The sequence below is a fragment of the Melanerpes formicivorus genome, unplaced genomic scaffold, assembly GCF_026170545.1.
Source record: "Melanerpes formicivorus ecotype bairdi unplaced genomic scaffold, bMelFor1.0.p_v2 SCAF_121, whole genome shotgun sequence".
NCBI classification, from domain to species: domain Eukaryota; kingdom Metazoa; phylum Chordata; class Aves; order Piciformes; family Picidae; genus Melanerpes; species Melanerpes formicivorus.
Genome location: NW_027142473.1, coordinates 273,912 through 543,355, shown reverse-complemented (window position 1 = coordinate 543,355; position 269,444 = coordinate 273,912). Strand labels below are relative to the sequence as shown.

Below are 269,444 nucleotides of genomic sequence, written 5' to 3'. Positions count from 1 at the left end.
GAAGGAGTCCGGCAGCCCGGCCACATCCACGAAGAACCCAAAGATGGGATCAAAATCCAACATGCTTGAGGCCGCAGCGCACCTGCACGCTTAGGGTTCTGCCGCAGGCCAGCTCAAGCTTAAGCCCTAAGGAGCGCCTTTAGAGATAGCGGAAGGATCTGAAGGAGGCAAAAGGCGTGAACCGACCCTTATACGTGCGGTTCGCGGCGTACTCAGATATAGCACAGGGGGAGGGGGCACCTGCGGGCGCCTCTGCGCAGGCGCCTGTCGGCAGCGGGCACCTGCGGGGGCGCTGCGGGCTGCGCGCCGCCTTCTGCGCAGGCAGGGCAGCGCCCGGCACCTGCCCGCCGCCGCCTCTGCGCCTGCGCGCTGGGGCGCTGGCGCCCGGGGACGGGCGGAGCCAGCCCGAGGCGTGCTGCCGGGCACCCTCTTGCTGGCTGGGCTTGAGGGCCGGCGGAGCCGCAGGGCTCTGCGTGACTCGAGGCCCTGCAGGACAAAGCATCCACTGGAGGAGCCTTGCGGGGCTGGCAGTCTTCAGCGAAGCTCTGGTTGCGGCTGGCCTGGGTGATGGAGCTCTGTCCACAAGCAAATGGCTTCCACCACCTCGCCTCCCTCAGTCACACAATCAGCCAGGCTGGAAAAGATCTTCAAGATCACCAGGTCCAACCCAGCACCCAGCACCATCTGATCAACGCAACCATGGCACCGAGGGCCTCAGCCAGGCTCTTCCTACCCACCTCCAGGGATGGGGACTCCACCACCTCCCAGGGCAGCACATCCCCATGGCCAATCTCCATGAAGAACTTCTTCCTAACATCCAGCCTGAACCTCCCCTGGCACAGCTGGAGGCTGTGTCCTCTTGTTCTGGTGCTGGCTGCCTGGCAGAAGAGACCAACCCCCACCTGGCTACAACCTCCCTTCAGGGAGTTGCAGAGAGCAAGAAGGTCTCCCCTGAGCCTCCTCTTCTCCAGGCTAAGCAACCCCAGCTCCCTCAGCCTCTCCTCACAGGTGTTGTAGGAAGAAAATTAGGGAGACAAAAGCACACTTGGAGCTTAAACTGGCCTCTGCTGTGAAGGACAACAAAAAGTCCTTCTGTAAATACATTAATAGCAAGAGGAAGGGCAAGGACAACCTCCACTCCTTGATTGACATGGAGGGAAATGTTGTATCAAGGGATGAGGAAAAGGCAGAGATACTTAACACCTTCTTTGCCTCAATTTTTACTAGAAGGGCAGAATGTCTTCCTGACAGCTGGCCTGCAGAGCTGGCAGAAGGAGCCAGGGAGCTGCACAGTTTCCCTATGTTCCATGAGGAGGTGGTTGGAACTCTCCTTAGCAGCTTGGATCCCCACAAGTCCATGGGACCAGATGGGATCCATCCTAGGGTGCTGAGAGAGCTGGCAGATGAGCTGGCCAAGCCACTATCCATCATTTTCCAGCAGTCCTGGCTCACTGGAGAGGTCCCAGAGGACTGGAAGCTGCCAAGGTGGTGCCCATCCACAAACAGGGCTGGTTGGATGAGCCAGAGAATTCCAGGCCTGTCAGCCCGACCTCAGTGCCAGGCAAGATCATGGAACAGGTCATCCTGAGTGCAATAACACAGCACTTACAGGATGGCCAAGGGATCAGGCTCAGCCAGCATGGATTTAGGAAGGGCAGGTCCTGCCTGACCAACCTGATCTCCTTCCATGCCCAGGTGACTGCCTGGTGGATGTGGGGCAGGCTGTGGATGTAGTCTACCTGGACCTCAGCAAGGCCTTTGACACTGTCCCCCACAGCAAACTGCTGGCCAAGCTGTCAGCCCCTGGCTTGGACAGCAGCTCTCTGAGCTGGGTTAGGAACTGGCTGGAGGCTGAGCCCAGAGTGGTGGTGAATGGTGCCACAGCCAGCTGGCAGCCAGGCACCAGTGGTGTGCCCCAGGGATCAGTGCTGGGCCCCATCCTCTTTAACATCTTTATTGATGATCTGGAAGAGGGCATTGAGTCCATCATCAGTAAATTTGCTGATGACACCAAGCTAGGGGCAGGAGTTGATCTGCTGGAGGGCAGAGAGGCTCTGCAGAGGGACCTCGACAGGCTGGGCAGATGGGCAGAGGCCAAGGGCAGGAGATTGAACACATCCAAGTGCCAGGTGCTGCACATTGGCCACAACAACCCCATGCAGTGCTACAGGCTGGGGTCAGAGTGGCTGAGAGCAGCCAGGCAGAGAGGGACCTGGGGGTACTGGTCGATGGCAGGCTGAACATGAGCCTGCAGTGTGCCCAGGCAGCCAAGAAGGCCATTGGCATCCTGGCCTGCATCAGGAACAGTGTGGCCAGCAGGAGCAGGGAGGTCATTCTGCCCCTGTACACTGCACTGGTTAGGCCACAGCTTGAGTCCTGTGTCCAGTTCTGGGCCCCTCAGTTTAGGAAGGAGGTTGAGCTGCTGGAACGAGTCCAGAGAAGAGCAACGAAGTTGGTGAGGGGTTTGGAACACAGCCCTGTGAGGAGAGGCTGAGGGAGCTGGGGTTGCTCAGCCTGGAGAAGAGGAGGCTCAGGGGTGACCTTATCACTCTCTACAACTACCTGAAGAGAGGTTGTAGCCAGGTGGGGGTTGGTCTCTTCTCCCAGGCACCCAGTACCAGAACAAGAGGACACAGTCTCAGGCTGCGCCAGGGGAGGTTCAGGTTGGATATTAGGAGGAAGTTCTACACAGAGAGAGTGATTGCCCATTGGAATGGGCTGCCCAAGGAGGTGGTGGAGTCGCCGTCATTGGAGGTGTTCAGGAGGAGACTTGATGGGGTGCTTGGTGCCATGGGTTAGCTGTTTGGGTGGGTTGGATTGGTTGATGGGTTGGACACGATGATCTTGAAGGTCTCTTCCAACCTGGTTTGGTTTGTTCTAAAATAAAGGTTTATTCTTTCATGCAGGACCTGCACACTCTTAGAATCATAGTGACTTAGAGAATGACACCCAAGAGACTCAGTAAGTTTCTTGTATCATGCTTCTGTTCTGGCGCCTGACACAGGTAGAATCATTTCACAAGCCCTGTGTGCCTTCAGAGAGCTTTGGGCAAACTTTTATACAGGAAGTCATCTGTCTATAATGACAGAGGTCCAGATGCTTCCTATCCATACAAAGGTTATCTATCTAAAAATAGCAGAAGTATACATAGCACCCAGGTGTCCTTTCTCTTATACAGAAGATCATCTTGTCCAAGACTAACAGAAGTGAATCACTGACAAATCCTGTTCTTCCTTATCTGTGCAGAGGCTGTCTGCCAACCCCTCTCCCCCTCCCTGCATTCCAGCATTTCAGCTAACAAGAGGAAAATTCTTATCAACTCTGTGATTCTGTTAATGAGAGTTTTCTGTTCATCAATCCCCCCCTTTCTTTCAGCCAAGAGTATATTCCTATACTCTATTTTCTTAAAAGCATGCCCTGTTTCCAGCTCATGCCTGAGTTTCTCATTTTTATACTTCTGGTAGGATTCTACACCACTCTTTCCAGTACACATCATTATCTTAATCAAAACTAACAGTAGTATTATCCAACAGTTAGGGAGATTAGTTTACAAAGCCAATTCTTGACTAACATTTCAGTACCTATTTCCTTCCCATCCCTCAATAGTATCAACCAACAAACAGATCACAATTATCGATACAGCTTGAGCTTCAGGGGTCCCTGGGATTCCGGTTTCCATTCTCTCGCTGAGGTCTTCTTATTTCATAGTTTCATAGTTTCATAGTTTCATTCAGGGTTGGAAGGGACCACAAGGATCATCTAGTTCCAACCCCCCTGCCATGGGCAGGGACACCCCACACTAGATCAGGCTGGCCAGAGCCTCAGCCAGCCTGCTCTTAAACACCTCCAGGGATGGGGCCTCGACCACCTCCCTGGACAACCATTCCAGGGCTTCACCACTCTCATGGGGAAGAACTTCCTCCTCACCTCCAGCCTGAATCTCCCCACCTCCAGCTTCATTCCATTCCCCCTAGTCCTATCACTACCTGAGATCTTGACTCTGGTGTGGTGAATCCAAGCAGCTTGTTCCTTGATTTTGATGGCTGTGAAGGATGCCAGTAACACCTGGTATGGTCTGGTCCACTTGGGCTCCAGAGGGTTCTCTGAAAGAGATCTGACATGGACATAATCTCCAGGTTCCACATCACGGACTGATCTGTCTAACCCTCTCACACTGGTTCCAGTCACCTGTTTGTTAACAATGCTCAGGTTCTTATCATTCTGTTAAGCATATAGATAGGAGTGTGGTAACCCCAGGATCACCTTGACTAGTACCTCCACAAACAAAACAGTTAGTTACTCTTAAGGCTTTAGCAGTATTTTCAGCAAGGTTTACAAATCAATTCTTAGCAACAGTTGGACTCTGATACTTAGTCCTTGTTTTGATTCCATGATAAAAAACCAATTGAACAATAATCTTTTTGTGACAGGTCAAATTCAACACATACTGGTTCACTGAGAGTTGTGGTAATGCCACTTTGCCCTATCAACCTTCCTTTCTCATTATTAGTTCTTGCTTCCATCCACCACTGATAGGGCACTTCTTTAGGATCATAACAGGTTATTTTTCCACCTTCATTGCACTGGGCACACTCAGTCTGATTTATAGAGCAAGGATTTCATTTTCCCTTGCAGCCATAGGGGGTATGATCCACCTGCACTTTCCTGCATGTCCCAGCACCAACAAGGCTCCATGTACCATCAGAAGAGGTCCGGTCAGGTCCATGGTACCCGGCGGTCTCAGCCCTAAGGGGTTGCAGCCCTCGGCAGACCTTGAGCCGCGGTACTGGTTCCTTCCTCGGCCTTGCCCTCTTCCGCCTCTTAGGAGCTGGTCTGAACTGACTCTCTTTGCCCAGTTTTCCTTACCTCTTTATCTTACAAATTAGTGTTTACTAACTCAAATAGAACATTTTCTACACTATAACAATACCCCTACAATAATAACATCTACACTTTACCCCTGCTAAATGATTTATTATACTAAACCCACCAGTGTAGGAGACTCCAACTGCTACATTAGGGTGCTGTTCAGTCTGCAGAAGAGAAGGCTCTGAGGTGACCTAATTGTGGCCTTCCAGTATCTGAAGGGGGCCTACAGGAAGGCTGGGGAAGGACTTCTCAGGATCTCACATAGTGATAGGACTAGGGGGAATGGAATGAAGCTGGAGGTGGGGAGATTCAGGCTAGATGTGAGGAGGAAGTTCTTCACCATGAGAGTGGTGAAGCCCTGGCCCTGGAATGGGTTGTCCAGGGAGGTGGTCGAGGCCCCGTCCCTGGGGGTGTTTAAGAGCAGGCTGGCTGAGGCTCTGTCCAGCCTGATCTAGTGTGGGGTGTCCCTGCCCATGGCAGGGGGGTTGGAACTAGATGATCCTTGTGGTCCCTTCCAACCCTGAATGAAACTATGAAACACTCTGGATTCTTTTAACCACCGGTATATTTCTTCTCATTGCAGTTCCTCAACCTTAAAGCAGCTACACATTCATTTCAGGGATTTGCCAGCTATTCTCAGGTACATGGCAATATTTTCTCACCGATACACAGCAATACTTTTGAGGCCAATCTCTTCTTGGCCCATCAAAGGGTCCACAACTTCATCACAATTTCCCAGCAACAGACTAATCAGGCAAGACAACATCAGTAACGTTGCAATCACAATTAACAATATTAATAACCCAGTTTTAGCAATCAAAAGAAACCAGAGAATTCCCATCCTTTAAACAATGCTTTAAACCAACATTCATTATCCATCTGCAAATGTGTTACACTCTATTCCAGTTCTTGAATATGCTTGTGCATTGAGACTGAATGATCTAACAGATTCATACAACACAATTAAAACAATCCTATAGAACATAAACCCTTTTGCTAGGTGTGGCTTGATTTCAACGTGCAGCACAGCATCGTGGCTGAGCCATAGAGGGTTATAGTGCACATGCAGGGTTTGAGCTGAGCATTCTCACACCCGAATCACAAGGTGTTACCACTCGAGCTGGAAGAGCTGGCCACCACCAGAGAGGATGACACCACCCTGGATCCATCTTAGATGAGGAGATGAGGAGAGGCTGAGGGAGCTGGGATTGTTTAGCCTGGAGAAGAGGAGGCTCAGGGGTGACCTCATTGCCCTCTACAACTACCTGAAAGGTGGTTGTAGCCAGGAAGGGGTTGGCCTCTTCTCCCAGGCAACCAGCACCAGAACAGGAGGACACAGTCTCAAGCTGCGCCAGGGGAGGTTTAGACTCGAGGTGAGGAGGAAGTTCTTCACCGAGCGAGTCATTGGAACGGGTTGCCCAGGGAGGTGGTTGAGTCATCGACCCTGGAGGCGTTCAAGGGGAGATTGGATGTGGCACTTGGTGCCATGGTCTAGGCATGGGGTCTGTGTTGATAGGTTGGACTCAATGATCCTCGAGGTCCTTTCCAACCTAAGTGATACTGTGATACTGTGATACTGAGATGCCAGCCAGTCCACCAATGGTAATGTTTCTCTATAGTATTTTAGTAAAAAACCAGACAACATTTCCTAGCTTGGCTGTGACGCTGCAATGTTTTCTCACCATTAGGCTGGGAGGCCACTGTCACCCACCAGGGAGGAGAGGCCTAGACGAGCTGTTGTTCGCCTTCTGCAACAACCAGAGAGGTTAGTTCTGTTAAGGCTCTAAATTTCTCTCACCCTACATGGTTGATTCAAAAGAAATCAAGGATATTCTTCTGCTTTTCTCAGGAGGAGAGCTGGCACCACCCATCGCACCACGCTGCACCCAGATGTGGAGGTGGTTGGTCGAAGGGGCTTAGAGTGTTAGTTTCTTCACTGTTCAGTGTCTCAATCTGTGCTGTTATCCTTGTTTTTGTTACTGCCATTCTTTGTTATCTCAACAGTTGTTGTAAATAAGTTGTTTCCACAGTTCCTGTTAACTGTTAGTTATTGCTAACTGTTGACACAGGCTATAATAAAATTTCTCCAAAGTTTAGCTAACAACTCTATCTGCAAAGCTACACAAAGACAAAAACCAAAACAACTGCTAGCAAGGGCAAGATAACAGAGAGAAAGTGTGGGCTGGCAAGGTCTCCAAAGTGCTGCAGCCACAAGGCAGGAGCGGGGAGGGAAACTGTTTTCTGCTGCAGCGGTTCTTTCTTACTAACTTCTTCTTTCCCTGACTATATTAACGCCCCATTATTTTACCTCCTTTTCCACAAATTGTAATTTATATCTTGATACTTTTAGGCTTTTTCTTGTTCTGTTTTTCTCTTGTTGAGGGCTCATTAATGCAAGACTTAAACCCTGGAATGGGTTGTCCAGGGAGGTGGTCGAGGCCCCGTCCCTGGAGGTGTTTAAGCCCAGGCTGGCTGAGGCTGTGGCCAGGCTGATCTAGTGTGGGGTGTCCCTGCCCATGGCAGGGGGGTTGGAACTAGATGATCCTTGTGGTCCCTTCCAACCCTGCATGATACTATGATACTATGATACTATGATACTGTGATACTATGATACTATGATACTATGAACTGTTCCTCCCTTACTCTAAATTCTACCTTCCCCTTACTGAATTTAATTTCAGCTCCCAATGCTTCCGACAAATCCCTCCCCAGCAATGACTTTGGGGCAGTTGGTGTATATAAAAACTTATGTAAGCCCCAAGTTTTACCATATTTATATTTAAGAGGTTTAAAAAAATATGCCTTCTCAGTTTGACCTGTAGCCCCTACCACAGAAACATAGCTCTCATCCAGAGGCAGCAGTGCTTGATTGAAGACTGAAAAGGTTGCTCCCGTGTCCACTAGGAATTCCAGTTTATTTTCTTGTTCCCCTAGCTTCATTATAACCAGAGGATCTGCTAGGGTATTTATAGTCTCCTCTGCTCCTCCCTAATCATCCTCTTCTAGTTGTGCCTGTATTCTGTTTTTCTTGTTCCTCTCTGGACATTCTCTTTTCCAGTGTCCCTTCTTTCTGCAAACCGCACACTGATCCTTTTCCAACCGCACTCTATTAGTCCCTTTAGTCTCCTTACTTTCCTGCAACGCTGCTACCAACATTCTCTTCTCTTTTCTCCTACTTTCTTCTTCCCTGTTAGAGAATACTCTCCATGCTACATCCAAAAGTGCCTCTAAATCCCTTCCCTGCAGGGGTGACAACTTTTGCAGCTTCTTTCTGATATCACTAGCAGATTGGCCAATAAATAGGGATACCAGTTGTTGTATCCCTCCTTCTGATCCGGGGTCAAGAGAGGTGTTTTTCCTCATGACTTCCCTCAGCTTATCTAAGAATTCTGAGGGTGATTCACCAGGTCCTTGTCTGACTGAGTATAACACAGACCAGTTCATTGCTTTCGGAATGGCTTTTTCTACTCCCCTGGCTACAAACTCCCGGTATTCCTCCAGTCTAGTCCTTTGCAGGGCAGTGTTTGTATTCCATTCTGGATCTTGGAGTGGAAATACATCTCCAATGTTTGCCCCCCCTCCCTGGGTTTGAATTCTTTCTGTTGCAAGCTCCAATCCATGTTTTTCAGTTAATTATTTCTCTGTTTCAGTCATTTGTTCTAATAATAACTGGATATCCTCTGTCCCAGTCTGGATTGTGCTGCCCAACCATGAATCGAAAATGTGTAGCCGTCCCTGTGGGATCGTTATGATAAGTTTTAGCCTGTTCTCTCCAACTATCCAAATCATGACTTGTAAAAGGCACCTCAGTCCAGACTGGGTCCCCCTCAGGCCCTACTGCTTGTCGCAGGGGGGCTTGAATGCGTACCTGGGAAGCTGGGGCATTTACTTGCTGTCCCCGGGTCCTTCTTGCCACTGGGCTTCCCTGAGCATAGCTCTGGGAACTGACTCCAGTATCACTCTCTGAATTGCTGCCACTCCCAAAACTTCCTACACTATTTTCCGAACTCTCTGTCACTACCTCTTGCAATTTTCCTGGAGATTGATAAAATTCAGGCAGGTCTTTTATTTCCTCAAGTTTCAGACACCTCTGCCCTACGCTGCACGCAGAGCAACACCTTTTCAACTGTGTCTGCCTCTTATTCTTGGCCTTGTTTTCTTTTCCAAGGGCCAAACCCATTGGCTCTGAGGGAGCTCTAACACCACAGTCCCTTTGAAACTCCGGATGCTCTCGGAGATAGATAAACATATCAGCATATATTGTCTCATCCCATTTCTTTTCTCTTCTTAAAAACAACACCAATTGCAGTACAGTATCATACTCCAGACTCCCATGTACAGGCCATTTCTCTCCACCATCTAATTTATATAATGGCCACCCACTGGGTACAAAATTTAATTAGAGTCTTTTGATTTGTTGACCCTCCTGAGGGGCCTCCAATTTCCCCCCAGTGGGCAAGTATACAACCAAGTGGGCTATGTCTTGGGATCTCACTACTTTGTCTCCCTCCCATTTTACACAATATAACACAGTACTGTCTGTTTACAGCACACAACACAAAACAAATACAAATACAACTACAACAACTGATGTCATTTACCTGGACCTGAGCAAAGCCTTCGACACTGTCCCACACCACATCCTGGTCTCCAAGCTGGTGACACATGGGTTTGATGGGTGGACCACTAGATGGATACAGAACTGGCTTGATGGCTGCACCCAAAGAGTGGCTGCGATGGGTCCATGTCCCAGTGGAGGCCAGGGACAAGCAGAGTCCCTCAGGGATCAGTCCTGGGACCTGTCTTATTCAACATCTTTGTGGGTGCCATGGACAGTGGCATTGAGTGCACCCTCAGCAGGTTTGCTGATGACACCAAGCTGTGTGGTGCAGCAGACAGCTGGAGGGAAGGGAGGCCATCCAGAGGGAGCTGGACAGGCTGGAGAGGTGGGCACAAGCCAACCTCATGAAGTTCAATAAGAGCAAGTGCAGGGTCCTGCATCTGGGTCGAGGCAATCCCAGGCACAAATCCAGGCTGGGCAGTGACTGGCTGGAAAGCAGCCCTGAGGAGAGAGACTTGGGGGTGCTGGTGGACAAAAAGCTCACCAGGAGCTCTCAATGTGCACTTGCAGCCCGTAAAGCCAATCAGATCCTGGGCTGCATCAGGAGAAGTGTGGCCAGCAGGTCGAGGGAGGTGATCCTCCCCCTCTACTCAGCCCTGGTGAGACCCCACCTGGAGTACTGTGTCCAGTTCTGGAGCCCCTATTACAAGAGGGATGTGGAGGTGCTGGAACGTGTCCAGAGAAGGGCCAGGAGGATGAGCAGAGGGCTGGAGCACCTCTCCTGTGAGGACAGACTGAAGGAGTTGGGGCTGTTCAGTCTGCAGAAGAGAAAGCTCCCAGGTGACCTCATTGTGGCCTTCCAGGATCTGAAGGGGGCTACAGGAAAGCTGGGGAAGGACTTCTCAGGATCTCAGGTAGTGATAGGACTAGGGGGAATGGAATGAAGCTGGAGGTGGGGAGATTCAGGCTAGATGTGAGGAGGAGGTTCTTCACTATGAGAGTGGTGAAGCCCTGGAATGGGTTGTGCAGGGAGGTGGTTGAGGCCCTGTCCCTGGGGGTGTTTAAGAGCAGGCTGGATGAGGCTCTGGCCAGGCTGATCTAGTGTGGGGTGTCCCTGCCCATGGCAGGGGGGTTGGAACTAGATGATCCTTGTGGTCCCTTCCAACCCTGAATGAAACTATGAAACTATGAAATAATGACCGGTCCTTAGCACACAATTATTGGCCACACACACTCAGCCACACATTCAAAACCTCCAGTACTTTATGTTCTTTAGGGACCCTCTTGGCCCCTTGCACACTTAAACGATACTTATAATTCCCTTTGGGACCCCCCTGGTCCCACACTACAAACAATGTTCATGATACATAAACAATGCTTATAGTTCCCTTTGGGACCCCCCTGGTCCCAACCCAAGAGCTCTTTCACCTAGGGGTGCAATAAATGCCTCTCTCCCGCGCAGGGCGTCCCCTCTGGACTTACGGAGCTACCCCTTTCATAGAAGCATACCTTCTCTGTGCTGGCAGTCTTGTCTGTTCCTGCAGCGATCTGATGAGCAGCGGAGCTCTCCTCGAGAGTTTCTCAGCGGGCCCTGAGAGGTCCGGCTCCTCAGCAGGTCCTGCAGCCAAACAGAGTCACAGTATCACAGTATCCCTTAGGTTGGAAAGGACCTCGAGGATCATCGAGTCCAACCTATCAACACAGACCCCATGACTAGACCATGGCACCAAGTGCCACGTCCAATCTCCCCTTGAACACCTCCAGGGTCGATGACTCAACCACCTCCCTGGGCAACCCGTTCCAATGCCGAATGACTCACTCGGTGAAGAACTTCCTCCTCACCTCGAGTCTAAACCTCCCCTGGCGCAGCTTGAGACTGTGTCCCCTTGTTCTGGTGCTGCTTGCCTGGGAGAAGTGGCCAACCCCTTCCTGGCTACAACCACCCTTCAGGGAGTTGGAGAGGGCAATGAGGTCACCCCTGAGCCTCCTCTTCTCCAGGCTAAACAATCCCAGCTCCCTCAGCCTCTCCTCATAGGGCTTGTGTTCAAGGCCTCTCCCCAGCCTTGTTGCCCTTCTCTGGACACCTTCAAGTGTTTCGATGTCCTTCTTAAACAGAGGGGCCCAGAACTGGACACAGTACTCAAGGTGTGGCCTAACCAAAGCAGAGTACAGGGGCACTATGACCTCCCTGCTCCTGCTGGCCACACTATTCCTAATGCAGGCCAGGATGCCATTGGCCCTCTTGGCCCCCTGGGCACACTGCTGGCTCATGTTCAGGCAGCTGTCAATCAGCACACCCAGGTCCCTCTCTGTTTGGCAGCTCTCAGCCACTCTGACCCCAGCCTGTAGCTCTGCCTGGGGTTGCTGTAGCCAAAGTGCAGCACTGGCACTTGGACTTGTTGAATGCCATCCTGTTGGCCTCTGCCCATCTGTCCAGTCGGTCGAGGTCCCTCTGCAGAGCCTTTCTCAGGGTGCAAACAAGGTTTTGGTCCTGAGAGAGCAGAGCTGTTCAAAGCCCAGGGGCTAAACCTTGAAGCCCAACTCAGGGTGTTGGAGGTATGTAAATGTCAAGCTCCTAAAGTAATTAGCTACTTGTTGTACTTCCCTGGGGCTCTGCATTCCCTGAAGAAGCTGGATCAGGAGGAGAGAGAGAGATAAAATTATTTAGCTGCCTGGAAGGTTCCAGTTCCTGGGTCAGAGGGGAGGTCCTGCAGCAAAAGCAATAATCAGGTATCTACAGTTTTAGGTTGTGACTGCAAACAGCTCTGAATTTGTTGTGTGCTGTTAGAGTTTGTTCCCCAGAGTTTCAACCATACAATGCAGAGATAACAAATGCCACTCCCTCTCTTCCCTGCTTGTTTGACCACCACTCACCACAGTCTGCCCCCAAACTGCTGTCTGCTGGACAGCTTGGGGCTGTCTGTGCCCACCCTCCCTCACAGGGCATGCCAGCAGAGCATCCAGATGTTCAGCATCCACTTTCAACCCAGCCCTGGGGTAATGGCAGAGGTGCAGCTGCCCCACTCTGCATCTGACAGACAAAATGCCTTTGGAAGTACCTGCAAAACTGCATCCAAAGAGCTGTGCCCAGCAGGTCAAGAGAGGTTATTCTCCCCCTTCTTCTCCCACAAGACCCCATCTGGACTGTGTTCAGCTGTGGGGGCCCCCAGCATAAGGACAGGGACTTGCTCAAGCAGGTCCAGAGGAGGCCACAAACATGATCAAGGGCCTGGAGCACATCTGTGAAGACAAGCTGAGAGAGTTGGGGGTGTTGAGCTTGGAGAGGGCTCCAGGGAGACCTTAGAGCAGCCTTCCAGTACCAGATGTAGATTGGCTGTCAGGACAAAAATCCTCAGGATGAGGGTGGGGAGACTCTGGCACAGGCTGCCCAGGGAGGTTGTGGCTGTCCCCTCCCTGGAGGTGTTCAGGGCCAGGCTGGATGAGGCCTGGAGCAGCCTGTGCTGGTGGGAGGTGTCCCTGCCCATGGCAGGGGGTGGGAGCTGCATGATCTTGAAGGTCCCTTCCAACCCAAACCATTCCATGATTCTGTGCATAAACCCAGTGCCATAAACATGCAGAGCTGCTTAACCTCCAGAGCAGCAGGCTTCAGCCTCTGCTGCCCACAAGGACTCTTGAACCTGCATGTTGCAGCCAGCTCTACCTGCTGGGCTGAACTGATAGGTAACCTTTAGCTGCTGCTTGAGCAAGGGGCACTCTGCACACAGAGCTCTTTAACCAGTAGCTCAGCACACCTGAATCAATTCCCCCTGTCAGCCACCCTGCCACAGCAGCACTTTGCACCCTGCAGCACAGGGGAAGGAGTGTCAGAGGCTTTGTGTGGAGAGCAGCTGGGGCTGGATAAAGTATGTGCCAAAGCTGCACAGCCATGCTGGACCCAGCAGTGCCTCAAACGTTTGAGCCTGCTTCTCTGCAAGCAAAGCCTGGCTGTGCTGCCCAGGGGCTGTGCTGCCCTGGGGCTGTGCTGCCCTGGGGCTGTGCCTGGGAGCTGCTGTCCCACTGGAACTGTGGGGCACAAGGCCTAACAGCACAGCAGTGAGGGGAAGAGTAACCCAACTCAGGGCTGAGATAAAGAGGTGAGAGTTGAATGTAACATAAGATACCCTAAGCACAATGCATAACTACCTGAGCTGCTAATCTAATCCATCCATCCATCCATCCATCATTACCTTAGCTTAGCCTCTCTGTGGAAGTGCAGTGAAATACAGGGGGGGAACCCAGCAGCTCCCCAGCTCCCACTCATTCTGCTGCCATGTCTGCAGAAAACAAGATCCCACCCAAGGGGCTGGAACACAGAAGCAGCAACTCCTGGGGAACAACTTCTTCCTAACATCCAAGCTGAATCTCCCCACTTCTACTTTTGCTCCACCCCCCCAGTCCTGTCCCTCCCTGACACCCTCACAAGTCCCTCCCCAGCTTTCTTGCAGCCCCCTGCAGATCCTGGAAGGCCACAATTAGGTCTCCTGGGAGCCTTCTCCTCTCCAGCCTGCACAACCCCAACTCCCTCAGTCTGTCCTCACAGCAGAGCAGCTCCAGCCCTCTGCTCCTCCTCGTGGCCCTGCTCTGGACACCTTCCAGCATGTGCTGGAAAAGCACAGGAGAAGAACATAAGCTGCTGTGTCTTCTGGTGGTGAATGATGGAGGTGTGAGGATGTGTGACTGCAGCTGACTGCTGCTGGTCAGACTACAGAAGGAGCACACTGGCAGAACCAGGCCGTTGGGAGACACCTACCAGCAGCATTTCTGCAGTGAGCCTGGAGATGGGGAGCTAAAGGATGAGGAAGAGACTGGCAGCAGCTTTCCTATCTGCAGGCACCAAGCTGGTGCAGTTTAGTTCCTCCTTGAGTGGCTAGGGCAGATTGGTTACTGCTGCCATGCAGTCTGGCTCCAGCCCCACAAGAAGAGGTGGCAGTCTGGCTGAGCTCTCTCTCAGGTACAGCACACCTCATGGAGCCCTGGAATGGCAGGGCTTGGAAGGGACCTCTGCAGATCTTGCAGGCCAGAGCAGGGACACCCAGGGCAGGCTCCAGGGAAGGAGACTCCACAGCCTCTGTGGGCAGCCTGCTCTGGAGCTCCAGCACAGTAAGGAAGCTTTCCCTCATGTTGAGGTGGAGCCTCCTGTGTCCAGTTGGCATCCATTGTCCCTTGTCCTGTCCCAGGACACCACTGCCAGGAGACTGGCACCTTCAGCTATTGATAGACATTGATCAGATGCCTCTCAGCCTTCCCCAGCCTAAACAGCCCCAGGGCTCTCAGCCTTTCCTCACCAGACAGATGTTCCAGTCCCTTCAGCATCCTCACAGCCTCCACTGGAGTCTCTCTAGCATGCCCCTGTTGAGCTGGGGATCACAGAAGTGGAAATAGCACTCCAGTTCCCCTGTGGTACAAGATCTCCACTCACCTGGCATGGGTCAGCAGCTCTGCCCTTTCCCCCATGGCTCTCTCTCCCTTAAGCTCCATCAAAACCACCTCTCTCTGTCTCCCTGCCTGCAGCTGAGGGCAGCACACATTTGGACACAAAGTACATCCTGATGCTGAAGGAAAAATTCCCCAAGGAAAGCTGAGGTTCCTCCTTTCCACCCCCCAGCCCCTCAGCAGGGGGTTGACTTGGCTGTGCTAGCTGGCAGCACTCAGGCTGGTGTCATGAGTGTGGACACAGCAGCATGGGAGAGGAATTGCAGGATGCTAAAGCACAGCCAGCTCTGAAGTTTTAGCTGGCTGTTCATTTAAGGTATTTCATTCTTCTGCTGGGTGTTAAGTGCTGTCTGGGGGTTGGGGTTGGATGGGGAAGGCTTCAGCCCAGTTCAGCAGGTGTTTATAGACAGGGTGATGCAAGAGCCTTTAAAGAGCCACAACCAGCATTAGAGCTGCAGTGTGGTCAGGAGCTTGTCCTTGGCATTGCAGAGGGAGGAGGTCTGTCCTGGGAGGAGAAAGCCCTTTCCCTTCAGGTGGGCATACAGCACCAGATGCTAACTCCAAGGGTTTGTGCTATCACTCTTTTAATCAAGAATGCAAATCACTCTTCCCTCACTGAGACAAGGCTCAGACACCACCAGCACAGCAGGAGTGCCTTGGTGGTGGTGTTGCTACCCATGCACAGAAGGATCCACTGGAATGTAGGTCAAGCTGCACAGTGAACTTCAAGCAACCTTGGAATCACAGTCACAGAGTGGTAGGGAAGGGAGCTCCAGAGCTCACCCAGCCCAACCCCTGCCAGAGCAGGGCACCCAGGGCAGGGCACACAGAACACATCCAGGTGGGGCTGGAAAGGCTCCAGAGCAGGAGACTCCACAACCTCTCTGGGCAGCCTGCTCCAGGCTCCAGCAGCCTCACACCAGAGAAGTTTCTCCTCCTGTTGAGGTGGAACCTCCTGGCTTCCAGCTTGTCCCTGTTGGTCCTTGTCCTGTCCCTGGGCACCACCAGCCAGAGCCTGGCCCCTTCCTCCTGACCCCAGCCCTCAGATATTTAATGAAGTGAGGAAAGTTGTTATTTGTCAATCAGCTTTACCTGCAGACAGCTCCTGTGAGCCATGGTCTGCTCTTCCTTCTCCAGGTGATAGAGGAACTAATGAGGAGAGGTCCCATGCTGGCCTTTGTTCTCACCAACAAGGAGGGGCACCCAGGGTGCATTAGAAAGGCTGTGGTCAGTAGGTCCAGAGAGGTTCTCCTGCCCCTCTGCTCTGCCCTGCTGAGGCCACAGCTGGAATCTTCTGTCCAGTTCTGGGCCCCTCAGGTCAGGAAGGACCTCAGGGAACTGCTTGAGAGAGTCCAGCCCAGAGGCACAGAGCTGCTGCAGGCAGTGGAACAGCTCCCTGTGAGCACAGGCTGAGGTAGCTGGGGCTTGGAGCTGGGAGCAGAGCAGCCTGAGGGCTGCCCTCAGTGCTGGGATAAAGCTGTGCAGGGCTGGAGCCAGGCTCTGCTCAGGGATGGCCAAGGACAGCACAAGGGGCACTGGGGGCAAGCTGGAGCAGAGGAGGTGCCAGGGGAACAGGAGGGAAACCTTTGTCCCTGGGAGGGTGCTGGAGCCTGGAGCAGGCTGCCCAGAGAGGTTGTGGAGTCTCCTGCTCTGGAGCCTTTCCAGCCCCCCCTGGATGTGTTCTGTGTGCCCTGCCCTGGGTGCCCTGCTCTGGCAGGGGTTGGGCTGGGTGAGCTCTGGAGGTCCCTTCCAGCCCCTCAGGTTCTGTGGTTCTGTGATCTTGACATTCACTGCAGATTCTTCCTGCTGCTGCTTTTGAACAGATGTCTTGTGACAGCCTCTCCCTGCTGGGAAGGTGACACTTGCTCTTGCGGGTGTGAGGAGAGCTCTCAGCAGCCCAGGCTGCTGTGGAGGTGGCAGCCAGGCACTCCTAGGCTGGGTGATTGTTCTCATTGATACTGAACCACTGTGTGCTTTCTGCCAGCAGCTCAGCACCACTGGCAGTGCTGCTTTTGAGTTTCCAAACCACATGTGTGTTGTCTGGAGAGCACAGCTGGGAGCAGAGGAAACAGCCTCACCTTGCACCAGGACAGCTTTAGGTTGGGTGTGAGGAACAATTCCTTCCTCAAAAGGGTTGTCATGGCCTGGAACAGGCTGCCCAGGGTGCAGGTCCCATCCCCAGAGGGGTTTACAAGCTGTGTGGATGTGGTGCTGAGGGAGCTGGTTTAGTGCTGGGTCGACAGCTGGCCTCAAATGACCTCAAAGGTCTTTTCCAGCCTGAACAGTTCTGTGATTTGGCTTGGGCCACTCGGCCCCAGTGGTGAGTGCAGTTTCTGGCACAGTGCTGAAGCTGGGGAGCAGCAGGGGTGGTGGTGAGTTAGGAGGCTGTGCAGTCTGGAGAAGGACTTTGGCTCTTCTTGGCTGTGGATCCACTTGGAAGGAGCCTGAGCCTTTTGCTGTGGGTGTGGAGGAGGCAAGGAGAGCTCGTGGTGGGTGGGCTTGAGTCTTGCCCAGGGCCCTGCAGGCCTGTCCCCTCCCCACAGAGAGCAGTGCCTCCCCTGGGGCTCACTCCTGCACTGCCCAGTTCTCTTGAGCTTACCAGCTGCATGAACTGGGCAGTGCCAGCTGCCTGCTCAGCTGTGTTCTGCCTTCTAGAGCAGGAACTGCCAGCAGCAGGAAAGCAGAGGCCCTTGGCATGTCACAGAGCCCAGAGTGCCAGGCTGGAGGGACCCCAGGCTCCTCTGCTCCAAGCTTGGCAGGTGCTGGAGCAGCTGAGATGAGCTGGCCCAGCCCCCTGGCAAGCTGAGCCTGCAACCTGTCCCATGCAGGGGACTCCACTGCTGCCCCTGGGAGCTGATCCCAGGGCTGGCTGTGCTCCTGGGCTGCAATGGGAATGTCCCCAGCAGTACCTTGTCCCCATCACCCCTGGGCTTTGCCATGGCACTCCTTGTGCCAAGGGAGTCTCCATGCCCCTGGTAGCCACCCCTGATGTGCTGGGCCATGGTGATAAGGCCTGCCCTGAGCCTTCTCCTGTCCAGGCTGGCCAAGTGCAGCTCTCAGCCTCTCCCCACCTGGCAGGGCTGCCAGGTCCCTGATCTGGCTCATGGCCCTGCCAAGGGTCAGGTGAGGACTGCAGCCTTGCTTGAAGTGCCATTCTCCCTGCTGTGCTGGGACAGTGCCTGCAAAGCTGAGAGTGAACCCAGCTGAGGCTGAGTGCAGCTGTGTGGATTGCTAAACCTGACCCAGTTGGTGGAGCCAGGGCTGGAGCCTGACCCTAAGTGTGTCGTTGAGCTCAGCTCAGCTCAGCTCAGCTCAGCTCAGCTCAGCTCAGCTCAGCTCAGCTCTCAGGGGGAGAGCAATAACTGCTCTTGGGGACTGCTCTGTGTTGTGCACCCAAAAGGAGCTGAGTGCTACAGCTCCTGATGAAAAACTGTTTGAATACTCACATTTCCTTTCCCCTTTCAAGCTCAGGAAGTGTTTGTGCTCCCTCAAGTCAGGGACAAGAGCAAAGGCCTGCCTGCAATGCAGCTGCCCAGGGGCTTCCCCAGCAGCTATCAACATCACACTGGGGTTGAGGCATCTGCTTCAGGTGAAGGAGCATGCAGGAGCTGCTCTGGGGGAGCAGAGATTCGAGTCCAGTCTGGTCAGGCTGCACCAGGGGAGGTTTAGGCTGGAGGTGAGGAGAAAGTTCTTCCCAGAGAGAGTTGTTAGCCATTGGGATGTGCTGCCCAGGGAGGTGGTGGAGTCCCCATCCCTGGAGGTGTTCCAGAGGGGATTGGATGTGGCACTTGGAGCCATGGTTTAGCCATGAGGTCTGTGGTGACAGCTTGGACTTGGGGAGCTTTGAGGTCTCTTCCAGGCTTGGGGTTCTGTGATCCTGTGAAAAGCAAAGCAGCTGACACACCTCTGCTTCAAACTGCCTTCCACCTTCCCTGTGCTCCCAGTCTGGAGCCTGCCAGTGGGCACTGAGGTTCCACAGCAGCAGCACTGGAGAGCACTGCTTACCAGCTGGGACACCTGGGGGGCAGAGATCCCTGCTGCTGCCATCTCAGGCAGACCTCTCTTGCTGTCTGCTCTCACCTTCTCCTTTACATCACCAGCCAGTGGAAGGGAGTGCTGGACAGCTGTAAAGCCACTGGGATGGCAACAGGAGGGACCTCACAGATCATCCACTGCAACCTCCCCACCATGCCCAGGGACAGCTCTCAGCTAGACTCAGCTGCTCAAGGCCTCATCCAGCCTGGCCTCCAACACCCCCAGGCAGGAGGCAGCCACAGCCTCCCTGGGCAGCCACTGCCAGAGTCTCAGCTCCCTCCTGCTGAAGAACTTCTCCCTCAGCTCCACTCTAACCCTGCTCTGCCTCAGCTACAAACCATTCCCCCTGGGCCTGGCTCCAGACCCCCTCACAAACAGGCCCTCTGCAGCCTTCCTGCAGGATCCCTTCAGGTACTAGAAGGCAGCTCTAAGGCTCCCTAGAGTCTTCTCCAGGCTGAGCAACCCAAGCTGCTGGCCCTGCAGACTGTGACCTGTTCCACAGCACAGCACTCAGTGATGCCCTGCTCTGTCTCAGAGCTGCCCCTGCCCTGCTCCTCTCTTAGGGCTCCCCTGCCCTGCTGCTCTCTTAGGCTCCCCCTGCCCTGCTCCTCTCTTAGGGCTCCCCTGCCCTGCTCCTCTCTTAGGGCTCCCCCTGCCCTGCTCCTCTCTTAGGGCTCCCCTGCCCTGCTCCTCTCTTAGGGCTCCCCTGCCCTGCTCCTCTCTTAGGGCTCCCCCTGCCCTGCTCCTCTCTTAGGGCTCCCCTGCCCTGCTCCTCTCTTAGGGCTCCCCTGCCCTGCTCCTCTCTTAGGGCTCCCCCTGCCCTGCTCCTCTCTTAGGGCTCCCCCTGCCCTGCTGCTCTCTTAGGGCTCCCCTGCCCTGCTCCTCTCTTAGGGCTCCCCCTGCCCTGCTCCTCTCTTAGGGCTCCCCTGCCCTGCTGCTCTCTTAGGGCTCCCCTGCCCTGCTCCTCTCTTAGGGCTCCCCCTGCCCTGCTGCTCTCTTAGGGCTCCCCTGCCCTGCTCCTCCCTTCCCCAGCTCTGTTGCCCTTCTCTGGCCCTGCTCCAGCTCCTCAAGGTCCTTCTGGGAGTGAGGAGCCCAAACCTGACCCCAGCACTCAAGCTGTGGCCTCCCTGGGCTGAGCCCAGGGGCACAATCCCTGCCCTGCTCCTGCTGCCCACAGCACTGCTGCTCCAGCCCAGGCTGCTGGTGGCCTTCTTGCCCACTTGGGCACCCCCCTGGCTCATCTCCAGCTGCTGTCACCCAGCACCCCCAGGGCTTTCTCTGCTGGGCAGTTTCCAGCCACTCTGCCTGAAGGATTCTCAGGGTTGTTGTGACCCAGGTGCAGGACCTGGCTCTTGACCTTGTTGAACCTCCTACAGCTGACCTCAGCCCAACCATCCAGCCCAGCCAGATCCCTGTGTAGATTCTTTCTTCCTTTGGGAAGATCAACACTCCCATGCAATTTGGTGTTGTCTGCTTCCTGAGGACGCCCTTGATGCCCCCATCCAAACCCTTGATGAAGAGGTTAAAGAGAACTGGCCCCAGTGCTGAGCCCTGGGGAACACCACCGGTGATCAGCCACCAGCTGGAGCTAACTCCATTCCCCAGCACTCCCTGGGCCTGCCCAGCAGCCAGGTTTTCACCCAGGGAAGTGTCCACCCATCCAAGCCAAGGCAGTTTCTCTATGAGGGTGCTGTGGGAAATGGTGCCAAAGGCTTCACTAAGGCACAGCCTGTCCCTCACCTTGTCACAGGAGATCAGGTTGGTCAAGCAGGAGCTGCCCTTCATCAACCTGTGCTGACCGGACCTGATCCCTGGCTGCCCTGCACATGCTGGCATCAAGCTGACCTGCACCATGACCTCCCCTGGCACCCAGGGCAGACTGACAGCTCTGTAGAGCCCCAGGTCCTCCTTCTGCCCCTTCTGAATATTTCAGGTGGTTGAAGTAATTGGGGAAGCTGATGGAGAGTACTGGAAGTCAAGGCTGCAGAGCACTGCAGGGCTGTGACCTCTAGAGGCCAGGACTGTTTGTCAGGTGTTGGCCTCCCTGGTTCACACCACTGTGGTGCCCACACTGTGCCCCTGGTGCCAGCAGAGGTGGTGCCCAGGGGACCCTCCAGAATAGAATAGAATTGAATAGACCAGACCAGGTTGGAAGAGACCTTCAAGATCATCACATCCAACCTATCATCCAACACCACCCAACCAAATCACCCATGGCACCAAGCACCCTATCAAGTCTCCTCCTGAACACCTCCAGGGATGGGGACTCCACCACCTCCCTGGGCAGCACATTCCAATGGGCAATCACTCTCTCTGTATAGAACTTCCTCCTAACCTCCAGCCTGAACCTCCCCTGGCACAGCTTGAGACTGTGTCCTCTTGTTCTGGTGCTGGCTGCCTGGGAGAAGAGACCAACCCCCACCTGGCTACAACCTCCCTTCAGGGAGTTGGAGAGAGCAAGAAGGTCTCCCTGAGCCTCCTCTTCTCCAGGCTAAGCAACCCCAGCTCCCTCAGCCTCTCCTCACAGGGCTGTGCTCCAGACCCCTCCCCAGCTTTGTTGCCCTTCTCTGGACACCTTCCAGCAGCTCAACATCTTTCCTAACCTGAGGAGCCCAGAACTGGACACAGGACTCAAGGTGTGGCCTAAGCAGTGCTGAGCACAGGGCAGAATGACCTCCCTGCTCCTGCTGGCCACACTGTTCCTGATGCAGGCCAGGCTGCCCTTGGCCTTCTTGGCTGCCTGGGCACACTGCTGTCACCCACTACCCCCAGGTCCCTCTCTGCCTGGCTGCTCTCAGCCACTCTGACCCCAGCCTGTAGCACTGCCTGGGGTTGCTGTGGCCAATGTGCAGCCCCTGGCACTTGGATGTGTTCAGTCTCCTGCCCTTGGCCTCTGCCCATCTGTCCAGCCTGTCCAGGTCCCTCTGCAGAGCCTCTCTACCCTCCAGCAGATCAACTCCTGCCCCCAGCTTGGTGTCACCTGCAAATTTACTGATGATGGACTCCATCCCCTCATCCAGATCATCAATGAAGATGTTAAAGAGCACAGGGCCCAGCACTGATCCCTGGGGCACACCACTGGTGCCTGGCTGCCAGCTGGCTGTGGCACCATTCACCACCACTGAGGTTCAACAAGAGCAAGGGCAGGTCCTGCACCTGGGCTGGAACAATCCTCACTGCCAGGACAGGCTGGGGGAGGAGGGGAGAGAAAGCAGCCCTGAGGAGAAGGACTTGGGGGTGCTGGGGGGGGAGAAGCTGGAGATGAGCAGTGGGAGCTTGCAGCACAGAAGGCCAAGGGCAGCCTGGGCTGCATCCAAAGCAGTGTGGCCAGAGCTGGAGAGAGAGGATCCTGCCCCTCTGCTCTGCTCTGGGGAGACCTCACCTGCAGGGCTGGGGCCAGCCCTGGAGCCCTCAACACAGGAAGGACCTGGAGCTGATGGAGAGGGTCCAGAAGAGGCCATGGAAATGCTCAGGGGATTGGAGCAGCTCTGCTATGGGGACAGGCTGAGGGAGCTGGGGGTGTTCAGCCTGGAGAAGAGAAGGCTCCAGGGAGACCTCAGAGCAGCCTGCCAGGACCTGAAGGGGCTGCAAGAAGGCTGCAGAGAGACTGTTTGCAGAGGCCTGCAGGGACAGGACCAGGGGCAATGGCTTCAAACCAGAGCAGATTGAGATTGGATGTGAGGAACAAGTTCTGCCCCAGGAGGCTGCTGGAACACTGCAGCAGGTTGCCCAGGGAGGTGGTTGAGGCTCTATCCCTGGAGCTGTTCCAGGTGAGGCTGGAGAGGGCTCTGGGCAGCCTGCTCCAGGGGAGGATGTCCCTGCTGAGTGCAGAGGGCTTTCTCAGCTGCTCCCCAGCACAGTGTGGGATGTGCTGCAGGCCCCTGCCCAGCTGTGCCAGTGGCACCTCTGTCCTCTGAGCAACATTGCTGAGTGCTGGCATGGGTTGGGCCTAGATCTGCTGCTGTCATTGACACCCATCCTGCCCCATGCCAGCACCACCTGAGGGTGCTGGCTGCAGCAGGGTGCTGTGGGGTGGAGCTGAGGGTGGCACCGAGAGGCTGCCTGCTCCTTTCTGGTCTGGGCTTGGCTGTTGTCTCTCTCCCGGGGGGGGCTGGGGGGCCTGGGGGGCTCCCTGGCTTTCTGCCTGGTGCTGTGCTGTTTCTGCAGGCAGGCTAAGCTGAGGCAGTTGTCAGGCTGTTAGGGGCTGGGGATTGTGCTTTGGGTTATTATTGCCTGGTTGGCTCAGTGAAACTTTTACTCTCAGCTCTTTGTGTCTCAGCCCAGAGGGGGGTTTGGGTTACTTTCCTCTTGCTTCTGTGTCTTCATAGAATTCACAGGACTGAGGTTGGAAGGGACCCCAAGGACCATCCAGTCCAGCCTTTCAGGGGTGAAGTGAGCTGGCCCAGCACCCTGGCAAGCTGGGCCCTGCACCTGTCTAACCCAGGGGACTCCACCACCCCCTGGGGAGTTCATTCCAATGGAATGGTGAAAAAAATACTGCTCTGGCCTCCAGCTGGAATGTCCCCAGCAGTGCCTTGTCCCCACTGCCCTGGCTGCCCTGGGGCTCTGTACAAAGGCAGCCTCCCTCCTCATGACAGCCACCTTTCATGTGCTTGTTCATGGCCATGAGGTCTGCCCTAAGCTTTCTCTCCTCCAGGCTGAACAAGCCCAGGTCTCAGCCTTCCCTCAGCTGAGAGCTGTGCCGGTCCTCTGATCACTCCCCTGGCCCTTCCCTGGCCCCTTTCCAGCCTGTCCCCAGCCTTCTTGAGCAGCAGGGAGCAAACCTGTGCACAGTGCTCACGGGGCAGCGCTGAGCAGCCTGGGACAATGACATCCTTGCCCCTGCTGGTGACACCCTTGGCAATGCAACTCGGCATCCTGCTGGCTTTCTGTGCCCCTGCAGCTCCCTGCTCGCTCACCTTGAGCCTTTTCTCCACCAAGACCCCTGGGTCCCTCTCCACAGTGCTGCTCCCCAGCCAGCAGGCTCCCAGCCTGAGCTGCCCTCTGGGTTGTGCTCCCAGGTGCCAGACCTGCACTTGGCCTTTCTTCTGGAGCTGGGGGGAAACAGGCAGGTCAGCCCTCCACAGCGTGTTAACCTGTCACAAGTGCAGATGGAGGCTTGACTGGCAGTGGAAATGGTGCCTGGGAAGCAGACTGTTAGCATGAAGCCAGGCTGTGCTGTGCTGTGCTGGGTCAGACTCCATCAGCAGGCCAAAGAGCAGCCTGGGAAATGCTGTGCTGCAGCAGGCTTGGGGGTGCTGCTGGGTCCTTGTCTGCACCTGGTGCTAGTGCTTAATCTCTTTGCACTTCCCTTGTCCTCTCTGGGATTAACAAACATTTACTCACCTTTAGAGAGCAGCTTCTGCTCTTCAGAGGAGTGCTGAACTGAGGCAGAGCAGCACTGCCAGCAGCAGCAGGTGATCTTGGCAGTCTCACATCCCCCCCGGGCACACTGGGCCTGTTCCATGCCTCTGCAGCGCTGCAGTTAGGTTAGCAAAGGCTATTACAGGGATTAGCTCTTAAGTAATGGCTGCAGCTGCTCACCAGTGTGCTCCCCACAGCCCCAAAGCGGGGGCTGAAACCCCCTTGCCTGGGGTGGATAGCAGCCATGGGGCAGAGCAGGGCTCTGCTCAGCAGGAGGATGCCTTGGCCTGGCTGTAACCTGTCATCCTTGGAGGGGAGGGCAGCCCAGAGCACAGTGCTCTGATGTCTGGCACCAGGGCACACAAGGTCAGTGCTAAGACAGCATCAGGTCCCTGCCTACCACACTGCTTCTGCAGAGCTGTCAGGAGGTGAGCAGTATCTCCTGGCTCACTGTGGTGTGAGCCACAGCTCACAAAGTCATGCCAGGACTGCTTTACAAAACATTAGCTGGGACAAGGCCCTCCCCAGTGTGGCACAGCTTCAGAGCTGCTCCTCCTTGGAGCCAGGTGTGCTCCACAGCCTACTTGTAACCTGAATTATTCAGGTGAGGCATGGAGCTCAGCACAGCCTGCACCTCAGCCCTGGCTGCTGAGGACACCTTGTGTGGCTGTCTCAGCAAGCTCTGGGTTGCTACAGCAACTCCTTGCTCGGTGCCCTGACTGCTTTCAGGGCAGCTCTGCCAGGCTGCAGGGCTGGCTGGCACACTGCCCACGGGCTGCAGGTACCTTCCCAGCCCTGCTGTTGGCTCTGCTGGGCACTGCCTCCATTGTGTCCCCTTCATTTCAGTGGCTCTTGGAGAAGCTCTGAGCTGTAATGGACACTGGCAGTATTTGCAGCAGAGGATGGCTGAAGTGGGGTCTGAGGGAGAAGAGAGCACAGAAACCCCTTCCTCACCCGCATGCATCGCAGGTAAGAGGCTCTTGCTGGAGCATGGGGGAGGGCATGGTTGCAAATGCTTCTCTTAGCAGCTTGAGAGGTTGGAGTTTGGGTTTTCTGGCTGGAGACTGATAGGGGAAATGGAGATCCAGCACAAAGGCTGCTGGGGTTTGGGGCTGGTTGTGTTTTTTCTCTCCCTTACCTTAAAGAGAGGCTTGTGGTATTGAAGTGCAGACTTCTAGGAGTCTGATCTCCATTTTCCTCTGTAGCCTTCTCAGCTCTTGTGCTCAGCAGTCAGGCTGGATCACCCCCTGTGGGGAAGAGCCACTGCTGCTCCCATGGAGCCGTGTGGGAACAGCAGCACTTGCCAGTACCACAGGCTGGAAGTGCTCTGGGTGCTCTTCCTGCACCACTCACTTCGACCTTTCTCACTTGGAAGCAGAAACCATTAGCTGGCCTCATTAACAGTGACATTCAAGTGAGATACTGTAAGCCCTCAGAAGTGAGGCATGAGGCCAGGGCTGGGGGTCCCTATGAGCAGTCCAGGGAGGGTAACTCAGAATCTCTCCACTGTGGCTTGCTCTTTCTTCTGTGACTTTTCTCTCCCCTGAAGCCTCTGAGTTGTTTGTTTGGCTCCTGCTTTGTTTCTTTTCCATTTCAGTTCTGGAGCTTAGCCTTTTCAGTCCCTTAGAAGACAATTAGCTGTTCTTACTTCCCCATAAGGAGGGAGAGAAGCAGGATGATACTGCAGGTGTTTCATATGCCCTGGCTGCAGGGAAAAGCTTTACAGAATCACAGAATAGATCTGGTTGGAAGAGGCCTCCAATCCCATCCAGGCCAGCCCTCCCCCCAGCACTGCAGGCTCAGCACCAAGCCATGGCTCCACAGCTGCTGGCACACCCCCAGGGATGGGCACTGCAGCACTGCCCTGGGCAGCCTCTGCCAATCCCTGAGATCCCTCTTTAGTTCTCTAACTTGTCTGTATGAAAGACATCCTTTTCACTCTGCCCAGTGTTAAATGGAACTGGAGCTAGAGTAGCCTGGGGGAGTCTCAGGTTTATAACTACAGGTACTGTGAGTGTCTTTGCTGTGCCCTGTGCCTTGCCCCAGCACTTCTCTTTGCCCTTCTAAGTGAGGGGAAGGCAGTCAGGAAGCACACAGCTGGAGAGGAGCAGAGCAGGACACTCATGGCAGAGGCAGGGAGGAAAGGCCTCATGGAGGTGTGGAAAACCCCCAGAGAGAGGCTCATGCTTGGAGGGAGGTTGCTGCTCACCTGCAGGTGCTTTGGGGCAGCTGCCATGGGAAGGATCTTTGCCAGCTCTGCCAGTGCAGCCAGTTCCCTTCTGCATCCCTTGGGGCTCTGCACAGAGCTGAGATCTGTGCTTGCCACATCCTGGCTTGTGCTGGGATTTCAGCTGATCACAGAGTCACCAAGGTTGGAAGGGACCTCAAAGCTCATCAAGTCCAAGCTGTCACCACAGACCTCATGACTAAACCATGGCACCAAGTGCCACATCCAATCCCCTCTGGAACACCTCCAGGGATGGGGACTCCACCACCTCCCTGGGCAGCACATCCCAATGGCTAACAACTCTCTCAGTGAAGAACTTTCTCCTCACCTCCAGCCTAAACCTCCCCTGGCACAGCTTGAGACTGTGTCCTCTTGTTCTGGTGCTGGCTGCCTGGGAGAAGAGACCAACCCCCACCTGGCTACAACCTCCCTTCAGGGAGTTGGAGAGAGCAATGAGGTCTCCCCTGAGCCTCCTCTTCTCCAGGCTAAGCAACCCCAGCTCCCTCAGCCTCTCCTCACAGGGCTGTGCTTCAGACCCCTCCCCAGCTTTGTTGCCCTTCTCTGGACACCTTCCAGCAGCTCAACATCTTTCCTAACATGAGGAGCCCAGAACTGGACACAGGACTCCAAGTGTGGCCTAAGCAGTGCTGAGCACAGGGCACAATGACTTCCCTGCTCCTGCTGGCCACACCATTATTGATCCTGAAGGTCAGCAGCAGCTTGTTGTTAAAACTTGCAGTGAGGTAGCACTTACCCAGTTATTAGAGCATGATTTACAAAGCCACAGCAGGTGAGGACTTGCTGAGGAGCTTCACCTCTGTGCAGGCTGCTGCTGACCAGAGCAGTGCCTGTGGTACCCAGCTGGGGCAAAGGCGACTCAGCGAGGGGCGGCCACGGGGTTCCCTTTGCTGCCCTCCCCCAGGGCCTTCAGTTCTTTCATCACCTCAGCCTGGGAAGGCAGCCTGCCTCTAGAAACTGCTAACTCCAGTTGCAGGTGGCCTTTAGCTTCCCCCTAGCATAATTAGGGCTACCAACAGCCTCCCCCATGTTACTTCTCTGTTTCCTTAGAGGAACCCTTCTCTCTTCTGCTCCCAGAGCAGCAGCTCCTCTCACTCAGTGTCTGCAGCTTCTGGCTAGCTGCAGCATTCCCATCTGCATGCTGCCTTGCTGAAACCCCCAGGCCATGCACTGACCATATTTCTCTCCACATCCATCTCTGGCAGCACTCTAGCACTTAATTACCTTCTCCCTCTCTCTCTGTGTCTGCTTTATGGGCAAGAACATGGTCGAGCCACCCTGCACAGTGTGCTGCCCTCTGGAGCACTGTGGAACACAGTAGAACTCAGAACAGCCTCTGCTTCCAGTGCATGAAAAGAAGGACAGAAACACTGGTCAGACCAAAGCTCTGTGCATCTTGGTGTCTCCTCTCTGCTGTCTCCTCTCTGCTGTGAGCTCAGAATCACAGAATCACAGGATGGGCAGGGCTGGAAGGGAGCTCCAAAGCTCATCCAGTCCAACCCCCTGCACTCAGCAGGGACATCCTCCACTGGAGCAGGTTGCCCAGAGCCCTGTCCAGCCTCACCTGGAACAGCTCCAGGGATGGAGCCTCCCTGGGCAACCTGCTGCAGTGTTCCACTACTCTCATAGTAAAGAACTTGAGGGCTCAGAGAGGCTGACAGCAGCAGACTGAAGAGTGGCACTCCCCTGCCTTGCCTCAGCATGCATCACCCACAGCAGGTTGCCCAGGCAGTGGCCTCTTCCTGTTCCAGAATGATGAAATCCTCTGCTTTAGGACAAGGATGGGCTTGCTCTAGCTGGGGTTGTCCACTCCTGAGAGCATGCATTATTGTGAGAGCTCACTCAGGCAGCTCTTTGAGAAGTCCTCTTCCCCCCGCAGAGGGGAACATGTCTGTGGTTTACCTTCTGGCCCCAGCAGACATCCAGAGAGCTGCTGTTCCTCAGGAGGGAGGTGGGGAGCATCTGAACCCCCAGGCTGCCATTCCCCCAGCATCCCTGAGCAGCATTTCCTCCTCTTGGTTTGCACTCTTTATCAAGTACCTGAGTAGGTTCTTGTCTGGCAGGGAGAGGTGCTCCATGAAAGCAAGGGAGTGGTCTCCAGGAGCAGGCAGTGTCCCTCCTCACATGCTGTACCAGGATGCTGTGCACTTGGGTCCTGATCTCCCTTCCAGCCACCTGGGGGTTTATCTCCAAAGTTCTGCTCATCCATAATGGTTTTATTGAACTGTTTTCCTTTCTTTTTCCATTTCTGTTGTAAGCTGTCCACAGCATCACAGTACATTAGGGGTTGGAAGCTCCAGAGCTCACCCAGCCCAACCCCCTGCCAGAGCAGGGCACCCAGGGCAGGGCACACAGAACACATCCAGGGGGGGCTGGAAAGGCTCCAGAGCAGGAGACTCCACAACCTCTCTGGGCAGCCTGCTCCAGGCTCCAGCAGCCTCACACCAGAGAAGTTTCTCCTCATGTTGAGGTGGAACCTTCTATGTTCAAGTTTGTACCTGTTGTTCCTTGGCTTGTTGCACACCACCCAAAAGAGCCTGGCCCCCTCCACTTGACCCCCACCCCTCAGCTATTGACAGACATTGATCAGATCCCTCTCAGCCTTCTCCTCTCCACACCAATCAGCCCCAGGGCTCTCAGTCTCTCTTCCCAGCAGAGCTCTTCCACTCCCTTCAGCATCCTCACAGCCTCCCCTGCACTCTCTCCAGCAGCTCTCTGTCTCTCTTGAGCTGGGGAGCCCCAAACTGGACACAGCATTGCAGCTGTGGTCTCAGCAGGGCAGAGCAGAGGGGCAGCAGAACCTCCCCAGCCCTGCTGGCCACATTTTTCTTGCTGCCCCCCAGGGTCCCCTTGGCTCTCTTGGCCACCAGGACACATTGCTGTTCTGTGCAGAACTTGCTGCCCACCAGCACCCCAAGGTCTTTCTCCATGGAGCTGCAGGGTGGTTAGGACATAGACAGTGACAGGAAGATGATTTGGAGCCATAGAATAGACCTGCTGGCTGTGTGTGACCAGTGTGGAGTGGAAGGATGGTAGCAGGTAACAAAAGACAAAAAACCCTACTCTGAGTGTCAGAAGCAGTGCAGTGGTGGTCAGCTATGAACATCTGTATTGGCTGTTGAGGCTGAGAAGAAGGGAAGGTGCAGTCCAAGATCCAGTCCTGTTCTCCTCAAGTTACAAAATGCTGCAATTCAAACAGGTTCTGCATCCTGCAATAGCAGAGTGTGAGGCTGGCTGAGCTGGGGCAGTGCCCCACGGAGCTGGAGAGCCTGCAGGGCCCTCCCAGCCACCTAAGAGATGTGGATTGATGCAAGGCACAGGCACCCTGTACTGAGACAGTGCCAGGGTATGGGAGGCAAAGGACAGGCTCTTGGAAGACACTTTTGGTGCATGCCTTGAAGTGCTGAGAGCTTCCTACTGGGAGCCACTGAGTGCCAGTGCCTGCTGCCCGTGCTGCAGAGCTTGATTTGCAGTGCCTGAGGCTAAGCTGTGCCACTCTGGCTACCTAAAGCCAAATGATCCCCTGGAGCCTGCTGCCCTGGCTGCCTTCCCCAGGCTCTTGCAGTCAGTCAGTGAGGATGCAGAGAGCTTCCCAGCAGCCACAGGTCCCACGTGCCACACCACAGCACTTCTGAGCCAAACCCAGCACCTCTTGATTCCCTTTGCTGATGGCCAGGTCAGTCCCAGGGGTGGAAGTGGCAGCCAGGAAGTGCTGGCTGTCTCCATGGGCTCTACCAAGGGTCCACAGAGCAGCAGTGCTCCATCTCTGCTGCTTTGGTGCATGTTCCTTGCTCTGCTCAGCAGAGGCATTCTGCTGGCAGCTTTGCTCTCAATGGCCATGCTCTCTCTTCTTGTTTCCCCGCCTGTTCCCCTGGCACCTCCTCTGCTCCAGCTTGCCCCCAGTGCCCCTTGTGCTGTCCTTGGCTATCCCTGAGCAGAGCCTGGCTCCAGCCCTGCACATCTTTATCCCAGCACTGAGGGCAGCCCTCAGGCTGCTCTGCTCCCAGCTCCAAGCCCCAGCTGCCTCAGCCTGTGCTCACAGGGAGCTGTTCCACTGCCTGCAGCAGCTCTGTGCCTCTGGGCTGGACTCTCTCAAGCAGTTCCCTGAGGTCCTTCCTGACCTGAGGGGCCCAGAACTGGACACAAGATTCCAGCTGTGGCCTCAGCAGGGCAGAGCAGAGGGGCAGGAGAACCTCTCTGGACCTACTGACCACAGCCCTTCTAATCCACCCTGGGTGCCTTTGGCCTTCTTGGTCACCAGGGCTCATTGCTGGCTCATGGGCATCCTTCTGTCCACCAGGATCCCCAGGTCCTTTCCCCCACAGCTGCTCTCCAACAGCTCAGCCCCAAAACTCTGCTGTTGGGTTTTGTTTGATTTTCTTTTCTTCTCTCTGCATGAACTGTAGCACCTAAACATCACCACAGGTGTCCTGACTGAGGTTTCTCCCTGTACCTTGGGACATTGGCTGTCCAGAATTGTTCTGTCCTGAAATGCCTCCATGCTGTGTAGGGGACATGCCTTACTGGTCAGAGCAGACTCTTACTCCCTGGCATGGCTGGATTTGGACACAAGAGCACCCTGTGTATGTCTATCAGTTACTCTTCTTGTTCTAAGAAGTCTGGGCTGCACAGTTGTTGTTCAGCTGTGAGCTGAGATCCTCCCTCCCTGGGGCCAAAGAGGACCAAGTTCTTAAAGGGCTTTTCCAACCTTAATGATTCTGTGTCTCTAAGCCTGGTTCTGATGGAGCCAGCACAGGGTCTGACTCTTCCATGGCTGTGAACTACCTGGGAAAAGAATTTGCTAGGAGAAGGCTGCAGAGTGCTTAGGGCAGGGCTGGTGGCTCAGCCTTCATTACCAGAGCATGCTCCTTTTGTTACTTGGGGGGCAGAGACCAAGCCATTGAATGGTGCAATCTGCCTGACCTCCTTCCCCTGCTAAAGCTCTTCCAAAATGCTCCAGTAGCACCAGGTGGCCTCTTTGCTGAGCTGGCTTTGTGAATCTGTCCCTCCAGCTTCAACTCTGCTCATGTCTCTCTGAGCCTGGCTCAGGAGGTTTGGTGTCCAAGGAAAGGCTTTCTTCAGGGAAAGCCTCTTGCCAGGATGCTTGTGGTGTGACAGGCTGAGCTTACAGCTGCAGGCTGTGTGACTGCTGTCCCAGGACACAGCCCATGAGGAGTAGGTAGGGGGCATTGTCACCCTGCCACTGATGACATGGCAGAGCTGGATTTCTCCCTTCACTCTCTCTTTACCACGTGGCTATCAAGCTCAGCTCCCTGCATTCCCACTGGTTTTCACTTAGAATAAAAAGAAACAGGTTGGAAGAGACCTTCAAAATCCTGGTGTCCAACCCATCAACCAATCCAACACCACCTAATCAACTCACCCATGGCACCAAGCACCCCATCAAGTCTCCTCCTGAACACCTCCAGGGATGGTGACTCCACCACCTCCCTGGGCAGCACATCCCAATGGGCAATCACTCTCTCTGTGTAGAATTTCTTCCTGACACCCAGCCTAAACCTCCCCTGGCACAGCTGGAGACTGTGTCCTCTTGTTCTGGTGCTGGCTGCCTGGGAGAAGAGACCAACCCCCACCTGGCTACAACCTCCCTTCAGGTAGTTGGAGAGAGCAATAAGGTCACCTCTGAGCCTCCTCTTCTCCAGGCTAAGCAACCCCAGCTCCCTCAGCCTCTCCTCACAGGGCTGTGCTCCAGACCCCTCCCCAGCTTTGTTGCCCTTCTCTGGACACCTTCCAGCAACTCAACATCTTTCCTAACCTGAAGGGCCCAGAACTGGACACAGGACTCAAGGTGTGGCCTAACCAGTGCTGAGCACAGGGCAGAATGACCTCCCTGCTCCTGCTGGCCACACTGTTCCTGATGCAGGCCAGGATGCCATTGGCCCTCTTGGCCCCCTGGGCACACTGCAGGCTCATGTTCAGCTGCTGTCACCCACTACCCCCAGGTCCCTCTCTGCCTGGCTGCTCTCAGCCACTCTGACCCCAGCCTGTAGCACTGCCTGGGGTTGTTGTGACCAATGTGCAGAACCTGGCACTTGGATGTGTTCAGTCTCCTGCCCTTGGCCTCTGCCCCTCTGCCCAGCCTGTCCAGGTCCCTCTGCAGAGCCTCTCTGCCCTCCAGCAGATCAACTCCTGCCCCCAGCTTGGTGTTACCTGCACATTTACTGATTGTGGACTCAATGCCCTCATCCAGATCATCAGTGAAGATGTTAAAGAGCACAGGGCCCAGCATTGATCCCTGGGGGACACCACTGGTGCCTGGCTGCCAGCTGGCTGTGGCACCATTCACCACCACTCTCTGGGCTCAGCCTCCAGCCAGTTCCTAACCCAGCTCAGAGTGCTGCTGTCCAAGCCAGGGGCTGACAGCTTGGCCAGGAGTTTGCTGTGGGGGATGGTGTCAAAGGCCTTGCTGAGGTCCATGCAGACCACATCCACAGCCTGCCCCACATCCACCAGTCAGTCACCTGGGCATGGAAGGAGATCAGGTTGGTCAGGCAGGACCTGCCCTGCCTGAATCCATGCTGGCTGGGCCTGAGCCCTTGGCCATCCTGTAAGTGCTGTGTGATTGCACTCAGGATGACCTGTTCCATAACCCTGCCTGGCACTGAGGTCAGGCTGGCAGGCCAGGTTTTCCATCTCCAGAGCTGCCTTTTAACGATCTGTGGACACCTGAGGCTTAAAATCAGTCAGGAGTGGTGGTTGTGTCAGCTGTGTACCAAGCAGCAGCACGAGAGGGGTTCCTGCTCACCCCTGACAGAGATTGCTGCCAAGCAGAAGAAAACATCTTCCAGCCCCTCTGGCAGTTGCTGCCCAGGAAAGAGAGCTGCAGGCCAGCAGTGATGGTTTAGAGTTACAGGGAACAGGGTGAGCTGGAAGGGGCTGGAAGGAGGAAAGCAGCCATGGGGCTGTTGTGCTTTGGGCACTGAAACATTTAGCTGCAGCTTTGAGTGCTGTCCTCTGTGGTATCCCTCTTTGTGATCTGGCATCTTCACAGAATCACCAAGGTTGGAAGAGACCTCAAAGATCATCAAGTCCAACCTGTCACCACAGACCCCATCCCAGTGAGCCATTTTGCTGTGCTTCAGACATGCAGCAAGTTCTCAGTGGAGAGTCCTGTGTACTGTGGTGATTACAGAGATCCATGCTGGGAGGTCTGTGCCTTACCCTTGATAACCTCACATGATGCACTGTGTGGAGTGTCTGCCAGACTGAACTCCCACATGGACACGTGGAAAGGCTTGGGGGACAGATCCCCCAGTCCCTACCTGCCTAGGATGCACAAGCAAGACAGCCACAGGCCGATCTGCTGCCTTGGGGAGTGGGCTGGAAGGCCTAATGACTTCTCTTGGGGAGAAGGTGGTGCCCGCGGAGAGCAGCCTTGGCTGGGGAAGACACTTCATTGACTCCTGCCTGTTGCAGCCGAGCACCCAGTGCTGCCTCCGTGGTGTGCGTGGGGCAGCCGTAGCCGTGCTGCCTCCGTGCAGCCCCCGAGGCTGGAACGTCTGGTGCGGCCCCGCGCCTCCGGCCGCGGTTCACAGCCTGGCTGCGACCGGAACGCGCCGGTGTTGGTGGAGCAGGGATGCTGTAGGGAAGGGAGGTCAGAGGCTGAGGTGGAAGTTCCCTCTGCTGGAGGAGCAGACCCACTGCAGAGAGAAGGGCCATGGGTACCTGAGATGCTCAGGTCATCGTTAGAGGTGCTGAGCTTGAACTGCGGCTTTAGCTGAAGGCTGTGGGTGCTGGATGCTTCCTGGAGACCAGATTCAGAGCCCTTGCCTAGTCAGAGATGATCTTGTTATGCAGGACTCCGGGGTGAGCAGAAGGAAGGTGTTAGGCAAGGGCTGGGTGTTGTGTGCTGGCTGTTCCCCCGTGGAAAGGGACAGGAGGGTGAGTGTGGCTGTGGCCAGCTGTAAGCAGAGAGCTCCGTGATCAGGCTCTAGCTCTGCTGCTTCTCCTTGGAAGGGTTTGGTCTGTCTCTAGAAGAGCTCCTCGCAGGTTACTTACACTGCATTAGGGAATTTCAGCCTCTTTCAGCTCTGCTGCCTCAGGATGATGAGGAAGATTTGCTGCAGATGCAGAGTCCTAGAAAAGAGCAATGTGCTGGGAGGGAGGCAGGGACCCCGCAGCACAGCCAGGGACCCCGCAGCGCGGCCAGAGACCCCGCAGCGCGGCCAAGGACCCCGCAGCGCGGCCAGGGACCCCGCAGCACGGCCAAGGACCCCGCAGCACAGCCAAGGACCCCGCAGCACGGCCAGGGACCCCGCAGCACAGCCAAGGACCCCGCAGCACAGCCAGGGACCCCGCAGCACGGCCAGGGACCCCTCAGCGCGGCCAGGGACCCTGCAGCACAGCCAGCGCGGCTGGATGGGGCCCCGGCCCTAGTGCCTGATAGAGGCCAGCAGCAACCTCCAAGTGAAGCTGGAGGCTGCTCTCCTGGTAGCAAGCTTAAGATCTGAGGAATGCCACAAAACTAAACCCTCCTGAGTTGCCATGGGTGTGTCTGCTTCTGCATGAAGGAAGCTGATTTCTGACGATGCAATGACATTTGGCACATGCCAGCATAGCAAAGGGGAACCTGGAGGAAACTCAGGGAAGAACAACCTGCAGCCAACATCTGTTGATTTGTGTGTGAGCAACGGTTCTGCATGGAAACTGGACTCAATAGGTGTGAGAACCCCCCACGAAAGGGATGTGGAGGAGAGACTGACGGTGGCAGGGACTTGCCTGGCTCATGTGGTTCACAGAATCACAGACTGTTTGGGGCTGGAAGGGACCTTGAGAGATCATCCAGTCCAACCCCACTACCAGAGCAGGATCACCCAGAGCAGATCACACAGGAACACATCCAGGCAGGTCTTGAATATGTCCAGAGAGGGAGACTCCACAACCCCCCTGGGCAGCCTGCTCCAGTGTTCTGTCACCCTCACGGAGAAATAATTACTCCTGCTGCGTGGTTGATGCCCTTGTCGGTGCCTGCAGGCTTTGGGGGGTGTGTAGGATCCGTCTCTTCCTCTCTCCCCAAGAAGCCTCTCTCTTGGCTGTGCCTTTTCCTATTGAACAGGCGATCTGGTTTGCCGAGCCCTGCCCGGAGCCCTGCGTGCCCGGTGTGACAGCGTGGGCAGGGCACCCCTGCCCGCTCCCACACCTCCTCCGCACCCGCGCTCCCCCGGGGCTCCCACACCTCCTCCTCCTCCTCCCCCCGCAGCGCCGAGGGCCCGGGGGCGTCCGCGGGCCCTGCCCAATCTGGGCGGCCGGGGCCGGCTGCGCGTTGGCTGCCGGCGGCGCCGCCAGTGAGGCTGCGCTGAGGCTGCGGGGCCGGATGGCCGAGCCGCCCGCCCCGCTCACTCGGGCGGCGGCCGGCGGCGGGCGAGCAGCCGGGGCGAGCCCTCCCTGCAGGGAGAGCCAGCCCTGCGCCGGGCAGCGCCATGGTCTCATGGATCATCTCCAGGCTGGTGGTGTGAGTACCTGCCGCCGGCACCTGCGCCCCTGGGGCCGTGTCCCTGTCCCTGCGCGTCCCTATCCGTGCCGTGACCCTGCGTGTGTGCCGTGTCCCTGTCCCCGTGTGTCCCTGTCCCTGCCTGTCCGTGTGCCGTGCCCGTGTGTCCGCGCCCTGCCCGGCCGCCTGGTCCCGCTCCAGCGCTGCGGAGCTCGGTGCCGCGGCTCGGTGCCCGCAGCCGCCGGGAGGGAGGGCGGGGAGCTCGGTGCCCGCAGCCGCCGGGAGGGAGGGCGGGCGGGGAGCTCGGTGCCCGCAGCCGCCGGGAGGGAGGGCGGGCGGGGAGCTCGGTGCCCGCAGCCGCCGGGAGGGAGGGCGGGCGGGGAGCTCGGTGCCCGCTGCCCTTGGCTCGCAGGGGGGTTTTCAGGGCTGGGAGGCGAGAGCTGCCGTGGTGCACGGGGACGGAGGGCGATGGCATCGCCCCGCTGCTCGACGGGGGGGCCGGGGCTGAAGCATCCCCGGGGGCGCTTTGTGGCGGGGCCGGCGGGACTGGCGAGGGGCCATGGGCGCTGCCCCCGCTGCTGCCTGCTCCTCGCTCCCGCTGAAGGAGATGGCAAATGCTGCTGTCCCCGCAGCTCACCGCCCGCCCTCGCCAAACGCCTTCTCCATTTGCCGTGAAGCGGCAGCCTGGCAGGGGAGGCGTGAGGCGCCCTGCACTTGTCCTGCCGCTCTTCCATGGCTGGAGGTGTCGGAGGTGGGAATGCGTGTGGAAATTCCCTGGAAATGCTTCCCAGGCAACAGGGGGAAATGGACGGAGCTCGGGGAACGTGCTGATCTGCCCCACCTGAGAAGAGAGCCAGTGAGAGAAGGGCGGTTTGGATGCTGCTGGGAGAATGCCGAGGGGGGGAGGGGACAGCTCGACTCAAGGTGGGGCCCGGGATGACTTCTCTGTCTCCCTGCTGGAAATGTGACCGACCAAGGTTAGGACACGGAATCAGATGACCCTCTTGCCAGTTTCCTCTGCCTGGTCCATGTAGCTGCAGACCGGAGGGGACATCTGTTGTGCTCTTAAGTTATGGGAGCGGGTCTGCAGGGGCCTGCCACTTTCTTTGTCTGAAGGAAACGTGCCGTGATGTTGCACTGTCAGCACAGCTCCAGACAGGCGTTTTCAAGGTCTCCTGCGCTGCTGCATGAGATGAAACATCAAAAGGCAGACTTGCCTTGATCTTGCTTGTCTCTCGCTAAGGTGTCGAGTGGCTGTCAGATGGGAAGGCCTGGGGGGGTTCAAGAGCTGGATGTAGCCACTGGAGGTAGGAGGTCTGGGTCGGGCTCCAGCTGCTGCCGGTCGGTGTTTGGTTTGCACTTCACTCCGGGAAAGCACGGGAAATATTTGAATGATTTCACTTGAGCGGTGGAGCTGTGCAGATAGCTCTGACAGCCAGCTGAGATGTGCCATGCATTGTCCAAGGCTGCTTCTCTTCCTTCCCTGCTGCACTGATTTCCGCTTGGGGAAGGCATGCCGTGGTGCAGCCCAGCTGCTGCTGCAGAACAAAGAGTGTCTGCAGAGGGACGGTGGCCGGCGTGCTTGCCCTGGCACACACAGATGTGCACAGGTGATGGCAGCTGAGGCACGGGGCTGGCTGGGGAGCTGGCTGGGAATCTGCCAGGGGCAGCAGGCAGAGCAGCTGACATCTGCAGGCAGGTGATTAGCTGAAGACACAAACCTGCCCCCTCAGCTTTAGCTATCTCGGCAGCGTGTCACAGCCTGCCCCCAGCTGTGCAGGGGTTGCTGCCAATGGCTCGTTGGGCGAGGATTGCAGCAGCAAACAGCTAGTGGAGTATTAAAACGTGAACAAGTTGGTAATCCTAGCAATGAGAATGAATTTTGCAGGGCAGCCCAGGGGCAGGCAAGCTGCATCTGCACTCCTTTGCTCCGCTCCTTGGTGCACACCCAGCCTTTGTGAGTGCTCTGCACCACAACCTGCTGCTTTGCTACAGACCCAGCAAGGACCTGGGACTTCAGCCATTTACCAGAGCTAACAGCATTCAGAGGAGGGTGTAAATCATCTCACATCCCTTCAGAGGCTGGAGAGCCTGAGCTGCCTGAAACGGAGCAGGCCTGCAGCCTGGGCACACCGTGCTGTGCAGATCTGTCTGGGGAGGGTTACCTGCTTCCCTTGCACCTTGGTCTTTGGAGCCTTCTGAGCTGTGTTTTTTATGGGGGGGTGGGAAGATCTGTCCATCCTTTCTCTTCCAAGTGCCAAAGGTACCTGCTGCTGCACTGCTGGGTAAGGCAAATGAGGATAGGCAGGTGGAATAATTGCTGCTGACCGCTGTTGGCTTCCTGCTGAGATGATCCACTCAGGTTAGCTGTTGGGTGAATCACTGACTCCTTGGGGTGCAGTAGTCTTCAGATGAGGCTTCTGACAGAGCTGTAATCTCTCCAATCCAGTTTTCCCATCCCTGGCTAATCCACCAGTACATCAGCTGTGCTCTGGGACAGTGACCTCCTGCTTGGGCTAGCCCCCACCCTGCTTATGCTCACTTAGTTGTTTTTTCCTCACAGCTCACTAACTGAGGAGGATTATGGAGCAAGTGGTGTGGTGTGGTTCAGCCACACTGTGAACACTGCTCTGTGCTCTTAGGACTCTGCTGATCTCCACAGGGCTCCTGTCTGACATGACTCAGCTTTAAAAAGAGAGGAAACCTGTGGCTCTTGGGTGCTTTGTTGCTTCCCTTGTCCCTGGTTTGGTTGTTGCTGCCTCTGTCCTGGCAATTTCCATTTCCAAGGCATCGTGGAAGGAAAGTGTGAGCACTTCTCACCTACTGCCAGTGGGGAGTCAGGCAGCTTCCTGCAAACCATCCTCTGCATAATTTCAGCTTTAGTCTTTGGGTTTAGCACTGGTCTGGAGTGTGGCTGCTTGTCTTCTGCCTGCACAGCTGTGTGCTAGGGCCCCCCAGAAGAGACATGAGAGAAACTTCAGAGCAGCATCTTCTGCTGCTGTAGATGTGTGTGAAAGTCAAAGCCTTGATTGTTGTCAGGAGCTGCACTCAGTACTGTGCAAATGCAAACAAAAGGATAATCCTGTCCCTGGACATCTTTGTCCTTTAAGAGCTCAATTCTTATCCACCTGAAGTCCAGGGAGTTCCTTGCACTCACCTCAAGGAGAACAAACCCAGGATGTTGCTGTCTCATGGTAGTAGCTTACAGCTGACTCTTGCACCCAGAGGTGCCTGGGGTCATTGTGATTGCTGTCACTGCACCTTGGGGCTCTTTGTTGCTTTCTCTCTCAGTATCTGGCCTGGGATATTTATGTGTCATCATCTGTGGGCTGATTGCAGCTCCTCTGTGAGTACATCTGACAGGACACCCCAGCACACCTGCATCAGTCTCCTGCTCTGTCAGATGCAGTGAGCTGTGCTGCATTTGCCCTGAGGCAGACCAGAAGGGGTCAGTGGCAGGTCCAACCATCTACAGTTTCTTGCTCTTCATCCCCAAGGAGACTTGTGGGGTTTTTTGCTTCAAGTGGCTCAGGCCACTCTAGACAAAGGACTTGGGGTCTGCCTTCATTCTTGCAGCCCAGCCCAGCTGCAGTGCCCAGCACTGGCACTCTGAGGCAGTTACTCCTCTGCTCTGTGGTTTGGCTCCTGTCTAAGAGCATTTTGAAGTGAACAGTGGAATATATAAATGCTGCCCATTGTGTTTGCAGGGAAATATCACTCCTTTCCCAGAAGCATGGCACTTGCTTTTTGTGCTTGGTGTCTTACAGAGCAGAAATAGAGGGTTTGGCTCCAGCTCTGGAGGCCAGGCAGAGCTCACTGCCTGTTGAAAGCCTTTCAGTCTGGAAGGTGTGGCAGCAGCAGGAGACATCAACAGGAATGAGGCTGAGCAGAGAGATCATCCCTGCTGAATTCCTGCTCTGAGAGTCTCAGCAGAGCAGCACCAATTATTATGGAATAGGTAAATTTGTTCTCTGTGGTGGCAGCCACAGCCTTAGTGATGCTTTTCCTCCCAAGTTTGTTTCCTTTTAAATCCAAGTACCAGCACTGGCCCTGTTTGATCACTTATGGTTTGATGTGAAAGAGAGTTGCAGCCTCAGAAATCTTCCCTGGGAATTCCCAGCCCTGTGTGGAGGCAGCAGGGCTCTGGGGGTTAGCAGAGGCATTCTGCTGGCTGTTGCTGGCAGCAGGTAGGGCAGAGCAAACCCAGTGAGAATTCTTTGAGCTGGTGAGTGAAATTCCTTGCTTTGTCACAACGACCCTGCTTTCTTGCTCACAGTGATGCCATTTCAGCAGGGCTGGGTGAGCTTGCCCACCCCCACCCGGTACCAATCCGTGGTGCCCCCGAATCAGACAGACACAGCCTGCATCAGCAGTGGGTTCCCAGCCCAGAGGAGCACAGCAGGTCCCTCCTCTTCCTCTCAGCCGTGCCTGTGGGAAGCCTGAAGAGATTCATAGTTTCATTCAGGGTTGGAAGAGACCACAAGGATCATCTAGTTCCAACCCCCCTGCCATGGGCAGGGACACCCCACACTAGATCAGCCTGGCCACAGCCTCAGCCAGCCTGGGCTTAAACACCTCCAGGGACAGGGCCTCGACCACCTCCCTGCACAACCCATTCCAGGGCTTCACCACTCTCATGGGGAAGAACTTCCTCCTCACCTCCAGCCTGAATCTCCCCACCTCCAGCTTCATTCCATTCCCCCTAGTCCTGTCACTGCCTGAGATCCTGAGCAGTCCTTCCCCAGCCTTCCTGTAGCCCCCTTCAGATACTGGAAGGCCACAATGAGGTCACCTGGGAGCCTTCTCTTCTCCAGACTGAACAGCCCCAACTCCTTCAGTCTGTCCTCACAGGAGAGGTGCTCCAGCCCTCTGCTCATCCTTGTGGCCCTTCTCTGGACACCTTCCAGCACCTCCAGATCCCTCTTGTAATAGGGGCTCCAGAACTGGAGGCAGTACTCCAGGTGGGGTCTCACCAGGGCTGAGTAGAGGGGGAGGATCACCTCCCTCGACCTGCTGGCCACACTTCTCCTGCTGCAGCCCAGGATCTGATTGGCTTTGTGGGCTGCAAGTGCACACTGAGAGCTCCTGGTGAGCTTTTTGTCCACCAGCACCCCCAAGTCTCTCTCCTCAGGGCTGCTTTCATGAATGGAAAGAAAAAGCAGTTGTGTCACAGAGAGAAAATGACAGCAGAGCAGGACAGCTCGTGCCCTCTGCACAGGGCTGTGCTCAGCAGGGCCAGAGCTGCCCTGCTGGATGCCCTTGGTGAGCGATGTGCCAGTGCTGGCCCCTGGGCTGACCCACACCACGTGTGTCAGGGCCTCCCTCACAGCCTGCACTGCCTGCTCGGGGCTGGCAGCTGCTGGAAGGACCCTGAGCTTTGTTGCACAGCACTGTGCAAAGGGCAGCAGCGTGGCTCCAGCTGGGGCTGAGCTTGCAGCAGCCTCTCTGTGTGTTGTGAGCGGGAGGGCAGATGACCTCCCACAGGTGCAGCTTGCCCTGGCTGCCAGCTCAGCCCAGTGCCCACCCCCTGCATCTCTGCTGCAGTCTCTGCTGAGGAGGCAGAGCCTGTGGGTGCCAGGGACTGCAGAGGAGCAGGCAGTGCAGGTGTCACTTGCTCTGCCCTTGCTGGGACGTGTCACCGTGCTGGCCCTGCCTGCTGCTCTGCCAGCCCTGACCCAGCTCTTGCTGCACAGCTGCAGATGTGCTGGGAACACTCCCCAGGGGGAGGCTTTTCCTGCACACACAGCACCCCTGCTCTGCTGAGGGATGCTTTCCAAACTAGGAGCTGTGTGATGCAGCTGAGGGCCCTCTGCAGCTGCCTTCAGGCAGTGGTTTGCCTTTGAGGGACCCTTTCCATCTCCCTGTATCTACAGGCACTGCTTTACTGTTGTGTCATCAGAGTGCTGGACCTGCTGTGGTGCTGCTCTGGGCTGAGGCACAGGGAGGCCAAGGCATGTGCTCAGTATTCCACAGGAAGAGGGTGGGAGCCTGTGGTGTGTTTGCTCCAGGCCTCTTGATCAATGAATTGATGAAAGGGGATCTGAGCAGGGGAATTGCAGCTCATGTGGGGGATCAGTGTTGAGTGGGAGGAAATACAGACTTCAGTGGATGGCACTGAAGCAGTCAAATAAACAAAGGCTTAAATACTCTGAATAATTCATTCATTCATTCATGGAATGGGTTGGAAGTGACCTCAAAGCTCATCCAGTTCCAACCCCCTGCCATGGGCAGGGACACCTCCCATCAGCACAGGCTGCTCAAGGCCTCATCCAGCCTGGCCTTCAACACCTCCAGGGAGGAGGCAGCCACAGCCTCCCTGGGCAGCCTGTGCCAGAGGCTCACCACCCTCACTGCCAACAATTTCTTCCAGTCTCAGTCTCCCCTCAAGCTCCAATCCATTGTTCCTCATACTGTCACTCCCAGCCCTTGTCACAAGTCCCTCCCCAGCACTCCTGGAGCCCTGGCAGGCTGCTCTGAGGTCTCCCTGGAGCTTTCTCCAGGCTGAACAGCCCCAACTCTCCCAGCCTGGCCCCACAGGGGAGGTTCTCAGCCCTCTGATCACCTCTCCAGCACCTCCAGGTCCTTCCTATGCTGGAGCCCCAGAGCTGGAGGCAGTGCTGCAGGTGGGGGCTGAGCAGAGCAGAGGGGCAGAATCCCCTCCCTGTGCTGCTGCTCTCCCTGCTCTGGCTGCAGCTCAGCACTCAGCTGGCTCTGGGCTGCCAGGGACCAGTGCTGGCTCCTGGGGAGTTTGTCACCACCTGACTCCCCCAAGGCCTTCTCCTGCAGCCTGCTCTGGAGCCACTCCTCACCCAGCCTGGATTTGTGCTGGGGATTGCCCTGGCCCAGCTGCAGGACCTTGCCCTTGGCCTTGTTGTACTTCAAGAGGTTGGCTTGGGCTCAGCTCTGCAGCCTGCCCAGGTCCCTCTGGAAGGATCCCTTCCCTCCAGCTGTCAGCCACACCACACAGCTTGGTGCACTGCTCCTGGGTGTCTAGGTACCAAAAAGTGTGTTTGTCTTTCTGCTTCCATGCTTGCAGCAGACAGAAGTGGGATCTTGGGAGCTGTCAGGCTGATCATAGAGGCAGGTGCAGGGCTGAGTGCTGCAGGGCTGAGTGCTGCAGGGCTGAGTGCTGCAGGGCTGAGTGCTGCAGGGCTGAGTGCTGCAGGGCTGGGGCAAATTTGCCCTGCTGCAGAACCTTTGTGTGTCAACATTTCTTCAGTGTCCTCACTGGACAGCAAGGGTCTGGGTCTAGATTGGTTGACTTGTCCACTTGATCAGGGCCACAGCAATTTCAGGTAGGCCTTGTGAGATGAAGTGGTCCCTTGGAGGGATGCATCCTATCTTCACAAGAGAAGAACTGCTCAGGTGGCAAAATGTCTCTGAACTCACCTGTGTGGTTGGGGTTCCCCCTGAGGAAGGTGTCACATACTGCTGGTGTCCCTTGGGTGTCATTCAGATTGGGACTCCCTGGCAGGAAGTCTTCTGTAGTGTTTTTGCTTTTACAGCACCCCAGGCAGTGGGGGTTAGGCTCTGGCTGAATAAATGAGGCTCTGCTGCCAGGTGAATTGGCTCTGAGCCTGATCCTGTGCTGTGACTCCTGCAATGCTGTGTCCAGTTCTGGGCTCCACAGTTCAAGAGAGACAGAGATCTGCTGGAGAGAGTGCAGGGGAGGCTGTGAGGATGATGAAAGGACTTCAACATCACTCCTGTGAAGATAGGCTGAGAGCCCTGGGGCTGTTTAGTGTGGAGAGGAGGCTGAGAGGGCTGATCAATGTCTATCAATAGCTGAGGGGTGGGGGAAAGGAGGAAGGGGCCAGGCTCTGCTTGGTGGTGCCCAGGGACAGGACAAGGAACAACAGGGACAAGCTGGACGCCAGGAGGTTCCACCTCAACATGAGGAGAAACTTCTCTGGTGTGAGGCTGCTGGAGCCTGGAGCAGGCTGCCCAGAGAGGTTGTGGAGTCTCCTGCTCTGGAGCCTTTCCAGCCCCACCTGGATGTGCTCCTGCTCTGGCCAGGGGTTGGACTGGATGATCTCTGGAGCTCCCTTCCAAGCCCTGCCATTCTGTGATTGTGTGCCAGTGCTCCTGCTCTGGCATCCACATCACAGAACAGGACCAGAGCCCTGCTCAGAGAGGGATGGAGCTTGGCAGAGCAGGGGATGAGCAGCGTGGTGAGAATGAGCTGGGAGAGGCACCATGGCAGCTGCGTGTGCGAGGTCTGCCCTGGCTGCTGCCGAAGGGCTGAGGCGGCAGGAGAGGCCTGCCCGGTCTGCAGGCAGGACACAGGGAGGCACCGGAGCCGGCACTGGCTGTGTGCTGCCTGCTGCCTCCCCAAGCTCTGCCAGGGGAACCACTACAGCGGTCAACAGGTACCCCGGAGCCGGCTGCTCCCCGGGCAGTGCTCCCCGGAGCCGGCAGCCCCCGGGCAGTGCTCCCCGGAGCCGGCAGCCCCCGGGCAGTGCTCCCCGGAGCCGGCAGCCCCCGGGCAGTGCTCCCCGGAGCCGGCAGCCCCCGGGCAGTGCTCCCCGGAGCCGGCAGCCCCCCGGGCAGTGCTCACAGAAGCCGGCAGCCCCCCGGGCAGGGCTCCCCGGAGCCGGCAGCCCCCCGGGCAGTGCTCCCCGGAGCCGGCAGCCCCCCGGGCAGTGCTCCCCGGAGCCGGCAGCCCCCCGGGCAGGGCTCCCCGGAGCCGGCAGCCCCCCGGGCAGGGCTCCCCGGAGCCGGCAGCCCCCCGGGCAGTGTTCCCCGGAGCCGGCTGCACCCCCGGGCAGTGCTCCCCGGAGCCGGCAGCCCCCCGGGCAGTGCTCCCCGGAGCCGGCAGCCCCCCGGGCAGTGCTCCCCGGAGCCGGCAGCCCCCCGGGCAGTGCTCCCCGGAGCCGGCTGCACCCCCGGGCAGGGCTCTCCGGAGCCGGCAGCCCCCCGGGCAGAGCTCCCCAGAGGCGGCTGCCCCAGCAGCCCCTAGCAGGGCTCAGTGCTGCCCAGGATGCAGCTGGTTTTCTCCCTAGGAGCAGGCAGTGCTGTGCTGTAGATTTGATGTCAGAACAACGCTGGTGACGCTTGGTTGGTACTGTGCTGTATCAAGGACCTCCCAGCTTCCCACCCCTGCCCTGCCAGCGAGGAGGTTGGAGTGGCACAAGGTGCTGGGAGGGGAGACAGCCAGGACAGCTGACCCACACTGACCAGAGGGATATTCCATACCAATCCAGGCTTTTAAACACTAGAAGACAAAGCCTGATGCAGCATCCCGAGGGAGTTACACTGTCTGAGGTGCAGCAGTGGGGCACTAACTGCAGACAGCTTCTGCAGAACTTCTCACACTCTCCTGGGCACCAGGGACAATGGCTTGAAATTAGATTGAGATTGGATGTGAGGAACAAGTTCTGCCCCAGGAGGCTGCTGGAACACTGCAGCAGGTTGCCCAGGGAGGTGGTTGAGGCCCTGACCCTGGAGCTGTTCCAGGTGAGGCTGGAGAGGGCTCTGGGCAGCCTGCTCCAGTGGAGGATGTCCCTGCTGGGTGCAGAGGGCTTGGACTGGGTGAGCTGTGGAGCTCCCTTCCAGCCCAGCCCGTTCTGTGACATCATGTTCAGGGTACAGAGTAGGGGCAAGGCTGGCTGGGAGCCACTGGCTGACAAGTGGAGAGCAGCTGCATTCTGCATCCCTTGTTTTGTACATTCTGGCTGTTTTCCTGTTACTATCACTATTAACATTTTGTTCCTTTTCTGCCCTTCAGATGTCTTTATCTCCACTTGTGAGCTTGACTTTCCCCTGATTCTCTGCTGCCGTGTGGGGGCTGTGTGATGCTGACTGGAGTCAACCCCCTGCAGCTCTTTTCTTTCCTGGGGACATTTTGCAGCATCCAGGAGAGGAGGGGATGTTAATTTGCTGGGGGTTAAAGCAGGCAGCCTGGGAGCAGCTGCCCCACAGGCAGAAGAGCAGGGGTGGTGGTGGAGAGGGAGAGGAGCTGGCTGTGGAGCGGGGAGGGAAGAAGAGCAGGGATTGTGTTTCAGAGGGCCACACTGAGGTGGAGGCAGAGCCTTGGGGATCAGCTGTTGGGAGTGCCAGGGGGACAGCTGGGAATGCTGGGCTGGTGTCACACTCCACTTTGTTTCTTCAGATGCTGCCTGCTTCTTGCTGTGCCCTCGCTGGCAGTGCCCTGACTGCTGGTGCTGAAGGAAGCAATCAGCTGGGCAGCAGAGCTGCACTCTCCTTTGCCCTGCTCTCTCCTTCAGCCACCAGCAGTCGTTTGCTCTCCAGATCTCACAGGACTCCAAACCCAGTGCTGGGAGCCTTGTCTGTCAGGAGCCAGGCTGCCCTCACCTCTGGGATTTGCTGTCCTCTTGGGCAGTGCCAGGGCAGTGTGTGCAGGCTGCCCCTGAGCCTGGCACGCAGCTCAGTGCCGCCAGCGTTCCCCAGCGGCTGGGGCTCTGCCCCAGAAGCAATTCTGTTGTGTGGGGCTGCTGCCTCCTCTCCTGCAGCTCTCCTGAGCTCTTTGATTCCATTTATTGTCTCCAGCCAGTAATTAAAGGGGTTTAGAGGAGAGCTGAAAAGTGGCAGTCAGGTGCTTGGCACTCTGGAGGGGGCCAGCCTCGTGTGAGAGGGGAGGGAAGGACTTGGGCTGCAGAGGGGTGAGGCTAGGTGAGGCTGGAGGTTAGTGATGCTCTCTGCACGTGGTGCCTGTCAGCTAGGCTTGGTGCTGCCTTCTGTCCCTCTGAGCTGCCCATCCTGCTTCACAGCTGGCAGGCCCTGCTGGAGCAGAATTGAAAGGGGCAATGCGAACAGGGATTGTCAGCTGAGATTTCCAAGGCAGGAGCCAGAAGAGCAGGGATGCTCTGGGGTGCTGTGGCCTCTGTGGCAGAACTCTCCTGACTCTCAGTCCTTGGGAGCACTCCTGGGGGAGTGAAAACAGAATTCTTGGATGGCACTTTGTGAGGAATGCCCTCCTAGCCAGGAGAGATGGGAAGCACCTGGCCAGGATTAAGAGCAGAGCAGTCACAAGGTGACCTTCTCCTGCCATCAGAACATTTCATGCCTGCTTGGAGTGGAGGTCACAACTGGCCTCATGCTTGCTGTGAGCACTGGGGGGGTGGCACCCCTGGGCAGGCTGCAGGGCACCCCAAGCAGCCACACTGAGGAGGTTGCTGTGCTGCCTTGGGCCCTTTTGTGGCACTTTGGGACCCTTGGGCCTCATCCTGCTTGTGGAAGGGTGCTGCTTGCCCTGATGCCTGCTTTGCTGGGAGGCTGTGTCTGGGAATGTTGAAACTGAAGAGCCATCACCAAGAAACTGTCCCTGGTGTCAGACCAGCCTGAGCAGCACCACCTGCAAAATCCATGATCCCCCTGAAGGAGAGATCAGGCCCAGCCAGCATGGATTTAGGAAGGGCAGGTCCTGCCTGACCAACCTGATCTCCTTCCATGCCCAGGTGACTGCCTGGGGGATGTGGGGCAGGCTGTGGATGTGGTCTGCCTGGACCTCAGCAAGGCCTTTGACTGGCTGGGGGCTGAGCCCAGAGAGTGGTGGTGAATGGTGCCACAGCCAGCTGGCAGCCAGGCACCAGTGGTGTGCCCCAGGGAGCAGTGCTGGGCCCCAGCCTGTTCAATATCTTTATTGATGATCTGGAGGATGGGATTGAGTCCACAATCAGTAAATTTGCAGGTGACACCAAGCTGGGGGCAGGAGTTGATCTGCTGGAGGGCAGAGAGGCTCTGCAGAGGGACCTGGACAGGCTGGCAGAGGGGCAGAGGCCAAGGGCAGGAGATTGAACACATCCAAGTGCCAGGTGCTGCACATTGGCCACAACAACCCCAGGCAGTGCTACAGGCTGGGGTCAGAGTGGCTGAGAGCAGCCAGGCAGAGAGGGACCTGGGGGTGCTGGTAGGCTGAACATGAGCCTGCAGTGTGCCCAGGCAGCCAAGAAGGCCAATGGCATCCTGGCCTGCATCAGGAACAGTGTGGCCAGCAGGAGCAGGGAGGTCATTCTGCCCCTGTACACTGCACTGGTTAGGCCACACCTCGAGTCCTGTGTCCAGTTCTGGGCTTCTCAGTTTAGGAAGGAGGTTGAGCTGCTGGAAGGTGTCCAGAGAAGGGCAACAAAGCTGGGGAGGGGTCTGGAGCACAGCCCTGTGAGGAGAGGCTGAGGGAGCTGGGGTTGCTTAGCCTGGAGAAGAGGAGGCTCAGGGGAGACCTCATTGCTCTCTCCAACTCCCTGAAGGGAGGTTGGAGCCAGGTGGGGGTTGGGCTCTTCTCCCAGGCAGCCAGCACCAGAACAAGAGGACACAGTCTCAAGCTGTGCCAGGGGAGGTTTAGGCTGGAGGTTAGGCAGAAGTTCTATACAGAGAGAGTGATTGCCCATTGGGATGTGCTGCCTGGGGAGGTGGTGGAGTCACCATCCCTGGAGGTGTTCAGGAGGAGACTTGACAGGGTGCTTGGTGCCATGGGTTAGCTGTTTGGGTGGTGTTGGATTGGTTGCTGGGTTGGACAGGATGATCTTGAAGGTCTCTTCCAACCTGGTTTGGTTTATTCTGTGGGGGGGTGGCTGTGGGGCTGGGTGAGGCGTTGAGTTCAGTGCTGTGTTTAGGGGCAGGAGGTTGGGTGGCTCCCCTGGCCTCGCAGGGCTGGGAGCAGAGGGGGAGACTGCTGGCTGATGACAGTGAGCTGGTGGTTGGTGTGTAGGTTCCACTGCAGTGTCCCTCTGCAGGGCCCTGTTCTCCTGGCTGGTGTTTCTGCTGGCAGTCCCAGCAGAGGCCAGGGATGTAAAGGACACATGCCCAGAGTGAGACTCCCTCCCCCCAGGTGAGCCTTCAGTACCTGTGCAGGAAGCTGTTTGCATCTCCCCTGCCCTGACTGCACCTCTTTGTCTTCCTTCTCTGCTGCTGCTTTCCAGGTGCAGTGCTTTCACTCTGCCTGGCAGGGGGTTTGGCCCAAACAGGAAGATGTTGCTGTTCAGACAGAAGATTAATGATGAAACTGAGGCACTCTGGGGAGTGGAGCCCACAGGAAGGGTTTGTTGAATGAAAGCAGAGCTCAGCATTGCCATGGCAACACTCTGCTGTCCTATATACAGCAGGGGCTTGCTTCTAGGAGCAGGAGCAGGCAGGAGGCTGCTGTTCAGAGCAGACCCCTTGAAAACACAGGCAGGGAACTGAATCATTTTCCTGCATGAGGGGTGCTGGGCTTTGCTGGTGGCTCTGTGCTAACCTCTGCTCCCAGCTGTCCGTGCAGTCACACCAGGCCCCTGTGACTCAGGGGCACAGAGGGATGTGATGCTCCTTTCCCAGGACACCCTCTCTTCCTCAGGGCTATCCATACCCACACAGGTGGGAGCTGTAACCCTGCTGCATCTCTGACATAGGCTGCCAGGGGAGCTGGGAGCAGTGCTGCTGGGGGCTGTGTTTGTGCTGGTGTTCTCCATCTCTTGGGTAAAGGCTTCATCAATACTGGGATAGCATCTTGAGATCCTTGCATGTCATGGAATGGCCTAGAGAAGGGACCTCAGAGAACATCTCCTCCAACCTCCCCACCATGCCCAGGGACAGCTCTCAGCCAGACTCAGCTGCTCAAGGCCTCATCCAGCCTGGCCTTCAACACCCCCAGGCAGGAGGCAGCCACAGCCTCCCTGGGCAGCCTGTGCCAGAGTCTCAGCTCCCTCCTGCTGAAGAACTTCTTCCTCAGCTCCAGCCTGACCCTGCTCTGCCTCAGCTCCAAACCATTCCCCCTGGGCCTGGCTCCAGACCCCCTCAGGAGAAGTCTCTCTGCAGCCTTCCTGCAGGATCCCTTCAGCTCCTGGCAGCAGCTCTGAGGTGCCCCTGGAGCCTTCTCCTCTGCAGGCTGCACAGCCCCAGCTCCCTCAGCCTGTGCTCCCAGCAGAGCTGCTCCAGCCCTGGCAGCATCTTTGTGGCCTCCTCTGGACTCCCTCCAGCAGCTCTGAGTCCTTCTGCTGCTGGGGACAGCAGAGCTGGAGGCAGGATTGGAGGTGAGGTCTGAGCAGAGCAGAGCCCAGGGGCAGGATCCCCTCTGCTGCCCTGCTGCCCACCCTGCTCTGGCTGCAGCCAGCACACAGCTGCCTGAGGGCTGCAGGAGGCACTGCTGGCTCCTGGGCAGCTGCTCAGCACCCAGCACCCCCAAGGCTCTTGCTTCAGGGCTGCTCTCACCCCACTCTGCACCCAGGCTGGATTGGTGCTGCAGGAGCTTGCCCTGTGACTTGCTGACCCTCATGCAGCTGGCCCTGGCCACTTCTCGAGCCTGGCAAGATCCTTCTGGAGGGCAGCCCTGCCCTCCAGTGAGTCCAGCAGCACACAGCTTGGTGTCACTTCAGCTGGCTGTTGGCTGGGAAGCTGCAGTGAGCTTCCAGCACCTGAACAGCCAGCAGTGAGTGGGCAGCCAGCCACACATTTGTCTGGAGGATTCGTGGAGCTGGCAGGAATTTCACCAACTCCTTATCTCCAGCAGGCAGATGACTGCATCACTGCTCCATGTGCTCAAAGAGCTTGGCAGGTTCTTGGTCACTGCTGCAGAGGCCTCATGCAATGAAAAGCAGAGGAGAGGAACATAATGGAGACATTCCCTAGCAGAACCCCACTGTGCTGGAGGGGCAGAGCTCTCTTCCTCCCTCTCTGCAGTCATTGCAGCTGCTCTGTTTTGTCACAGCAAGGAGGCTGAGTGCTGCACTGCCACACTGTGAGAGGAGCTGCCACAAAACTTCCCAGTCCTGGCTTGTGGGGAGCCTGAAGGCTCAAGGGTGGCTGTTCAGCAGAGGGAGTCAGGAGCTGGAAAAGGCTGACTCAGTGCAAACCAACCACCTCAGTCCCATGGCTGCAGGTTATGTTACTGGTGCAGCCCTGCTGAAGGCAGTGGCTGGAAAGCTACCCTGGTCAGAGTCCCAGGGCTTGTGTGTGTGTAGCCCAGGACAGAATGGCCCAGCTGGATCCCAGGCCGTGGAACCTTGCAGGGTGGGAATTGGCCAGTGGAGGACAACAGAGAACCTCAGTTCTGTGTGAGGCTCAACTGCCCTTGGAGTGGTGACAGCTGCAGAGGAGAGGGCTCCCAGGGGGGTGCTGCTGGGACAGTTCTTTCATCCTTCCTTGCATTCAAGTGATGGGAATCTCATCCCTGGGTGGAAATAGGACCAAATGGGCCATCCAAAGCCCACAGTCAAGATGTCTCTGGAGCTCTCTGTGGAGCTGCTCTCTAAGCATCAGTACCCACTGGAAGGTGAGGGTGAGGAGCACAATCTCCTCCTCTTGAGGCTTGCTGCAGGCCACCCAAGCATGTGCCTAAGAGCCCCTTGCTGCTGTCAGGCAGGCAGAGGCTCTGCCATCTCTCAGGCTTCATCCCTGTGCCCTTATCTGCAGAGCAGTGCCAGAGGCTGCTGCACATTGCCCCTGGCTGAGCACAGCCTGCTGCCATCAGCTCAGCTTACCTCTGATCCTGGCATCCCTTTCAGTGCTGCTTTGCATCCTGAGGGCTCCCCAGGGCCCGAGGGGCTGTGACACACAGCTGATGGTGCAGCCCCTGTGCATCTCTCTACAGCCTGGGTCCTTAGATCACTGCAGAGTGAGCAGAGCTGCTTCAGGAACTGTGTACAGCCAGAGGGGAGGAGGCTGCCTGCTGCCTGGGAGGCAGGGTGTGCATCTTCAGTACAGCAGCAGCGTGCCAGGTCTGGCTGGCACTGCAGCTGAGCCTTCCTCTGCTCTCTGAGTCACAGCCAGTCACACCTCACCCCCTCTGGAAAGCCTCTCCTCTCCCCCTCCTCTCCAGCATGTCTCTGTAGGTGAGATGTTTTGCTCTCCTTGCTGTGGTGTGTCCTGAGGTTTTGAGCCTGGGATGTGCCAGGCAGCCCCTGGGCCAGCTCAGCATTCTCTCAGTTACCACTCTGCTGAGCTTTGCAGACCCTTGGCTGTGACAAAGCAGGTCCCACTGTGCTCTAGGTGTCCTCTTGAAGTCCAGAGGCCTCAGCCTGGGCAGTGGGTCCCTGAATGGCTGCAGGTTGGGAGGGTGCAGTTCTGAAGGCACATTTCACAGCCAGATGTTGTCTGCAACAATTAACCCTTGCACTCCAGAGCAGCACAGCTGCCAGTGCAGGGTGGCCCTTGCATCATGCCAGCCTGCTGGGGGGGAGCCAGCACAGCACCGTGGGGTGGGAGCCAGCAGCGTGACAGGGAGCAGGGGGGCATGGAGGAGCACACCTGGGGCAGCAGGAGGTGTGGGGCAGCAGCAGGAGGTGTGGGGGGCAGCAGGAGGTGTGGGGCAGCAGGAGGTGTGGGGCAGCAGCAGGAGGTGTGGGGCAGCAGCAGGAGGTGTGGGGCAGCAGCAGGAGGTGTGGGGCAGCAGCAGGCAGTGTGGGTGTCCCCACATGCACAAGCTGCCTTCTGCAGCAGCTGCCTGCTCAGGGCTGCCTGTTCAGAGCTGCCTGCTCAGTGCTGCCTGCTCAGAGCTGCCTGCTCAGGGCTGCCTGCTCAGTGCTGCCTGCTCAGGGCTGCTGCTCAGAGCTGCCTGCTCAGGGCTGCTGCTCAGAGCTGCCTGCTCAGTGCTGCCTGCTCAGGGCTGCTGCTCAGAGCTGCCTGCTCAGTGCTGCCTGCTCAGGGCTGCTGCTCAGAGCTGCCTGCTCAGTGCTGCCTGCTCAGGGCTGCTGCTCAGAGCTGCCTGCTCAGAGCTGCCTGCTCAGGGCTGCCTGCTCAGTGCTGCCTGCTCAGAGCTGCCTGCTCAGGGCTGCCTGCTCAGTGCTGCCTGCTCAGAGCTGCCTGCTCAGTGCTGCCTGCTCAGGGCTGCTGCTCAGAGCTGCCTGCTCAGGGCTGCTGCTCAGAGCTGCCTGCTCAGTGCTGCCTGCTCAGGGCTGCTGCTCAGAGCTGCCTGCTCAGTGCCTCCTGCTCAGGGCTGCTGCTCAGTGCTGCCTGCTCAGTGCTGCCTGCTCAGAGCTGCCTGCTCAGGGCTGCTGCTCAGAGCTGCCTGCTCAGGGCTGCTGCTCAGTGCTGCCTGCTCAGATCTGCCTGCTCAGATCTGCCTGCTCAGAGCTGCCTGCTCAGTGCTGCCTGCTCAGAGCTGCCTGCTCAGGGCTGCTGCTCAGAGCTGCCTGCTCAGAGCTGCCTGCTCAGAGCTGCCTGCTCAGAGCTGCCTGCTCAGTGCTGCCTGCTCAGAGCTGCCTGCTCAGGGCTGCTGCTCAGAGCTGCCTGCTCAGTGCTGCCTGCTCAGAGCTGCTGCTCAGAGCTGCCTGCTCAGGGCTGCCTGCTCAGGGCTGCTGCTCAGAGCTGCCTGCTCAGTGCTGCCTGCTCAGGGCTGCCTGCTCAGAGCTGCCTGCTCAGGGCTGCTGCTCAGAGCTGCCTGCTCAGTGCTGCCTGCTCAGGGCTGCTGCTCAGAGCTGCCTGCTCAGTGCTGCCTGCTCAGAGCTGCCTGCTCAGGGCTGCTGCTCAGTGCTGCCTGCTCAGGGCTGCCTGCTCAGAGCTGCCTGCTCAGTGCTGCCTGCTCAGAGCTGCCTGCTCAGAGCTGCCTGCTCAGGGCTGCTGCTCAGTGCTGCCTGCTCAGAGCTGCCTGCTCAGTGCTGCCTGCTCAGGGCTGCCTGCTCAGGGCTGCCTGCTCAGAGCTGCCTGCTCAGAGCTGCCTGCTCAGTGCTGCCTGCTCAGATCTGCCTGCTCAGTGCTGCCTGCTCAGGGCTGCCTGCTCAGAGCTGCCTGCTCAGAGCTGCTGCTCAGAGCTGCCTGCTCAGGGCTGCCTGCTCAGGGCTGCTGCTCAGTGCTGCCTGCTCAGTGCTGCCTGCTCAGGGCTGCCTGCTCAGAGCTGCCTGCTCAGAGCTGCCTGTTCAGAGCTGCTGCTCAGTGCTGCCTGCTCAGGGCTGCCTGCTCAGGGCTGCTGCTCAGAGCTGCCTGCTCAGTGCTGCCTGCTCAGGGCTGCCTGCTCAGTGCTGCCTGCTCAGGGCTGCCTGCTCAGTGCTGCCTGCTCAGAGCTGCCTGCTCAGGGCTGCCTGCTCAGTGCTGCCTGCTCAGAGCTGCCTGCTCAGTGCTGCCTGCTCAGGGCTGCTGCTCAGATCTGCCTGCTCAGATCTGCCTGCTCAGATCTGCCTGCTCAGAGCTGCCTGCTCAGTGCTGCCTGCTCAGGGCTCCTGCTCAGTGCTGCCTGCTCAGGGCTGCCTGCTCAGAGCTGCCTGCTCAGTGCTGCCTGCTCAGGGCTGCTGCTCAGTGCTGCCTGCTCAGGGCTGCCTGCTCAGGGCTGCCTGCTCAGGGCTGCCTGCTCAGGGCTCCTGCTCAGGGCTGCCTGCTCAGAGCTGCCTGCTCAGTGCTGCCTGCTCAGGGCTGCCTACAAGGCTCTTGGAAGTGTTGGGAGTTTGGCCTTTTGCTGCCTCTGAAGTTTTTCCTGTGGAGTCTCCGTCTGGCTCCTCAGCCACAGCTTCTGTTTAACTCCATGCTCTGAGTAGAGGCCAGTGGCAGGGGGGTGTAAGAGGAGGTGAGGAGAGAGGAGAGGTGAAGTCACTGAGCCCAAGGGAAGAGAAGCAGCAAAGCCTTGGCTGCTCTGAGTTAGACAATGCAATGGTCTCTAGCCAAGGCCAAAGCAAAGAGCTGCTCCTGGCAGGGTGAGGATGGAGCTGTCTGTGCCACAGGGCTGGATCTGAGCACGTTTGGGCTTGGGGAACTGCAGCACAGGAGAGGGTGGCAGGGCTTAGCCCTTGTGCTCTCTAATGCTCCCAGACAAAGCCTGAAATTCAGGAAGGTGCAAAGCCTGGAGGAGACCACAACTGAATGCAAATGGGGGTGTGACATCTTGGGTCAGAGGGAGGATGCAGTCTCTGGGTGGCAATGCTGCTGCCTGGGGGCCTTCAAACCAGGTCAGACCCCCTCAGCTCTGTGCCAAGCTGTAAGGCACAGCCCTGTTCTGCAGTGTGCCTGTGTGACAGATCTCTGTGCAGCAGAGGTGTGCTCCGTGCTCTGAAGCTGCAGGGTTGCTCTCCTGCTCTTTTCTGAGCATCCATGAAGCCTCAGAATCCATCTTGGATGGAGATGTTGCTGTGGTAGGTCCCAAGGAACCACCTGGTGAGACTCAGGGGGCACATGTGAGCCCTGGCAGTGGGTGATGCTAGGCTGTGCTCCCAGAGGGAAGCTCACTGCCGTGGGCAGAGGGGGGCATAGCCTGGAGGTGGTGACTTCTGTTTCCAGCCCTCACCTTGGCTCTGCCTGGGCTATGACCAAGCTGCTGAGTTCCAGTGGTGACCATTTAACTTCCAGCACAGGCAATGGAACCTGTAGGTATTTGCCTCTTGTCCCAGGCTGCTTGAAAGGTTTCTGTCCCTGGAGCCTCTCTGATTCTCAGTAGCTGTCATGAAGCTCTCAGTATGCAGAGCTGTACTGTGAGGTGCTTCAGCTGCTGCCTGGCCTGGCTGTTACCTTTCTCCTGCACTTCACTGCTGAGAGCTGTGATGCAGATGGATAGCAGCAGTGCTCTGACAGCCAGTGGAAGCTAAGAGAAACCTCTTCCTCTGTCCTACCTTAGTTCACGTACTGAAAACTGCAGGGACTGAAATCTGGCATCCAGGATGGAGCAGGGAAGTGTTTGCCTTGCTGAGCATCAGGGGAGAGCTGTGGTGAGGTAGGAAAATGCCAGAAATCAAACCAAAGAACCAGATGGTGGTCAAGAAATGCAAAACCTGGAGAGAGGTCATGAAACAACTTCACTGGGGAGGGGGAGGGAGAGCATTGTCCTTTTGCAGCAGGAGATTGTGGGGTGAATCCTGATGTGGGAAAGCTGCAGAGACAAAGAGATTCCAGAGTCTGGAAGAGAAGCCTTGCAGTTCTCAGGAGCAGCTCAGAGTGACAGCAGTGTTTGTGTCCTGCTGGGACAGAAACAGCAGAGAAAGTTTAGACCCTGTGCAACCTGCATGAACTGTGTCAGGCACCTGCCAAGCCAGCAGCAAGCCAGACACCTCCACCTGGGGCTGTGGTTCTGGGCAAGTGCTCCTGAGGCAGCACCCTCAGCTTTGGAGGCTCTGCAGCTGCCTTCCCAGGAGTGCACCACACACAGGAGTGCTGCTCTGCTCTGAGCCAGAGCCTGTCCGTGCTGCCCAGCCCCAGCATGCCAAAGGCACACAGGTGCAGCTTGTCCATGGCAGCACTGCCTGGGCAATGTCCTACCAGGGCCCAAAAGAAACAGATGGAAAGTGGGGGCTGAGCTCTGGCAGTTTGGCACCCAGGGATCCCTCCCCAGCAGAGGTTTAGCCATCCCTAGGGCTGAACTCTGGCAGTTTGGCACCCAGGGATCCCTCCCCAGCAGAGGTTTAGCCATCCCTAGGGCTGAACTCTGGCAGTTTGGCACCCAGGGATCCCTCCCCAGCAGAGGTTTAGCCATCCCTAGGGCTGAACTCTGGCAGTTTGGCACCCAGGGATCCCTCCCCAGCAGAGAAGGGGACTGGGAAAAGGAGAGGAGACTGAGAGGCTGAAATGCAGATGGGTTTGGTGGCACAGCAGAGCTGATCCCAGTGTCAAGTGTGAAGGCCATGCAGTTATCCTCAGGCCAGCAAAGGTGCAGCAGTCACCCCAAACAGGAAGGCAGGCCTGGAGAGCAGGGGAATGAAGAGGACCAGGGTCAGGAGCCCAAGCAAGAGCCTCCCTCTCCTCAGCTAACTTCCCCCTCTGTCTGGAGTGTGATGCTGGAGGTCTGGGATGCGCCTGGAGCCAGCTCCAGTCAGCTCTCCTGGCTGACTCAGAACTGCTTGATCCCATGGCTGCCCTGGGATTCTGGCCCAGCACAGCCAGGACAGAAGCCTCTTGGAATCAGTAGGTTGGAAAACTAAAGGCTTCCTGAATCCTGGGCTGTGTGTTTGTCCTGCTCTAACCTAGGTGAAGCCTTTGAATGCAGGTCTCTGAATCGGTTTCATTTACCCTTTTGGCACCTGGAAATACAGTTCTCCACCTTGTGAGTGTGGGCACTGGGGAGGACTGGGAGGGTGAGTGTGGGCACTGGGGAGGACTGGGAGGGTGAGTGTGGGCACTGGGGAGGACTGGGAGGGTGAGTGTGGGCACTGGGGAGGACTGGGAGGGTGAATGTGGGGACTGGGGAGGACTGGGAGGGTGAGTGTGGGCACTGGGGAGGACTGGGAGGGTGAGTGTGGGCACTGGGGAGGACTGGGAGGGTGAGTGTGGGCACTGGGGAGGACTGGGAGGGTGAATGTGGGCACTGGGGAGGACTGGGAGGATGAGTGTGAGGACTGGGGAGGACTGGGAGGGTGAGTGTGGGCACTGGGGAGGACTGGGAGGGTGAGTGTGAGGACTGGGGAGGACTTAGAGGGGAATGTGGGCACTGGGGAGGACTGGGAGGGTGAGTGTGGGGCTGGGGAGGACTGGGAGGGTGAGTGTGGGCACTGGGGAGGACTGGGAGGGTGAGTGTGAGGACTGGGGAGGACTTAGAGGGTGAATGTGGGCACTGGGGAGGACTGGGAGGGTGAGTGTGGGGCTGGGGAGGACTGGGAGGGTGAATGTGGGCACTGGGGAGGACTGGGAGGGTGAGTGTGGGCACTGGGGAGGACTGGGAGGGTGAGTGTGGGCACTGGGGAGGACTGGGAGGGTGAGTGTGGGCACTGGGGAGGACTGGGAGGGTGAATGTGGGCACTGGGGAGGACTGGGAGGGTGAGTGTGGGCACTGGGGAGGACTGGGAGGGTGAGTGTGGGCACTGGGGAGGACTGGGAGGGTGAGTGTGAGGACTGGGGAGGACTTAGAGGGTGAGTGTGGGCACTGGGGAGGACTGGGAGGGTCAATGTGGGCACTGGGGAGGACTGAGAGGGTGAATGTGGGCACTGGTGGAGACTGTGTGGGGACTGGTGGAGACTGTAGCTTAAGGAAGCTCTTTCAAGAAGGTTTGGCTCGGTCAGGGCTCGACTGGGTGCTGCAGCTTCTGATGCTGATCATAGCCTCGGGTCTGGGTAATTTACCGTCTCCGGGAGGCTGCTGGCTCCAGCCAAAGGAAGGATGTTTTGTTTTCTCCAAGCCCAGGCGGTGGGCTGTGGTGTTTGGCACAGAAGTCAGTCAGATGCTGATGAGCTCCCTGCTGGGGGCTGGCTGCGAGGCGGCTCAGGCAGCAGCCTTACCAGGAGCCACTGTGCTGCACCGCAGGGGATGGCACCCACCCTCCCACCCTCCGTGTGTGCTGGGCAGATAAGGGGCTCCAGCTGGGCTGCCTCTGGCCCACCAGGAAGGACTCAGCAAGAGAGCCGAAGGTGTTTGTCACTATCCAGTTCATCTCCCTAACCCCTTCTTTAAAAGCTTCTTGCAAACTGCTCTCTGGTCCCTGTGAGCTCCCAGGGTTCAGACACTGTGGTGCAACCTGCCTGACCAACCTGATCTCCTTCCATGCCCAGGTGACTGCCTGGTGGATGTGGGGCAGGCTGTGGATGTGGTCTGCATGGACCTCAGCAAGGCCTTTGACACCATCCCCCACAGCAAACTCCTGGCCAAGCTGTCAGCCCCTGGCTTGGACAGCAGCACTCTGAGCTGGGTTAGGAACTGGCTGGAGGCTGAGCCCAGAGTGGTGGTGAATGGTGCCACAGCCAGCTGGCAGCCAGGCACCAGTGGTGTGCCCTAGGGATCAGTGCTGGGCCCTGTGCTCTTTAACATCTTCATTGATGATCTGGATGAGGGCATTGAGTCCATCATCAGTTAATTTGCTGACGACACCAAGCTGGGGGCAGGAGTTGATCTGCTGGAGGGCAGAGAGGCTCTGCAGAGGGACCTGGACAGGCTGGACAGATGGGCAGAGGCCAAGGGCAGGAGATTGAACACATCCAAGTGCCAGGTTCTGCACATTGGCCACAACAACCCCATGCAGTGCTACAGGCTGGGGTCAGAGTGGCTGAGAGCAGCCAGGCAGAGAGGGACCTGGGGGTACTGGTCGATGGTAGGCTGAACATGAGCCAGCAGTGTGCCCAGGGGGCCAAGAAGGCCAATGGGATCCTGGCCTGCAGCAGGAACAGTGTGGCCAGCAGGAGCAGGGAGGTCATTCTGCCCCTGGACACTGCACTGGTTAGGCCACACCTCGAGTCCTGTGTCCAGTTCTGGGCCCCTCAGTTTAGGAAGGAGGTTGAGCTGCTGGAAGGTGTCCAGAGAAGGGCAACAAAGTTGGTGAGGGGCTTGGAGCACAGCCCTGTGAGGAAAGGCTGAGGGAGCTGGGGCTGCTTAGCCTGGAGAAGAGGAGACTCAGGGGTGACCTTATCACTCTCTACAACTACCTGAAAGGAGGTTGTAGACAGGCTGATGATGGTCTCTTCTCCCAGGCACCCAGTACCAGAACAAGAGGACACAGTCTCAGGCTGTGCCAGGGGAGGTTCAGGTTGGATATTAGGAGGAAGTTCTATACAGAGAGAGTGATTGCCCATTGGAATGTGCTGCCCGGGGAGGTGGTGGAGTTGGTGTCATTGAAGGTGTTCAGAAGGAGACTTGATGGGGTGCTTGGTGCCATGGGTTAGCTGTTTGGGTGGGTTGGATTGGTTGATGGGTTGGACACGATGATCTTGAAGGTCTCTTCCAACCTGGTTTGGTTTATTCTAATAAAGGTTTATTCTAACCCTTCACAGGCTGCCCTTCACAGAGTCATAGAGCTGCAGCAGCCTGGGGCACCAGGAGGAGCAGCCTGAAGGGAGCTGCAGCACCCTGGGGCACCAGGAGGTGAGCAGCCTGCAGGGAGCTGCAGCAGCCTGGGGCACCAGGAGGTGAGCAGCCTGCAGGGAGCTGCAGCAGCCTGGGGCACCAGGAGGAGCAGCCTGCAGGGAGCTGCAGCAGCCTGGGGCACCAGGAGGTGAGCAGCCTGCAGGGAGCTGCAGCAGCCTGGGGCACCAGGAGGTGAGCAGCCTGCAGGGAGCTGTAGCACCCTGGGGCACCAGGAGGGGAGCAGCCTGCAGGGAGCTGCAGCAGCCTGGGGCACCAGGAGGTGAGCAGCCTGCAGGGAGCTGCAGCAGCCTGGGGCACCAGGAGGTGAGCAGCCTGCAGGGAGCTGCAGCAGCCTGCAGGGAGCTCAATAAGAGATGGCAGAGGAGAGGTCTGCTTCCTGTCATCCATCCCATAATGAGGTGTCTCAGAGAAGACAGAGGCAGGTGTTGTGTGGGGGCACACAGTGAGGCAGAGGGCACAAGCTGCAGCAAAGGAAGTTCTGTTTAGATAGAAAGAAAACTCTTCCAAGGGAGTGAGCAGATACTGGAGCAGAGGTCCAAAGATGGAGATGACCACAGTGAGACCAGGCAGGGCCTGGAGCAGCCTGATGTGAAGGTGAAGGTGGTCCTGGTTTGGATGGAGGGCTTGCAGAGATCTCTCCCTGCCTCCATTCCTCTGTGGTTCCAGTCCCAAGGCCCCGTTCTGTCTCTTACCTTGCCCCTGCCATTCCTTCCCTCCAGCAGCACACACAGTGATGCCTGCCCCATGGCTCCTGCTCTTTCTCTCCCCAGATGGGAGGGTGTGGAGAGGAAAGGTGTTTCCAGTGGTTTGGTTTAGTTGCTGTGCTTTGCTCGTGCCCAAGCTGCAGTTTGCTGCTCTGGGGCAGATGAGCTGCTGCTTCTGTGCTGGCTGAGTCTGGTTCCCCCACAGCCAGCCCTGGGAGCTCCCTTCCTCTCCAGGAGCTTCCCTGCTGAAGCCCTGTGGCAGGGCTGTTCGTGAGGGGGCTCCAGGGGATGCAGGAGGTGTCCCTGGGCGCTGGCATGGGAAGGAGCAAGATGTGAGCCCAGGCAGAGCAGGGTGCCCCTGTGCTGCCATGCTGATGTGCTTCTCATTCCTGTGTGGGCCCTGGTGCCCATGCATGGATCCCACACCCCTGCAGGGGCTAACCACTCTCTGGGGGCTTCTGCAGAGCCTGGCCATCAGCTCCTGGTGGGGAGTGTCACCCTCGTGGGACCCATGCTGTCTGGGGGCAGCCCTCAGCGGTGCTCCCCTGCCTGCTGCCTTTTGTCACTTATCCTCTCCCATTGTTTCCTTCTCATTTGCTTTACTTAGAGGTGAATAATTGTACTGATAGCTGAAGCTGAGCTCAGAGGTGTAGCCAGCAGCTGAGTGGTGATCACTTAGTGAGCCATGGCCTGGGGACAGAAGCTGGTGTCCTCCTGATTTCCTCTGTTCTGTTTGGGTTACACTGCAGGCTGCTCTATCAGTGCAGCTCCAGCTGGGGATCTCTTCCTCCTTGTTTATCTCACTTGCACCATGCAGTTCCTTCTGATGGTGTGCCTAACCATCTGAAATGGGGGGATTCAAAAGGACAAACCAAGAAGAGACCCTGGAGGAAAGAATTCTATTGAATTCACCCTGGGAATCCTGTCAAATGCTTATGGGTGTGGAGCCCAGAGGCCTGGCTTCCCCAGGCTCCATCAGTGTCTCATTTGCCTTTCTGGATGGGAAGAAAAAAGCAGGTCCTGGTAAAGGAGGTGCCCAGCCCCTCCCTGAGCTGTGCTGTGTGTGCCCCTGGCCCTGCAGAGCCCATGACACCCTCTGGTGTCTCAACTGTTGCCTGTGGCAGGTGGGGTTCTGCTAGCACCCTGCTGAGGAAGCACTGGGATGGTCTGGGTGCTCAGGAGTGCCCTGGGGAGGCATCCTGCCTTGGCTTTCCTGCACTCTTGCTTTAGAACTGAGTGCTCTGCCTGTCCCTGGGATGGGCTTCTGCATGGCTTCCCCTGGCTCCCCCTGTGCTTGCCCCTGGAGATGGAACAGGAGTGACCAGCAGCCCCTGGGGTGCAGTCACCTTGGGTACTCAGCTCACTAACGTTGGTCATGCACTTGGAAGTCCTTCTCTGCCATGCCTTAGCAAAATGAGCTGTTGCAAAGGGGGCTGGGGGGGTGGGGTGTTTTTCACCCTAACCAGGAGGTGGACAGTAGCTGTGGAACACAGAGCTTGTGGCTGAGTTGTCCTCCCTGTGGCTGGTGCCTCCAGTGTCTTTTGGGGTTGGTGTTCTGGAGCCCTCAGATGTGAGAGCTGGAGGGCAGTCACTGGTGCAGGTCACTGGTCATTTACTGGCATCTTGCTAGAGCTGTGCAGGGAGTGCTGAGGTCTCCCCAGGCTGTCCTGCACCAAGCTGGCCCTGCCTGTGCCTGGTACCTGTTGCTGTGTCAAGCTGCTCTCCACAGCTAGTGAGAGCCAACTGAGATTCCCATCCACCTCCAAGAGCTTGTGGAGGTTGGGGTTGGAAGGGCCCTTCAAAGATCATCGAGTCCAAGCCCCCTGCCAGAGCAGGACCATGGAATCCCTCAGTGAGCTAAAAGCTGCTTGCCCTTAGCTGAGTGCTCCTAGCAGTGTGCTGTCCCTGGCAGCTGCAGCAGTGCCACTCCAAGGGGCTCCTATTGCAGTTGCCTTGGATGCATTTCATGTAGTTTTCTGCTCCCATTTCCCCTGCCATGAGTGCAGCCCTAGAAGCCCAGAGCTGCCTTGCAGTAAGCAGTGGAGCTGCTGTGTTCCTCAGCACCTCCTCGCTCGGTGGCAGCACCCAAGGTTTGCTGTGAGATTGCTCCCTGCCCTGAACTGACTTCGGGGCTGCACAGAGGTTCAGAGGCTGCCTGAAACCAGGGGTTCTGGAAGTTGATTCACACAGCACCAGTTCAAATAACTCCAACACAGCACTTGCAGCATAGAATCACAGGATGGGTTTGGCTGGAAAGCCCTTGCAGAGCATCCAGCCCAAACCTTTTCTAACCTGTGGCCCTCAGCACCACAGCTCTGCCTCTTTTCAGCCCCCCATGAGCTGTGTGCTTTTACATGCAAGCAATGCAGCCCTCCTTTGCTGCCATGCAGTCCCCACTTTCACCTCCTTCAGCCTAGACATGTGCTTGCTTAGGTTCTGTGCCTCTGTGCCTTCCAGCATCCCAAGCCCACCATAAATGTGTAGGCTAACTCCAGCCAGATTTTGGACCATCTGCCATCTCTGGAGTATCATGTCAGGGCTTCTCAAATAACCATTTCCACCCAAACCTCCCTCTGCCAAGGCTGGAGAGCAGCCCTGCTCCTCTCGCCCGTGCAGGGAGCTCTCAAGTGCTGATGCCCTGCCGTGGAGCAAAAGGGGCTCCCAGAGCAGGCCCCCGGCCAGGGAAGCCGCCAGGGGCACACGTGCCAGGCCCTGCCTTGCTGGAGCTGCGAGGCTGAGGGCAGCTCTGACCAGGGCATGGAGCAGAGACTCTTTTCTTCTCTAAAAGGCACAGGTTTTATTCCCCTCAGCATCACAGCTGGAATGATTTCTTCTCCCCCAAAGGGTCTGAGTGAAGGGGTGGGCAGTGCTGGGCTGGTGCTGGCAGCAGGCTCCCTGCAGTGGGTTGCTGCTGAGCCAAGCAGGGGAGGCAGGAGCAGCAACAGGGCAGGTGCCTGCCAGGAGGCCCATGAAACACTATCTCCTGCAGGCAGCTGCTCAGAGCCAGGCACAGCCTTCCCAGCACCCACAGCTTCTGCCCCTGCTCCCCACCCACAGCAGCCCCTCACAGTCCCCATGCAGGCTGGGCCCTAAGAAGGTTGCCTCAGGGGCAGCCCAGTGGCCCTTGGTCAGCAGCAGCTCATCTCTGCTGTCCAGTAGCTCATCTCTTAAGGGTGTCAGGGAGGGATAGGACTGGGGGGAATGGAGCAAAACTAGAGGTGGGGAGATTCAGACTGGGTGTTAGGAAGAAGTTGTTGCCCAGGAGGGTGGTGAGAGCCTGGCACAGGTTGCCCAGGGAGGTGGTGGCAGCCTCCTGCCTGGAGGTGTTTGCAGCCAGGCTGGAGGTGGCTGTGAGCAACCTGCTGTGGTGTGAGGTGTCCCTGCCCATGGCAGGGGGTTGGGACTGGCTGAGCCTTGAGCTCCCTTCCAGCCCTGGCAGTTCTCTGATTCTGTGATCTCTGCTGCCCAGCAGCTCGCTGGAGGCAGGGTGAAGTAGGCCAGAGCAGCTTTGTAAGGCAGCTACCTGCAATACATTTGCTTCCTAAAATAGCTGCAGGGCTGTGGGGTGTTTGTGCAGTAGCTCCACAGGCTGCTTGGGCTCCAAGGGACAGTGGGGAATCCAGAGCCTGAGCTTCTGCACCAACTGATGGGAAAGAGCCTGAGAGAGGAGCCCTGGGGGCTGAAGTGCCTTAGCCTTGGCTGGCTTTGTGTGCTGCTCAGGGGTGTTCACTGCTGCAGGAGCAATGTTTTAGCAGTCCTCAGGTGCATTACCTTAACCTCCTCAGTGTATCCCAAGGTCTCTCCAGCAGTGGTGTTGTTACTTCAGCATTTCTGCCTTCTGCCTACAAGCAGTGGGGAAAAGCCAGTCAGTCACCTTCATTAGCCAAGTCTGGACATCAGATCTCAAGTGAGCAACATTCTCTGATAGCTCCAGGCTGGCCCAGGCCACCTCCTCCTCCCATCCTCCTGGCTGTGTCTCAACCTGTCTGTGCCTGGCTGCCTTCCAGCTCCCCTGAGAGGAGTGACCTGGCTGAGCCGAGAAAACAAGCTGCTGTCAGGAGGAGTTTGTGCAGACAGCTTACATGAGAAGCTGGGAGGCTGGCCCTTGCTCCTGCTGTTTCTGCTGCAAGGACCAGGGGCTCTCTACCCTGCAGTTCCCCCTAGGGCAGTGATTCAATTGCACCTCTGTTACAGGATGTTAACTGGGAGGAGGTGAATGGTTTGCCCCTCTGGTAGCCTTGCTGAGAAGTCAGGGGGGGATCTGGAAGGAAAGCAGAACATCCTTGTGTTGGACACTGAGTTCTCTTGGGCCTACCCTCTGTTTTGTTGGTGCTGGGGGGGCATGGTGCTTCCGAAGTGCTGGTGAGGACAAGGTCTGTGCAGGAGAGGAGCTAAGGTCACCCAGCAGGGTGGGGAGGAGAGCTCGCTAAAGCAGGGGCCCCAGCTGGGTGAAGCTCAGGTGCAGCTTTACACCTTGCTGCTGCCTGGGGCTGGCAGAGTGAGATGGGCACAGAGCACACTGAGCCAACCCTGCAAGGAGCTTTGTTCTGAGCTGCAAGAGGAGCCAGCAGGACCCTGCTCTGCCTCAGGCCAGGGCCCAGCACTGCCCCTGGGGGATGCTTTTGCACTGGGGCACCTTGGGTGTTCTCAGAGCCTGCTGGTGTGTCAGGGGGGAGTACCCACACCTCCTGGGGCCCAGGCTGGGCCTGGCATCAGCTGTCACCCTGAGGATGGACAGCAAAGCTCCAGTCTGCCCTGGAGCCCCTGTGCAGGGCTCATTCTGCTGGCAAATGACCACAGGGAACCTGCAGGAGCCATCTCCCAGGGAAGTACCAGCCTGGAGTCTGCTCTGCAGCTGATGCTGCCTTCAGCCCAGGCCCTTCTTGGCTGTCAGGCATTTGCCCTGTCCAGGGGCTGGCAGTGACCTGTTCCCTGCCCCTCTGCACTGCTGTTCTCACTTCCACAGCTATCAGATTGAAACTGGGAACCTTTGGTCCAGGAACTGTGCTGCTTTTCCAGTCTCTGGCACTAAGTGAACATTAATTACCACTGGTAATAAGGAATAGAAACCTAGTGGCACCCCTCTGGTGGGTTGCAGTGAGGAATGCTGACAGCTGAGGTGCTGCTCCATGCAGAGAGGCCCACATTAGCCAGGCAGTGTGTTGAGAAGTGGGAGAGTTTCAGTGGCTCCTGCAGGTGTCCATCCCTGGGGTGGAGCAGGAGTTTGCCATGCTGGAAGCATGAGTTAGTTATGGGCAGTGCAAGGGCTGCTCTGTTTGTGTGGCAGCAGGGGAGGGCTCTGAGTGTTTGGGCAGCACAAACAGCTGGCAGCCTGGGCACTGGCAGAGCAAAGCTTGGGAGGCTTGGATGCAGATGGCACCCTGCTGGGGTGTTTGTGGCAGCAGGTCACCATCCAGCAGTGCCTGTGTGGTCAGAGGCACAGGCAGTGGATGTGCAGGGCTGCTGCAGCTACCCTCAGTCCTGGCCAGCAGTCCTCAGAGGCACTGAGAGTCCTCCCAGTTTCTTTTCTTTCCCAGGGGCTGCTGGGTGAGAGTCAGGGGCAGAGGGGCAAGGCTGTAAGGCCAGGCTCCTCATGAGGAAAATGGCATCACCAGGTCATCAGAGCTCAAGGTCTCATGGTCCCACAGCAGCTCTGATACTCATGCCCAGTTTATAACCCAGTGCTGTCACAGCTGGGTGAGCTTCTGCTCTGTGATGCTCAGACCCACTGCACCAGCAGATCCAGAGGAAGAATAGAAGCAGCTGTGGCTGCCCCCTCCCTGGAAGTGGTCAAGGCCAGCTTTGATGAGGCCTTGAGCAACCTGATGAGTGGGAGGTGATGAGCAGGGGCCTGGAACTGGATGATCTTTAAGATCCCTTCCAGCCCAGCCCATTCTGTGATATACCAGGCAGGGCTGGCTGTGGCCCTTGCTGGTAAGCAGAGGCAGGAGGAGGTTTGGTGATGCTTCAGCTGCAGTGTGACAGGGATTGCTGAAGAGGAGCCAACAGCTCAGCTGGTTTAGTGTTGCCAAGATAAGCAGGAAGCCCCCCAGCATGGGAAGCTTTATCCTTTCCTGTCTCATTTAGTGGTAAGCTTGAATGATGCAGACTGCAAGCAAACCTCAGGCCCTGTGTGCTGCAGAGTTCCTCAGCTCCCCAGGTAGCTGCTGGTGACAGTGGGGCATCCTCTCCTCCTGTCTTTGTTCTCTTGCCTGAGCTGCACATCCCCTTACCTGCAGCAGGCTGTGGTGCAGACAGCCTTGGTTATTTGTCCCTGCTGCCAGGGAATCACCACAGCATTCACAGCTGCCCAGCTGGATGTTCCCCACTGCCCTTCAGCACACTTCTGCCTCCCTTCTCCTGTCCCCTCCTGCCTCCCCTGTGTCCCTTCTGACAGAGTGACCAGAAGCACACAGACTGGTCCAGACTGGGCATTGCTGCTGTGCCTGACAGGACTGAAAGGTCTTCAGCATAAATCCTTGTGCTATTCCTTAGGCAGAGTCATCTTTCACTGAGCTTTTTGCCTCCTGTTGCACAGTTAGTTGACTCTTCAGTGGCTGCTTTGCAGCTGCTGCTTTGTTCTTCTCCAGCCCCCTGTCAGTGATGCAGCCCTGCAGCCCTGAGCAGTGCAGGAGCTGTCAGCTGTGCTTAGTGCTGCAAGTGAGCCTTTCCTCTTCGCCGATGGACGTCCCTGCCTCTCCCCACAGCCTGAGGCTGTGTGCTTGCTTCAGCTCAGGCTGCAGGAACACCTCTCTAGCTTGGAATGTCACCACCACTGCATCAACCTCTGGGAGTCCCTGCTTTGCTGATCAGGATCTCTGCTCCAGCACAGAGGGCAGAAGAGCCAGGGTTTTCCAGGGCACACAGCACACCCAGAGCAGCTCTGAGAGGTGGAAGTGGGTGGGGAGTGGGTTGGCTGTAGCCTGGTTTCCTAAGGAAATGAGGCTTGAGCAGTCTGGTTTTCCCCTGCTGCTAACTGTTGGGTCTGCAAAGTGACTGTGGCCAAAAGAGATGTGTCAGAGAGGTCTCAAATATGGAGTGCCTTTGTTATCCATAAGAGTTAGCTGCTGGACAGGAGATGGTCTGGCAGCAGTGCCTGCTGGAGGGGGAAGCTGAGTGTTAACCCCCTTTGGCCAGCAGGCAGGGCTCAGGGCATGCAGCACGTGTGGCTCCCAGGGCAGCTGGCAGTGCTGGGAGGGAGCTGAGGGCCTGTGTGTGAGTGGGGGATTTGTCAGGGATGCTGAAGGCTCTGTGGTGTGGTTCAGAGAGCAAGAGGGAGAACTGGAGCGTTGCAGAGGAAGATTAGGGAGATCACAGGGTAAAAGGGCTGGCAGGCAGGGACCTCCAGGGGCCATCAGCCCAACCCCACTGTGAGAGCAGGGCACTCAGCAACACATCCAGCAGAGGGGTGGGAAGAGCCCTGGCAGAGGGGTGGGAAGTGGCTGAGCAGAGGGGTGGGAAGTAGCTGAGCAGAGGGGTGGGAAGAGGCTGAACAGAGGGGTGGGAAGAGGCTGAGCAGAGGGGTGGGAAGTGGCTGAGCAGAGGGGTGGGAAGAGGCTGAGCAGAGGGGTGGGAAGAGCTGAGCAGAGGGGTGGGAAGAGGCTGAGCAGAGGGGTGGGAAGAGGCTGAGCAGAGGGGTGGGAAGTGGCTGAGCAGAGGGGTGGGAAGAGGCTGAGCAGAGGGGTGGGAAGAGCTGAGCAGAGGGGTGGGAAGTGGCTGAGCAGAGGGGTGGGAAAAGGCTGAGCAGAGGGGTGGGAAGAGCTGAGCAGAGGGGTGGGAAAAGGCTGAGCAGAGGGGTGGGAAGGGCTGAGCAGAGGGGTGGGAAGAGGCTGAGCAGAGGCAGGCAGGAATCAAGGATAACTTTAACCACACAGAAGCCTGGGTGAGGAGGAGGAGGAGGAGGGAAGCAGTGTCTTCACCAGGGGATGGGAGCTGATGGAGGAGCCAGAGGCCAGCCAGGGCTGTTGGAATTACCTCAGCTGTGTTCAGGCCCCATCCAAAGGCCAGTGGAGGCTGGGGTCAGCCCCTGTGCTTACTGTCTCCAGTGGCCTGCACATGCCTCAGAGCAGTGCCTGAATGGCTTTTGTCTTTCATCTGTAGGCTGTAGTGCAGGCAGAGGGTGAGCTGCAGCAGTGCCGAGGCTGCAATCCAGCATTCCTCAGCAGAGTTTGGGGTTGGGCAAGCCACAGCACTCCCAGAGCTCCATATATGCACAGAGACAACGTGAGGCAGACCCAGGGAGCTCTGCATCTCCAATTTAGGAGAGCACTGTGCCCTGCTGACTGTCTGCTGCTCTGCATATGCAGAGCCCTTGCAGTTTCCTTCCCTCAGCAGATTTGGTCATGTGCTCATTGTCTGCAAGCAGGTCTTTTGGTGTGCTCCTGGAAAGTGCTGCTTCAGGGTTCAGGCTCTTTCTGTGGGCAGCACAACCTGAGGAAGTGGCTCTCAGTCACTGCCTGCTGAGCTGCAGGAAATAAAGGTGTGGGGCAGCGAGCAGCAGGGGCTGGGGAGGGAGGACAGGAGGACAGAAAGGCAGCACCTAGAACCACGGCCAAAACTGTCACCTGTGTGCTTGGCTGCTGGGCTCTCACTGTTGTGGAGCTCTCTTCCTTCTGTGAGCTCAAGCTTCTTTGTACTAGGTCCTGCTAAACTCAAAGAGAGTATTTGTCATCATCTTAGGTGAGCCCAGGACCAAGCTGTTGTCTGCATGCTCTTCCCTGCCTGCACTGATGTGCCTGCTCCACAGGGCCACAGCGTGGGAGGGCTTGGAAGGGACCTGCAGAGCTCACCCAGCCCAACCCCTGCCAGAGCAGGGCACCCAGGGCAGGGCACACAGAGCACATCCAGGTGGGGCTGGAAAGGCTCCAGAGCAGGAGACTCCACAACCTCTCTGGGCAGCCTGCTCCAGGCTCCAGCACCCTCCCAGGGACAAAGGTTTCCCTCCTGTTCCCCTGGCACCTCCTCTGCTCCAGCTTGCCCCCAGTGCCCCTTGTGCTGTCCTTGGCCATCCCTGAGCAGAGCCTGGCTCCAGCCCTGCACATCTTTATCCCAGCACTGAGGGCAGCCCTCAGGCTGCTCTGCTCCCAGCTCCAAGCCCCAGCTGCCTCAGCCTGTGCTCAGAGGGAGCTGTTCCACTGCCTGCAGCAGCTCTGTGCCTCTGGGATGGACTCTCTCAAGCAGTTCCCTGAGGTCCTTCCTGACCTGAGGGGCCCAGAACTGGACACAAGATTCCAGCTGTGGCCTCAGCAGGGCAGAGCAGAGGGGCAGGAGAACCTCTCTGGACCTACTGACCACAGCCCTTCTAATGCACCCCAGGATGGCCTTGGCCTTCCTGGCCACAAGGGCTCATTGCTATTGTTAAGATACTTCAAGGGATAAAAATGTGTTTCCCAGGCTCCTTCTGATGATTTGTACCCAGTCCTTGCATCCTCACAGCCCCTGCAGGAGGAACAGGTTCAGGGCTGAGAGTTCCCAGCAAAGCTTGTTGAAGGCAGTGTGAAGCCACTGTAAACTATTGATTCTCCTGGCTCAGTAGCTGCTCTCCTGAGGTCTGCCTGGTGCTGCAGGTTTTGCTCAGCTCTGCTACAGTGAGCATGATGAACAGCAGGCAAACTGTCTTGGGTCACTGCTTTGGAACCCAAGCTGTGTGCTGGCTTGCCCCATTCTTTCTCAAATGCCTTGTTCAGCCCCAGCAGCAGCTCGGGGCAGCACCTCCCAGAGAGTTAATTGTGGATGTCTTATGCAGGTAATGCACACAATCACTGCTGACAGGATGGAAAACACCACTGCAGGTCCTTGTGGCTTCACAATGAGGGACTGAAACACTGAGCACTCCCCTGGCCAAGAGCAGCAGAAAGAGCTGTGTGAATTGCAGGCAGAAGCTGCAGTGGCAGGGGGGTGCTTGCAAGCCACTCCAAGGTCTTCTGCAAGCTCTTGCATTCAGCTTTGCAGCACTATCCTGCTGCACTGACAGCTGGGCAGGGCAGAGTGGGGCTGGCAAGCCTGAGCTTATGCCCAAGCTAACCAAAGTGACCAGATGTTGGTCAGTTAGAGGGCAGAAGGGCTCTGCAGAGGGACCTCGACCGACTGGACAGATGGGCAGAGGCCAACAGGATGGCATTCAACAAGTCCAAGTGCCAGGGGCTGCACTTTGGCCACAGCAACCCCAGGCAGAGCTACAGGCTGGGGTCAGAGTGGCTGAGAGCTGCCAAACAGAGAGGGACCTGGGGGTGCTGATCGACAGCCACCTGAACATGAGCCAGCAGTGTGCCCAGGGGGCCAAGAAGGCCACTGGCATCCTGGCCTGCATCAGGAACCACTGTTGTGTGTGGCCAGCTGGAGCAGGGAGGTCATTGTGCCCTGTACTCTGCATTGGTTAGGCCACACCTTGAGTCCTGTGTCCAGTTCTGGGCCCCTCAGTTTAAGAAGGACATTGAGAGACTTGAAGGTGTCCAGAGAAGGGCAAGGAGGCTGGGGAGGGGTCTGGAGCACAGCCCTGTGAGGAGAGGCTGAGGGAGCTGGGGTTGCTTAGCCTGGAGAAGAGGAGGCTCAGGGGAGACCTCATTGCCCTCTCCAACTCCCTGAAGGGAGGTTGTAGCCAGGTGGGGGTTGGTCTCTTCTCCCAGGCAGCCAGCAGCAGAACAAGAGGACACAGTCTCAAGCTGTGCCAGGGGAGGTTTAGGCTGGAGGTGAGGAGAAAGTTCTTCACCAAGCGAGTCATTGGTCATTGGGATGTGCTGCCCAGGGAGGTGGTGGAGTCCCCATGCCTGGAGGTGTTCAAGAGGGGATTGGATGTGGCACTTGGTGCCATGGTCTAGTCATGAGGTCTGTGGTGACAGCTTGGACTTGATGATCTTTGAGGTCTCTTCCAACCTTGGTGATACTGTGAGACTGTGACCAAGCAGCTAGGCAGTGATGCAGAGAGGAGCCAGTGGCAGACACTCTCAGTGGTTTCTTCTCACTGCTGCTATTTTTAACTGATGGATTTCTTCCTTACATGAAATCTTGAAGCTGGCAGTGTCCCTTCCAGGCTTGAAGAGGACAGGAACCTGCCAGGAAGAGTGGCAGGCCTGCATTTTTAGGCCTGATCCTGTTGCTGTGTCTTGGTGGGGAATTCCCTTCTCTGCTGAGCCCAAATGGACTTTCCTGGCATGCAGGACCCTTCCCTTGGGCCGATGGAATGCAGGATGAGGCCCCAGCATTCAAACCCTTGAGCCTGTAGGGCCTGGATGCTGCTTGTCTGCCAGCTTTCCAGGGTCCTGAATAGAGGGGAAGGGATTGCAGACCAATGATGCTGCTTTTGTCCTGCCTCTGAAGGCAGTGCTGCCATGTGCTGCTGTCACACCAGGCTCTTTTGAAGCCAGGGCTTCAAGTGCCTTTTAAAACCGTGCTGGCCTTTGGAGGTTTGGTTTGGTTTGGTTTGTTCCTTTTGCTTGTAAGCCCCAAGGCTCAGCTGTGGAACCCTTTGCAAGAGGCAAGCCAGCCCCACCCCTGCTTTTTGTTCCTGTCTCTGGCAATAGTCTCTCTGAATTCAGTGATGCAGGATCTCTCCTGGCTCCTGGGCTGTACTTTGCACTCAAGCTGAAATCAAATCCTAGCACCTTTAGCTAGTGCAAGAAACTCATTGAACAGACAGGGGGAAAATACCTTTCCCTCTGACAGGAAATCAATTAATCCCTTTGTTGTTTCTCTTTTGCAGGCTTATATTTGGCACTCTTTACCCTGCCTATTACTCTTACAAAGCCGTGAAATCAAAGGACATCAAAGAATATGTGAGTACTGAGCTCTGCAGCCCTGCTGCTGGGCTGGCTTTCAGAGCCTCTGCCCCACCACATTGGGAAGGAGTTGCCTGGGCTCTGGGAAAGCTCCTAGACCCCCTCAGTTCAAGGGGAAGGCTGGCCTGAAGGGGGGCTGCATTGCATCCAGCTCTGGGCTCCCCAGCTCAGGAGGGACAGGGATCTGCTAGAGAGGGTCCAAGGGAGGGCTGCAAGGATGCTGAAGGGACTGCAGCACTGCCTGGGGAGGAGAGGCTGAGAGCCCTGGGGCTGTTCAGTGTGGAGAGGAGAAGGCTGAGAGGGATCTGATCAGTGTCTATCAATAGCTGAGGGCTGGGGGTCAGGAGGGAGGGGACAGGGACAGGCTCTGCTCAGCTGCACCCTGGGATAGGCCAAGAGGCAATGGATGGAAAGTGCAGCACAGGAGGTTGCCACCTGGGAACCCCAGCTGGATGTGTTCCTGGATGTGCCCCTGCTCGGGCAGGGGGTTGGACTGGGAGAGCTGTGGAGGTCCCTTCCAACCCCTGCCATCCTGTGACTGCCTGATTGCTAGGCACCAGCCTCAAATAAGGAGACCTGAGTTTGTGCTTCTGGCTGCTGTGCAGAGCTGCTGTGCTGTCTGACAGGGGCCTGCTGTGTCTCTGGTGCTGTGAGCTGTGTGGCTGCCTGGGAAGGTGTTTGGCACCCAGGGCTTTGCCTCTTTCCCTTTGTTTCCAAAGAGCAGCACAAACCAAAGCCTTTTCAGAAAGCCTTGAAGCTTGGGCTGCTCATTCAAAACAAGGATCAGAGGAGGCAACTGGAAGCACAGAGGACTGAATCCTCAGATAGGAACATCCTTCCTTGCAGAGTGACCTACTTACAGGCAGGGCTGGCAGCTGGGTGTGCTGAGGGCTCTGCCCTGGGCTCAGGTTTCTAGAAGCATATGGGGCCACAGGGCAAGTGACATGTGGGAGAATCAACATCACTTGGATGCTGTTGGGGTCCTGTAGGATTTATACTGCCCTCACAACCTTCAGTGAACCTGATACAGCCTCCAGATCTTGACTCCTCAATGCTCCTGAGGTCCCAGGGATAACAAACCCAAGTTCTCCTCTGTGGCTGCCTGTCCCATCAAGGCTTCAGTGAAAGCTCAAACTGTGGCAGCTGAGATATTTCCTCCCTCAGGTGCTGATTCCTGATGCTTTGAGAATCCTAAGTGTCACAGAGCACAGCAGATAGTGCAGCAGAGTGTCCCTGCAGCCCTGGCACAGCTTTGTGCAGCCTTTGCTGGGAAGGCAGCAGAAAGTGGGGGGGTCCCCAGGCAGTGTCTGCCCCTGAGGCTTAACACACCCACAGTCCTTGTCTGGAGGATATTCAGCTCCTGTTGGAAATCCAGCCCCAGAAGAGGAACTGGCATCAGCCTCCAGGGTGGGAGCAGCTGATCTGAGCCATGGCTTTCAGCTGAGCACAGCAGCTGTGGCAGTCCTGCTGCTGGGGTCTGGCTGTTCAGATACAAACTGACACAGGACAAACCCTTCCTGCACTGATAACACCACAGGATCCTAGAATGGCTTGGCTTGGAAGGGGCCTTAGAGATCATCCAGTTCCAACCCCTGCCATGGGCAGGGACACCTCCCACCAGCACAGGCTGCTCAGGGCCTCATCCAGCCTGGCCTTCAACACCTCCAGGGAGGAGGCAGCCACAGCCTCCCTGGGCAACCTGGTTCTATTTTGCTGGGTGTTTGAGGCTGTTCCAAGCCCATCTGCACCAGGCCTTGGTGCTGACAGAACTGTGGTGGCAGAGAGGGTTTGAGGGAGCTGAGTCACATAAAAACCTGGCAGCAGTCACCCAGGCTCCTGCTGCTGCAGTGTGATCAGTGTAAGTAATTCTCTTTGTGTTTGTGTTGACAAAGATGCATCCCAGGGGAGCAGTTCCCTGGCTGGGTGCCAGGTGCTTAGTGAGTAATTTCAGTACCTGCAGGGAGTCAAAGAGCCTCTGCAGGTACTGTCCCCACTGCCCTCAGCAGCAGATGGAGCCAGCCAGGGAGAGCCCAGTTTCTTGCCCCCCCCATCCTCCCTTCTGCAGAGCAGCACCTGATGCCAGTGTCCCTCTTGTGTCCTCCTTCTCTCCAGCCTTCCCTTGCTCTGTTGCAGTCATCCCAGCCTCACACACCAGGGGCCAGGTCTTTAGCTCATAGATTTTCATGGAGTTGACCTCCCTAAGTTTTCCAGCAAAGCTGCTCAGGGACCTGCATTTTCAGACAGAGCTAATTAGACCAAAGTGCTGAGGCCAGTGAACAACTTCTGCCTCACCACCACTTTTCCCTTGGAGAGAGAATTTCTTGCATCTGTTTGAGCTGAGTTTTGCAATGGGAAAAAAATCTTGAGGGGGAGTGAAAAGTTTTTGTCTCCTCTCCAGGACTTTGAAGTTCCTTCTTACATCATCTCTGTGGTGACAGTGCCACAGAGGAGGAGCACTACCTCACCTGGGCCAAATCACTGCCAGTGCTGGGAGCAGGGGACAGAGGTTGCTGTTTTCCAGCCCAGGAGGAACCAGCACTGGTTGACATCAGAGCAGTGTAGCTGTGCCCCTGAATGCCATTGAGTACTCAGTGGCCATGAGCCCCAGGCTCCTAAATTACTACAACTTCCCTGACCAAGCCAAGGGCTCTCTTCCTGTGTCTGCTACTATCCCTGCCGTGGGGACTGTCCATAACCCCCCCAAGCAGTCTGCCCCAGGGAGGAGGGCACTGTAGCTGGCCACAGTGACACAGAATCACAGAACACATCCAGCTGGAAGAGACCTCCAAGCTCATCCAGCCCAAGGCTCCCCCCAGCACTGCAGGCTCAGCACCAAGCCATGGCCCTAAGCACCACAGGCTGCTGGCACACCCCCAGGGATGGGCACTGCAGCACTGCCCTGGGCAGCCTCTGCCAATCTCTGAGATCCCTTCCAGGGCAGAAAGATTTCCTGAGCTCCAGCCTCAGCCTCCCCTGGGGCAGCTTGGAGCCATTGCCTCTGCTCCTGTCCCTTGCACCAAGGCACAGAGGCTGTGCCCCCTCCTCACTCCAGGCCCTTCTCCAGCCTCACTGCCCTGCTCTGGACAGGCTCCAGCCCCTCAGTGTCCTTCCTGCAGGGAGGGCCCAGAGCTGAGCACAGCACTCCAGGTGTGGCCTGCCCAGTGCTGAGCACAGGGGGGTGGTCACCTCCTGTCCCTGCTGCCCACCCTGCTTCTGCCCCAAGCCAGGAGGCCATTGGCTCTCTTGGCCCCCTGGGCACTGCTGGCTCCTGCTCAGTGACTGCCAACCAACACCCCCAGGTCCCTCTCTGAGTTGCAGCTTTCCAACCTTTCTGTGCACTTGTGCCTGTGTGAGGCAGTTGGAGGCCCTTGAGCAGGGCAGGTTTAGACTGGACAGTAGGTTTTCCCAGCAAGAGTGGTCAGGCACTGGCACAGCCTGCCCAGGGAGGTGGTGGAGTCACCACCCTGGAGGTGTTTAAAGGTCACTTAGATGTGGTGCTTAGGGATGTGGCATGGGGGTGAACCTTGCAGAGCAGAGCTCTGGGCTGGACTTGGTGATCCTGAGGGTCTGTTCCAACCTGAGTGTTTGTGTGGTTCTGTGAAAGATGACCCAGGCCCTGTTTGTGTCTCCAGGTCAAGTGGATGATGTACTGGATCATCTTCGCTCTTTTCACCACAGCAGAGACCTTCACCGATATATTTCTTTGCTGGTGAGCACCGGGGGAGGGAGGGGAAAGGAACTGCAAATGTTGGCAAGGAGAAGAAGGAGACACAGAGGTGCACTGCCTCCTGAATGTGGGGCTAGGGGCTTCAGCTGTGTGAAGTTCTGCCTGGAGCAGCCTTGCTTGCTTCCCCAGGGCTGTCACAGGAAAGCAAGGAAGGGGCTGCTGAATGCTCTCCTTAGAGAGAAGTCATCGCAGGAGTCTGTGCCCTGCCTGGTTGCCAAGCTGGATGCTGGCAGAGGTTGTGCAGATAGCAGCAGCTCTGGCTGCTGAGCTTGGCTGGCTGTTCTGCCAGGCCCTTGCCTGGTTGCTCTGGGTTTGTGGTGTGATGGAGCACACTGGCAGTCCACACTGATGTGATCTCTGTGCTGCCAGTGGAAGGATTCCTGCACTGCTTAGGCCACACCTGGAGTCCTGTGCCCAGTTCTGGGCTCCTCAGTTTAGGAAAGATATTGAGATGCTGGAAGGTGTCCAGAGAAGGGCAACAAGGCTGGGGAGGGGTCTGGAGCACAGCCCTGTGAGGAGAGGCTGAGGGAGCTGGGGTTGCTTAGCCTGCAGAAGAGGAGGCTCAGGGGAGACCTTGCTCTCTGCAACTACCTGAAGGGAGGTTGTAGCCAGGTGGGGGTTGGGCTCTTCTCCCACGCAAGCAGCACCAGAACAAGAGGACACAGTCTCAAGCTGTGCCAGGGGAGGTTTAGGCTGGAGGTAAGAAGAAAGTTCTTCCCAGAGAGATTGGCCATTGGGATGTGCTGCCCAGGGAGGTGGTGGAGTCATCATCCCTGGAGGTGTTCAAGAAGGGCCTGGATGAGGCACTTGGTGCCATGGTTGAGTTGAACAGATGGTGTTGGGTGATAGAGTAGAACAGAATAAACCAGGTTGGAAGAGACCTTCAAGATCATCAAATCCAACCCATCAACCAATCCAACACCACCTAATCAACTCACCCATGGCACCAAGCACCCTGTCAAGTCTCCTCCTGAACACCTCCAGTGATGGTGACTCCAACACCTCCCTGGGCAGCACATTCCCATGGGCAATCACTCTCTCTGGGTAGAATTTCTTCCTAACATCCAACTTAAACCTCCCCTGGCACAGCTTGAGACTGTGTCCTCTTGTTCTGGTGCTGGCTGCCTGGGAGAAGAGACCAACCCCCACCTGGCTACAACCTCCCTTCAGGGAGTTGTAGAGAGCAATGAGGTCTCCCCTGAGCCTCCTCTTCTCCAGGCTAAGCAACCCCAGCTCCCTCAGCCTCTCCTCCCAGGGCTGTGCTCCAGACCCCTCCCCAGCTTTGTTGCCCTTCTCTGGACACCTTCCAGCAACTCAACCTCCTTCCTAACCTGGGGAGCCCAGAACTGGACACAGGACTCGAGGTGTGGCCTAACCAGTGCAGTGTGCAGGGGCAGAATGACCTCCCTGCTCCTGCTGGCCACACTGCTCCTGATGCAGGCCAGGATGCCATTGGCCCTCTTGGCTGCCTGGGCACACTGCTGGCTCATGTTCAGCCTGCCATCGACCAGTAAGGTTGGACTTGGTGATCTCAGAGGTCCTTTCCAAGCTGGTTAATGCTGTGCTGCTGTGTTTCTGTCAGGACCAGGCATGTAACTGCCCAGCCATCAGATTGTTCCTTGAGCTTGGCTGCTTGGGGGTGTGGGGGCTGTGTGTTACTTGGTTGTCCTTTGTTAGCAAGGCTTTTCCAGTGGCAGCCAGTGAAACCAGCTGACTCCAGGTGAAAATGTGAGGGTGGCTTGTCCCTCTCTGGTGCTGCATGGCTCTGATGAGTCCTCCCTGCTAAGGGAATGGGGGTGCTTGGCAGCTTGTCAGGGCTGCTGGAAGGGAGATAAAGGATGCCCTTGTGTCTGTCTAATTCACATGCAGATCTACCTCCACTCTGTTCATCTGGAGCTCTCTTTCCTAGAAGGATGCATTGTGTGGGTGTCTGTAGAGAGCTTGTGCAGCCTGAGCACTCAAGTGTGCTGTAGGGATCCTCAGTGAGCAGGAGACCAGCCTGGCAGAGAAGCATGGCAGAGGTCAACAGGGCCAGGCCTGGCAGCCCTGTGGCCCAGCTGGCTCAGTGCCAGCGCTGTGGGAGCATGGCAGGAGCTTGTCTGGCTGCAGCAGGGCTGGTGCCCAGCCATCACAGGGGCTCTGTGCTGCTCTCCCTTGTCCCTGCCTGCAAAGGGCAGTGCTGGTTCCTGGTGCTGCTGCTGTGTTCCCCAGGCCTGCTGCCTGAGCTCTGGGCTTTGTTCTCCAGCAGAGACTGGATGCTCTGTACGTGGCAGTGCCACCTGAAAGCCAGAGCATGGATCTGCACCTTTGTGTTGGCTGTTATGGTGTCACCTCAGAGGCAGAGAGGTGAGATGCTGATGTGCTGGTTTCCTCCTTGCTCCCTCACAATGACTCGGGTTGCTGTGGAGGCAGCATCTCTGCTTTTTGCACACAGAAAACTCTCCCAGACCATTAAGCAATGGCCTCAGCACCTGAGTAAAGACTTAGCCACCTGTCTGGTTGAGGTGTGTGCAAGGGTGAGTTCATGTGTTCAGCTCTCTGCAGTCTTTGGCCAGCAAGGGCAGTCCAAAGCTAGGCTGGCCAGGCCCTTCCTGTGCTGAGCATCTCTGGTTCCTGGAGGGCAGTGGTCACCTTTGGGAGTGGACACTAACAGCTCTTTCTCTTCCAGGTTTCCATTCTACTATGAACTCAAAATAGCTTTTGTAGCATGGTTGCTGTCTCCATACACAAAAGGCTCCAGCCTCCTGTACAGAAAATTTGTTCATCCAACACTGTCTTCAAAAGAGAAGGTAATCAGAGGTGCCTGGCTCCCCCTAGGTGAGGCAGGTCTGCAGTGTGCTTGCTCCAGCCTGCCTGGCTCTCATTTCCCTGGGAGGCCTGGGAGCTGCTGGCTCTTTGATTCTCCCTTTCTCCTGGTGTTTTTGTTCTTTGGTGGTTGTGTTTGTACACACTGGCATCTGTTCAGAGCACTCACACATCTTAACTGATCTTTGTGCACTTGAAGTTGGGAGGGAGTGGGATAAAAATACCTTCTGAGCTTCTTTGCTGAGTGTGGCTGGAGCTGATGTTGGGGCTGGGTAGGATGATCAGAGAAACAGGGTCTGGCAGCCAGGGTAGGACTCTGCCTGAAACAGGGCTCAGCACTGAGGCACAGGGCCAAGGCTGTCTGGGAAGGGCTTGGCAGCAGCTGCCTGGCTGGGGCATGCTCTGGTGGGACATGGGGGTGTTGAGGTCCTGGGCTGAGAAATGTCTTGCTCCAGGTGAAAGTGCTAATTCTGGGGGGGAGAGGTGCAGCACAGGCTGCCTGGGAGATGCCTGTGGCTGAACAGGACACTGCCAGGCAGCTCCATTTGACTGATGTGGACACCCAGGCCAGGAATAGCTCAGCAGCCACATACCAGTGTGCAGGCTGCTGAGGAGTGACTGCTGCTGCAGCTGGCAGCTATCAAAGATCTCTGCTTAGCCACAGGCAGGGCCTGAGGCTGTATCTCAGCCCTCTCCAAGAAAAACTGTGGGGATCAGGGCCTGCTCTCTGCTTCCTGGCACCTTCTGCCCATGCCCCTCACAAGTCCTGCTTGTACATTTTGTCTGCTGGGAAGAGAGGGGAGAGCAGTGCAGAGCAAGCAGCTTCCAGCAGCCTACAGTCCCTCCTAACCCAGCACTTCAGAAGCTGAGGACCAGAAGTCATTGTCAGGCATTATCACCAGGCCTCTGTGTCCTGAGGGAGGCTGAGGGCAGGAATTTGACTGCATATTGACCAGTGTTGGAGTCCAGGAGCTCTGAACCTATGGATTCTGTGGGCATCTTGAAGCTGAACACTGCAGTAATGTGCAGAGAGATCTCAGATGCTTCTGGGACTCCAGTCCTGCACCCAGGGCAGCTGCAGCAGCCCAGTGTCAAGATTCTTAACTAGACCATGAGCCAGCAGTGAGCCCTTGTGGCCAAGGCAGCCAAGGCCATCCCGGGGTGCATTAGAAGGGCTGTGTTGATAGCTCCAGAGAGGTTCTCCTGCCCCTCTGCTCTGCCCTGCTGAGGCCCACAATTCTGGGCCCCTCAGTTCAGGAAGGACCTCAGGGAACTGCTTGAGAGAGTCCAGCCCAGAGGCACAGAGCTGCTGCAGGCAGTGGAACAGCTCCCTGTGAGCACAGGCTGAGGCAGCTGGGGCTTGGAGCTGGGAGCAGAGCAGCCTGAGGGCTGCCCTCAGTGCTGGGATAAAGCTGTGCAGGGCTGGAGCCAGGCTCTGCTCAGGGATGGCCAAGGACAGCACAAGGGGCACTGGGGGTAAGCTGGAGCAGAGGAGGTGCCAGGGGAACAGGAGGGAAACCTTTGTCCCTGGGAGGGTGCTGGAGCAGGCTGCCCAGAGAGGCTGTGGGCCCCAGGCTGTGGGTCCCAGGCTTCCACCTGCAGAGTGCAGAGCTCCCCCCCTGCTGCAGCGGGGTGGCTGCCCCTGCAGAGCTCTCCTCTGAGCGGCTCTGGCTGGAGGAACAAACACCCATCTGGCCCTGCCCGGGGCTGGGCAGGGGGAGCTCTGACCCTGTCCTCCTCTCTCGTTTGTGGTGCTGCCTGCCGTGCCAGGAGATCGACGACTGCCTGGTGCAGGCCAAGGACCGCAGCTACGACGCCCTGGTGCACTTCGGCAAGCGGGGGCTGAACGTCGCCGCCACGGCCGCCGTCATGGCAGCCTCCAAGGTAAGCTGTGGCCGGGGGGCTCCCTGTGGTGGCAGGGCAGGGCAGGCGCTGGCACTTGGGGCTGGATCGCAGCTCCCAGCTCACCAGCAGCGCTGCTGCCTGGCAGCCCGCACCTGGCTGCAGAGGAGCGCCCCAGGGGCTGCCGCTGCCTGGCATTACAGCTTGCTGCCCCTGGCGGGCACTCGCTGCCCCTGGCGGGCACGCGCTGCCCCTGGCACTCGCTGCCCCTGGCGGGCGCTCGCTGCCCCTGGTGCTCACTGCCCCTGGCGCTCGCTGCCCCTGGTGCTCACTGCCCCTGGCGGGCGCTCGCTGCCCCTGGTGCTCACTGCCCCTGGCGCTCGCTGCCCCTGGCGCTCGCTGCCCCTGGCGGGCGCTCGCTGCCCCTGGTGCTCACTGCCCCTGGCGGGCGCTCGCTGCCCCTGGTGCTCACTGCCCCTGGCGCTCGCTGCCCCTGGCGGGCGCTCGCTGCCCCTGGTGCTCACTGCCCCTGGCGCTTGCTGCCCCTGGCGGGCGCTCGCTGCCCCTGGTGCTCACTGCCCCTGGCGCTTGCTGCCCCTGGCAGGCGCTCGCTGCCCCTGGCGCTCGCTGCCCCTGGCGGGCGCTCGCTGCCCCTGGTGCTCACTGCCCCTGGCGCTCGCTGCCCCTGGTGCTCACTGCCCCTGGCGGGCGCTCGCTGCCCCTGGTGCTCACTGCCCCTGGCGCTCACTGCCCCTGGCGCTCGCTGCCCCTGGCGGGCGCTCGCTGCCCCTGGTGCTCACTGCCCCTGGCGGGCGCTTGCTGCCCCTGGCGGGCACTCGCTGCCCCTGGCGCTCGCTCGCTGCCCCTGGCGGGCACTCGCTGCCCCTGGCGCTCGCTGCCCCTGGCAGGCGCTTGCTGCCCCTGGCGGGCACTCGCTGCCCCTGGCGCTCGCTGCCCCTGGCGGGCGCTTGCTGCCCCTGGCGGGCACTCGCTGCCCCTGGCAGGCACTCGCTGCCCCTGGCGCTCGCTGCCCCTGGCGGGCGCTTGCTGCCCCTGGCGCTCGCTGCCCCTGGCGGGCACTCGCTGCCCCTGGCAGGCACTCGCTGCCCCTGGCGCTTGCTGCCCCTGGCGGGCACTCGCTGCCCCTGGCAGGCACTCGCTGCCCCTGGCGCTCGCTGCCCCTGGCGGGCGCTTGCTGCCCCTGGCGGGCACTCGCTGCCCCTGGCGCTCGCTGCCCCTGGCGGGCGCTTGCTGCCCCTGGCGGGCACTCGCTGCCCCTGGCGCTTGCTGCCCCTGGCGGGCGCTTGCTGCCCCTGGCGGGCACTCGCTGCCCCTGGCACTCGCTTGCTGCCCCTGGCGCTCGCTGCCCCTGGCAGGCGCTTGCTGCCCCTGGCGCTCGCTGCCCCTGGCAGGCGCTCGCTGCCCCTGGCGGGCACTCGCTGCCCCTGGCGCTCGCTGCCCCTGGCGGGCACTCGCTGCCCCTGGCGCTTGCTGCCCCTGGCAGGCACTCGCTGCCCCTGGCGGGCACTCGCTGCCCCCGGCGCTCGCTGCCCCCGGCGCTCGCTGCCCCCGGCTCTGGCGCTGGTGGCTGAGCGCTGCTAGCACGCTGCCAGGGAGCTGATGTGCAGGGCAGCACTTCTTGCAGCGAAGGGAAAGGCCTCCTGCAGCCCTGTGGGTCAGCTCCTGAGAAGCCTGCGGGCTCCAGGGACCTGTAACCAGCAGGAAGCAGATGTGATCTGGAGCTCCTGAAGGCCAGGAGCTTGTCTGCAAGGCTCACACATGGCACGCTGCTGTCTGATCCTCTGCTCACATGGTGCTGAGAGAGCTGGCACTGGCTGCTCTTGGAGGCTGAGTGGGGAGCTGTAGCCTGTGTGCTCCTTCTGGCTTAGCACCAGGCAGGAGATTCTGGCTCTGTTTCTTTGCTTGCATAAAAGCTGCAAGGACTTGGTAGTTGTGTTCTGTGGTCCTGCCCTCTGGCCATGGATCATGCCAGGGTGAATGTGCACAGACCTCTGTGTTTGGGGCCAGCCCTGTGTGTGAGGTGTGGCTTTCATGCACCCACAGGCAAGGCCTCTTGCAAAGGGGTAGTAGGAACCTGTGAATGGGAGCTGAAGGAAATTGTTTTCCCCAGTCAGATGCTTCCCCTGTGACCTCAGGCATCACTTCAGCAGGCCTTGGGCTAGCCCTCTGTGCAAATGCATCATACACCCCTAGGAGGCCAAACAAGATCAACCTACAGAGCATGTTGAATGAAGGGTGGGACAGTGCCAGGCACATGCAGGACTGCAGGATATGCAGAAGCTCTGGCCTGCTCCCAAGAAAAGCCACAAACTGCTTCCCTTTTCCCTGCCAAGCCTTCTGCAGCCTTGGCTCCCAGGCTTGCCTCAGTTCTCCTAAGCTGTTGCTCTTCAGGGGGAGGCTCTGCTAAGCCAGGGGCTGCTGGCTAATCCAGACCTGGGCTGAGACATGGGATGAATGTGGAGCTAGGCACAGCTGTGTGTTGCATACCTGGACAAAAGGACATGTGTGGTGCCTCTGTGACACTTGTGCTGCTGCTGGGTGAGCCTGAGGAAATCACCCCACAGGCAGAAACAGGCTCTGAGAACTGCCCTTGCCCTGAGCCCCATCCTGCAAGATTCTGTGCTAGAGCTGGCTTTGGGACAGGGTGAGAAACCAAATCCTGAAGGAATTCTGTCTCCTCTTTGGCAGATCCTGAATTTTGAGGCTCAACAGTAGCCCAGCCCCCAGTGCCAGCCTGTTCATTGCAGAACTGCAGCAGCTCCTCATCCTGGATGAGCAGTCAGCATCACTCTGCTTTTCTGGTGTTTTCTTGGGAGTCTCAGCCTTGAAAAGTGGCTGCAGGGGCAGGGGGGAGCTGGGCAGGAGGGAGAAGAGTCTCCAGGGTACAAGGAAGCTGTTGTTGTGCATGAGTTAATGAAGCTCCCCATTCAGTGCTGGAAGAAAGCCTCTCTGTTACTGGTGTGGTATTGTTGTGTGGCACATCTGCCAGCCCAAGGTGAGAGCAAGCAGCCAAGAGACTGCTGCCTGGAGGTGGACCTGCAGAGTCTTTCCTGCATGCTGCTTTGGCAGGGGAAAATGATCTCTTGATGAGATTGAGAGGTTGTTATGGGACTGATTGGTTTGGTTTTTTTACAGCAGAGCAAGGATGTTGATGTCTTTGCTTCAGTCTTGACATGAAAGTGACTTCAAGTGTGTAAGGAAAAACAGAACCCTGGCTTCAGCAGTGGCCTCCAGCAAGCTGCTGGCATCTCTGTGCCCCAGGGTGCAAATCCAAGACAGCTCTCCTCCTCCAAAATGGAGTGGGGCTCCTGCTCCCAGTGGGTTACTGTGCACCAGCCCCTTGAGTACCCCTGCTTTGCCTCAAGTACATCAGAAAGCCAATCCAGAAAGAGGGGAAAATTGAAATGCTGTTTCTTCAAGCCCACAAAGGTCAGGACAAGGGAAAAGGACACAGCTGCACTGTGAGGAGTGAAACTGTGAGGAGTGGGAATCGACTGAGAGGAGTTGTGAGGAAGGGAAAGCAAGATCCCCGCTTCCTGGCAGGGGGAAGCAGCCAGGTTAGCTCTGCTTTCCCCTTGCTGGCAGGGGTAGGCAGCCAGGTTAGCTCTGCTCTCCCCTTGCTGGCAGGGGTAGGCAGCCAGGTTAGCTCTGCTCTCCCCTTGCTGGCAGTGGGAAGCAGCCAGGTTAGCTCTGCTCTCCCCTTGCTGGCAGGGGGAAGCAGCCAGGTTAGCTCTGCTCTGCCCTTGCTGGCAGGGGGAAGCAGCCAGGTTAGCTCTGCTCTCCCCTTCCTGGCTGTGGGAAGCAGCCAGGTTAGCTCTGCTCTCCCCTTGCTGGCAGGGGGAAGCAGCCAGGTTAGCTCTGCTCTCCCCTTCCTGGCAGGGGGAAGCAGCCAGGTTAGCTCTGCTCTCCCTTTGCTGGCAGGGGGAAGCAGCCAGGTTAGCTCTGCTCTCCCCTTGCTGGCAGGGGGAAGCAGCCAGGTTAGCTCTGTTCTCCCCTTGCTGGCAGGGGGAAGCAGCCAGGTTAGCTCTGCTCTCCCCTTGCTGGCAGGGGGAAGCAGCCAGGTTAGCTCTGCTCTCCCCTTGCTGGCAGGGGGAAGCAGCCAGGTTAGCTCTGCTCTCCCCGTGCTGGCAGGGGGAAGCAGCCAGGTTAGCTCTGCTCTCCCCTTGCTGGCAGAGGGAAGCAGCCAGGTTAGCTCTGCTCTCCCCTTGCTGGCAGGGGGAAGCAGCCAGGTTAGCTCTGCTCTCCCCTTGCTGGCAGGGGGAAGCAGCCAGGTTAGCTCTGCTCTCCCCTTCCTGGCAGGGGGAAGCAGCCAGGTTAGCTCTGCTCTCCCCTTGCTGGCAGGGGGAAGCAGCCAGGTTAGCTCTGCTCTCCCCTTGCTGGCAGGGGGAAGCAGCCAGGTTAGCTCTGCTCTGCCCTTGCTGGCAGGGGGAAGCAGCCAGGTTAGCTCTGCTCTGCCCTTGCTGGCAGGGGGAAGCAGCCAGGTTAGCTCTGCTCATGCAGTCACACCCTCAATACATTTACACCCTTCATGGTGTAAAGGTCAGGAATGGCTAAAGCAGCCTCTGTCCCTTGCCCTTCTCAAAGTGAGTTTGTTGCCTACCAGGCAGGGAGGGCTGCATGGCTGTGACTGCAGGAGTGCAGGAGTCTGAGCTGGGTGATGGGATGAGTGTGGCTGGCTCTGCATTCAGTTGCTGTGGAGGGAGCTGCTCCCGAGAGAGGAGCAGGTAAGGGTGGTAGCTGCTGCTGCTGCCCTGTTTTTCAGGTGTTGTTAGATGTGTGTCAGAGCCCTCACTCGAGGAGGAGGTGCAGCAGAGCTGGGTTGTCCTTCCTGAGAGAAGTTCAAGTGACTAACTGCCTGGGGAGCCCCTGGAGCTGGCAGGTGCCAGACAGGGCTGCAGTGCTGCCCTATGGGGAAGCTTCCAGGCAGGGAGGAAAGAGAATGCTGCTTCTGAGGCTCCTTCTGGCTTTCCTGATGCCAAGGTTTAAGGGCACCCAGCTGGTCTGTGTTAAGTGTTGGGTGCAGATGGGAAGCTGAGCTCTGCACAGGCTCTCTGAGTTTCGGTCTTCAATGGGTCGTGGTCAGGTGGGATCCTCTGGAGGTGAGCGCTGAGCTCCTGCAGCTCCCAGCAGCAAGAGGACAGGAGGATGTCTGATGTCCTGCGTCTCTTGCATTAGTGGGCAAAGAAAAGATGCTTTTGTGTTAAGAAATGGCCCATCAGACTTTGCTGGGCAGTGACTGGCTGGAAAGCAGCCCTGAGGAGAGAGACTTGGGGGTGCTGGTGGACAAAAAGCTCACCAGGAGCTCTCAGTGTGCTCTTGCAGCCCGCAAAGCCAATCAGATCCTGGGCTGCATCAGGAGAAGTGTGGCCAGCAGGTCGAGGGAGGTGATCCTCCCCCTCTACTCAGCCCTGGTGAGACCCCACCTGGAGTACTGTGTCCAGTTCTGGAGCCCCTATTACAAGAGGGATGTGGAGGTGCTGGAAGGTGTCCAGAGAAGGGCCACAAGGATGATCAGAGGGCTGGAGCACCTCTCCTGTGAGGACAGACTGAAGGAGTTGGGACTGTTCAGTCTGCAGAAGAGAAGGCTCCGAGGTGACCTAATTGTGGCCTTCCAGGATCTGAATGGGGCCTACAGGAAGGCTGGGGAGGGACTGCTCAGGATCTCAGGTAGTGATAGGACTAGGGGGAATGGAATGAAGCTGGAGGTGGGGAGATTCAGGCTGGATGTGAGGAGGAAGTTCTTCCCCATGAGAGTGGTGAAGCCCTGGAATGGGTTGTCCAGGGAGGTGGTCGAGGCCCCGTCCCTGGGGGTGTTTAAGCCCAGGCTGGATGAGGCTCTGTCCAGCCTGATCTAGTGTGGGGTGTCCCTGCCCATGGCAGGGGTGTTGGAACTAGATGATCCTTGTGGTCCCTTCCAACCCTGAATGAAACTATGAAACTATGTTCTGGTGGCAACTGCACTGGGCTGGAAGTGTGCTCAGCACAGACCTGTCTCCAAGCAATGAGCTCCCGTCCCAGGGAGCCTGTGCTGGGAGCCCTCTCCCGCTCTGCATAGCCCTGAGCCCTCTTAACTGATTCTGTGCTCCTCCACCACCCCTCAGGATCTTTGGTGATCAGATCTTTGGGCCAGGTCCATCTCTCCATTCTCTCTATCCAGGGTGCAGCATGAAGCAGCTGGCACTCATTGTTCTCTTTGTGTCTGACAGGTTGCTGCTTGGGTCTTTACCCCGGGCTATGAGCTGTGCACACCCACCCCCTTATCTCTGAGCCCCTGGCCCTTTCCTCTTCCTATCTTAGCCTGCAGCTTGCAGGCTGAGGGCAGGCTTGTCTCCCTGCCTCCTGCTGCCCTCCCCTGCTCTGTTTGTTTTGAAGCCACAGTTGGCACAGCCCTGTGCCAGTTCATTTCACGGGCAGAGGAGCTGTCAGTGTCCCAATACCCTGGCTCTGCCCTGCTGGTTTGCCTGGGTGTTTTCTCTCTCTCTGGAGAGTCTATTTTTGATGCTGGCTGAGCAGACACAGCATTGGATAGCTGCTCTCATTACCCCTGTTAGTGCTCAGCAGATCTTCTCCCTGCCCTTGGCAGTTTGTATCCCCACCAAAGAGCATAATCTCATTTGGGGCTCTCTAATCCTGTCCTCGTTGCTCGGTCATTCTGTCACAGGCTGCGACTTCAAGTGGCTCAGTCCCCAGGGCAGGAGTAGGAGACTGGGCAGTAAATCCTGCTGCTCTTCCCATGCTTGCAGTCAGTTCCCTGCTTCAACCCTTCCTGCCCCCCGGGGGCTCTGAGCACTGACCACCACCTCCCTTCCAGCTCACCACAGGGGAGGAAGAGAGAAGCCACAGAGGAGCCTTCTTTTGAGCCACAGCAGGAGAGCAGCAGTGAGGCTGCCACAGCTGCAGCGCTGGGGCAGGGGCAGGGCCACAGCTGCAGGGCAGGGGCAGGGGCAGGGCCACAGCTGCAGCGCAGGGGCAGGGGCAGGGCCACAGCTGCAGCGCAGGGGCAGGGGCAGGGCCACGGCTGCAGCGCAGGGGCAGGGGCAGGGCCACGGCTGCAGCGCAGGGGCAGGGGCAGGGCCACGGCTGCAGGTGCAGGACCACGGCTGCAGCTGCAGCGCTGGGGCAGGGGCAGGGCCACAGCTGCAGGGCAGGGGCAGGGCCACAGCTGCAGCGCTGGGGCAGGGGCAGGGCCACAGCTGCAGGGCAGGGGCAGGGCCACAGCTGCAACGCTGGGGCAGGGGCAGGGCCACAGCTGCAGGGCAGGGGCAGGGCCACAGCTGCAGCGCTGGGGCAGGGGCAGGGCCACAGCTGCAGGGCAGGGGCAGGGCTGCAGCTGCAGCGCTGGGGCAGGGGCAGGTATGCAGCACAGGGGCAGGGGCAGGGCCACAGCTGCAGCGCTGGGGCAGGGGCAGGGCCACAGCTGCAGGGCAGGGGCAGGGCCACAGCTGCAGCACTGGGGCAGGGGCAGGGCCACAGCTGCAGGTGCAGGGGCAGGGCCACAGCTGCAGCACTGGGGCAGGGGCAGGGCCACAGCTGCAGGGCAGGGGCAGGGCCACAGCTGCAACGCTGGGGCAGGGGCAGGTATGCAGCACAGGGGCAGGGGCAGGGCCACAGCTGCAGCGCTGGGGCAGGGGCAGGGCCACAGCTGCAGGGCAGGGGCAGGGGCAGGGCCGCAGCTGCAGGGCAGGGGCAGGGCCACAGCTGCAGGGCAGGGGCAGGGGCAGGGCCACAGCTGCAGGGCAGGGGCAGGGCCACAGCTGCAGGGCAGGGGCAGGGCTGCAGCTGCAGGTGCAGGGGCAGGGGCAGGGCCGCAGCTGCAGGGCAGGGGCAGGGGCAGGGCCATCATTTGGAGGCCTGGGCACAAGTGGGCCTTTCACTGGCACCAGCCAGGTTTGTGATGTAAGTGGCTGGCACTCAAGTGTCTGCAGGGAGCAGAGTGCTGGTGGCTAGGGAGCAGCAGCTCCAGCAGGCTCCTGTGTGCTGCCTTACTGTCACCACGCTCCCAGCACTTGCCATCTGGCACCCTGAGCTTGCCCTGTGCTCAGTCCCCGAATCCTCTACCCCCTGCTTGCCTTCTCAGGACCCTGCCCAGCCCTGCCATGGCCTCTGTCTCTCCATCACATCTGTTGCCAGTTCCACACTCTCTCCCTCAAGCTCCTGGCTTCCCCACATCCTTTCTCGTGCTCCTGCCTCTGCCAAGCCGGCTCTGCCCAACAGGCCAATGTCCTGCCCCATCCCCAAGACCAGTCCTGCTCCTGACCATCAGCACTCCTCAAGCTGCAGCTGTAGCTCTGTTCTTCAAAGGAGAGCTGCAGAAAACATCCCAGAGCCAGCAGCTCACTGTGACCCAGAGATGCCTGCCGTGTGCCTTCTTCTGCCCTCCTGTGTGCAGGGCAGGGCCTCCTCGCCCCTTGCTGCTGCTGGGTAGGTCCCTGCTAGGGCAGGGCAGCAGGGCAGGGTGGTGCTTGGCAGGAGGTGGGAGATGGGCTGGGGGGAGCAGGCCCGCAGGGCTGCTGCCAGGGAAAGCCTCTGGCCTGAGGAGCAGCCTGGGAGCCCTTGCAGGGGCACACGGCAGCCCCGAGCATGCAGAGGCAGCAGGAGGCTCCCAGAGCGCCTGCTCTGCCTCCTGAGGGCTCAGCAGGGCAGTGTCAGCAGCTCCCTGGCTGCCTGAGCTCACAGCCCCCTCACTGCTCTGGCACTGTCATCTCCATTCCCAGCTTTGGGTTGTGCCCCCCTCGGGGCCGGGGGCTCAGCCTTCCAGGGCCCCTCAGCCCCTCAGGGTCCCTCAGCCCTTCAGGGTCCCTCAGCCCTTTGGGGTCCCTCAGGGTCCCTCAGCTGTCCAGGGCCCCTCAGCCCATCACCGGGGGGGAGGCTTCCCAGGGCATTTGCTGTGTGTTGATGCAGGGCAGGGCAGGGAAGTGCTGGCACTGGTTAAGATTTTATCCCCTCTGGTCCAGCAGCACTTTTCATTCTTCCCAGGGCCTGGTGGGGACAGCCACTGCAGCTGCTTGCAAGGCAGTGCTCAGGTCCCTGGCTTGCCATGGGAGTTGAGACCTGCTGATTGTAGGAGTTTGGAGCAAGCTCTTGTGCAGGAGAGAGAAGCTGCTTGTTGTGGCCTGGCAGTGGAGAGCTGCACTTCCACTTGACACAGGAAAGAGGAGGCAGGGGTGGGGAGCATCCTGTTCTGAGGGACACTGCCTGAGGCCTCTGCAGTGAGAGGATCCTGCTGCTCAGGGTCCTGCAGGGCCAGGGGACACTGCTGGCTGCTCTGCTTGGTGCCAGATCTGTAATGGCCACACTGGGCCGTGGCCAAGAGCCTCAGAAGCCAGCAGTGACTCAGGGTACACAGCCTGAGAAGCCCTTGGGGCCCTGTTGGTGTCCTCGGGAGGGCTGAGTGTGCTGCTTCTGGAAGGATCCCTTAAAGGATCTCCATGTGAGATCTAGAATCAGAGCTCTTGTGGCTGAGCTGTGTCACACCACAAAGAGAAGCAGCAGAAGGCTTTCCTGAGCCTCCCCCTGGCCATGGGGTGTTGTGAGCTGCTCCTGTCGTGTTGTCACATGTCTTTCATTCCCAAGTCTTGGAGAATCCCTTCCCCAAATCCAAGCCCAGTGCTGTTTGAGCTGCAGCCCTCGTGGCTGGCTGCAGCTTCTTTTCCTTGCTGGCTCCTTGGTTGGTGTCTCCAAGAGGCAGGCAGCAGCCAGGGAGTGCACAGGACAGCAGGAGCAAACAAACTCTTACAGAGGGACCAGACTGGGAGTTGACAGTAACAAACAGTTCCCAGGAGAGGAAATGAGCTGCACAAACAAGAAGGGTGGATGGAATTGAGTATCCACCATCAGCATTAATGGCAGCTGGCTTCCCTGCCAGTCTTTGCTGCTGCCTGACACCACCCAGGCTGAGAGCTGTTTGGGGCTAGGCATGGCACAAGGGCCCCAGCTGCCCATGAGGATGTGGCTGGCAGGGTGTTGATGTTCATAGAATCACAGAATGGGCTGGGCTGGAAGGGAGCTCCAGAGCTCATCCAGTCCTCTGCACCCAGCAGGGACATCCTCCACTGGATCAGGCTGCCCAGAGCCCTCTCCAGCCTCACCTTGAGTATCTGCAGGGATGGGGTCTCAGCCACCTCCCTGGGCAACCAGGTGGCAGAAGCAGCTTCCTCCTTCCCTCAGGCCTGTGCCCAGGGCATGCAGCTGGTGGCTTGGCTGTCAGCAGGACCTGCCTGCAGCCAGGCAAACTGCTGCTCCAGGCCTGAGGGGTTGCCCAGCCTTACCCTACAGCTCACAAGTCCTGCCAGTCACTGTGGCTGAGATGAGTGCCCTCTATCCCTCACCTCATCCTCTGCCTCTATCAATGCCCTCTCAGACCTGCAGCCAGGGGTGGGCAGGCACTGGGGGTGCCTGCAGTGGAAGGCATGCCCAAGTGCAAGGAGCAGAGGAGCAGGTAAGGGGCTGGCTGTGTTTTAAGCACGGGTGCAGGGTAGCACCCTGTCAGCTGGGCTTATGCAGGGCTCTCCTCACCTCTCTGGGAGAGCTGAGGGAGGGGGAACCTATGCTCAAGTCCACAGGTGGGGGCCCTGCTCTTCCTGTGAGTCCCTGCACATGGTGCCCAGTCTCATCTCGAGGGCTTCTGCTTCAAGCAGACCTTATTCTCAGAGCTCTCCTGTGTGCTGCCACAATGGCTCTCTTCTTTCCTTGCTAGGTCTCTCAGCTGCTTCATTTACACTTGTATTTGGACCAGAGAAAAGGGCAGGTAATCTGCTGAGTGCTCCTACTAACCCCTAACTCATTTCTGCCTCCCCATTGAGGTGTTTTCAGCTGAGACTGGTCTGAGGCTAGAGGCTGTCTGCTGAGCTGAGTGCATGCTGAGCTTTAGAAGCCTTTGACCTCATCAGCACAATGCCTTCCAGGTCCTCTGCTGGCAGCCAGAGAGGCTCCAGCAGCCAGGCAGGGAGCTTTGGACTTGGCAAACCCTTCTAACTCGGGTCCTTGCTGCTACATTGGGCAAGCTGCTCTTCTCTTGCTAAAGGAGCAAGGCAGCCTCTGTCCCACTGCTGTGAACCCATTATGGGGTGGTTGGGGTTGCAGTAAAGCTGCTGAGGCTGGGACACAGCAAGCATTTCCTGACAGGTGTGGTTGGGGAAGTCCTGCTGACACCACAGCAGTAAGTGGCACCCTGGGAACATGCACTGCAGCTTGCAGGGCACGTCTGCAGGACTCAGGCTGTGAGGTGCATGCAGCCATGTCTGCTAGCATGGAGCAAAGGGACAGCAAGAGGGACAGTAACAGGTTCAGTCTTGTGCTGGAAGTGTGGGAGCATGACTTAGTGCTCCCTTGCCTGTCCATTAACTGCTGCCCCTAAGCTGCGGGAGGCCAGCAGGTGCCCCCTGCACTAACCCTGACCTTACCTGCAGCTGCTTTCTCATGACTTGATGTGTTGGAGTTCCTGGTTTGTGTCTCTGTGCTGTGCTGCAGGTTGCACAGCTGCAGCATCCTCTCAGGTTGTCAGACTGAAGGTAGGATGCAGTCAGTTTGTTTCTAGTAGCTCCCATGGAACTGCTCCACACCGTGCCGAGTGTCAGGCTGGGCCTAGCTGTGCCCAGCTGCAGCTGTGCACTGGGAGGGCTGGCTTGGCTTAAGGAGCCAGACAGAGCTCTCTGACCCTTCTCCCAGGATCACAGGAGCACTCCCCACAGGGGCTGGATGCAGGCTGGGAGGTGTAAAAGGAAATGCTGTTCCTATCTGCATGCTGCACTGCAAAGCACATCAAATACAAACAGATCTATGCTCTGGGCTTAACACAGAAGACCCTTGAGCCAGAGCCCCCCAGCCTGCCCCCAGCAAGGCCAAAATTCCAGACCTCAAATGCCCCCCCCATGCCTCTGTGCCCCCCATGCCTCTCTGCCCCCCCATGCCTCCCTAGCCCCCCCCATGCCTCCCCCCCCCCCGAGTTAAGCCCAATGTGGCACAGATAGACATCAGCCTTGCCCAGGCTGCTGCAGGCTGAAGCCCTGCCCCCTACCAAACAAGAGCTAAGGGAGCAGGGAGAGGGGGAGAGGCAGCTTGTGCTGTGCCTTCTAAAGGCTAGATGCAGGCATGCTGGGAATGAAACAGCAAACCATCACACTTCCCATCCACCCCCAGACCCCTCTCCAGCCCTCCTGTAAGACTCCTCTCTGGTTTCTTAAAGGCACCCAGCCCCAAGCCATGACAAGTGTCCTTCATGAATGGCTTTCCAGGCTTGTAACTCTGGCTCCCTTTACAAAGCTGCACTTCAAATGTGAATGCAGAGCTGGCTTAGAGAGAGGAGAAGTCATGAAGGGAGCTGCAGCTGTTGCTGATGGAGTGCCTTTTGCAGTGCCTGTCACTGTCCTGACCTCAGGCTTTGGCAGGCACCAAGGCTGCAGTTCCTTCCAAGCCAGCACTGGTTGCAGAAGTGTGTGTGCTCGGGGCCCCCAGAGGTCAGTGTCTGCTCCTGGAGATGGTGATGCCTGCAGCACTTGGAGGAAGGCAGCCTGCAGGTTAGCTGGCTCTGGAAGCCCAGTGCTCTGAGTTTGTCCTGGTTTTGACAGCCAAAGCAAGGAGAGAATGTGCTGGGTGTGGGTGGGTGAGATCTGCCTGCACCACAGCTGAGTTTTGACCCAAGCAGGTAGGTTCCCAAATTAGTTCTGGATTAATGATGCTGCATGGATGGGAGCTGGAAGTACCCTCAGGATCAGCTGCTGCAGCCTAAATGCCCATGGCTTGAAGGGCTCTGCCCTAGTGCTGTTGGCAGTGCCATGGATCTGAGCAGGAGTACCACCAAGTGGTGGCAGTTGCTGGGGGCCAGCCACAGGTCCTTTGTGGTGTTTGAGTGGCACTGAGCCCTGCCCCAGCCTGGTCCTTCTCTGCCCCCAAACAGAGAGACCTGTCCCAGGAAGGAACAGCTCACTAGCTGGGCAGATCCTGGGAGAAGAGGCCAAGAAGCCTGCAGGGTTCACTTTCAGCTTGGGCTGCACCTTCAGCCAGAGGGTGAACTTCCTTAGGGGCCAGCAGGTGAGGTGCACTGGGAGCAGGTACACTACAGTGAGCAGGGAGCAGAGAGACACCTGCCCACATGGGGCCACCAAAACCTCCCCTCCTGCAGAATCCTCTCTGCTGGTCACACCTGGTGGATGAGGTTCAAGTTGAGTCTAGGCAGGCAGGCTTCTGCCCAGGGAGGGTAAGGCTCAGCCTGGAGAAGAGAAGGCTCCGGGGAGACCTAACAGGGACCTTCCAGTACCTGAAGGGGGCTGCAGAAGGACTCTTTGCAAAGGTCTGCAGTAATAGGACAAGAGCAGATTTAGAGTGGATGTGAGGAACAAGGTCTGCATCAGGAGGCTGCTGGAACACTGCAGCAGGTTGCCCAGGGAGGTGGTTGAGGCCCTGACCCTGGAGCTGTTCCAGGTGAGGCTGGAGAGGGCTCTGGGCAACCTGCTCCAGTGGAGGATGTCCCTGCTGGGTGCAGAGGGCCTGGACTGCATGCCCTGTGGAGGTCCCTTCTTGACCCAGACCATTCTGGGGCTCCTGCAGACTGCATTCTCTTCCTTATTGGTGTGGTTTACTTTGTGAGGCATTTCCAATGGATGGAGCTTGGTGGCTTCTACCCCAGGCCATGCTGTTGTGCTGATTGTGTGTGCTTGGCAGAGCAGTCCTGAGAGCTGCTGCTCAAAGCTCGCCTCTGCCACAGCTCCAGCATTCCACAAGGGCTGAGCAGCCACTGCTGGGCTGAGTTCTCACTCCAAGAGGCAGCTCAGGTTCCTCACAGAGTGGTGGGGAAGGAACCCCTGGAGATCACCTGGTCCAATCCCCCTGCTAAGGCAGGGTCACCCAGAGCTGGCTGCCCATGATGGCCTCCAGGCAGGTTTTGAGTATCTGCAGACTGCCCAGGCTCTGTGGGCAGCTTGTTCCAGCAGTCTGTCACCTCCAGAGTACAGCAGTCATTCCCCCAGGCCGGTGAGGGTACAGTCACTGTGCAGGGCCCCTGGACTGCTGGGCTGCAGGTCCCCTGCCTGGCTGCTCAGCTGGGTTGAGCTCAGCTGCCCACAGCTCATGCAGGGTGCCCTGGGTGGGTTCTGCAGTCTGCACAGCCACCCTATTCTTAGCAGCTCATTTAGAGCTACTAAAGTCATCCCACCCCCAGCAGACAGCCCCTGGCTGAGCAAGCCCAGGGCAGTCAGGCTGTCTTGCTGCTGCAGTGACTGGAGCAGCAAAGCTGGAGGGGAGCAGCTGATGTAACCTGAGTGCAGGATGCCTCCTGCACAGCAAGCTCGAGTGTCAGCAGGGCTCCAGGACTTACCCTGCAGTCACCCAGCCCAGCTCAGCTAACCCAAAGGCCATTTCATTCCGGGGAGTGATTGATGTGTGTGGACAGGAGGCAGAGCAGAGCCCAGCCTGGCAGGGAAGGTGATACTTCAGGCACCTTTTGCACTGCAAGGCAGAAGAAATGTTCATATCCTCGGCTTGGCAACTTGGGGTAGAGCAGCAGGTAAAGATCAAGGGCACCAAAGAGAGCTCTGAAACAAGGGCCTGCCCTGTGGGGCTGCTGCACTGGCAGGTCACACACAGCCACAGCCTTCACCACAGAGTCAAGGCAGCTCTGCTCAACAGTGCTGACCTTAGCCAGGAAAAAAACCCAAACCCAAACTAAAACTGTCTGTCTTTGGTCTTTTCCACCTCCCCTGAGCTTCTCCTAGCCAAGCTCAGGGTTTCACAGCACAGATAACAGCAAAACCTTGCTGCTCCCAGCAGCCCATCACACAGTCTGTCCAAATTTAAACTGCAGGGACAGCAAAGGCTGAGGCTGGGGAGGCCACTGCAGGCACCAGCCCCTGCTGGCTCCCCTCCCACTGCCCTTCCTTCCTCATCTTGGCACCTTTGGTCTTGGCAGGGACAGACTGGGTCGAGGTGCTCAAAGGGCACAAGGTAACACAACTCTGTCACATCTCTACCTGCCCACAAGCAGAAACACCACGGCAGGGATGACTGCCACAGAACCAGCTGCCCCCAGCAGAGCAGCAGCTGCTGAGGTGAGGTCACAGCCATTTGAAATCTCAGCACTGTCAGGGCTTGCATGGCTGCAGCTGCAAGCTGTAGCAGCACAGACTTCACCCAGCTCTACCACTTCTTACTCCACAACCAGACTTACTGTTTCCTACCCAAAGAAAAACCAAGTCCATAGCTTCCTTCCACAACAGATTCAGCACTGCACACAGCTGGCACCAGGTCTGGGACCTCCACAGGGCATGCAGTCCAGGCCCTCTGCACTCAGCAGGGACATCCTCCACTGGAGCAGGTTGCCCAGAGCCCTCTCCAGCCTCACCTGGAACAGCTCCAGGGTCAGGGCCTCAACCACCTCCCTGGGCAACCTGCTGCAGTGTTCCAGCAGCCTCCTGATGCAGACCTTGTTCCTCACATCCACTCTAAATCTGCTCTGCTCTTGTCCTATTACTGCAGACCTTTGCAAAGAGTCCTTCTGCAGCCCCCTTCAGGTACTGGAAGGTCCCTGTTAGGTCTCCCCGGAGCCTTCTCTTCTCCAGGCTGAGCCTTACCCTCCCTGGGCAGAAGCCTGCCTGCCTAGACTCAACTTGAACCTCATCCACCAGGTGTGACCAGCAGAGAGGATTCTGCAGGAGGGGAGGTTTTGGTGGCCCCATGTGGGCAGGTGTCTCTCTGCTCCCTGCTCACTGTAGTGTACCTGCTCCCAGTGCACCTCACCTGCTGGCCCCTAAGGAAGTTCACCCTCTGGCTGAAGGTGCAGCCCAAGCTGAAAGTGAACCCTGCAGGCTTCTTGGCCTCTTCTCCCAGGATCTGCCCAGCTAGTGAGCTGTTCCTTCCTGGGACAGGTCTCTCTGTTTGGGGGCAGAGAAGGACCAGGCTGGGTACAGAACTTGTTCCTAACTTCCAATCTGAGTCTGCTCTGCTCTAGTTTGAAGCCATTGCCCCGGTCCTGTCCCTGCAGGCCTTTGCACACAGTCCCTCTCCATCCTTCTTCCTTCAGGGACTGGAAGGTTGCTTTTAGATTTGCCTGGAGCCTGCTCTTCCCTAGGCTGAAACAGCACAGTGGTTGTGTGGAGACTTCTCTGTTAGAGCCTGCAGAAACTGCAGAGTGCTGCCAAACCCAGCATGCAGAGAGCTCTCTGGCAGTGCCAGGCAGTGCTGCCACCTCTGCACTGCTTGGACAAGCAGGAGTCTAAGGGAGAGCCCTGTGTGACGTGCTGCAGCGTGCTGTGCTGGCCAGGCTGGCTGAGCAGGGGTAATCAATACTGTCTGGAGTTGGCCCTCCTGGTTTCACCTTGGTCACAGCATCCACTGAGTGTTGCCTGATTGCCAGCAGCCAGGCTCTGTGTGTGTCTCAGTACTTTGTCAAGGCTGGATGCTGTGAAGTATCTTTCAGACCCTCCTCCCCTCAGCAAAATGTTGAGACCCAAATGTTCCTTCCCTCAGTTGTGCTTCCCACATTCTGAGTGTCCCTTGGTGCAGCAAGCAGAGGGTGCAGGGGGCCTGCAGAGTCTCTTTGCTGGCACTTCCACTGTGTGGCACTGGTGTAGGGGTGAGGGTTAGAGAATTCAGGAGCTGGCTGCAGGCAGGTTTTTGGTGGGTGTGCAGCTCTCTGAGGAGCTGTGGTTGGAGTTGAAGGTGTCTGTTAGCCAGCCCAGCCTGCACAGGCAGCGGCTACACTCCCCAGGGAATGTTGCATTGAGAGCTAGTCTGGAAAGAAAGAACAATCTTGTGTGAGTTTCTTTCTTTCTTAAGCTGCAATAAAGCCAAACCAAACAAACAGCCCATCACCTACCCAACAGCAGCAAACCCCCCAGCAGCAGCACAATCTTTCTCTGCATTTCTTTAATGTCTTTATTAATGACCTGGATGAGGACATTGAGGCAGCCTCAGGAAGTCTACAGATAATACCAAGCTGGGTGGCTGTGTCCATCTGCAAGAGGCTAGGGAGGCTTTGCAGCAGGACCAGGACAGGTCAGACCAATGGGTCATGGCTCATTGGGTGAAGTTCAACAAGGCCAAGGGCCAGGTCCTGCACCTGGGCCACAACAACCCCATGGGGAGCTACAGACCTGGGGATGTGTGGTTGGAAAGCTGCAACTCAGAGAGGGACCTGGGGGTGTTGGTTGGCAGTCACTGAGCAGGAGCCAGCAGTGCCCAGGGGGCCAAGAGAGCCAATGGCCTCCTGGCTTGGGGCAGAAGCAGGGTGGGCAGCAGGGACAGGAGGTGACCACCCCCCTGTGCTCAGCACTGGGCAGGCCACACCTGGAGTGCTGTGCTCAGCTCTGGGCCCTCCCTGCAGGAAGGACACTGAGGGGCTGGAGCCTGTCCAGAGCAGGGCAGTGAGGCTGGAGAAGGGCCTGGAGTGAGGAGGGGGCACAGCCTCTGTGCCTTGGTGCAAGGGACAGGAGCAGAGGCAATGGCTCCAAGCTGCCCCAGGGGAGGCTCAGGCTGGAGCTCAGGAAATCTTTCTGCCCTGGAAGGGATCTGAGAGATTGGCAGAGGCTGCCCAGGGCAGTGCTGCAGTGCCCGTCCCTGGGGGTGTGCCAGCAGCTGTGGTGCTTAGGGCCATGGCTTGGTGCTGAGCCTGCAGTGCTGGGGGGAGCCTTGGCCTGGATGAGCTCTTCAGCTGGATGTGTTCTGGGATTTTGTACCAATAAGTTTTCTTATTTTGAAGTTTCAGTCTTTCTGTGGTGTGTGTGGGGTTGGTGACTGTCAGGTGATTCACTTCAAAAGGGAGTTCTTCTGCAGACCATTTCGTTGTGTTTCTGAAGCCAAGCACCTCTTGGACTCAGATCCTAATGAAAGGAAAGAACCTACTGGAGAGATGCAACAACTTCCTGCTCCTCTGGATGTGGCCAGGGCTGCTCTGAGAGCAAACCACTGAACAGAGATGGTCACCACCAGCAGTCTGAACGACTTTGTGCATAGAACCACTCCAAAAGGCAGAGCAGAGAGGCAAATGATGCTTTTAACAGCTCCTTTTTCTCCTCTCTTGTCCTGCTCTCGCTGAGCAAGGGAGCAGAAAGCTGCAGAGGCGCTGTGGAACCTAACTCCCTTCTCTGTTGTTTGCTCGCTTCTTTGGCTAGGGGCAGGGGGCCCTGTCGGAGCGGCTCAGGAGCTTTAGCATGCAGGATCTGTCGAGCATCCGCGGGGACAGCAGCAGCAGCAGCAGCAGCAGCGTTCCTGCCCCGGTGACCGTGCGAGCCAGCGGCAGGCAGAGCCAGCCCAAGGCGTCCCGCAGCGCCGCGGCCGGCAGCGGCTCAGGTGAGTGCGGGGGGAGGCAGGGCCGGGCGAGTCCCGCAGCCGGCAGGGGCGCAGCAGAAGGTGCAGCACACAGCCTGAGCGCTCTGCTGAGCCTCTGGGCGCTTCAGAGAGCAAAGGGCATCACCCTGGGGTCCTTGCTGCCCCTGGCACCGAGGGTGGCGCTGGAGCGCGCAGGGGCGTCGGCTGAGAGGCCAGGCTCTGAAGTGAGCACTGCAGCTCACCGTGGGGATTCCCTGAGCAGGGAAATGGAACAGGAGGGGAGGAGGGGGCAGAGCAGTGGGCAAGGGCCCCCGGGTGGTTGTACAGCCTCTCTCTCCCATCACCTAAACACAGCTGTGAGCTCCCAGGCTGTCTCTCTCAGCTGGGCATGCCTGCGGGTCTGCAGTAGCTGTTACAGCATTGACAGCTGGAGTTGCAGAGCTTGTCACTGGTGATGCCTGTTGAGAAAGAACCCCCCTGAAGCACTGCCAGGAGCAGAACCCCAGATCTGACAGCTGTGTGTGGTCTGAAGGATGTCAGCACAAGCATAAGCCTCTGGCTTGGAATTCCTGAAGCACAGAGGGAAGAACCATCCTGGTGGGAATGAGATCCATTTCTGGGGCTTGAGTTACCGAAGTTTACCTCAAACTTGGCCAAAGAAGTCTTTGTAAGCCCAAATCCAAACCATTTCATTGAAGGTAGCTTTGGAGATCTCAAACCCTGAGACACAGAAGGTTATCCCAGGCAGGGGGTTCTGGGTGGCTTCTGGGGGTCTTCAGCACCACCAGAGATCATGGAGCTGGACTGCTGGGATGGGAAGCTGCAGGTGTGGTGCACTTGGTAGCTTGTGGGGCACAGGCTGGCAGCTAGGGCTTGTGCTGAGGTCTGTGCAGACAGGCAGTGGGTTCAGCCTACAGAACCACCTCCCCTCTGGGTCTGCTCCAGCTTCAGAGCTCCCTGCAGAGCATCCTGCCAGCTCTGTGCAGATGCTGAGAGTTCTCAGAGCTCACTGTGTCTGTTTGGCTTAACATCTTCTCTTGAGGAAATGCTCTTTCCAGACCAGCTGCAGGAGCACAAATACCAGAGCAGCCCACTGGGCACCTCCTGTTGGCATGCACCACCTCTGGCTGTCCCAGCTCACTTTGTGATCTAGGAGCCTGCTTGCAGGCTGCTTCCCCACCCACAGCCAGGCTGCAGAGGCAACCCCAGAGGGTGACTTCACTCAGAGGGGATGTCATTGTGCCACTTGGAGGAGCACAGCCACTGTTTTGCTCTTGCTTTTAGTCAGACTAAGTGGGCCTGGTCTCTCCAGTCTTTGTGCTGCTGTGGGTGGACATGGCACTGGCCAGGCCTCACCTTCAATCCTGGGTTCAGTTTTGGGCTCTTCGCTCTGGGAAGGACACTGAGGAGCTGCAGTGCTGTCTTGGTCTGCAACAGGAAAGAGACTCAGGTCTGTGAGTGCTGCCCTGTAGGAGATTAGAGGCCAAACTGTCAACTGCCCTTGAGGCTATTTATTAACAGAACTAAGTGTACAGAACAGAAGGAGGGAGAGAGAGGGAGAGGGAAGAGGAAAGGAATTCTATTACCACACCCCAGACCCCCCAGGCCAGTTTGGGTCTGTGGAGGAAGGCTGCTGCTGCTTTGGCATGGAGAAGAGGTCATCCTTGCTGGCTGTGCTGTCCTCCACTGGAGGAGGGGAGAGAGGGAGCCCAAAGTCCAAGCCCAAGTCCTTCTCTGAGCAGCCTCTTCAGCTCCATGAGCTGCAGCAGGTGGAACTTAGGACACAGAGAGAGGCTTCCTCCTGGTCTGCTGCCTCCAGGCTCCATGGTGAGGTCTTCTCTCCTGTCTCTGTCCTTCTCTCTCCTTGGATTTGCTTCTCTGCTTTATTTCTCATGAGCAGGCATTGCTCAGGTGTTTTCCTTCTCCTGAGCAGGTCTTGCTCAGGTTTTTAGGTATGTCCAGGTGGTGAATCCATTGTCCTTTGCACCAGCCTCCCTTCCCCAGATAGCTGCTGGCTAGAGAGGATCTTGTCTGTGCACATGCCACAGAGTCCTTATCCAGTGGCCTCTGCCCAATGCACAGCAGCTCTTGTCTGGGCAAGCAGCAAAGGTGATTTGATCTTTGTTGAGTCACATCGAGGGAGATAAGATTGAGCCTCTTACAAGTGTGGCCAGAGAAGGGCACCAGAGCTGGGGAAGGGTCTGGAGAAGAGGGCTGGGGAGGAGCAGCTGAGGGAGCTGAGGGGGTTGGTATGGAGCAGAGGAGGCTGAGGAAGACCTCCTTGCTCTCTACAGCTCCCTGAGAGGAGGCTGCAGTGAGCTGGGGGTTGGGCTCTGCTCCCCAGTCTCAGGGGACAGAAGGAGAGGCAATGGCCTGGAGTTGTGCCAGGGGAGGCTTAGGTCGGAGATGAGGAGAAATGTCTTTGCTGCAGGAGTGGTCAGGGCCTGGCAGAGGCTGCCCAGGGAGGTGGTGGAGTCCTGGAGGTGTCCCAGAACCCCGTGGCCATGGCACTTGTGGCCATGGTGGGGTTGGGTTGGAGGCTGGACTGGGTGAGCTCAGAGGCCCTCTCCAACCCCAGCCATTCTCTGACTCTCTGACACAGCTCTGTCTGCAGCCAGAATGTCCAAGGGTCCCAGTGCCCAGAGGCAGAGCTATGATGTGTGTGAGTGTGACCTATCAGCCAGCCTGCACCACACCCTGGGGCTGTGCCCAGAGTGAGCCAACACCAGCCCCAGGCATGGTCCCTTTGCTCCACCTGCCCATTTCTTTAGGGTGCTGCATTCAGGGTCTGGTGCTGCCTGTCAGTGTGCTCTCTGTATGTGTAGCACAGACACACAGAGCAGGTTGTAAGCAGGAGCTGCAGAACAGCTGGCACCCAGCTGCTGTTCCTGCCCCAAGCCCTCAGCAGCCTCAGCTGTCACACAGAAACATGAGATTGCTCTTTGTGTTCCTGCTGGAGAGGGAAAGTGACTGAGGCTGATGGCAGAAGGAGCCAGCAAAGGTACCTTGGACTGACATGAGGGTGACCTGGCTCCTACCTGGCTCCTTCCTTGGCAAAGGCCTTGGGAGCCATCAGGTGTTAGACTGACAGCAGTAGCTGGGGGACACAAAACAGCCTCCAGAAGATCAAACATTGTGCCCTTGGTCAGAAATCCTGCTTGATGGAGACTTCTAGGGAAGGCTTGAAGGAGTGGGCCCTGGTCTGCAGCAGAAGCAGGGTGGTAGTTAGGAGGCAAGTCAGGAATTCACAGCTTGCTGTATTGGCCTGGAGCAGGCCTTGGTGTCTGCCAGGCAGAGCAAGTTGTGCTCCCCATGCCTGAGGTGCCTGTGTGTGAAGGGCAGTACCCCACAAGACTTCTGGGGTGGCTTTCCTGCTCAGTGAGTGTAACATGTCCAAGTCCAGTCTCTGGACTGCCCCAGCTCTGCCAGAGGCTCTCTCTGGCTGCAGTAGCAGAGCTCTGTCTTGCCACTGCCCCTGAGACGTTTCCTCTTCATTTCTGTTTTCCCTTCTTTTGTTCTGTCCTTTGTTTCCCAGTGCAGGCATCTGGGGAGCTGCTCATGTGTGAGATTCTTGCTGACCTCACAGCAAGGATGCATTTGTTCCTTCAGGTGCTTCCCCCTCCCCCCATTTCCCTGCACCCTCTGTCCCTACCAACCTGCTGCAGCCCCCTGCAGGGGCAGGAGCCAGAAGCCTCTTTGGTTGAGGTGCTGCTGCAGTGGGGTCTGCCTGAGCAGGGGCATTGCTGGGCCTCGGCCAGCCTCACCAGTGGGCAAGGCAAGCACTACTGGAGCAGCTGTAACCCTTTGTGCTTCAGGACTGGTGCCCCTGAGCCTGGCAGCTTGGCAGCATCGCTTGATCCTGGGGGTCAGACCTTGGATGGTAGAGCAGAAGCACACAGCAGTGCCTGCAGAGTGCTTTGCAGCTCCTGGTGCTGCTCTCAGGTGGCTGCAGGGATCTGCAGAGGCTGAAGGGTTGGTCTTGCATCTAGCACAGCACAAGGGAAGAAGAGCAGCCTTACGGTAAGGAGATGTCAAGTGCTGGCCTCAGGTGGTGGCACAGCCCAGCTGTGGGCAGTCAGGCTGTCAGCAGTGCAGAGCTGGGGACTTGGGAAGAAGCCCTGGCTTTGATCTAGGGAAAAACATGTGGCTGTGACTGCTGTTGAGGGAGTAGTTTAACTCAGCCTGATTTGCTGCTCTGCCTGACTGGAAGCCTCCAAGAGACCTGTTCTGGGAGAGCTCTGGGGAGACATGGTGAGACCAGGAAGCCAGGAGCTGGGAGCTCCCTAGCCAGCTTTGCTGCTGGATGAGTGCTGCCTGGCAGCACACTCTCACAGCAGCCAGGCCAAGCCAAGAGATGGCTCTTCAGGCTGAGGTGAGAGGACTCTAGGTGGCTCCCACCCCTGAGCAGTGGAAAGGCAGCCAGGCTTGGTGTGCAGCTTCCTGCTGCTGGTTCCAGCAGCCCTGCTGGCTAGCTGTTTAAGGGCAGATGTGTTACCTGGAGGTGGCTGGAAAGCTGGGTGGGGATGGAGAGGGGTCTGTTCTGCTCCCTGCATAGACCAGGCTGCTGAGGCTCAGCTTTGGCAGGATGAAACCCCTCCACTTCCCCTGTGAGCACCAGGGGTGGCTCAGGGTCTGGTTTCACGTCTCTCAGGTTTCTTTCCAAGCCCACTGAAACCTGGGAAGAGTCTGCTGGCACTGGTGGAGCTTGGCTGTGGCCAGGAGCTGGCTGCATTAAGCAACTGCTCAGCTTGTTTCAGCTCCCTGTTGCGTTTGGGGCATGCCTGGGGCTGAAGAGGTGGGGTTCTGACCCCGAGTGCCCTCTTCACACAAAGCAGCCTGTGAAGAGCTCAGCATTTGGGCAGGGGTAACCACATGCAGACACAGCACAGGTTTCTTTCTGCCTGCTGAAGGTATCCCAGGGGGCCAGGGAATGCCCCCTGCTCTTCTCTGCCCTCTGCTGCTGTTTTGTTTTCCCTTTGGCTGCCTTTCAGCGGTGCCTGCTGTACACTGAGCAGCCCTGCTCCTGTCTGCAGCCTTCTGCACTGCTCACTCTGTTCTGGGCTCCAGGTGTTCCTGATGGATCCACACAGAAACAGCCTCCTCCTCCTCACAGCCTCCAGAGCCACACAGGTGACTTGAAGGGGCAGAGGCTGCTTTTGCCCTCATTTGTGTGTGGCTGCTGCCCTCACACAGCACACTGTGAGGCATTGCCACATCTGTGCCTCCTTCCTCTGACACACACAGGGGAGCACTTGGCAGGCCACCCCCTGCTCTCTCCAGCTGCCCTTGCTTTGCTTGGTGCAGTGTCCTGTCACCCTGGTGAGCAGCCTGTGCTATCACAGAAACATTCAGGTTGGCCAAGACCCTCAGGATCACCAAGTCCAGCCTAGAACCCTGCTCTTCAAATTCCCCCCTAAACCACAGCCCCATGTTTTAGCTCCATCCTGTGCTGCTTCCATGGGCAGAGCCACCACTGCCTTCAGGACCTGTGGACGTAGTGTGGCTGCTCCTGGGGAGCTGGCAGCTCCAGGAGCACATGACCAGGTATTTGTGGAGGTGATCCTGGCAGAGGTTGCTGTGGCACAAGTCCCCACTCCACACAGGGCCGTGTCTGTATTACCAGACGGGCTTCTGCCCTCCTTAACCTCATGGCATTGCCTCAGAAGCACCCTGGAGAGCGCCGATAAAGCTTAGTGCCTTGTGCTGAGCTGGAGGGGGCTGGCTCCTGTGCTGAGACTGGAGGGGGCTGGCCCCTGTGCTGAGACTGGAGGGGGCTGGCCCCTGTGCTGAGACTGGAGGGGGCTGGCTCCTGTGCTGAGGGCTGGAGGGGGCTGGCTCCTGTGCTGAGACTGGAGGGGGCTGGCCCCTGTGCTGAGACTGGAGGGGGCTGGCCCCTGTGCTGAGACTGGAGGGGGCTGGCCCCTGTGCTGAGGGCTGGAGGGGGCTGGCCCCTGTGCTGAGACTGGAGGGGGCTGGCTCCTGTGCTGAGACTGGAGGGGGCTGGCTCCTGTGCTGAGACTGGAGGGGGCTGGCTCCTGTGCTGAGACTGGAGGGGGCTGGCCCCTGTGCTGAGACTGGAGGGGGCTGGCCCCTGTGCTGAGGGCTGGAGGGGGCTGGCCCCTGTGCTGAGACTGGAGGGGGCTGGCTCCTGTGCTGAGACTGGAGGGGGCTGGCTCCTGTGCTGAGACTGGAGGGGGCTGGCTCCTGTGCTGAGGGCTGGAGGGGGCTGGCCCCTGTGCTGAGACTGGAGGGGGCTGGCTCCTGTGCTGAGGGCTGGAGGGGGCTGGCCCCTGTGCCACACAGCTCCTGCAGACACTCTCCTGCTACTGGGGCCAGGCTCTGGCGTGGGCTGTGCCTTTGGGTGGCAGTGACACAGAGCTCTGCACCCCGGGGCAGAGGCCAGAGCTGGCAGACAGGCTCTCTGCTGCCAGGCTCAGTGCCCTTTCTGCTGAAGCTTCCCCCAGGCCCAGCTCATTCTCTGCTGGCATGAGCTCAGGGCAGAAGGGTGCAGTGTGCTCCCTGGCGCTCACCGCTCCGCTCTGCCTGCTGGGTTTGCACCTAGGCGCTGCAGGGCGAAGGTGAGGGGTGTCAGCATGCAGGATGTGTCCTCACCCACCAGCAGAGCTTCTGAGAGCTGGGGCAGAACAGCCTGCCTGTGGCTGTGACAGGAGCTCTCAGGAACGAAGCTGTCCTGCACTTTTGACAGCTACCTCCTGTGTAAAAGCAGAGCCCAAGCCCCAGCAGATCCTCTGAGGCTGGCTGAGCCTCAGCCCTGCGGTGCAGGCCATAGCTCCGTGGCAGCACCCAGCTGCTGTGAGCAGCACCCATGGGAAAGCTGTGAGCCAGCTGCTTGCCCCTGCCCTGCACCACCCTCTGCCTTGGAGATGTGCCAGTGCTGCCCCCAGTCAGGGAGCTGCCTCAGGTTAAACGCTGGCTCTTGCTTCCAGGCTGTGCTCGACCTGGGTCACGGCCTCAAGCCAGCAGAGAGCATCAGCCAGGGGAGAGGGAAGGTGAGGGCTGGAATGTGAGGGGCAAGGGATGTCTGCTTTCAGCAGCAGCACTGGGGTGTGCTGGTGAGTGTGGCACTGTTGTAGTGCAGGATGATCAGGACCAAAGGAGTTGATCAGATCTCTATTTTCCCTCCAAGCCTTTTTCTGGTTAAAATCTGGAGTCCCTGCTGCCCCTGGGAGGGAAACTGGAAGGCTGCTGCCTGGAGCACAAGCTGAAGCTGTGACAGACTTCTGTGAGGATCTGTGCTGAAGGGTGCAGTGCAGTCCCCTGGCTGCCTTCCTGCTTGTGGCAGCTCTGCCAGAGGCAGTTCCTGCAGAGCTCCTCAGCCTGTTCCTGAGCTGGGAGGATCAGGGATCCAGGGATCGCTTCCCTGCAGAGGCTGCATGAGTGGCTGCAGCACTGCTGGAAGTCTGAAGCTCCCAAAGCCCTCCAGAGCGTGCAGCAGGACCACTGCCAGTCTTGCCCCTGTGCTTCTTGGCACAGCCCTTGGCACTGCCTCTCGCTGCCCCTCCTGGTCAGGAGTTACTTCTGTTCTGTGACCTGAGGACAGAGCCAGGCAGCTGGGCACGGCGCCCGCCCGGGCTGGGCTGTGGCGCTGTGCTCTGTGCTCCCTGTGCTCTGTGCTCTCTGTGCTCCCCATGGTCCCTGTGCTCTCTGTGCTCCCTGTGCTCTCTGTGCTCTGTGCTCTCTGTGCTCCCTGTGCTGTGTGCTCTGTGCTCCCTGTGCTCTGTGCTCCCCGTGCTCTCTGTGCTCCCTGTGCTCTGTGCTCCCTGTGCTCTGTGTGCTCCCCGTGCTCTCTGTGCTCTCTGTGCTCCCTGTGCTCTGTGCTCCCTGTGCTCTGTGTGCTCCCCGTGCTCTCTGTGCTCCCTGTGCTCTGTGCTCTGTGCTCCCTGTGCTCTGTGCTCCCTGTGCTCTGTGCTCCCCGTGCTCTCTGTGCTCCCTGTGCTCTGTGCTCTGTGCTCTCTGTGTTCTGTGCTCCCTGTGCTCTGTGCTCTCTGTGCTCTGTGTGCTCTGTGCTCCCTGTGCTCTGTGCTCCCTGTGCTCCCCGTGCTCTGTGCTCCCTGTGCTCCCCGTGCTCTCTGTGCTCCCTGTGCTCCCCGTGCTCTGTGCTCCCTGTGCTCTGTGTGCTCCCCGTGCTCTCTGTGCTCCCTGTGCTCTGTGCTCCCTGTGCTCTCTGTGCTCCCTGTGCTCTGTGCTCCCTGTGCTCTGTGCTCCCCGTGCTCTCTGTGCTCCCTGTGCTCTGTGCTCTGTGCTCTCTGTGCTCTGTGCTCCCTGTGCTCTGTGCTCCCCGTGCTCTCTGTGCTCCCTGTGCTCTGTGCTCTCTGTGCTCTGTGCTCCCTGTGCTCTGTGCTCCCCGTGCTCTCTGTGCTCCCTGTGCTCTGTGCTCCCTGTGCTCTGTGCTCCCTGTGCTCTGTGCTCCCTGTGCTCTGTGCTCCCCGTGCTCTCTGTGCTCCCTGTGCTCTGTGCTCTGTGCTCTCTGTGCTCTGTGCTCCCTGTGCTCTGTGCTCCCCGTGCTCTCTGTGCTCCCTGTGCTCTGTGCTCTCTGTGCTCTGTGCTCCCTGTGCTCTGTGCTCCCCGTGCTCTCTGTGCTCCCTGTGCTCTGTGCTCCCTGTGCTCTGTGCTCTGTGCTCCCTGTGCTCTGTGCTCCCTGTGCTCTGTGCTCCCTGTGCTCTGTGCTCCCCGTGCTCTCTGTGCTCCCTGTGCTCTGTGCTCTGTGCTCTCTGTGCTCTGTGCTCCCTGTGCTCTGTGCTCCCCGTGCTCTCTGTGCTCCCTGTGCTCTGTGCTCTCTGTGCTCTGTGCTCCCTGTGCTCTGTGCTCCCTGTGCTCTGTGCTCCCTGTGCTCTGTGCTCCCTGTGCTCTGTGCTCCCCGTGCTCTCTGTGCTCCCTGTGCTCTGTGCTCTGTGCTCTCTGTGCTCTGTGCTCCCTGTGCTCTGTGCTCCCCGTGCTCTCTGTGCTCCCTGTGCTCTGTGCTCTCTGTGCTCTGTGCTCCCTGTGCTCTGTGCTCCCCGTGCTCTCTGTGCTCCCTGTGCTCTGTGCTCTGTGCTCTCTGTGCTCTGTGCTCCCTGTGCTCTGTGCTCCCCGTGCTCTCTGTGCTCCCTGTGCTCTGTGCTCCCTGTGCTCTGTGCTCCCTGTGCTCTGTGCTCCCCGTGCTCTCTGTGCTCCCTGTGCTCTGTGCTCTGTGCTCTCTGTGCTCTGTGCTCCCTGTGCTCTGTGCTCCCCGTGCTCTCTGTGCTCCCTGTGCTCTGTGCTCTCTGTGCTCTGTGCTCCCTGTGCTCTGTGCTCCCCGTGCTCTCTGTGCTCCCTGTGCTCTGTGCTCCCTGTGCTCTGTGCTCCCTGTGCTCTGTGCTCCCCGTGCTCTCTGTGCTCCCTGTGCTCTGTGCTCTGTGCTCTCTGTGCTCTGTGCTCCCTGTGCTCTGTGCTCCCCGTGCTCTCTGTGCTCCCTGTGCTCTGTGCTCTCTGTGCTCTGTGCTCCCTGTGCTCTGTGCTCTCTGTGCTCTGTGCTCCCTGTGCTCTGTGCTCCCCGTGCTCTCTGTGCTCCCTGTGCTCTGTGCTCCCTGTGCTCCCCGTGCTCTGTGCTCCCTGTGCTGCGTGCTCTGTGCTCCCTGTGCTCTGTGCTCCCCGTGCTCTCTGTGCTCCCTGTGCTCTGTGCTCCCTGTGCTGTGTGCTCTGTGCTCCCTGTGCTCTGTGCTCCCTGTGCTCTGTGTGCTCCCCGTGCTCTCTGTGCTCTGTGCTCCCTGTGCTCTGTGTGCTCCCCATGCTCTCTGTGCTCCCTGTGCTCTGTGCTCCCTGTGCTCTGTGCTCCCTGTGCTCTGTGCTCCCTGTGCTCTGTGTGCTCCCTGTGCTCTGTGCTCCCTGTGCTCTGTGCTCCCCGTGCTCTCTGTGCTCCCTGTGCTCTGTGCTCCCTGTGCTGTGTGCTCTGTGCTCCCTGTGCTCTGTGCTCCCTGTGCTCTGTGTGCTCCCCGTGCTCTCTGTGCTCTGTGCTCCCTGTGCTCTGTGCTCCCTGTGCTCTGTGTGCTCCCCGTGCTCTCTGTGCTCCCTGTGCTCTGTGCTCCCTGTGCTCTGTGTGCTCCCCGTGCTCTCTGTGCTCCCTGTGCTCTGTGCTCCCTGTGCTCTGTGCTCTGTGCTCCCTGTGCTCTGTGTGCTCCCCGTGCTCTCTGTGCTCCCTGTGCTCTGTGCTCCCTGTGCTCTGTGCTCCCCGTGCTCTCTGTGCTCCCTGTGCTCTGTGCTCCCTGTGCTCTGTGCTCCCTGTGCTCTGTGTGCTCCCCGTGCTCTCTGTGCTCCCTGTGCTCTGTGCTCTGTGCTCCCTGTGCTCCCTGTGCTCTGTGCTCCCTGTGCTCTGTGCTCCCTGTGCTCCCTGTGCTCCCTGTGCACTGTGCTCCCTGTGCTCTCTGTGCTCCCTGTGCTCTCTGTGCTCCCCGTGCTCTCTGTGCTCCCTGTGCTCTGTGCTCTGTGCTCCCTGTGCTCTGTGCTCCCCGTGCTCTCTGTGCTCCCTGTGCTCTGTGCTCTGTGCTCCCTGTGCTCTGTGCTCCCTGTGCTCTGTGCTCTCTGTGCTCCCTGTGCTCTGTGCTCTGTGCTCCCTGTGCTCTGTGCTCCCTGTGCTCTGTGCTCCCTGTGCTCTGTGCTCTCCGTGCCCGGGGGCCGCGGAGCCGCCTCAGCGGTGCCAGGCGTGCCGGGAGAGCTGCGGCTGAGCCCGGCGAGTCTCTAAGGCCTGCTCCTCTTGCAGCGTGCTCCTGCTGCTCCGTGTGCCGGCTGCTGGCAGGGGAGTGCTGCGCCCGCGCCCCGCCGCACGGCTCCTGCCGCCCCGCCCCGCCCCGCCGCACGGCTCCTGCCGCCCCGCTCCGCCCCGCCCCGCCCCGCCCCGCCGCACGGCTCCTGCCGCCCCGCTCCGCCCCGCCCCGCCCCGCCCCGCCCCGCCGCACGGCTCCTGCCGCCCCGCTCCGCCCCGCCCCGCTCCGCCCCGCCCCGCCGCACGGCTCCTGCCGCCCCGCTCCGCCCCGCCCCGCCCCGCCCCGCCCCGCCGCACGGCTCCTGCCGCCCCGCTCCGCCCCGCCCCGCTCCGCCCCGCCCCGCCGCACGGCTCCTGCCGCCCCGCTCCGCCCCGCCCCGCCCCGCCCCGCCGCACGGCTCCTGCCGCCCCGCTCCGCCCCGTGCCGGGGCCGCGCTGCGGCGAGCTGGGTGTGTGCCCTGCTGCCCCCTGCCAGCCTCAGTCCTTCCTGCTCTAGAGAGTGAGCACCGCTGGGGGTGTCCCTGGTGCCCCAGCACGGCTGAGGGTGCCCCTGGTGCCCCGGCGCCGCCGTGCATCCGCTGGGAGTGCAGCATGGCAGCCCTGCCCCAGCGCCAGCTGTCTTTGGCTCTGTTCCCCGGGGTCTGACACCTGGCTCTCTTGGTGGGGAGGACTCCTCTGCTGCATTTGGGTGTCTAGCAAAGGCCAGCAGCAGCTCCTGGTGTGCCAGAAGGGGCTGGGCAGACTGCCTGCTCCAGTCTGTGCCTGAGATGCTCTGAGGAAGTGCCCCTCCTGTCCCCAGCCTGGGTGGCCTACAGTCGTAGGAGGTAGTGATGAGTTTAGCTGCTGGTGGTCTTCTCAGTGGTGCACCAACTACTTTGGTTGCTGAGAACTGAGCTGCATCACTTCTGCCTTTTGTCCCAGTGCCAGGTGAAAGGGGGAGGAGGCCTCTGATGTGGGCACACCAGAGGTAGGGGCTGCCAAGCAACCTGTCTGGGAAGGAAGAAGAAATCCAGCTGGCAGTGCCTAATACTGGTGGAAGCAGAAGACCTTCATAATCCCTTTACTGCTCACCTCATGTGCACAGGGGGACTGAAGGACCAGGTGCTGCCACCGTGCCACAGCCACCACTGCTGGCTCCTGGCCCTGCAGTGTGCCCTCCTGCTGTCTGGCATCAGGTGCCATGCAGCCCTGAGCAGCACTGCTGCTTGGAGGCTGCTGGTGCCAGCCTGACTCAGGCTCCTTGCAGACTGTGCAGGTGGCAAATTCCCCCCACCCCTTACCTGGTTTGTCACCTCCCTGTTGTCTGGCTCCTTGCCCTAGCACACCTAGGGATGTGCCCCTGTGCAGAATGAAGGCTGTGGAAGGTGCAGTGAGGTTAAGGCATCGGGAAGCCTTGCAGTCACACTGCCTTTTGTTAGCATCCTCCTCGTTCTTAGGCATTGGACTTCAAAGTGTTGCTTACAGGAGAGTCACTGAATCCATAAGTGCTTAATGCTCCCCAGGTAAGCTGAGGCCACTCAGCTGGTGGTGCCAAAGCAGCAGTCAGCCCAATGTGCTCACAGATGGGGCCCAAAGTCATGTTGCCCTGGTGCAGATGCTGTGCCCTGGCCTTCAGACTGGCTTGCATTGCTGTCTTCTTGCACCAGGGACACAGTCCAGCCCCCAGGCCACACCAGCAGGGCTGTGCTGAAGCTGTGGCTCCTGCTGTGGCCACAGGCTGCCCTCTCTCTGTCTCCGAGGCAGTAGATGCATTGATGCACTTGCAGGCAGCAGCCTGCCATTCCAAATGCTCCTTTGGAAGTGCAGCTTTGGGAGCTTAGAGACCTGGCTGTGTGGTGTGACCACAGCTTTTTCCCCCCCAGAGAGCAGGGGGGGAAGGAAGAAGCTGAGTTTGTTTAGCTGGGGATGAAGCTGTCCTGAGCTGCTGGCTCTCAGCTTTCCTTGGTGCAAGCTTTGGTGCAGCTATTCAGAGCACAACTGCTGGCAGTACTCTTTCCAAAGCCTTCCTGATGCAAACAGGCAGCTAGTCCAGCCACAGCTCCAGCAGGAGGGTGAAGGGCTGGTGTCAGGATGCAGCCTGTGCTCTTGTGGGTGAGGCTCAACTGCCACATCCTGGGCTGCAGCAAGAGAAGTGTGGCCAACAGGGCCAGGGAGGGGATTCTGCCCCTCTGCTCCACTCTGCTGAGACCACAGCTGGAGCTCTGGGGCCAGCTCTGGAGCCTCTGTGCCAGGAAGGATCTGGAGGGGCTGGAAGGTGTCCAGAGAAGGGCCACGAGGAGGAGCAGAGGGCTGGAGCTGCTCTGCTGTGAGGACAGACTGAGGGAGTTGGGGTTGTGCAGGCTGGAGAGGAGAAGGCTCCCAGGAGACCTTCTTGTGGCCTGCAGGGGATCTGCAGGGGGCTCCAAGAAAGCTGGGGAGAGACTTCTGAGGGTGTCAGGGAGGGATAGGACTGGGGGGGATGGAGCAAAACTAGAAGTGGGGAGATTCAGACTGGGTGTTAGGAAGAAGTTGTTCCCCATGAGGGTGGTGAGAGCCTGGCACAGGTTGCCCAGGGAGGTGGTGGAAGCCTCATTCCTGGAGGTGTTTGCAGCCAGGCTGGAGGTGGCTGTGAGCAACCTGCTGTGGTGTGAGGTGTCCCTGCCCATGGCAGGGGGTTGGGACTGGCTGAGCCTTGAGCTCCCTTCCAGCCCTGGCAGTTCTGTGAGTCTGTGATTCTCTTGCTGCCTGACTCACAGAAGCCCCCAAGGCTCCTGGGTAGAGCACAGGCTGGTAGGAGCAAGTCTGCCCACCCTGCTGCCTTGGTGGTGTCCTGAAAGAAGCAGAGGACAAAATGAGGATGGTTTGGGCCCAAGGGTGGTGGCTTCAGGAGGTGCCATGGAATGGCCATTTGTGCAGCCTGGCTGCGGCCTGGGGTAGCTCCAGCACTGGCAGGGGGAGGCTTCTCCTGCCACTGAAGCTGTTTGCTCCACAGAAGAGCTCTTCCCAGCCTGGTGGGCTCAGCCCAACTGGCCTGGTGGTCTGCATGTGACAAAACCTCTGCTCTGGGCTGCATCTGGAAGTGCAGAGCTGCTCTGCATCGGCCCCAGCTGTGCTGCCTCGCTGCCGGCAGCTCCTGCTCCTGGGCTGTGGCAGGGCTCTGCTGGCCAGGCTCCCTCCTGCTGCTGATTCTCCTTGTCTGTGCTGACAGCCTGTGCAGGGTCAGGCTGCAGCACTGAGGGGCAGCAGGACACTCCCATGAGAGGTGTTTTGCCCTGGGACAGACTGGGTGATGATCTCCAGCAGTAACTCCTTGTCCTTTAGCAGTGCCTTAGAGCTGGTCGGTGCTGGGCAAGCTTGGCCCTGGGGCTGGGGAAGTAACAAATGCAATCTTTGGTGCAGCTCTCCTCACTAATGTCTCTTAGGTGCTGTTGCAAAGACCCGTGGCATGGCTGGGAAGGAGGATCAGTTTTAACCCTTCCAGAGCACAGATGTGTCTGGCAGCTGTGCATCAGGGGAGCTGTGGTGGCTGCGTGTGTCTGAGGGCACAGCTAACACTGAAATGCTGCTGGGAGCCTTAGGCAGTGTAAGAAATGTGCAGGGACATCAGTGGTGCCTGGGGCTGTTTGGGGATGCACTACAGGGTGGTGCTCAGCACCCATACAGCACCTGAAGCACTGCAGCTCGCAGTGCCACACCTCCAGACAGCCCTGCAGGAGGTGCTGCAGCCCCTGGAGCTGTTCCAGCAGCATAACCCAATCACTGTGTTGGCACTCTCCCTGCATGGGATTGTCACCCTGGAGACAGATCCCACACAGCCAGCAGTGCAGGATCCTGAGGGGACCTTCCCTTGGCTGGGGATTAAACAAATCACCTCCCTGGGGCTCAGGAGCAGCCGTTCCCTGCTCTGTGCTCTGTGCAGCTAGAGCATTGCCTTGGGAAGCACTCTCAAAAGCATCACAACTGTCCTTGCACAGCTGCTCAGCTGTCTCTGCATGGATTCCATTGCACAGTGTGGGTGTTGCCATCTTTATTTTTAACCAGTTTTGCTTCCAGCTCTCCTGTTGGGGATCCTTGTAGCCTTTCTCTCAGCTGTTTAGTGCAGTCAACAGCCTCCCACTGCTGCAGGGCATTTTGCTCCTCAGAACTCCTCTTTGCTGAGCATTGAATCAAGTTTGTACAGGGATGATCTGCATCACTCTGCACTGGCCCCTCTGGATGGCACTGCAGGAGCTCCTCTGGGTGTTGCAAAATACCTGGGTGCTGGTTTTGGTTACTCCAGGGAAGGCAAAGCGTTGACAGAAGCCCAGCAGGCTGTCTGCTGCAGCAGCAGGTGCCAGCATTCACTGTTGTTCAGGGACCTGCAGGTGAATGCAGACAGCAGGGAGGAAGATCTCTGTGCTCTGACAAAATGTTCCTTCCCCTCCACACTCCTCTGCCCTAACAGTTTGTTCTTTCCTTTCCTCCATGTGAATTCTGTGGGCCTCTGATGTAAGTGGTACAGATTGCATGAGAGTGCTGTGAGGTGCTGGGAATGCACAGCTCTGGCAGCCCCATCCGGGGTGGGCTGTGCTCATTAACACAGGGCTGTGCTGTGGGCACACTGACTTGCTTGGGTTGCACTGGGCTCCAGCTTTGGAAGGGGTGGCTGCCTCTCTTCTGTGGCTCTTGGGCAGTGTGCTGGTGGAGCTGGCTGCTCCTAACTTGGTTTGGCAGTGAAAGCTGCTGGGGGAGCACGTGGCTGGGTCAGTGCCTGCTGGGATGATGGCAAGTGTGTCTTTGGTGCAGGGAGCAGCTCCTGGCCATTGTGTGATCAGTGCCTCTGCCCTTGCTCATACTGAGTGCTGTGCAAACCTCTTGCTGGGACCACTTCCCCTGGGAGGGATTTCTGGGCTGCATCCAAAGCAGTGTGGCAAGAGATGGAGAGAGAGGACCCTGCCCCTCTGCTCTGCACTGGGGAGACCTCACCTGCAGTGCTGGGTCCAGCCATGGGACCCCCAACACAAGAGAGAAATGAAACTGCTGGAGAGGGTCCAGGGGAGGCCACCAAGATGATCAGAGGCTGGAGAACCTCTGCTGGGAGAGCTGGGGCTGTGCAGCCTGGAGAAGAGAAGGCCCCAGGGAGACCTCAGAGCTGCAGGTCAATATCTGCAGGGGAGCTGCAGGCAGGCTGGGGAGGGACTGATCAGAAGGGGCTGTGGGGATAGGCCCAGGGGCAGTGGTTTGAAACTGGAGCAGGGCCTGAGGTTGGACCTGAGGAGGAAGCTCTGCACAGGGAGGCTGGGGAGACACTGGCACAGGCTGCCCAGGGCTGGGGTTGAGGCTCTGTCCCTGGAGACATTCAGGATCAGCCTGGCTGTGTCCCTGGGCAGCCTGCTCTAGCTGGAGCTGTCCCTGCTGCCTGCAGGGGGTGGACAGGATGCCCTTGGAGGCTCCCTCCCAGCCCACTGCAGTCTGGGTCTATGATTCTGTGCACTGCTCATCCTCCTAGGAAGGAACTGGCACAGGGGGACAGGAGCTGGATTTAGACTGTTTCTGAGGGATTTCCTTAGAGTGTTTGCAGCCAGCTTCTGCTGCTCCTCAGTGAAGGGAGCAGTGTGATCTGCTCTGCATATTCCAGAGACACACACAGGAGGTGGCAGCAGCTCCCACCCTGGGGCAGCAGGGACCTCCCCATTTCTGCCCCTCCACAGGACAGAAGGGAGGAGGCACAGGAGGTCATTCAAGGCAAAGTGCTGTCTTGAAGAAGCATCTCTCAGCCCTGAAAAATATTTTGCTTCTCAGTCTGTACCTCCTCCAGAAGCAAACCTTGGTGTCCCAGGCCCCAGCCTCCATCTCCTTGCTCACAGGTGTTTGTTGTTCTGGTTCATCTCTCCTCTCCTCTCCTCTCCTCTCCGAACCTCTCCGAACCTCTCCTCTCCTCTCCGAACCTCTCCTCTCCTCTCCTCTCTGAACCTCTCCTCTCCTCTCCTCTCTGAACCTCTCCTCTCCTCTCTGAACCTCTCCTCTCCTCTCCTCTCTGAACCTCTCCTCTCCTCTCCTCTCTGAACCTCTCCTCTCCTCTCCTCTCCTCTCCTCTCCTCTCTGAACCTCTCCTCTCCTCTCCTCTCTGAACCTCTCCTCTCCTCTCCTCTCCTCTCCTCTCCTCTCCTCTCCTCTCCTCTCCTCTCCTCTCCTCTCCTCTCCTCTCCTCTCCTCTCCTCTCCTCTCCTCTCCTCTCCTCTCCTCTCCTCTCCTCTCCTCTCCTCTCTGAACCTCTCCTCTCCTCTCCTCTCTGAACCTCTCCTCTCTGAACCTCTCCTCTCTGAACCTCTCCTCTCCTCTCTGAACCTCTCCTCTCTGAACCTCTCCTCTCCTCTCTGAACCTCTCCTCTCCTCTCCTCTCTGAACCTCTCCTCTCTGAACCTCTCCTCTCTGAACCTCTCCTCTCCTCTCCTCTCTGAACCTCTCCTCTCCTCTCCTCTCCTCTCCTCTCCTCTCCTCTCCTCTCCTCTCCTCTCCTCTCCTCTCCTCTCCTCTCCTCTCCTCTCCTCTCCTCTCCTCTCCTCTCCTCTCTGAACCTCTCCTCTCCTCTCCTCTCCTCTCCTCTCCTCTCCTCTCCGAACCTCTCCTCTCCGAACCTCTCCTCTCCGAACCTCTCCTCTCCTCTCCTCTCCGAACCTCTCCTCTCCTCTCCTCTCCTCTCTGAACCTCTCCTCTCCTCTCCTCTCCGAACCTCTCCTCTCCCCTCCCTCTCCTCTCCCCCCCTCCTTGAAGGCTGCAGGTGGATCATGCTCTGCCCCCAGCCCTGTGCCCCCTGCGCCCTGGCACCAGTCAGCTCTTTGACTTCTCCCTGAGTCAACCTCCCCCTGCCCATTGCCGAGGCAGCCTGCAGAGCATCAGAGGCTGTGGCTTCAGTCTCAGTTCTGTGTCAAATGAGCAGTTGGAGCTCCTGGTGGCTTCCCAGCCAAGAGCCTTTGGTCCCTAACCCCCAGCTGCCGCCCTGCAGTGCTGTGTGAGCCCTACTGACTGCTGGGAGCTGCATGGCTGTGCCCCGCGGTGCTGCTGTGCCTGCCAGCACTGATGGCCTCCTCTCTGCCTTCCCATTCAGGCTGCTCTGCCTAGGTGTGGACAGTAAGTCTCAGCAGCCAGCTGTGGCCAGCTGTGAGGGGGAAGGCTCTGTGTTCTCAGATGATGAGGAGAACAATGCCTTGGATCCTGCCCCGCTGAACAAAAGGCCGACAAGGAAGGCTCCAGCCCTTGAGGTACATCCAGCTGGCCCCAGGGACCCCCCCGAGCCGCCAGCTGTCTCTTGGCTCTGTAGCACCGAGTCCAGGCCCTCCCTGGCTGCTGGTTGAGGGGTGGCTGTGGCTCTCTCAGCGGCCTGCAGGTGGGGATTGCCTGAGAGGAGTCTGCACTGGAGCCTCTGGAGGGAGTGGTGCCCTGAGGAGCCGGTCAGGGCTGGGCTGCAGAGCTGGGCTGGAGCTCGGAACCCTGTGCTGGAGCTCGGAACCCTGTGCTGGGGTGGAGATGTTCCACTGAGCAAAGCCTGGAGAGGCAAACGGCACCACCCCCCGGGCAGGACCCCAGCCAGAGCACTCCCAGCTGAGAGCTGTCCCTGCTTGAGCTCACTCCTAGCCAGAGCTCACTGAAACCAGCCCAGGTTCCTCCTCCATGGCTTAGGCTGCAGAGTCTGATGGAGAGGACCAGGGTAAGTGCAGAGTGCTGCCCTGGGGAGCCTGAGCAGTGCAGGTGAGTGGCTGAGCTGCAGGGAAGCAGCTCTGAGGAGGAGTCTGGCAGTGCTGGTGCACAGCACTTCACCAGGAGCCAGCAACTGTGGCCAGGGAGGCTGAGGACGCCCTGGGCTGTGTTAAGAATCTTGAGTGTGGCCAGCAGCAGGTCTGGGAAGGCCACATCTGGAGTACTGGGTCCAGTTCTGGGCTCCCCAGTTCAGGAGGGTCAGGGAACTGCTGAGGGGAGTCCAGCAGGGGCTATAAAGCTACCGATGGGCCTGGAGCAGCTCTGAAAGGCTGAGAGCCCTGGGGCTGGGAGCCTGGGGCAGAGCAGCCCCAGAGGGCAGCTGAGCAATGCTCAGCAAGAGCTAAAGGAGCTGTGGGGGGCAAGAGGCTGGGGCCAGAGTCTTGTCAGTGATGCCCAGGGACAGGACAAGGGGCAAGAGCCACAAACTGGAAGCCAGGAGGTTCCACCTCAACATGAAGAGAAACTTCCTGGTGTGAGGCTGCTGGAGGCCTGGAGCAGGCTGCCCAGAGAGGCTGTGGAGTCTCCTGCTCTGGAGGGATTCCAAACCCACCTAGACATTGGGATCCAGGGCAAACTGATCCAGGTGATGCCCAGAGGTCCCTTCCAACCCCAGCATCCAGGTTCTGTGGCTTCAGCAGGGGTTTGGCTCAGGTCTGCTTCCAGTTGCTTCATGGAAACAAAAGAAGTGAAGGAGCTGCAGATCTCAGCCTGGATTGTCAGAAGCAGTCTCAGCAGCCTTTTGTTGTGGAGCAAATAGAACCTCTGTAAGAGATGCTGCAGGCAGAGTCCTTCCAGATCTGGGCAGAGGGGATGGAGCCACAGCCAGCAGCTCTCAGCTCTGAGCTGGGTGAGCTCTGCTGTGAGGAGCTGGGCTCTGTCCATCCTCCCCTTGGCTGAGTGGGAGCAGTGTGGCTTGGTTAGCAGCTGCATCTCCTACCTCTGGGGCTCCCACCAAAGGCCAGGCTGCTGTGTTACTGCCATGGAAAGGTGCAGGCTCTGCAGCTCCTCTGGGGGCTGCTCAGTGGCCTGCCAAAGGAGGCAGAGTTCTGAACTCCTGACCCGGGGGTCTCCACCAGGCAGTTAGTGGCTGCTCTGCTTCCAGAGCCATCTGGTTTCCCAGAGAGCAGCCTGCTCCCAAGCTGCAGGAGGTACTGCTCCACTCAGCTGTGTCCCAGGGCTCTTAGGGCCAGCAGCTATGGAGTCTGGTGTGGGAGCCCAGACTGCCATGCACAGCAGCTTTCTCCCTCAGCTCTTCTCCTCCGGTTGTGCCTTCCTGGCTGCGGCTGTCCCAGCCAGGGCTGTTGTGCTTTTGAGGAGCCAGCGGTGGGGAAGATTTCAGGGGGGTGGTGTTACAGTATCACACAGTATCACAGTATCACCCAGGTTGGAAAGGACCTCGAGGATCATCGAGTCCAACCTGACACCGCAGACCCCATGACTAGACCATGGCACCAAGTGCCACGTCCAATCTCCCCTTGAACGCCTCCAGGGTCGATGACTCAACCACCTCCCTGGGCAACCCGTTCCAATGATGAATGACTCGCTCGGTGAAGAACTTCCTCCTCACCTCGAGTCTGAACCTCCCCTGGCGCAGCTTGAGACTGTGTCCCCTTGTTCTGGTGCTGGTTGCCTGGGAGAAGAGGCCAACTCCCTCCTGGCTACAACCACCCTTCAGGTAGTTGTAGAGGGCAATAAGGTCACCCCTGAGCCTCCTCTTCTCCAGGCTAAACAATCCCAGCTCCCTCAGCCTCTCCTCATAGGGCTTGTGTTCAAGGCCTCTCACCAGCCTTGTTGCCCTTCTCTGGACACGCTCAAGTGTCTCAATGTCCTTCTTAAACTGAGGGGCCCAGAACTGGACACAGTACTCAAGGTGCGGCCTAACCAGAGCAGAGTACAGGGGCACTATGACCTCCCTGCTCCTGCTGGCCACACTATTCCTAATGCAGGCCAGAATGCTATTGGCCCTCCTGGCCACCTGAGCACACTGCTGGCTCATATTCAGGTGGCTGTCGATCAGCACACCCAGGTCCCTCTCTGTCTGGGAGCTCTCCAGCCACTCCGACCCCAGCCTATAGCTCTGCATGGGATTGCCATAGCCAAAGTGCAGCACTCGGCACTTGGACTTGTTGAAAGCCATCCCATTGGACTCTGCCCATCTTTCCAGTCGGTCGAGGTCCCTCTGCAGAGCCTTTCTACCCTCTAACTGACTAACATCTGCCCCTAACTTTGTGTCATCTGCAAACTTGCTGATGACTGACTCTACCCCTTCATCCAGATCATCAACGAATATGTTGAAGAGGACAGGGCCCAGCACTGATCCCTGGGGGACACCACTGGTGACTGGCCTCCAGCTGGATGTGGCACCGTTCACGACCACTCTCTGGGCCCGGCCCTCCAGCCAGTTCCTAACCCAGCACAGAGTGTAGTGGTCCAATCCACAGGCTGACAGCTTAGTCAGCAGTTTGCTGTGGGGGACGGTGTCAAAGGCCTTGCTGAAGTCTAGGTAGACCACATCCACAGGCCTCCCCACATCCACCAGGCGGGTCACCTGATCATAGAAAGAGATCAGGTTGGAGAGGCAGGATCTGCCCTTCCTGAATCCATGTTGGCTGGACCTGAGCCCTTGGCCATCCTTCAGGTGCGCAGTTATTGCCGCCAGGATAATCTGCTCCATCACTTTCCCTGGCACTGAGGTCAGGCTGACTGGCCTGTAGTTTCCAGGTTCCTCCATCCGACCCTTCTTGTGGATGGGGACCACGTTGGCCAGTTTCCAGTCATCTGGGACCTCACCGGTGAGCCAGGACTGGAGGAAAATGATGGAGAGTGGCCTAGCTAGCACATCCGCCAGCTCTCTCAGCACCCTAGGATGGATCCCATCTGGTCCCATGGACTTGTGGATATCCAAGTGGCTCAGCAGGTCCCGAACTAACTCCTCATGGATTTCCAGGGTATTACTCTGCTCCCCGACCCCAACGCCCAGCTCCGGAGACCACTCGTCCTGAACTCCTGCCTTGCTGTTAAACATTGAGGCAAAGAAGGTGTTCAGGACCTCAGCTTTATCCTCATCCTCAGTCACAGTGTTCCCCTCCAGGTCCAACAGGGAGTGCAGGTTCTTCCTGCCCTTCTTCTTATTGTTAATATATTTATAAAAATGCTTTTTATTATCTTTGACTGAGGTGGCCAGCTTCAGTTCCAGCTGGGCCTTAGCCTCCCTAATTTTATTCCTACATAATCTAACAGCTTCCTTGAACATACCTCGAGAAGCCTTCCCCTCCTTCCAAAGGTGATACAGCCTCCTCTTCCCCCTTAAATCCTCCAGGAGCTGCTTGCTCATCCAGGCCGGTCGCCTTCCCCGCCGGCTTGCCTTCCGGCACATGGGAACCGCCAATTCCTGTGCCTTCAAGAGCTCCTGTTTGAAGTAGGTCCAACCCTCCTGAACCCCTTGGTTCATGAGGGCTGGTACCCAGGGGACTTTGCAGACAAGTTTTTTAAACAGGCTGAAGTTCGCCCTTCGGAAGTCCAAGGTGAAGGTTCTGTTGGTGCTCCTCCCAATCTCCCTGCATATTGAAAACTTCACTATCTCGTGGTCACTGCACCCTAGGCAGCCTCCCACGATCACATCTCCCACCAGCCCTTCCCTATTGCAGAACAGCAGGTCAAGCAGAGCCTGTCCCCTGGTAGGCTCGCTTAACAGCTGTGTCAGGAAGCAGTCCTCCATTCGCTCCAGGAATCTTCTGGACTGCCTCCTCCCTGCTGAATTAAGTTCCCAGCAGATATCTGGGAGGTTGAAGTCACCAACAAGGACAAGATCTGATGATCTTGAGACAGCCTCCAGTTGCTTGTAGAACAACTCATCAGCCGCCTCATCCTGGTTGGGTGGTCTGTAACAGATTCCAATCAGGATGTCAGACTTGTTAGGTTGTCCTCTGATTTTGACCCACAGGCTCTCAACTACCTCATCTTCCACCACAAGTTGTGTGGCAGAGATTGACTCTCTAATATACAGAGCCACCCCTCCTCCTCTTCTCCCTCGCCTGTCCCTCCTAAAGAGCCTGTAACCCCCCAGTGCAGCACTCCAATCGTGGGTGCTGTCCCACCAAGTTTCTGAGATAGCGACTACATCATAGTCGCCCTGATGGATTAGGACCTCCAGCTCCTCTTGCTTATTGCCCAGGCTGTGTGCATTGGTGTACATGCATCGCAGCTGGGTTCCTGACTTCTCAACTGACCCTACCTTGCGCCCTACTCTTACCTCTGCAGAGTGTTGGATTAATCCCAGCTCTGGGAGACACTGCCTTGGTCTGTGGGCAAGCTGGAAGGGATGGAGCTCTAGATGGAGCCTAACCAAAGCCTCACTGTGCTACAGTTCCTTGGCTCCATCAACATTTACACCTTGTTGCACCCTGGGGGTGTGGAAACAGCATGGGTTTGAAAGTGCTGTGAGAGAAATGAGTCCTCACTCAGGGAGTGCCCTCACTCAGGGGTCCTGCCAGAGCCTGGCAGGGGAAGAGCCTGCTGCTGCTACAGAGCAAGGCTTGGGAAGTGGAGCAGAATTGCTCAGCAGGCTCTTGCACATCTGCTAACCCTTGATCTCAGACCCAGCACCATGCCAGAGCTCTGCTGTCTGCACTGCAGAGCAGGGTGGTTGTTGTCTGCTAGTCTGGATTAATCCCTGCCCCCTCTGGAGGTTAGGCACAGGAAAGCAGCTCCATGGAGCTGATCTGGGTGCTCAGGGCTCCTCTCTGAAGCTCTGTCTGCAAGGCAGAACTGCAGTGGTAGGGTCTTAAAATGATGTAAAGATTGGCTGCCTGTCTGGCAGGAAAGAGCTTCAGCTTTAAAAGAGAGTTACAGACCTCGTGTGTTCCACCCTGAGGGCCCTGCAGCTGTGCTGTGCCCCACTGAGCTGCAGCCTCAGGTGGGTTGAGGCAGGATGGCTCAGGAGACGCAGCAGAGCTGGCCCTCTGCCACCAGTGTGCTCATGATCCATCAGCTGCTGCAGACAGCCTCAGTCTGTCCTGGCTGCTGGGGCTGCTGCTGCTGGTCCCCAGCCACACCTCTGACCAAGTGCTGGGGGAGGTGTTGTGTCACCTGGGTGAAGGACTACATCCAGGCTTCTTGGAAAGTCCTCAGCTGGTCATCCATTAGTGACCCTCAGGGCACAGACCTGCTTCTCCATCCTTCATGCCTGGGGCGGTGCCACAGAGGTGCCACAAGGACAGGTGAGGCTTACAAGAGCAACCATTTCCTGTGCTGCCACCGAGGTTGTCTCTGCTTCCCTCCAGGCACCGCCTAGGACCCTTCGCCCTCGCTTCAGGAAGAAAAGTACCTCGTCCCCTGCCACTGACCCCCCGGGAGTGCCGGGAGCCAGCAGCGCCCAGAGCCACAGGATGCCTCCTCTGCCTTAAAGAGCAACTTCTCGTCCCTGTAGGAAGCAGCCGGGGGCGATGTGCAGGCGTGGCCTCTCCTCTCTGCACCTTCAGTCTCCTGCCTGCCGCCTGGGGGGCTGAGGTGGGCAGGGCAGCCTGGCAGCCCCCTCGCCCCCAGCCTGCCAGGCTGTGCATTTACTGCTGCCATTTGTGTCTGCATAGCTCTGGTTCTGCGCAGCAGCACAGCCAGGAGCAGCCTTTGTCCTCACCGCGGCGGATCTGGCACGGATTGCTCTCTCCTCCCTGCTCTCCAGACTGGGAATGATGCAACAAATGGCACATCCCTTGACTCTGCAGTGTCCACCGGTCATTAGTCAAGCTGAGCTGCAGCTGCTGCTCTTTCTGCAAGTCCTCAGCTCCCTGTGCTACACCACAGACCCAGCCCCACTCACGGAGGACAAGGAGGAGGCACGAGGGGGAATAAATGGTTTGAACAGTGCCGTGAAAGGGGAGTCTGCATTTTGATCAGCCTGGGCCAGGACAGTGCTGTGTGGGGAGTGAGGGTGCCTAGAACTAGATGGGCTCACTCCTGGCAAGGGTCCTGCCACCAGCTGCAGAGTGTGAGGCAGCCAGGCTGCGGCAGCTGCAGCGACAGCGTGCTGCTTCAGTGCGAGGCTGCAGGGGAACAGGCACCTTGCCTGCAGCCCTGCCAGCCCCAGCACGCTGCTGCCTTCCTGCTGGGCTGCTGCTGCTTGCAGGAGCAGAGCAGGGCCCTGGGCCCAAGCTGCCCTTTGCAGGCTGGAGTTTCAGCTGTAGCAGGAGTTTGGTTAGAGCCAGACCCACGTGGAGTGCTGTGTTCGTGTCCTTTGTGCTTGAGAAGTGTACCAGAAGAGGCAGATGTGGTAGGGTTTGTGTATTTGTGCTTCACCTCCTTGTCTCTTGTAAGTGTTGAGCATGTGAAATCCACACCAGTTAACGATGTGCCCTTTGTGTTTGCTCCTGGAGCTGTCACCTAGACTAGAAGCCACTCAGCATTAGGTAGGATGTGGCAGCGCCAGCAGGGCAGTGCCCGGCTGGGCACCCGGCGCGGCTGCAGCAGGCCAGGCTCGGAGAGCTGAGGTGGCCTTGAAAGCCTTTCCTCTGCTGGGTGTGCATCCACAGCTGAGCTGTCCCACTCAACTTCCCACCTGTGTGGGGAGCAGAGAAACCAATGTGGTGTTTGCCTGACCTGGCCAGGGAAGGGCAAGGCAAGCAGGTGCTGCTGGTGCCTGCCACAGGGGCTGCCTCCTTACCTGGGGACTTCCTTTCCTTTCCCTGTGCTCATTCAGCCACCTTTGGCTAAGGGGAAGAGGGAAAAAGTAGCTTGGGCAAAGGAAGAAAGCTGAGCAGCAGTCAGAAGAGTCAGACCTCAGGACACACTTCAGCAGGGGCTCTGAGGTTGGTTTTCAAGCAGCTTTAGTTCATCAGCTTTCTTTTGGCCAGCATTAACAAGAGGGAGAGCTCCTGCTGCAGTCTGTGCTGCCTGCTCTGCACTGGCTGCCCAAACCCAAACCCCTGACAAGTTTGCACTCAGTGATGCCAACCCCCCAGCAGCAGAGCTGTGCCTGCTGCCAGCCTCTTCCCAGCCACACTGTGCCAGCAGGGGGGCTTGGCCTCTAACTGGGGCTGCTCTGCTGCAGCCTTCACTCTGAGCATCTGAGCTGGAGCTTGGCTCTCTCCAACGTTCCCTGTACACACCACAGAGTCCTTTCCCTGCCTGTGGCACGGCCTGCCTGCAGCACCTGAGCTGTGCCCTTGTGCAGACAGGCCAGAAACAGAGCTGCCCCCACCTACCCCTGGTGCTGCAGAGAGCCATCCCCTGCTTTGGGCTCCCCAGCCTCCACAGGTGCTTCATAGGCCTTGCCCCGAGGCTGGCACTGCCCTCTGGGTGTGTTCCCTCAGCAGCCAGGGAGGCTCTGGTGCCAGCTTTTCGCTTGAGCCTCTGCTAAGGCAGGAGCTGGGCTCAGTGCTGCCTCCCTGCACTGGTGCTGACCCCTCCTGGCACACTGCAGAGAGCAGAGGACCTGGGTGCTGGCTTTAGCCCTGTGCTGGTGGGGGGCAGCTCAGCCTCCTCCTCCCAAAACCAAGCAGGCTCTCAGCTGATGCTTTAGTAGCAAGAGCTGTGGCTCAAGTAAGGCAAGCCCAGCCTAGAGGCCTTTCAGGCAGCAGCCCTGAGGGCAGGCAAGCACCTCCTGATTTTCAGAGACGGCCTGGAGAGAGTCAGGCAGCCTGGGACAGGCCAGCCCCAGCAGGTACAGCCTGTGCCCAGCTGAAGGGAAACCTGCACAGTTTGGAGCAAGCAGAGTGGAGGCTGAGAAAGGCAAGTGCAGCTGAAGCTGGGCCATGGGCCTGTGAATGCTCTGCCCCAGGTACCAGCAGTGCTCCTTGCTCATGGAGTGTGCATAGAGCGGCTCAGGGCAGCCTTCCACACCTCCTGTCTTGCCCCAGGGATCAGCATCAGCACAGCTACAGCTGTCACCAGCTGCTGAATCAAGACTATGTCAAATGCACCCAAGGCAGACTCCATGGCTGTGCCACATGGGCACCAGTCCCACACCAAGTTGTCCAAGGAACAGAGGCCTGGAGCAGGCTGCCCAGAGAGGTTGTGGAGTCTCCTGCTCTGGAGCCTTTCCAAGCCCACCTGGATGTGTTCTGTGTGCCCTGCTCTGGCAGGGGGATTGGGCTGGGTGACCTCTGGAGGTCCCTTCCAGCCCCTAATGTTCTGTGGTTCTGGGCAGCCCAGCCCAGCAGGATCAGGCTGTTTATTCCCACCAAGGAAGAAAGCTGCTTGCAGAGCTGCTGCTGCTGCCAAGCCTCATGGAAAGAACCTGCTGCCTCTGCTCTCTGGAGCCTTCTCACCCAGCCATGAAGCTCCTTCCTCTCTGCTGCTTGTCCTGCACCTAGCCCCACATCTGAGACAGCAGAGAGCAGTGTGTGGAGCTCTGGGGTCAGCCAGAGCGTGGCAGGGCGATGGCTGTGCGCTTGCTGCCATCCCTCCTGTGCTGAGGGTACACACCACCTCACCCCCATGGCCACCACTGCAGTATGCCAAAGGCTGATGCCTGGCTGGGTTTGGCACACTGCTTGGTACACACCTGGGATAGTCTTAACCTTTTCCTTAGAAACAAGGGGGAAAAGCAAACACCTTGAGTCTGTTCACTGTATCTGGCAGGCCAGAAGAGTTCCTTTGATGGCTGTACTATTTTTCTCTCACTTCTGGCTGACTGTATATAGATGTATTCACCAAGTGCTGCATGTCCTTCAGAACTTCTTTCTGTATTATGAACTGGAAAACAAAATACAGCTCCTGACCCCTGTGACTGCCTGGTGAGTTCATTCCACTGCTACAGCCTCCTGCAGCACCCCACCCCCTGCTACACAGCTCCCTGGAGCCCTCTGCTCAAGGATGGGTTCTTTAGGGAAGGTTTTGAAGCTACCACTAGGAGCAACTGTAGAGAAAACTCCCAACCTAGCCCTCAGCACTGCACACTCCAGGACACCTCCAACAAATCCTTGGCTTTATTCCACAGGCACTCATGGCCAGAGACATGCAGTGGAAGGCAGAACTAGACTGGGAGAAGAAACAAGGAAATGCTCAGGCCTGACTGCTTGAACACAGTGCAGGAGCTGAAGAACAGAGTCTGCTGTCCACAGGCCAACACAGCACACACAGTGTGAGCCCTGCACTGCAGTTTGGTGCTGGCATGCTTGAAAAATCAGTTAAACTCCACCTGCAGCCAGGAGGCACTTCAGTTGTGTGCCCTCCACCTGCAGCCAGGAGGCACTTCAGTTGTGTGCCCCCCACCATGCAGCCAGGAGGCACTTCAGTTGTGTGCCCCCCAGCATGCAGCCAGGAGGCACTTCAGTTGTGTGCCCTCCAGCATGCAGCCAGGAGGCACTTCAGTTGTGTGCCCCCCAGCATGCAGCCAGGAGGCACTTCAGTTGTGTGCCCCCCACCATGCAGCCAGGAGGCACTTCAGTTGTGTGCCCTCCACCTGCAGCCAGGAGGCACTTCAGTTGTGTGCCCTCCACCTGCAGCCAGGAGGCACTTCAGTTGTGTGCCCTCCACCTGCAGCCAGGAGGCACTTCAGTTGTGTGCCCCCCAGCATGCAGCCAGGAGGCACTTCAGTTGTGTGCCCTCCAGCATGCAGCCAGGAGGCACTTCAGTTGTGTGCCCCCCACCATGCAGCCAGGAGGCACTTCAGTTGTGTGCCCTCCACCATGCAGCCAGGAGGCACTTCAGTTGTGTGCCCTCCACCTGCAGCCAGGAGGCACTTCAGTTGTGTGCCCTCCACCTGCAGCCAGGAGGCACTTCAGTTGTGTGCCCCCCAGCATGCAGCCAGGAGGCACTTCAGTTGTGTGCCCTCCACCTGCAGCCAGGAGGCACTTCAGTTGTGTGCCCTCCAGCATGCAGCCAGGAGGCACTTCAGTTGTGTGCCCCCCAGCATGCAGCCAGGAGGCACTTCAGTTGTGTGCCCCCCAGCATGCAGCCAGGAGGCACTTCAGTTGTGTGCCCCCCAGCATGCAGCCAGGAGGCATTTCAGCTGTGTGCCCCCCAGCATGCAGCCAGGAGGCACTTCAGTTGTGTGCCCCCCAGCATGCAGCCAGGAGGCACTTCAGTTGTGTGCCCTGCAGCATGCAGCCAGGAGGCACTTCAGTTGTGTGCCCTGCAGCATGCAGCCAGGAGGCACTTCAGTTGTGTGCCCTGCAGCATGCAGCCAGGAGGCACTTCAGTTGTGTGCCCTCCACCTGCAGCCAGGAGGCACTTCAGTTGTGTGCCCTGCAGCATGCAGCCAGGAGGCACTTCAGTTGTGTGCCCTCCACCTGCAGCCAGGAGGCACTTCAGTTGTGTGCCCTCCAGCATGCAGCCAGGAGGCACTTCAGTTGTGTGCCCTCCAGCATGCAGCCAGGAGGCACTTCAGTTGTGTGCCCTCCAGCATGCAGCCAGGAGGCACTTCAGTTGTGTGCCCTCCACCTGCAGCCAGGAGACACTTCAGTTGTGTGCCCTGCAGCATGCAGCCAGGAGGCACTTCAGTTGTGTGCCCTCCACCTGCAGCCAGGAGGCACTTCAGTTGTGTGCCCTCCAGCATGCAGCCAGGAGGCACTTCAGTTGTGTGCCCTCCACCTGCAGCCAGGAGGCACTTCAGTTGTGTGCCCTCCAGCATGCAGCCAGGAGGCACTTCAGTTGTGTGCCCCCCAGCATGCAGCCAGGAGGCACTTCAGTTGTGTGCCCTCCACCTGCAGCCAGGAGACACTTCAGTTGTGTGCCCTGCAGCATGCAGCCAGGAGGCACTTCAGTTGTGTGCCCTCCACCTGCAGCCAGGAGGCACTTCAGTTGTGTGCCCTCCAGCATGCAGCCAGGAGGCACTTCAGTTGTGTGCCCTCCACCTGCAGCCAGGAGGCACTTCAGTTGTGTGCCCTCCAGCATGCAGCCAGGAGGCACTTCAGTTGTGTGCCCCCCAGCATGCAGCCAGGAGGCACTTCAGTTGTGTGCCCTCCACCTGCAGCCAGGAGGCACTTCAGTTGTGTGCCCCCCAGCATGCAGCCAGGAGGCACTTCAGTTGTGTGCCCCCCAGCATGCAGCCAGGAGGCACTTCAGTTGTGTGCCCTCCAGCATGCAGCCAGGAGGCACTTCAGTTGTGTGCCCCCCACCATGCAGCCAGGAGGCACTTCAGTTGTGTGCCCTCCACCTGCAGCCAGGAGGCACTTCAGTTGTGTGCCCTCCACCTGCAGCCAGGAGGCACTTCAGTTGTGTGCCCTCCAGCATGCAGCCAGGAGGCACTTCAGTTGTGTGCCCCCCAGCATGCAGCCAGGAGGCACTTCAGTTGTGTGCCCCCCAGCATGCAGCCAGGAGGCACTTCAGTTGTGTGCCCTGCACCTGCAGCCAGGAGGCACTTCAGTTGTGTGCCCTCCAGCATGCAGCCAGGAGGCACTTCAGTTGTGTGCCCCCCAGCATGCAGCCAGGAGGCACTTCAGTTGTGTGCCCTCCACCTGCAGCCAGGAGGCACTTCAGTTGTGTGCCCCCCAGCATGCAGCCAGGAGGCACTTCAGTTGTGTGCCCTCCACCTGCAGCCAGGAGGCACTTCAGTTGTGTGCCCTCCAGCATGCAGCCAGGAGGCACTTCAGTTGTGTGCCCCCCAGCATGCAGCCAGGAGGCACTTCAGTTGTGTGCCCTCCACCTGCAGCCAGGAGACACTTCAGTTGTGTGCCCTGCAGCATGCAGCCAGGAGGCACTTCAGTTGTGTGCCCTCCACCTGCAGCCAGGAGGCACTTCAGTTGTGTGCCCTCCAGCATGCAGCCAGGAGGCACTTCAGTTGTGTGCCCCCCAGCATGCAGCCAGGAGGCACTTCAGTTGTGTGCCCTCCACCTGCAGCCAGGAGGCACTTCAGTTGTGTGCCCCCCAGCATGCAGCCAGGAGGCACTTCAGTTGTGTGCCCTCCAGCATGCAGCCAGGAGGCACTTCAGTTGTGTGCCCCCCAGCATGCAGCCAGGAGGCACTTCAGTTGTGTGCCCTCCACCTGCAGCCAGGAGGCACTTCAGTTGTGTGCCCTCCAGCATGCAGCCAGGAGGCACTTCAGTTGTGTGCCCCCCAGCATGCAGCCAGGAGGCACTTCAGTTGTGTGCCCCCCAGCATGCAGCCAGGAGGCACTTCAGTTGTGTGCCCTCCACCTGCAGCCAGGAGGCACTTCAGTTGTGTGCCCCCCAGCATGCAGCCAGGAGGCACTTCTGTTGTGTGCCCTCCACCTGCAGCCAGGAGGCACTTCAGTTGTGTGCCCCCCAGCATGCAGCCAGGAGGCACTTCAGTTGTGTGCCCTCCAGCATGCAGCCAGGAGGCACTTCAGTTGTGTGCCCTCCACCTGCAGCCAGGAGGCACTTCAGTTGTGTGCCCTCCAGCATGCAGCCAGGAGGCACTTCAGTTGTGTGCCCCCCAGCATGCAGCCAGGAGGCACTTCAGTTGTGTGCCCTCCAGCATGCAGCCAGGAGGCACTTCAGTTGTGTGCCCTCCACCTGCAGCCAGGAGGCACTTCAGTTGTGTGCCCCCCAGCATGCAGCCAGGAGGCACTTCAGTTGTGTGCCCCCCAGCATGCAGCCAGGAGGCACTTCAGTTGTGTGCCCTCCACCTGCAGCCAGGAGGCATTTCAGCTGTGTGCCCTGCAGCATGCAGCCAGGAGGCACTTCAGTTGTGTGCCCCCCAGCATGCAGCCAGGAGGCACTTCAGTTGTGTGCCCTCCACCTGCAGCCAGGAGGCACTTCAGTTGTGTGCCCCCCAGCATGCAGCCAGGAGGCACTTCAGTTGTGTGCCCTGCACCTGCAGCCAGGAGGCACTTCAGTTGTGTGCCCCCCAGCATGCAGCCAGGAGGCACTTCAGCTGTGTGCCCTGCAGCATGCAGCCAGGAGGCACTTCAGTTGTGTGCCCTCCACCTGCAGCCAGGAGGCACTTCAGTTGTGTGCCCCCCAGCATGCAGCCAGGAGGCACTTCAGTTGTGTGCCCCCCAGCATGCAGCCAGGAGGCACTTCAGTTGTGTGCCCTCCACCTGCAGCCAGGAGGCATTTCAGCTGTGTGCCCTGCAGCATGCAGCCAGGAGGCACTTCAGTTGTGTGCCCCCCAGCATGCAGCCAGGAGGCACTTCAGTTGTGTGCCCTCCACCTGCAGCCAGGAGGCACTTCAGTTGTGTGCCCCCCAGCATGCAGCCAGGAGGCACTTCAGTTGTGTGCCCTGCACCTGCAGCCAGGAGGCACTTCAGTTGTGTGCCCCCCAGCATGCAGCCAGGAGGCACTTCAGCTGTGTGCCCTGCAGCATGCAGCCAGGAGGCACTTCAGTTGTGTGCCCTCCACCTGCAGCCAGGAGGCACTTCAGTTGTGTGCCCTCCAGCATGCAGCCAGGAGGCACTTCAGTTGTGTGCCCTCCAGCATGCAGCCAGGAGGCACTTCAGTTGTGTGCCCTGCAGCATGCAGCCAGGAGGCACTTCAGTTGTGTGCCCTCCACCTGCAGCCAGGAGGCACTTCAGTTGTGTGCCCCCCAGCATGCAGCCAGGAGGCACTTCAGTTGTGTGTCCCCCAGCATGCAGCCAGGAGGCACTTCAGTTGTGTGCCCTCCAGCATGCAGCCAGGAGGCACTTCAGTTGTGTGCCCCCCAGCATGCAGCCAGGAGGCACTTCAGTTGTGTGCCCCCCAGCATGCAGCCAGGAGGCACTTCAGCTGCGTGCCCTGCAGCATGCAGCCGCAGCAACAGGCCCTGGGGGTGCTGCAGCGACAGCCCCCAGCAGCCCAACAGCCCTGCTGCTCTTTCTCCCCTTCCCCATGGAGTCTCCACACAGTGAGCTGCCAAGCATAGAGACAGCCAACTCCACCCCGAGGTTATTTAACCACGCTCATTTCAGACACTCTGCCAGGAAGCAGCTGGGGGCTGTCAGCTGCAGTGCTGCCCAGCCTGCATTCACCCTCGTTCATCACACCCAGAGGAACCCAGGGGAGGCCAGAGCAGGCAGGTGACCAGCGTGACCTCTGCGGAGTCAAAGCCAAACCACAGCTCAAAACCATCTTGGCTGTTAACATTCCTTTATTGTGGGCACTGGCACCCATCACCCTGACCAGCTGCCAGCATGCTGAGTGCAACAGCACAGCTGCTGCAGCTATGTGTGCTCAAGGCAAGGCTGCCCCGTGGGTTTCACCAGGTCTCTCCTAGACAGCGCCAGGAGGAGCCCCAGCTTCCTACAGGCGAAGGTTTGTGCGGTCGTGGTACTTCTGGTAGGGGTCATCCAGGTACCAATTCCTTCTCTTCCAGAAGGAAGTGGTCATTTTATCCAGGAGCTTGCACTGTGTCCTCGTGCACAGCATCAGCTCCCTCAGACGCTTCTTCCTGGCAGCTGACTTCTTCCACAGTTTCTTCTTGTAACCCGCCTGGCAGAAGGCAACAGACAGAAGGCTTTCAGGGGGTCCCTATGGAACACTGATGAGCCACCCAGGAGAGGCTCCCCGCTGCAGGAAGGCAGGAGCCACAGATCCAGACTGCACTGGGCTGGAAGGGGCCCTCAGAGGTCATCTAGTCCAACCCCCCTGCGGTCAGCAGGGACATCTCTAACCAGAGCTAGCTTCACGCTAGCTATCACCCTGCGGCAGAGGGAAGGGATTAGCCCTAGACTGCACCAAGCAGCTCTCTGCTGCCAGGAGCTTTACCTTTTTCCTAACCCAGAGGCCGTTGTGCAGCCGGAGGAACCTCTTCACCACAGACTTCACAGTCTTCCTCTTCCCCTTCCGCAGGCTACAGTAAGTCAGAGTCCGCGCTGGCTGCCGCAGGATGCTCGGAAGCAGAGGCCTGATGCTAAAAACACCACACAGGGGAAAAGAACAGCAGTGACACTTCTGCCTCTAAAACTAACCCCTGGCTGCCTCACCACGAGAGAAACCAGAGGTGGCTGTGAAGTACCAGTGGCAGAGGTGTTCACAAGCCAAGTGGAGGAGCTGGCAGTGCTGGCTTGACACTTGGACTGCTCCAACCTGAACCATTGCGTGTGTGTGCGCCCAGGCTCACTGCGCTGCTGCCCCCAGTCACAACCCATCCCAAAGCCACACAGAGCAGCTCTGCTTTTGTCTTCTAAAAGTGGTTAAACATAAGCAAATAACTGAGCTGCTACCGGCGCTGGGAAAGCTTTGTGTGAAGCCTGGAGGAGGCTCAGGGGAGACCTCATTGCTGGCTACAACTCCCTGAAGGGAGGCTGTAGCCAGGTGGGGGTTGGTCTCTTCTCTCAAGCAACCAGCACCAGAACAAGAGGACACAGTCTCAAGCTGTGCCAGGGGAGGTTTAGGCTGGAGGTGAGGAGAAAGTTCTTCACTGAGAGAGTTGTTAGCCATTGGGATGTGCTGCCCAGGGAGGTGGTGGAGTCCCCATCCCTGGAGGTGTTCAAGAGGGGATTGGATGTGGCATTGGTGCCATGGTCTAGTCCTGAGGTCTGTGGTGACAGGTTGGACTCGATGATCGCGGAGGTCTCTTCCCACCTTGGTGATACTGTGAAGCCTGCTCAGGACAGGGACTGGGAGGCTTGGGACTGGAACTCCGCTTAGGGCAGAAAGCAAAGCAAGCCGCCACGAACGCTCCGAGGCTGACGGCAGCCCCCGCCCACGCTGGCTCTGCGGGACGCGCCACAGACTGTACCTGCAGAGCGCCGAGGCGGTGGCTCCCGCGGGCAGGCTCCCCCCGAGCAGGCTCCCCGCGGGCAGCCGCGGTTTCCACAGCGCGGCCGCCGCTGTCGTCCGCACATGCCCGACGCAGCGAACGGAGAGGCCGGAGAGAGCGCGCCCTGCGCCGAGGCAGCGGGCGGCCCAGGGCGCCCAGCGGCCCAGGATCCCTGCGGAGAGCCAGAGCCTCGGGAGCCGCCCGGGAGCCGCTCGGGAGCCGCCCGGGAGCCGCTCGGGAGCCGCCCGGGAGCCGCTCGGGAGCCGCCCGGGAGCCGCTCGGGAGCCGCCCGGGAGCCGCTCGGGAGCCGCCCTGGAGCCGCCCGCGAGCCGCCCCGCGCCACTCACCTGCTGCGGCCCCTCGCGCCGCGGCGGCCGCCATGTTTCCGCGCGAGCGCGCACGCGCAAGGGCCGCCGGCGAAGGTCACGCTGCGCCCGGGCGGGACTGAGGCGGGGAGGCGTGCCACGCACGGCAGTGTCACGCGTGGCGCAGCTCTCACCGCCCCGCCCCTGCCGCCCTGTGCCCCGCTGTCCTTGTATCCCGCCGCAAGGCCGCTGACAACAGATTCCTACCCCGGAGGGTCCCGCATAGCTCCGCCAGGCCGCCTCAGAGGGGAGTGGGTGTCCCTCTGCTGCGCAGGCACCGCCGCGGCCGGCCCACCCCGGGCACACGCGGGCGGCAGCGGGGCAGGGTATTTGCGCACGGCCCCCCCGCTCCGCTCTGATTGGGCGCGCTGCCCGTCGCTCTCCGCCACGAGCGGCCACGCCCTGGCGGGCCGGAAGCCCGCGCAGCTGCTGCGCGTGCGCGCCGCGCTTCACTCGCTGTGGAGGGACGGAGGCAGGCGGCGCTGGCAGTCATCTCGCACGGTGCCTTCCCGCAGCCTGCCCCCGGCTGCCGCCGGCTCTGAGGCCATGCTGCGGGCGTGTCACCGAGCGGGGGTCGCCGTGGCCGCACAGGTGAGCAGGGCGCGGAGAGCGCCCAGCCTTAGGGCAGCCCTCGAGCTGTCCTCGCTGTTGCTTGCCCCGGGCCGCTGAGGCCTGCCCAAGTTCCCGGCAGGGACAGGGTGCGGTTGGGTGTACGGGTGGGGGCGAGCAGAGACGGTGCGGTGCCGGGGAGTGCGAGGCGCGTCCTCTAATCGTGGCTCTGTCTTCTCTGAATGATTCCACACGCTTGAGCCGTGATTGGCTGCCGGGCTTTGATTGGCAGCCGTAAGCGCCAACAGCGCGCCCGGGCTTGGCGAGACGGCGGGCTGCTGGGCCGGGTGTACTACGGGTGCCGGCGTGCGCTGCGCCCGCCCTGCGCGGCGGTGATGGGCTCCCGCCCGCAAGGCATGCCGGTCCGTGCAGTGCGCGGGGCTGGCGGGGCGCGCCGCGCTGCTTGCCGGGAGCTGCAGTCCGCCGGGTCCGGGCCCGCTGCCGCCTCCCGCCGCTGTCGGCCTCGGGGCAGCGCCGGGGAGCGGAGGCCGCCACGTGGAGTAGCGGCAGGGCTTGGCGGTGGCGCACGAGCAGCCCGCTCCTCGGCGGCGGGGCGGCCGGGCCCGCTCACCGGCGGAGAAGGACGTGACCTTGCCTTCCGCGCTGCGGCCTCCCCTCTGCCGGCTCGGCCTGCCGCGCCCGGTGCGTCACGGCTCGGCCGTTTGGAGCGCGGGGGCCCGACCGCCCGGCCGTGTCCTGAGCGGCGAGGGTGCTGGTGCGCAGTGCCGAGCGTGCGCTTCGGGCGTGAGCGGCGCCGGGGGCCCTCCCCTCACCTCCAGGGAGGAGAGAGCACGTCTGCCCGCCCCCTGACCTTGCCTGTCAGCTAGAGGGGGGGACGCTGGGCTGCCGAGTCTTGGAAAGCAGCTGTCCGACTTGAAGGGGCTCACATCGGTGAGAGTGACTGCTCCCGTGGGGACACGGCTCCCGTGGGGCACGGCTCCCGTGGGGCACAGCTCCCGTGGGGGAACGGCTCCCGTGGGAACACAGCTCCCGTGGGACACAGCTCCCGTGGGGACACAGCTCCCGTGGGACACAGCTCCCGTGGGGACACAGCTCCCGTGGGACACAGCTCCCGTGGGGGACAGCTCCCGTGGGACACAGCTCCCGTGGGGACACAGCTCCCGTGGGACACAGCTCCCGTGGGGACACAGCTCCCGTGGGACACAGCTCCCGTGGGACACGGCTCCCGTGGGGACACGGCTCCCGTGGGACACGGCTCCCGTGGGGCACGGCTCCCGTGGGGACACGGCTCCCGTGGGACACGGCTCCCCTGGGGACACGGCTCCCGTGGGACACGGCTCCCGTGGGGCACAGCTCCCGTGGGGACACGGCTCCCGTGGGACACGGCTCCCCTGGGGACACGGCTCCCGTGGGGCACGGCTCCCGTGGGGACACAGCTCCTGTGCAGAGTGCCTGCTGGATGGGAATACGAATCAGCTGGTCAGATCACTGCACCTTCCAGTGTTCCTCACCCTGTTCACACGGCTCAGTACAGCAAAAGGGTCACAACAGCCCCACACAATGCTGCAGGCTTGGGGCAGTGCCTGGAAAGCTGCCCAGCACAGAGGAGGTGGTGTCCACAGCGACCAGCCTGTGCCCAGGACGTCGGCAGTGCCCGGCACCCCGGCCTGCACAGCAAGAGTGTGGCCAGCAGGACTATGGCAGGGGCTGCCCCCCTGTACTGGGCCCTGCTGAGGCTACACTTTGAGTGCTGGGTTCAGTATGGCCTGCACCATACAAGAAAGACACCAAGGGGCTGGAGGGGGCAGAAAGGCAGTGGAGGGGCTGGGGAGAGCAGCTGAAGGAACTGGTGCTGTGTAGTCTGGAGAAGAGGAGGCTGAGGACAGACCTCACTACTCTCTAGAGCTCTGTGAAAGGAGGTTGGAGTGAGGTGGGGTTGGTCTGCTCTCCCCAGATCAACAGTGGTAGGACAGGAGGCCCTCAAGTCATGCCAGGGGTTGCTGAGGGTGGGTATGTGGGGAAAAATTAGTCACTGAAAGGGCTGTAGAGCTTTAGGACAATGTGCCCAGGGAGGTGCTGGAGTCAGCAGCATTCAAAAGGTGTGGATGTGGTGCCTGGGGACGAGTTCTGGTGGTGGACATGGCAGGTACTGATTGGTTTGATCTTAAAGGTTGTGTCCAACCTAAAGGATTCTGTGATCCTGTGGTGCAAAGCTCTGCATTCAGCCCCCACTGGCTCTGTAGCTGTGAGCTACCCACTTCGACCTAGCAGCTGCCTGCTCTGCAGCAGCTGGGGTTTCCTCTGCTGCTTTGTACAGCTGGAGAGCCCTGTGCCAGGTCATCTGGTGCTGGCTAATGGAAGGCCCTGGGTTTGCAGGCCTGTGGAAACTCTTAGATGGGAGGTGAGAAAGCAGAAGGGAGGACCTGGCAAATGTTTATCTGTCAGGGCTGTTTGCATCCTTGAAAGAATGCCTCTGGAATGACTGCACAGAGCTGGACAAGCAGTGCTGGGCTTTGCAGCTTGGGGCTGTGTCTTCAGTCTCTGAACACTGGGTGGAAGGGGTGCCCCAGCACTGTGGTGTTTGTTGTCTGCAGGAAAATCCTGTGTTCCCTTCATTCCTCTTGGTAACTTCTGACAAGAGAGAGCTCAGTGAGATTCAGTTTGGGCAAGGAATAGCATTTATGCATTCAGCTACTTCTGTTTCACGTGGAGGGGACTCCTTGGCATACCATAGTGCTGCACATGAGGGCTGGTGCTGGTCCTGGGGACCTTCAGCAGCCACAGCTTGTGTCCTTCTGAGTGACAGAGCCAGACAGTGGGAATGAGAGGCAGGGGTCTGAGTGCTTGTTCTGCAGGAGCTGCAGGGCTGTGGGATCTCAGCAGGAAGTGCTGACCTCATCTGAGGTGATTCCAGGTCATTCTTGCATGAGGAGCAACAGCTCCCACCCTGGAGGTGAGCCCCTCTGGCTGTTCAGAGGCTGTCAGCAGCAGTGGTTTGTTCCCTGCTCCAGCTGCAGTGATTCCTAGGCAGCCCCAGTGACACAGCTTTTGTGTCTCACTCTTCCATCTTCTCTTTACTGCTGCAGTGCTCTTGCCTCCCTTCCCAGGAGGCTGGGTGCCTCTCAGAGTCATACAGCTGTTGGTTGGAAAAGCCCTCTAAGATCATCAAGTGCAGCCACGTCCCCAGCACCACCATGGCCATTGAACCATGTCCCCAAGTGCCACATCCACACATTTCCTGAGCACCTTCAGGGGTGGGGACTTCACCACCTCACGTTGTACTGAGGAGTGTTCCTGTTCAGCTAACTAAAGCTCAGGCCAGAGCCTCAGCCTTGGCCTGCAGACCTGCTGGTGCCATAGTTAGAGGGAGAGTGAGAGCAGCCTGCTGGTGCCTCTGCTGCTCAGCTATGGGAATGGATTGCTTTGCTTTGGCACAGCCCAGATAGAGCCTCTTGGTCTTGTAGCACCTTAGGAGCAGCAGGGTGTAACAGCTGCAGAGGGCAGCCCTTCCTGCATGGCTGCTACCAGTGAGGCAGGTACTGGAAATGGCTTCAGCACTTCAGCACTTGTGCTCTGTGTACCAGAGGGGCTTCTGGGGGGGCAGTGGTGTGAAGTCCACTCTTGGGGTCAGCTGAGCTTCTGAGGTCCCTTCCAATCTGGGCTCTTCTACCACCAGCCAAATCTTCACTTCCATCTGTTGCTCACCTAGATGAGGGCAGCCAAACCACAGGCACTGTCTGTGATGCTGGACCCTGACAGCAGGCCACAGGCAGCAGTGGCAGCCAGAACTAAACCCCAGCCAAGTCTCCACTACCTCCTTTCAGGATGCTGCAACAGCTGGAAATGCCTGCAGCTGGCCAGGGGAGCAGCCACCCAAAAGCTTTAAGCACCAACATTTTCTGAGCAGAGGCCCAAGCTGAATGTTCTGCTCCCCATGCACACACCCCAGCACCCCCACAAGCCCCTCTGGGACTTGCTTGGCCGTCAGGATGCTGGTGCTGATGTTGCTGCCTCACCATCACCTGGACACTTACAGGCAGTTTCTGGTGCTCCCTTTGTTGCAGAACTTCCAGGAGCTTGTCCTGCCTCAGGCCTCTGGTGTGGATTGGCAGCAGTGCCCCAGAGGGTTTGGAAGGCTGTGTGTTACTCATTCCAACTAACTTCAGTGTTCATCACTTCACATCCATCCTCTGCTACTCAGGAGAATTCCTTTGCAGGGCACATCAAAGCTTCACTCCAGTTACACTGAGAGCCCCAGAGGCTCCAGCTCTGGAGGTTCTCCTGAGCTCTCAGGGCAGGACATCATTGAAGCAACAAAACCTGCCTTGCAGCCTTCTACTTCTCACCTGACTGCAGCCAGCCAGCCACAAGGCACAGTGCTCTGCCTGCACTCAGTCCTAGCTGAACCTCTCCTAGTCACCAGGAGCAGGCATCCTGACCCAGAATCTGCACAGGATGAGGCCTGCAAGGCCCACAGAGTGCTTTCTGGATTGAGCTGTGTGCAGATGTCTCTTGCTTCTCCCGTGCTTCATGTTGTAGCAGGGACCTGGTGAGAGCCAGCAGCATGTGCAGCAGTTGATGACAGGATGCTTGAGTTCCCTGTGAAGGGGCCAGGGAAGCCTGGGGGTGTGCTGCTGGACAGTCAAGTCTAATACATGCATGCATGTCACAGTTCCTCTCCTGTCCATCACAGAGCAGAGCACAAGCAGGGCTGGGGGTTTCCTGCTGCTGTGCACATGGTCCTGTCACTAATGAAGACATTCTGGCTGCTGTGCAGTGCTCCTGCTGCCTCCCCCTGAGCTAGACAAGGGTGGGGCCTGGGCCACAGCATCTGTGCTTGTTCTGCCCTGTGCCAAAAGAAACTCAGCCCTGGGGACCTGGTGTAGGGAAACAGCTCCCAGTCTGCTCTTTGAAAGAAGAGCTCCCAGCTGACCTCAGCCCTGGGAAAAGTTCTCTCTGTGCTTTGTGGGCCCTGTGCTCCTCTCTTTGCAGTTCACATGTGGGGAATTAAAACAGCCCTGAGAGGGACAGCATCTCTCCTGTAGGCTGGGTGAATTAACCAGGCTCTCTGGTGAGTCTTCAGCTGAAACCCAAAGAAGATGAAGCTGGGCAGTGTGGGTTAGAAGGGCTGTGGTCAGCAGCTCCAGAGAGGTTCTCCTGCCCCTCTGCTCTGCCCTGCTGAGGCCCACAGTTCTGGGCCCCTCAGGTCAGGAAGGACCTCAGGGAACTGCTTGAGAGAGTCCAGCCCAGAGGCACAGAGCTGCTGCAGGCAGTGGAACAGCTCCCTGTGAGCACAGGCTGAGGCAGCTGGGGCTTGGAGCTGGGAGCAGAGCAGCCTGAGGGCTGCCCTCAGTGCTGGGATAAAGCTGTGCAGGGCTGGAGCCAGGCTCTGCTCAGGGATGGCCAAGGACAGCACAAGGGGCACTGGGGGCAAGCTGGAGCAGAGGAGGTGCCAGGGGAACAGGAGGGAAACCTTTGTCCCTGGGAGGGTGCTGGAGCCTGGAGCAGGCTGCCCAGAGAGGTTGTGGAGTCTCCTGCTCTGGAGCCTTTCCAGCCCCCCCTGGATGTGTTCTGTGTGCCCTGCCCTGGGTGCCCTGCTCTGGCAGGGGTTGGGCTGGGTGAGCTCTGCAGGTCCCTTCCAGCCCCTCAGGTTCTGTGATGCTGTGATTGTTGAAGAGGATCCCAGCTGGAGGTCAGGAGCACAGACAAGTTAGATGCAGAGCTGGGGTGTGTTGAGTTTTCCCTTCTCCAGACCACCGGGCTGTTTCTTGGGAGGCCCTTAGCCTGCAGGCTGTGTGGGCAAACTGCTTGGGGAAGAGAGAGCCCAGTGTCACTGGGAGTGCCCCCTGCTGCTGTGCAGGATGTGGCACAGCAGGTAAGGTGGAAGGTTCGGTGCTTAACTCTTGCCTCCTCCCCTCTTGCAGAGCAGCCGGTGTGGGAGAGCAGCGCCGCGCCCGGCACAGCTGCACCGCGGCTACGCCACGCACCCAGGAGAGTCAGGGTACGTAGAGGGGCTGGGCAGGGCTGGGCCTGCTTCCTCTGCCCCATTCTCCAGGGGGCTCCTCAGCCTCCTCTGGGAGGGCATTGGTGTAGGGGGGAGCTTTATCTCTTTGTTGTGGGTAGCTGCTGTCCTGTGCTTGGTGTGGCCCTTCTTTGTGTTGAGTGCTGCTGAAGATGATCAGTACTGAGGGGCAGGTGTGGGCTGCTGTCTTAGGGTTAGCCATGAGGCAGTGTGGTGCCAGGGGCTGGCTGTATTGGCAGGCTCTGGAGCAGAGCAGCTGTCCCAGTGTCAGCTGGAGCCTGCCCTGCTGCCCTGGCTGGGTGCTGGCAGTGCCCTGCCTCCAGCTGCCCCTGCCCTGCTGCCCTGGCTGGGTGCTGGCAGTGCCCTGCCTCCAGCTGCCCCTGCCCTGCTGCCCTGGCTGGGTGCTGGCAGTGCCCTGCTTCCAGCTGCCCCTGCCCTGCTGTCCTGGCTGGGTGCTGGCAGTGCCCTGACTCCAGCTGCCCCTGCCCTGCTGCCCTGGCTGGGTGCTGGCAGTGCCCTGACTCCAGCTGCCCCTGCCCTGCTGCCCTGGCTAGGTGCTGGCAGTGCCCTGCCTCCAGCTGTACCTGCCCTGCCGCCCTGGCTGGGTGCTGGCAGTGCCCTGCCACCCTGGCTGGGTGCTGGCAGTGCCCTGCCGCCCTGGCTGGGTGCTGGCAGTGCCCTGCCGCCCTGGCTGGGTGCCGGCAGTGCCCTGCTGCCCTGGCTGGGTGCCGGCAGTGCCCTGACTCTGTCTTGCCCGCAGGCTGTCTCTGGGCAGGGTCGTCGGCGCGGGGCTGCTGCTGCTGGGCGGCGGCGCGGGCGGCACGCTGCTCTATGCCAGCTACGACCCCGGCTTCCGTGACGGCGTGGAGAAGGCTCTGCCCTACTCCCAGCGGCTCTTCGAGGTGGCCCTGGGCCCCGCGGCCCCCAGCGCGCCGCAGGGTGCCCCCCAGCCCCGGAGACCGGTGAGTGTTCCGCTGCCGCCCTGCCCTGCCCGGTGCCCGGGCAGCTGCTCCTGGCTGGCCCTGCCTGCCCAGCTCCAGTTAGCTGTGCGAGGCGAGCTCAGGAGCTGCGGCGCTGCTGGGTGCTGCTCACAGCCTTCCCTCTGGGGAGCTGCGGCGCTGCTGGGTGCTGCTCACAGCCTTCCCTTTGGGGAGCTGCGGCGCTGCTGGGTGCTGCTCACAGCCTTCCCTTTGGGGAGCTGCGGCGCTGCTGGGTGCTGCTCACACCCTTCCCTTTGGGGAGCTGCGGTGCTGCTGGGTGCTGCTCACAGCCTTCCCTTTGGGGAGCTGCGGCGCTGCTGGGTGCTGCTCACAGCCTTCCCTCTGGGGAGCTGTGGCGCTGCTGGGTGCTGCTCACAGCCTTCCCTTTGGGGAGCTGCGGCGCTGCTGGGTGCTGCTCACAGCCTTCCCTTTGGGGAGCTGCGGCGCTGCTGGGTGCTGCTCACAGCCTTCCCTCTGGGGAGCTGCGGCGCTGCTGGGTGCTGCTCACAGCCTTCCCTTTGGGGAGCTGCAGTGCTGCTGGGTGCTGCTCACACCCTTCCCTCTGGGGAGCTGCGGCGCTGCTGGGTGCTGCTCACAGCCTTCCCTTTGGGGAGCTGCGGCGCTGCTGGGTGCTGCTCACAGCCTTCCCTTTGGGGAGCTGTGGTTGGAAAGGTTCCTTCTGGGCTGACACTGAAGGCACAAAGCCCTGGGGCCTGGCTGCTGTCCTCAGCTGTTCCTCCAGGCCCCTGTTCCTGCTGCAGCCCTCTGGGCAGGGCAGCGCTGCTCCCCGCTGGGATGGGGTGGGGGAGGCTGCTGGGAGGCTGATTGATGCTGGCTTTGGGTTTTGAAGGTGCAGCACGGGCCGCTGAAGATCTCCTCTGTAGAAGAAGTAATGAAGGAGTCTAAACAGCCTGCTACCAAACCCCAGCTGAGCAAGCCAGAAGCTGCTGCTCCTCCAGAGGACAAAGAAGGTAACCTTGCAGAATGTGCTGTTGAGGGAAGGCAAACAGTGGGGCCTTAGATCACACATCCCTGGGCAGGCTCAGCCTTTGCAGTGGTTGAGCTGGAGCCTGCTGTCATTGCAGAGTTAATGTTGCTTAATGTCAGGGGAAAATGTCTCTGAAATGGCTCTTCTGGCTGTCTTCTTGGGGAAGCTTTGCCTGATAGAACATTTGATACCCAACACAAACCACCTGCCCTCAGAGTGCCTGCAGCAGGCTGCAGGAGTTGCTGCCCTGTTGCTTCACGTAGCCAAGGTGCAGGAAACAGTCAAAAGGCTGCACAGTGTGAGAGAACCAAGGCAGAGATTTCAGAGCTATGCTGCTGAGAATGGGGCACCTCAGGCCCTCTGCTTCAGTCCCCATCCCCCAGCATTACAGCCAGAGGAAATCAGAAGCTTTTACCAGCTGCAGACAGCCCAGGGCAGGGTCTGCAAGGACACTGCAGCGGCAGCAGCCTGTGGACAGCACATGAGGAGGTGCTGAGTGCTCATAGCAGGCAGCTCTGCCCCTCACAGGGACTCAGCAGAGGTCTGCTGCCTGCCAGCAGCAAAGCTCTGAGAGGCTGCTGGGAGGTGCCACGACCCGTCTCGAGCACAGACTCATTTCCAGTGCTGCTCTTCCACATGGGCACAAATGGCACTGCAGGCTGGAACCTGGACAGGACCCAGGATGACTTCCACAGCTGAAAAGTCTCAGTGCTGAAGCTGTCTTTGCTTCCCTAGCAGCTGGAGGAAAGAGCAGAGCCAGAAGTAGATGGCTGATGCAGATCAGCTTCTGGATTCAAGGCTGGTGCCTTCATGAAGTCTTTGCCTGACAGTGGGATGTTCTTCAAAGGCTGGAGCCCTTGGGGGATGGGATCCACCTGTCTACAAGAGGCTAGAGACAGGCTGCTGGGGAAAGAGGCTTTAAACTGAAAGACTTGGGCTGAGTGGTAGCCCTCAGATCACTGCAGCTGCCTGGAGAGTAAGCCAGGCCAAGCAGAGCAGCTGCAGGGCTTCCTTAGCCGCTTCTCAAGACATGAACCAGCAGGCAACGACCTCAAGCTTACCTCAGCCAATGCAGACAACCCAGGGAGCTGCAGGAGGAACTGCAGCTCTGTGTCCAGAAAAAGCTTTCATGGAAATAACTGCAAGCTCCCATGGCTGCAGGGCAGAGGGATGGCTGCTGGCTGTTCCATAGGGACAGGCAGTGAAGAGGAGGTGGAGGAGCTGCACTCTGTGTTAAGAAGAACCTGAATGCAGAGTTGTCAACTGCAGTGATTGTGCAAGCCACACTGAATGCCTCTGGGTCAGGATCAGAAGGGTCATCTCCAAGGGGAATCTTGCAGCACCTGCTACCTGCCTCCAGACCAAGACAAAGGCAGTGAAGCAATATTTGGGTCACTTAAGCAAGCTTTGGGTCAGCAGAGCCTGGTACTTAGGGGTGACTCCAGCTACCCTCTTGTTGGAAGAATAATACAGCAGCTCACAGCTCACCTGTCACCCATCAAGTTCCTTGGAAATGTGGAGGGCTGCTTCCTCATCCAGCTGTTGGACATGCTGGCCAGGGCTGAGGCTCTGCTGACTCACTGCTCACTGGCCAAGAGAAGCTGCTCTGTGACATCTCAGGCAGTGACAGCCTGGACTGCCCTGGTCACAGTGGTGTGGAGTCTGGGATCCTGCTGAGCACCAGAAACTTAAACTAAGAGAGTTTAGATTGTAGAAGAACTAGCTTCAGCTCTTGGGTTTCAAGGCCTGGAAACAAAAATGGAGGTTGCTGGAAGTGCAGAGCAAGCACCAGTGAAAGAGGAGTGAACGTGAGTCCTCTGCCAGGAGCTCAGCCCCTGCAGATCATAGGGCCCAGGCATCACCCACCCAAGGGTGTTGAGAGAGCTGGCATGGCAAGGCTGCTCTCCATGGTCCCTGAGCAGCTGTGGAGATCAGGGGACATCCTAGAAGAAGGAAGGCTGATGTCACACCCATCTACAAAAAGGGCTTAAAGGAGGACTTGGGCCCTTGCAGGCAGTCCCTCCACAAGTCACCTCTGGGGCTGAGGCTCATGGCTGGGAAAAGCCAGCACAGAGTCACCAAGGGCAAATCCTGCTTGGCAGACTTGATCACCTGCAACAGGAGTGCTTGCTCGGTGTGGGGCAGGCAGAGGAAGTTGTCTGCCTGGATTTCTCAAAGGCTTTTCCTGTGGCCCCCTCAGCCTCCTGCCTGCTGGTGGCCACCAGTGGTCTGTGCAGTGGGAGTCAGCTGGCAGCCTGCACCCACAGGGTGCTGGTAAATAGCTTCTGTTCCAGCTGGCAGCCTGCCATGAGTGGGGTCCCCCAGGCACTGGCCTTGGCTCAACCCCTAGTTACTTCAGAAGCAATTTGGGTGATGAGATCAAGTGTACCCTGGTGAAGTTTACTAATGATGCCAAGCAAGTGGGGAAGGGAGGTGCACCCTGCAGGAGGGACTGGATGTGGGCTGGCAGAGTGGCTAACAAGAACTGTGTGAAGTTCAGAAAGGACAAGTGTGAGAAAATGTAGTCCAGCAGCACAGGCTGGGACCTGCCCATCTGGAGAGCAGCCCTGTGGAGAAAGACTTGGGGGTCTGGGTAGCCAGCAAGCTCAACCAGTGAGCAGTGAGTTGCAGGGGCAAAGCAAGCCAGCAGGATGCTGGGTTGCATCACCAGCAGAGGTAAAGAAGCCCTTGTGCCACGCTGCTCAGCACTGGTCAGACCACGCCTGGAGCACTGCCTGCAGGTTTGACCCCTGCACAGAAAAGCTGTGGAGAGGCTGGAGAGGGGCCAGAGAATGATCAGAGGCTGGCAGCCCTGCCAGGTGAGGAGAGGCTGAGAGAGCTGGACTTGTTCAGCCTGGAGAGAAAGCCCTTGGGAGGCCTCACCACGCTGCAGTGTGCAGAGGGTGGCTGCAAAGAGAAGAGAAGGTTCTGATCTCTTCCCTGACTCCTTCAGAAAGAGTGGTGGTGGGTACCAGCTGCTCCTTGGGAGGCTCCCATTGGACTCCAGAGGAAAACTTTTCACAACAAGGACAATCTACCACTGGAATAATTGGAAGTGGTGGAGTCCCCAGGGCTGGACACCCTGAAGGTTTGAGCTGGACAGGGGCTGAGCCATCCTGCCTGCACTGTGCTGTTGCCAAGAGAAGTCAGACCAAAGGATCCTTGAGGTCCCTTCCAGCCTGGCAGTCTGTGATCCTCTGACTCTGCTGCACAGCTGAGGTATGAGACTCATCAGGAAGAGCACTTTGGGTGCTGCCATTTACCTTTCCTTCTTTGTACAAGTGCAGGAAGCTTGGTGCTGGGCAGTGCCTGAGCAGAGGCAGGTGGAGTGGCGGTGGCCTGAGGGAGCAGCTGTGCCGGGGGGGGTGTGTGACCCCTGCTCCTTGTTTGCCAGGAGAAGCCTCTGCTGGAGAGCACAGTGTCCAAATAACAGATGTGGGCAGAGGCCCAGCAGTGAGTCTTGCATGTCTGTGGTTGCTTTGCAGCTCATACTAACTGTGTTTGTTCTGACTGTGCTCGGCAGCAGGCAAGGAGGCAGCACAGATCCTCTCCGCCACAGGGGTGGCCGTGTCGGTGCCGGCGCCGGGGACAGAGCCTGCAGAAGGTGAAAAGATGCCAGAACACCACGAGCTAACCCCAGGGGCTGTAGCCCCACGTGCAGAAATTCTGCTGCTCTGGTGGTATTTGTCTGCTTTTAAAGGCCTGCTTCCTTGTGCCTTCTGCTGAAGGAAGTTCCTGTTGGGTGGTGGTGGAATGCTGGGGAGCTGAGCTGAGTGTGCTGGCTGGGGCAGCTTTAGCTGCAGGAGAGTCTGTGCTGAGCTAGAGCCACCACAGGCCACTGTGCCTCTGCTCTGGGGCCTTCTGACTGCTGTTAGAACAGCTGCCCAGGGCCCAGGCTGCTCTGTTGCTTAGCTCAGAGAGGCTGGCCCCAGGTGCCTGTCTCTCAGCTCAGGCTGTGGGAGCACGTCAAAAGAAGAGAGCCAGCAGCGAGGGAATGCAGCAGCCCCACTGGGAGAGCTGGGAGCCTGCACTTCTCTCTTCAGACACAGACTTGCTGCTGGGCTGCAGAGAGCTGCCCAGCTCAGTGCTCATGCAGAGGCATCCTCAGGAGCCTTAGGCTGGGTGTGATCCTGGCTCACCCTAGCTGTCTCCCTAGGCTGGGCTCTCCAAGCATGTCACTTCCAATCTAAGCCTATCTCCATTAGATGTTTTGCAGGTCCTTGCCTTTCACTCCTGAATCTCGTGTATTTCAGTAGCTAGACAACCTCCAGTCTGCAGGTGCTCCATGCTGCTGTTCTCAGCTGTAGGAGTCAAGGCTGCCCTCTGTCGTTAGGGGCAGAGCAAAGCTTGGAGTAGTTTCAGCTTGGTTTCTGCAGAAGTCAGGTTTCTAAACAGAGCCTGACTATGCAAATCAGTTCTAGAAAGAAAATTGCTTCCCTGCAAGTGTTCCATAGGCTGCTTTGGACTCTTCTGATACAGTTAACTCTTTCTGCCTCTGAACAGGCAAAGAGCAGGAGGGGCCCCACGCCATCAGGGAACGGCCCCCGGAGGAGGTGGCAGCCCGGCTGGCCCAGCAGGACAAGGAGGAGCAGGAGAAGGTTGCTGGTGAGTCTGCACTGAGCTGCCCTGGGCCTGGGCTCACAGCTCAGCTGAGCTGGCTTTAGAGTTTTCAGTTGTTCACATACCTCTGCTTCTTGTCCCAGTGTCATGTTGGCAGAACCAGTGGTCTGGAAGCTTCTTCCCCCCACTCAGAAGTAACTGACAGTCAAAGCACAATGGACAGTTTGGGACTGGCATGGACCTCCAGGGTCTCCAGTGTACCTCCCTGCCTGGGCAGCTGGGGCAGCCTAGGCTAGACCAGACCAGCCTGGGCTATTTCACTTGGAAGGGACCTACAGTGACAGTCCACTCAAGTGCCTGACCAGATGAGGGCTGACCACATCAAAGCGTTGTGCAAAGGTCTCTTAAGCACAGAGGGGCTTGGGGCATTGACCATGTCTCGAGGAGGCCTGTGGCAATGGTTGCCCATCCCCTAAGAGTATCAGTGATGATCCTTCTGCAGGAAGGCTGCTCAGGGTGTTGTCCCCTGTGGGTCTGAAGCCCTCCAAAGACAGGTGGTGTTCCCCACCCTGAGCAGTTTGCCAGAGCCTGTTATGGAGATCTTGATACTTCCAATCAGTTTCTCTTGTTGGCCCTTGGGTCTGTTGCTCTGGGCACCTGTGAGAAGTTCAGTCTCTCCTGTAACACCCCTTTGGATGTGGAAGGCACTACCTAAGATACCCCTCAGCTTCTCTTCTTGGAGCTAGAACAAACCTGGACCCCTCAGCCCCTCACCTGTGCGGTGTGCTCCTAACCATCCCAGTGCCTCTGCCCTGTTCTCCACCCAGTCTATGCCTTTCTTACCCTCGGGCTCTCAAACGAGGCCTCCTGTTCCTGATGTGTTCTCCTAAGTGCCAGTCAGAGCTACACCTCCCCTGCACCTGGGGCTGTGCTCCTGTGCCACTCAGCCCTCTCTGCAGCCAGGGCTCTTGCTGCCCAGGCACGCTGCTGGCTCATGTTCCTCTTGCCACCTGAGATCCCCACCCACAAGCCTTGGCTTGTTCTGCAGGGCTTTAGGGACAGTGTGTCTAAGTCTGGAGCTTCTGGCTTGGCAGCTATGACAATGTCTTTTCAGGGCTCCAAAGCAGAGCTGTTCCTGCAGCTGCTCCCTGAGAGGTGCTTTGGCTTTTCCTGTGTGCTCCTGGTGTCTCCTACGAGCAGTGAGCTTTGCTTCCTCATCCTCCTCCACTTCACTCCTTAGGTTTTTAAATACTTCTGGGCTCTTGCTGGCTCTTGCTTTGGCTGCAGCACAACTCTCTACATTGGGAGTTTTGGGGCTTTTCCTGGTTTGCCCCAGGGGAAGCCAGAAAACAAGAGAAATGTTTGTTGAGGTTTCTCTGCAGGTGGTTTTGTTGTCTGGTGCCTGGGCAGCCTGTGGCCACCTTTTGAAAGCAAACCCATCTCAAACTGCAGCTTGCCTGTAGTGGTAGAGAGCTTCCATATTGTCCTGCAGATATTGTTGGTGAGGATGGAAGGGAGAGCACCCTCTTGGAGATCTGGATGGGTGCTGAAGGTTTGGGGCAGTGCAGAAGTGGCTGATTGCAGTGGCCCTGCCAGCCTTGGTAGCAAGGGAGGGAGGCTCTGAAGGTGGATGGGCTGGGGGCACAGACTGCAGGGGTGCTGAACACAAACTGCATTTGCAGTGAAGCTGTTGGACTTGAAAGGGAGCCTGGCAGGGCTGAGGCCATGGGCTGGGGGTGCTCCAGCCTTCTGTGGTAGCTCCTCTCTCAGTGCTAGGAAAGGGCTGGTGGTGCTAGGAGAGGCTGGTACAGCCTGCTGCCTGCTCTGACATGTCCTGCTGCTGGGCATGTGGCAGAGGGGCTGACCACACTCAGACATCCTCTGAGAGCCTTGGTCCTCAGCCTGAGTCTGAGCCTTGGGCTGTGGTTGACAGGAGGGTTGAGAAGGATGTAGGAGCCTGGAGCAGAGGTGCTGCTCCTGGTCTGCTGCTGCTTGCTTCTGCTCAGAGCATTGTCTGCTGTAGGAGAGCACCACAGGCAGAAAGGAGAGGCCTGGCATTAGGTACTGGCTTCACCCAAGGTGTTTCTGTAGTGAAGGGCTGAGCTGTTACTCTGAAAGCCCCAGAGGACAGGTGGGTGTTTCTGCCCACTGCTCAGAGACAGACAGGTGCTTGCAGGAGGGCCTGAGGAACCACTCTGCTTTGCCTCCTGCCTGGACCATTCACAGCTCCTTTGTGCTTCTCTACCACTAGAAATGAGTAATGGGAGAAGAGCTCTGCTTTGGAGTGGATTCCCCCTGTGGGACACAGGGAAGCTGATTGTTTGCTCTTCATAACCATCAGGTGGAAGGTGGCCAGCAGGAGCAGGGAGGTCATTGTGCCCCTGTACTCTGCACTGCTTAGGCCACACCTGGAGTCCTGTGTCCAGTTCTGGGCTCCACAGGTTAGGAAAGATGTTGAGATGCTGGAAGGTGTCCAGAGAAGGGCAACAAAGCTGGGGAGGGGTCTGGAGCACAGCCCTGTGAGGAGAGGCTGAGGGAGCTGGGGTTGCTTAGCCTGGAGGAGAGGAGGCTCAGGGGAGACCTTCTTGCTCTCTCCAACTCCCTGCAGGGAGGTTGTAGCCAGGTGGGGGTTGGTCTCTTCTCCCAGGCCCCTAGCACCAGAACAAGAGGACACAGTCTCAGGCTGTGCCAGGGGATGTTTAGGCTGGAGGTTAGGAAGAAGTTCTACACAGAGAGAGTGATTGCCCATTGGGATGTGCTGCCCAGGGAGGTGGTGGAGTCACCACCACTGGAGGGGTTCAGGAGGGGATTGGATGTGGCACTTAGTCATGAGGTCTGTGGTGACAGCTTGGACTTGATGATCTTTGAGGTCTCTTCCAGCCTTGGTGATTCTGTGAGTGCAGCTCCCTGCAGAGCCAGAGGGCTTCCCCTGGGGAGCTCTGGTGCTGCACCTGCAGGCTGGCCTCAGCGCTCCCCTAAGCAAGGAGCAGCTGCAGGTGACCTTCCTTCTGTGGGCTGCAAGCATAGCTCCTGAAGGGACCAGTGCCTCTGGGGCAGAGGAAGTACCACATGCAGGTGCAGAGGACACACTGTGTCCTTTTACTAATCCTGAGGCTCTTTGCCTTGGAGTTTAATCCAGTTAATGAATTTCTCTCCAGCCCTTGCAGCAGCCCTAGAAGGAGCCCTCAGCACCACAGCTCGCATCACCCTTCAGGCCATCACTGCCCAGGAGGCTGCTGTGCAAGCAGTGAATGCCCATTCCCAGATACTGAAGGAGGCCATGGACAGTTCTGAGGTAAGCTGGGCAAGCAGGCACTGCTTTACTGGTGTGTTCAATAGAGCTTGGGATCTCACAAGGAAAGATCAAGTTGGAAGCCTTGCTTGCAACATCTGTGCCTTTAGCACTGTTTTAACTCTGCTCCAAGCTTGGCAGGTGCTGGAGCAGCTGAGATGAGCTGGCCCAGCCCCCTGGCAAGCTGAGCCTGCAACCTGTCCCATGCAGGGGACTCCACTGCTGCCCCTGGGAGCTGATCCCAGGGCTGGCTGTGCTCCTGGGCTGCAATGGGAATGTCCCCAGCAGTACCTTGTCCCCATCACCCCTGGGCTTTGCCATGGCACTCCTTGTGCCAAGGGAGTCTCCATGCCCCTGGTAGCCACCCCTGATGTGCTGGGCCATGGTGATAAGGCCTGCCCTGAGCCTTCTCCTCTCCAGGCTGGCCAAGTGCAGCTCTCTCAGCCTCTCCCCACCTGGCAGGTCAAATGTGGTGCTGCTGAGCAGTGCAGTGAGTTTGCTTTTGGATGTTAAGGACTTTTCCCCCAAGTTAAATCCCTTTTGCAAAAAGAAAAGCTGAAGTTTGCTGATATCCTTCATGCTGTGTTTTAATTCACTGCATCTCAATTCCCAGCTCTCTTTTCACCTGGGTGCAGTTGTGGTGCCATGCTGTCCACCCTGAGAATGCCACTGAACCAATTCCCTTTGCCTTTGAGATCACTGAGTCCAACCTCTCCCCCAGCACCATCTAATCAACTCAGCCATGGCACCAAGGGCCTCATCCAGGCTCTTCCTGAACATCTCCAGGGATGGTGACTCCTGGGCAGCACATCCCAATGGCCAATCTCTCTCTCTGTGTAGAACTTCCTCCTAACCTCCAGCCTAAACCTCCCCTGGCACAGCTTGAGACTGTGTCCTCTTGTTCTGGTGCTTGTTTGCTTCTTGTCTGAAAGGAGCAGGGGATCACAGAATCACAGAATGGTCTGAGCTGGAAGGGAGCTCCAAAGCTCATCAGGGACTCAGCAGGGACATCCTCCACTGGAGCAGGTTGCCCAGAGCCCTCTCCAGCCTCACCTGAAACAGCTCCAGGGATGGAGCCTCAGCCACCTCCCTGGGCAACCTGCTGCAGTGTTCCAGCAGCCTCCTGGGGCAGAACTTGTTCCTCACATCCAATCTCAATCTGCTCTGCTCTGGTTTGAAGCCATTGCCCCTGGTGCTGTCCCTGCAGGCCTTTGCACACAGTCTCTCTGCAGCCTTCCTGTAGCCCCTTCAGGTCCTGGCAGGCTGCTCTGAGGTCTCCCTGGAGCCTTCTCTTCTCCAGGCTGCCTCAGCCTCTCCTTGTAGCAGAGCTGCTCCAGCCCCTGATCATTTCCATGGCCTCTTCTGGACCTGTTCCATCAGCTCCATGCCCATGAGCAGTACCAGCTTGTGGTTCAGGTGTGCCACTGCTGGGGTCTGAGTGGGACTCCTGCTTCCCCTTCCCTTCTGGAGCAGAGAATATTGTGTAGTGCTTAATCAGAGAGGGGCATCTGGGCACCTAAGCAATCCTTGGAGGCTGAATCACATAGTTGAAGCCCAGGTTCTTAGGAGCTTGCTTTCAGGGTTAGGTATCAGACTTGGTTTGAAATGAAGCATCTTTCCATATGCCTGACCTGGGAGCTGAGGCTTGGGAGCACCTTGGAAGTGAGAGTAGCATGTGTAGAAGATCGCTCCAAGACGTGGCCCCAGCCAGTGGTGCTGACACAGGCTTCTGTCAGCTAAAACCCAGCCTAGAGGTGGGAAGAGAAAAGCCCTGAGTGAGGCTCCCAGCTGTGCTGTGGGTCAGGCTGAGGGAGATGGGGCAGCAGGGTGTGGATCTGCAGTGACCTCAGTCTGCTTCACAGGAGGCTGGGGACAAGAAGTCCTTGCAGTGGCGCACGCTGGAGGAGGCCCTGAAGGATCGCAGGAGAGCAGTGGATGAGGCTGCTGATTCCCTTCTGAAGGCCAAGTAAGTTCCCTGCTCTGAGGCTCACCTCAGAGGCTCTGCTGAGCTGTGTCAGCCATGGGGGGGTGGCAGGCACCAGCTGGACTGCTGGCTGTGCTGGCAGGAGATGAAGGTGTTTGGTTAGGGTGCCAGGCTGAGGGAAGGTTTCATGCACTCAGGAATCTTTGACCTTCCAGTGGGTGCTCCTTGGGTGCCTGCTCCATGGTCCTGAGTGTGCCAGAGGGCCTGCAACAGCCCCCTTCAGCTCCTTGGTACTTCAGTGTGGTGTTGCTAAGGTAGTAAGATTAAAAAGAATAAACCCAGAGTCCTTTCAGCACTGTTCTGGGGGCATCTGGCTGCTGTTAGACTTGCTCTGAGGACTCTCTGGGCCTTGGCACTCCTGTCAGTAGCTTTTTTGGCTGTCATGAACAGTTCCCCCTCATGGCTTGCTTAAGCAGTGAGCTGTTGGCACAGGTAGGAAGAGGCTTCTCCTGAGCACATCTGAGGAGCTTGTCTCCTGCAGTGGAGCACTGCTGGCAGCCTGAGGTCCTGGGTCAGCCATGCCAGGGGGCAGCAGCAGCCTCCCAGCTGCACAGCTGCTGTACAAGGTACAAACTCCTCCTGTCTCTGCTGGCTGAAAATGGTCAGGAGGTGCAGCTGAGGCCTCAAAGAGGGAAGGCAAATGCCAGCCCCAGGTGCACTGGCTCCCATTCCCCAGTGCTCTTCTGCCTTTGCTTTTCTTTGCTGCTTGATTTTGTCTGTAGTCTGCCTGGACCTCAGCAAGGCCTTTGACACCATCCCCCACAGCAAACTGCTGGCCAAGCTGTCAGCCCCTGGCTTGGACAGCAGCTCTCTGAGCTGGGTTAGGAACTGGCTGGAGGCTGTGCCCAGAGAGTGGTGGTGAATGGTGCCACAGCCAGCTGGCAGCCAGGCACCAGTGGTGTGCCCCAGGGATCAGTGCTGGGCCCTGTGCTCTTTAACATCTTCATTGATGATCTGGATGAGGGCATTGAGTCCATCAGCAGTTAATTTGCAGCTGACAGCAAGCTGGGGGCAGGAGTTGATCTGCTGGAGGGTAGAGAGGCTCTGCAGAGGGACCTGGACAGGCTGGGCAGATGGGCAGAGGCCAAGGGCAGGAGATTGAACACATCCAAGTGCCAGGTGCTGCACATTGGCCACAGCAACCCCAGGCAGTGCTACAGGCTGGGGTCAGAGTGGCTGAGAGCAGCCAGGCAGAGGGACCTGGGGGTGCTGGTAGGCTGAACATGAGCCAGCAGTGTGCCCAGGGGGCCAGGAGGGCCAATGGCATCCTGGCCTGCATCAGGAACAGTGTGGCCAGCAGGAGCAGGGAGGTCATTCTGCCCCTGTACACTGCACTGGTTAGGCCACACCTTGAGTCCTGTGTCCAGTTCTGGGCTCCTCAGGTTAGGAAGGAGGTTGAGTTGCTGGAAGGTGTCCAGAGAAGGGCAATAAAGCTGGGGAGGGATCTGGGGCACAGCCCTGTGAGGAGAGGCTGAGGGAGCTGGGGTTGCTTAGCCTGGAGAAGAGGAGGCTCAGGGGAGACCTTCTTGCTCTCTCCAACTCCCTGAAGGGAGGTTGTAGCCATGTGGGGGTTGGTCTCTTCTCCCAGGCAGCCAGCAGCAGAACAAGAGGACACAGTCTCAGGCTGTGCCAGGGGAGGTTCAGGCTGGAGGTCAGGAGGAAGTTCTACACAGAGAGAGTGATTGCCCATTGGAATGTGCTGCCCAGGGAGGTGGTGGAGTCCCCATCCCTGGAGGTGTTCAGGAGGAGACTTGACAGGGTGCTTGGTGCCATGGGTGAGTTGATTAGGTGGTGTTGGATGATAGGTTGGACACAATGATCTTGAAGGTCTCTTCCAACCTGCTCTGTTCTATTCCATTCTATTCTAAAGCTTGTTCCTTATTCCAGTGGGGTCTCCACAGACCTGCTCTCTTTGCCTGGCTGTGCACAAGGAATGCTTTGTAGAATCATGGAATTGCTTCCCTTGGAAAAGACCTTCAGGACTGGGTCACCATTCTCTAGCCCTGCTAAGGCTGGTGCTGAACCATGGCCCTCAGCCTCCTTTAAACCCCTCCAAGGATGAGGATTCAGCCACCTCTCTGGGGAGCCTGTGGCAGTGGTTGAGAAGCCTTTCAGCGAGGTTGCTTCTACTCTGCAGCCTAAACCTCCCCTGCTGCACCTGCAGGTTCTGTCATTGGTTACTAGGGAGAAGAGACCAACCCCCACCTGGCTCCATCCTCCCTGCAGGGAGCTGTAGAGAGCCAGAAGGTTTCCCCTCAGCCTCATTTCCTGTAAACTAAACATCCCCAGTTCCCTCAGCTGCTCTTCAGAAGCCTTCCCCACTTTCCCTTGACCTCACTGGGGGAAGCACTGGGGGGAATCCATCCTGGCAGAGCTCTGTACATTTTCTGTCAGTCACCCAGCCCCAGGCACCTCTGCTGTGTTCAGAACGTGTCCTTGGTGCTGCTAGGTGATGGCTGGCTGCCTTCCAGTCCTACCTGAGTTTTACTGATGCCAGCTCCTTCCAGGGAACTGAGCCCTAGCTGCACCATCACTGATCCTCACTTCACATGGCACTGACTCACTGGCATCTTCAGGTTTCAGGCTGTGGAAGAAATAATTCCTCAATCACAGCATCTTAGCCATGGAGCTGCTAGCTGGGAAGCAGCTGTGGAGTTCTGCAGTGGTTCTTCCTGCCAGCACAGCCAGCCTCAAGTCAGCTCTGCTCTGGGGCTGTGCTGCCAGGCTGTGAGGCAGAGCTGGCTACAGCTGGCAGCTGCTTTTCTTTCAGAGAGGAGCTGGAGAAGACAAAAGGAGTCATCGAGAATGCCAAGAAGTCTCAGCTGGCAGGAGCCAAGCCTCACATTGTGGCTGCAGAGGAGAATCTTCACCACATGCTTGTTGACTTGGACAACGTTGTGAAGAAGGTAACACCTCCACAGCTGCTGCACACCTCCACTGGCACAGCCCCTGCAGAGGGGACACTGCAGTGTGCATTCCCCCTTCTGGAGCTGCACTCAGGTTTGGAGCTGGTGATGCCATTCCTCATGCCAGGGTCTCTGTGAGATCCTGAGCTCTGTCCTGCGAGTCTCCGGCAGCTCTGTGGGTGTCAGTCCTCCTCTAGGCCACTTGGGGTCTTTTCTGTGCTTGGAAGAGGCATTTAGCATGAGGCCAGGCAGGAGGAGAAGCAGCACTGTCTGCTAATGGCTTGGTGGGGAAATCACACTGCAGCTCAGAGGAGAGGGGAAGAAAGCTGGAGGTGAAATCCATCTCCCTGTGCAGGACAGCTGGAGTACAGCCAGCTGTGCTTCCAGGGAGTGCAGCCTGGCAGTGGGGACAGCACAAGTCCCTGAGGAGGGCGTCACACAGTGAGCTTACCAGGGTGGCTGTAGGCAGAGGAGGAGAGCTGGAGATGTGCAAGGAGAGAAACTGAACTGCAGATACTCTCTTGGTCCTGGCTGTCTGCTTAGAGACAGAGGGGGCAGTGGGGGCTGCAGCAGCAGGCAGCCCCTGGGCAAGAGAGCTTTGCTTTCCCCAGGGGCTTTTTGTCCCCACAGGGACTGCTTTGGTTGGGCTGCAGGGTACTGTTAGCTGCTTTCAGTGGGACCTGCCTCTGTGCTCAGTGCTTGCCCTGGAGAATACCTAAGCTGGGTCTGGTTTGTTGCAGGTGCAGGCAGCCCAGTCTGAGGCTAAGATCGTGGCTCAGTACCACGAGCTGGTGGCCAAGGCTCGGGAGGAGTTCCAGCGGGAGCTTGACAGCATCACCCCCGACCTGCAGCCTGGCTGGAAGGGGCTCAGTAAGTCTCCACTGGCAGCCTGCTGATGGTTAGGTGCCCCTGGCAGTGCTTCTGTAGCTGTGGCCACTCAGCTGCATGCCCAGCACCCTGGGGGATCCCCACTGGCCTGGTTGAAGTGCAAAGTGAGTTCCCCAGGAAAAGAAGTGACCCGAGGCAGGGCTGGGGTTGGGACCCCCTGTGCTGGGTGGGAAGTTCCACCAAAGGTAGCTCTTGTAGGGCAAACACCACCTGGCTGCTCAGACAGCTCTGCCCTGCCATGGTGTTCCAGGCCACTCCAGACATGGACCAGATCTGTGTTGCTCCCTGGCTGACTGCTTGGAGCTGTTGCAGACACCACTGCTGCTAGGGTGATAAAGCACTCCCTGAGTGGCTCTAGTTCATCACTGCCATGACAGAGGCCCTGAGAGACACAACTCCCTGTTCACACCCTGCCTACCCCAGGATGTCTTACTCCTAAATGAACCTGGCACAGTGGCTTGCCTGCAGCTGCTGCACAGCAGCACTTTGGGGAGTTTCCATGCTGCTGTTGTTGCAGTTCCTTGCCTGGGGTCTGAAATCTCATGAGCTTGTCATTATTTGAGGTGTTTGAGTGTTTCTGCTTCAGCTCTTTTCTGCTCGCCCTAGGACAGGGTGAAGTGTGAAATGTGATCCCAGAGCAGCTGGGCTGTTTGTCTCCTGCCAGGGAGTCATGTTAGGGTCAGCTGTTGGTGCCTGCACACCCCAGCCTTGCAGGAAGGAAGCAGAAGGGAGCTGACCTCCTGTTGCAGTGGTGGCTGAGCAGGCAGATGGGCCACAGCCACCCCCAGCAGCACGCTGTGTGTGCACCAGTGCTGGGGACAGGCTGCTGGGAGAGCTCTGCTGTGTCCTGGGAGCACTCACTGCTCAAAAACTTGAATCCTAAACCCCTTTGCCCAGCTCCTTGCAGTCAAGGTGTTGTTAACAGCTGCAGCAGCTCGCCTCAGGCATGGCCAGTCAGAGGGCACCATCATGTCTGGGCCACAAGAGATTTCCTTCCAGATGGAAGTGCTGTTAATGTGGCTGGTTGCTGCTTCCTGCTTTGGGAACGTGCACCATGGTGCCCAGCAGGACTCTGCTCTCTGGAGTGGCCAGCTTGGGCTGAAAATAGCCCCAGCCACCCAGTGCATGTGGGGGGAGGGTGTTCAATGAGCAGCTGGTGGGCCCAGCTTGCTCCTGGGTTGTACTGAGGCACCCTGCAGATGGAGCTGTGCAGGGGAAGGGGACAACATCTTTGGGGTTTGCACCCACTGCCCTTTGGAGCTTCCCAAAGGGGTGGCTGTGTGTGGGAGGGACTGCTCAGCATCCCTGCCTCCCTCTGCTGCCTGGAGCTTTGTTTAGCCAACTGCTTCTGCTCTGTCAGAGCAGAGTTGTCAGACTCCAGTGCCCTGCTGCACTTCTCTCCTTCCACCTTGCATCCCTTGCTCTGGCTGAACTTCAGCACTCACCTGTGGCTTTCCAGAGGTGATTTCTGTCGTTGGGATGCTTTGGCCTCCCTCTTCCCTGAGCTTGGCATACTGCTCCTGCTGAACTCCTGGAGACCTGGGCTCATGGTGAAGTCACTGTAGATGAGCAGCTCTTAGTCCTCTGCTCTTCTCCTGCACAACTGACTTGCTGTAGTGACCATGCATTAACATTTCCACCCTCTTCTCTTTCTGTTGCAGAGATAAGTGACCTAGGTGAGTTCCTGTGCCTTGTGGATGCCATCTCTTCTCTGTCCTTTCTGTCTTTGTGTGGCATACCAACAAAGGGGTGGAATGCTGCAGTCACTTCAGTCTGAGGTTTGCTCTGAGATCCTTTCTGCTCATTTTGCATGGCCAGCTCAACCCACAGGCTGCCCAGCTCAGTGTGGCTGTGGCTCCTGAAAGGCAGGATTCCGTTTTCCTGGTGAACTGAAAGCCATCTGTGTGCTGCTGGGCTTCCAGCCAGGAGCAGAGGGAGCAGGGTGCTGGTGTTTGTCTGGCAGCAGGCCCCCCAGCAGCAGCCTTGGCCCGAGGGGTGCTGGGTCCCCAGCTCCTGCCACCAGCACAGGTGCTGGGTACTGGTGAGCTTGCAGAGCCATGCAGGGCTGCTCTGAACTGGGTCACCAGGGCCAGAGCTGTGTCCTGTGGAGGCCCTGGGTCCTCTTTATCTCCATGACTGCCTTTAGGAGTGTTGAGAAACTCTCTGGTTCTGAGGTTGATGATCATTCACTTTCCCCCTTTGATGGAATGCAGTTTGAGGCAGTAAGCCCTGTTCTGTACCTGTGCAGCAGCTGAGCCTGGTGCTGGCAGCCCTGCACTGAGCTCTGCTGCACCACTGCTGCCTGCAGAAGGGCTGTGGAGTTCCACTGCCTTTGCCCAGGAGCCCCTGGTGTCTCCAAGCTGGCAGTTCAGCTGGCAGGGTGAAATGCAGAGCCTGAGCCCTGCGCTGGGCATCCAGCTACAAATGCTGCAGGCACAGCTCGTCCCCTCCCCTCCACACACGGTCCCTGCTGCTCTGGGGACAGCCAAACCTGAGAGGTACCACTGGGTAGGAGGACTCTGCAGCTGATGTGGAGGAGCACTGAAGAAAGGATGGCACTGGGACTGGCACAGTGATCTGCAGGGTTAGACCCAGGGCCAGGGCTGCTCTGGGCGCTCTCACCTGGGGCTGTGAGGCAAGAGGCAGCCAGAGCTGTGAGCAGCCCCTCAGGCTGTGGCAGGGCTGGGGGGGGTGTGAGGCGGTTGCAGGCTGGCACCAGGCTGTGGGTGGCAGGGGGCAGCTGGGGGGGTGTGAGGGGCAGCTGAGAGCCGTTTCAAAAAGCTCAGGCCAAGTGCTTGCCTCATAGGCCTGGCTCAGAAGGTGGCATGGGCTGGGCATTAGCTCAGGCCAGGGGCCTGCAGTGCTCAGGAACTTTCCAAGAGATGGGCTCTGTGGGCAGCCAGGAGCAGCTGTGGAGTGCTGGCAGGGGAGGAGAGCAGGCTGGCACTAGGCGGTGGGTGGTGGGTGGGCAACAGGCTGGCGCTAGGCGGTGGGTGGTGGGTGGGCAACAGGCTGGCGCTAGGCGGTGGGTGGTGGGTGGGCAACAGGCTGGCGCTAGGCGGTGGGTGGTGGGTGGGCAACAGGCTGGCGCTAGGCGGTGGGGGGCAGGCGGGTGGCAGTGGGCGCTAGGCCAGGGGCGGGGGTGGGCACTAGGCCTGGGGTGGCAGGCGGGGCGCTAGGCCGGGGGCGGCAGTGGGTGCCAGGCCGGGAGCGGCAGGCTGGCACTAGGCGGTGGGGGGCAGCTGGGTGGCAGTGGGCGCTAGGCTGGGGGCGGGGGTGGGCGCCAGGCCGGGGGCGGCAGTGGGCGCCAAGCTGGGAGCGGCAGGCAGGTGCCGGGCCAGGAGCGGCAGTGGGCACCAGGCTGGGGGCGGCAGGCAGGTGCCGGGCCAGGAGCGGCAGTGGGCACCAGGCTGGGGGTGGCAGGCAGGTGCCGGGCCAGGAGCGGCAGTGGGCACCAGGCTGGGGGCGGCAGGCAGGTGCCGGGCCAGGAGCGGCAGTGGGCACCAGGCTGGGGGCGGCAGGCAGGTGCCGGGCCAGGAGCGGCAGTGGGCACCAGGCTGGGGGCGGCAGGCAGGTGCCGGGCCAGGAGCGGCAGTGGGCACCAGGCTGGGGGTGGCAGGCAGGTGCCGGGCCAGGAGCGGCAGTGGGCACCAGGCTGGGGGCGGCAGGCAGGTGCCGGGCCAGGAGCGGCAGTGGGCACCAGGCTGGGGGCGGCAGGCAGGTGCCGGGCCAGGAGCGGCAGTGGGCACCAGGCTGGGGGCGGCAGGCAGGTGCCGGGCCAGGAGCGGCAGTGGGCACCAGGCTGGGGGCGGCAGGCAGGTGCCGGGCCAGGAGCGGCAGTGGGCACCAGGCTGGGGGCGGCAGGCAGGTGCCGGGCCAGGAGCGGCAGTGGGCACCAGGCTGGGGGTGGCAGGCAGGTGCCGGGCCAGGAGCGGCAGTGGGCACCAGGCTGGGGGCGGCAGGCAGGTGCCGGGCCGGGAGCGGCAGGCTGGCACTAGGCTGGGGGCCGCAGCGGGCACAGCCCGTCGGGTGCCCGCAGCCCCTCTCCTCCCGCAGCCGGGCAGCTGTCCCCGGACGACCTGAGCTCGCTGGTGGCACATGCCCACCGGCGCATCGAGCAGCTGAGCCGGCAGCTGGCGGAGCAGCAGGTGCGGCAGCAGCAGCGCATCGAGGCCGCCCTGCAGCAGCAGAAGCTGGAGGACAGGAAGGCCCTGGAGGCGGCGGTGGCCAAGGCGCTGGAGCACCACCGCAGCCAGATCGACTTGGAGCAGGAGAAGAAGGTGAGCTGGGGCCTGGCTCAGCGAGGCTGCACAGAGCAGCTGGGGCCTGCGGGGATGAGGAGAGCCCCAAGGTGGGCAGGTGCTGAGCAGGGAAGCTCCTGCAGTTAGAATGGTGAAGTTGTGCAGGCAAAGGGATGACTTCATCGTGCTCCTGGCTGCTAGCAGAGGACTCCTGGGTCAAAACCAAAGTCTGACCTGACCCAGCACAGCCCCCCTGGGGCTCTGCAGCCCTGCAGCCTACCTCCAGCAGGTTCATAGATTCACTGAATGGTTTGGGGTGGATGGGCCCTTAAACATCATCCAGCTCCAGCCTTCCCCTAGCCCAGGCTGCTTAAGGCCTCATCCAGCCTGGTCTTGAACACCTCCAGGGAGGGGACAGCCACAGCCTCCCTGGGCAGCCTGTGCCAGAGTCTCACCACCCTCACTGCCAAGAATGTTCTTCTCAGTCTCAATCTCCCTTCCTGAAGCTCCAATCTGTTTGTCTCACAGTGGCACTCCCAGCCCTTGTCACAAGTCCTTCCCCAGCTCTCCTGGAGCCCTTCAGGTACTGCAAGGCTGCTCTGAGATCTCCCTGCAGCCTTCTCTTCTCCAGGCTGAACAGCCCCAACTCTCCCAGCCTGTCCCCACAGGAGAGGTTCTGCAGCCTCTGATCATCTTGTTGGCCTCCTCTGGAAACTCTCCAGCAGTTCCTGGTCCCTCTTGTGCTGGGGGGTGTCAGAACTGGAGACAGTGCTGCAGATGGGGTCTGATCAGGGCAGAGCAGGGGGCAGAATCCCCTCCCTGTGCTGTTCAGTGGCACTGTGGGCACTGAGGCTGCTCTTTAGCACTGGAAGCAGAGGCTCAGCTGTAGCATAGAATCACAGAATCAATAAGGTTGGAAAAGACCTCAAAGATCATCAAGTCCAAGCTGTCACCCGGCACCTCCTGACAACTAAACCATGGCACCAAGGGCCACATCCACTCCCCTCTGGAACACCTCCAGGGATGGGGACTCCACCACCTCCCTGGGCAGCACATTCCAATAACGAACGAGTTGCTCGGTGAAGAACTTTCTTCTCACCTCGAGTCTAAACTTCCTCTGGCACAGCTTGAGACTGTGTCCTCTTGTTCTGGTGCTGCTTGCCTGGGAGAAGAGACCAACCCCCACCTGGCTACAGCCACCCTTCAGGGAGTTGTAGAGAGCAATGAGGTCTCCCCTGAGCCTCCTCTTCTCCAGGCTAAGCAACCCCAGCTCCCTCAGCCTCTCTTCATAGAGCTTGTGTTCCAAACCCCTCCCCAGCTTTGTTGCCCTTCTCTGGACACCTTCAAGTCTCTCAATGTCCTTCCTAACCTGAGGAGCCCAGAACTGGACACAGGACTCAAGGGGTGGCCTAAGCAGTGCAGAGCACAGGACAGAATGACCTCCCTGCTCCTGCTGGCCACACTATTTCTGTAGGACAGCTGGGCTCTGGCAGTGCTACCCTGGCAGTGCCACCCTGGCACAGCCCCAGCCTGGCAGTGCCAGGGTAACCAGCCTGCTGTGTGTGCAGGTGGAGGAGGTGCGAGAGGTGATGGAGAACGAGATGCGGACGCAGCTGCGGCGCCAGGCTGCTGCCCACACTGACCACCTGCGGGACGTCCTCAAGATCCAGGAGCAGGAGCTGAAGGTGGAGTTTGAGCAGGTGAGGGAGAGGAGTGTCCAGAGGAAAGCACACACTTCACAGGGGGGTCCTGAGCCACCTTCCGGGGGAGAGATGCAGGCGGGGAGGGAACCCTGCTTGTCCTGAAGAGATCTCAAGTGCCTGAAGGTGCAGGCTGTGTTCAGCCTTGTCTGGAAAGCTCTTTGGTGAGAAGCTGTTGGCAGCTACAGAGCAGCAGCTTCCCATAGCTGCAGCTTCTCACCCCTGCATCGGCCTGGGCAAGAGCAGGGCTGCAGGAAGGGATCTTAACAGGCAGCTACCTGCAGGGTCGCTGCGGGCCTGACACAAGCACCTTGCTCTGCTGCAGAACCTCTCTGAGAAGCTGAGTGAACAGGAGGTGCAGTTCAGACGCCTCACGCAGGAGCAGCTGGACAACTTCACCCTGGACATCAACACAGCCTACGCCCGGCTGAAGGGCATCGAGCAGGCCGTGGAGAGTGAGCACAGACCCCAGAGCCCCTTGCCCAAGCCTGTGACAGTGCCATCCCCAGGGCCCCTTGCCCAAGCCTGTGACAGTGCAGTCCCCAGAGCCCCTTGCCCAAGCCTGTGACAGTGCTGTCCCCAGGGCCCCTTACCCAAGCCTGTGACAGTGCAGTCCCCAGGGCCCCTTGCCCAAGCCTGTGACAGTGCAGTCCCCAGGGCCCCTTACCCAGACCTGTGACAGTGCCGTCCCCAAGACCCCTTGCCCAAGCCTGTGACAGTGCCGTCCCCAGGGCCCCTTGCCCAAGCCTGTGACAGTGCTGTCCCCAGTACCCCTTGCCCAGACCTGTGACAGTGCTGTCCCCAGAGCCCCTTGCCCAGACCTGTGACAGTGCCGTCCCCAGGGCCCCTTGCCCAAGCCTGTGACAGTGCCGTCCCCAGGGCCCCTTGCCCAAGCCTGTGACAGTGCCGTCCCCAGGGCCCCTTGCCCAGACCTGTGACAGCGCAGTCCCCAGGGCCCCTTGCCCAAGCCTGTGACAGTGCTGTCCCCAGGGCCCCTTGCCCAAGCCTGTGACAGTGCTGTCCCCAAGGGTCCCTTGCCCAAGCCTGTGACAGTGCCGTCCCCAGTACCCCTTGCCCAGACCTGTGACAGTGCTGTCCCCAGGGCCCCTTGCCCAAGCCTGTGACAGTGCAGTCCCCAGAGCCCCTTACCCAGACCTGTGACAGTGCTGTCCCCAGGGCCCCTTGCCCAGACCTGTGACAGTGCTGTCCCCAGGGCCCCTTACCCAGACCTGTGACAGTGCAGTCCCCAAGGGTTCCTTGCCCAAGCCTGGCTACCAGTGGCAGGCTGGGACACAGAGCTCACTGACCTTGGGTTTGCAGTGCTGCTGAGCACCCAGCCCAGCCCAGGCTGCCTCTCCCAGAAGCTCTGGGCCTGTTGTGGCCCTAAGCAGCGGCGCAGCCTCGCTTTGAGGGCATATGCCCAGGGACAGGTGCTGTGCATGCAGGGTGCTGAGAGGGATGTGTTTCACTGCTTGTGTTCCAGGTTTCTGTAGTCCCCAGCCCCACCTGAGGCCGCTCCTTGGCTTCCTTTGCAGGTCATGCAGTAGCAGAGGAGGAAGCCAGGAAGGCTCATCAGCTGTGGCTCTCTGTTGAGGCCCTCAAGTCCTGCATGAAGACAGGCTCCGGGGACAGCCCCACGGAGCCGCTGGGGGGCGCGGTGAAGGCCATCCAGGCCAGCTGCAAGAACGCCTTCACAGAGACCCTGACGGGGGCGCTGCCGCCGCAGTCGCTGACGCGGGGCGTGTACAGCGAGGAGGCGCTGCGGGCTCGCTTCCACAGCGTGCAGAAGCTGGCCAGGAGGGTGGCCATGATCGACGAGACCAGGAACAGCCTCTACCAGTACTTCCTCTCGTACCTGCAGTCCCTGCTCCTCTTTCACCCGCAGCAGCTGAAGCCCCCTGCTGAGCTGGGCCCCGCTGACCTCGACACCTTTAAGCTGCTGTCTTATGCCTCCTACTGCATCGAGCGCGGGGACCTGGAGCTGGCGGCCAAGTTTGTCAACCAGCTGCGGGGGGAGTCCAGGAGGGTGGCCCAGGACTGGCTGAGCGAGGCGAGGGTGACCCTGGAAACCAAGCAGGTGGTGGAGATCCTGACGGCCTACGCCAGCGCCGTGGGGCTGGGCACGATGCAGGTGCAGTGAGCTGGGCCTGCCGCCCAGGGGGCGCTCGGCTCCCAGCCCTGCTCCCCAGCAGCTGCAGCCCAGGCTGCTGGCGGCGCTGGCTCAGAGTCGGGCTGCAGCCCTGGTGCCTTGCGCTGCATCTGACTCCAATGGCTGTGTTTGCACTGGGTGTGAGCTACCCTGGCAGGCAGCTCCAGGAAGCTTCTCTGCAGGTTGTGTAACAGTTCTGTCTCCCCACGGTGCCAGGCAGGCTACTGTGACCCAACCAAAACAATGTTTGTCTCCTGCCATTCATTTGCCACTTTGTCAGCTGAATAAAACTAAACTTCACCCTCTCTGCTGCTGGCCTCCTTTGTGAGCTCCAGCTCCTGCTGGGCAGTACAAGGGCTCCCTGAGCTGAAGGGGACAGCTCAGCTCTTCCCTCCTGCCAGGGGTGAGGGATGTGATCGCTGTGTCCCTTCTGTACAGAACCAAGGTACAGGTTTGTGTAGCTGTACCTTCAGCTGGTGTCAGAGCAGGGATGTGGTAGGCTTCTGCCCCTGCCTGTGCCCTCCTCAGACCTGCTCTGTAGTGGACAGCTCCAAGCAAAGATGTTTGAGGTTGCAGGTAACTCAGGTGTGTTTACACTGCAGAGCTGTCACTCTCTAGTTACATTTCTCCTGCCCTGCCCTGGAGCAAGGCATACAATTGGTTAATGCTCAAACCCAATCTTTCCAAACACTTCCCAACCCCTCCAGCCCAGCCCTGTGTGCTGTCTCCCAGTTCCTGATCAGGTGTGCACACCCAGACAAAAGCTATCCCAAAACAACCCTCCTCCCTCTCCCCTTCTAATAACAACACACTTCTGCTCCACCTTCCTGACCTCCTTTGCATGCAAAGAAGCAAGGAACATAAAATGAATAGGACCAATGCAACCAGCAATCCAGTTTGGCTGAGAGCTTTTCTCCACCCAGGTAGCTCCATCCATCAGAGATGTTCTCTGGCCCTCTTGGGTCTCCGCTGTCTGCTCCATCAGGGCTTGCTTTTGCTGCTGGATGGAGCAAGGTTTGTCAGGGAGATTCATGCACCACTTCCCTCCAAAGCCCAGGGACAGGCCCTGCTCTGTCACTGTGTCTGATAGACTGGTGTTCAGTAGCTGAGTCACTGAATGCTTCTGCCCGGAGATTGCTTTGTTTTGCCAGCCAGCAGCTCTGCGTTCAGTGCAGTGAGCGCCTCAGCAGCAGCTGCTCCGGGAGTAAAGAGGCTGCCTGCTACCATTGGTGCTTTGTCCCACAAATCTGCATCCTCCTCACAAGTACTACTCAGAGCAAGGCTTCTGTGTCTGTGGGAGGCCAGCTGGGCATGCTTCAATACCATCCTAATAGTAGGTGTTAACAGTACGGCAGCCCACAGAGCAAGGTCCTCCTCTCATCCTAGAGGCCAGGCCAGGCTCAGGCCCCACAGATAAGTCCCTGGGGGTAATCTTCTAGGCCAACCAACACCTGGCAGTCCTTTACCTTTCTTTTCCTTAAAAGTGGCCTTACACACATGGGATTATTGCTAAAACCAGGATTTGCTGGAGGAGCCTCTTGTGTCCCAGTGTCCTTTCTAGGGTTCTTTGGCTCCATTGTTTCTGTGCAGCTGCAGCAGGAGCATGCCAGCATTTTCACACCACCCATGACTTCTGTTTCTTGTGGTTCTATAGTGATCTCCTCCAGGTGATCACCCCATGCATCCCTTTTTCAATGCACATTGTCATCTTTACATTTTGGACAGCTGTGAGGTCACTCCCTCCACTCTCTGAGGGATTTGCTAATGGGATTGCTGCCAACCATGCAGCATGTTGGACCCTGGCTGTGCCATGGAGGCAGAAAAACTAGTTTGACTCAAGGCCCTAACTAAGGTTACCCACACATTGTTACTGTCCCATGGTGTCAGTTGAGAAGGGTGGCACTCAGTGAGCAGATGACTCAATGTCATGGTCATTATTACAGAAAGTATTGCAAGCTTCATCATGCTTTGATGTCAGGACTCTTGTGTTGCTTCTTCAGGAGGGCTGGTAAGGGCTGGTCAAACACTTTGTGCTGGGATCCACCTGGGTCCTGAGTCTGTTAAAACACAAGCATAACCCTTTCCCCACCTTAGGAAGTCATAAGGGCCTTCCTATCTACCATCATGCAGAGACCTAATGTAGACCTTGGCTTCCTGGGGACTTGTAAGATCCTCGAGCTGCAGTGAAGCAAAAATGAGAATAAATTATTGGTGTTTCTGCCTCTGTGAGAGGAAGAAAGTTTAATACTTCTAATGCATTCCTGAGCCTGTTCTGAGGAGTTTCCCCAATCATTCCCCCTCTTTGTCCTTCTGATAATTCTTTCACTGTGTGGTGAGAGCATTCCACAATTGCTTGACCTGTGGGGGAACGCAGGGTGCCAGTCAAATGTGTCATCCCCCACTGTGTTAAACAGTGTTGGGTTGCTGAGAAACATCTGCAGGACCATTGGCAGAGTTGGCAGTGTGAGGAGTTCCCAACACAGCAAATGCCAAAAGCCAATGCCTGATACCATCCCTGCTTTTTGCTCCTGTATGCACTGTGGCCCAGAGTGCTCCTGAGCAGTATCAAGAGGAGCATGAGTGCATTGCAGTCAACCAGATGCTGTGATGTGAGTGGCAGCTGTTTGCCATAACTGTAGAGCTTGTAGCCCACGTGGGTTGGTCCCTGTTGGAGCGGAGGAGGCAAAGGCCTGACAGTCTGGGCAGGCAGGAACAACTTGTTTGCCTGTGTCCATGAGAGGGCAAATTGTTTTCTCAGTGCCTCTGATGAAAAACCTCATGAGACAACCTGGCTTGAGATAAACCCTGAGGTGTAGGAGAGAGGTGCACAGGAAATGTAAGTGCACCTGCAAGTGCATTTCCCTCTGGGATAAACGCTGGCAGACTTGCATGGCTCCTGCCATGCATGACATAAAGAGGATGTTCTCGTTATGTCAAAAGACTCCACAAGGAAAAACAATTGCTCCCTTGCAGTGTGCTCAGGCCAGGGTGTCTCTGATCTTGGAATCACATCAGCAACATCCTGGGAGTCAGTAATCACACTCAAAGGACAAGTTTCCCATTCCAAAAAGGCCTGAACCACGGCGTGTACCTCCACAAGCTACAGCACAGAGCTCCACAACCTGCTGTGAGCAGGGCCCTATGCAGGAGGCGACTGACTCAGCGGTTTGGACACCAGGACAAAGTCTTTACAGAGGTTCATTAATTAATGAGCTGGAAAATGTTTGTCAGGATTCCCAGGAAGCCTTCCAGGGCACCAGGCTGTTAGCTGGGCACCAACCCTGCAATTGTGGGCTGCAGATTGTGGCCAGGTCTTGCCCAGCGTGTGCAAAATTCTCATCACCACATCTGCTCCCGTGTGAATTTGACTCTAAATGGGTTTAGGTCGAGATGGTAAAACCCCTTCCAGACTAAGCAGAGGATCACCGAGGGACGCGATCCACTGCCCACAGGCTTGGCAAAGAGGAGAGTGGTGTAACGGGCTGGGGCAAGCCCCCTCCCCACCACGGGCAGGAATAACGAGCCAGACAAACGGACTGCAAGAGTGATGGAAAGTGTAAATAGAGAACAGTGAGTGCGTGCAGAAAGCTAGAAGCACAGTGACAAGAGAGACCCCAAAACAGACCCTGAATGATCCCATCCCCACCTGAGGGTGCACCCAAGACCCCCAGGGCTCCTCCTTCCCTCCCCCCCCCCACTGCTAGGCAAGTCTCAGCTGGCCAGATCGGAGACTGCCCATCCCCCCCCGTGGCCTTGGGCCTAGCCAGGCCCATGGCTGGGAGACATCTCCCCCAGTTACTGGGTGGCAGAGGGGAAGGAAAGAGGAAGTGCCAGAACCCGCCGTGGACTTTATAGTGGTGCAGGAATCATGGTAGGAAATAACCTAATTGCCTGTGTCCACCCAATGGGCTGGGCTTCTGGACACAGGAAGCACCCCTGTAGCAGAGGGCACCTAGCCCAAACTACTACAAATGGGATGACCTCTGTGTCACCTATGGCTCTCCTTCGTGTTCAAGCACTTCCAGGTTTACAAACAGCTCGCTCTGCTTCTGAAGTCAGCTGCCAGGGGATGCCAAAGCCTTGCCACCCTTTAACAAACCCAAGAGTGGGCTACATTCAGTGTCAGGACTCCCCAGGAGGTGAGGTGCCCAGCCGATCATCCCCAGCAATTCCTGCAAACCACCCAAGGGTTTCACATCCATTCTTCACTGAATGCTTTGTGGCTCAACAGTCTGATCTAGAATTTGCCAACCCAGTCTCCAGGGAGGCATTGTCTGGACTTTGTCTGAGGCAATTTCAAGCCCTCTTTTTGCAAAGCTTTTTGTGTCTGCAGAGCTATTGTCTGTAGCTGATCTCTGTTTGAGGCTGCAGCAAGAATGTCATCCATGGAATGGTAACAGAAAGCATTAGGAAACCATTTCCTTGTTCCACAGAGAGATTCAGCTACAAATCGTTGGCATACAGTGGGGCTGTTCCTCCTGCACTGGGGCAGGACAGTCTGTTGGCTTCTCTGCAGAGGTTCTGCTTGATTAATGGAAGGAACAGGAAAAGCAAACTTGTGCCTGTCTCCCGGGTCAAGATAAATGGTAAAACCCCAATCCTTCAAATCCATGACTACGAGGTCTCAGTGTTTCGGTGTCGTGGCAGGTGAGGGCATTCCTGGCTGCAAAGGTCCCATATCCTCCATGACTTCATCTCTGTCTTGAAGGGATCATTCCCCAGTCAGTGTCTATTTTTCTTCTTTATCACAAAAGCAGGACTGGCTGTGGGGAGAATATGCCCTTGATGAAGTTGATCCTGTACCAGAGCGTGGGTCTTTCCCTCAGTAAGGGGCCACTGATGCCCCACACTGTAAGCCAGTCGAGTTTTGGTGCTGTAACAGAGGAGACCTGTACCTCAGCGGCGCCTATGAAAAAGCAGTGGTGTCAACAGTAGCATTCCAGCCTGACAGCACATCTTGCCCCCGCGGCTTTAGAGGTGCTGTGGAGACACAGGGGTGAGGAGTGGCAGTCTGCCCTGCTGGACTCACAGTCTGCACATCCGTGGCACTTTGTTGCACTACCACTGCTCCTCCAGTGCCCACAGGCAGTCACAAACCTGGACTCTGGAGGGCTTAGTGTTTTGAAGTACAAGTTGACAAACTAGCACAGGTCTCTTGTTAGTCAAGGTTTGCAGATCCAAAGCCCCTTGCTCCCCTCTCTTTTCCTCCTGTATTGCTTATATGATTTTCAAAAGGCACCAGCTGGGCTACAACACTTCCTGGAGGAATAAAGACGTTGTTCTGCTGTTGTGGAGACATCCAGACCGGCACTTCCCTCTGTAGCTGGGGAGAGGGCGCTGACGAGGGCCCGAGAGGGCTGTCTGGTGTCACCTGCGCTCTCCTTCCCCTTCGGGAAGAATGTTAAAGCGTTGCCGCATAGAGGAGAAGAGGAGGCTCAGGAGAGACCTTCTTGCTGTCTACAACTACCTGAAGGGAGGTTGTAGCCAGGTGGGGGTTGGTCTCTTCTCCCAGGCAAGCAGCACCAGAACAAGAGGACACAGTCTCAAGCTGTGCCAGGGGAGGTTCAGACTGGATGTTAGGAAGAAGTTCTTCACAGAGTGATTTCCCATTGGAATGTGCTGCTCAGGGAGGTGGTGGAGTCCCCACCCCTGGAGGTGTTCAGGAGGAGACTTGACAGGGTGCTTGGTGCCATGGGTTAGTTGATAGGTGGTGGTGGATGATAGGTTGGACTTGATGATCTTGAAGGTCCATTCCATTCCATTCCATCCCATCCCATCCCATTCCATTCCATTCCTTAAATGTTGAGCGGCATGGGTGAGAAAAATGATTACCCTTTGTGCACTTCAGGCACCAAGCAGGCGACTGAGGATCACCAGGGCTTTGTTGTTTCAGAGGACACATCCCTTTGAAGTGTTCCGGTCGTCCGCAATTGGAACATCTCTGAGACATCTTAGCGCGGTGACCACTCCTCCCGCCCCGGCTGAGGCCACCGCAACAGCCACAGGCTGCAGATCGCTGCCGTAAAATGCATTGTTGACACGCTTCGATCATTTCCACAGTCGTAGGATCCTTTAAAGCAATCAGCATTTGTTTACGATCCTCATTAGCATTCCCCAACGCCAACTTCAGAAGCAGAACCTCTCTAGGTTCCGGATTATCAACTTGCTTACCTATCGAGTCCCTAAGTCTGTCAGTAAATTGCAGGAGTCTCTGAGGGACGCTGTTTAATAGCTGTGAAGGACAAGGTAGGTTTAGGTAGATCAGGGACATGTCGTAAAGCCTGCTCCGTCGGTCCCCTACTTTGAGCGAGAACATCTCGGTGCCAGCGGGCTTGAGCTGGATCCTCGATGCGGTGCCAAGCCCAGCAGTGAGCACCAGCACTACCGTGCCGCGGCTCACCCTGCGGCCGCCCCGAGCATCCAAGACAGCACGGGTGGCCAGATGGTTCCCACAACAGGAGCGCTCTCGGAAGGGGTTGAAAGTGCCCCAAACGCGGTTCTCAAAAGACTCCAAGTGTAAGGCGAGAGGAGACCATGGCTCAGCAGCTGCCTCTGGTCAATCTCCCAACAGCAGCCGTGCCCCTGGCTCGTACACCCAGCGCCCTTGCGCATCTGTAAGGCCAGGGGAAGCACATCAATCCTCTCCTTCTTCCATCGCTTGTTGCCTAATTTTCCTCCAAGTCTCTCTAGGGTCACGGGGCGGTCCCGACAGCAGCGACGTAGCCACAGACCAGGTGAAAGGGTAGAGGCAAAGGGGAGCACAGAAGGCGGTGGTGAAGCGGAATCCTCGGGCCGAGGCAGGGGAGAGGCATGGGCGCAGAGCTCTGACGGGGAGCAGTAGCAGCAGCTGCCGCAGCGCCTTTGCGATCTTAACTGCCCTGAAGTGTCTCTAATGAGACGCCAGGTCATGAGGCGAGACGTCGCTGTCTCATCTCCTTTCGTAGCGGCGTCTCTAATTGCCTGCCCCTTTCCCCAGGCTCAAAGTTCAAAAGCCTTATACGCAGTACAGCTCTCCCGAACGTTCTCAGCCAGGCAGGTAACAAACAAAGTTTGTTTTGATCATAGGCTATGCCTCTTTTCTTGGAAATCTGGGTCAAGATCCCCACTACAGACTTCCCTTCCTCGGTCAGCTGGTGACCCACAGTGCCACAAGTCGTCAGCTCCTCGCGGCTCAGCTCTTCTCCGCGCTCCAGAGGTGCATTTGGGCTCTCCTCCGCCGCTGCTTCAGTGCTAGACTGGGGCCGCTGCCGCTCTGCCCCGCGGCTCAGGACCTCCAGCAGGTCTCTCCAAGGACCAACAGCACCTCGAGGTCACCATTGTGTAGTGGTGTGAGCCACGGGCTCCACGGACAGCTCCAAGCGAAGATGTTTGAGGCTGCAGGTAACTCAGGGGTGTTTCCACTGCAGAGCTATCACTCCCTGCTTACATTTCCCTTGCCATGCCTTCGAGCCAAGCCCAGGTGACCAATAGGGCCAATGGCATCCTGGCCTGGATCAGGAGCAGTGAGGCCAGCAGGAGCAGGGAGGTCATTCTGCCCTGTGCTCAGCACTGCTTAGGCCACACCTTGAGTCCTGTGTCCAGTTCTGGGCTCCTCAGTTTAGGAAGGAGGTTAAGTTGCTAGAAGGTGCCCAGAGAAGGGCAACAAAGCTGGGGAGGGGTCTGGAGCACAGCCCTGTGAGGGGAGGCTGAGGGAGCTGGGGTTGCTTAGCCTGGAGGAGGCTCAGGGGTGACCTTATCACTCTCAACAACTACCTGAAGGGAGGTTGTAGCCAGGTGGGGGTTGGTCTCTTCTCCCAGGCCCCCAGCACCAGAACAAGAGGACACAGTCTCAAGCTGTACCAGAGGAGGTTCAGGCTGGAGGTGAGGAGGAAGTTCTTCCCAGAGAGTTGTTGTCCACTGGAATGTGCTGCCCAGGGAGGTGGTGGAGTCCCCATCCCTGGAGGTGTTCCAGAGGGGATTGGATGTGGCACTTGGTGCCATGTTTGTCAGGAGGTGTTGGGTGACAGCTTGGACTTGATCTCTGAGGCCTTTCCCAACCTCATTGATCCTGTGACTCTATACAATTGATTAATGCTAACACCCAATCTTTTCAAACACTTCTCCACACATCCAGCCAAGTCCTGGGTGCTGTCTCTCAGCTCCTGATCAGGTGTACAGCCCCAGACTCAAGACAACACACACCCATCCCACACCCATCCCAACCCAACCCTTCTCCTACACAGCTCTGAGGGCTTAGCCCAGGTGCTCCTAGAGAAGCCAGCAGGCCTCTGTACTCCCTGGAGCTTGAGCCTGCTGCTGCTCCTGCAGCCTGAGCAATACTCACCTGGGGTTTCTGCTGCCTCTCCCAAACTCAGTACTGGATAGGGAGCTGGAGTCTGTCCAGGGAAGGGCAACAAATGTGGGGAGGGGTCTGGAGAACAGGGCTGGGGAGGAGCAGGTGATGGTTTCTGCTCCTAAGAGACAAGTGGGGAGGAGATGGTCACCAAGGTGCCCCAGGAGAGGTTGATGCTGGATGCTAGAAGAAACTTCTTGACTGAAATGCTTCTCAACTGGCCCAGGCTGCCCAGGGTGGTGGTTGAATGCCCATCCCTGGAGGGTTTCACTGAGGCAGAGCTGTGGTGCTGAGGGCCATGGCTCAGCCCTGGCCTGGGCAGAGGTTGGGCTGGGTGCCCTCAAGGCTGTTTGCCAGCTGCAGTGATTCCAGCAGTCTGTGCCTTACCCCCAGGCTGCTTTCCTCACCCCCTGGCTGCAACATCACACACAGCAAGGTTTTGTTTATCACTTTCCACTGGAGTGTGGTTTAATACTCCCCACACCAAGACCTGTTCAAAACAGCTCTCAGAATAACCTTCTGGCCTCCTCTGCAAGCTGAGGCTGCCGAAGGCCAGGCGCCCTTGCCCCTGTCACCACTGTGCCCTCAGCTCCAGCTGCACAAATGGCAGCAGCTGAAGGAAGAGCAGAGGGCTGAGCTGCACAGCTGCAGTGTTTATTCTGGAGGTGAAGTGCTGGAGCTGGGATGGAGTTGACTCCAGAGCAGGCTGATGCTGTAGAAGGTCCAAGGCTGTCAGATCTTGTACCTGGGGGAGCAGCCTCCAGGACTGCTCAGGTCACAGCTGCCTGGCAGGAGACTGCTGTGGGTGGCCAAGGCTGTGCTGGTACAGCTCAGGTGTGTTTGAAGTCACCAAGGTGATAGAGGACAGCTTCCAGCTTGCTCTCACCCAGCAGCTCCTGTAGCAGGAGGCTCTGCCCTGCTCAGCAGCTCCCAGAAGCTGTCCCCTCAGTGCTGTCACTGCCCACAGCAGGCAGGGCAGGAGCTGCTCCCAGCTTCCAAGGGGCAGTGACAGCTACTCCTGGTCACTGTCGCTGCTGTCTCCATCGGTGATGCTCTCCAGGGCCTCCCTGCAGGCACAAAGCACTCGGCAGTCAGGCACTTGAGCCAGCCCCTCCCAGGAGAGCATAAGGGCTGGCTGGTGCCTGTGCTCCTCAAGGGCAGGTCCACCCAGTGTGGTGGGAGCCACCCACCTCCAGCAGCTGCCCACAGAGTGCTGGGCCAGCTGCCAGGGCTGGACTCCTGCTTGCTCATACTCTTGGAGCAGCCACAGGCTCCACAGTGTGGACCCCCCAGGCCCCTGGGCTGAGCCTGGCTGCAGCAGCTCAGGAACAAACCCTGGTGCCTGGTACTGAAGACTGAGCATGAAGCTCAAAAGCTGTGAGCCATGTGCAGGGCCACCCTGCCCCACCTCCCTGCTGTCACTAGCCTCAACCTGGTGTCTTCTGCATGGCCAGACCCAGCTAGGCAAAGGGTCTGGGGCAGATGGAGCAGTGGGTAAGGCTAACTCCAGCACAGGGGTTACCTTCCCTCCAGGATGGGAATGGAATCCCCACCTGAGGGGCCAGCTGGGGCTGAATCAAGCAGAGGCAGCACAAAGGTCCTCTGCTGCCCTCTCCAGCAGCCTGTCTGCAGCACCCCTGGGCAGTCACAGGAGGAGCTTCAGCTTACCTCTGCTCTTCAGAGAGCTCAAACTCTTTCTTTGTTCTGCTTTTCAGCCTGTGGGATGAAGGCAGACCCAGGGATGCTGCCAGCTTTACCAGCTTAACTGCTTCATCTGGAGAGTTGCTCTGTTTAGCACAGGTCAGGAACTCATCCATCACCTGCTCACTGCAAAAGCAAAGGCAGAGAGCTGCCTGGTCATGGGGAGGTGGCCACCACCAGCAGATGCTTCAGAGGTGATAGGTTTCCAGATCATTCCACCAGCCCAATCCTGTTCCTGCCAAGAACTCCCCCTCAGCACTCACCCTGTGCCCATGTGTGCTGGGGACCTCCTGTCCTAGCAGAATGCAGCACTGCTCCTTGCTCCAAACCAGAGGGCAGCAGCCCTCAGTAACCTTCCCCACCTTGCACCCCCACCTCAGGCCCAGACCCTCCTGCAGGCAGCTGGCAGAGGCCACAGTGCCACAGGACTCACTGCCAGGGGCTGCTGTGCTGCCCTGGGGCACTGGGAGCTGCTGACAGCTGCCTCTGCTGGCTCTGCTCCTTCACCACCAGTGACAGCTGCTGGAGACACCTCCCCTGCTTCCAGGCAGGGAATCAGTCAGAGTTAGCAGCTGCTGCTGCAGGCAGCTGGGCAGAGGAAGGCAGGCAGGGGACTGCTCCACCAGGGCAGGGAAACCACTTTCCATCACCCCTGGCATCCAAACCAGCTCCAGCACCACTTCAGAATTCTCCTTTCCCTCTTCCCCAGAGTGAGCCTGGGGCTCTGTTGTGGCTGGCAGCGCCAAGGCCTCCTTGGGCCACGGCAGCAGCAGTCTGCAGCACGGGGCAAGCAGAGAGTGCTGCCAGCAGGCACTGGCACTGTGTGCCCCAGGGTGTTCCCCTACCCAAGCTCTAAATGGTTCACTTGATCTAAAGCCCCCAAACCAAACACACTGCTGCTCCCCAGCAGCTGTCTCCTGCTGCAGACAGCATCCCCCCCAGGCCAGAGAGAGGCTTCCTGCTGTAGCCCAGCAGCGTGTCAGAGGCTCAGGGCTTGACTCCACATAGTCTGCAGCTATCCTGGCACCTGAAACACCAGAGCCTGGTTGAGAGCATCCTGGCTTTGCTGAGCACACAGGAACAACACATTCACAAGAGCCCTGCTCAGCCTGAGTCATCAGTGGCACTGTCCCCATGTCCCAGAGCCTCAGCCCCTCCCTAGCCTTGGAATGTTTCAGCTGAACAAAGCCCCAGCCCTGCTCCCAGGGACAGACACAGCCTCCAAAGCAGCAGGGATACAGACCACTGTCAGCTTGAACTGGGGCTGGACTGGATGACCTCCAAAGGGCCTGTCCAACTCAAACTGTTCCACCAGAGCAGTGCAAGATGCCAGCAGCAGGGAGCCTCAGCACTGCTGTACTCACCTGGGAATTCTGTTGATCTGCTGGAACCTCTCCATCATGCTCCTGTGCAGAAGGGAAAGAGTGATGACCCCAGAGAAACCCCAGCACAGGGCACAGGCAGCACAGCTCTGGGGCAGGCCCTGCTGAGCCCTGGGGCCAAGCTCCCTTTCCAGGATGAGCTGTTTTCAGGATACTTCTTTTTCAGATGGATCAGTGCAGAGTATCTCTACCTAACAGGAAACAGCTCAGAGTCTCAAACTGCAGGACAGGTATTTTAACCAGGACCTCAAGCTGAGAGCCAGGGAGGCCTAGCTACTGGAGAGCCCCAAAACATCCTCTTTAGAGTTCTAATTAGGGCTAACTCTAATTCAAATTCCCTTAAACTCCACTTCAGCTCTCCAGCAGTCTGCATTCCAAGGGGTTGCAGTGGTTCACAGGTGGGGAGCTGTGTGCAGTCAGCAGTGTGTCAGGGACACCCAAGCCTGCCTTGCCAGGATGCTCTGAGCCAGCTGCTACAGCAGCTTCCCAGCCACTTTTGAGGCAGACAAGACAGGAGAGGCCCCACAGCCCCAGGGGGCTGAGCCCCTCCCTTTGTCTGCACTAGCATTCCAAGGCAGCTCCTGACTTCTGCACTAGCCCAGAGCTCCAGGCAGCCAGGCACCTACCAAGCATCCTGGGTTCTCCCAGCCCTGGAGAACAGCAGAGCCACATGGCCTAGGCTGCTGCCTGTCCACTGTAGTGGGGCCTGATCCCTCCCAGCAGGCTCATGGGCAGCTCTGATGTCTTCAGCACAGGTGGCAAATGCCAGCTGAATCTGTGAAGAGATGCTGCTGTTAATGCCCAGGCCTCCCACCAGACATCCCCTGTCCAGAGCAGCTCTCCCTGCCCCAGCTGGGAGTTCCAAGTGGGAATCAGCAGTGAGAACTCCTGGCAGAAAAGTCCTTCCCTTCTGTCAGGCCAACTGTCCCCACTGGGCAAGCTCCAGGGTGGCTCTGCAGGGACAGCTGTACCCAGAGGCACCAGCAGCACACATGACCTGAATGCTCAACCCTCCAATGCCATCCTTGCCACCCCCCTGGATCCTGCCAGGTGTGCCTGGATGGGCTGGATTCCCTCTCCAAGAGCTGCTAGGAAGTGATTCTCTGCTGTGTTCTGAGCTTTCTCTCCAGGCTGAAGCCAAACTGCAGGGCTCAGCAGGCCTGGGAAGCTGTCCCAGATGCACACAAACACTGGAGCACCAAGGCAGAGCAGCACTGAAGTCTGCATGCTGAGCACAGCTGGGAGACATCTCTGCTCCTTCCCTCAGCTCCTGCACTGCTGGGGGCTGGCACACACATCCCTCACAGCAGCTCCTGTGGGGCTGTGCCCTGGATCTGTGCTGAGAAGATCATCTCAGTGCTGCTGAGCACAGCCTACAGAGCCAAGGCCCCTTCTGCTCCTCACAGCACCCCAGCAGCAAGCAGGCTGGGAGGGCACAGAGCTGGGACACGGTGGCATGGTCAGCACCCAGAGCTGAGGGGAGAGGAGGCACAGGAGGGCCTTGGGAGTGATGCCTTTGCCTTCCTGAGCCCCTGCTCCCCCGGGGTGGCTGGAGCCCTGTCACACTGCTGCTGTGTCTGCAGTGGTTGCTGCCTCTGTCTTTCCCACCCCCCCACGGGGAGGGAATGGGCTGTGTGGGGGGAGCTGCTGGCTGGGATTAAACTCAGCAGTTCCCTTACCTCCTGAGGGTGCTGATCCCTGCTCATCAAGGACAGGAGCTCATCCAGCAGCTCTGGTCTCCTGCTGAAGCCCAGCTGTTTCATGTCTGTTCAGAGAGAGGCAGTCAGCAGCTGTGACTGCTGCTCCCAGCCCCTGGCGGCAGCAGCAGCAGCACCATGCCAACAGCCACTCTCTGGTCACCTTCTTAGTTCCCTTTCCCCTCCTTACCAGGCCCTACAGGTCCTGTGCACCAACAACATGAACTGAACAGGTTTCCTCTTCCCCTCTCTGCCAGCCTTGAGATTCCTGGGCACCAACTACTCCCTCATTAACAGCCCTCAAGGTGTCAGAGACCTGGCCAGCCTGGTGGTGATGAGGACCCCATCACAGCCTAGAAAATGAAGCTGTGACAAGTCCCAGCAGAGCTGAACTACTGCTGGACACTGAGACTTGTGGTCCCCCAGCAGCCAGGGTCACCTCCAGTGCTCCTTGAGGCCAGGTGATGATTTTTATGCTGACACAGCAAACCAATTACAAAGATTGGACCTGACCTGCAGAGTGCAGGTGACCAGAAGCCATAAGCTAAGCAGTGCTGTGGAATTCTGAGCTATGGCACTTGTGAATCTGTGCTGCACTGATTCTGCTCACAGCAATCCTGTGCTCTTCTGACTGCAAGTTCTGTGCTATGCTACTCATGAAACCCTGTCAAGAACACAAAGCTTTAATTGTGACTACCAACTAGTGCTGTCACTGTGCTGCCCAGGATCCCCACAGGAGCCTCACTCTGGGCTGGCAGCAGAGCATTTTTGGTGTGCTGCATTCTGGTCTCCTGTTCTTGAGGCAAAGAGCAGGCAAGAGTTCAGTCTGCAGTGCTGGTTGAGGCTCTACCCTCTGCTGAGCACTCAGCCTCCCCAGGCACTGCTGTTGGGCTGTGACACAGCCATGACCTCCCCAATGGTCTGTGCTGTCCCCCTACCCTTCTGTACAAAGCCAGCCCCACCCCTGCCCTAAGCAGTAACCCCCTTCAGGTCAGAGCAGCACAGCATGGCTACCCTGAGCACTGGGGAGCTGCCCAGCTGCCCCCTTGGCACTGCTCCTGACTTGGCACACTGACTGTGTGGCCATGTGGCTCTCACCAACCTTCCCAGACTGAAGGGAGCATGTCCAGGTGGTTGGCTGCATCCAGTGCTTGAAGGAGGTCCAGGATGTTCTTGGCACTGGGATAGAAGAGCTGATGGCAGAGGATGGCTTCAGTGGCTGGAGCTGCTCTCTGCAGGTGAGAGCCCTGCAGCTCACTCAGCCCAGCCCAGCCCAGCTTACCGAGGGGGACATCTCCTTGTACCACTGCAGCACAACATCAATCTGCTCCATCATGCACAACAAGGAGAAGAACTTTGACCTGGAGGAGGGGGAGGAGATGTTCTCATGCAGTAATGGCTGGAGTGATCAAACCACAGAGAAGCACCAAGTGATGGTGTTCTGCTCAGACTTGTACTGCAGGGCTGCAACAGCACGAGGAGAGCAGCAGCAGTGGCGCAGGAGGTGACTGGCAGAATGAATCCTGCAGTCTCCCCCAGAGGCCATCTCCCTGCCTGAGGTACCTGAGCCTGTCTCAAATACAGCCTCTAGCTCAGAACCACTTTAAGAAGTGAACTAAATGAACCTTCCCCCTTGTGCAAGTTTGCAGTGCCAGCCTGAGACCTTCACCCTGGCTCTGAAAAGCATCTCTGCACCAAGGAATTGATTCCCATGCATTCCCCTTGAGGCCAGCACAGGCTCAGTAAGGTAACATTCCATGGATCATCCCACCCTGCAGCAGCAGCTGGTGTGGAGGAGAATTTCTAGAGACTCTTAGCTCCAACCCCTAAAGAGGCTTTTGCTCAGACCAGGGCTGCTCAGTGACTGCAGCACTTGGTGACAGTGTCAGATGCCATCATCAGTGTCAAGGGGTGGAACTCCCTGGGAGCTTGGTGCCCAAGCACACTGCTGCACTGCAACCTCTCCTGCTGGGGGCTGGACCAGACAACCTTGAAAATCTCTCCCACAACCACCCCATGAGTCTGGGAAGCCATGCAGGGAGCTAGGTCTGGCTGCAGACCTTCTGCTGTCACCTCCTAAGCTGTCACCTCAAGTGGACACCAGGACTGCAGAAGCTGCCAGCTGCCAGAGGGGGGTCTGGCTAGACTGCTACTCCAAGGCACTGACCTCCCTTTGGGCAAGGCCACAAACGGGAAACCAATCCTAAGCTGTCCCTGTCCTGAAGAGGGCTCCAGCTCCCCAGCTGCAGAGAGAGATGTTCAGCAGAGCACCCTCATGAGCTGCTGCAATCCCAGCCTGCAGTGAGGCAGCAGAGCAGAGGCTGGAGGCAAGGGGCCCTGCACTCACCAGTAGGTGTTGAGCCGGTCCATGTCCAAGAACCTCCAGTTGTCTCCCTTCTCCATGGCCTTGTTCAGCCTGTAGGCCAGCTTGATGTCCTTCAGCTCACAGCACTGCAGCACAGCAGCACAGCACTCAGCACAGCCCCTGAGAACACCCCCACACACCTGTGCAGAGCCACATGCTGGCAGCACAGAGCTGCACAGCTTCCCAGGCCAGGCTGAGCCCTGCAGGTGCAGCCACCCCTGCAGCAGCACTGGCAGCAGGAGCCGGGGTGCAGCAGGCAGGGACCCAGCACCAGCAAGAGGTGAGTGCCACAGGCATGCAAGGCACCAGCTCAGGAGGCAGCAAGCAGAGAACTGCAGAATGATGGAGGACAGTCAGAGGAGGGGACAGGCAGGTGAGGAAGATGGAGTTGAACCTTGCCTGGTAGGCTTGGGAGCTGAGAGGCAGGCTGCTGCAGGCAGGGTACTCACCACTTGCATTGCATTGGTGAAGAAGTTGGCTGAAAGGGAGAAGAGGGAATCTGTTAGCTTGAACCTTCAGGGGGACACAGCAGCTCTCTGCCCCAGCCTGCTGGGGACAGGTGAGACACAGCCAGCAAGCTGAGAGTGCAGCAGAAGTCTTCACTCGATGTGTAGAGACCTTGGTGTGGCCTGAGTTGTGCTAGGCAGCCTTCTGGGGGCAGTTACACCCCCATGTGCCTGGAGACTAAGCACTGCTGCAGCTGAGCTGCCTGACTTTGGGCCTTCTGCAGAAGCTGCACTCTGGTCTGATGCAGGAGAGCACACACAGGCAGGCTGCACAACCAGGCAGCCACACCACTCACCTGCTCTATGAGCTCTAGGGGCAGAGAACACACACAGCAGAAAGCTTTGCAGGCAGGCTGTCCCCCTCCTCAGTACAACCCAGAGCTGCCCAAGGACAGACAGCTCTCCCCTGGAGAAGTTTCATTCCTGTTCTGTGAGGCTCTGGTTTCTGTGGCTGACATTTGACAGCAGCAGGGAGCCAAGCACTGTGCTTCTGCACAGGAAGCCACAGCAGGAGGCAGGACATGAACTACCCTCCTCAGCAGCTCAGCTCAGCTCATTTGTGTGAGCAGAACTGGGGACAGGTGGGCTTGGTTTGTTGGAGGAAATGCAGGGGCACTGGGGGCCATAACAGCCTGAAGCAGTGGCTAGTTGTGGGGAGCCACGTGGTAGGAAAAACTGGAATGCAAGTTAAGCCAAGCCACAGAGGGCAGTGGCCCCACCTGGCCCTGGCAAGACCTAACACATCAGCTAAACACTTTTAAGGTGGACAAACCATTTCTGTGTTATTAGGGTATTTAGGAGGCACTTCAACTACAGCCTGCAGAATCCTCTGGGCCAAGGAAAGGCCTTGCAGGAAACTCAGGTTGCTGAAGGTGAGTCAGCTCACATCAAACAGAGGAAAGAAGCCTCAGTTTTGTGCCAGCCTGGACTCTGCAGAAGCCATCAGCAAGAGTGCAGGAACCACCCTGAAGGACAGGAAGCATTGACAGAACACCTTGCTCAGAGAAGGGGCTTTTAGCTAGTCAATGTGAGCAGCCTCCCTGCTCCACAAAGCTCATTCAGCTCAGAGGAGGCCTGGATGTGCTTGCTGTTCACCACTGCCTTTGCCAGCAGGGGCATTTCTGAAGAGTGTCAAGCAGGGCAGGGGCACTGCCCAGGCTGCTGGCAGCAGCTCACAGCAGAGCAGTGGAACACACAGGGCCAGGCAGGGAGAACGTGTGCAACGTTCTGCCAACTCACAGGCCTCTTCCCAAGGACAGAGCCAGCCCTGCCAGGAAGCCCTGACGTAAGCTACCACTGTCCTTTCATCTGCCCTTTGCTCCATCAGTGATCTGAGTGAGGGGAAGGAGGGCACCCTCAGCAAGCCTGGGGACAAGATGCAGCTGGGCATGAGCCTCGATCTGCTTAAGGGCAGGGAGGCTACAGAGGGACCTGGCTGGGCTGGGTCAGTGTGCCAGGGTGCCACAAGGCCAAGGGCTAGGCTACAACTACTCCAGCAGTGCTCCAGGCTGCAGGAGAGTGCCTGGAAAGCTGCCCAGTAGAGAAAGACCTGGGGAGAGCTGATCAACAACTGGCTGAAGATGAGCCAAGGGGTGCCCAGGCGGCCAAAGCCATCAGCATCCCAGCCTGGAGCAGCAGTGGTGTGGGCAGCAGGGCAGGGCAGGGCCTGGGTCCCTGGGCTCAGCACTGGGGAGGCCACAGCTTGAGTGCTGGGTTCAGTTTTGGGGCCCTCCAAGGACACTGAGGAGCTGGAGCAGGTCCAGAGAAGGGCAACAAAGCTGGGGAAGGGTCTGGAGAACAGAGCTGGTGAGGGGCAGCTGAGGGAGCTGCGGGGGTTTAGTCTGGAGAAAATGAGGCTGAGGGGAGACCTCTTTGAGGCTGAGGAGAGACCTCATTGCTCTCTACAGTTGCCTGGAAGGAGCTTGCAGTGAGGTGGGGGATGGACTCTCCTCTTCAAATAGCAAGGGACAGGAGGAGAGGAAACAGCCTCAAGTTCTGCCAGCAGAGGTTTACGTTAGACCTGAGGAACAATTTCTTCCCTGAAAGGCTTGCCAAGCACTGGAACAAGCTGCCCAGCAGGTGGCAGAATCATCAGCCCTGGAGGTATGCTGAAGATGTGGTGCTTAGGGAGATGGTTTAGCAGTGGACTTGGCAGCATTAGGTTAATGGTTGGATGTGATGACCTTAAAGGTCTTTTCCAGCCTAAATGCTCTGATTCCATGAAACGCCCCAAAACACTGCAATTTCCTGGAAAGGATCAGGAAGCACTGGCACAGGAACTCAGCCACACTGCCACAGGAACCTGCTGGCCCCAGGGGTGGATTATGCTCAGCACAACTTCCCAGCACTGGAATTAGACTGCCTTTGTCTCCAGCAGGTTTCTAAAGGCACTGACACCAGCACGTTGCATGCATCCTTCCCAGGAGGGCAGGATGTACTCTGCAGGCAGCCTGCAGCCCAGACCCATGCCCCTGGCAGGCTGCCTGCAGCCCAGGCCCATGCCCCTGGCAGGCTGCCTGCAGCCCAGGCCCATGCCCCCGGCAGGCTGCCTGCAGCCCAGGCCCTACCGTCGTCGGGGTCCTGTGCAGCGAAGCTCCTGTGCTCCACATCATCCAGCACCTCACAGATGATGCCTGAGGAGGGCAGCTGACCTGCAGGACAAACGGACAACAACGTCACACTTCAGCTGGGTCAAGCCCTTTGTCAGTAAGGAGTCTGCAGGTTGCATGTGGACCCCGAAACAAGCAGCGTGGTGATTCTCGTGGGGTCTGCACCAGCTGCAGCCTTATGGCTCCCAGACTTGCCTCGCTCTTGCCAGGCAGCCGCTCTGGAGGAGGGCAGGGCCAGACATATCAAGGGACTTCCTAGCAAGGAGCCCAGGAGGCCTGGCAGCCTGGCTGTGAGAAGCCTGCACTGGGAAAGGCAAAGCCTTTCATAAACAACGTTGAAAAGGGGAAAAAAAACAAAGAGAAAAACCAGCAGGCCGTGCCGGGGCCAGGCCGTGCCGGGGCCAGGCCGTGCCGGGGCCAGGCCGTGCCGGGGCCAGGCCGTGCCGGGGCCAGGCCGTGCCAGGCTGTGCCGGGGCCAGGCCGTGCCGGGCTGTTCCAGGGTCAGGCTGTGCCAGGGTCAGGCTGCGCCAGGCTGCGCCAGGGCCAGGCCGTGCCGGGGCCAGGCAGTGCCAGGCTGTGCCAGGGTCAGGCCACACCAGGCCGTGCCGGGGTCAGGCCGTGCTGGGGCCAGGCTGTGCCAGGCTGCGCCAGGGCCAGGCTGTGCCAGGCTGCGCCAGGGCCAGGCTGTGCCAGGCTGCGCCAGGGTCAGGCTGCGCCGGGGCCAGGCCGTGCCAGGCTGCGCCAGGGTCAGGCTGCGCCGGGGCCAGGCCGTGCCAGGCTGCGCCAGGGTCAGGCTGTGCCGGGGCCAGGCCGTGCCAGGCTGCGCCAGGGTCAGGCTGCGCCGGGGCCAGGCCGTGCCAGGCTGCGCCAGGGTCAGGCTGCGCCGGGGCCAGGCCGTGCCAGGCTGCGCCAGGGTCAGGCTGCGCCAGGGCCAGGCCGCGCCGGGGCCAGGCTCTAGGCAGCTCCTCCACACTCAGCAGCAGGGAGGGACTGCAGCTGTCACTGCTGTGCCCATTCTCTCCCCATGCCCACAGAGCTTTGGCTGCAGGGCCTCCAGCAGCTGGGCTCTGTGCTCTAACACAGCTCTGTCCCTAGGCAGCCCTGATGCACGGAGCTGGTGCAAAACCCAGCAGCTCTGCAGTTCCTTCCGAGCGCTTGGCCATCGGGCACCTTGTGGTCAGATCCAGCCTCCACAGAGCCCCAGCAGCACCTGCTCTTTAGCTTCACCAAGTGGTGACCACGAATGGAAAGGAAGCCTGCTTCCCTGCCCATTCTCAAAACCCAAGGGCTTTTCTCTCCTGTAAGAGGCTGTGATCCCCAGGAGCTTCACCTTCAGCCAGGCAGAATCAAACTGCACAGGTAGCACGAGGGCTGCATGCAGAGGGGCTGCCTCACTCCATAAAGCAGGGGCTCTGGGGCAGGCTGCAGAGCAGCTGTGGCCCGAGCTGGCACTGCACCTACCGCCTCTGTAGAACACGGCCAGCAGGTGATCGTAGGTGGCCAGGCTGGGCTCTGGAAAGCAAACGGACTGAGGTCACTCTGACATCCTGGGCTGGCTTTATGCCAGTCTGCAGCCCTTCCAGCTGGACAGCAGGCTTAGACTGACTCCTCTCCCTGTCCATCCTCATGGGCACACACTGCAGCTGGAAGGGTGGACAGCAGCTGGAGCATCCCCCTGCAGCGAGGTGAGCAACCACACCCCTGCTCTAAACTGAGAGCAGAAACACTGCATCCCCAGCTTCACAAACACTCAACAAGACACCGACTCAGCTGTGCAGGTATTCCCTGGGTTTGCAGTGTGTGTTTGACATCAAAAACCATCTCTCAGATCAAAAGCCTTTTGCAGTCTGAGGTGTGGGTGCAGAACTGGCCAAGAGCCAGCTGAGTGCTGCAAGCATACTCCTGCTGCTCACTACCTCTACTGCAGTGCTCCAGGGAGGAGCCAGCTGAGCAAGCCTGTGAGTGAGGGGACACTTCCCCACTGCACACACTCACAGCTCCTCAAGCAGCTAGAGGTGAAAAGCAAATGTTTCCCCCTGGTAAGAACATAGGAGAAACCTGCTCCTGACAGAAGAGACTGCAGCACCAACTTGCTTTCTTACTTGAGCTAAGGGGCAAAGCCCACCCACTAGACTCTGCCCAACCATCAGCACTGACCCAGAACTGAGAATGATGGCTCAGCCTGAAATCCACAGCCACTGGCTTGCTGAGCAGCCACAGCTCAGCTCTTCAGCAGTTTTCTCTCTCACTTTTCTTGCAAAAGGAAACAAACTGAAGCTGAGAGTGAGAAATGCTTCCTGCCACAGGCCCCAGATTTCTGCCCTTCAAGTAGGGATCACAGTGGTGTTTGTTTGCTGCTCAGCTCCAAGCTAGCTGGTCTGGAGACAGCCCTGGAACACAACAGCCACTCTGGCTCTCTTACCTATATCCAGTGCCTCCATTTCCTTTATTACCAGCAAGGACATACTCCTGCCCACACCACCACATCTTCTCAGAGTCTTCAGCAGAGCATTGAAAGTCAGCAGGTTTGGCTGCACTCCCTGTTGAACCATGTGGTTCAGGAAGACCTTAAAGAAAACTCTTACTTAGTGCTTCACACCCAAGGATCACAGCCTAGTTTTCACAGATGCATCTCCTCAGCCTAATCCTTCTCACCCCCTGCAAGTGACTGAGGGCATCCTATCCAATCTTCAGTTGCACCAACAAACCCCTGGGCTACAAAATGCCATCTGATCAGAACTGTGTCTAGAAGCCCACAGACACTTTTCCATCTCTATATATTTCTCCTTACTGATGGAGGTGGAGCCTCTAACCTTCCCCCCAGCGACTCCCTTTCTATCACCACCAGGAATTACAACACACAGAATTGTTTCTGAAGTGGTTTGGGTTTCTCTCCCAGCATAGCCTCCCATGTACTGCCTGTCTGAGCAGTCCTTGGCTCAGGTCCATTCTCCCTCTGCAGGGGTGGGTGGGACACAGCAGGTTCCCCACTCCTCAGCAGTCTGTGTAAGCTGGTGCACTTCCTTTGCACCCAACATTAACCTTCCTACAAAGCTCTACTCTGTAGTACCCTGACAGCTGCAGCCCCTACAGCCTGCCCCTTCCCCACCTCTCTTGCTCTGCACCTCCTTACCTTGGCCAGCTCCCATCTCTCCAGGAACCTGTCCTTCAGACGCGGGACCGCTGCAATCAGGGCGTTGAAGGTGTGCACATCGGCTGGGAAGGGCAAGAGAAGGGACTGGAACTGACTGGAACTGCAAGCCCCTGCACAGGGCAGCTGGTCCTGGCAAGGCTCAGCTTCTGGCAAAGTCTCGTGCGGAGCTGCCGCCGCCAGCCGGCCACGCGCCAGCTGCGCCGCGCACGGCCCGCACTCAGCTCCCATGATGCAGCTGAGGTCCGTACCCCTGCGCCAATCATCACTGCCTTCCACAGCCACACCAGAGGAACGCGGCCCAGAGCAACACTCACCCTTGTGTCTTTCATTCAGCAAGTCCATGTACATGTCATAGGCCTTGGCAGGAGCCCCGTGCTGCAACAACAGCAAAGCGATCCCTGAGCCTGCGAGACGGCAGGAGCCGAGGGCACCCTGCGGCCCCACGGCACAGTCTTACCTTCACCATCCCTCGGATCATGGTGCAGTAGGAGTGGGCATTCCTCTCAGGCATGATCTTAAAGATCCTCTCAGCACTGTTGTTCTCCCTAGAACCAAGGGACAAGCTGAAGGTCACAAAACTTAGTGGAAGAGACCTTCAGGAAAAGGACCCAAGGCGCGAGCACAGCATGGGCTCTGCTCCCCAGGGCTGACACTCAGGTGTTCTACCACCACATACTCCATGGCCAGCCACTCCCTAAGAGAGCAGCCAGCACAGAGGTATTTCACAAGCAACAGCTGCATGCAGGGGCTCCTAGTAAGGCCTGTAGGTCTGGTTTGCCACAGCACTGCATGTGCAGCGTGCTGCTCCCAGGAGTGCCAGCTACGTACCTCCACCTAGTCCCGGCCGGCTGCGACCCTCTCTGGAGCTGCCTCTTGGGAGCCTTCTGCTCTGATGCATTCCCCTGGAGGAATTTTGGTAGAAGCAGGTTTCTCAAAGTTATGGTTAAACATCCTAAGACATGATTTGGTAACACCACAGAAGTTCAGCAGCCATTTCTGTGCTAGCAAAGGCACTTTCCAAGGGCTTGGGTTCAAACTCCTAGACACCATCCAGGAGTCAGTAAGCGGATCAGGAGCGCTGGTGATGTCATGAGACACACTAACAAGGGGATCCTCTGCCTGTGGAGCTGGGGGAACCACTGCACCACAGCAAATACTTTGCAAAGCACTTTCTCCAAAGCCTTCCCAGGGCCAAGCACTGTGTGACATGTTTGCTACTGCACCCTGTGACCTGATGCCCAAGAGGGCACAGGGGAGCACTGCAATCTCTGCTTTAGACTGGCAGAAAACGAAGCAGCTGATGGTACAGTGAAGCTCATCTGGACTTGCAGGCAAGCATAGAAACAAGGCTGGCAGTGAGAAATTACTGAAACACAGCTCAGCACAACTAAGCAAAGACAGGCTTCCAGCTGCTAAGTTCAGCTTTATAGCAGGTCACAGGATTGTTGTAAGTGCCACCTCTCCAGGGACTGTTGACTGAAGCTGACTCCCCTCGCTTATCCTGGCACCAGCTTCACATGCTCTCAGCATGCATCAAAGAACCAAAGAGCAACATGTTTGTCATACCTCTGCTTCTTCTGAATCCTCTTTTTCTTCTTCCTCTTTTCCCAGGGTAGATTCTCCATCTCCATAGAAGCATAACAAATCCAGAAGGCTGTTTGTGGTCTCCAGAGATACAGGAGTGCCTGTGGGAAATGAGGATGTAGATCAGCTGCAGACCAAGCAGGAACACACCAGCCTACAGCTGTATTGGAGAGCTGCTGAACACCTGCTTAGGCCACTGTGCTCTCCTCCAGCACAGCAGTGCTCCAGCCAGCCACCAACCCTACAGCTCCCACAGGCCCAGTCAGAGCAGGAGACAATTCAGCACTGAACTGGAGGATCTGTTCTGCTGAAGCCACTGAAAGCATAGAGTTTCCCTGATCAAGAGGAAAGGGAAGTGGCAGCTGGCAGCCAAAGCTGTGAAGCCTCACAAGCCCAACACAGCATCAGAAACTTACAGTGCTCTTCATGACCACCCCTAGGATACACCCTGCTGTGAAGGGTGTGTGTGTGTCACTTTGTGAGACAGATTTCAAACCAAGTAAATAAAACAACTCTATGATGGACTCATATCCTTTCCACCTTGTAGCAGATGCAAGTCTCATCCTCCCAGGATGTTCTCCTCTGTCAGAGGCTGTGGCAGTTACAGGTTCCTTTTGCCTCCTCCTCAGCCACCCATGACAGAGATAAGGCCCAAAATAAGGAAGAGCTGAGAAACACTCAGCATTTCTTGAGAGCAGGCTCACAGCAGGGCACTCAGCTGCTAGGTGACACCAGTCCAACACAGCAGCAAAGTGCTCAGCACCACTGTAGCTTACACCAATGTGCTGCAGGGGTGGGGCAGAGAGCAGAATGCTATCACTCAGTCACCCAGCATTTGCCCACCCCAGGCCCTACTGCATTACAGTCCTGCTCTGGAACACAAGAAATTATCTCAGTACTGTACTGGCTGCTGTTTGATATCCCAATCTGCTTTCTGTGTCACCAGGCAAGCACTGCTGAGCAGGGCCCAGTAACTCTGGACAATCACCTCCACAGACCAGAGCCAGTTGTGAAAGACAGTTAGAAATTGTCTCCATAGCCTGTGGCAGCTACTGAAATATTTTTGGCAGAGTTTCAGTGGAGCTCCACCACAGAATCTGCAGGTGACCACATACCTGCTTGTACAAGCTGATCAAACAGGTCCACAGACTCCTTCACCCTTCTGAGGCAGATGTGCTCTTTTAGAGCTTCCTCACTCACTCCTTCAATCTGAGGTGTACGAGTCTCTGGCATCAAGCACTGGAACAAAGACTGCCAGTTAGCCACGAGCTCCAATCTTCTCCAAACCACTGCTGCAACACCAGCCACCCTGGGCACTGCTTGGACAGCCTCCCACCCCAACAGCAGCACTACTTCTGGTGATGAAGGACCACCCCCCCACTTCCCACTCTTGTGTTGGGAAGCCAGTGCTTCAACATTTCTGTTCTTACTTTCATCTAAAGAAGTTGCTAGGGTAGTGAATTCCCTAGGGAAAGTGTTTGCTCCAGAAGCACAAAGGAAACAGAGCACTGCTCTCATGGCTGTCTGCAGGCGTTGCCACAGTGGTCCTGTTAGGGCACTTTGGGAGCAGCCTGGCAGCTGATTTCACCACCTGACAAAGCATACATGGAATTAAAATGGAACCCCGAGAGCTTACTGGTACATTGGGCTCTGCAAAAGTCTTGTCAAAATACTGAGGGAAGTGTTGAATGATGTATCTTGCAGCGTTCCTCCCAGACTCCTTGGACAGCGCAAACAGCCGCTGCGGGGCACAGAGGGGAGAGATGGACAAACAGGGTGAGGAAAGACATCTTCCCCAGCACTGAGCGTGCTGCTGGCATCAGCTGAGTGAGACAACAGGCCAGGTGAACCTTCTGCTAGTGGTGCCAAAGTGGGAATGTTTGCTCTTGAAATGAACCTGTCGTGCCAGGGCTCTGAAGTGCTGCGCTGCTACCTCAGGCTCAGAGGCATCTCTCTTACAAACAGCGACTACACTCAGAGGCTCCTCTCCCTGTCATTCCCAAGAGCATCACATGCTTCCCCTTCCTTCCCTCCAGAGGAACCCAAGGCACACAGACACAGCTTCACCAGGCTGAGTGCTCACCTAGGCAATTGCTGTTGGGAGCTGTTATAAGGACCTGGATAACCCAACCCCTCAGCAGGGGAGCCCCTGCCCTGCAGGACTGTGAACTGAGCTGGAAGGTCCCTCCCTACAGGGCACAAAGGCACAACCCTTGTGTGCAGGGTGGATTTGCCCAGAGAGATGTTACAGACATCATGAATTCAGGAATGCAGAGGGCAGACAGCTCTGAAGCACATCTGACACTTCATTTCCTGTAGGGATTGAAATTGAGGCTGTGATTCCTAGGCTAAACAACGAGAAGGGGGTGGGAAGCCATCAAGGGTTTGAATGGGAACACTTACAGAACTGGCTGTGTTTCGTGGCATAAGGAAAGGGTCATCCTGGAACATGTAATGAGCAGCAGTAGGGTCCTGCAGAAAGGAGAAGCCAGGATGGGCATGTTTACACAGGCAGACCACACTGCCTCAGGGGAGGGAAGGCACAATGAACATCACAGCCACCACCTGATGCCCATCTCAGTCGAAAGGGTTTAGCCTGCTTGGAACAGCTCTTAAAAAGCATTTCTATTCTACACACAGAGGCTACCAGGGTGACAACAGATGAGTCCCTCCTGTGACACAGCAAGCAATAATGGCCCTGAAAAGCAAGCAGGACCCCAGCTGCTTGGGGCTTGGGGGAGCTGAGGGGGCTTGTAGCACTGGATTTACTTTTCAGAGCTCAGGAGAGAGAGGATTAAAGAATGGCACTGCAGCACTTACAGGTCTGGCCTAGCAAGAGCAGACAGCTGTTGCTCTTTGCAGGGCCTGAAAGCAAGAGGTGGCAGTCTGGACTGGGAAGCTGACCTGGTAAAGGATCCTGATGTCAGAAAAAGCTGTCCCTGGTAGCTGCAGCTCTCTCAGCCCTGAAATGAGGCTTTATGGGCACAGCAAAAGGGAGAAACCCCCAAGAACTGCATGTGAAAGCTTCACCTTGCATCTGAGGCCAAAGCAAGAGAGGCTGCAGAGCCAAAGGCTGCTGCACCAGATGGGCAGCTGGAGCTATTGCCTTGCTCAAGGCAGCTACTCACCCTTCTCACAGTAGAAGCCAAGGTCTGCAGAACTGCCAGCTTATCCCTAAAGAGAAATCAGCTCTCATGAGTACCTGCCTGCAGTTTCCAGTGCTATGCATTACACTGCATGCAGGGCAGGCACAGGGTTATCCTGCAGGCATTTGCAGCTCTAGAAAATACCATCTTGCTGGGCTTAGAAAACATCACTTTGTGCAGCAGGAGGGAAAACCCAGCTGCAAAAATGGTCAGCCCTGGAACCACCACAGAGAGTGGGGAAATGAGGACAGCCAGAAGAGGAGGTGTGCTTCCTGCTACCACTCCTGCCCTTACTCTGCATTACCAAAGGAAGGCCACGCAGAAGAGACACAGCAAGGATGACCTGGAATGCTTCTCAGAGCCTCCCATCTCTGAGGGGTGGATTCAGGAGCTCCTCTCCAAAGCTTGGGAGCTAAAAAAACCCAAAGAAAACCAAACTAGATTGCCCAGGACTCCTGTGCCTGGGATGCCTCAGACTTTGGCTGTGTTTCAAGCAAGCAAAGGCCAGTGAAAGTGTCCAGGTGCTCTCACTGCAGCCCTGAGAGCTGCTTTCAAGGAAAGGTCCAGAGTCTGCAGAGGGGAGTCAAGAACATTCCCAGGGCTCTAGTGGGACACTAAATCCAGGAGTAAGACAACCTGATGCCTTTTTCCTCTCTCTCAGATGAGAGACAGCTGTCTCACAATGACTGTCTTCCAAGTGAGATACCTACTCCAACAGTGAGCACTCACCAGGTTTTCTTCCGGGGGAGCACAATCTCTTCTGGAGCAACTAGAGGAACAAGATCAGGAATGGTATCAAACAGCTGCCCAGCAGATCCTCACCTGATGACAATGGATCATTCAAGCTGATCCAGCTCAAAGTACTAAAGCAAGGAATTTAAAACCATCACCTAATGTAGGCCACAGTTTATTGCAGTAATAATAGCAAAGACTGGTGGGGAGCTTAAGTGTCTTGTGACAAGACAGGAGCAGGGCCCTGGGGCACACAGATGTCCCAGGCACGGTACCCACTTACCCAGCCAAGCTTCTTCAATCCTCCTTGCCCTCCTTCTCACCCCAACCCTTCCCATTCCCCTGCTCTTTGTAGTTTACTTGAAAATCTTTTGTTATAAAAATGAGACTTCACTTAGAAGAGAACAGAACAGACCAGGTTGGAAGAGACCTTCAAGATCATCCTGTCCAACCTATCATCCAGCACCACCTAATCAACTAACCCATGGCACCAAGCACCCTGTCAAGTCTCCTCCTGAACACCTCCAGGGATGGGGACTCCACCACCTCCCTGGGCAGCACATCCCAATGGGCAATCACTCTCTCTGTGTAGAACTTCCTCCTGACCTCCAGCCTGAACCTCCCCTGGCGCAGCCTGAGACTGTGTCCTCTTGTTCTGGTGCTGCTTTCCTACTCTCAGTCCTCTAGCTCCAAGTCTACCCTCTTTGCCCATTTGGCTCCTCCAGCTCAGCCTGCCTGACCACCACAGCAAACTGCCCTCTCAAGGTCCTGCTCTGACAGCAGCTGCTCCACTCATTCCACTGCAAGGATCAGCCTGCTCAGAGAGGATAAAGACAAGAGCAAAAGCTAGAAGCTGTCAGTAAAGTATCTCAGGAAACTCCTTCACAGAGGGGCATGTGGGACCCCTGACTGCAGCCCCCAGAGGCAGGGTCTGCAGAGGCACTGCCCATGTGCTGATGCTTTGTGAGCTGTTACCAAGTGGCAGGAGCCTGCTCCCATGTGCAGCACAGCTGTCAGCACCCCAGCTCACACAGCTCCCAGGAGAAACAGTGTTAAGCAGTACAGGGCAGAAGTGAGAACATGAAGGAAACTCTCAGGATCAAGGAGGAAAACTTCTTTTTCTTGTGCAGTTTATTCCATTTCAAGGAGCAACTGGAGAGCTGATGGAACTGACTCACTCAATTCATGCTCTGAGAGCACAGAGCTGTTGGGAGGTGAAGGCAACCACACCAGGAAATCCCTGCACAATCAAAATGGGAAGAAAGAAAACCCAAGAAAGGGAAAGAGAGCATCCCTGTCTTATCTCCTGACACACTCTGTTGTTTGGAGAGTAGAAAAAACAAAGGCAAGAGATGAGTAAGACATCTTACCTTCTGAAGTGGCCACAGTCTTCCCAAGAGCTGCACTACTGGAGGAGCATCTACAAAGCAGAGGTGTGGGGTCATGATGTTACCATTCCAGGTGGAAAGTCTATTTTGCTCAGAGCACCCTGTGGAGCAGAACCTTTCCACGTGAGGCATACCCCAAAAATAACCTCCCCTCTTCACCCCACCCCCAAAACAGTGTGGGCAGCTGCTCAGGGAAGTGACTGTGCCTCTGTTCTCAGCACTGGAGAGGACACCTTGAATCCTGGTGTTAGTTTTGGGCTCCTTACTCCAAGAAGGATATTGAGGTGCCCTTAGAGCATGTCCAGAGAAGGGCAACAAAGCTGGTGCAGGGTCTAGAGCATGAATCTTGTAAGGAGCAGCTGAGGGACCTGGAGTTGTTCAGCCTGAAGAAAAGGAGGCTGAGGGGGAAACCTTCTCCAAATTCCTGCAAGGAGGGTGGAGAGAGGTGGAGGTCAGTCTCTTCTTCCAAGGAAGAAGCAATTGGACAAGAGGAAACACCATCGAGTTGTGCCAGGGGGTGTTTACAGTGGATGTTCATAAAAAGGGCTGAAAAGGCTGTCGAGCCCTGGAACAGGCTGCCCAGGGACATCACCACCCTGGAGCTTTACAAAGGCCGCAGAGCCGTGGTGCTGAGGGCCATGGGGTAGTGGCGACCTAGCAGCGCTGGGCAGGGGTCAGGCTCCGGGATTCTCTGATCGGCTTTCTCGTGAGATCCAGCTCTAGAAAACACCTCACAGCCCAAACGCACCCCTGGTACAGCTCCGACCCTGTGAGCGCACCAAAAGCAGGGAAAAGCCCCAGAAGCGACGCTCCGCTCCGCTCCCCGCCCCGCTATTGCCCCCACCAGCGGCCCGGCCGCATGCGCCGAGCACGGAGCACGCAGCAGCGGCCCTGCGCGGCCTGTCCCGCCTCGGTTCCTCCACCTGCCACCGCCCCGGGCCCTCTTCCCTCTGCTGCGGCAGAGCCTTACCGCCTCCCGCCCGCGAGGCAACACGGCCTGCGCAGCAGCAACGCTCGCCGCCAGCCGCCTCCCGCCAGCCGTGCCGCCATGGCCCCGGCGCGGTGCAGGCCGGGAAAAGGGGCGGAGCCGCCATGGCCCCGGCGCGGTGCAGGCCGGGAAAGGGGGCGGAGCCGACAGGGCCCCGGCGCGGTGGGCCCCGGCGCGGTGCAGGCCGGGAAAGGGGGCGGAGCCGCGGGCCCGGCGGGACCCTGGGCGGGACCCTGGGCAGATCGCCCCTGCGCTGCCGCCCGGCCCCGCCCACTCGCTGCCGCCAGACCGCGTGGTGCCTCCCGGGGTACGGCGCCTTCGGCTGCGGAGAGGTGTCGGCCGGGGAAGACTCTCTTGTTCACCATGAGGCCCACGAAAGTGGTGCCGTGGCGGCGGCTGGTTGGGGTCTCCTTTGGGATGTACACGGCCGAGGAGATCAGGTAGGTATCTGCGGGCGGTGTGGCTGCGCTCTGCTGCCCCCCCGGCGGTGCCGCTGAGGACTACGGCTCCCGGCGTGCCCTGCGGCAGGGCGCCAGCGGCCCCGGCGGGCTGCGGGCGCGGGGCCTGCCGGGACATGCAGTTCGGCCTCGGCGCGGCCCTCGCTCGCAGCTGGCATGGCGGCAGCCCACTGGGTGTTAGGAGCCGGGGGGATGCTGGGATCTCTGCGGGGCTCTCAGACCTAGGGCCGCCAGAAGGCTTGGAGGAATGGAGAAGGGCTGGGGGAGAATTCCTCGCTTGGGACTGAGCGGGGCTGGAGGAGGCAGGGAAGCCGCCCCGGAGCTCTCAGGGGCAGCCCCGCGCTGTCCGTTGGAGTCGGGGGGCAGGGAGGGGCTAGTCCCATGTGCTGCCGGCGCCCAGGCTGCAGCTTAAACTCCTGAGGCTGACGGCCTCTTGGGGGCCTCCTCTGAGGGGGTGTGCCCCTGCACCCCAGCGCCAGCGGGGCCTGCCGCAGCCTTGGAGAAGCCCTGTACTGGGCACGTTGGCTTGATCCTTGATGGGCACTCTCCTGGAACGCTGGCCAGGACCTGAGCCTGCGCGCCCCGCACCGAGGAGACCTTGGTGACACCAGCGAGCAGAGAACGTTCAGATATTTTAGCACCAGTGTAACTATGCAGAGCTGAGATCTCTGCTGCAGAGGGGGCTAGCAGCTTTTTCATCCCTCATGGAGTACTAGAGAGCTGTCAGCATTTCCTTAGCTTTGGTGTTTGAGCACTGTGTGTGGTCAAGAACATAAAGCTGCTGCCACCGAGGTGTTTTCATGGTTCTCATACTTTCCCATCTGTTTGAGAGGACACATGGATGACTTAACCAACCTTCTTAGCAGGGTGGCTTTAAGTCTAGAAGAAATGTTTCCTGTGTTACTGGTGGTCCAAATGATTGTGCTCAGATGGTGAAGTTAGTGCTACAGCAGTGCCCACAGTACCCTCACAAACATGCTTTCATCAGAACAGCCATCACAGAGATGCTAAATGCCAGGCCTGCTGTACCAATGAGTGCCTATGACCTAGCTGTTTGCTGCCACCGACTTCTGCTCTTTTCTTTCAACTTCAGGAAACTGAGTGTGAAACAGATCACAAATGCTCAGTACTTGGACAGCGTGGGGAATCCAGCTGCTAACGGGCTGTACGACCTGGCTTTGGGCCCTCCCAACTCCAGAGAAGTGTGTGCAACCTGCATGCAGAGCTTCAGCAACTGCCCTGGGCACTTTGGCCACATAGAGCTGCCACTGACGGTCTACAATCCTCTGTTCTTTGATGTATGTATGCCTCATTGTTGTCCTGCTGGGGAAATGGGTGATGGTGCTCGGGCTGCCCCAGAGTTGCAGTCCCTGCAAACAGCAAAGGTCTCCAGATCTGTTTTCTTTCCGAAGTGCAACAACAGCAGATGCAGTAGAGAAAGTTTGTTGAGCCACACTACAAACTGACTCCCTGGAGTTGTGCAAAATTCATGCTTTACTGCAGACATTTTCCCCAGTGCTGGTGAAGAGGTGAGGGGGGATGCTGGTCACTAACTGTGTGGCTGATTGTTGTTTCCTGTGAACAGCTCCTGCAAGCTTACACCAGCAGCTGCCTGCTTCTGCTGTAGGATCTTGGTGTGCTCCTTGGACACAGAGAGCTTGGTTTTGCTCTGGATAGCTGTGTTGTACATTCTGCCCTCTTGATCCTCTTACTCCAGAGTGATTCTAGAGATGTGGATCCCTGTGGACAGAACTCAACAGCCTATCCAGTCAGCTGTAGAGGGACATAACCTCTGTGACCAGTGAATGGGAAAAGTGTAAGTGGTGGCAGCAGAGCTGAAAATGCTGATGGTGTGGAAATCCATCAAACTTTTTTCATTGAAAAAATGTGAAAGGTTGTCAGGAAGCTTTCTGGCATCTGGAAGCCAGACAAATGCTTCTCACAGCTTTACAGCTGTTGCATTTAGATGGCATGTGGGATCTGACACAGAGCAGAGGCTTGACTTGGTGAGCATCGCTTGGACAGGTGTCACAGGCTCGTTTAGCAAACTCCTGTGACAAACTGCACATTCTCCTGAGTGCTTCCTGTGGCTGCTTTTTCAAAGGCTCATCTTCTAAGCAGAAAAGGATTCCTGGCCATAAGGGCAGGACTTGACTTTGGTCCTCTGAAATTTAGATTCATAGTCTGATTGTATTTGGCTCCTTCTGGAGTTTGAGGAATGGCCTGTGTGCAGACAAGGATCATTTTGTCTGTGACAGGAACCTAACCTGGGATGAATTTCCCTCCTAAAGTGCTGATCTCCCCATGGTGCTGGCTCCTGCTTAGGCTGTTAATTGAGGCTACAACCCTCACTTTCAGATGACTGCAGTTAGACGAAGTCCATCCCACGTCTTGCCCCAGCTCCTTGTATTGACCAAGGAATGAAATCACAGAGTTGTCAGGCTTGGAAGGGACCTCAAGGATTATCCAGTTCCCACCCCCTGCCATGGGCAGGGACACCTCACATCACAGCAGGTTGCTCACAGCCACCTCCAGCCTGGCTGCAAACACCTCACAGTATCACAGTATAACTTAGGTTGGAAAGGACCTTGAGGATCATCAAGTCCAACCTATCAACACAGACCCCATGACTAGACCATGGCGCCAAGTGCCACATCCAATCTCCGTGAAGAATTTCCTCCTCACCTCGAGTCTAAACCTCCCCTGGCACAGCTTGGCCTCCAGGCAGGAGGCTTCCACCACCTTCCTGGGCAACCTGTGCCAGGCTCTCACCACCCTCATGGGGAACAACTTCTTCCTCACATCCAATTTCAGTCTCTCCACTTCTAGTTTTGCTCCATCCCCCCCAGTCCTATCACTCCCTGACACCCTCAAAAGTCCCTCCCCAGCTCTCTTGTAGCCCCCTTGAGATCCTGGAAGGCCACAAGAAGGTCTCCTGGGAGCCTTTTCCTCTCCATACTGAACAATCCCAACTCCCTCAGTGTGTCCTCATAGGAGAGCAGCTCCAGCCCTCTGCTCATCCTCCTGGCCGTGCTCTGGACACCTTCCAACAGTAATTCTTGGCCCCCAGCTGATGTGTGCAGCTAGAGCAAGTTGTGTGCAGAGCTGTGGTGAAGCTTGAGGAGAGTGGTTGCATGAAGAGTCCTGAGGGACACTGGCAGTGCTTGTGACCAGAAGGCTGCATTGTACTGGTGTGGAGTTCTGGGTACCACGTTGTCCTTTATGGGACAAGCTGCAGTCAGTGCTACAGCAAAGCACCTTGGTCCCAGAGCTGCTGTGCAGCTGACAGGTCTGGCTCATGGGTGACAGGTGACAGGTCTGTGCTGCGGGTGACAGGTCTGGGTTGCGGGTGACAGGTCTGGGCTGCGGGTGACAGGACTGGGTTGTGGGTGACAGGTCTGGGCTGCGGGTGACAGGTCTGGGTTGCAGGTGACAGGTCTGGGTTGCAGGTGACAGGTCTGGGTTGCGGGTGACAGGTCTGGGTTGCAGGTGACAGGTCTGGGTTGCGGGTGACAGGTCTGGATTGCAGCTGACAGGTCTGGGCTGCGGGTGACAGGTCTGGGTTGTGGATGACAGGTCTGGGCTGCGGGTGACAGGTCTGGGCTGCGGGTGACAGGTCTGGGTTGTGGATGACAGGTCTGGGCTGCGGGTGACAGGACTGTGTTGCGGGTGACAGGACTGTGTTGCGGGTGACAGGTCTGGGTTGTGGGTGACAGGTCTGGGCTGCGGGTGACAGGTCTGGGCTGTGGGTGACAGGTCTGGGTTGCGGGTGACAGGACTGTGTTGCGGGTGACAGGTCTGGGTTGCGGGTGACAGGTCTGGGCTGCGGGTGACAGGACTGTGTTGCGGGTGACAGGACTGTGTTGCGGGTGACAGGTCTGGGTTGCGGGTGACAGGTCTGGGCTGTGGGTGACAGGACTGTGTTGCGGGTGACAGGACTGTGTTGCGGGTGACAGGTCTGGGTTGCGGGTGACAGGTCTGGGCTGCGGGTGACAGGTCTGGGTTGTGGGTGACAGGACTGTGTTGTGGGTGACAGGTCTGGGTTGTGGGTGACAGGACTGTGTTGTGGGTGACAGGTCTGGGTTGTGGGTGACAGGTCTGGGTTGCGGGTAACAGGTCTGGGTTGCGGGTGACAGGACTGTGTTGTGGGTGACAGGTCTGGGTTGCGGGGGACAGGTCTGGGCTGCGGGTGACAGGTCTGGGTTGTGGGTGACAGGACTGTGTTGTGGGTGACAGGTCTGGGTTGTGGGTGACAGGTCTGGGTTGCGGGGGACAGGTCTGGGTTGCGGGGGACAGGTCTGGATTGCAACTGACAGGTCTGGGTTGTGGGTGACAGGTCTGGGCTGCGGGTGACAGGTCTGGGTTGCGGGTGACAGGTCTGGGTTGCGGGTGACGGGTCTGGGTTGCAGGTGACGGGTCTGGGTTGCGGGTGACAGGTCTGGATTGCAGGTGACAGGTCTGGGTTGCGGGTGACAGGTCTGGGTTGCAGGTGACAGGTCTGGGTTGCAGGTGACAGGTCTGGGTTGCGGGTGACAGGTCTGGGTTGCGGGTGACAGGTCTGGATTGCAGCTGACAGGTCTGGGCTGCGGGTGACAGGTCTGGGTTGCAGGTGACAGGTCTGGGTTGCGGGTGACAGGTCTGGGTTGCAGGTGACAGGTCTGGGTTGCGGGTGACAGGTCTGGATTGCAGCTGACAGGTCTGGGCTGCGGGTGACAGGTCTGGGTTGTGGATGACAGGTCTGGGCTGCGGGTGACAGGACTGTGTTGCGGGTGACAGGACTGTGTTGCGGGTGACAGGTCTGGGTTGTGGGTGACAGGTCTGGGCTGCGGGTGACAGGTCTGGGCTGTGGGTGACAGGACTGTGTTGCGGGTGACAGGACTGTGTTGCGGGTGACAGGTCTGGGTTGTGGGTGACAGGTCTGGGCTGCGGGTGACAGGTCTGGGTTGTGGGTGACAGGTCTGGGCTGCGGGTGACAGGTCTGGGTTGTGGGTGACAGGACTGTGTTGCGGGTGACAGGTCTGGGTTGTGGGTGACAGGTCTGGGTTGTGGGTGACAGGTCTGGGCTGCGGGTGACAGGTCTGGGTTGCGGGTGACAGGTCTGGGTTGTGGGTGACAGGACTGTGTTGCGGGTGACAGGACTGTGTTGTGGGTGACAGGTCTGGGTTGTGGGTGACAGGTCTGGGTTGTGGGTGACAGGTCTGGGCTGCGGGTGACAGGTCTGGGTTGCGGGTGACAGGTCTGGGTTGCGGGGGACAGGTCTGGATTGCAGGTGACAGGTCTGGGTTGCGGGTGACAGGTCTGGATTGCAGCTGACAGGTCTGGGCTGCGGGTGACAGGTCTGGGTTGTGGATGACAGGACTGTGTTGCGGGTGACAGGTCTGGGTTGTGGGTGACAGGTCTGGGCTGCGGGTGACAGGTCTGGGCTGTGGGTGACAGGACTGTGTTGCGGGTGACAGGACTGTGTTGCGGGTGACAGGTCTGGGCTGCGGGTGACAGGTCTGGGTTGCGGGTGACAGGTCTGGGTTGTGGGTGACAGGACTGTGTTGCGGGTGACAGGTCTGGGTTGCGGGTGACAGGTCTGGGCTGCAGCTGACAGGTCCTGGTTGCAGGTGACAGGCCTGGGTTGCGGGTGACAGGCCTGGGTTGCGGGTGACAGGCCTGGGTTACGGGTGACAGGTCTGGGCTGCAGCTGACAGGTCCTGGTTGCAGGTGACAGGTCTGGGTTGCGGGTGACAGGTCTGGGTTGCAGCTGACAGGTCTGGGCTGCGGGTGACAGGTCTGGGTTGCGGGTGACAGGTCTGGGCTGCGGGTGACAGGTCTGGGTTGCGGGTGACAGGTCTGGGTTGCGGGTGACAGGACTGTGTTGCGGGTGACAGGTCTGTGTTGCGGGTGACAGGTCTGGGTTGCGGGTGACAGGTCTGGGTTGTGGGTGACAGGACTGTGTTGCGGGTGACAGGTCTGTGTTGCGGGTGACAGGTCTGGGTTGCGGGTGACAGGTCTGGGCTGCGGGTGACAGGTCTGGGTTGCAGCTGACAGCTCTGGGCTGCGGGTGACAGGTCTGGGTTGCGGGTGACAGGTCTGGGCTGCGGGTGACAGGACTGTGTTGCGGGTGACAGGTCTGTGTTGCGGGTGACAGGTCTGGGTTGCGGGTGACAGGTCTGGGCTGCGGGTGACAGGTCTGGGTTGTGGGTGACAGGTCTGGGTTGCGGGTGACAGGTCTGGGTTGCGGGTGACAGGACTGTGTTGCGGGTGACAGGTCTGGGTTGCGGGTGACAGGTCTGGGTTGTGGGTGACAGGACTGTGTTGCGGGTGACAGGTCTGGGTTGCGGGTGACAGGTCTGGGCTGCAGCTGACAGGTCCTGGTTGCAGGTGACAGGCCTGGGTTGCGGGTGACAGGCCTGGGTTGCGGGTGACAGGTCTGGGCTGCAGCTGACAGGTCCTGGTTGCAGGTGACAGGCCTGGGTTGCGGGTGACAGGCCTGGGTTGCGGGTGACAGGTCTGGGCTGCAGCTGACAGGTCCTGGTTGCAGGTGACAGGCCTGGGTTGCGGGTGACAGGCCTGGGTTGCGGGTGACAGGTCTGGGCTGCAGCTGACAGGTCCTGGTTGCAGGTGACAGGTCTGGGTTGCGGGTGACAGGTCTGGGTTGCAGCTGACAGGTCTGGGCTGCGGGTGACAGGTCTGGGTTGCGGGTGACAGGTCTGGGCTGCGGGTGACAGGACTGTGTTGCAGGTGACAGGTCTGGGTTGCGGGTGACAGGTCTGGGTTGCAGCTGACAGGTCTGGGCTGCGGGTGACAGGACTGTGTTGCGGGTGACAGGTCTGGGCTGCGGGTGACAGGTCTGGGTTGCAGCTGACAGGTCTGGGCTGCGGGTGACAGGTCTGGGCTGCGGGTGACAGGTCTGGGTTGCGGGTGACAGGTCTGGGTTGCGGGTGACAGGACTGTGTTGCGGGTGACAGGACTGTGTTGCGGGTGACAGGACTGTGTTGCGGGTGACAGGTCTGGGTTGCGGGTGACAGGACTGTGTTGCGGGTGACAGGACTGTGTTGCGGGTGACAGGTCTGGGTTGCGGGTGACAGGTCTGGGTTGCGGGTGACAGGACTGTGTTGTGGGTGACAGGTCTGGGCTGCGGGTGACAGGTCTGGGTTGCGGGTGACAGGTCTGGGCTGCGGGTGACAGGTCTGGGTTGCGGGTGACAGGTCTGGGTTGCGGGTGACAGGACTGTGTTGTGGGTGACAGGTCTGGGTTGCGGGTGACAGGTCTGGGTTGCGGGTGACAGGACTGGGTTGCGGGTGACAGGTCTGGGTTGCAGGTGACAGGTCTGGGTTGCTTCCACTAAATCAGACCTAAACCCCTCTGCTGCTTTTCTCCCCCCACCTAGTGTTTGCCATAAGCTCCAGTGCTCTTTCTTTCCCCCCCACTGCTGGGCTGGTTTCAGTCTGGCCAGGCCCAAAGTGCCCCCCTTGTTTCTGTTTCCCAAGACCCATCAGGGCCATGCTACACTCCCCATGCCTAGGCCATAATTACACACTCAGAAATACCTGAAGATCAGAGAGTTGCCTCCCAGAGGCACAGAGAGGGAAGAAAGAGAAGAAAACAACTTTGCAGCCAGCTGTATAGGGATGCAGGATTTATGGGGAGAAACACAAAGGTCACACCTTCCAGCACACCTCCTGCAGGTCTCAACTCTGTGGCCCTCTTCAAGGCACCTCGGCTCAAATGGCCACAGTGGCCCAGCGGGATTTTGCTGCAGATCACTCTTTGAATGTGAGTTTGTGTGGTTGAAAGAGGTGTGGGGTTTTTTTCACTCCAATTCTTTGTGATTAAAGTTAACAGTTGCTCTGATTTTTCACTGACAGCAGCACTTTGAGTTCAGAAAAATCACAGTATGGCAGGGGCTGGAAGGGGCCTCTCGAGATCTACTCAGAGCCCCGCAGCAGAGCAGAGTCATGCAGAGCAGGAACATGTCCAGGCAGGTTTTGAATCATTGTAGAGGTGGAGACTCCACCACCTCTCTGGTCAGACTGCTACAGTGCTCCATCACCCTCAAAGTAAAGAAGTTCCTCCTCATGCTTAGATGGAACTTCTGATGCTCAGGTTTGTGTCAGCTGTCCCTGGGCACCCCTAGAAAAAGCCTGGCACCCACTGTCAGCATTGAGGAGATCCCCCCCTCAGTCCAGGCTGAAAAGCCCCAAGTCCCTCAGCCTTTCTTCCTAAAAGAGATGTTCCAGTGCCCTAAACATCTTCAGAGGCCTTTGCTGTACCTCTCCAGCAGTTCCCTGTCCTTGAACTTGGGAGCCCAGATGTGGCCTCACCAGTGAAGGGGGAGGAGAACCTCTCTTCACCCTCTGGCCACATTCTTTTGATGCTCCCCAGGATGCCCTTGGCCTTCTTGGCCAGAAGAGCACCTTGCTGGCTCATGGCCATCCTGTCATCCAGCAGCATTCCCAAGTCTTTTCCCACAGAGCTGCTTCCCAGCAGGTCTCCCCTCACCTGCAGTGCTGCAGGGTTCTCCCTCACCAGGTGCAGGACCCTGCACTTGCCCTTGCTGATTTTCATAGGGTTCCTCTTTGCCCAGCTCTCAGCCTGTCCCCACTGGATGGCAGCACAGCCTGAGGGGCTCTCAGCCACCCCTTCCAGTTTGGTGTCATTAACAAACTGCCTGAGGGTTCATTCTGTGCCCTCATGCAGGGCAGTGATGAATACAGCAAACAGGACTAGCCCCAGTACTGACCCCTGGGTGACACCACTGGTTCCTGACCTCCAGATGGACTCTGTGCCACTGACCACAACCCTCTGGGTTCTGTCCTTCAGCCAGTTCTCAACCCCCCCCATTGCCCACTCATCTCAGCCACACTTCCTGAGCTTGCCTGTGAGGATGCTGGGGGGGATGCTGAAGTCAAGGTAGACAGCACCCACTCTCCTCCCCTCTGTCTAGCCATGCCCTCCTCAGGGCTGTCAGATCTCAGGCAGGACTTCCCCTTGGTGAATCTATGTTGACTACTTCTGATCACCTTCATCTCCTGCACATGCTTTGAGTGCACCCAGAGCAAGCTGCTCCATCAGCTTTCCAGGAGTGGGGGTGAGGCTGTCATTACCCAGGTCTTCCTTCTTGCCCTTTTTGAAGACTGGAGTGGCCCTGGCTTCCCTCCAGCCCTGAGGCACCCCACCTTTCAAAGGTGATGGAGGGCAGCCCAGGAGGGACTCTGCCAGTTCCCTGAGCACTCACAGGTTCATTCCATCAGGACCCATGGACCTGTAGATACTCAGTTTTATTTAACTGATCTCTAACTTGATCCTCCTCAACCAAGGCAGAGCTTCCCTTCCTTCAGACTTTCTCTCTGCCCTCCAGGGACTGAGGTCCAACCTTAGCAGTGAAGACTGAAGCCCCTATTGTTATTTTGTCCATCCTTTGCCAGATTTGATTCCAAGAGTGCCTCTGATGTCCTTGTGGCATCCCTGCATACTCTGGCAGTGTTCCTCTATTCCACCCAAGTGGACAGTTCCTTTTTTCCATGTATTGTGGACTTCCTTCTTCTGTTTGAGCTTTTCCAGGAGCCCCTTGCTTGTCCCTGCAGTTCTCTTGCCTCCCCTGCTTGATTTCTTACTCAGGGATGCAGTGATCTTGAGCTTGGAGGAGGTGCTGGGTATTAAACCAGCCCTCTTTGCCTCTCTGCATGTTAGAGCCCAACCCCATGGGATTATTCCAAGGAGGTCTCTGACTAGGTCTGAGTTGACTCTGCTGAAGATCAGGGCTGCAATCCTATTTATTACTGTGCCACTTCCCCACATGATCCTGAACCCCACCATCTCATGGGCACTGCAGCTAGGGCTGCCTGCAACCTTCCCTGCTCCAGCCAGACCTTTGTTCGTTAGCACAAGGTCCAGCAGCACACCTGTCCTCACAGGGTCCTCCACTACCTGTGTCAGAAAGCTCTCATCCATGCCTTCTGGACTGTTTGTGCCTCTCTGTGTTTCCTTTCCAGAAAGTGTCTCAGGCTGGTTGAAGTCCCTGTGATAATCAGGGCATGTGACCCTGAGGCTGTTTGGAGCTCACTGATTTCCCCTTCCTGATGAGGTGGAGTATATAGTGAGCACTCACTGTAGTGTCACCCCAGCCACTTGCTTACTGTGCAAGCCAGGACAAACTTCTTCACTGTGAGGCTGCTAAGCCCTGGAGCAGGCTGCCCAGAGAGGTTGTGGAGTCTCCTGCTCTGGAGCCTTTCCAGCCCCACCTGGATGTGTTCTGGGTGCCCTGCCCTGGGTGATGCTGCTCTGGCAGGGGGTTGGGCTGGATGGTGTTTCAAGGTTCTGTGATTCTGTGAGAGCTGCCAGGATAACTTTCTTCCCCTTTTCTCTCCAGAAATTGTACCTCCTGATCCGAGGCTCCTGTTTGAACTGTCACATGCTGACCTGCACCCGAGCTGTGGTGCACCTGCTGCTGAGCCAGCTGAAGGTTCTGCAGAAGGGCTTGCTTCATGCTGTCCACGATCTGGAGGTCATTCTGAACAGGGTAAGTTCTGTGTGTTTCTGCATTCCTTTCTGAGTGGGCAGTCCTGCAGCTGGAGCTGTGACAGTGGTTTGTGTATTCTCTTGCTTGCAGTTTTTAGAGCAGTGTGCAGATGCAACGAGCTCAGAGATAGAAGAAGAGTTAAATCGGCACGTTCAGGAAATGCTGGAGAGCCATCAGCTAAGGGATCAGTGCTCAAATGTGAGTACAGCCAGCACTTCCCAGCCTCTGACAGCACTCCTGCAGGAGAAACTCCTCCCTTCACTGTGCAGAGTTCTGAGCTGTGTTATTCTTAGAGGACTTTCTGGGGGAAATAAAGCTTAAAAAGGTTTTGCTTGTTATTAGCATAGCTATGAGGCTTCCCCAGATCACTCAGTGTAGGGAGATGATTGGGTGCTGTAAATACCACATAAACCCAGCCTGCTGCTGCTGGCACTGCAGGACCTACAGGTGCTGCTAGGTCTCTGAGTGGTGCTGCAAAACTTCCTGGAGCACTCCTGGATGCAGCAGATTGACAGAACTGCTTCTAGAGGCATTTCTAGAGTGAGGGACCTGAGTTCTCCTCTCCATGGAAATGAAGGGTGGTGGACATGGGTAGCTAAAGGAAAACCTTAGTGAAGAAGGTAATTAGAGGTCTGATATCTTAGGTTTCTTTATAAGCTAAATTTAATCCCTGACTCACATCTTTCAAAAGCAGCCTTAAGCAATTCTCATGACCAAAGGAAGTGATCCTCCTCAGTCTGCTGTCATCTTAAATGATCACTAGATGAAAGCTTGACAATTCATTGCTGACTTGAGCAACAAAGTCCATTTGTGAAATAAATTTCAAAAGGAGGGTGGTGATCCAGAATCCCAGATACATCCAGCTGGAAGAGACCTCCAAGCTCACCCAGCCCAAGCCTCCACCCAGCACTGCAGGCTCAGCACCACACCATGGCCCTAAGCACCACAGGCTGCTGGCACACCCCCAGGGATGGGCACTGCAGCACTGCCCTGGGCAGCCTCTGCCAAGCTCTCAGATCCCTTCCAGGGCAGAAAGATTTCCTGAGCTCCAGCCTGAGCCTCCCCTGGGGCAGCTTGGAGCCATTGCCTCTGCTCCTGTCCCTTGCCACCAAGGAGCAGAGGCTGTGCCCCCTCCTCACTCCAACCTCCCTGCAGGGAGCTGCAGAGAGCAAGGAGGTCTCCCTCAGCCTCCTCTTCTCCAGCCTCAACACCCCCAGCTCCCTCAGCCCTCCTCTAGCCCAGGGGCTCCAGGCCCTTCTCCAGCCTTGTTGCTCTCCTCTGGACACCTCCAGCCCCTCAGTGTCCCTCCTGTGTGTTTTCAGCTATGTGGGAAGGTGACAAAGGAGCACTAGAGAACAAGGCATGAATTAACTTATTACAGGGATGTGTGTGCACTGATTCAGAGAGTCACTGATTTGGTTGGGTTGGAAGGGACCTCAAGGATCATCCAGTTCCAACCCCCTGCCATGGGCAGGGACACCTCCCACCAGCCCAGGCTGCTCCAGGCCTCATCCAGCCTGGCCTTGAACACCTCCAGGGATGGGGCATCCCCAGTGTCCCTGGGCAACCTGTGCCAGGGACTGATGTTAGCACTGTTTGTGCTGCTAGCTCCTGTCACTGTGGAGTTTTTAAGTTCTTCATATCAAGTGGCTGGATTTATTCTGTATTATTTTCATTGGTTTTAAGGCCTTTGTTGTTTTTCTGTTTCCTCTGTCAGGTCAAAAATGTTTGTGAGTGTAGGAATAAACTGATAGCAGAGTTCTGGAAAGCACACATGAGTTCAAAGAAATGCCCACACTGCAAGTAAGTTTGACCACATGAGGTGGGAAGTAGCTGGTGCAAAGCTCAGCACTGTGAGTGTTGTGCTGACCTCCCTCTGCCTCTCCTGGCTTTCCTCTTTCCCCTTGAAGATCCAGGAGATCCTTGGTGCGGAAGGAGCACAACAGCAAGCTGACAGTGACCTACCCTTCTGCAGTCTACTCCAAGGCAGGGGACAAAGGCCTGGACGAGCCTGCAGGTACAGTACTGCTCCAGGACTAGACACTGGGGTTCCTGTATCAAAGGCACAGATTCCTAGCAGTGACAATGCCCTTGGGACTCATGTACAGCAAGTGTCACTAAACCAGTAAGGGCAGCAGTGAGGGAGAACACAAACCAGTAAGGGCAGCAGTGAGGGAGAACACAAACCAGTAAGGGCAGCAGTGAGGGAGAACACAAACCAGTACAGCAGTGAGGGAGAACACAAACCAGTGAGGCCAGCAGTGAGGGAGAACACAAACCAGTAAGGGCAGCAGTGAGGGAGAACACAAACCAGTAAGGGCAGCAGTGAGGGAGAACACAAACCAGTACAGCAGTGAGGGAGAACACAAACCAGTGAGGCCAGCAGTGAGGGAGAACACAAACCAGTGAGGCCAGCAGTGAGGGGGAACACAAACCAGTGAGGCCAGCAGTGAGGGAGAACACAAACCAGTGAGGCCAGCAGTGAGGGAGAACACAAACCAGTAAGGGCAGCAGTGAGGGAGAACACAAACCAGTACAGCAGTGAGGGAGAACACAAACCAGTGAGGCCAGCAGTGAGGGTGAACACAAACCAGTAAGGGCAGCAGTGAGGGAGAACACAAACCAGTGAGGCCAGCAGTGAGGGAGAACACAAACCAGTGAGGCCAACAGTGAGGGAGAACACAAACCAGTGAGGCCAGCAGTGAGGGGGAACACAAACCAGTGAGGCCAGCAGTGAGGGAGAACACAAATCAGTGAGGCCAGCAGTGAGGGAGAACACAAACCAGTAAGGGCAGCAGTGAGGGAGAACACAAACCAGTACAGCAGTGAGGGAGAACACAAACCAGTGAGGCCAGCAGTGAGGGTGAACACAAACCAGTAAGGGCAGCAGTGAGGGAGAACACAAACCAGTAAGGGCAGCAGTGAGGGGGAACACAAACCAGTACAGCAGTGAGGGAGAACACAAACCAGTGAGGCCAGCAGTGAGGGAGAACACAAACCAGTAAGGGCAGCAGTGAGGGAGAACACAAACCAGTACAGCACTGAGGGAGAAGCTGACTCCATCAGGTTTCTCTGTTTCTGAGCCTTGGGTGCTCCTGTAGCTGTCAGGATCCAAGTTGCAAAGAGTCTTCTGCCAGCTCTAATGTGTCTGGGGGCACTCTGGTTCTGGCAGGAGATGATCTCCTGCTGGGTTTCAAAACAGACCAGATAAAATCTAATGTGGGAGGAAGGTGGCAGCCTTACTTCAGGAAGAAAATCAGTTGATGCTAACTCTAGGAGAAGTTCCTCTGAAAGAGGGAAAGAAAGGGGGTGGCACTTGCCAGGTTCAGTGAACATAGTGTTTGAATCACTTCAGGCTTGCTTCTTCCCTCTTGTATCCTTGATCCTTCACACAGCCAGGTGAAATTGGAGCTACTTGGTGTTGAAGTTCTGTAACCCTTACAAAAGATTCATGTCAAGATCTTGCTCTGTTTGCTATCTGTGCTTTAAATACTAGACTAAATCTGGAGTTGTGGCTTGAGGAGGCACAGTGTCAGGGTTGGGTTCTGAAGCAGGAAGGGCAGGACCTGCTCGAGCCCCTCAATGTCCTTCCTGCAGGGAGGGCCCAGAGCTGAGCACAGCACTCCAGGTGTGGCCTCCCCAGTGCTGAGCACAGGGGGGTGGTCACCTCCTGTCCCTGCTGCCCACCCTGCTTCTGCCCCAAGCCAGGAGGCCATTGGCTCTCTTGGCCCCCTGGGCACTGCTGGCTCCTGCTCAGTGACTGCCAACCAACACCCCCAGGGCCCTCTCTGAGTTGCAGCTTTCCAACCACACATCCCCAGGTCTGTAGCTCCCCATGGGGTTGTTGTGGCCCAGGTGCAGGACCTGGCCCTTGGCCTTGTTGAACTTCACCCAATGAGCCATGACCCATTGGTCTGACCTGTCCAGGTCCTGCTGCAAAGCCTCCCTAGCCTCTTGCAGATGGACACAGCCACCCAGCTTGGTATTATCTGTAGACTTCCTGAGGCTGCCTCAATGTCCTCATCCAGACCATGGATAAAGAAAGAGGAGGCCCCAGCACTGAGCTCTGGGGGACACCACTGGTGCCATTAGTCAAACAGATGGCTTCTTTCTTTCTGTACTGAGCTGGTTTGGGGCTTCAGTTGTTTCACATCCCCAAAGCAGACATGTGGATGATACCTTTCTGTGCATGTCAGCCAGTATATTTCAGATGTATTTTCATTCCTGCTCTGAACTGGAAGCACATATCATAGGCAAGACCAAAATTCAAAGTAACCTTTGGTGATATTTTTAAACACTTTACTGCTCAAAAAAGACAAATGACTTTCCTTTTTTCCCCTCAGCTCTTGATGACAGCCAGCTGGGGAAGAGAGGTTACCTGACCCCCATCACTGCCAAGCAGTACATCATGGCTCTGTGGAAGAATGAAGGTGAGGAGCAACATTACTTTGATTTCTGTATCATTTAGTGCACAGAGTCTGCAAATGTTCTCCTCTGCTCTCCTCAAATCTTGGCTTTTGGCCTGAAGGGCTCCAGGCTAGCAGGCAGATGTGAGTGGAGGGCTGGTGGGAGGTGAGTGCAGAGATCTGGATCAATGAACAGTCTTTCTCAGACTGGGGCTCCCCACAGTGGATTTGGTGTTCATATGGTGCTGCATCTAATGTTTCCCACAGGTTCTTTGGTTACAGACTGAAACGTGTCCAATGGTCCTGAGCTCCCTGCAGGCTGCCTCTGTCTGCAGTTGCTAGCAGAAATCAAAGCAGTTTGATGTGTGGGTCACAGCTGGCAGCTGGGAGCTGTTTCTTCCTGCTGTTGTGCTTTTCCCCCTCACTGAACTCCATGTTCCTGTTGGGAGTTGTTTCTGAAAACATCATCTGTGTGACCAAAAGGGGCACCAGCCATTCTTGGTGCCTGAATGGTTTGGTTTGAGCAAGCTCCCTGGCATTTCACTTAGCAGATGCTTTTGGCTTGCCCAGCAGGGTCTGTGGGGCAGGATTCCCCAGCAGAAGCACTGCTCAGGCCTTTGTCTCTTCTGCTGTGTCTTTTCAGGTTTCTTTTTGCGTTATCTCTTCCCTGGGATGGATCCCCAGGAGAGTTCAGGATTCAGTCCAGACATGTTCTTTTTAGATCTACTTGTGGTTCCACCCTCAAGGTAAAATTGTGCCCCCCAAAATCTGTGGCATCCCCCGGGGCTTAGTGCATACTATTCACAGGGGGCAGAGATACAGAGATGCCAGCACTGCTCTGCTGAACTGCCACTGCAGTCTTAACATGACTACCAAAAATCACAGCAGCAACTGCTGCTGAGTTTATTAGGTGGTAAAGACTGAACTGCTAATTGTGCAAGCAGGTGTGTTTTGGTGTCAGTGTTTGAAATCATCACAGAACACGAGCTGCCTAGTGTGTTAACCCACCATGCTGCCTGCTGCTGGTGGAGCTGCTTGTGAAGGAATTACTCCCCTGTTGGTACTGTCCCAGCCTCACATGTGACTTAAGTGCTCACTGCTGGTTTCTGGGATCATTTTTGCTTCATTGAAGAGTTAGAATCTCAGAATGGTTTGGGTAACCTGATGAACGCTGGAAGAGGCTGCCCAGGGAGGTGGTTGAGGCCCCATCCCTGGAGATACTCACAGTGTGGTTTGGAGGGCTCTGGGCAACCTGATCTAGTGGATCTCTGCTTATTGCAGAGGGGGTGGGACTGGAAGACCTTTGGAGGTCCTTTCCAACCCAATCCATCCTATGATCCTGTGATTCTACTCCAGAGCCGCAGCATCCGGCTGGGGAAGAATTTCTTCCTAGTGCCTACTGTAAATCTCACTTCCTGCAGTTGGCAGCCATGCCCCCTCATCCCCTCCCCACACGCCTTTGTACGAGGCCCCTCCCCAGCCATCCTGTAGCCCCCTGGGCCCCCGCAGGCCAGGGGCCGCCTCGCAGGCGTTGGGCCCTGAGCCCTGCCGCTCTGTGCCGCTCTGTGCCGCAGGTACCGGCCCATGAACCGCCTGGGGGAGCGGCTCTTCACCAACGGCCAGACCGTCAACCTGCTGGCTGTCCTGAGGGACGCCCAGCTGCTGCAGAGGCTCCTGCTGTGCATGGCCAGGGAGCAGTGCCAGCCGCTGAAGCTGCCGCCGGAGATGCAGGCGGTAAGAGCTGCTGGGGGTGGTGCTGCCCGCGGGACCTGTGGCTCAGGTGCACTGAGGCTCCGGCAAACCTCTCCTGCCTCAGCTGTTGGAGCTGTTCTCCAGAGGGTTTTGATGCTACCCCTGCCTCTTCCACTCACCCCCCTGGTGCAAGAGGAAAAACATCTTGTACACACTTCTTGGCCATGGTTTTTGTCTCAGATGTCTGTATGTGTGATGTAAAGGGCTCCTCTTACTGCAGGATGAAACATGTACAGCACGAACAACTCACCACCAACCTTCATCCTGGCTTGGGTCAGAAGCAGGGTGGGCAGCAGGGACAGGAGGTGACCACCCCCCTGTGCTCAGCACTGGGCAGGCCACACCTGGAGTGCTGTGCTCAGCTCTGGGCCCTCCCTGCAGGGAGGACATTGAGGGGCTGGAGGTGTCCAGAGCAGGGCAGTGAGGCTGGAGAAGGACCTGGAGCCCCTGGGCTAGAGGAGGGGCTGAGGGAGCTGGGGGTGTTCAGGTTGGAGAAGAGGAGGCTGAGGGAGACCTCCTTGCTCTCTACAGCTCCCTGCAGGGAGGTTGGGGTGAGGAGGGGGCACAGCCTCTGCTCCTTGGTGGCAAGGGACAGGAGCAGAGGCAATGGCTCCAAGCTGCCCCAGGGGAGGCTCAGGCTGGAGCTCAGGAAATCTTTCTGCCCTGGAAGGGATCTCAGGGATTGGCAGAGGCTGCCCAGGGCAGTGCTGCAGTGCCCATCCCTGGGGGTGTGCCAGCAGCCTGTGGAGCTGGTGCTTAGGGCCATGGTGTGGTGCTGAGCCTGCAGTGCTGGGTAGAGGCTTGGCCTGGATGAGCTTGGAGGTCTCTTCCAGCCAGATCTATTCTGCAATTCTCCAACATCTCAGTGAGTTACAAGTGAGGCAGGGGCAGAAAAGCCACTTTGTCTTTTAATCCAAGTGGAGCCAGTTGTGATCGTGGTTGGTTTTGATCATTAATATCTAAATAGAGTTTCAACATTACCAAACCACACTGCTTAGTATCAGTGCTTGTTTGCTCCCAGCCAGTTCCCATGGTCACATAAGTGCTATGGCACCATGCCTCTTCTCATCATTAATGACCTGCATTATTGAGCTGCATTACTCTGTGATACTGGACTTAGCTTCAGCTGATCTTGGGTACAGCTGGAGTGTCAAACTCTTTTCATAGAATCCTAGAATGGCTCAGGTTGGAAGGGACCTCAGAGACCTCTGATGCAACCTCCCCATCATGGGCAGGGACACCTCTTAACTAGTTTTGGCTGCTCAAGGCCTTGTCCAACCTGGCCTTGAACACCTCCAGGCAGGAGGCAGCCATAACCTCCCTGGGCAGCCAGTGCCAGAGTCTCACCACTGAAGAACTTCTTCCTCAGCTCCAGTCTAACCCTGCTCTCCCTCAGCTTCATACCATTCCACCTTGGCCTGGCTCTAGACACCCTCATGACAAAAACCCTCTGCAGCCTTCCTGGAGAACCCCTTCAGTTATTAGAAGGCAGCTCTAAGGTCCCCCCTGGAGTCTTCTCTCCAGGCTGAGCACCCCCAGCTCCCTCAGCCTGTCCTCATAGCAGCGCTGCTCCAACCCTTGGATCATCATTGTGGCTGCCTCTGGACTCTCTCCACGAGCTGTGTGCCCTTCTCCTGCTGGGGACACCAGAGCTGGAGGCAGGATTGGAGGTGAGGTCTCAGCAGAGCAGAGCCCAGGGGCAGGATCCCCTCTGCTGCCCTGCTGCCCACCCTGCTCTGGCTGCAGCCAGCACACAGCTGCCTGAGGGCTGCAGGAGGCACTGCTGGCTTTGAGAACATTTTTCTTTACTTAGACCTTAGCCCCTGGGTGACCTTTAAGCATTTTGCTGGTGGGACAGAAGGTTCCTGAATTTGGGATGGGAGTGGGACACTGACTTTAGGCTGGAAGCAGAGGGCTGGAGGTGATAGAAGCTGTGGTGTTTGTGTTTACATCATTTTTTGTCTAAGAAGATGTTGTGGTAGCTCGGGGGTCCATGGCCTATGCTGGCTGAGCAGTGCCATCGCCTTTGGGCAGAGGCTGTGGCAGCCTCTGGCCCGAGCAGCAGGCCTGACTCAGGCACTGGGCTCTGATCGTTTGGGAGTCAGCTTCACACTGTTAATCCTCCTGGGCTTTTAACCACACTGGTGCCTTTGATGAGGTGCAGGAGTGGCCAGTGCCGATTTGCTGTGCAGCCCTGCAGTTTCAGCCCAGCAGGCAGCAGGGATTTGTGTCAGGCTGAGCTTCCGACTGCTGTTCCCGTAGAAGGCAGGAGAGAGCGATGAAGCCCTGGACCGTTCCATCCTGGCGACGATTCCGGGCCAGAGCCTCGCGGATAAGCTGTACAACGCCTGGATTCGTCTCCAGAGCCACGTCAATGTCGTGTTTGACAGCGACATGGACAAGCTGGCGTCGGAGAAGTACCCTGGCGTCCGGCAGGTGGGGAGCAGGCAGGGCCCGAGGGGCTCTGGGCTTTGCGGCACGGCTGTGGGGAGCGCGGCAGTAGGGAAAGGTGCGGTCTCTGTGGGCGGCGCAGGGGCGCTTGGATGGTGTCAGCTGTGGCAGGGCTGGGGCAGCCTGGCGGTGGCTGCAGGCCCTGCCCTGCTAACCTTGCCCCTCTGTGTCTGAAGCTGCTGGAGAAGAAGGAGGGACTGTTCCGCAAGCACATGATGGGCAAGCGCGTGGACTTCGCCGCCCGCTCCGTCATCTGCCCCGACATGTACATTGGCACCAACGAGATCGGCATCCCCATGGTGAGCACAAACGCAGGAGGCCTGCCTTCTGCTGCAGCTGAGGCCTGAGCTCCACTGCCTCACTTCCTCCCTATCTAGCTAAATGTGGAGATGTTCTGGCTCGGTGGGACTCCTCCCCGGTGTGTCACAGCTCTGTTGCAGTGTTAAGTACGGAGCAGGAGGTTGTTGCTGGTGTGCTGAGCACCACATCTGGGAAACAGTACCAAAAAAAGCAGGAAGAGCTGCCCTTGTTTCCTGGGGTTATGAGCTGTGCAAACTCCATGAGCAGATCCTGTTTCCCCTGTGCAGTGTGTGCTGGAGGAGCTCTGGTAGCTGTTCAGGAAGGGCCACAGTCACATCACCAGCGTCATTTACCCTCGGTGGTTTTTACCCACACAGACATGACACCAGGCCTGAACCTGAGCTTTTCCTGTTACCATCTTCCCTGCTTGCCTCTCTGCAGATGTGGGGCTGGGGATACCCTGCTTTTTCTCTACTTTTGGGGTGTTTGCAGAACCTAAAGTCATCCTTTCTTCTTTTCCAATGCCAACTGAGTTTTCCTTTTTGGCTCCAGTAGAGAGTGGTAAAAAGGTGGTGTTCCTGTTCTTATGGTGGGGGGGTGAAAACTGAAATGTGTGTGTTTGGCATGGCAGTAGGTTGAGGAGCAGATGCATCCAAGAGCTTAAAGTTCTTTCTGCTGTCCTTGTATCGGTTACCGTCTGACACTGCTTCCTCAGCAGCCCTGTACTGCTTCAAGGCAAAGCTGAACAGGGTGTTGCTTCTCACCTCTTTTCCCTTCTGTTTAGGTATTTGCTACCAAACTGACTTACCCTCAGCCAGTCACCCCCTGGAACGTCAAAGAGCTGAGGCAGGCTGTCATCAACGGCCCAAAGGCTCACCCCGGGGCCTCCATGGTCATCAATGAAGATGGATCTCGCACGGTGCTGAGTGCCACCAGCCTGACCCAGAGGGAAGCCATAGCTAAGCAGCTCCTCACTCCTTCCTCAGGTGCTGCCCAGTCAGGCCTGAAGATTGTAAGTGTGACAAAGAGCTTGTCAGAGCACCCCTCCCCTCTGCTGATTTAGTTTAAATGGAAGCACTGCTGACCACTGCTGATTGCAGCGGGCCTGCTGGCAGAGCCTCCAGGGGCAGGGCTGCCTTGGCTTTTGGTAGGTGGCTGAGGAAAAGAGAGGAGTGTGGTGGGGAGAGAAGCTTGGTACTTCATCAGATGCTACTAACCCTCCTTCTCCATCCTCAGTTTTACTCCTTTAGTAGGCAGTGCTGACATCCTGCCCAGATGCAGAGCAGGCTTTCTTTTGCAGCTGGCTGTTCTTGGAAAGTCTTTAGAGCATGGAGGATAAGATGCTGCAGTCAGCCCTGCCTCCCCACCTCAGCAAATGCTGCTGGGTTTCTTTTCTCTCCTTTTGAAGCATTACAGATGTTCTGCTGTAGTTTTGGGGTAGCAGTTCAGAGAGCTGCAGTTTGGTGTCCTTGAAGGACAGGTGCAGCACCAGCTGGTGATGCTGGGTGCCCATGGGTGTGTGTGGAGCAGCGTACCCTGCCTCCTGTGTGCTGTGCAGCCAGAGGGGAGTGCTCTGTGTGTCAGCAATGACTGCTGCAGCCTGAGGGCTATCTTCCCATCACCATCTTGGCTTTCAGCTGACAGCTCAAGAAGTGAGCACACTGCTGCCCCTCTGTGCCTGGAGCGCTGTTACAGCTTAATCAGCCTTGGAAACTTCTTGACCCTCTCCCTTGCAAGAGCTGTGAATTTATTGCTCACCTGCTAGGGCAGAGGCTTTGGTGATAAAGCCTCTTTTCACTGTCTGACTTGTGTATTCCTGTAGAGCTGTGGTAGAGATGTCATATTTAATCTTCAATAGTTAGTATTTCAGACTAGCAATTTCTGTGGTGTCAGCTCCTGTGGAACCTGTCCCAGAGGCAGAGGGAGCAGTGTTTAGGCTGTGCAGAGAGCTGCTCATGCTGGCAGTCACTGAAGTGGATGTGTGCCTGCTGCTGGCAGCAGTGGAAATCAGACTGTTTTGAGGGACTCTGTTCTCTGTTATGTCAGACTCAAACCTAAACTCATAACTTGGAGACCCCTGGCCTCTGCTTCAGCTACTGGGTTGCATGAATACCTTACTCTGGCATGCCCAGTACTGGTGGGTGGTGTTACCAGTTCAGCCCAGTGGCTTTGGATAAAAAGATTATTTTCTCATTTACAAATTGTCCTCCAGCCTTTGGTCTCTGTATTGCTGAGGGAGAGGAGGGATTGGTAGAGTGTGGCTTGTGCTGTTGGCTTGGTTGGATCACAGTGGTCTGTGGGGGGCTTAGTGTCTGGCTTTGTAGAGAGCAGAGGGCATTCAGTTTAAGAAGGACCTCAGGGAACTGCTTGAGAGAGTCCAGCACAGAGCTGCTGCAGGCAGTGGAACATCTCTCTGTGAGCACAGGCTGAGGGAGCTGGGGCTTGGAGCTGGGAGCAGAGCAGCCTGAGGGCTGCCCTCAGTGCTGAGGATAAAGCTGTGCAGGGCTGGAGCCAGGCTCTGCTCAGGGATGGCCAAGGACAGCACAAGGGGCACTGGGGACAAGCTGGAGCAGAGGAGGTGCCAGGGGAACAGGAGGGAAACCTTTGTCCCTGAGAGGGTGCTGGAGGCCTGGAGCAGGCTGCCCAGAGAGGTTGTGGAGTCTCCTGCTCTGGAGCCTTTCCAGCCCCACCTGGATGTGTTCTGTGTGCCCTGCCCTGGGTGCCCTGCTCTGGCAGGGGGTTGGGCTGGGTGAGCTCTGGAGGTCCCTTCCAAGCCCTCAGGTTCTGTGATTCAGGGGCAAGTCTTCCTGGTTCCCTGCAGCCCTCCGCAGCGCGTGGGCTGCAGCCCCGGGGCGCTGCGGGAGTGCTGCCAGCTGGGGTGCCCGCAGCAGCTCCTCTCCCGCAGGTGTGTCGGCACATCCGGAACGGAGACGTGCTGCTGCTGAACCGGCAGCCCACGCTGCACAGGCCTTCCATCCAGGCACACCGGGCCCGCATCCTGCCCGGGGAGAAGGTGCTGAGGCTGCACTACGCCAACTGCAAGGCCTACAATGCCGACTTCGACGGCGATGAGATGAACGCCCACTTCCCCCAGAGCGAGCTGGGCAGGGCAGAAGCCTACACATTGGCCTGCACTGATGAGCAGTATCTGGTTCCAAAGGTAAGGACACCTGAGAGGTTTACTAAGCACCCAGAGAGGTTTACTAACACCTGAAGGCACTTGGATCTTTTTTTGTTGGCTTGGATTGTGCCAAGAGAGGCAATGGCCTCCTGGCTTGGGGCAGAAGCAGGGTGGGCAGCAGGGACAGGAGGTGACCACCCCCCTGTGCTCAGCACTGGGCAGGCCACACCTGGAGTGCTGTGCTCAGCTCTGGGCCCTCCCTGCAGGAAGGACACTGAGGGGTTGGAGCCTGTCCAGAGCAGGGCAGTGAGGCTGGAGAAGGGCCTGGAGCCCCTGGGCTAGAGGAGGGGCTGAGGGAGCTGGGGGTGTTCAGGCTGGAGAAGAGGAGGCTGAGGGAGACCTGAAGGGAGGTTGGAGTGTGGAGGGGCCAGCCTCTGCTCCTTGGTGGCAAGGGACAGGAGCAGAGGCAGTGGTTCCAAGCTGCCCCAGGGGAGGCTCAGGCTGGAGCTCAGGAAATCCTTCTGCCCTGGAAGGGTTCTCAGAGATTGGCAGAGGCTGCCCAGGGCAGTGCTGCAGTTCCCATCCCTGGGAGTGTGTCAGCAGCCTGTGGAGCTGGTGCTTAGGGACATGGCTCAGTGCTTAGCCTGCAGTGCTGAGTGGAGGCTTGGCCTGGATGAGCTTGGAGGTCTCTTCCAACTGGATGTATCACAGTATCACAGTATAACTTAGTTTGGAAAGGACCTCGAGGATCATCGAGTCCAACCTATCAACACAGACCCCATGCCTAGACCATGGCACCAAGTGCCACGTCCAATCTCCCCTTGAACGCCTCCAGGGTCGATGACTCAACCACCTCCCTGGGCAGCACATCCCAATGACGAATGACTCGCTCGGTGAAGAACTTCCTCCTCACCTCGAGTCTAAACCTCCCCTGGCGCAGCTTGAGACTGTGTCCCCTTGTTCTGGTGCTGGTTGCCTGGGAGAAGAGACCAACCCCCAACTGGCTACAACCACCCTTCAGGTAGTTGTAGAGGGCAATGAGGTCTCCCCTGAGCCTCTTCTTCTCCAGGCTAAACAATCCCAGCTCCCTCAGCCTCTCCTCACAGGGCTGTGCTCAAGGCCTCTCCCCAGCCTTGTTGCCCTTCTCTGGACACCTTCAAGTGTTTCGATGTCCTTCTTAAATTGAGGGGCCCAGAACTGGACACAGGACTCAAGGTGTGGCCTAACCAGTGCAGAGTACAGGGGCACAATGACCTCCCTGCTCCTGCTGGCCACACTATTCCTAATGCAGGCCAGGATGCCATAGGCCCTCTTGGCCACCTGGGCACACTGCTGGCTCATATTCAGGCAGCTGTCAATCACCATCCCCAGAAGAGTCTCTTTATTGATTGTTGAAATGGTTTCCTGGTTTCTGTTCTGCTTTCACTTGTTCCCTTCACCTAAAGGAGGCCCAGCACAGCCAAACAGTCCTGTTCCTTTTAATCACAGACTCACAGAATGGTCTGGGTAGGAAGGGACCCTCAAAGGTCACCTAGTCCATCCCCTCTTCAGTCATCAGGGACATCCTCTGCTGGATCAGGTTGCTGTCCAGCCTCACCTTGAATAGCTCCAGGGGTGGAGCCCGAACCACCTCCCTGTTGCAGTGTTCCAGCAGCCTCCTGGTGCAGAACTTGTTCCTAACATCCAATCTAAATCTGCTCTGCTGTTGTCTGAAGCCATTGCTCCTAATGTCAGTGTCCAGAAGAGACTTAGCAGAGTTGTGCTGTGCTGATGATTTCTTTGTCTTATGAAATACCATCTGGAATAACTGTGGAAGCTGCTGGGAGATGACTTACTGCTCCTTCCCAACTCTCTCTTGTTGCCTCTCCAGGATGGGAAGCCACTTCCCGGCTTGATCCAGGACCACATGATTTCTGGGGTCAGCATGACCATCCGGGGCTGCTACTTCACCAGGGAGCAGTACATGGAGCTGGTTTACAGAGGGCTCACAGACAAGACAGGAAGAATTAAAACCTTGCCTCCAGCCATCATGAAACCACAGCGCTTGTGGACAGGAAAGCAGGTAGCTTCCAGTGCACTGGGCTAAGGAGTGCTGCTGCTTCCTAAGCAGACAGGGTGCTCATGCTGGAGCCAGTGCTGCTGGGAGCTGCTGAGAAGCCAGATCCCAGCATCTGACAGCACACACCTCGGGCTGTGTTACTGAGAGTCACTTTCACTGCAAGTGACAGCGTGGAGGAGAACTTGAGCTGCTTGCCGCTCTGCAGTGTCCCTGGTGCAGGTGCAGTGCTGCAGCGCACAGGCTGGGGAGCAGAGGAGCCATCTGTTGCTCATAGTGAACTAAGTTATACCAGGCAGTGCTTTTGACTCTCTGAACTTAAAATAGTAGGGAAAGGTTCTGGTATTGGAGTTTTGGGTGGAGATCATCCTTAGGTTGATGTCACATCTGAGGTGAGTGCTCCACTGTCTGCTGTTGAGGAGAGTTGAACACTCAGTCCCAGTGGTACATCTCAGAGCATAGCAGGGGAAGTTTTCTCTCAGCTTGTCTGGGAAACCCCAGCAGGCAGCTCTTTGTTTTCTATATCCATGTGGATATAGCTCACTACTGGAAAAACCTCTGGTGCCTTCTGCTTCTGCATATTGAGCTGTCTCAGCTCGATGATCTTTCAAAGGCAGAGGAACAAGGGGATGTTCCTGTCTTGTCAACAGGGGATTTCCAAGCCTTTAAAGCTTTGTTGTTAGTGTGTGTAAGATAACTGCTCTTCTCCTCCATCTGAGAACTGAGAGAGGAATGGCTCCTCCCCCCCTGCCTGCTTCTTACAGGTTGTCTCCACCTTGTTAATCAACATCATCCCAGAAAACCACATCCCGCTGAATCTGACTGGGAAGGCTAAGATTGGGGGCAGAGCCTGGGTAAAGGGACCTGCAAACAGATGTCTGAACCTGGACTCCATGTGTGAATCTCAGGTATGCTGGGGCAGCAGCTCTGCAGGCTGGGCAGGGCTGTAACAAAATGCTGTAGACAGCAGAGGAATGGGAAGGGAAGCAGAAGTGCAGCCAAGTGAAACCAGGTACAAACAGCAGTGGTGATTAGAGGATAGGGCTTGGCATCAGGAAAAGCTCTGCTCTGATCTTGCCTGGTGCAGATTCCTTCTGCTTTTATTAGACCATGGTCAATAGGACAGTCTAGTTGGAGGCCTGTGTCTAGTGGAGTCCCTCAGGAGTCAGTACTGGGACCAGTGCTGTTCATCAAAGACCTGGAGGGCACAGAGGCACTGCCAGCCAGTTTGCTGAGGACACCCCTCAGGCTGTGCTGCCATTCAGTGAGACCTGGACAGGCTGAGAGCTGGGTGGGGAGGAACTGAATGACATCCAACAAGGGCAAGAGCAGAACCTGGCATCTGGGGAAGAACATCCCCAGGGACCAGGATAGGTTGGAGACTGACCTGTTGGAGAGCAGCTCTGAGGACAGGGACATGGGGGTCCTGATGGACTGAAGGATGCCCATGAGCCAGCAATGGCCAATGGCATTCTGGGGTGGATTGGAAGGGTTGTGGTCAGTAGGTCCAGAGAGGTTCTCCTGCCCCTCTGCTCTGCCCTGCTGAGGCCACATCTGGACTCTTGTGTCCAAAGACAGGTCAAGGGGCACTGGGGGCAAGCTGGAGCAGAGGAGGTGCCATGGGAACAGAAGAGAAAACTTTGTCCCTGGGAGGGTGCTGGAGGCCTGGAGCAGGCTGCCCAGAGAGGTTGTGGAGTCTCCTGCTCTGGAGCCTTTCCAGCCCCACCTGGATGTGTTCTGTGTGCCCTGCCCTGGGTGCCCTGCTCTGGCAGGGGGTTGGACTGGATGGTGTCCAGAGGTCCCTTCCAACCCCTCATGTTCTGTGGTTCTGTGACATTGTTTGTCTGTGTAGCTGGGACGTTACAGATGGTGCTAGAGCTTTTATTTCTGCTCTCAGTGCTGTGTGTTGCTGCCCTGACCACGTTTAACTGTTCACAGTGAGGGGGCTGTCTTCATGGGCATCACCCAGTAGCACCTGCAGGGATCACAGGATCACCACTTCTGTTTTCTCCATAGCTGTGCTCTGTTTTTCAGGTTGTTATTAGAAATGGGGAGTTGCTGTGTGGAGTCCTGGACAAAGCTCACTTTGGCAGCTCTGCCTACGGCCTGGTCCACTGCTGCTATGAGATCTATGGGGGCGCCACCAGCGGGAAGGTGCTGACATGCCTGGGCCGGCTCTTCACTGCCTATCTGCAGCTCTACAGGGGTTTCACACTGGGTGAGTGCCACAGGGCTGCAGCACCTCCCCACATACAGAGCAGGCATTGATGGACACCATAGATTCATAGGATGGGTTGGATTGGAAGGGACCTCAGAGATCATCTAGTTCCAAGCCCTTTGCCAAGGGCAGGGACACCTTCCCCTAGCCCAGGTTGCTCAAAGCCTCATCCAGCCTGGCCTTGAGCACCTCCAAGGAAGGGACATCCACAGCCTCCCTGGGCAACCTGTGCCAGTGTCTCACCACCCTCACTGGAAAGAATTTCTTCCTAATCTCCAATCTCAATCTCCCTTCTTCCTGCTCTAAGCCATTGCACTTGTTGTATCACTACAAGCCACTCTATAAAGTCCCTCCCCTCTGCAAGACTGCTGAGGTCTCCCTGAGACCTTCTCCAGGCTGAACAGCCCCAGCTGTCTCAGCCTGTCCCCACAGTGGACATGGGGAGAGTCCTGCACCTGTACAAGTGAGGGGTTAGCATGCTGGAAAGCAGCTCTGTGAAGAAGGACCTGGGATTGCAGATGGACAACAGGTTCCCTGCAGCCAGCAATGTACCCTTGTGGCTGGCAAGGCCAACGGCATCCTGGGGTGCATCTGGAAGAGTGTGGCCAGCAGGCTGAGGAAGGGTCTTGTCCCCCTCTATCGTGCCCTAGCAAGGCTACATCTGCAGTACTGGGTCTAGTTCTTGGCTCCCCTGATCAGGAGAGACAGAGGAACACAAAGATGCTGAGGGCACTAGAACATCTATGTGATGAGGAGAAACTTGGAGCTCTGGAGCTGTTAGCCTGGAGAAGAGCAGACCCAGAGGGAATCTTCTCAGTGCTCAGCAAGAGCTAAAGGGTGGGGGAAAGGGGATAGGAGAAGACCTCTTGTCAGTGGTGCCCCAGGACAAGGGGCAATGGGCACAAACTGGAACCCAGGAGGTTCCATCTGAGCAGGAGGAGAAACTTCTTTGGTGTAAGGGTGCTGGAGGCCTGGAGCAGGCTGCCCAGAGAGGTTGTGGAGTCTCCTGCTCTGGAGAGATTCCAAACCCACCTGGGCAAGCTGCTGTGGGTGCCCCTGCTGGAGCAGGGGGGCTGGATGAGGTGGTCTCCTGAGGTGCCTTTCAAGCCCCACCAGGCTGGGCTTCTGTGAATCTCTGTGCTCTGTGTCTCTCACAGGGATTGAAGATATCTTGGTTAAGCCTGAAGCAGATGAGAAAAGAGACAAAATCATTGAGCGGTCACGGCAGGGCGGGGTTGGGGTAAGTCTCTTGCAGGGTTTGTTTCCTTCCCACCATTGAAATTGTTTGCACTCCTGCCCTGTTTAACCTCCCTGTGTTTTACTTGCAGGCTGTTAGAGCTGCTCTTAATTTGCCAGAAGCAGCTTTGTGTGAGGAGGTGCAGGGGAAATGGCAGGATGCCCATCTCTGCAAAGACCAGAGGGACTTCAACATGGTTGATCTGAAGTTCAAGGAGGAAGTGAACAATTACAACAACGAAGTTAACAAGGTTGGCATCAGGGCACCTGTGTTTGCTAATCTGGTTTGGAGACTTTCTTACTGAGTTAATGGAATGGTGCTGAGGGCTGCCTGACTCTTCTGGAGGCTGAAGCTTTCCATCTGTCCCTAGCATGAGGCTTCACATGCTGCCTTACTTCCCTGAAGGAGAAGATGGTTTGGTACTCAAGGTGCTTGTAAAATGCTGGATAGTTTGTGGTTGCTCAGCATCTCACTTGCCTAAAGCTTCTGCAGCAATTGGGTCAGTTTGTTATTCTATTAATAGTGCTTTGGTTTTGTTCCCTTCACCCCACCATAACTCTTTAGGTTTGCATGCCCCATGGCCTCCACAGGAGCTTCCCAGAGAACAACTTGCAGCTGATGGTGCAGTCAGGAGCCAAAGGATCCACTGTGAACACAATGCAGGTAATACAGCTGGATACTCAGCAGCTGCTTCTCTTAGGTGGTTTGTCCTGCAGTGTGAGCTACTGAGAAGCTCTTGTGTGGATAACTGATACCACAGCAAGGTTTTTGTTCTGGGCTTTTGAAGAGAGAGGCCTTTGGCATGGGGAAATTGTAGAAGAATGTGATAAAGAGCTCAGTGAGTGCTAGAGGAGAGTCCACATTCAGTGAACCTTCTGGGTTTGAATTGGGGCCTTCTGCATTGGGGTTTATAGAACCAGGAGGCCTCCTTTTGGGAAAGAATGCTGCAGGTCATACAGACAGTCTGCTGCAGGAGAAAGCTTCTCTTGGAGACTGACTCCTTTGTGCCATACTTCCACTACTGAATAGGAACAGCTGGGACAAAAGGAGCAGCCTTCCAGTACCTGAAAGGGACCTGCAGAAAAGCTGGGGAGGGACTGTTGACAAGGGCTTTTAGTGATAGGGTAAGAGAGAATGGATTGAAGCTGAAAGAGGGAAAATCTAGACTGGAGATTAAGAAGAAATTCTTGAGAGTGAGGGTGGGGAGACACTGGCACAGGTTGCCCAGGGAAGTTGTGGATGCCCTCTCACTGGAGGTGTTCCAAGGCCAGGCTGGATGAGGCCTGGAGCAGCCTGGGCTGGTGGGAGGTGTCCCTGCCCATGGCAGGGGGTTGGAACTGGATGATCTTGAAGGTCCCTTCCAAACCAACCCATTCTGTGAATCTCTGAGTCTGTGCACTAGATGTTACCTTGCTTGTGGTAGGAATGGCAGCATAGGCAGCAGGCAGTGCTGTACAATCCTGTCTCAGAATGACCAAAGCTCAGGATGGGGCTTTGAGGGCTTGGGCTTGGGTTTAGTACACTGCTGAGAGGTGTTGTAGGGGCCTTAAAAAAGTATTTCCAGTACTTGTCCTTTCACATCTCTTTGCTTTACAACAAACATTCAGAATGAGGGGGGAAATGTTGAGATGAGGCAGGGCTGGAACATCTTCAGGAGGCCAGGTGAGGTTTGCCTGCCTTCCCTGCCCGAGAGCAGCAAGGAGAGTTAATGAACATGGTGGCACTGAGTTTTTCTAGAAAAGCTGTTGACTAAAGTGAGCAAAAGGAGTGATGGCCAAGTGATGTCTCCTTTTTCCTGGCACCTTCAGATTTCCTGCTTGCTGGGCCAGATCGAGTTGGAAGGCCGCAGGCCCCCGCTGATGGCGTCTGGCAAATCGCTGCCCTGCTTCCAGCCTTACGACTTCTCCCCTAGCTCAGGAGGGTTTGTGACTGGCAGGTTCCTCACTGGGATCAAACCTTCTGTAAGTGGAGGACTGCTGTGCTAATACTGAAGTGTATTTAAATCAAGAGGCTGCCCAGGGCAGTGGTGGAGGGGTTTGGAAGCCGTGGGGGTTGGCAGGGGCCGTGGTGAGCTGGCAGTGCTGGCTCAAGGTTTGGCCTTGGACCTGAGGGATTTTTTTTCCAACCTGAACAATTCTGTCATTCTGTGGTTTTAATACAGAGTGTCTGCAATAAATCAGCCTGGTTCCTATGTAGATTTGAGAAGGAGCAAACCATGCCAGCCATGGTGTCCTCCTCAGCAGAATGCTGATGGTGTTGTGCTTACCTCTAGGAGTTCTTCTTCCACTGCATGGCTGGCAGGGAAGGCCTTGTGGATACAGCTGTCAAAACCAGCCGGTCTGGCTACCTGCAGAGGTAAGGGGCTTGGCTTAGAATGTGAGACTTCAGAAGGCCCTTGAGTTTGTTTGGGATGGTGTTGGTGGTGAGCATGTAGCAGAAGCAACTTTCCTTTAGGAGAAATCTTTTTCCTGCACAAGATGTACGAAGGTAGGCAGCTCCGTTTTCCTTGGCCACGTCCTGTGGCCCTTCTCTTTATTCAGGCAACACCTCTGGTATGTAGAGGAAGAAGGACCTTTTTTAGCAAGAGGCTAAAGGAGGGATGCCTCCTCCTTTCAGACAGCCCTTTAGAAGGGATAGCAGAAACAGAGGACAGTTTGCTGGTTCATGTTAAGTCACTTTACTCCAAGGAAACTGGAGGGAGAAATGTGCAGAAAGCTTTGCAGTGTGGAATTAGAATGGGTTGGTTTGGAAGGGACCTTAAAGATCATCCCTGCCATGGGCAGGGACACCTCCCACCAGCCCAGGTTGCTCAAGGCCTCATGCAGCCTGGCTTTTGAGGAGACATCCACAGCTTTGGGCAGCCTGTTCCAATGTGTCATCACCTTCACAGTGAAGATTCCTTCCTGATGCATAATCTAATTATACCCATGTTTGGGGCTGTTCAGCCTGGAGAAGAGAAGGCTCCAGGGAGACCTTAGAGCTGCATTTCAGTACCTGTAGGGGAAGGCTGAAGAGGGACTGTTCAGAAGGGCCTGTGGGGATAGGACAAGTTTGGATGTGGAGCAGGGCAGAGTTAGATTGGACACCAGGAGGAAGTTTTTCACTGAGGGTAGTGAAATACTGGAACAGGTTGCCCAGAGAGGTGGTGGAGGCTCCATCCCCGGAGACATTCAAGGTGGTGGGGCCCTGAGCAACCTGGTATAGTTGAAGAGGGTTCCTTCCAACACAATGTGTTCTGTGATGCTGTGATTCTGCCCTTTCTCAGGGTCTGTCACTACCTAATACCATTGTGCAGGTCACCTGTGTGCTGTCTGTATGAGTTACGGCTTCCAGAATTCCCGATCAGCTCTTAAGTGCACTTAAAATACCAATGAGACAGTGTTTCTCCTGTTAGGGTTAGATATCCCTGTTGCTCTGTAGCCTCCTAACAAGGTTTCTTGTTTCCCCTTTTCCTCTGGCACAGGTGCATCATCAAACATTTGGAAGGGCTGGTGGTTCAGTATGACCTGACTGTACGAGACAGCGATGGCAGCGTGGTGCAGTTCCTGTATGGAGAGGATGGGCTTGACATCCCTAAAACCCAGTTCCTACAGCCTGAGCAGTTTCCTTTCATTGCAGACAACTATGAGGTGCAACACCTAAAGCCTGAGTGTTTGTGTGAGCTGGAGGGGGAGGCTGGAATGCATGGAGACCATCTGGCATGCCTGCTAGGGATCCAGTGGCACAGCTGGATCTCAGGCACTCCCAGACTAACCTACATTTTGAGTTGCCATTGTGTGCACAGTGTGGCAGATCTGAAGCCTGGGGCCTGATTTAGCAATCTGTTTGCAGAGACCATCAAGAGCTCTCCCTGTTCTCACCTACAATACTCTGCACTTGGACTCAACACTGATGGCTTCTGACTTCTGCCAAGCTTGATTCACTTCCTTTCAGCAGTGTCACCACTGCTGGTCAGGAATGGCAGGAGTGAGATAAAGATAATGAGGAGTTTTGCCTCAGTTGGGTTGAGAAACAGTTTTGAAAATGGTTTTACAGCAGCTGAGCATTTTGAGTGGCAGCAGCTGAGCTTTCCAGTTTGCCTCTTCTGCTACAGTGAGCATTGAGAAAAGGATAATCATACAGGTGACTTTCTTGCAGGTAATCCAGAAGACAAATCATCTGGATGAAGCTTTAGCAAGGATGGAGTCTCACCAAGCTAACCAGCAGTTCAAAGCCATCAAGAAGTGGCAAGCCAGGCACCAAAACTCTGGGCAAAGAGAAGGAGGCTTCCTCACCTTTTCCCAGAAGAAACTGGCAAGTGTGAAAGCACAGATTCCAGAAGGAGAAATCAAAAATGGGAGAGACCCAGTGACCTTGCAGGTAACACAGGAGCAGCTGAGCTGCTGAGCCCTTGAGAAAGCTGCAGAATCCAGTGGCTCTTTTTTTAATGTCTTAATGTGTCTCAGAGTGGTTCACAGTCTGTTCATGTGAGCTGCCTGTGGAAGGAATCGCCTCAGCTGTTGCAGTGGTGAACCTGATACTCACTTACTGAAGTCTGTAGGCCCAACAGTTAGGGCAGAGGTCCAAAGGCCTGAGAGCAGGCTGGTTTTAGAGAGCAGCCCATGTCCCTGGGTGAGCTGGGGAAGTGGGTTTGTTTCCTTGGTGGTAGCTTGGGTGTGCTGTAGGGTTTTTTCCATGAACACAGAGTGTATCTCTTGGATGGACTGATGCTTGCTCATTGGAGGAGAGCCTGTTTAAATAGACTGGAGGGCTGAGCCAGTCCTGCCTTCTGCTTAAGCCTCTTGTACCTCAGGGCTCTAATCTCTGTGTTGTGTCCTTGCTTTCACAGGGAGTTTACTCTGGTAGAATAAGGACACTTAGCATGAAACTGAGGTGAAAGTGTTAAGGGAGCTGTGAGCCTGTCTGCAAACACCCTGCAGTCCCAGCTTGATCCATTCAGGAGTGCTGAGGTTGTGTTGCTATTGGCACTTCTGATAACATTCGAAACTGTTTGGCCTGGGGATTCATTCACTCTTGTTTTTGTTTCAGTAGCTAGGCAGATAAAGCTCCATGCTTCTGTCTCAGCTAAGTGGACAGACTTCTATACCATGAACAAACTCTTCCTTCACAGAGCAGCAGGGCCTGTACAAGACAGGGTCAGCACTTCTGCCATGGGGACTTGTTTGTTTTATTTGGTATTAACTTCTTCCTTTATTAAATGCAACAGTTGAAAAGTGACTTCAGAGACTGGCAAGCTGAAGACAGGAATGGAGTGGGTCCAGCGGAGGGCTGGAGCCCATCTGCTATGAGGGAGCTGGGGGTGTTCAGCCTGCAGAAGAGAAGGCTCCAGGGAGACCTATGGCAACCTGAAGGGGCTACAAGAAGGCTGTAGAGAGACTGTTTGCAAAGGCCTGCAGGGACAGGACCAGGGGCAATGGCTTCAAACCAGAGCAGAGCAGATTGAGATTGGATGTGAGGAACAAGTTCTGCCCCAGGAGGCTGCTGGAACACTGCAGCAGGTTGCCCAGGGAGGTGGCTGAGGCTCCATCCCTGGAGCTGTTCCAGGTGAGGCTGGAGAGGGCTCTGGGCAGCCTGCTCCAGTGGAGGATGTCCCTGCTGAGTGCAGAGGGAGTTGGACTGGGTGACCTTTGGAAGATTCTTCTAACCCAGAGCATTCTGTGATTCTGTGAATCTGGAAAATGGAATCTGTGTGTCAGAGCTCTGCTGGGCTGTTGGCCTTGAATGTGACAGCTGCAGGCCTGGGAGGCTCCTTTGTTGTGGCCAGCTTTAGACAGGCGAGGTGGTGAGTAGCTACAAGTAAGGACTAAATAACTCCCTCAGTATCAAGTCATCCTTAGAGGACTGCTTTTCACTGATCTCTGGGGAAGTTACCATGGATAGGCAGGTGACTGATTCAGGCTAGCAAAGAATCTTGAAACCCTTTGAGGTCACAAGTGTGAAGTGTCAGAGCACGGAGGGCACAAGGTCTGTAGCTTGAGCGGTTTGCCACCTCGCACCCAGCCTGCAGTTCTGTGCAGGGTGTCCCTCCCTGCTTCACTGTTGCCTGATCATCCCTGGTGGAAGCACTGTCCCACTCCCCTTCACCATCTCCTCTTGTTTCCAGTTGCTGAAGATGTGGTACGAGCTAGATGAGAAGAAACGAAGTAAGTACCTGAAGAAGGCAGCCAGGTGTCCCGACCCAAGCCTTGGGCTCTGGCGTCCAGACACTCACTTTGCATCTGTGTCAGAGACCTTTGAGAAGGGAGTTGCAGATTATGTCAGCAAGTGGGAATCTGAGAGCAAAGGAAGCTGTGTGCACCCAGCACTTCCTTCAGACAGGTGATGACTTCTCTGTCTTCTCTGCACTCAGTCAAAGCATAAAATACCTTTCTGTACTGTTTGCTAACACTAAAGAGTCTTTGTCAGCTCCTGGTTTGGCTGTGCCCTGTGTGAAAGACATCACTGGGGCTCAGAGTGGCTCCTGCCAGCCCAGCATGCTCGGTGTGCAGAGGAGGGGCCCTGCTTCTTCAGCCTCCAAACCTGCCTTTTCCATGCTTTAGCCTTTGGGGACTAACAGCAGCACCTGCTGTCACCCTGCATGTAAAATGGTACTTCAGCAGTTCTAACACCCAGACTCTGCTCCTGCCACACCTTGGAGTTAGCAGGGCAGTTCAGATGAGCAAGCTGGGAGTAAATGGAGTCTCTTTTGCCATCCTGGCAGCAGCACTGCAATGCAGTTCAGCCAAGGCTGAAGTCCAGACCAGAGTGGGACAGTTACTGCTGGTGTGTCCATGAAGCAGCAGGAAAGGAGCTAACCATTGGACTGAGAAATGTTTAAGGCTCTTCTGAGCTCTCTATTTTGTACTACACCGAGCTAAACCTCCTCTTCCCTGTCTTCAGGCTGAAGGACTTGCTGTATTTGAAGTGGCAGCGATCTCTTTGTGACCCAGGAGAAGCTGTGGGGCTTCTTGCAGCTCAGAGCATTGGGGAGCCTTCCACACAGATGACTCTGAACACCTTTCATTTTGCTGGCAGAGGTGAAATGAATGTCACACTGGGTATCCCAAGGTGAGCCATCTGAACTGTGTTCTCAGTGGGTCCTTTGGCACTTACCTAGAAGTGCTTCACCTGGCTGGCAGGTGCAGCTGTGATCTTGAGGGCTAAGGACCCTTCAGCTGAGTGACAAATTGGGCCTGTTCTGAACTGTTTAGAATGGTTTACAATTTTCTGGTTGTTTTGGTTCCCTGTTCAGGTAGCACATCTCTGTGCAGGCCTTTTTTCTCTACTGATGGACAGCAAATGGCTTCTTTCTCCCAGGGTTTTAGTCAGTGCAGTAGAAGCCTAAGGATGTGGTGCTCTCTGGGTTTGCCCTCTGCTGATCTCTTCCTCTCCCTAGCAGCTTGGGAACATATTCCTTTCGTACATCTGATGTCACTGCAGCCATGCCATCTGGCATGTTCAGTACTCACCTGTGCAGAGAGAGCCTTAGTTTCTGGCAGCCAGGTTTCCCCTGGCTCTTCTGTTTGTGGCAGTGGCTTTGTCAGCACACACCTTTGCCAGTCATCAGCTGGTTGTGAGTAACAGGGCTGCTGGCCTCCTGCACTGGTGTGTGGGGTCTTGGGTGGGAAATGGTTGTGTTATGGCAGAGGAGGAGGGAAGGCAGACAAAGTGGAAGGAAGCATCTGTAGGAAGCAGGTTTCAGCAGCTCCATTCTTGGAACAGTTTCTCATTCTGCTTGTCCTGTTCCCATAATTGGGTGATAATCTAATTGAGGCAGTAGAGCTGCTGCTGTACTGTGCCTGATGAGCAGCCAGAGGAGAGGAGCTGTGCAAGGTCACCTCTTGAGAAATAATGACACTGAAGCAATCACTGCTGTTGCATAAAACCATACCACATCTGTGACAGAGGGCAGTGGCAGCAGTGCTGCTCAGACCCCTGTTGTTATCCATCTCCACACTCCCAATGGGAATTATCTATCCCAGGAAACTCTCTTGTCTCTTTGGACACCATATTACATTCTCTGAGCCTGGGAATGAAGTAAAATAAGAGGTGGGCAAAATTTTCAAGCCCTATTCTTAAGCAGTATCAACACCTATAAAGGTCTGTGGGGTGGGTGCCAGGATGAAGGTGCCAGGCTCTTTTCAGTGGTGCCCAGTGGAAGGACAAGGAGCAATGGGTACCAGCTAGAGGAGGCTTCATTTCAACCCAAGGAGACACTTCTCTATGGTGAGGTTGACCAAACCCTGCAGCAGGCTGCCCAGAGAGGTTGTGGAGTCTCCTGCTCTGGAGCCTTTCCAACCCCACCTGGATGTGTTCCTGGGTGCCCTGCTCTGGCAGGGCTTGGGCTGGATGGTGTCCAGAGATCCCTTCCAAGCTCTCTGTGATTCTGTGTGCTGTAACCACAGTGCCTGCTGCGTGTGGCTGTGGCAGAGCTGGCAGTTGCTCTGTGCTGCCCAGTGAAGTGCTTGCTGAAGTGCACAGTGCTTTCATTGCTGAATTTGAAATGTCATTCTTGATTTAAAGGCTGAGGGAAATACTGCTGGTGGCTAGTGCCAACATCAAAACACCAACCATGAGTGTTCCTGTGTTCAATACCAAGAAAGCTCTCAAGAAGGTGAAGCAGCTCAAGAAACAGCTCACAAGGGTGTGCTTAGCTGAGGTGAGCCTCCTCCTGAGGAGTATCTTTTGAGGGGCTGCAGAGCAAACATTTCAGCTTTGTGGCAGTTCCCAGGTTTGAAGGCTTACCTGCAGACACAAGAGCAGAGGGTCCTTTCTTTTCACCTCTTGCATACTGAACCTGTAAGATCTCCTGGGACCTGGGGCAGTGGAAGCAATCACAGTTAGTGCATTGGACTCCAGTCTAACATGCAAAGCCTCATCTTAGACTACAAACTATAGAGCATAAAGGAAAGGCAAGAATTTAGTTACAGCAGCACTGTAATGGCAGGAGGGTTGAAGCTGGCTGTCACAGCCTCCTTTGGCTTTCTCTCAAGCCCCTGGTCAGTCTCTAGAGTGTTCAGTCTCTGAGACAGGCTCACCTGACAGTGACTGGCACAGCAGGGATCTTTCTGTTTGACCCCACCCCTGCCTTATCTCATAGAAGTGGCTCTGCTCAGGACAAGCAGAACCTGTGGCTCTGGAGACTCCATGTATTGAATTGTGATGTATTCTGTGCTCCTTCTTCCTAGGACTGCCTGGGGCTTCCTGGGCTTCCCTGGGCCCTCCTGCAGGTCCTGTCCTGTCAGCAGGGGGCTGAAAGCAGCAAGGACAGAGTTAAGAGTCAGTTCTGTGCTGAAATGTAAAACAAATGTACAAATAACTAGACAAAAGTGTACAGAGAAGTACACAAAATGTACAGGATTTACAGTGGTTACAACAGGGAACAGCACAAGGACCAGGGGAGGCTGCCAGCTTCTCCCTCCCTGCCTCCCCTTCCCCCTCCCCGTACAAAGGGGACAAGAGACAGAAGCAGAGAAGTTAACAGCAGTCACAACAAAAGCAGTGTAGCCAAGGTCAAGCAGAAGCAAGTTAGGATCTGCCTGCCCCAGGAAGCAAGAGAGAGATTGTTTTGGTACAAGCAGTTGAAGTCCTTAGCTCTGCAGCGGGGCTGTGTGGAGCCAGCTTTACTTGCCTTTCTGCACCCAGTAGTGATTCAGTTGCAGTTTCACTGCTTCCTCTTCAAGATCTGTGAAAAGTTTGTAAAGGCATAGCCCAAATCCCACAACAGCATGGGGTGGCAGGGAATAAATGAAGGTCTTTGTCAAAGGAGTAAAGCTCCTGCCTGGGGCCTCTGTAGGTCCTGCAGAAGGTGGAGATCGAGGAGTCGCTGCGCCTGAAGTGCGAGCAGGACAGGCATCGCCTCTGCACGGTCCGCTTCCAGTTCCTGCCCCACCACTGCTACCGGGAGGAGAAGTGTGTGAAGCCCAGGCAGATCTTGCACTTCATGGAGACCAGGTGAGTCTGCTCCCAGGCAGTTCAGTGTGTGCCCTTCTCTTGCCTTTCCCTGGGCTCTGGGTCACTGTGTGCTGCTCATTCCTGCTGCTGTGGCTCCCAGAGCAGCAGCTCCCGTGCATGTGCTTGCAGAGAGGCATCTGCACAGCTGCTCTTCGTGTCCTGAATGAAGCCCTGCCTCTGGGGGGATTCTCCCAGTGCAAGTTTAGCTGGTCAGGCACCTGTAGAAGAGCTACATAAACAACTTCTCATCCCTTATCTTTGCATGCTTAAACCAGCTTGTCAGCAGGAGGAAGGTTTGGATAGTTCATGCTCTCACTGAACAAAACCAAACCTGAATTTCCTTTAGTATTAGAGAAAACAAATCAGAAAAGGCTGGCTGCCTTTCCCCCTCTGCTTCCTGCCCCATGGCTGGCCACATTTGTGCTGTTACTAATAGAGCATTCAGGGATAAGTGGCTGGTAAAAGCTGTTTTTTGCAGAGAGGTACCCTGGGCCAGGTAGGCACAAGCTGAGCTGCTTTATCAGCAGCTGTGCATGTGCTTGGTGATTTACAAACCCAGCCCAGTGGTAATCCATCTCTCCTGGAGGGCAGTTGATCTGCAGCTTTTGTCTGGCTGAGCTCATAGTTCTGAGCTTTGGAAGCATAGCAGCACCTGTGGTGGTAAGAGTGCCCATCCCAATGTTCTGATATCTACAGGGAGGGAAAGTGGGGGGAAGAGAACCTCTTTGCCTTATCCTGGAAGTACTTCTGTCCCCAGCAGAGAATGTGTCCTGGTGTGAGCTGACCGACTTCACTTTCTGACGGCTCCAAATCCCCTGCTGTGCTGCTGAGCTCTGACACTCTGGGCTGCTGCTTCTTTCAGGTTCTTTAAGTTGTTTCTGGAAGCAATTAAAAAGAAGAGTGCCAAGATGGAGGCCTTCACTGCAGTCAGTGCTCGGAGGGCAACTCACAAAGATGCAGACAGTGACCAAGACAAGGTACAGAAAAGCACTGCCCGAGGAGTGCCTCACTCCCTTTATTTGTGTTTGAGAGCCATGCTTTTCCTGTGAACAGGAGATGTGTGGAGACTGAGTTGCTGCTCTGTGTGCATAAACTGTTTGCATTCTCCTGAGATCCACAAGGAAATGAAGGTGCATGAAATCCTGATTCACTTCAGACTGTGCTCAAAGGATGCCTCTTGATTTTAGCTTCAGGGAGATGAAAGCATAGCACAGTTGGCTCCCCAGAATCACACACACAGAACACATTCAGTTGGAAGAGACCCCCAAGCTCATCCAGGCCAAGCCTCCACCCAGCACTGCAGCTCAGCACCACACCATGGCCCTGAGCTCCACAGCTGCTGGCACACCCCCAGGGATGGGCACTGCAGCACTGCCCTGGGGAGCCTCTGCCAAGCTCTCAGATCCCTTCCAGGGCAGAAAGATTTCCTGAGCTCCAGCCTGAGCCTCCCCTGGGGCAGCTTGGAACCATTGCCTCTGCTCTTGTCCCTTGCCACCAAGGAGCAGAGGCTGTGCCCCCTCCTCACTCCAACCTCCCTGCAGGGAGCTGTAGAGAGCAAGGAGGTCTCCCTCAGCCTCCTCTTCTCCAGCCTGAACACCCCCAGCTCCCTCAGCCCCTCCTCTAGCCCAGGGGCTCCAGGCCCTTCTCCAGCCTCACTGCCCTGCTCTGGACAGGCTCCAGCCCCTCAGTGTCCTTCCTGCAGGGAGGGCCCAGAGCTGAGCACAGCACTCCAGGTGTGGCCTGCCCAGTGCTGAGCACAGGGGGGTGGTCACCTCCTGTCCCTGCTGCCCCCCCTGCTTCTGCCCCAAGCCAGGAGGCCATTGGCTCTCTTGGCCCCCTGGGCACTGCTGGCTCCTGCTCAGTGACTGCCAACCAACACCCCCAGCTCCCTCTCTGAGTTGCAGCTTTCCAACCACTCATCCCCAGGTCTGTAGCTCCCCATGGGGTTGTTGTGGCCCAGGTGCAGGACCTGGCCCTTGGCCTTGTTGAACTTCACCCAATGAGCCATGACCCATGGGTCTGACCTGTCCAGGTAAAGCTTCCCTACCCTCTAGCAGGTGGACACAGCCACCAGCTTGGTGTCAGCTACAGGCTATTGAGGGTGCCTCAGTGTCCTCATTCAGACCACAGGGATGTTAGAGAGTCTCTGTCCTGCTGTGGCAGTTGTGAAGACTGTTGGGAAGATCCTGCTTCCAGTGAAAGGCTTTTGCATGTTCCCTGTGCCACTGCTGTCCCACCAGGGGCTGTCCCATCACCAGCTGGCAGCTGATGTTCCCCTTCCTTCCTGTTACAGCTGCCACGAGTTTCTCTCTGCCTGATAGCAGTGGGCTGAGAGAAATGAATTCACTCTTACAGGTCCAGCATGGAGCAAGGGACTGGTAAATGCCAAATGTTTGGCTAAAGCCTGTTGATGCTTCCTAGCAGTCAGCCTGATTATCTCCTCTGTCCTGTGTTTCTAGGTACAGACCCTTCAGGAAGCTCCAGCAGAGGAAGAAGAGAACATTGTTGATGCAGAACCTGATGAAGGTGATGGTGATGCTACAGAAGCCAAATGGAGGAAGAAGCAGGAAGAGGAGGTAATGAGTTTAGAGGAGCCCAGCACTGCACTTTTGTTCCCAGTTTACTCTGCCTTGGTTTTAGTTCAGGAGGAGTGGCCTCCGGAGCTGGGCGATGGGGTCAGGGAGCACTGCAGTGCCCCAGAAATCCATGAGGAATTAGTTGGGGACCTGCTGAGCCACTTGGACACTCACAAGTCCATGGGGCCAGATGGGATCCATCCTAGGGTGCTGAGAGAGCTGGCAGATGAGCTGCCAAGCCACTCTCCATCATTTTCCTCCAGTCCTGGCTCACTGGTGAGGTCCCAGGTGACTGAAACTGGCCAAGGTGGTCCCCATCCACAAGAAGGGTCGGATGGAGGAACCTGGAAACTCCAGGCCTGGCAGCCTGACCTCAGTGCCAGGGAAAGTGATGGAGCAGATTATCCTGGGGGCAATAACTGCACCTGAAGGATGGCCAAGGGCTCAGGTCCAGCCAGCATGGATTTAGGAGGGGCAGGTCCTGCCTCTCCAACCTGATCTCCTTCTATGATCAGGTGACTGCCTGGTGGATGTGGGGCAGGCTGTGGATGTGGTCTGCCTGGACTTCAGCAAGGCCTTTGACACCATCCCCCACAGCAAACTGCTGGCCAAGCTGTCAGCCCCTGGCTTGGACAGCAGCTCTCTGAGCTGGGTTAGGAACTGGCTGGAGGCTGAGCCCAGAGAGTGGTGGTGAATGGTGCCACAGCCAGCTGGCAGCCAGGCACCAGTGGTGTCCCCCAGGGATCAATGCTGGGCCTCATCCTCTTTAACATCTTCATTGATGATCTGGATGAGGGCATTGAGTCAGTCATCAGCAAATGTGCAGATGACACCAAGCTGGGAGCAGATGTTGGTCAGTTGGAGGGCTGAAGGGCTCTGCAGAGGGACCTTGACTGACTGGACAGATGGGCAGAGGCCAACAGGATGGCATTCAACAACTCCAAGGGCCAGGTGCTGCACTTTGGCCACAGCAATCCCATGCAGAGCTACAGGCTGGGGTCAGAGTGGCTGAGAGCTGCCAAACAGAGAGGGACCTGGGGGTGCTGATTGACAGCTGCCTGAACATGAGCCTGCAGTGTGCCCAGGTGGCCAAGAAGGCCAATGGCATCCTGGCCTGCATCAGGAACAGGCCAGCAGGAGCAGGGAGGTCATTGTGCCCTGTGCTCAGCACTGCTTAGGCCACACCTTGAGTCCTGTGTCCAGCTCTGGGCTCCTCAGTTTAGGAAGGAGGTTGACTTGCTGGAAGGTGTCCAGAGAAGGGCAATGAAGTTGGTGAGGGGTTTGGAGCACAGCCCTGTGAGGAGAGGCTGAGGGAGCTGGGGTTGTTTAGCCTGGAGAAGAGGAGGCTCAGGGGAGACCTCATTGCTCTCTACAACTCCCTGAAGGGAGGTTGTAGCCAGGTGGGGGTTGGTCTCTTCTCCCAGGCAGCCAGCACCAGAACAAGGGGACACAGTCTCAAGCTGTGCCAGGGGAGGTTCAGGCTGGAGGTGAGGAGAAAGTTCTTCACTGAGAGAGTGATTGGCTGCTGGAATGTGCTGCCCAGGGAGGTGGTGGAGTCCCCATCCCTGGAGGTGTTCAAGAGGGGATTGGATGTGGCACTTGGTGCCATGGTCAGTCATGAGGTCTGTGGTGACAGGTTGGACTCGATGATCCTCGAGGTCTCTTCCAACCTTGGCAACACTGTGATGCTGTGATACTGTGATAGATGCCTGCCAGTCACTGCTTTTGCTGTGCTTCTTAATAAACATTCTCCATAGCCCTGCATGTTCCTCCAGGCCCCGGTGGTAGGTGGTTGTAATTTAATCAAGAGGTTAAATCCTCATTGAGAATCCCATCATCAGTTGGATTATGGGAAGAGCTTTTCTGGGGAGAGACAACTAAATTCTGCTGCAGTGTCCCAGGCTGTGCTGCAGTGTCCCAGGCTGTGCTGGGTACCAGTGGCAATGTTATGGGCTGCTGTGACCAATCTGGGAGCAATTCCCTCACTGCAAGAGTGGTCAGGTATTGGAACAGGATGCCCAGGGAGGTGCTGGAGTCACTATCTCTGAAGGTCTTCAGGGGCTCTGGACAACCTGATGTAGTTGAGGATGCCCCTGCTGACTGCAGAGGGGGTTGGAGTGGATGACCTTTGGAGGTCTCTTCCAATCCAAACCACTCTGATTCTATAAAATGTGGACATGGCACTTGGAGAAATGGCTTAGTGGTCATGGTGGTGTTAGGTGGATGGTTGGACTCGATGGTCTTGGAGGGCATTTCCAGCCTTGCTGATTCTGTGGTAAGCAGCAGAGACTGCCCTGGGTCTGTTGTGTTGCTTGCTGTGCAACAGAAGCACTTTCACCGTGTCGTGGCAGAGAGGCTTGCAGCTCGTGGACAGCAGTGTCCGTGGTCTGCTCTGCGTCGGTAAGTGTCCTGGCTCAGGTGAACACAACATGATTTCTCTGCAGGTTGATTATGAGAGCGAAGAAGAGAAAGAAGAAGAAAACATGGATGAGAATCTGGAAGGTGAAGAGGCTGAGGTGGAAGAAGAAGAGAGGCCTCCTGAAGCCAAAGATGAGAGCGCGGCGGCTGGCGCGGCACAGCCCCTGCCCCTGGCCTCTCAGGCCAGAAGGGAGAGAGATCACTGGGCTCAGTCTGCAGAGCTGCGAGTGAAAGCTGTGCTGGAGAGCCACCCCTCCATCCAGGGCTACAGCTTTGACACTGAGAATGACCTGTGGTGTGAGGTGAGGTCAGGTGGGGCCTGCAGGCCGCTTGCAGGTTGCTCCATAACAAATGGAGCTTGGCGCTGTGCTGCTGCTGCTCCCTCTGGGCTGTCCCCGGTGATCACAGAGCAGGGGCAGCACAGAGTGCCTCTTGGCATCATGTTCAAGGAACTGGCAGAACCTCTGATGAAACTGAGCTTTAAAAGCAGCAGTGGGACAGGTGTGTTGTGGTTTCATCTAGAAATGTGTGGTGCTCTTAGATGTGTAGAGTGGTTTAGGTTGGAAGGGACCTTGAAGATCATCTAGTTCTTGATGAATGGAAGTGATTTAAAGAGTCTAAACATCTCAAAAGCCAACCAACCAAAGCAGCAGGTTCTGGGCAGGTTTATTGTGGCCTGCATTAGGAATAGTGTGGCCAGCAGGAGCAGGGAGGTCATAGTGCCCCTGTACACTGCACTGGTTAGGCCACACCTTGAGTCCTGTGTCCAGTTCTGGGCTCCTCAGTTTAAGAAAGACATCGAAACACTTGAAGGTGTCCAGAGAAGGGCAACAAGGCTGGGGAGAGGCCTTGGGCACAGCCCTGTGAGGAGAGGCTGAGGGAGCTGGGGTTGTTTAGCCTGGAGAAGAGGAGGCTCAGGGGTGACCTCATTGCCCTCTACAACTACCTGAAGGGAGGTTGTAGCCAGGAAGGGGTTGGCCTCTTCTCCCAGGCAACCAGCACCAGAACAAGGGGACACAGTCTCAAGCTGTGCCAGGGGAGGTTTAGACTCGAGGTGAGGAGGAAGTTCTTCACCGAGCGAGTCATTCGTCATTGGAATGTACTGCCCAGGGAGGTGGTGGAGTCCCCATCCCTGGAGGTGTTCAAGAGGGGATTGGATGTGGCACTTGGTGCCATGGTCTGGTCATGAGGTCTGTGTTGATAGGTTGGACTCGATGATCCTCGAGGTCCTTTCCAGCCTAAGTGATACTGTGACACTGTAATCTTTCAATAGGTGATGCAACACTGTGCAGCTCTTGAGGAACAGAAGTGATGGCTGGACTGGTGAAAGAGGCTAAGCATCTTAAAAACCAACCAACCAAAAAAACCCCTAACAAACACAAGCCCAGCTCCACTCCCCTCAGAATCAGCCCCCCAAGCCCCCCGGTCTGGGAGTTCAGAGGTGTTAAAAGCAGTGTGGAGGGGTGGTGCCGGGGTGCAGCGTTCACACAGCGTCACTCAGCTCTCACCCCGGGCAGGGGCTGCTGTAGTTCCATTGTCTGCTTTTGGCAGGCTGGTTACTGACCTGCTTCTGTTGGGTTTCTCCTCAGGTCTCCCTGAGACTGCCCCTGCTGCAGGTGTACTTCGACCTGAGCTCGCTGCTGGCCTCGCTGGCGCGGAGCACCGTCATTCACGAAGTGAAGGGCATCACGCGCTGCCTGCTGCAGGAGGGCACCTCCCGGCACGGAGAGAGGGAGCTCGTCCTCCACACAGAGGGCATAAACCTTTCAGAGCTCTTCAGATACTCTGATGTATGTAGTGGACTTCTAATCCTGAAGCTGAGTCAGCTTTTCTTGTTCCATTTCAGTTCAGCAGGGCTGATGTGGAGCCTTTGCAGCTCTAAGCCTGCCCTCTGCCCCTTTTTTACCCCCAGATGTGTTCAGAGCTGGGTTGAGCCTTTTCTCAAGGGCTGCTGGCAAACCAGGCTTTGTGCAGCAGCCTGTGGTCTAAGGACAGATCATGTCACAGCAGGCTTCCAGCTGTCTCTGATGCTCCTTGAGGGAGTTCTCCATCTGAATGATTGCAGTACTGGGAGGTGAACAGCTCTGTTATGCCATCCAGCCCCTAAGTCTGCAACACAGGAGTGGTTCAAGCTAAATCTTCTTTACTGCTTCTGCTGGAAGCTCTTCCTGGCTGAGGACCACTGGGCACTCATTCTGCTGCTTAGAACACTCTGAGCACGTTCCTCTGCTGCTCAGGATGGGTTCTGAGTTTGCTTTTTCTGATTTCAGGTCATTCTCTCCTGTGCTGAGCTTCGATTGCAGTTCTTACCATGGATATCATGCTGTGATCACTACCTTAGACCCCAGAATAAGTTTTGGCTGTGTTTGAGCTAGTGCCTGATTGTTCTGTACCTGCTGGTGCTGCTTATGAATAATGGAGAGCAAGAGCTGGCTGAGTTTAGCTTCAGTTACTCGGAGATGCAGAGTGCCAGCTGCCCTCACCTGTATCCATGGCTTTCTTTGCTTTCAGATTTTAGACCTGAACAGACTTTACTCCAATGATATCCATGCCATGGCCAAGAACTATGGGATTGAGACTGCCCTGAGGGTCATCATAAAGGAAATTAAGGATGTGTTTGCTGTGTATGGTAAGGTTCCTTGGGATTTTTAAAGCCACTCTTTAATGTCATTCAGGTGGGAGAAGCCAGCCACAGGACTGCACAGCCCTGGTACTGCAGGACCACCACACACACACGTGTGGCTGCTGCTTGCACCTTGCCATCAGTTAATCGTTATCACAGAATGGGCTGGGTTGGAAGGGACCTCCAGAGCTCATCCAGTCCAACCCCCCTGCAGACCTGTCCAGCCTCACCTTGGATATCTCCAGGGCTGGAGCCTCAATCCCCTCCCTGGGCAGCCTGTTGCAGTGTTCCAGCAGCCTCCTGGGGCAGAACTTGTTCCTAAGGTCCAGTCTGAATCTCCTCTAGTTTGGGAGTGTGCCTTCTGTGAAGGCTGTTAGTTAATTGTTAGGTTCCATCTAATCAGCAGAAAATTCAGAAGACAAGGTTGAGTTTCTCCCCCCTGCAGGGAGCTTTTCAGGTTTATTTCTTTCTTGCAAGCTGTAAGGTATAGACTTCTGAGGGAGGTAGCTAACTGTTGGCCCTGAGGATAGGATTCATCCTGCCTCACTGTAGCTGTTTAATGATGGGAGGCTGGGCTCCCCTTGTAGCTGAGGCTTTATGTCTTTCCCTGCCCTGTGTGACTGCTCTCTGCAGAGATGAATTGGGGAGTCCAGCAGCTAGCCTAGGGAAGTGCCTGACCTCACAGGTATGTTGGATGTGCCTTCAGGGAGCTAGGTCTTGCTGCTGAAAAGGGGGAAGCTTAAGGCAGTGGGAATTGGAGCAGTGATACCAAACAGATCTCTGCCCTCTGGCAGCCCAGAAAGGTCTGCCCCAGGAAGTGCCAGGTACGCACTGACTGCTGATGGTGATCACCCATGGCACTGCCCCCACTGCTCCTGACAAACCAGTGCTTGCTCCTTTTAGCCCAGGCAGGCCCTTCTGTGGGTGCTTAATGTGCTGCACAGAGAAGGGCCCCAGAGCTGGAGCAGGGCTCATGAGAACAAGCTGAGGGAACTGAGCTTGTTTAGTGTGGGGAAGAGGAGGCTGAGGAAGACCTCATTGCTCTTTACAGCTCCTGAAAAGAGGCTGCAGTGGGGCTGGTGTTGGTCTCTTCTCCCTATCTCAGGTGATCCAATAAGAGGAAATGGCCTGAAGTTGTGCCAGGGGAGGGTTAGGTTGGAGGTGAGGAAACATTTCATTGCTGCAAGAGTGGTCAGGGACTGGCAGAGGCTGCCCAGGGAGGTGGTGGAGTCCCCGTGCCTGGAGGTGTTCCAGAACCCTGTGGCCATGGCACCTGTGACCATGGTGGTGTTGGGTTGGTGCTTGGACTGGATGAGCTTAGAGGCCTTTTCCAGCCCAAAGAGTTCTGTGAAAACACCAGAACCTCTCTGCCCCCAGTGTCCAGCTAAAGCAGAGCAGCAGGGGAGGGGCTGGAGCTCCATCCTCAGGAGGGGTGTGTGTGATCCTCTGTGTGCACCGAGACCACCCCCCCCGAGGAGTCGCTGCAGAGAAGCTGCTGCCACGCAGCACGCCTGGCACCAAGGCCTCCTGGAGAGGTGGTGCTGGCTGTTCCGGTGGGCTCTGCCTCCCCTGGGTGCCTGAGGGAAGCAGCTGTGCACAGCCACAGGCGGTGCAGGGGCTCAGGGAGGAGCTGGCAGTTGCTGGAGGGCTGCTTGCCTTGCAGGCATCGCGGTGGACCCGCGGCACCTCTCGCTGGTGGCCGATTACATGTGCTTCGAGGGCTGCTACCGGCCCCTCAGCCGCCTCGGCATCCAGTCCAGCGCCTCCCCCCTGCAGCAGATGACCTTTGAAACCAGCTACAAGTTCCTGAAGGAGGCAACAATGATGGGTGAGTGGCAGGGCTGGGTGAGTGGCAGGGCTGGGTGAGTGGCAGGGCTGGGTGAGTGGCAGGGCTGGGTGAGTGGCAGGGGTGGGTGAGTGGCAGGGGTGGGTGAGAGACAGGGATGGCTGAGTGAGAGGGGTGGGTGAGTGAGAGGGGTGGGTGAGTGGCAGGGGTGGGTGAGTGGCAGGGGTGGGTGAGAGGCAGGGGTGGGTGAGAGGCAGGGGTGGGTGAGAGGCAGGGGTGGGAGAGTGGCAGGGGTGGGAGAGTGGCAGGGGTGGGAGAGTGAGAGGGGTGGGTGAGTGAGAGGGGTGGGAGAGTGAGAGGGGTGGGTGAGTGAGAGGGGTGGGTGAGTGAGAGGGGTGGGTGAGTGGCAGGGGTGGGTGAGTGGCAGGGGTGGGTGAGAGGCAGGGGTGGGTGAGAGGCAGGGGTGGGTGAGAGGCAGGGGTGGGAGAGTGGCAGGGGTGGGAGAGTGGCAGGGGTGGGAGAGTGAGAGGGGTGGGTGAGTGAGAGGGGTGGGTGAGTGGCAGGGGTGGGTGAGAGACAGGGGTGGGTGAGTGGCAGGGGTGGGTGAGTGGCAGGGGTGGGTGAGTGGCAGGGGTGGGTGAGAGGCAGGGAGGGGTGAGTGGCAGGGGTGGGAGAGTGGCAGGGGTGGGAGAGTGGCAGGGGTGGGTGAGAGACAGGGGTGGGTGAGTGGCAGGGGTGGGTGAGTGGCAGGGGTGGGTGAGTGGCAGGGGTGGGTGAGTGGCAGGGAGGGGTGAGTGGCAGGGGTGGCTGAGTGGCAGGGGTGGGTGAGTGAGTGCCAGAGGGCTTGCTGCAGCCTTTCACAGCTGCTTGCTCTTCTCAGGGCTGGCCAGGGTGCATGGCTGCCTGGGGAAGAGATGCCAGAGGCTGGCACTGTAATTCAAGTCTTGCCTGGCAAAGTGTTCCACGTGTTTCTAGTTAACTTCTGCCAGCTGGGGTGAAGGCAGCTCCTCTGGGGGGCCTGGGACTCCTTCCTTTGAGAGTGAGATAGGCATTTGTGTAAACAAGCCTTAGGAGTCCCTAGAGCAAAGCCTTGCAGCAGGTCACTCCATCTGCCTTTTGCTGCCTTTGCCACTGACATTGTCAGCTCTGCTTTGATCTCCTGTGTGCAGAGCTCTCACATTTCCACCTCTTCTCTAACCCCACTACTCAGAATGTTATTGTCAGATCAGTCCTCTTGCAGCTTGGGCTCTGGTTCTCTTCTGCTTCCTTTGTTTCCCTGGAACACAGACAGTGTGTCAGGTTCATTTGCCTAGTGGTAGGTTTCTGGGGCCATGGGAGATGCTCAGGGCTGTCTGTTGTGGCCTCTGGCTGCTGCTCTGGAAGGTGCAGAGGTGACCTGGCTGCATGGATCATTTGCAGTGGCACCACACTCACATCTCCATGCAGGGGCTGTACCCACCAGGCTTGTGCATTAACCCTGGCTGTAGACAGTTTGCTTCATCTCATGCTTTGGACTCTGTGCCAAGAGGCCTGGCTCCTGCCCCTTGCCAGCTGCATGGTGCTGTGCTGCTCCTGTGCTCCCTCTGCTGCCTTACACGTGGGAAAAGCAGCTCTCAACCTCAGCTCTTCAGCTAGAACCTGAAACTGCTTTGCACAGATGTTAGAGAGCCTTTTATCACTGAATTCTGTTGTGTTCCTGCTGCCTTCCTGATTTCCTGGGAAATCTGGGGTTTCATGAGTAACACTGGTTCCAGTGGATCTGGGAATCAGAAAGGCAGAGGGTAAGTCTGGGCTGAAGTTGCCTAGAAGAGGGAGCTTTGTGCCCAGCTGTGCTCCCTCTCTCTGCATTTACCTTCTGCACACTGACTTAGAAATGGGTAGAATGTGGATCTGATTGTGGGCAGTGCTGTGATTAAAAGCAGGAAGAGCATCCTGGCAGAGGGCACAGAGAGCTGGCAGGGAAGCTGCACTGGGTGCAAGGGGAGGCAGTTACTGATTTCACCACGATGGAAACCAAAGCCACAAAGGTGGCTTGCAGCACTCTGGGTCTGCTTTGCTTTAATGGGGCTGATACTTGAGAGTCACTGCAGGTGCCCTCTGTACCCTGAGAGAGCAGTCACAGAGTCAGTGCCAGGGGGCAGCCCAGCAATGCCTTTGCCTGGCTGCTCCCAGCATGGCTCTGTGACCAGGAGCAAACAGGACACTTGAGGTCAGTGACCTCACCCAGGAGCTCCTTTCCCCTCAGCTGATACAGTGAAGGCTGAGCTGTAGCTGAGGTGGGAGCCACAAGCACTGCAGTGCTCTGCAGTGTGCTGTGGTGCAGCTCCAGGTCAGTGCATTGTGCTCAGCAGAGTAAGGAAGAGCCAAATTCCAGGTTCCTGTAGTTAGGATGAATGAAAGACAACCTGGATGCCTATAAAAGGGTGAAAGCAAAGCAGCTGATGTCATCTGGAGAGCTTCCAGTTTGCTGTGACACCATTTTGCTGCAGTGAGTAAGCACAGGCTCAAAGGAATTCATGGAATGTCTCTCCAGTGGAAAATTCCCTGAGGATTTGAAATGCACTTCAGAAGGGTTCCCTCCAAAGAAGGCAGAAGGCAGAACTGAGAAGGGGCTCTCTGGGGCTTTGCCTCCTGCAGTCTGTGTGCTCAGCAGGATGTGTTCCCCAGGAGGGCAAACCTGTGGTCTCCCAACAATCAGGACACATTGGCTGCTCCTGCTGAGCAGGGAGAGCTCAGTCATGTGTGGCCCAGTTCCTTGCTTGCCCAGAAGGGCTGGGCTGAGGGAGCAGTGGCTGCAGGAGCTGTGGGCAGCTGCAGGCTGCTGCTCCCAGCAGTACAAACCAGTCTCAAGAGCAGGTGGCAGTGCCCTTCTGAAATGGGCTGGGGCTCCCCTAGGGGGCTTCTGGGGGAGACCAAACTGCTGCCTCTGCAGCTCTGGCCTTTGAGAAACCCTGGAATGGGTTGTGCAGGGAGGTGGTTGGGGCCCTGTCCCTGGAGGTGTTTAAGCCCAGGCTGGATGAGGCTCTGTCCAGCCTGATCTAGTGTGGGGTGTCCCTGCCCATGGCAGGGGGGTTGGAACTAGATGATCCTTGTGGTCCCTTCCAACCCTGAATGAAACTATGGAACTATGAAACCTGTGGAAGCATCCTGATGGGATTTTGTCTGGATTGTGTTGCAGGAGCCCATGATGAACTGAGATCCCCTTCTGCTTGCCTGGTGGTTGGAAAGGTTGTTAAAGGAGGCACTGGCTTGTTTGACCTGAAGCAGCCCCTCAGGTAGAGCCTGGGTGCAACTGCAGGGCTGTGGCTGCAGTGCTCCTCGTGAGATGCCTGTGCTCTGCAGCTCTGCAGCTCTGCAGCAGGGGCACACACTGTGTCCCCTTCCCTCAGCCCAGCAGCTTTGTTCATCTGCACACTTGGTGGGCTCATGGATCTGATGGGACTGCCTGCACCTGTAGGAGCTGTGCTGCAGCCCAGAGCAGCATTTGTCTACTGTTCATCAATGTAAAGAAAGAGATGTTTGATTTACAGAGGAGAGAACAGGAAAGGAGCAGATCAAGGAGGGCACCTGGGGCTCAAACAGGTGGGGCAGAAGCCCACCCAGCTGGGCAGTGCCAGCTGCCACACCATTGTTAGGTGACAAACCTGTACTGCTCTGGCAGCCAGAGCCCAGGGCTGTAGCTGGGCAGCACTGTGCTGAGCTTCTGTCAGTGCCTGAGGCACAGCTGCTGCTGCTGCTGCTGGGGGCACTGCTGTGGCTTCAGCACTGCATTTGCCTGTCCTGCTGCATCAGTGACTAACAGTCATGTGTCTGTGGGACAACTGAGACATTTCTTCACCAGCCAGTGCTGGAATTCAGAGTTTCCCTGGTTTCTGCAGGCACTGTGGGACAGGTCTCTGGCATCTGCTAACCATTCATTCCTGAAGTGGCAACATCAGCTGCTGGGAGAGTGGCTTCACAAGAGCCTCCTGCTGCAGTCACTAAAGCAGAATTTGCCAACTCTTTTTGCTTACCTTTGCTGTATCAAAGAGGATATTTAATAAAGGACACTGCAGAGACACTCTGAGGCCTTGCTGTGTGGCTGTTACCCAGGGGACTTTGTTCTGCAGCCAGCAGCTGTCCCTGTAGCTGATGGACCTGGCTGAGAGCTGTCACTCTTCAGACACCAGACTTTGATCTTAATCAGAATGCAGTGCTCAGAAGCAGCTAAAACACTCTGAGCATTGCTCCCTACCATCCAGGCAGCTTTGCTAAGAGGTTTTGGTCACTGATCACTCTTTAGTGCTCCCTTGAAGCTAATGGCAAAGGGCCAGAGCTCACTTAGCCAGCAGGGGAGCTGCTTCCAGTGGAGCTGCACTGAAGAGAGTCAGATCAGGCAGTGGGAGGCCTTGGCTTGGGCTGGTGAAAGAGGATCTTGATGGGCTCCGTTCTGCCTCAGCCCCTCAGCACTGGGTCAGATGTAGTGGTGCTGAGACTTAGCAAATGCATTAGTTGGGTAGGCCTGCAGCATGCAGGAAAGGTTTCCTTGTGTCCTTCTCCAGCCTTAGCAGCTGCTGTGTGTTTGCTTTAAAAGCCTCTGCTCTGTGAACATCCAGGGAAGGGTTGGGTGCAGTTTCACAAATGGTTAGCTGGGAAGGAGCAAGGCTGATAAGAGAGTTGTGAGTTCAGGCTGCAAGCTCTGCTGCCACAGACCATTTGCTGAGAAGGAGCCCCAAGAGGTATTCACAGCCCTGCAGTGAGGAGCATCTTTGCCACATCTGTCTGGAGCTGTGCTGTGCTGCAGTTCTGGGAAGAGCTTGACCTGAGTAACTCAAGTCTCCAAGTGCTCATGTCATAGAACCACAGAATGCTTTGGCTGGAAGGGACCTTCAAGGTCACAGAATCACCAAGGCTGGAAGAGACCTCAAAGCTCATCAAGTCCAAGCTGTCACCACAGACCTCATGACTAGACCATGGCACCAAGTGCCACATCCAATCCCCTCTGGAACACCTCCAGGGATGGGGACTCCACCACCTCCCTGGGCAGCTCATTCCAGTGGCCAACGACTCTCTCAGTGAAGAACTTTCTCCTCACCTCCAGCCTAAAATCATCCAGTTCCAGCCCCCTGCCATGGGCAGGGACACCTTCCACCAGCCCAGGTTGCTCAAGGCCTCATCCAGCCTGGCCTTGAACCATTGCAGGGAGGGGACATCCACAACCTCCCTGGGCAACCTGTGCCAGCCTCTCACCACCCTCACCGGTGAGGCATTTCTTTCCTACTCTCCAGTCTCAGTCTGCCTTGTTTCAATTTGAAGCTCTTACTCTCATCCTGTCACTTCACTACCTGATAAAGAGTCCCTCCCCAGCTCTCCTGTAGCCCCCTTCAGCTACTGGAAGGCTGCTCTAAGGTCTCCCTGGAGCCTTCTCCAGGCTGCACAGCCCCAACTCTCCCAGCCTGTCCCCAGAGGGGAGGTTCTCCAGCCTCTGATCATCTGTGAGGCCTCCTCTGGACCAGCTCAGGCAGTACTGGATGCAGTATTCCAGGTCTCTGACCATGTGATGGTAGTGAATGGTCAGAGCTATGGAGCCATGAAGTAGAAGGGATCTCACTGGCCTTTGGCACAAGATCTCCACATACAGATTGCCTCTGCAGTGTGCAGTGAATGCTGTGCTGCAGCTGAGCAGGGCCTGAGGCTCCCAAGCAGCTTCACCTCCTTCTCTGGACACTGGCTTGAGCTCCTCCTGCTGTCTGAAGCTCCTGGGGCCAGTGTTGGCTGTAGCAACCCTCCTGGCAGGCTTCCTTCTGCAAGTGGTCCTGTGTGGTGGGGGGCAGCAGGCAGCCAGCATGCTTCAGACAAGAAGGGCTGTGGGTGCTGAATGAGCAGGGCAGTGCCTGCAGGTATCACTGGGCCTTGTTCTGAGCAGAGCTGCCCAGGGGCCTGTGCTTTGCTCCACACCACCGTGTCACTTTGCTGCTCCTGGCTGCCTGCAGGAGGCTGTGCTGAGTGGTGAGCATTCAGAGGGTGCTTAGTGCTGCTCCCAGGCCAACACTGAGAATTCCTTAATGGAAGTGTGCAGACAATGTGCTCTGCCTGTGGCAGGAGGACCCGACCTCCTCTTTCCGTTTTGAGTTGCCCCAACACAAGAAGGACATCAGACTGTTGGAGTGAGTCCAGAGGAGGCCACAAAGATGCTCAGAGGCTGGAGAACCTCTACTATGGGGAGAGGCTGGGAGAATTGGGGCCACTCAGGATGAAGAAGAGAAGGCTCTGGGGACACTTTCCAGAACGTGAAGGGGCTCCAGGAGAGCTGGGGAGGGACTCTGGACAAGGGCTGGGAGTGCCAGGATGAGGAACAATGGATTGGAGCTGGGAGAGGAGAGATTGAGAGTGGAGAAGAGGAAGACATTCTTGGCAGTGAGGGTGGTGAGACTCTGGCACAGGCTGCCCAGGGAGGCTGTGGCTGCCTCCTGCCTGGAGGTGCTCAGGGCCAGGCTGGGTGAGGCCTGGAGCAGCCTGTGCTGGTGGGAGGTGTCCCTGCCCATGGCAGGGGGCTGGATCTGGGTCATCTTCAAGGTCCCTTCCAACCCAAACCATTCTGTGATTCTATGAAACCTGTTCAGATGTGTACTGAGGAAACTGCCACTGCAGGAAAGCTTCTAAAGCATCAGATCTCACCTCAGGAGAATGCAGAAATGCCTGCTCCTGTTCATGGAGAGAAGTGACAGGAGAGAGGGACAGGGGAGAGTCCCTGTCAGCAAGGCTGGGGAGCAGTGCTCAGGGTAAAACTGGGCTTGGTCTATGGTGTGAAGGAGGAGAAGCTGAGGGAGCAATCACCCAGTCCATTACACGAGCAGCTTGCTGTGGGAATCATCTGAAGTGCCTTTTCAGGCAGGAGCAGTTTGCTCTGCTTCAGATGCAGAAAGCTGAGGCAGAGGAAGCCTGCTGTGCCCCATGGCAGGCAGCCTGGGCTCCTTGCCCCCCTGCAGCACGTGCCCTTGTGCACCTTCTGTGTTCCCACTGTGGGTCCTGCCCTGGCACCCACTGCTGCTGCTGCCCAGGGAGCTGCCTGTCCCCAAGCACAGCCTGGAGGAGACTGCCCTGGTGGGTGGGGCTCTGGACTTGAAATGCTGTCGAGCAGACAGGTGGAATCGGTTTGGGCACACAGGACCCCGGGGAGTTGGCAGCAGCTCTGATCCTTGCAGAGCAGAAGGCTGAGAGGCCAGAGGGATGAGCCTTCCACGTGTGAGAATGCAAACACCTCAGCAGGATGGGAGTTTGTAACTGGGGCTGGATTGCTCTTGCTTCTCTGTGGTTTGTGTTGCTCCCCTGGAGGCAGACCAAACCCAAAGGTGAGTGAAGGACCACGCTGGATGGCACTGAGAGCTCCCCATGGAGCTCATGCCTGCTTTCTGCATGATGCCTTTAAGCACACACTGTCCACAAGTTTTCCTTCACATCCCTTTGCCAGCCCTGTGCCAGTTCTCAGCAATAACACAAACCTGATCCTGAGCAGCCAAACCTTCTGCTGCTGTCCCCTGCTCTGTGTGCACTGCATTTCCATTTGCAGCTGACTTGCAAGTCAGATGCAGTGCTGGCAGCTGGCCCTGGGAGCCGTCCCTGCTCACACTGATCTGCTGTGCTGTAGCCTGCAAAGGGGCCCTTAGACTGAAACCGTGGGAGGGGTGAGAGCAGCAAAGGTAACTTCCAGAACTGCCTGCTTGCTAGGTGCCAGCTGCCAACAGTGGCAAAGGGTCTGTCTAAAGGTGGTAAGGCGGAGTGAAGGTGCAGCCGGGAGTGGGCTGGCAGCCTGTGCAGGGGCAAGAGCTGGGGCAAGAGCTGGGGCAAGAGGCTTGTTTCACGATGGACTAGAAGAACTTGGAGTCATTCAGCCAGAATTCAGCACTGATCACTGTTTTCCAGTCCTGCCTGTGGGGTTTGTCTTGCTTGTGTAGCCCAGAACAGCCTCTCCCTGATGCAGAACTGTTCTGCATGCCAGGGCTAGCAACCCCTCCGGGAGCAGCGGCCACGGGGGGTCAGTGGTGTCTCACAGCAGCTGTGCTCTGGTCTGATGAGCCCAGCAGAAGGCCTGCTCCTCTTGGTGAGTGTTACAGAAGTGGGGAATCAGGCAGGCAGATGGGGCCAAACAGCAATGAGTGCTTCCTTCAGCTCACAGGCGAAGCAGGGAGCGGAAATGTTTGGATTGCTGGGTGCCTGCTGCCGTGGTCTGTGCAGGGCAGGAACCGAGCAGGGGCCACAGCGCAGCTCTGAGAGGTGCTTGGGTGTTTGGAGCCTTCTGGACAAACCATTGGGAGCCTCCCAGTATCAGCTGAAAGCTGGAAGCTGCTGAGGAGTTGGGCACGGGCGTGTGACAGCCAGAGACACTTGGCAGCAGGTCAGGCTGTGGTGAGCAGACCCTGCTCCCAGGGGTGGGTTGGGTCAGACAGGAGAATTTGTGCACATCACCCAAAGGGTTGAGATCCAAGAAGTGCTTTGAAGGAGTTAGTGCTGAATGTCTTTATCCTGGGGGCATCTGAAGGCTGGGGTCTGTAGGCGTGAAGGTGACCACTGCAGTAGGTGACAGTGACATCTCCCTACCCCAGCTTGCCACATAGCTGTGATGGCCAGAAGGGAGCAGTGGAGACTTTGTGCATCTTCAGTCCCTCCTTTTATTTGCTGTTCATATCCCTGCTGCTTCCCTCTGAGGACCCCCAGGCTTGGTTTTGTACATAAAACAACAACCAAATAACAGCAACAACATAAGGACATGGAGCACCTGCTTTGGGCCCTCTGCAGTGCCCTGAGGGGCTTCAAACCCACCTCCTGAGTGCCCAAACCACAACCCACAGCAGGGAAACTTCTGTTTTCCTGCTCTGCAGCTCGCTGCTGCTGCTGGGAGTAATGTGCTGTTTGTAGGGATAAGGGAGGCAGGAGGTCAGCTCCCTCTCAGAGCAAGCAAGGGGGAGCTGGGGCTGTCTTGCAAGACCAGGGAGAGCTTTCTTGCAGTGTTTGTGCAGCCTCCTCCAGAAGAGCAGAGAGAATTCCTGCCTCAGAACGGGGTTGGAGCTTTCTGCTTCCCAGGGTCCAAGGCATTGCTGTGACAGGCAGGGGCTGTGAGTCCCTCAGGCAAGCTTCTGCCAGGAATGAGCACTCACCCCCGGGGCAGGCAGCTGCCAGCTCCTCCTGCACAGCCTTGCTGTATCTGGAGTGGCCCTGCAGTGTGGGTTTGGTGAGGCCTGAGAGCCTTCTCTCAGGGGCAGGTGACCACTGGTGCTGCAACACCCAAGCCTGGATGCTGAGCTTGGAGGTGTCTGGGGTTCTCAGAGCACTGCAGGGCGAGAAACCAAGGCCCCACATTGCAGCAGTGGCTGCAGGGCAAGGGGCAGCTCAGCAGTGGCTCTCAGGAGTGCCAGGGTGATCAGTGGGGCAGGGCTGAGCTGAGCCTGTCACCAGCCCCAGCCCCACAGCCTGCTCCTGCTCCAGTCCCAGCGGCTGCCACAGCACCAGGATGAAGCAAGCTGCTGGTTAATGGCATCTGACCCTTTCCTGGCTGAGATCCCTGCAGCCAGCTGACTCCAAACTGCCTGTGAGGTCTGGCGCTGGTCACAGCTTTCCCTCTTTCCAGGGCCCAGCTCTGCCAGCCTCAGGGAGACAAAGCATCCTCGGCAGGGCTGGCGGGGCTGTGCCTGCTCTGCAGTGACCCTGCTGGGCATGGAGCATCGTGCAGTGCTGTGCCGGGAAAGGAGTGAGCAAGAGTGGGGAGGGGGGGAGTGAGCAAAGAGTGAGCAAGGAGGCAGCAGGGAGTGAGGGTGGAGCATGAGGGCCAGCTGCAGGAACTGCAGGGCTACATTATTAATGCATTAAAACCGAGAGGGCAAGGAGAGCAGAGCCTCTGCTGACAGCACAACAGCTCTGCAGAAGAATCCCAGGGCTGTGCCTTGGACAGAAGTCAATGCCCTGTAAAGCTCTTTAACTCTGGCTCTGCTTTCTGTTAGCTCCACTTCCTCAGCCTGGGAGCCTGGACTGTTTCTGGGAGAAACAGCATTTGAGATGTGCTGAGACCCAAGAGGCTTTTGAGTGTAAGCAGTGCTACAGACCAGGGCAGTGCCCTCAGCCCCTGGCAGGAATCAGCTGTGGCTAAGGTGATCTGCTTTAATTTGGGGTAAAGATACAGAGCCTCATTTTCAACAAGAGTGAGACCCTGTTACTGCTCTTTCCTTGCACAAACATCAACTTCAGCAGGCTGCCCAGGGAGGCTGTGGCTGCCTCCTCCCTGGAGGTGTTGAAGGCCAGGCTGGATGAGGCCTGGAGCAGCCTGTGCTGGTGGGAGGTGTCCCTGGCCATGGCAGGGGGCTGGAGCTGGATGAGCTTTGAGATTCCTTCCAACTGAACCCATTCTGTGAATCTGCGAAGCCTTACAGGTCCAGTCCAAGCCCCCTGCAGTAAGCAGGGAGATGTTTTAGCAGAGCAGGTTGCTCAAAGCACTCTCCAATCAGACCTGGCATGTTTCCAGGGATGGAGCATCTGCTGCTGCTCTGAGCAGCCAGTCCCACCCTGGGTTTGTTACAGGCTGGTTTACAGTGAAGCTGGAGCAGCTCCCAGCTCCCAGTGAGCGACAGGGTAAAGCTGAGTGGTTACAGCAGATGTTGTCAGTGCTCACGAGCTCTGGGCTCTGTTCCCAGCTCAGCTGCAGATGTCTCATGATCTCAGATCCCATCACTGCTCCATGCACAGGGGAGGCTGGCTGCTGATGTACTTCTTCCTTAGCACAAGCTCCTTGCAGCATCCTGTGAGATATGCCAGCAGAAGCCACCTCTCCTAACTAAGGGTTCCCCCCCCCCAGTTTCCTGACTGCTCTTGCTTTGCATTTCTGCTTTGCTGCTGCACCAAGGGTACTCACTGCTGGCTCTGAAGGCCTGGTGCTGTGCTCACTGGCACTCCTCACTCAGCTCTTGCCTCGGCACCCTGCAACACAGTCAACCTCCTGCTGTGTGCTCAGGGGGGCCAGATAAGATGGATAGGCAGGAAGCAGCCTGTCCAAGCTGTGCTGGTTGTCTTCTGTTAAAGACAGAACAGGCCATAAGCACTTCTGCTTTCATCATGCCTCAATCCTGTGCTGCACTGCTCCAAGCAAGAGAGAACATTTCCTGGTACAGAAGCTCTTCAGCCAGCTGCTGTCCACAGGAAGTCCTCAAAACTCCCCAGACCCCAAGACAATCTAAGGAAGACCTGGATCTTGGGGTCCTTCTGCCTCCTGGCTGCTTGCCTTGGCTGTTCCATTTCAGGTCAGCTCAGAGAGCCTCCAGGATGTGTGATGCTGTTCCTGCAAACCTGGGGAGCATGGCAGAGGACTTGGGCAGCTTTTGGGGTCTCCACAGATTAGTGTCCCGCAGACTGCAGTCCTCTGCTGTGCTCTGCCGAGGAGAGCAGCCTGTTGGGGAAGCAAGCAGTGCATCCAAACACAGCTTCCATCTGCCAGATAAGGCTCTTCTGGGAGAGGGAGGTGCAGAGACACACTGAGGAAGTTTAACTCACTTCCCAGGGCTCATTCATGTTTTACAGCCATTTTCTTCTCACACTAAACCTTTCAAAAGAAAGAATTCCCTGGAAGCCACCTAGCCCCTAAGGGAGAGGACCAGGAGGATCTTGTAAGGTTTCCTTAGTCACTAGCTTAGATCTCTGGCAGCTCCACCAGCCCTACCTATGCCCACTGCTGCTCTTGGCCTTGCCTTGCAGGATGCTGCCCTAGAAAACCTCTCTGTTCTTTCCCAGCTGATGACTCTGTGTGGGTGTGGAAAGCCCCAGGGCAGAAAGCACCCAGCTGCCGGAGCCGGGGCAGGGACACTGTCTTTGGGGCTGTCTACAGGGTGATGACTTGGAGCCTGGCTGCTGCATGCAGCGTTCCCAGGGGGTACTCTGCTGCAGACTGAGCATGTGTATGTGGTAACCATGCCCCCAGGGGCAAGGCAGTTATGGGGCCAATGTCTCAGGGGGTTGAGGCCTCAAGAATGTCTTTTGAAAGAGGAAGTTTCTTGCTGTGATGGTTGCTGTTAGGGACTTCTGCAGGTGAGCTCAGATCAGTAAAGTGAACTGCAAATGTGTTGCCTTTCAGAACTCTTGGGGCATTGAATAGCCTCAGATTAACAATATCTGGGATTATTAATACTAAAAATAAGGAAACTCCTCATTAAATGAGTAGTAAAGATCTGGGAAGATGGCAAAAGGCACAGCTGAATGGATAGGAGGTAAGAGTCTGGGTCTCTGATCAGCCAGCCAGGGGATTTCTCTTCAGTGGAAAGATGGAAATCATAGAATTATCAGGGTTGGAAGGGACCTCAAGGATCAGCCAGTTCCAACCCCCCTGCTAGATCAGGTTGCTCACAGCCACATCCAGCCTGGCTGAAACGCCTCCAGGCATGAGGCTTCCACCACCTCCCTGGGCAACCTCTGCCAGGCTCTCACCACCCTCATGGGGAAGAATTTCTTCCTGACATCTAATCTGAAGTTCCCCTCCTCTAGCTTGGCTCCATGGCCATGTGTCTTTGACACCCCAAAAGATGAAACCACCCAGCTGGTTTGTAGCTGTGAGTGTGGCAGAGCTGGGCTGTGTCCTGGGCCACTGCTGTGACCACCAGCCTCCTGCTGACACCTGACCACGAGGTTCTGCTATGCGTTGCCTTCCCAAGCCGCCTCACCCTGGCCACCCACCTTGTGACTTCTGGCTTGGTGGGAGCTGCCAGCAAGGTGCCCTTCCCAGGCACAGGGGCTTCTTCCTGCATGGCAAATCTGTTGATGTAGATTGGAATGGCAAATGCTGGCATGGCCCCTGATCAAGCTCGGGGTACACTGTCAGGAGGGGAGAAAGTTGGCATCCACCTTCTCCATGCCCCCCCACCCTTGCAGGCTGGGCACAGAGTCCACCTGGCTCTTTGAAGTGGCCAAGTCTTCAGCCCTCAGCCTGTGGGGAGAGTTAATAATGAATTGCTGGAGCAGAGTGCCAGACCTTGAGGTGAGGTTTTACTGTCAGGGAAAAATCCATCCCTGGGATTGGCTTTGGAAGCCTCCGAGCAGGATGGTGGTCAGCACGGCTCTGCTGTTCTGCATCTCACTGGCCAGAGAGGGGAGAACAAAGGCTGGAGAACCCTGACTGCAATGTCCTGAATTGCCAGTGTCCCTCCACCCTGGTACCTCTCTGCCTTCTTTAGTCTCCACCTTGAAGAATTTATGGCTGTATCCCTGTCCTTCCCACCACCTCTCACCCTACCCATGACCAAGGCATCACCCTCCGTTTCTCTCCAGGCTGCAAGCAGAAGTGGTGGGGAGCAGGCGTGGATGTCTCCAATGACAGCCCAAGGGTGGCTTCTGCCAGGTGCCAGTCTTGAAGTGTCAGAGTGCTGAGCTCTCAGGAGCCCCCTGAGGATAGTGATGTGCTGTTTGTACAGTGCCCTCAAACCCTTTTCCTCCTGGCTGTCAGAAGAGGCTCCTGCTGCTTCCTCCCCCCTCCTGCCTGCTTTAAAATGACTTCATTTTGAGTCGGCAGTGCAGCTGCCCTCTGTCAGCAGAAGCACAGCAGGCTGCCTGGAATGTGCAGATGTGTGGTGACACAGATGTGTGACCACACACAGCATGCATCCCTTCAGCTGTTGATGAAAGACTGAGATGCAAACAATATCCCTGACGAGCAGATCGGAAGTGTTGGATTCTTTGCTCCACAGTCTCACAGTATCACTTGGGTTGGAAAGGACCTCGAGGATCATCGAGTCCAACCTATCAACACAGACCCCATGACTAGAGCATGGCATCAACACAGACCCCATGACTAGACCATGGCATCAACACAGACCCCGTGACTAGACCAGCTGTGGTCGAGCTGTGCCGCTGAAAGTGTGCCTACAGTTGTGCACCCAAGTGCAGACAAACAGACTCAGTCCAGCCAGTAAGGAAGCAGTGAACTGCAGCAGTCTCTGCAGGGCAAGGATCCATGCAAATAACCTCCCTGGAATCTGCCTGAACAGCTGTAGGTGGAATTGCTGTGGCACTGCAGGTGCATTTGTGGTGCCTCTGCCAGGCTGTGAAGGAGCAGATATGGAGCCCCTGCAGAGCCCCCAGGGCACTTCACAGCCATCTGTCTCTATATCCCACTCGGCAGCAGGCAGAGCAAGGCTTTGCTCACAGAAACTAACACTGCAGCTTTGCTGGCTCTTGCAAGGGTGAAACACCAGAGCCCTGAGTTGGAAAAGACACATCCCAGTGATGGAAAGTGATGGGAACTGTGATTTATCAAGAGATCCAACCATTGCAGCTGGGAAGTTTGCCGAGGGTGGAGAACAAGGCCATCCAACCACCAAGGCTGAGAGAAAAACCACACAGCAGTACTTTTCTCAAACACCTTTTTGCCTGAGAGTTCAACACCACCACAGCCCTGGGCTAAACTTAATCATTTACTACCTAGCAGGAGAGTCCCTCTCGTGTCAGCTTTCAGTGGAAAAGCCTGCGGAGTGTGGGCTGGGACAGTCTGGCTTCCTCTGCAGCCCCACAGCCTCTCCCTTCCCCTGCAGGCTCTTGCTTTCCTGCTCCCTCACCCTCGGCCCAGGAGCTGGGTGAATGAGCTCCCAAACTCCCATTACTTTTCCACTCAGATCTGTTTTTGCTAGCTGGGATCCTTGCCCTTTGAGCAGCCTCCAGCCCGGTGGTGGCAGTGCAGCCCTCAGCCGGGCAGTCCGTGCTTCACCTTCAGGGGACGCTGGCAGGGAACAGCTTTAGCTGCACCAAGGGAGATGATTCCAGACCCAGCAGTCCTGAGCCATGCACTCCTTGCCAGGAGATATGTGAGAGGTGAAACCTCTAAAGGGCTTTGAGAAGAGATGAGGCCAGTTCTCAGAGGAGAGGGTCCTTGGCAGCTTGGCTGGCCTGATTACGTTCTCTGGTTCCTTACATTGGTTCCTCTGGTTCCTCCTCCAAATGGTGGAGGAACCAACAAGAAATGGTGCTATGCTGGACCTTGTTCTCACCAACAGGGAAGGGCTGGTAAGCAATGTGAGGCTCATAGACGGCCTTGGCTACAGTGACCATGAAGCAGTTGAATTTAACATCCTCAGGGCAATCAGGAGGAAGTATTCCAAGCTCATGACCCTAGACTTTAGGCGTGCAGATTTTGATCGCTTCAGGGATCTGCTAGCCAAAGTGTCATGGGACAAAGCCCTGGAGGGAAGAGGGACCCAGGACAGCTGGTCAGTATTCAAGGACCACCTCCTCTGTGTCCAGGAGCTCTGTGTACCAACAAAGAGAAAAGCAGGTAAGAATGCTAGGAGGCCTGCCTGGATGGGCAAGGAGCTACTGGACACACTATTACTTAAAAGGAAACTCTACAGGAAGTGGAGGGAAGGACAGGTAGAACAGGGGGAATACAAGGAAGCTGCCCGAGCAGCAAGAGTCCTGGTCAGGAAAGCCAAAGCAGAGTTTGAGTTGAATCTAGCCAGGGAGATTAAAGGGAATACTAAGAACTTTTACAGGTATATTAATGGGAAGAAGAAGCCTAGGGAAGGTGTGGGCCCCCTCAGAAAAGAAAATGGTGACATGGTCACCTGTGATGAGGAAAAGGCTGAGGTACTTAATAACTTCTTTACCTCAGTCTTCACTGCAAGGGCCTCTAGCCACACTCCTGATGTTATGGAAGTCAAAGCCAGGGACAGGGAGGAAGAACTGCCCATTGTAAGTGCAGATCAGGTTCGTGATCATCTGAAGAACCTGAAAGTGTTCAAGTCCATGGGACCCGACGGGTTACACCCACGGGTGCTGAGAGAACTGGCAGATGAGGTTGCTAAACCCCTCTCTATTATATTTCAAAAGTCCTGGCAGTCTGGTGAAGTCCCCACAGACTGGAAAAGGGGAAACATTGCCCCCATCTTCAAAAAGGGCAAGAAGGAGGAACCAGGGAACTACAGGCCAGTCAGTCTCACCTCTGTGCCTGGAAAGATCATGGAGCAGATCCTCCTGGAGTCACTACTCGCTCAAAAGAATAGTGAAGAGGTGATTGGGAACAGTCAGCATGGCTTTGCCAAGGGCAAATCCTGCCTGACCAACCTGGTGGCCTTCTATGAGCAGGTGACAAAATTAATAGATGAGGGGCGAGCAACTGATGTCGTTTGCCTGGAGCTGAGCAAAGCCTTCGACACTGTCCCACACCACATCCTGGTCTCCAAACTGGTGACACATGGGTGTGATGGGTGGACCACTAGATGGATAAGGAACTGGCTTGATGGCCGCACCCAAAGAGTGGCTGTCAATGGCTCCATGTCCCAGTGGAGGCCAGTGACAAGTGGAGTCCCTCAGGGATCAGTCCTGGGACCTATCTTATTCAACATCTTTGTGGGGGACATGGACAGTGGCATTGAGTGCACCCTCAGCAAGTTTGCTGATGACACCAAGCTGTGTGGTGCAGCAGACACGCTGGAGGGAAGGGAGGCCATCCAGAGGGACCTTGACAGGCTGGAGAGGTGGGCACAGGCCAACCTCATGAAGTTCAATAAGAGCAAGTGCAGGGTCCTGCATCTGGGTCGAGGCAATCCCAGGCACAAATACAGGCTGGGCAGTGACTGGCTGGAGGATAGCCCTGAGGAGAGAGACTTGGGGGTGCTGGTGGACAAAAAGCTCAACATGAGCTCTCAGTGTGCACTTGCAGCCCGCAAAGCCAATCAGATCCTGGGCTGCATCAGGAGAAGTGTGGCCAGCAGGTCGAGGGAGGTGATCCTCCCCCTCTACTCAGCCCTGGTGAGACCCCACCTGGAGTACTGTGTCCAGTTCTGGAGCCCCTATTACAAGAGGGATGTGGAGGTGCTGGAACGTGTCCAGAGAAGGGCCACGAGGATGATCAGAGGGCTGGAGCACCTCTCCTATGAGGACAGACTGAAGGAGTTGGGGCTGTTCAGTCTGCAGAAGAGAAGGCTCCGAGGTGACCTAATTGTCGCCTTCCAGTATCTGAAGGGGGCCTACAGGAAGGCAGGGGAAGGACTTCTCAGGATATCAGGTAGTGATAGGACTAGGGGGAATGGAATGAAGCTGGAGGTGGGGAGATTCAGGCTGGATGTGAGGAGGAAGTTCTTCACCATGAGAGTGGTGAAACCCTGGAATGGGTTGTCCAGGGAGGTGGTCGAGGCCCCGTCCCTGGGGGTGTTTAAGCCCAGGCTGGATGAGGCTCTGTCCAGCCTGATCTAGTGTGGGGTGTCCCTGCCCATGGCAGGGGGGTTGGAACTAGATGATCCTTGTGGTCCCTTCCAACCCTGAATGAAACTATGAAACTATGAAACTATGAAACATTGCTCCTTGCCAGGATCTGAGAAATGGTCACAGCCAAAGGACCACCCTCTGCCTGCCCTTGCTTCCAGTGGCACTGCTGGAGAGCCTCACTGAGCTATGGACATCTCAGACCTGACTCAGTGTGGGTGTTTTGATGGGGTCACCAGATCAAGCCCCTGGGCTTGGCACGTGTCTCTCTGAGCCCATGGCTGTCAGACACCAGGCTGATTTCACAGGGGTTGTGACCAGAGGTGACTGGTTCAGGGCAGTACCAACTCCCCAGACACCAGCAAGGATTCCCAGTTTACAACACTGCTCATCCTCACCAGCTGCTCCTGCTAGGCCTGTCCAAAGCCAGTCCCTGACCCTTGCCCCACCACAAAAATCCCAAACCTCTTGAGTTCAGAAATTCTTTCTTCTCTTTTTTCCCCCAGAACTTGCTGCTGTCGTGGGCAGGGTTGACATGTGAGGCACTCAGTGGCTTTCCTTTCCAAATCACAGCAGCTCTTGGGGTCAGGGAGCTTTCAGAAGGGCATCTCAGTGCCTTAGGCTCCCCTTTGGGCTCTGGGGAATGTGACCTTGTTAAGGACCCTTGTAGCCAGCAGTGAGGTCTTCCTGGTTTTCTGATGCCTGTTGTGGTTGTGCCTTGCTCTGGGGTTCAGTGCAGCCTGCTGCTGTCCCACCTTCTTGGTCCAAATTGCTGGGCCAGATTCTGCCCAGTGATGCTCACAGCTTCTCCTCCCCATCACTTCCAATTCCTTCCTGACAGGTTTGGCTCCAGCCAGTCACCCTTGCTCCAGAAGTGCCATTGCTGCAGTCGTGGCTTGAGGCAGGAGCTGAGCCTGCCGAGCTCTCTCAGTCCTTCAGCATGCTCATTTATGTCTCTTCCTATTGAGGTTCCATGCTCCATGCGCTAGTTCATCCCTAAAATTTAGAGTGAGTGCTACCCATGGTGCTCCCTGATCCACCAATGCCATGCTGGGGAGGAGCTGCAGAAAGAGGTGGCTCTGGAAGTGCTTTCCCCCTCATCATCACTCAGGGCTATATGGTTGCTCTTGGCTTCAGGTCCAGCCCTCACCAGTCGTGCCATCAGGTTGTTTGCAATAAATTTGCTTAGGCCTGGAGCAGCCAATTGAGTGGAAGCTGCTGACCCTGTGGCTAGCAACACCCACAGCATGAAATAGATAAACCAACCCCCATGAAATTAATAGACCAACAGAAAGGCTCCACGTGTTGGATCCTTCATTGAAGCACTGCATCTGGCTCAGCCTGAAGGCCTCTGAGGAACATGGGACACATTGGTGTGGACTGCTGCTGGCTACAGCTGCAAGTATCACTGGAGCTTGCTAGCTGAATTAGTCTGGCTGCAGCTCACTTTCCAGCTCCTCTGCTGCCAGTTGGTCAGCAGTGAAGTGCTCTTCAGCATTCTAACAAGAGCTGCCTGTGCTGGTGTGTCAGCTCTGGTGCCAGCAGTGCTGCCATCCCTGCACATGGCAGCAGCTGGGCTGGATGCCTGAGTGCTCTCCAACACCTCCTTAATCAGGGGCTGGGGGAGAGATGGAGCTGAGCTTTGGGAAATTGAGCTGAAGAGACAAGGAAGTCCTCCCTGTGTCACTCCACTCCTCTTAAAATGACACCACCATCACTGGTATCACCTCCTGGTTCATTTGGTGGACTGAACTCTCCTCCAGCCAGTCCATTAAGGCAAAGCCTTCAGTCCCCTCCTATTCTCTCTCTAGCCAAGGATCATCTCTCTTCCAGAAAACAAGAAGAGAAACAAACCCAAGTGAAAAGGAGAATGATTTGCTAGGAGGCCAAGTATGTGGAGAAACAGGAACAAGCAGTCAGTGAGGAGGTGATGGGAGCAGGCACTGGGGCACTCTAAACCTGACACCAAACAGATATGCATCTGCTGCTGCTCTCAGTAGGAAAGCACCTGGGCAGATAACTGCAGCCAGCACCAGCCTGCAGACCATGCTCATGGAGATGAATCAGTGACACATCAGGCAAGGCACTGCCAGGTTCAGAAGGTAAACCTCATCCTTGTGAATGGGATAGAAACTGGGCAGGGAGGGCTCATCTAGGCAACAGTATTCAGGGAAGGTAAGGATCAGCAGCACTGCTGGACAGATGAGGATAAGCATGGCTCTGCTCTGCTGCCAGGTCTCCCTCCCCCTCCCCCTCTCCCTCTCCCTCTCCCTCTCCCTCTCCCTCTCCCTCTCCCTCTCCCTCTCCCTCTCCCTCTCCCTCTCCCTCTCCCTCTCCCTCCCCCTCCCTCTTCCCCTCCCCCTTTCCCTCCCCCTCCCCCTCTCCCTCTCCCTCTCCCTCTCCCTCTCCCTCTCCCTCTCCCTCTCCCTCTCCCTCTCCCTCTCCCTCTCCCTTCCCCTCTCCCTCTCCCTCTCCCTCTCCCTCTCCCTCTCCCTCTCCCTCTCCCTCTCCCTCTCCCTCTCCCTCTCCCTCTCCCTCCCCCTCCCTCTTCCCCTCCCCCTCTCCCTCTCCCTCTCCCTCTCCCTCTCCCTCTCCCTTCCCCTCTCCCTCCCCCTCTCCCTCTCCCTCTCCCTCTCCCTCTCCCTCTCCCTCTCCCTCCCCCTCCCTCTTCCCCTCCCCCTTTCCCTCCCCCTCTCCCTCTCCCTCTCTCTCTCCCTCCCCCTCCCCCTCTCTCTCTCCCTCTCCCTCTCCTCCACAAGTGCAGCACAACAGAACGGGCACTGGCGTTAGGTGTCCAGCTGGCCTCACAGCTTAGTCTTGTGGGTGCAGCTATTTCTGGCACTGCCATTGCAAGCAGACAGCTGGAGGAGCAGGACCCTGGCTCTGTCCAGGGCAGCTGGAGAGCTGTCACTGCCCAGGACACGGGCAGTGTCCTTCGGTGCCTTGCAATGACACAGAGCTTACAATGGGGAAGGGTTTTTCCTGGCTGGAGGTTTGTTAGATGAGTTTTTGCCTGATGGGAAGCTATGGCAGAGCTACTGCAAGACAAACTGTGGTATTTGGGTTAAGAAGGTTAAGTTGTTGTGCTCAGGTGACAGAATAAACCCAGCACCAACAGCTCTCTCTACCCAGCCTGTCCCTGGCTATACTGAGGGTTTGTGCAGCTGATGCTGAGAAGCTCCCACGGCCTGAGACTTCCACACAAACACCACTTCATTCCACCTTCACCTCCACACATCAGGAATGCCAAATGGTGGTGTATTCAAAGCCAGGAAGCACAGAGGGTGCCCATGGTGGATCAGATCACCTCTTCAGCTGACCTTTTAGAGGCTTTCTTGCAGTATGAAAAGCTCACTTTTTTTTTTGCTAAGGGTAGGTAAAAGTGTCTGGGGCAAGCAAACTGAACCCTGTCAGCTTACCACTAATTAAGTGGCAGCAACATTGATTCAAAAGCAAGCCAAAGAGCTCATTTCCCAGGCTGGTTACCCACCTTCCCCTCCATATCTCTCATCAGGAACAATAAAACACTTACCCTGCCACACAGGGAGAGCACAGATATGAATGTAATTACTGGGAAATACAATTCAGGTATCAGCAAGGTTTATAACCCTCATTTCATTTAAATAGCCATGTCCCATGGCTCTTCTGTGTGCTCCACAAACAGGCTGCTCCCTAAGAGCTCTGATTAATTTCTGCACCTCTGCTTGCTGCTGCAGGAAAGCTGCAGACAGTTGACTCAGAGCCACACTCATGCCTGAGCCACCTGAAACCACATTTCCTCATCTCTGCATATCCATCAGAGGCTGTGATGCCTAGTTAAGGGAGCTCTCTTTTTCTCCCCCCCCAGTCCTTTAATACTCTGCAACTTTATTAAAGGCAAGTTCTGTGTATCTGCCTGCCTGATGTTCAGCTGAAATTTGATGCTGGTGTCCCCTCAGCTTCATCTGACCTAACTCCAGGGCTCCCACAGTGATGTGGATATTTGAGCCAGACACTTTGGGCTTCCTTTGGCAGCAGCCAACAGAAATAGGCACCTTTAGGGTAGAATTCACCCTTCCTCCTGTAGCAAGGTCTGCAGCAGGGTGAGGAGATGCCATGCTGTAAGCAGCAGTCCCACAATCATCCCTGACTCCATCAAATAGCTGCTGAGATCGAGGAGGACACTTGCAGTGAATTTTTCTGAGGGCTTTTAAATACAGGCTGTGGTAGAAACACTTGTCCATATAACCACAGCTCCTGCAGTCACTGCTGGCAGAAGGTGCTCTAACAACTGCTCTGGAGGAGTCACTCACAGAAAACCATGAGGGTGGTGGAGCACTGCAACAGGTTGCCCAGGGAGGTGGTTGGGGCCCCATCCCCAGAGATAGTCAAGGTTAGGCTCAACAGGGCTCTGGACAACCTGATCTAGAGGAGGATTTCCCTGCTGACTGCAGAGGGGTTGGGCTGCATCCTCCAAAGGGAGGCCCTTCCAGCCCAGAGCATTCTGTGGTTCTAGAAAACTTCTTTGCACTGCCAGAGCTCAGAGACAGCCTGGCCGCTGCGGCCGCAGTGCTGCTGCCTGTCCTTTGTTACTGAGCAGGAAATGAGGATACCCAAATGCTGCACCTCCTCTGCAGCCCCTGCCTCACACTCACTAACCCACTGCTTTCTCATGGGTTCAAGCTGCCAAGCCTCAGTGCAGTGTTTGATGGTGCTCTGTGTGCATTTCCACCTGGGGAGGAAAGCAGCAAAGTCCACACTGCCAGCTAAGGCAGTGAGAATCTGTATAACTTTGTGCTACTGCAGAGCTTGCTGCCTGCTGCCAGCAGTGCCAGCAGTGCCAGGAAGGCCCCAGAGAGGTGGCCTGGAAGCCCTCTCAGAGGAAGCACCACGGTGTCACTCAGCTGCTCTGGTGCCTGTCGAGCTGCAGGACCTGCACTGCTGCTGCAGAGACGCTGCCAGGTCTCAGCTCTGCCACCCTGGCTGCTCTGCTCGAACCTCTGAGTGCTGCCTCACACCAGAAAATGGAATTATGTATAAAAACTAGCTTTAGGGATAAGGAAAGCCCCACTGGTCTCTACTCAGAGGAGAGTGAAAAGGCTGTAAAGGGCCTGGAGCAACCAGCCTCTTCCACCCACAGGTTTTGGAAAGGCCTGTCTCCTGCTGGCGTTCCCAGCTCTCAGATCTCTGCCACTTGGGGGAGCAGGGTGGCTCAGCTTGGTAGTGCATCAGACCCTTAATGGGAAGGTCATGAGTTCAAGCCTGCAGTGGGCAGTAGTGTCTTCCCTACTCCAGTCATGTGTTCTGTGGTGACAGGTTGGACTCGATGATCTTTGAGGTCTCTTCCAACCTTAGGAATACTGAATACCTCTTAAAGCCTCACCTGAAAACACCAAAGGCTTGGGTTAGGCTTGGGTTAAGCCTGGGTTGCTCCCTAGAGGAGGAAATGTCCTGGACGGGCTCAGATTGCCAGGGAAGGGAGCGCTGCGGGCACTGCCAGAGGGGTGGGGATTGCTGTTCAGATGGAAGGGATTGGGCCAAAAAGAGACCTGGCAGGAGAACAGTGAGGCTGGGGAAGATCTGGATTCAGCACTGCAGGGGAAGGGAAAACCAGGGAAAGCCTTGGGCCCTCTCTCAGGCTCTGGCTGCAGCACAGGGCAGCCTTTGTGGTGCATGAGGAGGCTCAGTGGCACTTCCACCTGCAAGGCAGAAAGCTCTCATCAAGGCAAGGCAACATGAGCTGCTGCCACACTGCCAGAGAGCAGCAGCCCACCCTGGGTGTTCACCGTGCAGAACTAGGCTCCTGTAGCTGTCAGCTGATGGAGGTCACACAAGTTGTTAGGTTTGAAGATACTACCCAAGGAAGAGGAGTGGTACCTCTTTGCAAAACACATTGCAAGAACAGTAAAATAGGTTTCTGAGTAGTTTTTAAACACAGCATCCTTCCACACATTGTTTTGGTGGCTTTTTATTCAACAGCCCTAGATTAGGAGCCTAGGAAGTATTGTCTAGAAAACTGGACCAGCAGGATGTCCTCATGGTCTGGCTGCTTTTGGTTCACTAAAGCACCACCTGAGCAGCCAAGAGCTTGCAGGCTTTAGCCAGTGTGCCTCAGGAACAAACCTTCCAGCAGAAAGAAAGCATTCAGAAACCAACACACATTCCAGGGGGGCCTTTTTTTCCTTCCTCTTCTTCCCGCCCCCCCCCCCCCCCCCGGAATGAAAGGAGAATGTAAACAAACCCAGAAAGAACACAGGATGAGGATGCAAACCTGAGCCAGAGGGAAAGGCATCACAACACACTGAGCACCCAAAGCATGGAGGAGCTCCAGAGATGGTCCCAGGAAATCCTGCAGCTGGGCTGTTGCAGGACAGTGTCAAACCCACACCGTTTCTGCTTCCCCACCTGCAATGGCATAGCTGAAGTCATTTGGCAGCAGTGGGCAGGGCAGAGATGGCACTCAGGGCACTGGGGTTTGAACTGGCTCAGCAGACCAGCTGGCAAACAACTCTCCTCTGTTTCAGTGCTGATTTATCTTGGCTCAGGCATCTCTTTTGTTCTCTGGCACAGCTTCAGGGATCTTGGTGAGCAGCCGTGATCTGTCCATTTCCAGCTTCACTCCTGTTGCCAAGGCAGGACACCTCCGCACACAGGAGCTGGTGCTGGCCATAGGGCAGGGCAGAGGCTGGCAGGGAGCCCACCCCTTGCAGTGGGGTCCTGGGAACACTGCTGAGCTCCCAGCTCGAAATGCACACCTGAGCCTGAGAGTGCAGGAAAAGAGCAGGAGGGAGGAAGGGAAGAAACAACAGGGGGGAGGGGAGGCAGAGTGTCTAAGCACATGATTTGTGGCTCTGAGCAACCCGATCTAGTGTGAGGGGTCCCTGCCCATGGCAGGGGGGTTGGAACTGGATGATCCTTGAGGTCCTTTCCTGTAGAAGTATAGAGGCAAATCTTCCCCAACACCTTCCAGCCCTAAGAATGATGATTCTATGATCGCAGACCTATGGTTCTATGATGGCAGACCATGCCACCCTGATGGGCTTGGCATGGGCAGGGCACCAGAGACGTTTTCTGGGGAAAATCTTTGCTAGAACAGCCTTGTTCCAGGGGAGAAGAGCCACTTGTGGGGTTTCTTGTGTGTCCAAGGGATGTGTCAGCACTGCCCAGTGCAGTCGGAGACCTCCTGCTCTCCTGTCCTTCCCCTTGGGGCTGCAGTGAGCAGCGTCACTTCCCCATGGGATGGAAACGAAACCCTGGCTCCCGGGCTTGGTGCGTTTGCAGGCTTGCTAACTGCTTTGCCGAGCTCTGATTCCTGTTAGGGCACAGAGGAACTGCGTGCTGCAGAAAGCCTTTTCTACATTTGTCATGCAGCTCAGAGGAGTAAAAGAAACTCCTCAGCGGCAGACCCTCAGCAGAGTGTGAAGAGCCTGCATGAGCTCTGGTCACGGCCAGGTGCCATTATTCACAGCCTGACACAGAGCAGAGCCCTGACTGTGCCTGGCACATCCTCAGAAAACACCTCTTCATGCTTTCTGCAGCTGAGAAAAGCCTTGGTGGGCTCTGGTAATTGCTCGTGTGCCTGTCAGGTAATGCTTAAATCAGGTCATCCCTCCTCCTCCTCCTCACTCCTTTGGGCCCTTACAAAGCAGTGGAAATACAACACATGGCAATAGGAACAAAAACATTTGGGAGCTGGGTCAGTTGGAGGTCAATGGTCACCCTTCACTGTCTCCTGCAATTAAAAAAACATCCTTCTCCCAAAACAAAGCTGAGACTTGGATTTCAGGGCAGCCCCCTGGGAGCTGCCCTGAAGGTGTGGCTGCGGCTCAGCAGCTGTAGCACTGCTGCCCAGTTAGGAGCTGGTATGCCCAGACAGAGACAATTCAGGACTTTAACATCAGGCAAAGCCACTTCTGGGCAAGCAGACACTAAAGCAATCCACAGCCTGCACTCCTGCTCAGTTTCCTACCTGGGAAGATGCACTCTCAGCCCTGGAGTAGAGCTAACAAGCACTTTTCCCTTCTACAACAGCTTTACACCATCTGCATCAGCCTGAGGGAGTTCCTGCCTGTCAGCTACAGCCTCAGGGCAGTTTTCTATCCATTGGCTACCTGCAGCAGTTTAAAGCCTTACTCACAGCAGGCTGATACTCTGCTGCTCACACTGAGCACTCGTTGTAGAGCCTTACTCACAGCAGGCTGATACTCTGCTGCTCACACTGAGCACTCGTTGTAGAGCCTTACTCACAGCAGGCTGATACTCTGCTACTCACAGTGAGTATTTTTTGCCATGGCTCTCTGACTCATCTTGAATAAAGCCCCAGCAGCAGAGGTGCTCCTGGAGGCTGCAGAGAGGAAGGGACAGGAGGTTTCTTTCAGTAACAGCCTCTCTAGCTTTTCACTGCAGGAATGAATGTTTTAGTGTTTTAATTGTTGCATATGTGGTTTACCTCAAGCCAAGATGTAGTGAAGATTGCAGTGATGGTTTTCTCACCAGCATGGTGCTGGTTTAGCAGTTCCCAGCAGGCTGAAGCAGTGTGGGCACCAGTTCTGCTTTGCTAAGTTGGACTGGTTGGATTTTGTGCGGCTGAGTGTGGGTGTGAATGAACCTAAGCTGGCAGTGACCTAACTGGAAACCACACCTGTTATCTCATGTAGACATTGGTGACACAGCAATGGATGGATGCCAAGGGATATCTTGAGAGAACTTGACACATGGAAGTCCATGGAACCTGACAGGCATCATGGGTGGTGCTGAGAACTGGCTGATATCCTTGCAAGGCCACTCTGATATCTTTGGAAGATCTTGGAGACTGGAGGAACTCTCCTACAAGTGGATGAAGTCAAATGCCAAATATACTGAAAAGAGGCCAAAAGTTCAACCTGTGGAAAACAGACAGGGAGGTCTCACTTCAGACCCTTGGGAAAACTGTGGAGCATGTCCTCCTGGAGCACATTTCTGGTCACTTGAAGGAGAAGGTGACAGGAAGAGGTCTGGATTTACAGGACCATGCCCAACCAACACAATTCCCTTCTGTGATAAAATGATTGCATTTGTGGATGGGAGGAAAGCAGCAGGTGCCATGGACTTTGACTTTAGTCATCTTTCCACAGTGTCTTCAGCAACATTCTTGTATCCAAGTGAAGATGTTATGGGCTGGCAGGGTGGGCAATCAGATGGGTTGATGATCAAGCTCAGAGAGCAGTTAATGTGGTGTCCTCCTCCTGGAGGCTGCTAACAAGTGCAGTACTGCAGGGTCCTGTCCTGGATCCTGTTGTGTTTAACATCTTTCCCCATGACCTGGAAGAGGTGACAGAGTGCACCCTCATCAAGCCTCTAGCTGACAACAGGCTGGGGGGGACCAGTCCATGTGCTTCAGGGCTTGGAAGGACCTACACAGGCTGGAGGAACAGGATAACAGATATCTTGTGAAATTCAAGAAGGACCCATGGAAAGCCCTGGACTAGAGAAGGTAGAACCCCTGGCACTGACACAGAATTAGAATTAGAATTAGAATTAGAATTAGAATTACAATTAGAATTAGAATTAGAATTAGAATTAGAATTAGAATTAACCAGGTTGGAAGAGACCTTTGAGATCATTGAGTCCAACCTATCATCCAATACTAATCAACTAAACCACAGGTTGGGTAGTGACTGCATGGGGAACCTCTCTGCTGAAAAGGATGAGGTCCTGGTAGATAGCAAGCTGCACAGAGCCAGCAGTGTGTCCTGAAGGCAAGGAAGTGCTCACTGGGCAGCACTGTCATGGCAGGAGGTTGAAACTAGATGATCTTTTAGGTCCCTTCTGTGGTGGGTTAACACCCACTCTGAAAACAAAAAAACAAAGCAGGGTGGAGAGCTTGCAGGGGCTTTGCCCTCCCTGCAGGGCGTTTTCCCCCTGGCAAGCTGAGTCTGTTCCACTCCACCCTCCCTGCCCAGCTAGGGTATAAAAAGCAGGGCATTGCACCTATTAGCTCCTTTTGGCTCATGCCTCCCCTGGATGAGAGCTACTGCAGCTGCCCTCCTGCTCTTCTGTCACGTGGTCAAGCCTGATCCTTCTCCCTGCTGCCTCCGTGCCTCTTCAGAGAGAGGCTGGTTTTGTATTATTCTTTTTTGTCCCCCTCTTTGTTCCCCATCCTTCTTCCTTGCCCTTGTGAACCTTATCTGTTATTGAGATATATACATTTGGGGTTTTTTTGTTTTGTTTTTGTTTAAAGAAAAACTCTTTACCTCTCTACTTCCAAGCCAACTCCAAATTATCGTTTGGTGGATTTGCTCCTTTTCTTTTTTTCCCTCTCTGCTGGGAGGAAGGAGGGGGGGAGCAGGGGAGAGATTCTCAGCCTTGCCCCCATCTGAGCTCTTAACTCCCAGTTAAGGCTTAAACCATCACAATTTTTGGCACCTCCAACATGGGGCTTGGAAGTTAATCTTGTATTTGGAAAGCAATACTTTTTCTGAAAGAAAGGGACTGGAAGTAGAAATGGCAATTTTGAAGAATCTGATGGTCCAAGCCTTTGCATGGGTGTTTGGCTGGATCTTTTGGACCCACATCTACAAATTAATAACTTACCATGTGGCGTGGTTAATGATAGAGATACTGCTCAACTAGATAAAAACTTTACCAATGAAGGTGGGCACGTACCTCTTGAATTCTTTGAATTTTACTGCCAGTGGTAACTTCTCTAACACAGGAAATTTTCCTGAAGCAGGCTATGAAACCAATGGTGTAGATAAAAAAGTCTGTGACAGAAAATTGCTTTACATTGCAATATGCTCTATATGCTTAAATGTAATCCTTATAGGGGCATTTTCTGTGACCATGTTGGCTGGGGGAAGAGCTAACCCATTAAGAGCTGTTTGGAGGGTGATAACACACTCCTTTGTACTCTTTAACCACCAGGGGCTGTCTGCTGTGGGCATTGTGAGCACTCTGTAAACACAAAGATGTAATGAGTGTGCCAGATCTCAGCCTGAGCCTCAGGCACAAGGGTTTGCCCCACCACCAGCAGTTCCACACTTAACCCCTGATGCTCCTGCCAATGCAGTCTCTCTAGCACCAGTCACCACACACAGGAAAAGAAGGCAAAAATCATCTCCAGGCACAAATGATGATGAAGGCACATCAGCAGGCCCCAGCACCTCACAGAACCCATCGGTGGATGAAGATGATTCAGACCAGGAAATAACTGTTACATCGCTACCCAGAAAGGAACTAAGGCAAAGTTGTCTGGATTACACAAGAAAAGAGGGTGAGCCAACTAAGCTGGGCCCTGAGATGCTGGGACGAGGGGGTGGACACAGTGGATCTGGATAAGAGGGAGGCAAAGCTTTTAGGCTCCCTGACTCGTGATGCTGGTCTGGACAAAGAGTTAGCCAAACTCGATGGAACACACACTCTCTGGGCCCGGATCCTCAATGCCATCAAGAGCCAGT

General features: G+C 57.0%; 5 protein-coding genes and 1 non-coding gene across 15 annotated transcripts; 3 read left to right on the top strand and 3 right to left on the bottom strand.

The window, feature by feature from the left end:
• Nucleotides 1-35,802: 35,802 nt before the first annotated feature.
• On the top strand, nucleotides 35,803-125,900 carry REEP1 (receptor accessory protein 1). 2 transcript variants are annotated; one of them, XM_068167607.1, is made up of 9 exons: nucleotides 35,803-35,979; nucleotides 71,993-72,065; nucleotides 75,701-75,777; nucleotides 78,464-78,584; nucleotides 80,371-80,484; nucleotides 91,160-91,210; nucleotides 98,565-98,742; nucleotides 116,540-116,679; nucleotides 122,458-125,900. In XM_068167607.1, the coding sequence occupies exons 1-9, from the start codon at nucleotides 35,948-35,950 to the stop codon at nucleotides 122,578-122,580; spliced, it is 909 nt and encodes a 302-aa protein (XP_068023708.1). In that variant the 5' UTR covers nucleotides 35,803-35,947; the 3' UTR covers nucleotides 122,581-125,900. The 2 variants fall into 2 exon arrangements, with proteins under 2 accessions (XP_068023708.1, XP_068023709.1); XM_068167608.1 differs by lacking the exon at nucleotides 91,160-91,210 and having other exon boundaries at nucleotides 35,805-35,979.
• Nucleotides 125,901-131,122: 5,222 nt separating this feature from the next.
• On the bottom strand, nucleotides 131,123-133,282 carry MRPL35 (mitochondrial ribosomal protein L35). Its single transcript, XM_068167645.1, has 4 exons — nucleotides 133,102-133,282; nucleotides 132,734-132,926; nucleotides 131,758-131,902; nucleotides 131,123-131,481 (listed from the first exon to the last, which is right to left on the bottom strand). The coding sequence occupies exons 1-4, from the start codon at nucleotides 133,133-133,135 to the stop codon at nucleotides 131,293-131,295; spliced, it is 561 nt and encodes a 186-aa protein (XP_068023746.1). The 5' UTR covers nucleotides 133,136-133,282; the 3' UTR covers nucleotides 131,123-131,292.
• Nucleotides 133,283-133,472: 190 nt separating this feature from the next.
• IMMT (inner membrane mitochondrial protein) lies at nucleotides 133,473-163,704 on the top strand. Of its 5 annotated transcripts, none has more exons than XM_068167639.1 (15): nucleotides 133,473-133,710; nucleotides 139,614-139,690; nucleotides 140,472-140,673; nucleotides 141,542-141,662; nucleotides 145,206-145,283; nucleotides 146,183-146,284; nucleotides 149,398-149,534; nucleotides 151,394-151,497; nucleotides 154,286-154,421; nucleotides 155,162-155,291; nucleotides 156,971-156,985; nucleotides 159,366-159,589; nucleotides 161,119-161,250; nucleotides 161,576-161,705; nucleotides 162,786-163,704. In XM_068167639.1, the coding sequence occupies exons 1-15, from the start codon at nucleotides 133,666-133,668 to the stop codon at nucleotides 163,388-163,390; spliced, it is 2,238 nt and encodes a 745-aa protein (XP_068023740.1). In that variant the 5' UTR covers nucleotides 133,473-133,665; the 3' UTR covers nucleotides 163,391-163,704. The 5 variants fall into 5 exon arrangements, with proteins under 5 accessions (XP_068023740.1, XP_068023745.1, XP_068023743.1 ...); XM_068167644.1 differs by having other exon boundaries at nucleotides 145,203-145,283; XM_068167642.1 differs by lacking the exon at nucleotides 145,206-145,283.
• An 8,450-nt stretch (nucleotides 163,705-172,154) lies between these two features.
• On the bottom strand, nucleotides 172,155-193,054 carry PTCD3 (pentatricopeptide repeat domain 3). 2 transcript variants are annotated; one of them, XM_068167683.1, is made up of 24 exons: nucleotides 192,966-193,054; nucleotides 191,978-192,027; nucleotides 190,605-190,644; nucleotides 189,858-189,903; nucleotides 189,133-189,201; nucleotides 188,366-188,470; nucleotides 187,845-187,968; nucleotides 186,712-186,830; nucleotides 185,974-186,047; nucleotides 185,603-185,690; nucleotides 185,460-185,520; nucleotides 185,125-185,207; nucleotides 184,414-184,558; nucleotides 183,453-183,503; nucleotides 181,950-182,033; nucleotides 179,326-179,354; nucleotides 178,859-178,962; nucleotides 177,794-177,872; nucleotides 177,614-177,704; nucleotides 176,494-176,579; nucleotides 175,441-175,589; nucleotides 174,797-174,838; nucleotides 173,400-173,558; nucleotides 172,155-172,798 (listed from the first exon to the last, which is right to left on the bottom strand). In XM_068167683.1, the coding sequence occupies exons 1-24, from the start codon at nucleotides 193,043-193,045 to the stop codon at nucleotides 172,744-172,746; spliced, it is 2,013 nt and encodes a 670-aa protein (XP_068023784.1). In that variant the 5' UTR covers nucleotides 193,046-193,054; the 3' UTR covers nucleotides 172,155-172,743. The 2 variants fall into 2 exon arrangements, with proteins under 2 accessions (XP_068023784.1, XP_068023785.1); XM_068167684.1 differs by lacking the exon at nucleotides 189,133-189,201.
• Nucleotides 185,280-185,417, bottom strand: LOC137456351 (small nucleolar RNA SNORD94). The gene has a single exon (XR_010991013.1). It is a non-coding gene; the product is annotated as a small nucleolar RNA SNORD94 (small nucleolar RNA).
• A 202-nt stretch (nucleotides 193,055-193,256) lies between the features above and the next one.
• On the top strand, nucleotides 193,257-244,894 carry POLR1A (RNA polymerase I subunit A). 4 transcript variants are annotated; one of them, XM_068167688.1, is made up of 34 exons: nucleotides 193,257-193,423; nucleotides 194,535-194,739; nucleotides 203,802-203,951; nucleotides 204,042-204,149; nucleotides 205,669-205,754; nucleotides 205,862-205,968; nucleotides 208,295-208,381; nucleotides 209,001-209,103; nucleotides 209,932-210,091; nucleotides 212,375-212,545; nucleotides 212,737-212,859; nucleotides 213,645-213,872; nucleotides 215,766-216,020; nucleotides 217,852-218,043; nucleotides 218,802-218,945; nucleotides 220,072-220,255; nucleotides 221,413-221,495; nucleotides 221,584-221,742; nucleotides 222,057-222,155; nucleotides 223,301-223,453; nucleotides 223,765-223,847; nucleotides 224,956-225,121; nucleotides 225,630-225,851; nucleotides 227,596-227,810; nucleotides 228,372-228,539; nucleotides 229,995-230,130; nucleotides 231,268-231,425; nucleotides 232,288-232,402; nucleotides 233,885-234,001; nucleotides 236,446-236,721; nucleotides 238,009-238,209; nucleotides 238,931-239,048; nucleotides 240,706-240,870; nucleotides 244,007-244,894. In XM_068167688.1, the coding sequence occupies exons 1-34, from the start codon at nucleotides 193,347-193,349 to the stop codon at nucleotides 244,105-244,107; spliced, it is 5,115 nt and encodes a 1,704-aa protein (XP_068023789.1). In that variant the 5' UTR covers nucleotides 193,257-193,346; the 3' UTR covers nucleotides 244,108-244,894. The 4 variants fall into 4 exon arrangements, with proteins under 4 accessions (XP_068023789.1, XP_068023788.1, XP_068023791.1 ...); XM_068167687.1 differs by having other exon boundaries at nucleotides 212,372-212,545; XM_068167690.1 differs by lacking the exons at nucleotides 193,257-193,423; nucleotides 194,535-194,739 and adding an exon at nucleotides 195,199-195,257 and having other exon boundaries at nucleotides 212,372-212,545.
• Nucleotides 244,895-269,444: the final 24,550 nt, after the last annotated feature.

Bases quoted from the DNA above. Each gene is read 5' to 3' on its own strand.
- REEP1 (XM_068167607.1), top strand. From the start codon at position 35,948: ATGGTCTCATGGATCATCTCCAGGCTGGTGGT. The intron at 35,980-71,992 runs GTGAGTACCTGC...TCTCTTTTGCAG, and splicing joins ATCATCTCCAGGCTGGTGGT to GCTTATATTTGGCACTCTTT. The intron at 78,585-80,370 runs GTAATCAGAGGT...CTGCCGTGCCAG, and splicing joins CACTGTCTTCAAAAGAGAAG to GAGATCGACGACTGCCTGGT.
- POLR1A (XM_068167687.1), top strand. From the start codon at position 193,347: ATGAGGCCCACGAAAGTGGTGCCGTGGCGGCGGCTGGTTGGGGTCTCC. The intron at 194,740-203,801 runs GTATGTATGCCT...TTTTCTCTCCAG, and splicing joins ACAATCCTCTGTTCTTTGAT to AAATTGTACCTCCTGATCCG. The intron at 203,952-204,041 runs GTAAGTTCTGTG...TCTTGCTTGCAG, and splicing joins TGGAGGTCATTCTGAACAGG to TTTTTAGAGCAGTGTGCAGA.
- PTCD3 (XM_068167683.1), bottom strand. From the start codon at position 193,045: ATGGCGGCACGGCTGGCGGGAGGCGGCTGGCGGCGAGCGTTGCTGCTG. The intron at 178,963-179,325 runs GTGAGTACCCTG...GCTGTGCTGCAG, and splicing joins TCACCAATGCAATGCAAGTG to TGCTGTGAGCTGAAGGACAT. The intron at 172,799-173,399 runs GTAAGCTGAAGC...TTGTGCCTGCAG, and splicing joins GAGCTCTCTGAAGAGCAGAG to GGAGGCCCTGGAGAGCATCA.
- IMMT (XM_068167644.1), top strand. From the start codon at position 133,666: ATGCTGCGGGCGTGTCACCGAGCGGGGGTCGCCGTGGCCGCACAG. The intron at 151,498-154,285 runs GTAAGTTCCCTG...CTTTTCTTTCAG, and splicing joins GATTCCCTTCTGAAGGCCAA to AGAGGAGCTGGAGAAGACAA. The intron at 154,422-155,161 runs GTAACACCTCCA...GGTTTGTTGCAG, and splicing joins TGGACAACGTTGTGAAGAAG to GTGCAGGCAGCCCAGTCTGA.
- MRPL35 (XM_068167645.1), bottom strand. From the start codon at position 133,135: ATGGCGGCCGCCGCGGCGCGAGGGGCCGCAGCAG. The intron at 132,927-133,101 runs GTGAGTGGCGCG...GGCTCTCCGCAG, and splicing joins GGCGCGAGGGGCCGCAGCAG to GGATCCTGGGCCGCTGGGCG. The intron at 131,482-131,757 runs GTAAAGCTCCTG...GCCTTCTGCCAG, and splicing joins GCCTCTGGGTTAGGAAAAAG to GCGGGTTACAAGAAGAAACT.